Source organism: Labrus bergylta, chromosome 17, assembly GCF_963930695.1.
Source record: "Labrus bergylta chromosome 17, fLabBer1.1, whole genome shotgun sequence".
In the NCBI taxonomy this organism is placed as follows: domain Eukaryota; kingdom Metazoa; phylum Chordata; class Actinopteri; order Labriformes; family Labridae; genus Labrus; species Labrus bergylta.
In genome coordinates this window covers 14,967,379-15,216,105 of record NC_089211.1, presented here as the reverse complement: position 1 = coordinate 15,216,105, position 248,727 = coordinate 14,967,379, and the positions used below count along the sequence as shown (strand labels likewise).

General features: G+C 40.6%; 4 protein-coding genes across 13 annotated transcripts; 3 read left to right on the top strand and 1 right to left on the bottom strand.

The window, feature by feature from the left end:
• Positions 1-15,784: 15,784 nt before the first annotated feature.
• Positions 15,785-33,091, top strand: opn4xa (opsin 4xa). The gene is made up of 10 exons (XM_029276622.2): positions 15,785-16,057; positions 20,337-20,472; positions 24,912-25,045; positions 26,100-26,303; positions 26,390-26,561; positions 27,487-27,648; positions 27,956-28,063; positions 28,147-28,321; positions 29,014-29,148; positions 29,288-33,091. The coding sequence occupies exons 2-10, from the start codon at positions 20,339-20,341 to the stop codon at positions 29,735-29,737; spliced, it is 1,674 nt and encodes a 557-aa protein (XP_029132455.1). The 5' UTR covers positions 15,785-16,057; positions 20,337-20,338; the 3' UTR covers positions 29,738-33,091.
• A 1,681-nt stretch (positions 33,092-34,772) lies between these two features.
• pdlim5b (PDZ and LIM domain 5b) lies at positions 34,773-73,257 on the top strand. 6 transcript variants are annotated; one of them, XM_065965588.1, is made up of 15 exons: positions 34,776-34,984; positions 39,480-39,585; positions 52,545-52,696; positions 60,287-60,320; positions 62,995-63,017; positions 63,965-63,985; positions 64,135-64,161; positions 64,450-64,604; positions 65,805-65,832; positions 68,567-68,730; positions 70,802-70,982; positions 71,126-71,306; positions 71,688-71,808; positions 71,902-72,017; positions 72,133-73,257. In XM_065965588.1, exons 2-15 carry the CDS (start codon positions 39,487-39,489, stop codon positions 72,220-72,222), a joined length of 1,392 nt encoding a protein of 463 aa, XP_065821660.1. In that variant the 5' UTR covers positions 34,776-34,984; positions 39,480-39,486; the 3' UTR covers positions 72,223-73,257. The 6 variants fall into 6 exon arrangements, with proteins under 6 accessions (XP_065821658.1, XP_020485491.2, XP_065821660.1 ...); XM_065965589.1 differs by lacking the exon at positions 63,965-63,985 and having other exon boundaries at positions 34,777-34,984; XM_065965586.1 differs by lacking the exons at positions 62,995-63,017; positions 63,965-63,985; positions 64,135-64,161 and adding an exon at positions 60,649-61,169 and having other exon boundaries at positions 34,773-34,979.
• Positions 73,258-73,770: 513 nt separating this feature from the next.
• bmpr1bb (bone morphogenetic protein receptor, type IBb) lies at positions 73,771-127,505 on the top strand. The gene is made up of 14 exons (XM_020629788.3): positions 73,771-73,947; positions 77,359-77,439; positions 80,062-80,231; positions 110,482-110,781; positions 120,506-120,665; positions 121,640-121,742; positions 122,024-122,126; positions 123,860-123,956; positions 124,046-124,190; positions 124,396-124,588; positions 124,701-124,998; positions 125,084-125,259; positions 125,340-125,470; positions 126,483-127,505. Exons 4-14 carry the CDS (start codon positions 110,709-110,711, stop codon positions 126,606-126,608), a joined length of 1,605 nt encoding a protein of 534 aa, XP_020485444.1. The 5' UTR covers positions 73,771-73,947; positions 77,359-77,439; positions 80,062-80,231; positions 110,482-110,708; the 3' UTR covers positions 126,609-127,505.
• Positions 127,506-127,569: 64 nt separating this feature from the next.
• unc5cb (unc-5 netrin receptor Cb) lies at positions 127,570-245,710 on the bottom strand. 5 transcript variants are annotated; one of them, XM_020629783.3, is made up of 18 exons: positions 245,038-245,710; positions 179,549-179,779; positions 171,509-171,652; positions 165,950-166,053; positions 152,210-152,390; positions 150,177-150,344; positions 149,788-149,952; positions 144,955-145,011; positions 142,207-142,398; positions 139,589-139,951; positions 137,708-137,795; positions 137,362-137,533; positions 133,307-133,540; positions 132,625-132,774; positions 132,364-132,528; positions 130,948-131,126; positions 129,270-129,414; positions 127,570-128,902 (listed from the first exon to the last, which is right to left on the bottom strand). In XM_020629783.3, exons 1-18 carry the CDS (start codon positions 245,141-245,143, stop codon positions 128,804-128,806), a joined length of 2,943 nt encoding a protein of 980 aa, XP_020485439.1. In that variant the 5' UTR covers positions 245,144-245,710; the 3' UTR covers positions 127,570-128,803. The 5 variants fall into 5 exon arrangements, with proteins under 5 accessions (XP_020485439.1, XP_020485440.1, XP_065821595.1 ...); XM_020629784.3 differs by lacking the exon at positions 144,955-145,011 and having other exon boundaries at positions 245,038-245,709; XM_065965523.1 differs by lacking the exon at positions 149,788-149,952 and having other exon boundaries at positions 245,038-245,708.
• Positions 245,711-248,727: the final 3,017 nt, after the last annotated feature.

Here is a 248,727-nt window from a genome sequence, read left to right as displayed (position 1 = left end):
GACTTCATAGGGACATGATGGGAACAATGTATTCAAGGGTAAGGGAGAGGAGGAGAGTTCTGCTCAAGTTCTTGATGGAAGCATTAACAAAACCGATCCATGCGTCTTTCTTTTCATTCACGGTTCATAAAAGCTGAAGAAGGATTAAGGGCGATATTTTTTTCCTGACAGCAAAGGGTGGACAGATGGGATTCAGAGATTGACTCTCTGAGATGCACATGGGACAGTGTTCAAAAGATGGATTGAAGGAAGGAATTTCAGAGAAAATGCACATGTTGTGTAAAAGGCACGGATTTGTATTATCAGAGGAGAAGATCCAGGGACAAACTGCATTTTGTTAAATTCTGCCCTTGTTAGAACATTTTAAGCTGTGTTTATTATTTTCACTTTAACCTGTATTATCCAGAGGTCCCCTGTCTTTAAAAAAACAAACTGACAACCATTCAAATCACTGCATTAGGCAGTTTGACTTTACAGTGAATTCTCTTTGGTAGACACATCTTGTCAAGAGGGGCTGAGCTACCGCTAGCTTTAAGATTCCTAGTGCTCTTATTGCACAGTTCTTTTATTACTATTATTTATTATCATTGCTAATGTTTTGGCCTTTTGCCTTTAGTGATAGAACAGATGAAGAGCAACAGGTAATGTAGGGAGGAGTGAGTGGGAGACGACATGCATCAAAGGGTCGAGGCTGGGGTTCGAACATGCGGCAGATGCATCAATGACTTTAACCTGAGCTGCTCAGTCCACAAAGTAACACAGCAGGTCACTTTAAAGAAGTTGGGTTCAGCTCTACTTCATATTGTATTGTATTGTGAGTCTTATGGCCAAACATACACAGCAAAGATGTCTGTGGTGTCACCGACGGAGCTGCTGGACTCTCTCATCCTTCTCTGTCTGTCCTGGACATCAAGTCATCCTGATCGCTGATACCTACCTACGACTTTGACCCCTGACTTTTGGCAGCTGTCACTGGCGCCCCCTGATCGAGGTGGGAACATGTGGGAAAGTAGCTCACCTCCCAAAGGTGGCGCAGTGTCAGTCTCTGTGCTGGCTTTACGGTTTTTAGCATTCAAAGAGCATCCGCTGGCGCCTCCTCCTACTGAGTTACAAAACAAACAGAGCTCTGATCGCGACCAGCGAGCAGAGATGAAAAGCCCGACTGGGGAAGCAACACAAATGCGTCGCTTGTTGTCCGTTTATTTTGATGTACCTGTATCAGCTTTCAGATTTGAATGGAGCTATTTTGATTATAACTCTAGCCTTCCAGACTGCTTGCTACACAGCTCTCGTAAAAGTGCGGTGCTGTGCTTGAAGCCGGAGTCTTGACTTTCACGAAGCTTGTCCCCAACATAACAAGGTCACACTAATTGGAGAAGGAAGTGTAGAGGATGTGTTTAGGAAGGAGCGGTAGGGTAAGAGAGTGATAGAAGAGAGGCTCAGATCCTGTTTCTGCTCTGGTTCCCTGTTCTAATCCAGCCTGGTATGTGTCGGGATCAGAGCAAGTCCCTTTCACTGCAGCCATCCTGTGGCCATGCAGTTAGGCTTGCATAGTCTGTGTGTCCTCGGCTGCAGCAAATCGCTCTTAGAAAGCGCTAGACGGCCGTCTGGTGCAGGCTCGCCCTGGGAACCAAGTTCAATGAGAGAAACTTAAAATGCAAAGACCCGACAGTAACGGCCCGACAGTCCGTTTCAGGTCCTAACCCCTGAGAAACACGGCACTGGACAGCTGTGTGTTCCCCTTGATGTATTTATGTCAACCCCTTACATAAATATACTGTGACACACATACACATTCACACTCATCCACGTGGGCCGGCGTGTAAATGTGCACGCTCACACAGGCACAGTGACCCACACAAACACACATAGACACACAGCGACACACACAAACACACATAAAGTGACACACACATATCACGCTCTCTGTCAGTAATACCCGGAGGATATTATGTCTCTCTCAGCAGACCGGACAGTTGATCAGAGCAGCATGAGCACATGTTGGCTTTGATGTAAATCACGTAGAGCAGTCACCTTGAAAATGGCTTCGACTGTATAGATGAGAGAGGAATCTTGTGCTCAGGTTCATTAGCTGCGACAGTAGAGCCTTAACCACTGCACCACCTCTTTTTATCTCATGAACGTTATAATCTACATTTTCTGCACAGGTGGGTTAGGGATTCTTACACTAGTTAAATCTGACCAGGTTCTGCCATAACGTAGACTTGTTCTACTAAATTAAGCACCTGTGTGATGTGCAGTTACATTGTTAAATATTGAGATAATGTGAGGGTGATTTTTTTAAAGCGTGCATATCAGCCTTTACTCACACTTTCTTCTATGTCTATCTGTTGTTCTTCATGAAAAGTTTTTCACTTCTAAATTGGCACCTAAGAACCTGAGGGTAGGTGATAGCTAGTCTGACCTTCATCAGGCTGCATCAAAAGGATGTGAAAGCATGGCCACTATACCGCGGCCTCGGTCCAATGGATATAAGTACGCATGCTGAGTTAGATGGCTTTGCTAAATTACATTAACTACAAAAGCTCACATGGAGTCATGATAAAATTGTAATTTCTTGTGCAGTCCTACTTTTAAGAAAGAATGTGTGACATTCAGATCCAGCAGTAATGTCGCACTTGAGCACCAGCATTAAACTAAAACAAACTGCTGTTTGGCGACATCTCCGCTATTCTGAAGCCTCCGCTCTCCTCCAGCAGCACACCTCCAGACCCTCTTACCTCAGGTTCACACGAAGGAGTTATGAATTAAAAAGCACCATAATCAAGCACCATTAAGCGCAAATTGTCCTTTGTTCTGCAATTGCCTGTTGCCTGCGTTGATGTGTTAGCTCGCTAATGTTAGCATACTTTGGTTAACTCACAGCTTCATGTTGCACATAAATTGACACGGAATGAATGTGACATCCAAATAAGCAGTGAGTACTGTAGGCTACGTTATTCTTCTTTTCTCTTGTCCTTGACTAAAACATCTTTATACTCAAGGCCGTCCTGTCCATGTAAACATGATGTAAACACGGCTCTAACAACAATACAGCTGGTGGGATTCACGCTTCTCACTCATTGTAGACAGTCATGACTCAGAGAGACATTTACAGAGGATGGACTTGATTTCTGTGTAACATGCAGCACATTCTTCCTTTAAATGGAGAGACCATTTCATTGCAGATTACAGGTATCTGTGTTTTAAGATACACTTACAAATATTCACTCTGACTCACCCCTATACTACAAGCTAACTTCACACAAAGCACGCCTCCCATGTAGAACATGCTCTCACAATGCTAGGGTGAGAAGTTCACATCATAACAGGGGCCACCCCTGTTTAAATGTATAAATTCCTGGTCCTGCCAGGACATCTAAAACCATTAAGGACAGATGTCCATGACAGGAAGGTGAATGTTTCCAGGCCTGGTAGAAACACGAGTCGTGATTATGCTAAACGGGATGTGGAGCTTCCTTGTGTTTCATACCTCACTAAAATTACATTACCACTTTGACACTTTGCAGACTCCAGTACAAGCGGTAATAGCATGTATTGTTTTTCAGTCATACCAAGAGGACCAACGCTGCTTAGTAGCTCTTGTAATGAAAAGAAAGGTGAGTCAAATGTGGCCTCAACCTTGAACTTTGTTTCATGAATAGAACAGAACAAGTGGCTTACAATAACACACAGAGCTTAAAAACAGACAATTAGATGTAATGCCATGATCTACTCGGTTTAACCAGGAGGAGAGGTTATGGGAAAGTTGAGTTGTGGAATTTGTTTACTTCCAAGGTCAAATAAATTAGTGATCGCGTACTGGTGTAGAACATTGAGTGTTGGATTAAATCAGCTTTATTATAGCCTTGGTGGGTATTAAAGAGAGGGTAAACATGCTATTCACTCCAATATCAACCCTTTTAATACCTCGATGGAGATATATACGTTACTTATCTCCTTCAGGATACATTATAGACACAGCGTTGGACCTGTGTAGGTGTGCTGTAACTTCCAAGAATTACTGACAACACTTAAGAGTGTGAATTGCTGATAAAGAGCGCACGCTAAGTGAAAAGGATGCTGGCATAATCATGTGTGTTATCATCATTATCTGAATATAGAGGTCAGATTTATCCGGTTATCACCGCGCTGTTTAGACCCAAGGACGAGAATCATTGGTATTCAACAGGGCTGTGAGTCATTCAGGGCGGAGGGAAAATGCCAAGCTCTTTTTTGTCAGCTAGAGTTGAAAGAATCTGGAGACATGTACGCCTCGTTTCTCATGACATGGTTCAGGTGTCAGGAGGTGAAGGGATCTGGGCACATTTGATTAGGAAGTGCACAACTTCTCCTTAAAATCACACTTTTATTTATTTTTTTATCCCGTCCCACAATCGTATTCACAAATCTAATCTTAAGGGAAGTGATGACAAATCAATCCTCCTGGCAGACAACATATGAACTTTATCACGTCAGTAACAAGATAATCTGTCCTCATGCCGAGACGCTTTATCAGTGTAAGGCCGAGTCTGAAAACACTACAGCTGTCTGTTTGACCTGTGACAGGGGATCTCGCTGCAGGTTGGGATGCTGACTCGGTTCATATTACTAACAATTGGCATGTGCAAGTTTGTGGGTAGAATCACCGGCTACACTGTTGACGCCACGGAGCAGCTGAGAACACGGTGGATGAGCGACAGGCTCACAAATGGGTGTGACATATAGATAGATGTAAAGCTGTAAGGATAGCCAGACTGATACATATAAACCTGCTTATAGATATTAAAGTGGATAAGATGTTGCAGAATGATTCACAGAAGAATGAAATAGAATATAGAGGGCTTCAGAGGCTGTATATTTAAAAAAAAAAAAAAAGATCAGGTTTCTGCTTTGAAAGATATGTTTTGCCTTTAGATTTAGATCTTTAGAATTTTAGATCTTAATAAACTTATTATAGATTAAAAAAGTAGACGCCATCTTTCTGAGTGTATAGAAGGAAAAGGTTGAAAGTCAAAATGTTTGAAAATGTTCGATACAACATTTTGAAACAATAAAAAGTCTGTTTTTTTAATGATCGTAGTAATAAAAAGTAGATACGCCTTCAAATACCTCCGATCTCAAGTCAGACATAGGGTGAGAGAGAGACTGCTCAATCTATGAGCAGGAGAACATTTGTGCGCAGTACGATCTGCAAAATATGTTCATGGTTGTCACAAATTAAGACAAACTATATTCAATGTTTCTCAGTAATTACACTTTTAAAATGATCCATAGTTTTTGGTATTGTCTTTGATTATATTTGTTATGATTGTTGATGTTTGTTTATTAAGAGAGAGACAGAGAGAGAGAGTCATTGAATAGTTTGATTCTTACTGGTTTCATATCTTACTTTAAAATCTTCTCTGAAAATCTTCTTAAAAAATAATTATTAAAAATATTAGGTTTCTGTTTGGCAGGTTCAGTTTGGCCTTTTGTTGTGAATTATAGGTCAACCAAAGGGTCAATTATCTGACTCTTAGTGAGGATCAACACACGCATGCATTCCTTTAGAATTGTTTTTCTGCTCTTTTGAAAAAAAATACTGTTGGGTGCAGAGGGCAACGCTTTGGAAAGAGACGACTATCGTGTTTCGAACACATTTCATCTGAAAAACAGAAGAACCTGCGTACCTGTCGCGAGAGTAAAACAGAGAGGTGTCAAAAGCGAAACGTGATCGGCCGATCTGACAAAGGAGGTAGCCGCTGCAGGGGGATCAGTTCAGAGAGAGAGAGAGAGCGGCGTTCTTGCAGCAGATGGGAGCTTTATGGTTAAGGCCGCAGGGAGAACCAAAGCCAAGAGAAGAGAGACCACAAAAAAGGCTAGAGACGCGGCTGGACTGTGACACATGTCCCACTGTGGAGGGGGATTTCACTCACCTGGCCCTTTGGTGTGTCATCATGTTACCAGTGCTGTCAGGAGCCTCCACCCTGTCCGCCTGCGCTGCATTGTTCTGCGCTGGATGTGGACAAGGGAATAAAAGAGAATAGATAATGAAAAAGAGAGTGGGCTAGCAGTGGGAGTGAGCCACATTTGGGCCTATTGTTGCTGCTGTATCTTTTTTTAACATTACTAAAGTGAGGGATAAAGCTGATCAAAGGGCGGTGTATGTTTGCTCGGGTGGGTGTTGAGAATCATGACAATAAGAATGAGTACAGTTAGGGGTCTGATGTGTCACAGAGGTGGAGAAAAATGATGCAGCAGATGAATAAAAACATCAACACTGATATCAGACTACATGGTGCAGATCCTGACCAGACACACCTGAGGAGGGCTCATTGAAAACCACACCTGTACTGTTATTTCATATCATGCGATGTTTGTCTCCATCTGTCTCATTCAAAGTAGCTCCACACGAAATCTCATACATTTCATAGCTTTAATGGCGACTTTTGTTATGCTTCCTTCCGCACACCGCCAGAGAAAGAGTCGGAGTGAGGATCTGAGGGGAAGAGAGTGCCTTTGTCATAACACACACCAGATGTGCTTAAGCCCAGAATAAGCAATAGATAAAGCCAGTTTTACTGTGCTGAGTCTTATTTACACTGGTGCAATGACAAGCCTTTACTTGCAGAAAGTGTGCATCCTCAGGATTAAACAGATCAAACATCGGAGGTGATACAAAAGACAGCTGACGATATAGACTGAATTTAAACAAGTGGCTCACATAATGTACTGAATTTACACTAAGGTGAACATGCTTTCAGTTTGAATGTGACCCCAGAGGTCTTCATAATGTAAACAAACTCTGAAACAAGCAAGGATATAAAAGTAACACTTGGAAATATGAGCCACACGGAGCTCAGGAATGACATACTCAGTCCCAAAGACCTCCACTTCAAATACCTTTGTAATGGAGCTGTTTTTCTAAAAAAGACTGTGCACACACAACGTACACACACATACATTTGTATGTCCGTGCACGCTAAAGTGGACCTTGTTTTTTTTTTTTTACAGGGATTCAGACTGAGGGAGCTGTGGAGTGCCAGCCTGCTGGAGGTGCTGCAAGATCAAGAACAGTCCACCCCCAGGTGGTAAAGCTAAGCTTTCAGGGGTCAGAGGACACGGACGCCAAAGTGGTCACACACGTGTCAGAACACTATTTACAACTAGAGAGGCCCACCTCAGACCACCTACAACTGTTCTTCACTACAATACTGTACATCTGAGGAGGTGCTGTCCTTAAATGTCCACTAGGTGGCAGTGAAGCTTCACAAACAGATTCCTTTTTCAATGAACTTCTCTTATCATCCCTGGAGAGATAGTATCCCTCTAAATGTTAGCTCTCTGTCTCTGTTCTGTTTCATCTGACAAAGCAAAGTAATGGGTAGAAAACACTGCAGACCTTTACAGTTGAAATAAAACCATTACAGCGCGGATCAGATACAGCTTTAAATACATAAGTGGCTGTGCATGTGTGTGCGTAACCACGTTCTTGAAATGAGGCTGGTCCATAACCTCTGGGCTCTGGTTCAAGGTCGCAGTGTGACTAACAGTATTGGAATGTGAATAACTTGCCTTGTGCAATGATGTCCACTTGCTAAATTTATTATTTAAAAATTTAAAATAGAAAAAGAAAACTCTATATGCAATACGAGAGCATCAACTCACATTGCAGTGCCACGAATATCCTCTGATCGCTGATCTGTTTCCAGATTTCTCACATAATTACACTTATCCGAGTCATCTGATTCCAAGTTTAATGAAAAGTCGTTCTGTGATTTACTGTCAGAGCAGGCTCCTGACACATGCACGATCAATGACATGTAGATTGTTTTATAGTGACAGAATTGGCCTTTAAAACTTATGACTCAAGTTTGTTAAGATTAAAGAAAGGCATCAAATTCATTAATTAAGAAAACATAATTCAACAGCTATAAATCATATGACTAAGATGTACTCATTTTCAGAGTTCAACAATGTTGAGAAAACTCTTCTTGATTATCCATTTACTCAACGATATGTCACAAAGAGTTCAGTTACCACTGCATGGCAAGATATCACTGTAGGATTAGTGAACAATGACATATATCATTTTATAGCAATACAACATTTATCTATTCTCAACTTTCATTTTTCTTAAACATAATTGAAAAAGCAGTCAGTGTGCCAGTGGGAACATGACATATAGAGGTGATGCTCATGAAAGCAGTTACTACCTTGTCAATCAACCTTTAAGTCTCAGTCTGGTTAAGATCACATTTATGTCAGTTTTTTAAAAACCCTCAAACACACTATGTGTGTGTAGTAGTGGTCGTATGAAAACCCTGCACAAACATTATTTCTTGGAAAAACTGAGACATGAGTCCATCAGAAGGCTTCTTAAAATCAGCCGCCTATTTCATTTTTTTTTTTTTTAATGCTCCTGTGTGACATTGAAGACGAGGGTTACTGCATCATAAAAAGTCTGAGAGGTTTGCACCATTTCAAAGTGGAAGTGTTCCTCTGTGTCTTACAGACGGGGTGGGGTAAATGTTTGAGCATTTGGCTTGTCTGGTACGACTTTGGACGATGCATTATGTGGCCCTCTAGTGGTTGGAGGCAAACAAGAGATTTAAGATCTCAAATGAGATATACAATGATGTTACACACAGACAGTGGACATAACAGTATATTTTACAGTTACACAATATTCTTTTTATCGTTGATGTCATTCGTAAAATGAAAAAAATTAAATCCTACTCTGGCCACATCCACCTGAGATCCAAAAAACCCACACAAGATGAACAATAGTATGGCCTAAATACTTCAGTTCCACCGATATCTGATGGTGAACAATACCAGGTTAGAGTCTGAAATCATCCACAAATATGTGTGTGGATTCATATTTACAGGTCAGTTAAGTTCAACACTTTAAAATCCTTCACAAAGGTCTGGTGATGATGCTGTGAAGCTCAGGGGTCATCAAGAGGGTCATGAGAGGTCATTTATGTATGTCATTTATCATGTGACCACCGACACTTAGGAAAGGTTGTTACGAAACAAGTGCAGCAGGGTCACTGGTTTCGGTACAAACAGATCTGCATGAAACAATACCGCAGTAACAGAGAACAGGAAGAGGAAGAGGACATGAAGAAATGTATCACTAAGAGGAAACAGAGAGGTGTGCCAGAGCAATTTCAAAACTACGTAAGAAAACTGTGTGAACCTCAAAAGTGTTGGGAGGAAGACGCCTTGTGTTCGGTGTCTCGATTTATTACTGGACCAACGCCTGATGTGCCGTTATCGACACAGTTGCAGAGCACACTTCCTCTGTTTTTGATTAATAAAATTCTTCTCCGGTGTTGCCAACAGCTGACATAGCTTACCTGAGTTCAAGCATTCTTTTTGTCTTACCCGCCAACTGAAAACTGTAGTCTTGTTTTAAAGATGCAAAATGGTAAATAGTCCAACACTCCTTTTTTTAAAACTCCCTTTAAGAAGTCGTATGTCTGAACGTTTCTTTTTTTTTTTAAATTAATTTTGTCTTTAAAAATATTTGCTACATCTGAATCTTTGCTTATGAATTAATGACTATTCTATTCTGCGGCCTTTGTGGAGCGCATTGGGACTTGGAATATTCTATGAATAAGAGTTATCATTATAATAATATGTTTTATTATTGTTGTCTATTCTCTCTCTTTCTTAAAACAATCCTAACTAAATATCTGCCTCCATATTCTCAAATCATCCATACATTACTGTTACAGTTGTTGTGTTCATGTCTGCCTGCTGTCCTCTTTTCTAACGGTGTTGTCGTTAACTTGCCTTTTTTTAAAATGATCTCACCAACATTACAAATGGTTAAAGGAATAGAAGAGTCGAAGATGACGCCATTGCAGAAGTGAATGTACTCCAGACAGGTACATTGTTCGCTTCTCCAAGGCGCTGATCCAGGCACTGATTGCAGACTCTTGTATTGGATTGCATTATATAGAACAGATGTTATCAAGTGGTCGTAGTCAATTGTACCTAATGCATCCAAGAAGTGTAGCGTCACAATAACAGGAATTTAGAAGGGTGGGGGGCGGGACATACAGATTGATTGTAACTGATAAAAAGATCCACTGAAATCTTGTTTTATTTATTTAAGTGAGATTGAACCAGGAAATCCAATTATCTCTCACATGTATCGTTGGCATTTATGAATAGTTCTGGTTACTTAACTGCACATACACAATCACTAACAATAGTCGGAGAGCAGGGATTTCACATTTCAACTGCACTAACCTTGCATTTTTTCATCATAAAAAAACACCTGATCTCTTTAAGATTCCAGTCAATTAGCACAAGGCTGTGTTTCTAAAAACAAACCAAACATGTGAAGGTGTGATAGAATTCTCACGAGCTGTATGATGTTCAGTGTCATGGAGTAAAGAATCATGAATGTCTAATTAAAGCTCTTTCACATCCTCTGACATAGTTCACTATGTCACTGACTTTAGCTTTTTATTGATAATCTCTCGGCCCTGATAGTGACTGCTACTAGCTACAGTATAACTAAATCTGCGGTAATCCATACAGACAGGTCTGCAGGACCCCTTATATAAATGAGTAGTTGATCCTCTGTGCCATTAGATAATACTTCTCTCCTAATGACGGCCTCTACCTCTGACCATCCTCTGCCTGTCTGCTGCTGGCGCTGAGACGCTTACATAATGCAGAAAAAACAATCAATAGAAGGACATTAACAATGATCAGGAGCGCACTGTGAAGGTGACTGGTCTTTCATTTACTATTTGTCACCTGGTGGGACACTTGATGGGAGTTAATCTCTTTCTGTATATATATCCTGTGCATTGAGTTAACTACCTACAGAAAGCCAGCTCACCTACATATGCACCAAGAGAAAATCAAAGCCAGTTCCCATCTTATAATTGTTTTTGTTTTTTTGTCCCTTGCTTTGGCTGTTTGCTGAAGATATTACTCTGATATATAATCCTCTAGATTAATTAACTATCACTCTGCAAATAAATTAAGTTGAATTATAAATAGTACAGAAAAAAGTTTAGTACTAAATTTAAAAAAAAAAAAAAAAAAAAAAAAAAAATGAATGTGTTTACGGTGATGCTATGGACCAATGAGAGAGTCCCTCCAGTTGGCACCAGTAGCTCAGTCTGTTAGGAGGGTTGGGAACTGGAGGGTACAGACCAAAGCATGGAATGTGAGACTAGCTCCTGGAGAGGTGCAATGCCGGAGTGCCCTTTATTAGGCACCGAACCTCAATGGCCTAGGTTCTCTTTCATGTGCCGCCCCTCACTCTGAAACTCTGAAACCTGCTTGTACATGTGTTTGTGAGTGTGTGTGTGTGTGTGTGTGTGTGGATTCCTGTCCTACTGTATGTGTACAGTAATAAGAATGTTCATAACAGAGTGCAAAAACTACATTTCCACTCATTGATAAATAAAGTAGGTCTTCTTCTACAATTAAGAGGAACTCTAAAGAGCAAGTACTTATGGCTAAACGTTTTGGAGTGGAGGTTGAAGATCAATTGTCCTTAGAGAGTCACACAATCTATAATGTTGATCTACGCTCCCTAAAAACTGAGTTGCACTTTTAGATTACCACAACAATAGTATTGTCTAATCTGGATTAGTGCTCACTAATCTTGTCAAGTGCTGCTATAAAAAAAAAAAAGCTTTAGCCATTGTAAAACAGTCTAGCACAGTAAGCAATCTCTTGTTACAGACACGCACGAGTTGATCAAATAAGTTCTGATCTTATTAAAAAAATACACAACAGTTTCAAACAACCCAATTATTAGTGTTGAACTTAATGCATAGAGTCATATCTGACTGGAACAGTTTGTCATGCTTTTTTTTTTATCTTAATCTACAACATGAGGTTTTGAGAAGTAGCTGAAGGTGAAGAAAAATGTCAAAAATTTCACCAGCAAAACTGATCATTCTGCTATAGTAATTCTTACCTGTAATTTCATACCTGAAACCACTGTGGCATGGGAGGTGTTCGACAAAGTGATTAACAGCACACTCTGAATATTTGCTTAGTAAAATGCATAAAAAGACTATTTCTGCAGTGAGTGATACATTTGCCAGCAGAATAATACTTTTTTTCTCTCCAGAAAAAGCCGCCTACACAAAAGATCAAAAGAAGCAAAGAGGTAAAGCTTTGTTAATAGTGGGGGTGCAGAATTCTCTCTTAGAGGGTGCTCTGATAAACTTTACACTCACTGGAGACCTTTGCTTCAATATTTTGAGAAACTCTCACCTGACGAGGTATTGTAGTAGTACACCTTCGCCTGCCGATACTGATCCTGTCCTCTCGTGCCTGTCCAGCCGCCCCACCCCCTTTTTCTCCCCCTGAGTCAGGGCAAACCTGTGCGTAATTAAATACCAAATTTTATGTTCTGACCATACTTCTTTCTGTGCACGGGTTCTTCAGCCGCTTAGGTGGTAGCCTGGATGTGAGCAGCTGTTGTCTTCCCTTTTATTGATCAAGTTGAGCAGTGTGCGTGAGTGATTTTGTCTCTTTTACAGGTTATACTGTTTTTCCTATTTACTAATGTGGTATGCACATAACGACTTTCATTCCTGTCAATGTTGTTTGTTCATTTATTAATTTATGTTTGTCTCGTCAATTTTCATTATCATTATTCATTTGTTTTTATTTGGTTATTGTATTTTTTTTTGTGAGTTTTCCAATCTTGCACTTTTATTCTTGTCTTTTAAACTAAGAGGTCTATTTGTTGGTCTGGGGGGGTTGTTTACAGGGCGAGTGATACTGGGCAAGTGATACTGGGTTTTTGAATGTTTCTGAGGAAAAAAGAAAAATGTTGACTGCATCCCAATTGCACTGTATGTTTTGAACTTGCTTTAATAAAAATATTTTGAGAAAAGAAAAATAGTGTGGGTGCAGAAATCCTCACAGGAGCTTGAAATTTGTCTAATTTTAAAATTGTACTCGATATAGTTTAGGGCCTGACTGATATGGATTTTTTGGGGTCGATACCGATATTGATATTGGGGAAGGGAAAAAATCTGATACCGATACTATCGGCCGATATCTTTCTTAGATCTATGTTTGATCTGTAGAGATAGATACATTTAGTTACATCTATTGTGTTGATCCTTCAAATGCAGTTATTAATCACTTGTGGAAAATAAATACAGTATTAATGAAGACAAGATGGTCACTCAATCGTGAAGTCACTGTGCATGTACTGTACGTGCATCACAGCCCGACACTCTGGAGAGTGTTAATACTTGTTATAATCCATATAGCACACTCTGCTGGTGAAAGAGAATGGCTGACATTATTGGCTGGCTGATTAATTGGTCGGGCTCCACTATAGTTTCAATGCAATTATAATGTATAAGAACTCATTGAGGACAATTTTCAACAAACCAAGCTGCTTTTAAAACTTGGGTCATGTCTAACTAATACAAAAAATCCTATTTGTTTCCTTGTTTTTTTTTTATTACTTAAAGCAACAAGGAGATTATGACTCTAAATTATTTTTTTCATTTACATACTGGTCTGTTTGCTGTTTAGTCATTCATTCAGTCATCAAATCTCTAAGCCTAAAAAGATTTAAAAATGTTTTTTCAAATGAGCGTCAGAAGAACAACATCATACGTGGCTCAGCACACTTACACACAAAAAAGTGTGGCATGTGCGTGTTGTGTAATCGCTTGTTTATTGACACCTCTCTTTCTGCTGCACTTCAGTTTACAATCACAAATATTGACCTATTGGAGATTTTAAATCACTTAACAAAATGAGAAACACAATGGCTGCAAAAAAAACAAAAAGTGACTCAGGGAGGCGGGCTTCAAATTGTACTTATTAGTTTGACTTCTTTTTCTTTGCTGTTTACGTAATATGTACATTACTCCATTTGAAAAAACTGCGATGTTAATTCTTCTCTCCCATTTTTGTCTTTAACATTTTTTTTTAGTTTTGAGTGCTCATGCATTATCAGATTCTCTGGAATTACATTTTGAAGATCACTGCCTGTCCTTCGTAAGTACAAGCTTTTATTATTAAAACGGATTTTGGGGCCTGGGTTTGTCCTTTTCACACCTCAGAGGGAATGACGAAGGCGACAGACCGTTTTGACAGTAATTTGACGGTTGATAGTTGTTGTGAGGTCACCTCAGGAAAAAGAAGCAACCTAACAGCACTCTCATCCACACTAGAAACTCAAAAATACAATGACTGACATTAGTATATGTCAGTGTTTGGCCACTGATTAGACTCACTTGAGGGCCCAGCAGTATTATAAGCCTACTGAAGTGACATGCACCGTTTGGCTTTGTAACCTTTTACTGCTTCACTTTGGAAAATTGTTAAGTCTCATGAATGTTCTCGCTTTAATCGTCACCCTCCAGGCTTTGGAAAGGTCACACAAGGATGCTGATAAAACAGGGTTTCCCACCCAGCACACATTATGAACACACTGTGTCACTATTTTCATGATGTGTTTCGTCCATTACAGCAGCTCTAATAGTATACTCCATGATGGAACACATAATGCATTATGCATAATGCAACACAATACAGCAGCACTAAATTACCTTTAAAATGACCACCTAGGACATAATAGGCATATAGAATATATTTCCAAAGACTATTTAACTGTGTTGCATCGAATGGCATGGTTTGTGCTATTTAGTTTACCTACTTTACATGCTTCCCGTGGTCATATTTCTGATTTTTTTTTCTGATTACAGGATTACTGAAAGCTCTCTTTGTTTAACTTGCATACAGAAAACAGTTCAGCATTGTACATGATACTAAATGCCCCTCCTGGTGAATCAGCTGGGCATCACAATCCTGTAGTTTGACCTAGAAAAGGAATAAGCGAGACCCTAAAAAGACCTCAAATGTTGGAGGCAAAATAAATACGTATCCGCCTCCCTGTGTCCCTGTGTCAGAATTCATTGAATAAGAGCCAACTGGTTGGAAACTAGTGCATATTGATAGGTCTGTTTCCCATTTCAAGTGCAATGACCCAGACGTGTAAAGGCTTATCCGTCACTTGCTAGAGAGCATCCTGCCTGAATCTTCGCAGAAAAATCCCGTTTCATAAGTCACTGCGTCTTCTGACCTGTTTCTAACCCACCCAAACCCCACTACCAGGTGTTATGACGGCCAAACAAAATAGGGCAGATTTCACCGTTCAAAAGACAAATATTAGGGGCAAGAGGAGGCGCTGCAGCTGTCTGCTCAGTTGTGCATGAGATGATAAACACTGAGAAGCTTTTATCTGAGTGCTTTTTCTCGGTATTCTGCTCCCACAAGGGTGAGCAGTAAACAGGTCTGATATCGTGTAAAGGTTGTTTTTTTTTTGTGCTTTTGAAAACTGCAGGAATTCTCAAAGCGCCCAATAGGAAGCAGCAACAAACTGGGCAGTGTCACTTTTCCCACATTCCATGTCATCTGTTGCAGCATCTGGTGCTCCTCTACAATTGTGCCACTGGCAATTGTCATCACACTAAATAAATCAATGCTGCTGAAAAGAACTTTGCACAACACACAATTGTCCTGGATTCATTAAATGGTGCAGGATGTAGCTGGTTTTTCAACATTGAAATAGCATTGCAGGATTATGACACTGTGTCACCTAAATGTCTTAATCTGATCAGCTGAGCCTGTTCCAACATTCCCACACAACAAAACCAAAAGTAACACACGCCGACCTCATGCACGAACACACGCCACACACTGGCTTGATCGATGCTTTGTGCTATATGAGAGCTGTGTGTGATGGGTAGCCAGCAGGGGGATGGGTCAATGTGCTGCCGCTTGCTTTCTATCAGTCTCCCTGTGCACTCTCATACTCTCTCAAGCACTGGCAGCAGCTGCTTACTTATTGCTATTCCATATGAGAGAATCCCAGTCGAACTTGGGGATTAGGGGAGAAGGCATCGAGCTGATCTGTTTAAACCTTAAGCGTGGTGGATTTTTTTTCCACCAGCAGTTTTACATGCCGCACAGCTTCAGGGGCTCTGATCCTCTCTGTCAGTCCACTTCCAAACATCCTGAGGAGGAGAAGGGGCTTCAGTCTCTGGATAAGGTAAAGTAACTCTTAGTTTATATATAAAGGCTTGAATAAGTTGACTTGTGAGGAACTGCTTTCTTACGTGTATTCTTTTGTAAACAAGCATGTACTGTAAGCATAATGTAAAAATATGTAGAAAAACTTTACGAGATCTAAACAGTTTTTTTTTTTTGGAATGAGCTTAAATGTACAATTCTACTTGAACATGTCTTTAATTTGCTTGACTGATGTGTGTGTGTTGCTTATTCAGGGAAGATGATTCCTTCATACAGTAAATGCTGTCATGCTGTTTTTGTTGTTGTCATATTTTAGATCTAGCTTAGTCTTTATCCGTCAAGATTGACCACAACAGATTCTGCCCTGTTTATGAGGATTCAGTAGTGTTTATATGAGCTCATGTTTAAATCAACTGTTATATGAACCACAAGCTGTGCATATGGATTCTTTGGTGTTTTTAGTAAGGGCCTTGATAACCTGATGCGTCCCCCTTCCCGTGCAAACGCATCCTTTTTCTACCAAGATTTGAATCAACTATGAAGGAGGAATTGACTACTACTACAAAAAGAAAATCTTCAAACAGTTCAAACATTACTCTGTCATGCTTACCGATAAATGTCTTTTAATTACCAAAGGATTTATATTTGTTTTTTTATTAGTTAAACAATATTATAATTGCATTTAAATAACCACAAAGGCCTAAAACAATTTCTTTGAACAGTACACGGAGCAGACAAGACACCCTCATGTCTATCAAAGCTCATTGATTTAAATCGATCCATTGGCTTTCCATGAAAATTAACATCCTGTAGCAATTTCAGAATAAACATGAACACCTCCCGGTTCTAAAAAGTCCATAAAAAGGCATATTTCACTTTCAGTGTGAACACAGGAACAATCAATTAGATACGCATTTGATTTAGACTCTAGTCTTTCATGAGACAATGATTTGATACCTAATGAGGGGAAACAAGAGGTGATTGAGAGTTTCTCTGATGCACAAGGCTTCAGTGAGCACAGCAAGAGCTCTCTGTTAGGACATGACACACTCCCTGCCCATGTCTTCTTTACCCACTCTACCGTTCTTAAATATTATTTTTTATTTACCACTACAATAGAAATCACAGCACTAAATCTACTTTGACAAAATGCTCGAAAAGTATTTCTTGCATAACATTACAAATATTTTATGCAAAACACTGAAAATAGCATGTTGATATTTAAAAAAAATGGTGCCAACATATTTCTGCTGTATTTATAATATATCATCTTAATTTTGGATTGTGAAGCGCCAACTGCAAGTCAACAGCAGACACAATTCTGAAACATGTCATAGTTCTCAAACAAATGATTAATGTGATACATGACAGATGTTTTATAGCCCCTCTGGAGATGGACGTGGCTGAGAGCATTGTGCTGCTCCTCTCTATAATGCAGATTAAAGGCAGACAGGAAGTGGTTTAACATAGGACGATAAATGCCGTTAATATTGCGTGACTCATTGTGCACTCCTGATTCCATCACATTAACAAAAAATAGAAATCCTCTTATAATCATTGCCGCAGCTGAGCAATGGCTGCCTGGAGCAGCATACAGAGGTCCAAACGTGCATTTTCATCACAAGAATGACTTCACTTAATCATGTGTTTGGTAAATATTCGTTATAAGTCGTTAACAGCATTTTGGCAGATTAAAAACATACACTTTTAAACATATCATAACTCAGCTCTTAAATCAGTTCAATATACTGATTTAGGAACTCCCCTCTGATCAGAAATTCAAAGCCAGCTTCATTGTCTCAACTCTTGTTGTTATTAATACTGCGCCAAGTGATTATCCCTTTAGGAAAGGTTAATAATTGATGGCAAAATTCAGTGGATGTCATAGACCTCCTGATTCCATTAGTAACAAGACAGAGAAATGAAATAAAACTGCACTCTCATTGTGATTCTCTCTTGTAAGGTCATCGGAAACATTTGAACTTAAAGACTTCTCTATAAGGCAATTTACTAAAAAAGAAAAAAAAAGGACAACTTCGACACACCTGCCGATGAGTCAAATCAACCACACCACAAATGATGCTAATGTATGCAAAACTCTTAACCTCAAGAATGAGATTTTAAAATATATTTACCCCCCTCTACAGTTCTTACCGACAGAGAAATTAGCTATTACACCAAAACAGTTTTTCTTTCTACCATGCTGTAAACATGTTTATTTATGGAGTTTTAGTGGGCATCCTAGGGTCTTTGGGTCATTTTTAAATTTCAACATCAAGGAAAAGAATGTTACATTTTTTTAAATCTAAATGGAAGTTTACTTTTCAATATAATTTCTCTCATTTTACTTGTTTTTAACACATATTTTTCATAGTTAGTGGGTTAGTTAGTGGTTACTTAGTAGAGACCTAGTGGTTACCTAGCGGTTAGTTTCCTATTTGTTTCCTACTAACTATGCAAAATATGTACACCTTATTTTAAAGTGTTAACGTTTTTTTTTTTTCAACCCTGAAGTGTTTTCCTGTGTTCAGAACAAGCAGTTGGAATATGGATGTAAAGTAAGGGATCATCAAAGTTTTATCAATTTGTCCAAAAAGGGAATATGAATGTGCATAACAAATATCGTAATACTTCCAAAAGCTCCCCAGTAGCACATCAATATGGGGCATAGCCAATTTGTCCTTAAAGAGCTTTGAAGCAAAGGTCAGCAAAAACTGCAATTTTTTTCAATGTCTGCCTGAGGCACACTCGAAAAGCCAAAGAATCCCCAAAAGGTCCCATTAGAATGCCCATTTTTTACAGCAGACATAAACATGTTTACAGCCTGGTGGAAATACACTTTTGGTGTCAATAGCTCATTTATCTCTTGGCAAAAACTTCACAGGGGCCACATTTTTTATTACTCAACTGTTTTACTACTTATTTACAACTGCATGATTAGGGATGTGGTTGAGTTGACTGACAGGCAGGTGCTTTGTAGCTGTTTGCCAGGGGGCTAAAGACAGGCCTCAACTTCCCCTCTTTACCTGTTATTAAAAGTATTGTAAGTTAGTTGGAGTAAGTATTTCCAATATTGCGACCAACTATGTTAGGCTTCAAAACGCTTCTTCATAACCCAATGGTGATATCACTAAGACTACGTCCATCTTTTATATACCCATATTGGTAGAACCTAGCCCACTTGCCAGTTGCCACTATATGATTCATCCTTTACTCATTGAATCTTATTCAGTAGTTGTTATGTTTATTTGATTCTGGGTCAAAATAGTGGCTTGGCACATCTCACAACCAATAGATTGACTTTGTCCTCCATAAAGCCAAACCCCTAACTCAGCCATAACTGTACAGCTTGAAAGGAAGATAAGTCCAGCAATTTGTTATATTTTACAAGCAAACAGACTCATAAGCCCCGTTTCCACCGAGCGGTCCAGTATGGATCCGTACAGTTTGGTATGGTTTGGTTCGGTAAAGCCTGATCCTGTTTGCGTTTCCACAGCCAACCGTAGTTACCGTACTCTTTTTTGGTGGGCAGCGCGTAAGCCGGAGACGAAGAAGAACGCGACACAGTAAACAATGAGCAACAATGGAGGACATCCAGCAATTTGTAGTCTTTCTCACTGGCTTGTGGTTCTTTGTTACAAAACACAGTGAAGCTTTGTTTCAGACAAGGCTGTGTGCCGCGAGGAAAAATACAGCCGTCCTTTATTACCACTGTCGCACAGGTAGTGACGTTTCTTTTGACCAATCAACGGACTGCAGTGTATAGCTCCACCTTTTAGACTCCAAAAAGTAGGACGGTACGGGACAGTAATTTGGGGACCTTTCCCGACTTTTGATAGTGGAAACAGCACAAATGCGTGCCGTACCGTAATGAACTGAACATAACTGCTTGGTGGAAACGGGGCTATACTGTATTGAACAGTGATGTGACTTAAATTTCACAATATTAGCATCAAGTTGAGAAAATTGACGACATGTTCAAAATTCAAGGGGTGAACTTTTCCATCTCTGAAGCATAAACAAAACTATCAATAGATGTGATCAAAAATAAAATAAGTGGATACAAATGCAATGGAAGAAGTTTTTAGTACAGATGAAATCTGCCAACACTTTTTATATTAATGCCTCAGGCACTTGCAGATCTTGTTAAGTACTCTTACATAATGCTAGCCAGTTTAGTGGGTCAGAGAAACAGATAGGAAGATTACATGTGTATAAAAGTTGTTCAGACATTCTGTTCAAGAAGACAGACCATCTGATCCTGAGATCTGTTCATATGTGTGTGGTTTTTATCACAGGAATGGAGCGGGATCACGGATTCTATAGGCAGGTGGACGTCCACGCTCACGCTCACTATATCGTTGCCTTCTTTGTCCTAGTGATTGGGACAGTGGGTGTGACTGGGAATGCTTTGGTCATGTACGCCTTCTTCTGGTAAGAAAAGAGGTATTGATGATGAGTGGGCTTGTCTATCTGTCAATTAGACCATTGTTCAGAAATGTGTAAGTAACTAGGCCTTTTGATAGTCAAACAACTGTGCAGATCTTTTTATTTCACATTGCATCCTGCCTTAAATCCTCATTAAAGCCCTTTGTTGCATGCTGACTATTCTGGGCCAAATTTTATTTCAGCCAACGTAATCTTAAAAGGTTGCTTCCCACGTTTTAAAGTGTTGTTGCTGAGTACTGATCAAAAATAGTACTACAATGGCCGACAAGAGAAAATGTGCTAAAATGGGCTGTAAGTTTTTTTTTCTTTTTTAAATGTGCTACAATTTTTAAATGCAAGTAGCCATATTTGCATGTTAAAAGTCAATCTCCTATAGATCAGTTGAAGTGAAAATGTTGATAGGGTCTGAATAATCATTATAATCCTTCCTCAAAATGATTTGAAGGTCACTTGGACCTAAGTAAAAACTATGATCGAAGTTCACAATTTAAATGTTCAGTTTATTGTTAAAAGCAGAGATTAGTAGGGTTATTTAAAAAAACAAAACTTTTGCCTATTGAGGCTGGAAAATTCCTATTAGCTACATGGTGACGGATGAATAAACCAACACTGGCGCTGTATGATGCACATTAATCAAGTAAATCATTCAATAAGCCTCAGTTAGCATCACATTTCTGCCCCTGAAATGTTCCAAATTCTAGGAAATGCAGGCGAAGGGCATGGTTGGGTACTGGGAGCATAGTGATCTACTGTTCCAGTTCTTTCGGAGTTTTAAAACAAAGAAAGCTCAAAGAAGCCTGATGTTAGCCTGAGGAATATAGTTTCAGTCAGACAGCGATAGACATGAAATAGTCCTTTTAGAATCCTATTAGCGTTCCACTTCAGTTCAGGCATCTTACAAGCAGCAATGGGGAAAAATACTTAATACAAAAGTAATAAAGCAACATTGGAAACAAAGTTAAAACAAATAAAAATACAAAATCACAAAAGCAGCATTATGAAAACACCAAAATGTAGACTACAGATACCATACACAGAACAGAAGGTCTTCAAATGTGTTTCTAGTCATTAAATTGTACTCAATTGTTGTATTGTAACTGTAGTATGATTTCCAACCAAAGTACAGTGTAGAAACAACGAAGAACAGAAAATACCAGAAAGTATCTCACACAAGCACAGGAAGAGAAGTCTGCAGAGCAGCCTGCAGGCATTCAATTCCAGGAAGCTGCTCAGTGATTTTCTGACTCTTCTGGATTAATCAATGCATTCATTCAATATAAAGCTACTTGATTATTTACATAACAATAATAAACTCTTGGCTTCGAACTAAACAAAGAGAAAATAACAGTATGCAATCTTATGTTAATCCAATCAACACCTGTGCTGCGCTGGACTTCAGCCAACGCATAGAGGAGGTTAAGAAGCTACATATTCATTGAGTTACAAGTTCCCCAAACCCTTTTTTTTTATTGTCAGTGTCATGCATCATGATTAAGCTAATAACCAGGCATCCTTGTCTCATTATTTTCCAGCCTAAAAGCTACTGTCCTTCTTCTTTGGTGTTATAACCTGAGGACAAGAGCTGCCTCTCTCATGTGTGATAATGATGTGTCTGATCTATATTTGACATTGCTGGGAGCAAACATTTGGTAGTGATGTCTTAATGATGAGTTGATAGACACACAGCTCAGAGAAGTACATCTATGTGTTGTTTTGTTTTTTTACATATTCACAGTGTTTTCTAGCTAAGAGTGCATACAGTTTTAAACTGCTATTTTAAAGTGTCCAGATAACTTTGAAGTTTTTGTCCTACAGTAAATATAAATAAACTGAACAAAAAAAGGGAGGATGAGGTTTTTTGGGGGGGATAAATTATTCAATTAACATATTCAGTCTACGGTTATCACATGTAATTAAATAAACTGCAAACTTACTTTGAAGTGGATTTATAATTTCACTCTTCCAATGTTATTATGGCAAAACTGCTGTTGTTATAAATTTTGTTTAATTCTTCAATTGAACGGATAAAAAAATACAGTTGAAATGATGCTCTAGAATACAAACTATTGTGTGTGCAACACATTCAGCATACAGTATACACAATGGCTACTCCTTGGTGTATAGTAGAAACAAGTGTGAGGTAAAATCCTGAGCCTGACATGTTTTCCGCATTAAGGTCCAGCCTCTAGTGATACACAGCTTTCTCAGAGGTCGCATCACTCCATCTCACCTCTAATCACACTTGGTCAGGGCACAGCCACTCACCTGCTTCTAAACACACAAATACACTCCCACTAATTTGTCTGTGCGATGTTGGCCCCTTTGCTCTATTTTACAGTCAGTGGGCAAAAAAAAGGACAACGACCAAAGATGGTTACAGATTAGTTACATGAATATCTAAAGTAATATCCCATAGTTAGTTCTGAGAAATGTAATCCCTGTTAACAGATTTCCCATAAAAAAAACCATACAATCTGCCATAAAGGGTTTAGATTTAATACCATTCTTATTACATGTAAAGTCAGAGTAGAATTGACCGATCACATAAAAGGAGTCTTTGCTGTATGCAGGACAGTCCCTATCGCAAAAGCAGGCAGAACACAATCCACTGTAATGTCATCCGGGCTTCTATCTGATATAATTTATTTATCTCTATAAACAGATATCTGCATGTAAATGCATCTTACAATTTTGTTCTAGATAAAAAAATTCAACCTTGACTGACAACTCTGCCTGACGGGGCTCTGCGAAAGCCAGGCCATGTTTAGATTTCCTGACTTCCAGGAATGCACCAGAAATGATTGATCAGACATTCCTTCAACAAACAAGCATTGGGAAGATGTTTTATTTTCCTCTCGAGGACAGACCTGAAATAGCTTGCATTTTTACTTTTTACAACTGTACAACAATGTACCGGTAATCGGAAAACACAAGACCTGTTAATGCAAGTAAAGCACAAGAAAAACAAGTTATTTTTCGGACTCATACTGCTGAAGTAAGCCAGAGTGCAGCCTCTGCGTAACTTAACTTCTTAACTGAGACCTACCACTAACAGATGAAAGAGTGCTCCCCTGGGGGATGCAATGAACCAAGAAACGATAGCTTCATTTTGCTTTGCCTTTTGCTCAGAATACACAGCAACTTCTCAGGTCGCTTTCACACAATAGAAAAGGAAAAGGGAAGGAGGTCTTTAATTTTATCCGCTAGCAACAACAGGATCACTGAAAAGTTGGCCATCGTTCCCAGAGGCTTGTATCGCTGTTAGATGATAACAAATGGGTTCTAAGATTGTTAGAAAATTAAGTAAGCTATTAGAACTAATCTTAATGATGGGGTATCATTGTATCATCAATTCAGTTGGAGCATGTATTCATCCTCCACTTGTGTCCCTATTTCCTACCTTTGTCACAGTTAGTGTGTGATGTAATACATGTGAAAGTAAACTGCTCACTGACACAGATTACACTGACAACGACACAGATGTACAACATCAAAGGTAAGCTTTGATGCTATAAATAATTAGTATTCTGAAGCAATCATGAGCTACAGGTTAAACTAGATTTAGTTGCTGTTCAGATTTAAATAGTTTGAGGAAAGTAGGAAATCTGAACACATTGTATGAGCCCTTTAAACAGATCACCTCATTTTTTTGTAAGAGCTTGTTCAGTGTAGAAATGTCTTTGCTAAGATTTACAAACAGCTGCTGACACTCTCTGAGAAGAGTGTGCGCAGTGAGCTATGGCATGCTCACGCACATTATAGAGTACACACCATCGCCCAATTTAAAACATGAACATCTGCACCCCATGAAGCATTAAAAAAAGATAACATCTGCACCCCAATGACTACTAGTTCCAATCTTAGGAAACATTTTAATTACACACAACATATTGTATACAATTCAACTTTATTCCTGAAATTGCTCACAAGGTTTGCTCCAGTTACAGATTATTGCTTGTGTGCTTCTGTTCCTCTATTTTATGTTTTCAGCAAAGGCTGCAAAGAGTTCAGATATTGTATTAAATCATTTTTTTTTATCTGACCCTGCTATTAGAAAGTGATAGCATCAGATTGTAATTATTATTCAAATTATTCAAAGTGAGTGAGTGCATTGGTTTGCCATTGGCTATCGATCACTATTACTCTGCCTGTTCTTATCTATTCGGGGGAGAGGGGGCTCTGGGATTATTCAAATGACTGCCTTTCAAAATAACAGGCTTTCATTGTAATACATCTCTACAAATAGTAAAACAGTAAAACTAAGTGTTTGTACTGAATACAATGGAATTATTTTTTATTGTGTGATGGCTTTGCTCATAAAAAATATTTAAATGCAACTGTGTTAATCAATCGGGAAAAATATCTACAACAATGTCATTTCGAGCCCATTGGATTTGAGACTTGTCTGTCATCATGTGTTTCAGTAACAAGAAGCTACGGACGGCGCCAAACTATTTCATCATGAACCTGGCAGTCAGCGACTTCCTCATGGCAATCACACAGTCACCCATCTTCTTTGTTAACTCCCTCTTCAAGGGCTGGATTTTTGGGGAAACAGGTATTTTTTGGTTACATTTGGTTTATAGAGGACTAATAGTAACATTAGGTGGGGTATGTTAGGCAGCAAGTGAACATTTTGTCCTCAAAGATGATGAGTCGAAAGCAGGAAAAATGGGCAGGGTAACAATTTGAGCCACTTTGATGAGGGTCAAATTCAAATTGTGATGGTTAGACTACTCGGTCAAAGAATCTCCAACTCTGCTGCTCTTGTGGGCTGTTCCCGGTCTGCAGTGGTCAGTGCCTACCAAAAATGGTTCAAAAAAGGTAAAAGCAGATAGATGGCGACAGGTTAATGGGTAGCCAAGGAATAAACTTGCTATTCTTGGCAAGCATGGGGTGAGGGCTGGCCCGTGTGGTCCAATCCAACAAAAGGGCTACTAGAGCTCAAATTTCTAAACATACAATAATTTCTAAACATACAGTGCATCACACTGAGTTGCATATGGGGCTGCGTAGCTGTGGATTGGTCAAGGTGTCCATGCTGACCCCTGTCCAGCGACAAAAGTACCCACAATTGGCACAAGAACATCAGAACTAGGCCATGGAGCAGTGGAAGAAGGTGGTCTTGAACAAGAGTTCAACTTGTTGACTTAGCCTGACAAATTCCCCAGTTATAAATAAAGCATTTGTGGGATAGGCTGGACAACCAAGACTGATCCATGGAGGCCCCACCTCACAACTTAAAGGATTTAGAGGTTATGCAAGTGGAGTCCTTGTCTTGTCAGGTAAGGGGTGTTTTTACCCTGAGCTGTTGAAAGGGGCACCAACACAGTATCCGGCAGGTGGTCCAGTGGGAAACTTGACCTGATGTGATGGCTGATCGGTGAATGTGGGCAGTAATGTGAGGCTTATAGTTTTTAGGATTTATTTTTCTTCACAAGGCCCCCTGACCGAAATGAGTCTGATTTCTTGAACCAAACCTTCACACTTCATTACATTACTCGAGCAAAAAAGTTTAATATGTAGTCCTGAGCAATCCTACCTCATGTTATTCATGTAATTTCAATTACAAAACAAGCAAAGTGTTAAAATGCTTCCCCCATTCTCCGCAGGCTGTAAAATCTATGCATTTTGTGGAGCTTTATTTGGCATCACCTCTATGATAAACCTTCTGGCGATCTCCATAGACCGCTACATTGTCATCACGAAGCCTCTGCAGGCTATACAGTGGACTTCCAAGAGACGCACTTGCTTCATTATTGTACTGGTCTGGCTGTACTCACTAGCCTGGAGCCTTGCACCACTATTGGGCTGGAGTAAGTTACCCTTTTTAATTAACTGTCCTTATTTTACAGTTTTAGGACCTGATTTGCTTAAATCTCTTTCTCATTTTCTGCTCAAGGTTCGTACATACCAGAGGGCCTGATGACCTCATGCACATGGGACTATGTGACATCTACTCCAGCCAATAAGAGTTACACTTTGATGCTATGCTGCTTTGTGTTCTTCATCCCTCTGGGCATAATATCCTTCTGTTATCTGTGCATGTTCCTGGCAATCCGCCGTGCCAGCAGGTGAATTCATTTATATTTGTGAATATGTAACACAGTTCAGCCAAAACCTTTTTAAGAATAACTGAAATGCTGATTTGTAATACCAAACTTATAAAGCATCATACCATTTTAAATTGCAGACTTTAATTTCACATTTCCAACACAGTCTTTTAGAAGGGGGGTTGAAACTACTATAATACAAATTGTGGCGGCTTTCATCAATCATGTCATGTTCCTTCAGTTCTCCTCTGTTCTAGTTTCCTCTTCTGTACAATCGGATTGTATGTTTCTGCGTCTTAGATCCTATCTCTTGTGTGCCCATGAGTAGCTCTATGTGTCGTACTGAGGTAGATTTTACTCATTTGCAAATTCCCAGCATTTAAGGCATCCTCTGAAGTCTCAGTTAATACATTTTAGGATAACTTTAGGGCAACTTCACCTGTTAATGTAAAGGAATTCACCATAAACATACAATACAGTTATATTTCACTAATTATAAGGGAATGAGAATAACATGTATTTACTCTGCCTTGGTGCCTGCCCTGTTTGTTAGCTACTCTGCTTTGCTTTCTGATACTTCATCATAGCTTCTGCTTGTGTGGCTTAGTTGGGTCCACAGTCCTGATGCAGAGACTGTCAAAGATAACAATGTGCTGCTGAGAGTAGGTTGACAACCTATATCCAAACACAGAGCACCCTATTGTAGACACACAAACGCACCTTTATACAAGCAAGAAACACCGAATACACAAACTACACAATAACCACCAATGACTGAGTGACAGCTGTCCAACACAAACACACCCCTTGTTATCTCAGTTCTGTACTCTCTTTCTGCAAACATTGCTTTCTTTTTCAGACTTTGTTTACTATAATGCATTTAGCTACTTAATACACTCGTATATTGGCTACAAAATCAAGCTATTCCTTCTCTCCATCCTAACAGAGATTTGGAGAAGTTGGGCTCTCAGGTGAGGAAGTCTGCCCTGATACAGCAGCAGTCCATCAAGACTGAATGGAAGCTGGCCAAGATTGCCTTTGTGGTCATCATAGTGTTTGTGCTTTCCTGGTCGCCCTATGCATGTGTCACCCTCATCGCCTGGGCTGGGTAAATATACAGCGTGACGAGGGCTCTTTGATGCATTGATATAATTGAATAGTACAACTGCATTTCTCATGTTCAGATTACTTGGTAGACCCTGGAATTTAAACATAAAACATAAACGATGCTTGCCTGCCCTGCTCAGCTCATTTCAGCCATTAACCATGAACCACCTTCCACATCTTGTATCTTTTGAAGATCATTATTTATGGCATGATTAATTGCTGGAGAAAAAGGCCAATGGTTCATGAGATAATACTTTCCTGAATGTCACAGGTGATTCTTCTTTTCACAAATGCGTTACATTTTACAGCTATGGAAGCATCCTCAATCCTTATTCCAAAGCAGTTCCTGCTGTAATAGCCAAGGCATCTGCCATCTATAACCCTTTCATTTATGCCATCATTCACTCTAAATACAGGTGAGTGCAGTAATCCAACAAATCAGGAATCTAAGCTTGGAAAATAGAGGTTTTGCTAAGAGAATGTTATTTTTTCCCAACAGGGACACCCTAGCAGAAAGGGTCCCCTGCCTTCACTTCCTGGCCCAGGCACCAAAGAGGGACTGCCTATGTGTGTCCCAAAGTGAATCCTCCTTCAGGGACTTAATGCTGAGCAGACAGTCTTCAGTCTCCAGAACCAAGTTTCACAGAGTTTCCTCCATGTCTACGACGGACACAGTGAGTAGCTTCTGCATCATATTAACAGAAATCAAAGGGACTGAAAATGTTCATTCAGATGAAGCTACTTTGTGTTTTCAACACTGTTTCGGTAGAGGCTGACACTTGCAATTCCTTTCATTTGCAAATTATTATTTTAAACATACAATTTAATCTAAACTCAAAGACCCTTATTTACTATCATGGCTGGAAAAGAAAAACTAAATAATTTTAAATTGAGGGAGATGGAACCAGCAAATATGTTGACATTTTTGTTTTTAAAAAATGACTATAACCCTCAAGCAAAATGTATTTTCTTTCAATTGATTAACCTATTCATTGATTAATCGTTGCAGCTATATGGCAATGACCGAATTACCCACATTCTTGCCCATGGGGCCAATCCAAGAGCCAATGTTGTAGAAGTGTTCAAACATGGCAGAGGTTCAAATTTGGTACACACGTTATTCTCCATAAACACATATACTGTATACTGCTAGATTTGATGCGTCAATACAGTAAAAAAAAACAAAAAATAGCTTAGACAAAGAGAGCGGCCACATTTTTGTAGGAAGAAAGATTTATTATAACCCATTTATTATATATTTATTCGATTATTATCAAAATCCTAAGGTGAATACATGTCATCAAAATGAATCATGTTAGTCAATTCTTACCTTTTCTGTGTTAATGTGCATGCATCTCTCGTATAGATTTGGAGTGATGTGGAGCTGGATCCTATTGGCCACTCTCTGAAGTCCAGCTATTCCCTTGGAGCTCTGAGGGACAAAGAGTACAACTCACTGTCCAAGCAGACCAAGGAAAAGGGAAGCCAAAGCACGGAACAGGTAAGATAGGTGCTGCCCGTTATGTTTCATTCACATATTCCTCAAGCCAAATGCACTTAAAGCCATAACATATTACCACAGAAAAAAAAGCCCATGACATGTATATAACTTTTTCATTTTTTCATTAAATATGTTCAAGACTCCCATCTCAGAGCAAGGCTCATTGAATAGGAGGAACCACACCCTATCATCTGAGACGGGCAACACAGTGATGCCCTCAATGTGGGTGATGAAGGAGGAGCAGAACACTGAAAGCTGGAATGATGGGATGAAAGAGGAGGATCGGGACCAGCTAGGGAGAGATGAATACGAACAAAAAGAGATACAGCAAGTACAGAATGAGAAAGATGACAAAGACTCAGAGATCCTCATCAAACCAGACTCTTTGGAAAACACTGTATGTGTGCACTCCCATGCTATTATCAGACCCGACTCAAGGAAAGGCTGCCTGGAGCGTGGCTTTTGTGAGGAAAAACACAGCAGAAAAGGCCGAAAGAAAGAACGGTTACTTGATTTACAGCCTCTGGACTGTCCTGCCCAGCTATTTGAGTCTGTGCAAAGATTTCTCTCCCCAACACCAAGAAGCTAGATGTTTAAAATTATTTATCTTACGTGGTTTATTATGTGTAACTGTGTCACAGCAGACTGAGAAAATGTTAGTTTTTTTCAGGAACGATGAGATGAGCTTTTGAAGCAGCTGTTTAATTTAAACAGTTTCACCAAGCACTGAAATCAGATACATTTGTTTTGATTTTCGTGCAATCGTATCAACAACTATTTTCTAACCAAAAACCTATGCTGGTATGCTGTTAACATAAAACTGTTGTTGCTTTTTTCTATGCTAAATGCAAGTGGTCGATATCTACACAATTATAATTTATCACAATGAAACAAGGACAATTCTTGTTAACATCTCCAAAACTTCTCATTTTGTATGCACTGTGGTTTTAAAAAAAGTTCCAAGAAGCAACTGCACAGCAAGGAAAAACATTTTTTTTTTTTTAAACCCAGTCAATAAACATGATCCAGTTGTTTTGAAGAGACCAAAGAAAGTATTTTGTGAGGAACCCAATTTCATACGAGTGTTTTATTTGTAACCTAAATATAAATATCACCTGAATCATGTATGACATTAAAAACAAAGTTGACTTTACATTCTGTATCATACTATCTGTCACTTAAGTGGTTTTAAGTTACATACACAAAGACTTTCAGTCACTGCAGTTTGTTACTTAGTTGATATTTAATCATTTTAAACCAATGTTTATGAAAGAGCCACATTTAATTTTAGGCTTCCAGACTAAGCAATTCATAAAGACAGTATATATCATACTGTGATTAGTTGGAATTCATTAACTGTTAAGATACATCCTAAAAACACAACGATGAATCATGCTAAGCCATTTCTGTAAAAGCAACAACTCTTACACTGTACATCTTCTTGTAAACATTCAATACTTGTTGCCCTTGGTGCTTCTTTTTTTTTTTTATCAAGAGTACTCAATCATTTTTATGGCAGATAAGTTGTTCAAATAGGTGCTCAAGATTATTGTTATTTTTATTTTACTACTTCAGACTATTGTGTCAACTTGCTGTAGCTATGAAATAATGGTGTCAAATACATTGTGGTCATTGTCAGTTGTGTGATGAAGCATTTTGATCAACATTTTACACATAATAAGTGATTTTAGTGCTTATAAATAAAGATAATAAGAAAATAAATTGTAATCAATGCATAATGTTGTTACCCACATGCAATATAGAACCTGTGTTGTCTACCTTCCAAAAAGTATTACAGCAAATCACTTAATAGAGTTTGTACTGTTGTAGTACTTGAAATCTCGGGACCAATTTTTGAAGGTCTCGGTCTCGTCTCGGAATCAAAAGTATTTTTACTCAGTCTTGTCTCGGTCTCAGACCAGGCGGACTCCAGATTTTAAATAAGGACCGGTCAAAACCACCACTGATATGCTATTTTTCCATGTCATTACTGTGAATAGAAGGAAATGCCCCTTTCTAAAAGAAGGAATAAATTAATTCATTATTTCATTTGTATCCTCCGGTTACGGCTGGAACCTGCTATGTTGTAAGTGAGTGACACGCCTGCTTGTACACAAGATGATGTCTTTCTGGGGATATTTATGTTCTAGTCTCGGTCTCGCCCTGCCTTGGTCTTGGTCTTGACTCGGTCTCAATCCTTAAATGTCTTGGTCTTGTTTTGGTCTCTGAGCACTCTGGTCTCTGGTATGTCTTGGTCTTGGTTAGTGTGCTCTTAATACTAAGAGTTTGTACATCTAATCAGAAGCTCTGTAAAAAAAGGTTGATACATTTTCCAGTTACTCTATCCTGCAGATCACATTCATTTTCTCACTATTGTCAGGATGTGGTCGTTTATTAAAACAGAGTGAACAGAATTAAAGAGCGGAGAGGAAGAAAAGAAAAAGAAAGAAATCTAGGCTAACAGATGTCCGGCTCTGGATTTAAAATCAGGACACACAATACAGTGCATTGAACATCCACGAGGAAGACCACAGTCTATTAATAATATGGATCTGTTGAGTGCATGACTATAGGCAATGCAGGGGAGTTCCTGTTCTACTTTATACATTATACATACATCCTATTTCATTCTTACCTATATGTTCTCATGTACTCACATTTATTTTTTATTGATTTTTATTCTTATTTTACCTTTATTTAACCAGGCAGGTCAGTAAGAGCACATTCCTATTTGCAAAATTTGCAAATCTGGAATGGCAAATTCAAATAGCTAGAAAGCCCCAACCTGAACTGTCTTTGAACTTTAATTCCAGCCAGGATAAGTGCTTTTCTTATCCAGTTATGTAAAGATGATCTGAAGGTATGCATTGCAGACTTACATAAATGACTAGTACACTTCAGTGGTTCAATAGCATTGCACAGGGGGGTTTGGCCTTGGGGCTTTCCATTAGTTTATAACCACATATTGACTTGGTGCACATGGCTGAAAGAAAGCCAATGAGAGCTTGGCAGCAGAATGCAAGGGAGTAATAGTAATTCGATTACCTTACTATCTGTGGACAGTCAATGGGAATCTACCCAATAGGTCATGTGTTTATGAATGTAAAATACATCTATGTATTTATTCAACAAAATGTCAAAGTGCATAAATATGAGGATGCACTGCACATTGAGAGACAAGATGACATGTAGGCTATTGTGATTGTCACATTAAGACATTTATTTAATGTAATGTTTAGTCATACACTGACAAATCTTGGAATGCCTTGAACACTAAAATAGTGTGAAGCAGTACTTTGAAAAAAAAAAAGAAAAAAAGATGACATCCTATAGTGACACATTCCTGACCTATTTAAAACTGAGGGATTAGGGGCAGGGTAAACATAAAGTGGAAAAAAATAAAATAGAGTAAATCTTTGGTAAATGATGTCTGTGGCAAGTGAAAGGTTCAGGTCAGCCTCCACAGTGGCAGAGCATAAACTTATATTACATTTTGGAAATGAACTTTGAAGTTTCCAGAAATATACTGTAGTAGATATTCTTATCAATATATGGTTTGGCCAATAATATTTTGCTATTATTATGATCACAAAAATGTCCTAATTGACATGTACATGAAATGCTTTCCAACATGTACCGATATGAAAACTGCTTTTACAGAAATATCGCACTGGGAACATAAAGGGATTTGCACTTAAACGATTTATGTTATTCTGTTCAATAAGAAAAGAATAGCCTGGTGGTAGTGCAAAAGGAAAGAAATTGTTTAAACAATGAATCGAAACCTTCTCAACTTCAGTCTCATGTTGTTGTTCATATGTATTGCAAGCTATAGTGTTGACTGACCAAGCCAGGACTATCAAAACACAAAAACAAACAGGCAAATGACTATCAGCATTGTATTTTTTTCGTTGCTGTTTTTAATAAAAAATGTCGATGTTCAGATTTTTTTTCTTCTTTGCCTTTAGTTGGCTTTCTGAAAACCTCAGCCTCAGGCTTGATGTGGCGTTGAGGTAGACAAGAAACATCTAAACAAGACGAGTGACACATTTTTTAAGTATGAACCTGCCCACTTGTAGGGCAGGGTTAACTGTATCCTTCATGTCCTGAGGCCACAAATTGCAAAGCAGCTTTAAATCCAGATTGTGAGCAGGAAGTGTGAAGCATGTACTTTCTTTTCTGACCACTAGAGAGCACACCAACACTACGCCACCAGACCATGGTACACACTGAATCCTGCTTCACTGTGATAGAACTGTATGAAACAAGAATGCTTTCAAATAATATTCAAGATGTATAAAGAAATGACATAAAAAGCTTAACACACAAATGCAAAAAGGAGAGGTAAAGTGGAAATAGTTCAGACACGTACTTTCAGGGGAAATCAAATAGAGATAGAGAGTATGACGGAGATTGAGAGAAAGAATGACGGAGATAAATTGACTAAATAATTAGGAAATTAGAAAATAAATCTCAAAGTAATACTGAAATGCATAAGAGACCAGCAGATTTTTAACTATTCTTTCTAAAGCATGTCATAGTAACATATTTTATTGTTCATGTACTAAATGTACCCTCTATTAGTTGATTTGTTACTGTGATTTACAGTACTGAAGGATGTCATGTGACTTGTCCTGAATACTGGAGGCATTTAACAGGAAAAAATGGCATCACTGTTCTCTGACCCAACAAAGTAAACCGATGCCTTGTCAAACCTAAAAATATGGCTTACATTATGACGTAATGATAATAGATCTACCAAATGCTTTCCTTTTACCACCTACATGGCTTCTTTTTTTTTTCCATTCCTGAACACAAAACTAGCAACTAAAGCAAATATGTCAGACTAAAATGTAACATTTTAAAGATCTTCTGAGGACAAAAGATCTTTGAGGGTAGAGACATTTGAGACAGACTCGTGAACAAAAGTAATTGAAAGGTTTCTATAGCCTATAAAATGATGCACAAGAAGGCCTTTGTGACTTTGAAAGGTACAAGAGATTAGAAGCAAAAAATATGTGAAAATGTTGTTATTATTAGCTTTCATAGCTACATGGACAGTAATGATTGCATTCTATACGTGATAAAGACGAATAATAAATTTGGTTTTGGGGCATATGTAGCCTATGCCTACTTTTAAGATAATGTATTCAAATTGCATATAGACTTACCTAATTTCTATAATGAGGTAGGCTCTTATTTCACTTATGGATACACTAATGTAACATGTATTATTCTTTGACCTTGAAATAAAATGTTCTGAATACATGTACACGTCTTTAAATAAAGGGTCGAGTCCTAGAACAAGTCGTTTCATTTTTTAAATTGGTGTTCAAATGTTAAGCAATGTGTCAAAGCAGAAGTTGAGAGAGTTGAGTAGACAATAGGCTTCAAATGGACGCTTTTTAAGATATTTAATTGCAACTGTAAATCATCGTTGTGAACAACTGGGAGGGTCTGACAACATTCAGTTATGAGTTATGAGTTGATTTTGGTTCCTTTTTGGCTGTGTTTCATCATTTGCCTCAGCAGGGCTATCCTTCGCATTTTGAGCTCAGCCTTGACTTTACTTCTGACTCAGTTATCTAAACGGTACTTTATGTGTGTCTACTTCACCTGTACTGTCCCAGCTTGTGGCAAGCCCGTGCTTGCCGCTGTGTAGCCTTCAGTCAACAACTTTGCACACTCTGCTGTGAACCCTCCTACCGGCAGACAGATGGGGCCGGCTTTATATGCGGAAGTCTCAGTTCCGCTGAGTCCAGTTCACTTCACTGAGAACAGACGGACTAAAGTCACGCTTCTCATCTGAACATCAGACCCGGCTTCACAAGGCAAGGTGAGTAGGCTACTGCACTGTTTATGTGACATAAATATTACTGCAGTGACACAAAGAAAGCTCATTTTCCTCGAGGATTTTACTGTTTTATATGTCCGTTACAAACTTTAAACTGAAAGAACATACGCGGATTGAAATATGCGGCGATTTTTTTTTTTTTTTTTTATGGTTTATTAGGCTACTTAAAACAAATACTTTCTTACTGCCCCCTGAATTTATATTTTACCTATTGGACTTTGTTGAATTTGTAGGTGTGTCAAGGATTAAAAAGTGAACTTAAAATGTTAGACATGTGTTTTGTGTCACACCCACTGACAAAATTAAGGTTCCGTGAGAAAACAAAACAGCCGGCCTGGGTACAGACGAAACTTTACGTAAACAGCCGAGTGAACACGACCTGCCCAGTTATCATTTTGTCCCATGATGACTACACCTGAAGCTAAATCCTAGTTATATTAAAGCCTATTTAATGGTCCAGACTCACGATCTAATGCAAGAGACTTTAAATAATTCACAGCAGTCTTCTGGAAAGTGTTTTTGTTATAAATATATAGCCTAGGCCTATATGTTATAAATGTGGCACATGCTGTAAGAGCAGAAAAGTTCATTTGGTTTAGGGCGAACGTGTAATTATCCTATGTACATTAAGTGTCCCTTTAAGTAAACTTGGAACAAGTATTACCACTAAAACTGGATAAACATTTGACTGTAAAACATAGCAAAACCAACAAAAAAGTACTTTTTTTTTTTTCTTTTGACATTTGTGATTTTAAAATTGTGTTTTGGTTTGCAAATTGTTGTGAGGTACTGTAGCACATTGTGAAAACATTCTCCGATCTTTTGGTCACCTTATCTAATGCCGTCACGTTAAAAATGCACTTTATGTTCAGCAGAAGTCTGAGACATTTCCTTCCTGATGCCCAAAGATTAGAAACATGACTTGACACAGCTGTAGTTTGACACAATGGAAAGGGTCATTGAGGTCAGAGTAGTGAGTGGCAACATTACACTATGTTAAGCTTTTACACTTCTTGAATCAAAACTCCCCAAAAAGTGTCTTAATATTGAGATCAATAGCATTTGATTTAAGTATAAGACTAGCATATTGTCTATCTCTCAATAATATTGAGGGCCTCTACATTACATGACATATAAATGAGTGAGATCATAACTGAGCTCTCCTTTGTGCTGTGCTGAAAGGATTGTGTTTTGATCTTCTCTACGGTGTGAATGTGTTAAAATATTTAACACAATCAAGTACCATTATGACAGGAACATGAAAATAACCAGAGTTAATGCGGTTTCTAGCATTAGAGAAGTTTTGATATGGGTGCTGCTGATAAAATGCTTTTGCAGAGCTCAACGGTTTCCTCTCTTGTTTGGGAACATTAAAGGTGTGTCTCCTCACGCCTGTGCATGATATCATTAGAGATTGCACAACAAGCAGGGACATGACATGTGCCTTAGGGTTTTTTTTCTCTCCATATTAGGAAGAGAAATGCTGATACGAGGGACCAGGGCTTGCCTTTTTTAAAATCAATGTTTCACCTTATACCATGATATCCCAGTTGGCTTTGAAATCCAATCCTTAAGAGAGTCGCTTTTGAACAAATGACATAGTTGTTACAGAGCTATCCAGTGCTGTGTTCTCCTCAAGGGCTGTTCTTTGACAACGGGAGAGTGTCCTGAAGCCATGACACTTATGCTCAAAGGTCTTTGCACAAAACTTGAAGTATTTATGTCCATTGTGTCTTATGTCACCCCAGAAGATTAATTGTTTGTCAGACTAGAGGTATAGTACTAGTACTATAGTAATAGTATCAAATGTATTGGCAAACATACCTTGCAGCAATGTTTACAATGTTTATGAGTTCTTTATGTTGTTGTTCGGACTTCCTGGGGCGTTCCTGATGACGTATCAGACCAGCAACTTGGAATTACCAACTTCTGAGATCAAGTGGAACACACCATTGAAAGCAATAACTCGTCTCAAGGCGTATGTCAGCCAATTGACCCATACGATAGGCCTACCATCATTTATCAGCCCCCCCCCCCCAAACAAAACAAACAAACAAACAAATAAAAAGAAAACAGCCTTGTTTCATCTTCTACAAAAAGTTGCTAACACAACACATTATACATTAGCCTCTGCTTTGGAATGAAAAAAAACAACTTGTTTTTTTGGCTAACAACCTGTTTGGTGTTAGCCAAAACTGTATCTTTAGCCAAAGCTAGCTAAATTTCATCAATCAGGGTTTTTCCTATTAAACATTATTTTCATACAATTTTAAGTTATCAAAATAAAAAAAATCACTATACAGCATTTTAATATAAGACAATTGAGATTTCTCAGGGTTTTGTTTGTGTCTGCAGTTTAAGTGATATCGATCATATAACACAGCTGGAAAGACAGAGTAGTATGGACAGTTTTGTTACTGCACTGTTATTCTGTGATTGAGTGGGTACTTGGTCGAACCAACAGTTAGTCTAAATATCTGTGCAGGAAAGGACAAAATGGAATCAGGACATCTTACTAATGTCTTGGTTCACCTCAATCTTAAGTCACCTTGAAGAAGGAGACAGCTGCCTTCATTGCTGTCTTATTATAGACCTGCATATTCTACATGCGTGTGTGTATTTGTGTTTCGGCATATTAGATTGATTACAAAAGTGTGTGATCTCCAGGTGTTCACCTCCTCCTTATCGCTGTCACACGTGTTTTTATATCTTCACCTCACACCCGTTTTGTGGCTCCTCTACTCCTCTACAGACTCCTTAAAGGGGCCTGTTCCCCTCCAGGCGAGATGGTGAGATAGTGAGTGTTTGGGCCAACCCTGTGATTTGATGTGTTTTCCATAACTGACCAGGTGATGGGTTAGAGCAGGTGGTGCTGTGTCCCTGAGGGAAATTGTGACGGCGGCAGGGCTACCTCAAAATGACATGTCTCTGGGACGACAGGGCATTATTATTCATGAAGTACTCATCAGAAAAGTACAGCATGTCCCCTTTGCGCTGCCCAAGTGTGTGCATATTTCTATGCGCCTAATTTTTTCCTTCATCTGCCGAGTCTCTTTACTTTTTAAGAGCCAAATAAACCTCTGTCAGTAGCTCATTAGTTAAAAACTCATAAATGTATCCCCACTGTTATTCCCATTTGCTCCGAACACCAGACTCATAGCACATCACGTCTGAATTACAAGTCTTATCCTTCCCCATGTTTCCAGTTCCTCTCTAGGGTAAATCCTGATAACAGTCAACATCCGTCCGATAAAAGTTTGTCTAAGCATATCTTCTATGTTTCCCCCTTTTTCTGTATATTTGCAATGTACTCTACAGCACATACAGTATGTGAAAGTGGTCAGTATGGGTTGTCATGTTTTCATGTCAACACACTCCCTTCCTGTTGGGCAGGGCAAAGGTGACATGTTTCCTCATAATCTTTTTTTTTTTATTTCTTGGGCTCCCAGGCACACAGATCCACTTCAGCCTGTTAGCTAAATACTCAGACTCTAGAGAGAAAGGCACATTCTGCCCAGTATGGTATACCAATTTCCCCAACCAACCCAATAAATTCAATAATGCACTTAAAACTTTACATATGACTGCACTTAACCCCAGACTCACTTCTAATAATAAGCCTGCAGCTTCAATTTTTCAGGGGAAAGGGAATGCATGACAGACAGGGCTTAAACCAGTGAAACTCAATAGGGCATGAAATATTTCACCGCACCAAATAGTCTTTGCTAAGTGGTTGGAAGACTTAGAGAAATGGGACAGATGATGCCTATGTTTTTCAAAGGCTAATTTTCATGCATCTGGTTTGTTCATTTATTCCTGTGTTATAAAACCATTATGATTGTAGTTTTCATTCCATTCCTTTCAAACCTTCAAAGAGGTTTTTTATATGCACAGTGGCACACGATATCGCTTTTACATAATTTTTTTTACAAGAATATCTAGTTCGTCTCAGTCTGGACACCACTGTCATAACAAATCTTTCACACACCTTGGGTCAGTGAAAGGACATGTTGACGACAGGTCCAAAGTGCAGGTTCACAAATCACTGATTTGAGATTTTTGTAAGGTAAACAAGTGATTGTCAGTGCTTTACTGGGGCTCATTGCAAACTCGACTTCTGATTCACTGGAGATGTGCAGAAACTAATCCCATGTAACGCAAAAGAGCTTTTTCAAAACAGGTGGATGCTTTTATTTTGTACTTTAACAGGATATCGGGGTTAAGCCTCTTGAGGAATTTTATGATCTTTGACTTTCTGTTGTGAATTCCTTGAGAATTGTGAACTTTTTTTTAAAGTTTTGGCTGCATACTTGTTGTAAATTACTGTACAGGAAACACAGTTTGTTTACTTCCTCTTTTTCCTGTTATTCTCATTATCTGATTTTTTTTCTTTTTTGTGTCTTTGATATCAATGTTTGATCATATATCCATGTCGTTTCATGCACAATCACTGAAATGTTCTTTCTTCTGTCCTTAGGTGAATCATGAGCAGCAGCTACAGCGTCACACTGGCTGGCCCCGCCCCCTGGGGCTTCAGACTGCAGGGAGGGAAGGACTTCTGTCTGCCCCTCACCATCTCACGGGTGAGTTGAACACACACAAACAACACTTTGTACCCTTTGCTCCATGACAGTCACCTCTGAGGAATGTTCACTATGCCATTTGCCCAGTCGGTGATGAAAGTGCGTGTGCCATACATCTTGTGTGTCACACTCATTGCTGGATTTAGACACCTCGTGTAACAGTTCACGGCCTCTGTCACTGGGCCCCCTCGAGTGGTCTTGACCTCCCTGCCGTCAAGGCTATGAATATTGTCAAAATAATGTTACGTAACTGATCCGTAACCAAAATATCCATCAAATAAAAAAAAAACAGTTGAATTTCTCTGAAGGCCTTTCAGGATGTGTTTGGAGGGCTAGTTTGATGCTGTTAACGGCTGCTGTCGTTCTGGTCATTCAGATGAGGGATAGTGCTAAGTATCCTGGCCTTTTCCCTTAGCGTTCAACATGATGTGAGGCACAGGAGACTTTTAAATACTGGATCTGCAGGGGAACTGTCGGAAACTGTCCTTAAACTATCCATCTGGTTGAAACTTTAGAACGCCAGAGTGGTCTGTTATAACTATTTGTGACTTCAGACCACATCAACTAAAACTCGAATTTTGCTCGGGCTAACCAGGTTCTGTTGAGCCCTTAGATGTGAGAGAGACTGGCAAAGGGACTTGTGTTTGAAAGACAAGCCTGTTTATAAGACAGACCCAGCCTAAACATAGCTCCACTGTTTAATGTTTATGTTTATGGTGTTAGGCCCTTCTGTGCTCAACACTGTGATTGCTGCACAATAAAAAACAAGACTACAGTGCAGCTTACTCTTGGAGGTTGTAGTCTTTTTCTAACTTAAGGTTGTCTGAAGTGTCTTATACAAAAATCTCTTCTTGTCAAATAGGATTTACAGAACAGGAAAAAAAAAACAGGAACAGAGCTGCCAGTCTTTGGATTATACCCTTTATATAGCATCAAATAAATAATAAAAACTAAAACTATTTAATAATGAAAACTTGGACATAAATCAGGATGGTAAGGACTAATTATAAAGACAGAAACGATGTTTGAGAACGTTTTATTTGAGGTGTATTTTGATTTTATAGTTTGAACTAAGTCCCATCTGGTAACCTATGGTGTAGGTGGTACTTATGAGCTCTACTGCAGTCAGTCAGTAGGGGGGGCTCCAAATGTTTTCTTCTTCACTTGATAAAGACTGTGGTAAACATCATGACATTAGGAGCACTTTTTGTAGTCCTTGACGTGGTACATATGCCTACAGAGTTTTATACATGTCAGTGACACCCACCGAAGGGGCTGATTCTTTTCTTAAGGGAAATTTCAAGGGAGCGCTATCAAGTAATTTTGTCAGGCTCATGTGCAAGATCCATATAGAACCACTTCAGGAATTATTTGAGCACTTTTAGCCCTCAAGCATTTAATTCTTTTGGGCCACGTGATGAGGGCCCTGCACAGTTTTTGTACAAACATTGCTTCTTGTCACTCTGGATTAAAAGATAGGAAGCTTTTCCTCCACTTGCGAAGCCTGTGCTTTGACAACAACTCTCGCTGTGGTAGATTGACCCGTGTTATTCAGTTCCTGTGGCTTCCTGTTATGTAATTGTAATCTCAATGTCACGGCCAAGGTCAGTCCTTGTGTTTATTTGTTGTGGGCAGGATCAGTTACAGAACTGTGAAAGCGTACGTGTGGAGAGGAGTGTCTTTTCTCAAGTGGAAATTTGGCCCGCTCCAAGAATATGAAAGGCCAGAGTAGCTGTCCAGACTATTTTTATGCCTTGCCACTTAGATAATAATGAAACGCAGGACAATATGTTGCCATACTGGTATGTAGCTGTCAGTAGACATCTTAACATTACATCTCAATCACAATCCAAAAATAGCTTTTACCTGATTAGACATCAGAGCACCTTTGTTTATGAAAACAGAAAAACTTGAGCCTTCCCATCAAATGTCTACCTTTGGCATTTGGCATCTGCATTAAAAATACACAAGGCCAACATCTCCTCAAATACCTCTGTGCCATTTCACTTTGAATTCTTGAATGCCCACAAATACAAATAGGCCCTTACCATGATTTGTCATTGTTTTATTTCATTTTAGACTTGAATATGTTAAAATATATGGATTGCTCACACTTATTAGTCCGTTAATTGTGTGCAATACGCACACAAACATGTTTGAGATGTCATGTCCTGACTTTTACAGACGGTCCGGTGAGTTAGAAAGCTGCCCAAAACAAGTTTAATCTTGAATCCCGTAATGGTCTCATATTATGCAAAATCCACTTCAACATGTTTTTACAACACTTATAAGTGTCTCTAGTCTGTACTCCCCCAATTATGAGAAAAGTCCATCCTCTCCGTCTTTTGCCTGCTCCACTTTTCAGAAAATGTGTACTGAAACAGGCTGTTTGGAGATTTGCCCTTCATTACATCACAAAGGGCAGTAACCCCTCCCCCAGATGGGCTACACTCCCATAGCTAGGTGTTTGTTCTGCCCTGAGTCTACCTTCTCGCTGTTAACAATTGGGCATTGTGCAAGAAAGCCACATTCCTTTCCAGAGAGGGGCGTGGTCAGACACAGCTCATTTGCATTTAAAGCTACAGACACAGAAACAGCCTGTTCTATGCATGCTAACATACAGGATCAGAGTGGATTTATAACATGAAACTTCACAGACATGTTTTTTGGAGCTCATACACATATTTAAGCTGGTTGAAAAGTATAATAATATGTGACCTTTAATCCAAATCTCATTAAATGTGGTAGTCTGAATAATTTATTTTACTGTTTGTTATGGTGGCAAAGAGTTATGAGCCATAAATATTTTGAACATGCCCTGTGTCTTGCGTTGAGTCATCTGTGGTCTGGAGCATGCCACAGTGCTGCTGAAGCAGGCAACATGACTCTCACAGCTTTTCTTTCCATCACACTTGTTGGTTGCTTTCATTCCTCTGACATATTTTCATTTTAGCACATGACCAGTGAATAAAACCATAAATGGCACAAATTCTTGTTATTGTCCTGGCAGTACGAAAAATGTCCCCTTTCTCCATTATTTCCCAATCCCACTGTCAAATAACTGAGGCACGGCCAACATAACGCAGAGAAGAGATGTGCTGTTGGAAGTGTAGTAGAGCTAAAAAGTTGTACACGTATTTTGATACATTTTTTTATATTAATAAATAGCACAACCATCAGTTCTCCAACTATGTCATATCTGATGATTCCTTCATCTGTTATACAAATCAAAAGAGCGACTGTTTTTACAGATGGCTCTTACACTCTGCCAGTTCAAGGCAGGATATTTGCGTCACGGTTACGTCTCACCTGCAAAGTGCAACGCACAGAGTCAGAATGATGTGGCGATGTTGTTGAGCCGCCATCAGAGGTAGGTAACAGAAGATTAATGGGGGAAGACAGTGGCGATGTCTTACGTCGGAGCCAGCCAGACTGAACAGCACTGTGTGTGCATGCCTGTGTGTCTTCGATGAGGAGCTCTTGCTGTGTGTTCGCACGTCATGCCTCTCTCGTTCCTGTAACGCCTTAATGACATCACACACTGGTACATCAACATTACGCCTTTAATGGATGCAATGCGTAAGTACAAAGGCGTAGTGACAGTGATAGTTTGTTACAGCACTGTTGCAGAACTGCAATTTGTAATGCGCTAAAGAGAAGAACGTATATAGAAACTTCACAAACATTACTTTGGTAACTTACACTTACGACTTAAAAGGTCCATGAAACTGTGAGATACAATCTTATATATTGCAAACTGATTTTAAGGCTCATTAGAGACCAACAATGATAACTCGACTAAATTAGCAGTACAAGAGATGCATCTGTTGCTTTCATTTTAAGGCTTATTGAGGGTTTTTTTTTGCTTGGATGGATGCAATTACAAAGAAATAATGATGTAATGACTCTACTTATGCTTCCCATATGTAACTGATCCTAAGATTACATACTGTACAGTACAGTATATGAGGCTGCTTGCTTAGAATACAACCACAGCCTGTTATCCCATAGCTTTTTTTGTGTGGATATAATTGACTTTGGCCTTGTAAAAACACAAAATGAAAGTCAGAGATGGAGTTCATTAGTCACATGGTATTGTGTAATATTGAGTCGGGTGTCACAATGTGAACAGCAATACTTACAAAATACACGAGCAAAAGTCAAGTAAGTTGTACGACTTTAATGACAGTTATAATTACAGCGTTAGACATCATACAGGTGTTTATGGGATGAACATGTTACAGGGACAAACTGCAACGGTCTGTAATCGACTGAACATGTGTGTTTGTGTTTTCAACATGACAACACTTTAAACAATGCAGCTGGATTGTTAAAATGAGACCACCCAATACTTGGAAGTATGACATATGGAGGAAGGACCCAGTTATATACATAATGTGAGGGGGGTGTCTGTGTTCCTGTTCCCCCAGAATCCTTCCATCCTGATCGTCTGTGGTTATTCCCGCTCCTTTTTAGGAATTCTTTGACGAGCTTCCACATGGGGAAAACTATCGCTCTAAATAAATTTCTTCTTTTTTGTTGCTAATGAAACAATGGAAACAGTCTATTCAAAGACAGAACATAATTCAGGGGTAAATCATAATCTGCACAGTCAATTGAGATGAACAGTTTGGTCATGCATTTTTGCTGGGAACCTGAAGAGTTGTTATATATTAAGTAATATGAAAGATCAACTCCTGCCCCTCTAAATGTTTGGTTGGTCACTTGGGGGTCAGTTTCCCCCTCTTTTCCCATTGACCCCTCTTTCTCCCCCCTCATTTCTCCGGCGTCCTTCTGGTTGTTGTTTTAGTTGCCTGTGATACTCTGCGAGAACATGGCACAGACTAATTTTAGCTCTGTGTTTGCAGTTGGCGCTGAGCTTCAGGATTTGTTCGACTTCATGCGTCTCTATTATGTGTTAATGTGGTGAAACTTCCTTCAGTCTTAAAAAAGAGAAATGTGATGATGAGTAGTATCTAGGCAACCCACATCAACATTAAGAGTGAGAGGCATTCATTGTGCATAGGTTTTAAGAGAACACGGGCAAGCTGAACAAAACAGCCCTTTGTTATATCTAATAAAAAGTACGGTTATTCTATTTCATGCCTTTCATTTTGAATTATATCAATCCTTCTCTTGGTAACAAATAACAACAATTACATAAATACTATGACTACTTAGTGCTTGCTAACATGACTCACTCTGTTACTTATTCAAGCAGAAAGTGAAACAGCTGTAGTAGATTTAAAACTTTTTTTCATTGCAATTTGTTTGAACCATCCTTTACTTTGCTCTTTCAACTGGTTATGAAGATATATGTCATTAGTTTCTTTTCTTTTTTTCTGAAAGTGTTATGGTGCTTTAAATTGAGCATTTCTTTAATTTGAAAGGCTAACCAAAAGGTTGATTTCCTCTCTAAACACAAGTTTAAAATGTGCTTTCAAGCTACATGTTTCAAGCAGCAGCGTAACCCTGAGTGGTTTTCAGCTACTTTGAACAATACTGTGAGGAGTATTTAGCTGGTTATGAAACAGACTGATATTAAATAATGATGCCTCTGTATGCATCCTCGCAACCCCGAACGGGAGAAGCATGCTATATGCATAAATGCTCCACATTGACCTGCAAAAGCACACTAGACCATCACACATAGGACTGACTGACTATTTCTTGTTATATTTATGCCTTATTCTGCAGCTGCAGACCAACTCTTCACACTTGCATAAAGAAGCCTCTTTTTTATTATCCACATCGAATGTTCACACTAAGTTGTATGTTTGAGTGTTAAAAGGAGTCAGATGAGATTTTCATGGGAAAACACTACCTATGCATGTATCAAAAAAATCTGCACAATCTGAAAGTTCCTGACAGGAGCTTTGTGAATGTTTAATTTGGAGCAGATCCTACTCCTAAAATACTTACTCAGATTATTCTTAAAATAGGAAAGAATCAATGTCGAGTGTCTGCTATGAAAACATTTTTCCAAACAGATTTCTTGCCATTATTGTGAAAGTCTGCCTTTTGTATTTTTGTCAGTGATTTACACCTGATACTAAAAGAAGTCTATATCACGGTGAGCCCATTGGATAAAGAGTCATCTGTCTTGCTCTGTCTGACATTGAGCCGTAACTTTTAGTTCAGCTCACGTCCAGAAAAAATAAACTCATGCAGTGAGAAATTCCCCTGGCATTTCAGAAAAACCTTTTGAGAGAGACAGTTTGTGGTCTGGACTGCATTGCTGCCAAACAGATTGTGTGTAATTCTTTTATCTATCTCTTGTCTTAAAATGTCTTGAGTATTCATACACGGAAAAGTGGAATTTAATAGAAACCACGGAAATCTGAGCAATTTTTCGCAGCTTAATGTGTAAACACTCCACACGACACAGCGGATTTAGTAATCTGTGATTCTGTGCGAGGTTCTGGAGATGTGTTCAGGTTACATATGAGCTCAGTTAATATCTGCGGTATGTGTTTGATCCCCGTTTGGTCCCCCTGGTGTCTGTCTGGAGTTATATTTGAGGCATCTGCTTTAAATCTTCCTGATGCTGTATGGCAGGGCTATAAAGAACAACCAAGCTGTCACTTTTTGATTTACATCAATTGTGCTATTTTTTACACCTTTGATGAAAGCACTTTAAAGGAACAATTCACAAAATTCTTACAAACGATAGGCACGAGTTTGAAGTTAAAACTAATCTTAGATTGTATTCCAATCAGTCAGTTGTTTTCCTCATACTACTTCGAGCCACCCAAAATGAATCAACCAACGACCTCTACTTAGCAACAGTAGCATTAAAACTTTTCAAGAGGCAGTTTTTGCACGTAGAACAAAACTGATTGGTAGAAAAATGACTTGCACTAGCAATGAAAACTATAGAAAAGATGGTATTAAGATATCAAATATGTCAATGTTTAATTGTCACTCATGCTTGACAACATGCCTCCCATTACGTTTTGAAAAACAACTCATGACTCTACGTTATCTTATCAAACTGTGTTAGGAAAACAGAGCAGGCACAACTTGCTAGTAGAGCATACACTTTAAAAAATATTTTTTTAATCATGATATAATAGTCTTAAAAATGTTCACTCACTTTCAATAAAAAAGTTTAAAAGTGCTTTACTATTAAAAATGTAGCTTTTTAAAAAAGGAGAGAATGAAACAAATAACTAAAAGCCATGAAGCCAGACATATTGAAGCACACCACATGTAAAATGAAAATCTTAAAAAAGGGTTGAAAAACATTAATCTGACATTTTAAGTGTGTGTGTGTGTTTTTAAAAGTGATTGAAGAAGTGCAATGAAGTTTGCAGCCCTGATCTCCTTCAGGCAGCTCTTTCCAAAGTGTAGGGACCCTGATTACTAAAGCATTGTTCGACACGTAAGAGCATTTTTGTTGCGCCCATTAATGCATAAAACAGCACTAATATTATGCAATCCAAACAGTCGGTAAAACTAAATGATCTACCTGAGTTTTAAAAAACCCGGCACACTGGATGAATGAATGTCTGATAGAGGTGGAAACCAGGAGTTGACCTTGACTCAAGCTGCACTATGGCTTCAAACCTTTTGATATCATCTGCGTCATCAGTGACGGTCAGCCCTGGTTTGTTTCTGACCTGACTAAAGAGCGTTCAGTATTCAGTGCAGTGTTGGTACCGCTTTGTGCTGTTTTGTTTGCGTTGTCATGGAGATTTGACTAAGAGCTTGTATGTAGGTCTGCTTGGAATCTCGTGCTTCCCAGCAGCCTGATTGATGTAGAAAGACACTGGGGTTAAACCATGACAACCACGGCTCTACCTCCACTCAAGTGGCCTTAATTGTGATGTTTGGCTCAAAGGAAAAGAGCCTCTGCTATTTTGTGCCCTCCCAGAAGCTGTAGGGTGCATCGCTGTTCTTCTCTCCTCCTCTTCACTGTTTAACAAGTTTATTCAAGATGTTGCAGGTGTAGAAGAGCAGGCTGCTCCTCACAAAAAAAAAAACATACTCAATGGCTTCTTGAGAGGAGATTCTGCGGGGTAAAGCATTTCTTTTTGTTGAGCGATTGTTATGGAAATATTTCCAGTGAGTTGAGAATATGAACAAAGACCAAGACCCAGTCATCTTTGTGAGGTTTTATTCTTTAGACATGTCAAGGAGGAGGCAGCGATATTGACAAGCTCTGTTGTAGGAGATAAGCAGTTTAAACACAATCAACCTGGACAGAGGAAGGGCAGATGTCCATGCAGAGTCATCCTTGTAGAAATCAAAGGTCATCCAAATAATCCTCTAGAATCACATGATGCTTACAGGCCAGTTAACCTAAACAGTATTCTTTTGAAATGGCACCGACAGCTCATAACAGAATTATGTTAACACTTAAAACAAAATAGCTCTGTTCCCATTACACCTTACAGGTGGAATACATGCAGGACATGCCACAGTCCTACTGCCTGAAAGGAAATCATCGTATTGTGTGAGGAGCTTCAAACTTCACTGACACATTTATAAGAAATCCGTCTGATTTTTTTGTCACATTTTATTCATCACATTAAAACTAACAAACAAAACCCCAGTCTCGTAAAACTCCCAACGGTTACCAATAAAGTTTGTCAGCAAGTTGTTCAACTTCATAATTGCATAGTCAAAGGAAGTCAAACTGCTTTAGCCCTGTGTTAGATGACGTCATGTTAGGCCCAAGTCTTTTCCATATAAGGCCCTCTGTCTTCTCCTCTGCCCTACACAGACATGACACACATCTCACAGGCCTTCAGTCCTCACCACGAGATGCTTCCTGTAACATGACTTGTGAAAACACCACAGCATTTTTCCTTACTCTATAATAATTTCACTGATGGCAGGAAGAGCTACACAGCAGCATGGTAGATGATTTAGCATCCAAGGAGCACCTAATTATGTCACTCAAATATGTCTGGTATTAGAGAATAGTTTAAAAATAAATATTCTGTATATTTTCCCTATGAGAGTTTTGCAAGAAAATGTAAAAGGTCGTCGAAACTGTGAATCAGTGGTTTATAAAACACAGCAGCGATCTGTTACTGATTATTGTCACTGTGTTGGGAGTTTTGGCAGCAGCTTCTGAACTCAGGGGAGTCAGTGTATGATAGAAATCTGGATATATCAACAGCTTAACTAAACTGTTCCCTCTCCAAACTAAATCTCATGTTTTCGCCAAAAGTGGATCCTACCAAACCCTTTATTTCTCTGTTAATTTATAGACCTACTGTATCTTCGCTAAGGTTGGGAATCAGGAAGCCTCTTCACTAGGACCCGACCAATATGGGATTTTTGACTGGTGAATAAATGTTGTAATATCGGTGCATATATATATATTAGCCAATAGGTTCTGGACATGCTAACATCAGCCGATATTATCGGGTGGTCGATTAATCGGTCTGGCTCTGCTCTCAACCTGAATGCACCTGTTTTAAGGTGTGTGATCATATCTCTAAAGGGATGGATCGTAATCCTAACCTAAAGATATTTGTACAAGCAATAAACTAAGCGCCTTACTTGCTATAAATCTTTTAATCTTTTGTGTACTATGGGATTTGCCATAAGCCCTCAGGTCAGGGGGGGCCAAGGCTTGGACAATAAACTTTATTACATCTACATTTGTAGCAGTAGAAGCATTTACATGTGTAGTGCAGAACAACTAGTCATTACCAGTAACTGCAGCCGTGTGGAGAAGAGCACAGCAGCACAGCAGTAACACCATTATGTGGCAGGAATCCCATTCATGTTGGAAAGACACTTCATTCATTTGGACCCGTCCTTCTTGTACGCTGAAAGAACACTTGCTCTTGAAAGTAGCTGCCTACTCTCTGAATTTGAACCTTTTCTGCCTTTCAGTCTGATTCATTTTTTGACTGAGGAATATAAAATAAAATATGTTTTTTTTCCAAAGTGCACAAAAGATTTGGTTGAGAATACGTTGCCTTAGCGTCCTGCTCTCTTGAGAAAGCAATAGTAGCACGGCCAAAGTTCCAGCTCATTATTTATCTGCTCTCGGTCACAAGTGCATCCAACCTCTCTTGATTTATATTTATAGACTGTGCATGCCAGGGATTCTTACTGTGACATCTATTTGTTTTGTATCCATGTGAGAAAGACAGTGTTTGACTGGTGGAAGCTTTGGATTTATAAAGTGCTCACTGTTCACCTCAGACTGGAGCATTGCTGACCACATACAAAAACACAATATTCTAACCAAAGCCTTCTCCTCTTTAAGTTTTACAGAGTGCATGTGTTACCATATATAGAGCTTTAAAGTATTGTCTTTTCTCACATCCCTACAAGGAGCGATCTCTTTTCACTCTCTCACTTCCACTCTAACACACACAAACACACACAGACACAGGCACACTGAGCCGGAGATTAAGAGAGAGGAATCTGTGTCCTAGGGACGTGGTCATTCAGCAATCCCTTAGCACTTCTTTTCCCTGCCATTAACCTCTAAAGAGTACAACAAAACCAGCAGATGCCAGTGAGCTGTGAAGAGTGCTTACACACTGTTTACTGGCCTCTACATTGAGGGATAATGAGTAATTTTATTGAGAGTGAATGAGTCAGGACAGACTTGCTAAAAGCTGACAGGTGTGAGTGTATGAGTCTGTGTTGGACACTGAGTGAGCAAGTGAGTCAGTTCAGGCTGTGTTCATGCCTGCCCTTTGTGAGTAACACTTAGCATGTGGCTGCTCTATAGGTTTCCAAGACATTGGTATGCATACATCAGCCTCGGCTATACATTCTGCACTTCCCGCTACTGATCTACTTGATAATGACACAAGGAAAACACAGCTCCAGGGGAAATGTGTCAGTGATCACTGCCACCAACACTTCCACTCACTTCCTCAATCTTTCACTCCCAACCCCCCCCCCCCCCCCTATCTTGTAATGAGGCTGGCACACTTTTTGTATCCTTAATGTTCCTTTTGAACTACAGGACAGTCTTAAAGTTAATGTAATAGAATGCATTCTCTTGCTGTTTTGAGAGATTTTTTTTAATCGTGTAAATCAGAGCCCGTTTATATAAGTTACTACACTCCAGTGTTCGAACAGAGCATTACTTGAAAGGGAAAATCAAGTTGAGTCACTTTATCGTTTTTAGCAATATTCATTTTCATGAAGCCCTTTTGAAATCTATGATATTAGAGGTAGAAAATAATTGTACAAAAATTTCTTAGCGATAAAGCCAGTCAACTATTAACTAAACAGGTCCTAAAATAGAACCGTGAGGGATGCCATTTTAATTCGGATGTTATATATCTCATTAGAAGTTTGGGTAGATTGGTTGAGGTTGATTGTGTAAATCTTTCATTTGTATGTTTTTTTTTTTTTTTTTTTTTTTATGGGGGGGGGGGGGGGGGGGGGGGGTCGTAGAAATATTGTGTAGATTTCTGCATGATAGTGTTGAAGCATTTTACGTTTTTTCTGACAGTAGAGTTTCAAGACAAAGTCCAAAACTTTCCGCACATCATGCTTCACACCCTCTTCATTAGACTTCTCAGTCTTTCAACATATTCATTCACCCTACCTGAGCTGCGTCATCACATGGCGTCATTACTAAGGCTTTAGGCAAAATGAGTTGTGTTCCATTAAATTGCTGAAAGATGACATAAGGATATGACACATGGCACATTACAAATTACATGACAGCCATTATAAAATAAGTAAACAGAGTTTGTTACCTTCCCATGATTGTATTCAGCATGGCTGAACATGTTGGAGGTGCTTTAAGAGTGCGCTGAGTGATGAATGAGCTGTGCACAGCCTTGTGTAATCACTGGTCGATTTCCACACCTGGTAGAGAGTCATCCCATCGTCAAGGTTTTATTACATTACTTCTTGCGTGTTAAATGTCTCAGTGGATGACCTGAAAACCCTCAACCCTGCATTACTCTGTGTTGGACTAATAGTAGTAGAGCTTTGAGGTTTAAGCCCTCGCTACCATATTTGGCTGCAATACTATCATGTATGAAATTAGTTTTGCCTCTGAAAGTGGATCAAGGTTTTCTGTCATTTTCCATATTAAAAGTAAAAAGCTTTTAATTTGCTTTGGAACATGCGTATACAACCCAATGACCCTCCGACAAATAACAGCTTTAGTTTACAATGCATAGAGTTCAAAAAAAGGTTTGTTACATGGCAAGTACTCAAAGACTGACAAAAGGTATTTGTGTGATCGCCAAAATATACCTTCTATGGATAGTGAGGCAGGGTCACGACAAGAACAAACCAAAGGCCAAAGCTCTTTAAAATAAGCATTTACAATTACAGATATACAGGGGAAAGCAAAAAATAACTACAATGGCTTCAAATCTCTGAATGTGGTTAAAGGAGCCAGAAAAGCAATTGCTATGGCCTCTTTTTAAAACCAGAGATGTGAATATTCACCTTGAATCTAGACATCAGTCTGATTATTACACAATATTTACTTGATGTGTTTAACAAGGGAGAATTTCCTTTGCACAACTATATTCTAGAAATTGAAATCCCTGGAAAAAGGCAAAACCCACACATCATGATGCTGTAAGTCTTTATTAAAATATGTGTAAGAACTTAAGAATGTACATTTTCAGTTGCAACATACTTAAATTAGAGTTACATAGTTGTAAGGCTTTTATCAGTGTGTATATTTCATCTGTCATGCATTTTAGTATTCTTCAAAAGGATATATTACTTTGGTGGTTGTAGAATCCTGTCTCATAGTTGTTGTTGTAGAGAGAAAAAATGCCTATCTTATCTGACAACTGTTGCATAAGACGGGAAACGGAAAGGAGAACACAATACTTAGTGATTACAAGAAGTAAATCAAGAAATGATGCATTCACAGCATTTCATATGCCTTCAACATGTAAACACAAATCCATAAGTTCTAGATGTTAACACATAGCATTCTTACATCATGCATCAACTGAATTTTCTTATTGTTGTTGTTTTATCTATCATTGCAGCTCACTGATGGAGGAAAGGCAGCCAGAGCCAAGATGAGTATTGGAGACATCATTCTGTCTATCGATGGCATCTCCACAGACAGCATGAATCACCTGGAGGCCCAGAACAAGATAAAGGCCTGCACAGACCATCTCAGCCTCACTCTGCAGAGGTAACAGTGCAACACATCACACACATTATTTACTTGCTCATAAATGGAATGCATATTGTTATTAACGCCGGTTGGGGGAATTGATACTGAAACCAATAACAAGGATTGTAAACAAACAAAATGGTCTTTAATTTTAATTTGTTTAAGGACGTCTGTTTAATTTTACTTGTTTTCTTTGTTTATTGGATGATCTACTATTAACCTCATTAAAGAACAGTTCAGTACAAAGTTTGGGAAAGTTCAGTACTGAATTGATGTTTCAACTGATGCTCCTAAAGACTTGCTTTAAAGAAAAGAAAACAGCGATTCATCTGAAGTCCACCAAGAAACGTTTCAGTACCAGGAACTTTTTTGGCTGAGGTTTTGTCGTCGGGAGTTTTTTTTAAAACATCATATACATAAGACATAACAAAAACTTGAAACAACTTCTTACAGGTATCACTTATTGTCAGATACCTTTTCATCCTCTTGAGAAAACTCGACATAGAATTGTTCATTTTATTTGACGAGTCAAGAATGGAAACTTGAGAACTTAAGCCAAACTCTGTACATTGTATAGAGTGTGTAGAAGCGACTCTTTGGCGTAAGACACAAACAAATGGAGGCGAAGCACGCACACTTCCCCAAGCTGTAAAACATGTTGACAGAAAAAATCAAAGCCTGCTTTGCATGTCGTGTCGCTCCATCACCACATCAAAGCAGAAAGGAGCCTCTGTGCTTTAATCGTGGGAAAACGATCCTAAAATAGCCCTGCTCTCCAGCTGCATGTAATCTACTGCAGGGGGATGGATGCACTATGAAACATCAAACATTTTCATCGCATGTAAACTACAAGTAAAAAACACCACTAAACAACAAACGCTACCTTTCTACAGATGAAACATGATTGGGGTTTGATTCATATAGTTGCATTTTTTTTTTAAGGAACTTTGTATTGTTTTGCTAATTAATGTTCATACAGTATTGAGTGCCATAACGATTTTTTTGGGAACACATGGTTGACTATGGGCTGCATGGTGGTGTAGTAGTTAGCATAGTTGTTTCACATCGAGAAGGTGTGAACATGAGTGTGACTGTGGTTGTCAGCCCTGTGATTGACTGGCAACCAGTCCAGGGTGAACCCAGCCTTTCGCCCTGGGTGACAAGTGGGCGACCCCGAATGGGAAAAGTGGTAAAGATAGTTGATGGATGGTTGGTTTATTATTATTGTTCTGAAAATGGGAAACACAGTTCTTTAAAAACCTGATACTTTGCACAGTTAAGTCTATTGTTTAAGTGCAAAATAGAAAACAGGATCAGACACTTACTAGCCACACTTCCCTGTATGCTTTCTCATCCACAGTATCTACACAACTTTAGAACAGAATTTAAAGCAGAGGTGACAAGGCATTGAAAATAACAAATAGTCAGAATCAATGTTCTCTCTGATGATCTGGTTTTGTATCTCATAAAGAGGCATCACTTTTAATACAGTCTCTCTCTGTAAGGCAGAGCATTCTCTTTCCATTATTCCATTTCAGAACCAGTTTTATTGGCCATGTGTATGTGTTTCATGTACATACAGTACATACACAGAAATAGATGTACGCTTAAGAGATGAGGACAGCAAGCTCGACAAATGTAACAAAAACATGTAGAGATAAATATGAAACAACAACAATAACAAAGAGAGATGGGATTGGATTCATGTATTCGATGATCACTGACCGAAACCGACTATTTCAGTCTTACAAAACATTCCAAGAGTGCCGACACATGATGAATGTGACTACACATTTGTACCATTATGTCACTTCGTCATTGTTAACATTCTTGAGTCCTTAAATAGACACTTTGTGCTGCATGGTGCAGGTGTGTAAAATGATGTCAGACTGAGAGGTTTCACTACAGTCTAATATCTCTTTCTCTTTAAAGCTATTTAAAACATTAAAGACAGTTTCTAAATAGAACATTTGTATAAGCACTTTTCACATTGCTATCCTGATAAAATCAAGTCTATCCTTAAGTCAAACTGGATTGGACTCCAGAACACGTAAAGTCGATAATAACACCTACAGTTGCACATTAACCAGAGTGTATAAAATCCAAGTGGTTATAAAATAACTGTGACATCATTCAAATGGCTAGAGGTGTTTTAATGCAGAAAGAAGTATGCAATTCACATCACTAAATTTTCACAAACAATGCAGCCTTTCCGTACATTGTCTAGGCAGAAATCCAGTCTCAGTGACTGAAGCGAAAATGTTTCAGTTATTTCCCTGTTGCTAGGTGAAGAGAAAACAAGTTCTCATCAGGGAGGAAATGGACTTTGAGTTTTTCAAAGTACTCTCCCCATCCTGTCGCTCCAGTGTACTTTAAATCATGAATGCACTGTCCAGATGAGTCTTAATGAGTGAAGAGCTGTTGTGTGTTCGGTTACAAAGTGAGAAAGCAGGTTTCACTCTCTGAGTGTGGAAAACAACAGGAAAATATGTCAAAGCGGTGTGTGGTAGCACACGCTATAGCTAATGCTAATGCTGTAGTTTGATGAACAGAACAAACTGGTTGCCCTTAATGAGTGAGTTCTACTTTATTAAGGGTATTTTTTACTTACACAAAATCATTTACCTCAAAAAACATGTTTTTTGTAGTTTGAATCCACTCCTTTCTGAGTTGTAGTCCTGTGACTTTGACATTGTAGGCTACTTGCAGTTGTTGTTTGCGACGAGCAATAACGAGTGAATTTTATGGGTACTATTTGTTCTGCTATTACGTGACTGAACGGTGCCGAGCAGCCAACAGTCAGCTCCACCAGCCGGCCGTGGGAAGTCTCCTTAGGAAAGTATGATAATTGATGTTTATTTATTGTCATTGAAATATGCAGCGCAGCGCAATGAAACTCCACTCCCCAGGGCTCGTGGCTGGCTGCACCTGGTTCCAAAACCTCAAAGCCAATTGACACTAACTCTGCAATTTAAACCATTTTCTAATGTTTTACTCTAGATTTGTGCCCGGCCTGCACACCATTAGAATGTTTCCATGTTATTGTGAAAGTAGGGGAGATTATAGAACGCATTTCTGAGAGATATAAAGGTCATTAACACCAGATAAACAGTAGATATTGCATGATAAAAAAAAATGTAACACATGACGGTATCGTCTTGCTCCAGGAAAATTCTTCTTCTTCGGGGTTATGTAACCGCCTTTTTTTTCTTCTTCTGCAGTCTCATGTTAAAGATACCTGTTTGACTGTCCCACTGAAGCTCTCCAGTTTATGATACTGATGGGTTTTTTTTTTTTTTTGTCTTTTGCACCCACGCTTATTACAGCAGCTTTACACAACTAAGCTAAGCGGCTTTAGGTTAAATCTTCAGATATTCTCATACATGGTCAATGAACACCCAGCAGGTCTCATTGAACAGGGTGAAGCAGAGGACAATCCACTATCACCCACAGCCCCCTCGGACTCCTGGCAGCCTTAGCCAGATGTGGTGTGGCGGTCGGAGGATGGTGGATGGGGGCTTGTTTTCACAACACTTGGAGCGGCATTTAAAAGACAGTTTACGTAGAACTGCAGTTTATTCTGTTGTGGTTTCTGTGTCCAGAGATCTGACCCTAAGAAGAACTGCTTCACTCCCCCGCTGGCTCTATTCCTCGCTCTAGAGGTTGGACTTCCAAAAGCAATGAAATACAAATCTGAATATCTTCTGTCCTGTCTCGTGGTTTACCTTTTATTCTACAATTATCTCACCAAGATTGAGCACAAAGGACCAGAGAGTCTCCTGAGAGTGGCATGAAAAGATACATGGAAACAACTGGTATGAACACCCTCTGTCATAAAACATGTGACTGCTGATATGTACAAGTGCACAGAGTCCGTACTTGACACGTGTGCAAACACATCAGGCACACGCTATAGCCATGTTAGTGACGTATCCGGGCAACTCACAGCAGCAACAGGCCCGTCTAGTTAAATGTTAATTAGCGTTCACTCTGGAAATAGCAGCCATGTTTCTGTTATCGTTAGCGCTGTCACTGTTTTAAATCCGTATCTTTATTCTGTTCTTGAGCGCCACTTAAAAGCCCAATCCCCTCCTCTAAGATTCTCATTATTGTTGATGTATGGGGGAACAGTAAAGAGTAGAGCAACATGGGAAACAGGAGAGGCTTTGAGCCAGACGCAAGCTGTGAGTTTAGTCACTGAGCGGATAGGCCGGCTGCACAGAAAAACAGAGAGAAAAGTTGTTTTCCACTCCCGCTTATTCCACATCCCTCTGTTGGACCTTTTTTTTTTTGTTTGTTTTTATTTCCTATATTTTTCCTCCTTCCTGTTTTTCTTCTCCTCCATGCTTTGCTAAATATTTTCACACAGTGGTTAAACTTAGACATATATTTGGTTTTCCAGGTCTCCCACTGAGCTTCAACATGTATCACTAAAGTTAAACACGAGAGGGCAGATCTGACTTGACTTGGTTGTGGAATAACAAAACTCGTGTAAATTCTACTCCTTTCAGTCAGCATGCTGTCATTTATTAACTGTCCCAAATCTGGCTCCAGACCAGCATTCAAATGTTGAAAGTCAAAATGATATCATAAAGCCGTGACAGATGCTTGGAGTCAGACGGTCACTACAGAAAATCATTCAAGATGTTTCTATGCAACGTTTTGCTGTGAAATGAACATTCCTCCAGCATAATTTAAGGCTACTCTTACTTTGCAGCATAATGAAAAAAAAGCACACATGCGTGTCTGTAAGCTGGTGAGACTTTTGTGAGTGTGTGGTGAGAAAGCTGTGTCTTTCAGCCCCTCCATCATGCAGTCAAAAGCCATACGCCACACTGTTTCTCTTGGCTCGTAAAGAGACAGGGGTAGGATGGAAATGCATCAGTGCACTTTTCCCTCTGGCTTTTTTGCTCTGGTTAACCTCCTCTTACTCTTATTTGTGTGTGTGTGACAGAATGGGTGCATGTACAAGTCTGTGTTGATGAAAACCACGCTTCATTTTTTCCCCCTCTTACAAATATACTTTTCCTATCAGGATATTTTATTGCATTATATCTGGCACATACCTTCTTATCTTTGTTGCAAGGTTTACAGTCTAAACATGCACTTCATAAATGTATGTTGCAGATATCAGCGTAATGTAATAAACCAAGGCACCCTGATTGGATTAGGAGGAACCAGATGAAGTGTGTTCTGGGTTGAGAAAAGCAACGACTGTCTCTTCAACAGGAGCAGGATTTATCTTTGCTACTGAACCTGTTCATAATACAAACACTTTGACTTTCCAGAGTGCAGTTAAACCGCGGAGAAATCAGTGTAAGACTGTGGAAATTATTTATCGATTAATATTTGCTCAATGACACTCCACTACTACGACACTAGGACGTCTAAAAAGAGCACTAATAGTTTATAAATAACACAGTTATATTCTGCATAAGCTTCAGTTTGGGCATTTCTATATTGTTTTGCTTTTCTCAATGAGCACTTAGTCTTTTTAATATGGAGGACAAAAAAATGAGTTGATACATGAAATATAAATGATGACAGATTCCTCAAATGTTTATATTGTTGTGCTACTAAAGAATAATAGACTAAATATATATAACTTTAGTTTTCCTCTTTAATCCTCTTCTTTAACATAAACATAACTTTTTTTTAACTGTCTCCCAACATGCATACGTGTATTTATCTCACTATGATAAATAGATAATTTGAGCATTAAGTATGATGCATGTTGATAAAAATAGTAAGACGGGGATACTGAAAAGGAAAAGGTTTTAAGAAATGGTCCATTTGCTACAAACACAGACACAGTATGCTCTCAGTAACTGCACAGCCATTTCTCTGTCAGATGTTCTGAACCATCCACTAAATGAAGAAAGAAAATGTTTGGATTCACAAGTTTGTTTCAAGGTTCTAAAGTCAAACACTGTTGCCTATCACCATTTAGATGCAACAGACCAGTTGGTATAATGAGAATGTCCAGTTAAGTTGAGATTTACCTTGTACATTCACATATGGACACCCATAAAGTAAATGTTTCGTCGATGGGCCCACACACACACACACACACACACACACACACACACACACACACACACACACACACACACAGTGTTTGTCTCTTTGTCACAACAGATTAAAAGTAGGTCCAGCTCGGCAGGGAGCGGGACAGCGCAGAGGGGCTGAGCTGAGCAGATGTCAGCAGGACCACCCCAGCAAGTGTTTGTTCACTTTGCTATGGGAAAAGACAGATAGAGCGTGGATCCACCCAGCTCTGTCCACTGATGGCAGACACACACTGACTCATTGTAGACCATTTGTAAGGGAATGTGCTGTTTGATCTTTGGACCTTTCACTGTTTTCCCTGGCACAGTGCGCTGCTTCTCCATAAGCATGTCCAATAATACAAGCACATTGGAAAATAAGCATAGTCTATATGAGCTGCTAAGTGGAAACTGTAAATGGAAGTATGGGCACAGATTACATCAACATCTGGTGGAAGGGTGGGGCTTTTTATTAAACGGGTGCCAGGCCCAGTCAGAGAGGAAATACATGACGGTTTGTTGATTGTTTCCCTAATATGGCAGAGAAAAGAGGGACACCAGCAGGACATGCCAGGGCTCCTGGTCCGGAACCAGTCATGCTGACTCACTGTCTGGTTTTTTCTTGTGTTTGTTGTTTTATTTAACGAGTAATTAGGGAAGCATTGTCTGCATGTCTGGACAAAATATAGGACACACATTGTCAACAAAGGCATCTGTCTAGATCTTACTAATTCATTATCAATGGGATAGTTTTAAGACATCTAAATTACCAAAGGCCTTTTGTTACATCAAGGTATATTTTTGTTGTTGTGAGGATCCTTGCTGGTGTCTGTCCATTTGAAGAGAACACACAGACAGACCAGCCTCCCCTCCCATAGGTGATCAAACTGAGGTAGCTGCTTCAATCATAAGTGTAAATCAGAAATACAACAAACCTCAACACCAGTGTGCAAGTGGACGCACGCCGTGAAGTAGAGTGAGTTCACACATAGTGGTGGTTTTGCATGTTTGAGCACCTTAGCCACAAATTGCATATAATTATTGTTAACCATTTTCCACAGCATGCAGCTTTGAACATTTCCTGCTTTCCAGGTTGCCATTTGTTCCCAAGTATTTCAGTTTGCAATGCAAGCCAAGGTCCAAAGCTTGAACCTTACTATTGATATGTTACTTTATTTTAAATATTTATAACCCAATAAGGCTTTTTTTATTTGGAAAATTCCCCCATGTGGATGTTTAATAAATGCTCTGACATCTGAGATATTGACATAAAAAAATTGAAATCATCTGTGAATAAAACATATTTCTTAAACAAAATGATAGAGTTAAATGCTTGTCCCAGAGGACATATCTACATGAAACACAGTTTCATCATCTCTAACATGTTGCCCTATCAGACCACTTAGAATAATTAAAGTCTTTCTCCGTAAATCCAAAAGCTTTATTCTCAGAACAGTCGTATTCTTTCATCTGTAGGAACTCTACATTGTCACATTTTTATGGCTGATTAAAAAAATGTTGTCTGTGCAGTTTATTCATAATTTCCTTTCTTTCTTCACAGACCCTCCAGTGCCCCTAAAAATGGAGTCCCTAGGGTAAGAAGCAAAATATTCACATAACATATTATACATATCTATTTAAGTTTACCTGAATTTCATTTGTACAAGATTATTATACCATTTTATAGAAAATAGCATGTTCTTTTGCCCTTCTGAGACAATGTCAGAACCCAGATTGGTTTGGCATGCACACTGTATGAGAATACACATTTTAAAGCACTCCTAGCATGAATTGCATTCGTTTTGAAGACATAGTTTGATTCTGATTGTTGTGCAGTGCTTTTTTGGAAATGCTTGTTCTTATGCATGAGTTGATTTTGGATTTGTTGTGTGTGCATGCTCTGGGTCTCCACTTTCTATCCAGGACGAACCTCAAGAAATCATAAAGCCTGTCCCGATCACTCACCCTGCACCGAGCACCACATACACCAGGCCATCCAGTTCGCCCAGTCCTGCTTACAACAAGACTGCCAGGCCTTTTGGTGCTGGCGGTAGGGCAGTCACTGCTTCTCCCATCCCAGACGCTCCCAAAGTAGCCACCATCCCCTCTGCATCATCCGCTTTTACACCAGCTGCCCCTTCTCAACCACAGCCTCCATTCCCGCTGAAGTCGAGCCCGGCACCCCCGGACTCAACTCCAGCCAGCTTTGTCCCAAAGCCCAGCTCTGGTCGCTCCCCATTCACCTCACCATACTCCTCTTCCTCCTCATCTAACTCCTCCTCTCCAGCCAGAGTGACAGCCCCCCCTTCCCATCCTAATGTCCCACAGCCCTCCGTCTATAACACCCCAATCAACCTGTACTCCAGCAACAATGCTTGTGAGGTGGCTATTGGGCAGAGACGGGGTCTTTTGGAGAGCCAGGGGCTGTCGGAAAACTTCAATGGGTAGGTACCTTTCATCAAACCCACTTACTAGATGTTTTCTCTTACGTGGTCCATAGTTTATCCAGAAAAAAACACAGTGTATGGATCTCAGTTTACCACTCATCACCGTTCATGTTGGTGTAAGTGCAAAATATTAAACAGTATCCCCCTCGAGGTTGGCCTGTGGCTTTAAAACGAAGGTAAGTACCGCCGTGCCAACTTGCAGTTCAACAGCATGACCTGCCGTGTGATATTGATTTTACAGGCGGATTATTGTAGGAAAGATGAATAAGCAACGACCACAACTTGACTGGCACTAGACTGTCGGCAAGTCATATTTTTAAAACCAATGTCTGCACATTTGTTACATTTGATACATCTAAACGTTTCAGCTTTGGACTGTATAAAACATGGACGCAGTTTCAGTGACATCACCCATTGGTTTCTGAAGTGATGTCATGAAGCTTAACAATGGTGGAAATGCAGACTCCAGCTAACTTCCGGTAAATAAATAAGCTATAAAGACCCGAACCATTTTTGAACCAGACTGTAAACATGATTATTACTGCTGTAAAAATGGGCCTCTTAATAAGGGCTCTAATGGGCTAATGGGCCTTAGCTTTTGGAGGAAGCCTCATGTGGACACTAGAGGAACTGCAGTTTTTTCACTGCTGCATTGCCTTGTGTTTTACACTGGAGAACAAAACAGTTCTTTGTATTATTTACATTGATCTGTTACCATGTGTCACACAACCCTTAAAAAGGTGTCTGTTGTGTCTAACAGCTGTTTTGTTTGCCCGTGTGATTCTGAGAGACCAGAGAATTATAATACACACAGTTAACGTCCCAGTGCCATTCCACACTGTTTCAGCACTTTTGGAGTGCTTCTTGTCGAATCATATTAGTCAGAGCAAACTTTTGTATACCGTATCATATGTGCATGCTCTGCTTCAGGCAGAGAAGAAGCTGTGGTTCACACATCAATGAACTTGTTAGCTTTCCAACCGTACATTATTTAATTTAATAAAGAAAATATAATATCCCACTCTGCCCCTCTTAATGCCTCATTTCAGCCCAAGAATATGTGTCTAATTTCAAAAGGCAACATTCACTCTCAGCCCATCATGCATGTTTTCACACAGCTGCTCACAAGGAAAATCCCAGGCATGCTGCACATCTTGTTCAAATCTTCCACAGGGCAACTAGAAAGGGAACAGAGTCTAGACAACATGCTAACTGATGCTACTGCCTGCCTATCTATAATCGACACTGGGCTTTGCTGCTCTGCCAAACACACAGTCTGTCCAACAGGCACTGCTGCTGTAAAAACCTGTTTCTAATTAGCCAGAATCCTGGCAGAGCTGGTCTTTCAGGGACCGGGGACAGAGCTACTTTTGGCTAGACTGAGCTTCTTCAGCAGGGATTTGGCTCACTGATTGGGTTTGCAGGGCTTTGAGACATGTTTAAGTGATTTGACTTTCATTCTTGTCTCTTGTTCACCTGACAAAAATAGGTCACTGATCCGTTTTAATGACTTTTAATGATTTGTGTGTTTAAATGTGCTTTCCTTGCAAACTTTCTGTCGCCCTATATCTTGGACTGCCAGCTCAGAGGTAGAGTGTATTTGTTGCAGCATGTTTTTTTTTTTTTTTTTTTTTGTTCCTGACCTGCATGTCTTTGTTTGAGTGTTCTGTCTGTGGTTTCCTTCCTATGCACATTTTCTCAGAAGGGCCTTTCACTTAGATGCCATTTGTTGGGATACTTTCTGTATCTCAAAAAAGTGGTCTATTCATGCTCTTTCTTGGCTTCAACCCTTTTCCTTCTACCCCCTTTCTTTTGCCAACAGGAGGAAGGAGAGACAGACACCAAGTTAGTGCTGAGAATGATAATATATGATCTGCAGTAGCTTTCTAACTATGCAGGATGTGATTACAGCCCTCACATCTCTCTGGTTTATGATTACCAAAGGCATGCGTGCACCTCTTTGAGCTAACCACTCACAAACCTCACAATCGTGCTCATCCACTCACTGTACATGCTCATTTCAAGAGCCATGCAAACACCCGTAAATAATCCCATCTCTGAGACACCGCAGGACACCCACTGGGGGTCAGATCACACAGCTCATTCATTTTCCTCTACAGTGTTCGGCTCTGTGCTAGCCCGTACTGTATTTACATGTAATGCAGCCGAGCCTGTCAGCGCAGACGGCTGCTAATATCACGCAGCTCTGCATCTGTGCAGCTCCACCTGCTGCTGCTGCTGCTGCTGCCGGTATATTTACTCAAAGCAAGAAAATCCACCACTGAGTTTATTCCGCTTTGAGTTTATAGCCTGACTTGTGCTGCCTTTCATCATCCTTCACATCCACTCACCTGACACACACACACACACACACACACACACACACACACACACACACACACACACACACACACACACACACACACACACACGCACACAGGACAGAAATTGTGCACACTTGGATTTTTGACATCAAGACTGACTCATGGTTTTAAATAGCCCTTGAAGTAAACAGTGCATGTAAACACTTCACATAAATATTATTGCATTCTAAAGTGCCTTCAAATCGTAAAAAACAGCTCATTTAACTTCAACACATTACTACCACCTTGTGGTGAAATATGGTAACTGTCACATGCGTCTGTAACCTCACTCTTGCAAATAAGGAGTCCGTGATTAATTTCACTCCTTTGGGAAATAAAAATCTAATTGCTTTAACCTTTAAGCTCATTTTTAAGGGAATTACATTTAGACTGATTGCTGACTTCTTCTGCGGTTTTCCCTTTGAATAGTGAGCCTCAGAGAAGTCCTAAGTAAGTATAGGTCAGACCAGTATTGTAACTTTCCCATATAAACAGCACAGTATCTTGCTGTATACACTGCACTATATATAACTTTAGTATTTATGACTCTTGTTTTGCCTTTGTGTGTTTTTCCTCATCTTCTCAATGCTCGCCTGCAGAACCCCACCTCCAACTAGACCTAGGAGGTAACTGTGATATATGTAATTAGTAAGGTCATACTAAGCCACATGTAGATCACTAATTGCATAGCACTATATTTGTGCTGTGTGTGCTGGTTGTTTCTATAAATGTCACTTTGCGTGTGGCTAAACTGGAGCATTTATGTCTTGTGATTTAGGTTGGGTTAGACTAATATCTAAATATGTGATAACCTCATGTTGTTTGTGTCAGTGGGGATCTTTTAAATACTTCCTTTAAACACAGATGCTTCCATGTCATTAACCTTTATATGTATTTGGTTGATCTGTCTGTAGGAAACCATTTGAGGACCCTGAGAATCACACATCCCCACTCAGTGATTCCAGCAAGAAGCGTCTGATTGAGGACACGGAGGACTGGCACCCGAGAACCGGCACCTCCCAGTCCCGCTCCTTCCGTATCCTGGCCCAGCTCACCGGCACTGAAAATGGTGTGTACCAACCTCTATTTACTTGTTTTTAAAGACTACCACTCTGCTTAAAGACATTTATTATTTTAGTGTTGAAACTGGCTGAAATATGTTTATCTATGTTTACATTATCTTATCGTAATTATTTGATTGTAATTAAGCATTGCTGGTATTACTGTCATGTCATTTAAGATCTTCATGTTGGCTGCACATGGGATATTCTGTCATGTTCCCATTCCAAGGGGATCAAAGTGAATGGTTTTCATTTGTGAGATATAATCTTTAGAAACTTTTAAAGCTGCAGTGAGGAGTTTGCTTGGTAAAATTAATACTGATGCCTCATCATGAACAGCATGAGCAAACAAGGCCATCAGTGAGAACACTGATTTGTATACAGTTGTTGTCAACCCTGTAGGTGTCTGACAGGGCGATTAACAACATACTGCCGAAACAGACATCAACGTATTTACATACGGAAGATTCATTGTGAGTTAAATATTTAGAATAAACGAGTTTCTAAGAAAGCACTAATCACACATGTACAGGATAAGATCAGTACATAGATAGAAAGTCTCACTTTGTCTACAAGAGGCACCAAATCAAAACAACATGAGAGTTCCTCAGGAGCTTTTGAAATAGTTTATCTATGTTCCTCTTTCTATTTCTGATTTTTTTTTAAAAAGCTAACTGACAAGACTCCCTGTCGTCAGAGTTTTATAGAAATCTTTCATCACTGTTTGATTTAATATAGCTCTGATATTACTTTTTTGGCCAAAAGTGACACTGATGGTTATACGAGTAGACTGTGGCTTTGGGCTTCCTTCCATGTGTGTGTGAGCATCTCATTAACTGATGTAAAATGACATTTACGGATTTCCATTTATTAAAATGAAGTAAGATGAGATACTGCCTTCTTTCTTTCTTTCTCTTCGTTGAATATTGTTCGAGACTGGTGAGGAAAGTATTTGATAATCCTCAAACATTTGATGTGAATCCAGTCTGTCGTTGTGTTTCTGCAGCTGTGAACAATTTTGAGGGAGGGGGTTGGGGGGGGGGGATAAGTCCAGGAAGTCCCATCTTGGTCTTGCTTGAAGGGATGGCAGCCACACATTCATGCAGTGCTTGCTATGACAGGATTAACCAAATGTGGCGCAATAAAGAGAAGCATTGTTTTTTAACATATTTTTTTTTGTCTTTCTTTTTGTCCCTTCATTGTTGCAGAACAAGTTCCAGAAAACAGTGGGAAGAAGTAAGTGGTTGGTGGTTTTTTGATATGATCAATTCTGGTGTGTGTTTGTGAGTTTTCATCCTCTCTCTCTCTCTCTCTCTTTTTCTCTGGGTTTCATTCGTCTGGTGAAACATACATGTTGTTACTGTTGCTGTAAGTTCTTAATCAAACTCAGAATTTGCCTCAGAGTTGTCATGAAGGCGTGTCAGGGAGCCTCTAATTTATGGGTTAAACCACGATTTCCTGATCTTGTGCTCCCACAGTATCATGCTTGATTAAAGGCTTAATATGAAAAACCACACAGAGAGTGCTTGAAAACTAAGATGGTTGAGAGGAAACCACTTCAGACTTAACATAGGCTGTGATTTCTACAACTACACTCAGTCTTAAGTCGATTTAATCTGCAGTAAACGCAGTTTTACCCTCCTCCGAACCACAGCCCAGACCAATCAGTGTGTCACTCACTGGAAACTCTGGGTAATTAAGTGGTATTGTGGGTAATAGAAGCTCTGCCAGGAGGGGATTCCTACTCTTCTCGTGTTAGTGAGAGTTTGTGTCTGTGTATTCTTCCTATAAGAGAGAAGATATGAAACATCTGTCTTGGGTTATAATTTAATACACATCTGCAATAAGAAGTATCTAGTTTTCTTTTCATCTCTACTAGTGCTATTTCTTCTGTTCATACTTTTCTGTAACCTTCCAACTCTCTCCTTTTTCTCCCCCTTTCTCTGTGTTCTCCTTTCATCCTGTCTTTTGGGGGATAATCAGAGCGAACAAACTGGACCCAGAAGTCATAGGACAGCAGTACAACAAGCTGAGAGATCGGCATCACGATGTTTCAGCGCGGTTGCTAAATGTGTAGTTGGCAAGGTTTTATTTGTCCTGTTTAATGTTTAATTTATTTTATTTTCGACCAATATTTTACTTCAATGAATCATTTGGAACGCTATAAAATAAAAAGTCAACATACTGATTACAAACTTTAAACAACAAACGCTAAACAAGATGATGGTTTTTGCAGATATCCAGGTAGTCAACCTGTTGTAAACATGTTTTAAAGTGAATATTATCTGGATTTAAGTTGTTCTATTTTAAAATGCATGCATGTAATTAAGAGGGATTTGTACTTTGATATGTACGGTCCTGTAGTTCAGGGTTTACACCTCAGCCTTCTTTTCCTCTGTATACTTTACCTGATCTTAAACATCTGTGTTTCGTTTTTTTCCCTCTCTTTTCTCACTAACCAAAGCGGTTTAATTTGTCCGCTTCTGATTGTTTCACTTCAATAAACTTTTCTTGATTTCCTGTCTTTGCTCCTTCCTTTCTCTTCTGCTTCGCTTTTTTCTTCTGGCATAAAAAAAGAAAAATTGTCCATAGAAAAATGTGTAGAAAGTGAAGGTCTATGACAGGGGTCCCCAAACTTTTTAGCTTGTGATCCCCATAATAAGGGTGCCATAGACTTGATAAAGGCATATGACATAGCACAGAGCCACGCCCACGGCAATAGGTCTGTCCGAACTCTGGATACACAAAAGAATACAACAACCTTAAAAACATGAAACCATTTTAAATATGCCTTGTACTTTTTGTAAGAAAGGCTAGAGGCAGAATAGGAGTGTTTTTCATGTGTAGACTGCAGCACTGAGAGGAGTTAATAGACACACAGGTGTTTCTATCTTTTTCTATAAACAGCAGCAGACACCTTTATTGTTGCTGTGTTGTGCAAACTTACTTTTAAGTGTTTTTTTTTTTACATATTTATTTTATTTTAATTACACTTTACGACATATACAACTTATGTTGTATATATGTTTACAATAATGGGTAAATATACAAATTTCGTATGATTTTCAACTTTTAGTATTTTTTTGGAAGGCATCTTTTGAGCCCCCACTTGGTGGCCCGCCACCCCCACTTTGGGAACTACTGTTCTATGATACAGTTTATCCGCCCAGTAAATTATTTCTCCAGGAAGAGTTGAGTCTTTAAAAGATGCCTGAAGTTGACTTATTTGATCATTGAGCCCAAACTTCTTTATCCAATAGGAATCAGATCTGTTTTAATTGGTAGGTCTCTAGTCACAAACATAACTCATTGGTATAGTTTGCCTCTTGTTTTTTTCTCACATCATCATCATCATCATCATCAATGTGTGTTGGGGAAGATTTATGCTTTTCGTTTTCTACAAACTTTTTTTTGTTGCTCTGCTAAAAGAAAATAGAGACACGATTAAAATGAAAAAGAAGCTCTACAAGGAGAATTAAAGCACAACCGGTTGCTAAAAAACACCAGCAGTCCTCTGTTAAAATAAATGTAGAGTGCGCTTCATGTACAGTAGATACTATGGAATCACTGCCTGGATTGTTACCTTATGTCAGTAATTGACAACCTTCTGGACAGTGGGCAGCAGCGCATTTCCTTTTTGGAGAGAGAGAGTGCCCCATAATTGTCTTGATTATTTGCACGTGTCACTGAGATTTCCACCAACAGAATCCAAATGTAAACCTGCAAAGCAAGGACCTCATTAAGCGTTAGTCTGCAAATCGAGGTTCAATTTGAATGTTTGCAAAGTCCCATTCTTGACATTTGCCACACTTTGTACTTGGTAAAAATGTGTTTCATAAATTGTGAGAAAAAGTCCCACAAAAAAAGGTCAAAAGAAAAAGACAGGTGGTAAGAGCTGTGACTGTAAGGAGTGCAAACAGAAGTTTGTCTTCGTTATTATCTTAATGAAATGTGTATATGTGTTTCCTAGTGAGGCAGTTGACATCACTGCTCCAGCTGTGCACACCTCGCCTGCAGCAAAAACATTTTCCAAATCTGCCGCAGCACCCAAAAACGGCAGCTTCGTCCCTGCATCCTCGTACAAAAGCCCGGCGGCCCAGAACAAGCCTTCCTACCAGCCCGGGGGTCCAACAGGTACACTAACACACTCTCAAACTTTTCCTTACTTCAGTTATTTCACTGCTCCTGACTCACCTTGTGGTATACACAATTTATTCAATGTAGTTGCTTATTTCAGCCCACAGAGGGCAGCCTTGCGCCTTTAAATCACGACTGCTCAGCTTTGACATTTATTGCAGCTTTAACGCCTGACACTAAGCCATTTAAGATTATGAGCTCCATAAAAACCAGAGGTATTCGGTTAATGAGCTCAGATTATTGGCTTTTCCCTGAGATCCCCTCAGTTAAATAGATTGTGAAAATGAGAATTATGCATTTAAATTTGTGTGAAAGCAGCTCTTTAAATACAGCCGTCCCTGCCACGAGACCTCGAGGTGGTCAGGGTAAATATTTGCTGAAAGGCATCAGTCAGGGGTCATTATTAGCAATACTTAGACACAAGTATGCACTCATACATGAACAGATGCACTATGTGCCCTGCAGATTTCCCAGAAGGCCCTTTAAGAACGGCCTGCTGAAAGGTACCACAGGGTGAGAGCGGGGGAGACCACAGTTAGCTCACTGTGAGCTCTGTTATTTATCAGATTAACACATACTTCAGTCTGAGTAAACAAGCACGAATCTCATAGTGGCTGTGTGTGGAATGTGCAGCGTGATCTTTAAAATTATTGAAATGAACTAATCATCTATGCCTTTTTAAAAGCAAGTCCTCCTAAAGCAAGAAATTAAGAAATCCAGACTTTGCAAGTTGCTGGAAGAACGATTTTAAAGATGTTACAATTTAAAAATTAGGGGCTGTAATCGAGGTTTTCATTCTGACTCCGTTGCATCGCTTTCCAGCCCTGTGTGTCTGCATTCAGAGTGACAGAACAGAGGTTTTCAGTCCAGCTGTGATTCAGTTTGGACGTCTTCTCAAGCTGACTTTTTTTTTTTTTTCTCCTTATCTTCCTCATACAGGGAGACGGCAGTGACAAATGTTTGTGTCACTCTCTCCCCTATTTAATGTGGCTCAGCCCTCCGTCTTTGCTCTCGCCGAAAGATTCATTTTTAAAGTGACAGCTTGTTGAAAGCCAGCTCACTGCGCACAGCTTTTACACAGATAAGCTCATGGAGTGCGAAATAGTTTGACTCCAGTGTAAGTCTCTGCAGCAATACAGCATTCATTACATTGCAGAAAAAAACAACTTTTAATAGACCTAAAAACAGAATAATGGTACTATTCATTATCATAACAAGATATCTTCTTGATCTGTCTGATTTATATTTTATATCTTATGTCTATACTCTCCTCTGATGAACCTAAATGTGTATCATATTTCACTGCGCCACTGAGAAGTGGTTAATGGTGTTTATAAAAAGAGCAGCCCTTCAAATCAATCATAAAAGTACCACCACACTTACTCTCTATAGTCTTCCTCTTAAGTCTTTAACCCCCTCTCAGTCTTCTCACATCCCCGCTCCTGTTTGTTCAGTCCGTTTGCTCCGTTTCAAGGAAATTTAGGGAGCACTTGTCCTTTGACCTCCAGAGTCTTTGATAACATTTCTTTCTATCAATAGTGTCTCTGTCCCCGATGCCTTTACCCCCGAGCACTCCCTCTGAGGGCGGACGGCGCTGACCTACCGTCCTGGATGTGTCTTAATGCTGTGAAAAAGAATGAGACACTGTGCATCCTCTCTGCGTGTTTGGAGATGAGAGGAGGGGGATTATTTTTGCAGGTGTCTCCTCTGACTCTGGGAACGTGTTGTTTCCCCTCAGTGAGAAAAATTGATCCCTTGTCCGGGCTGGGTGGGGTGAGGTGGGGTGGATTTGACCCACTCAGCCGAGTAATGCTTCAGGCATGGAGGTTAGAGATCACTGGGTTGTTCCCATTAATTATCTGAGAGCACACATCGAAACTCTGTGCATTTGTTCTTCAAGGTAACGCAAAGAAATTACAAAGTAGCGACCCAGTGTTTGGATTTTTAGTCTGCTCTATTCTTCATTATATTTCAAATAAAAAAAAAGTACATCTTGTCTACAGCTTCATCGAATTCAGTCGCATGGGGCAAGCTTCCATCCCAATTATTTTCCTTCCTGCTTGTTCAGGTTTTCCTAAGGGTGGAGCAGTTCCTTCATTCGGCAAAGTTACTAACCTGACTCCTAAAGGTCCAGACCGTCCCACCCCACAGCCACACCCACAGGACCTCAACTCTCTGGTGCAGCGGGCGGAGCACATCCCAGCTGGCACCCGCACCCCGATGTGCAACAAGTGCAACAGTGTCATCAGGTAACAAACATCAGAAAAATTTATGTTTGCAAAAAAAAAATAAGACTGGAAAATTCTATTTAGACTACACAAAATGTGTAATTGGTGCACTAAATTCAAATGTCATTTCCTCACACCCTCTGTCCCTTGTCTAATTTCACCAGGGGGCCTTTCCTCGTGGCCATGGGCATGTCGTGGCACCCTGAGGAGTTCAACTGTGATCACTGCCATTCCTCCCTGGTAGAACACGGCTTTGTGGAGGAGAAAGGCCAGGTGTACTGTGCAAACTGCTACGAGCAGTTCTTCGCTCCCACCTGTGGCCGCTGCAACCAGAAGATTCTGGGGGTGAGTTTGTGCAGGTGGAGGTAATTGTTCTGTGTTTTTCTCATGGTTAACTTGGACTCAATGCTACTGACATCACCCACTGCCTCCGTCACTTAAAGAAATAAAGATCCAACTAGCTGCTTGACCCATGATGGCAATGCAAAGTAGTCGTGTCAGTGATGCAGAGGGATCATTGGGAAATGCAGTTTAAAACACACACAGAGACAAAGAAAGTTTTACTCATTTCAAAAGCTTGTCACAAAATCCATCTGGAGTTCAACTACATCTACAGTGCATCTTTAATTGCCTTTAAATGATTTGACGGATAATATGAAGACAGTGTAAAAAAAATAATAACTTCAACACACTGTTCCTCATGTTTGTTATTTTTTTTCTCTGCAGGAGGTTATGAATGCTCTGAAACAGACCTGGCACGTGTCCTGTTTTGTCTGTGCCGCCTGCTACCAGCCAATCAAAGGCAACATGTTCCACATGGAGGACGGACAGCCGTACTGTGAACAAGGTACAGATGCAAGCTGATGACAATCCGTCACGTGTTGTAGATAATTGAATGCATGCAGAAAGAGTGCATTTTGTGATTTTTCTGTTCACCTAGACTACTACAGGCTGTTTGGGACCAACTGCCACGGCTGTGACTTCCCCATCGAGGCGGGGGATAAGTTCCTGGAGGCTTTAGGATTCACCTGGCATGACACCTGCTTCGTGTGTGCGGTAGGTCCAGGAGGCGGTGTAACTCACCGACACAACACACGCTGGATCTCTATACAAGAGGCTATACAGTGGGAATAACAACAATGCTTTGAATGTCTTCGTCTCCTCCCCACAGGTCTGCTCCACTAGTCTCGAAGGTCAGGCATTCTTCTCCAAGAAAGACAAGGCTCTGTGCAAGAAACATGCTCACACTGTCAACATCTGACCTGCTGCCATGAACAGCGATGGGGAAGGGTTTACAGCAGTGTATAGATCAGTAAGATAGTTTCTGAATTCAAACTTTGTATTCTGGTAACATTGGGTAAGAGGTTCCACTATAAGCTTTATCTTTGCTTTAACATTGTTGTCATATAGTATGCAGGAGTACCCCGCTAGATGATATCTGCGCCAGAGGTTTTGTTCCCCAAATGAATAATTAGTGCTCAGCTTTTTACGAGGCCTGCGGTGACACAAGCCCTTTTGCATCACACAGTACAAGATAGTTCACTGCAATGACCTACTGAGGGCCTCAGGAGCCACAGACATTATTAGGATAAAAAAAAAAAAAAAAACATTAATACGTGAAAGGTAAAGAAATTAGGATTATTTAACATTAAAGTAAATATTTATTTGAAGGCAAGGATTGCTCAGTAAGTATGTGCTGGGGCAAAAAAAAGTCCTCTGGACTAAAGAAGAAAATGGGATATTTTAATATTACTATTCTTTTTATTGTTTCCTATGTGTACAGCAGTGTGTTACTGAGACACTGCACAGATCACGTTGTATTGTTATTGCATAACAATTCTATGCAAGAAAAAACAGGTGAATAAAAGATCAATGTTTGGTCATTTATTTGTATATTTTGTGATAACTTTAATTCAGGGGCAAAATGGTTTATAAGGAGACATGAATCCTCTTTATTCGACTACTTCCAGGCCTTTGAATTAATATAATTTGAATTCCATTTTGATAGATCTGTAGCCCTCCATTGTGCTAACTTGATTTTATATCCATCAGGGTGCATCTTGTTGTTTTTGACTTTGTTTGTATGTGTACTTCTTTTTATGTTTCATGAAATGTGTTCAATTAACACAAATAATGTTAATATATATTTCAGTTTTCTGTTCTACATTATTTCTTTCATTACAGAAATAACCCTCATGTATGTTTGTACTTCTGCTATCGATCCTTCATTGGTTACTGCATAAAAACAACACCACCAATCTCCTTACTCTCATTTCAATAAAAGGGTTCAACATTGGATCAAAGTTCCTGAGTGTGTTCTTTGGCTTTTCAACACCATCTCAATTTATTATAAGTGGCTGAAACTTTGAAAAGTGACTCTTCCTCTTTTTCTAATGCCTTGTTTGTGTTTTGCAAATGTACTTTTTATGTGTTTGTCAATACATACAATGCATTGCAGCTAAGAGGTGATGCATGTAATGTGTGTTATAAATCTCTAGTTCTGACAGTAATTATTCAGAAGGCAGGCAGGCAGGCACCAGCATGAGCTGCCTCTCACACTGGAGTAAGAGGGGAAAGAACACAACTCCACTGGGGCAGGAGGGAAGCAACACCCACACACGGCAGGCGGTCACGTGGTTTTTATTTGACAACAATTCTGCAGGTATTACAATTGTTAAGGAGTTGCAAACAGCAGACCGATAAATTAAATGTCCTGTTTTTGCGTGCACGTTTGCAGAAAAGTGCACCTGGAGTTCCAGGTGAGCTGCCACGTGCAGTTCTCCAAGACGTCATAGGGGGGAGCTGTGCGCGAGACGATTTCTCCTTTAAACAAGCCTCTAAATAACGCGTGCACGGGGACACTCGGGGAAAGTGTATCCACAAGATAGAGAGGACACACGCCAATTTTTTTTTTAAAGACCACCGGAGAGTTGAAGTCATCGCGAACTTGAATCTCGTGGAGCCGTTTGAAAGCGAAAAGGACACGGTGAGGATACTTTACCTTAAGACCACAGTATAGGTGTGTGTCGGAACAGCCGTGTGAGCTGCAGCATTGGTGTCGCTGTATTTTGAATATGAAGCTCTCCTTTGTAAAACCAGAGGCTTTCGTTAGTTTGTTTTCACTGCCGCCGTTCAGCGACAGTCGAACTAAAGTGCTTTATTTGCTCCCTGTGCTGAGTTTGATGCTGACAGCAGCTGCAGGCGACCAGCGGGATCTCCGACAGTGTTGTTGTTGGCGGAGTGTGTGATGATGAGAGTTATGAAGATGATGCTTATCGGTAATTGGTGCAGTGATCGCCGTTTAGTGCGTCTTTAATATCTGATCTGACGGAGGACACCGCTTCTTAATTGCGTTAAAATAAGGGGCATTTAATATTTGTTCATCTAACCGACTCTTTGGGCGTTTCTTGGCTTATTATGGCTATTGGAAATTGATATGTTGGCTAAAAAAAAAACCCATTGTAATCTCAAAGGCCTATTGATTTCGAGCAAATTTCTCATCATTTCTCTTCTATTATAGGCCAGATGTTCAAATTTCAGTTTTTTTTGTTTCCTATTAAGATTTAAAGCCATACTGTATATGGCCTAAATGCTGTCATTTTGATATTACAAAAAAAAAAGCCCTTAAAGGACATTTATAGACGAGATTTTGTGCAAGTTGCATCCTGTAGTCTCAGGATCAATATTGAACTTTAAATCACTGTTTTCTTTCATAATTATTTGATTTGAGATGTGTACGCTACTCTGTTGCCAATTTTGATTCAAAAGTTTCAAACAGTGCAGGATGTGGGATTCTGTTACAATTGTGTACACCCACTGTGTTTGTTAATGTCTGGCATTGAGCTAAAGATTCCATCACCAGTGGGTGTATAGGCGTTGGGTCAAATGGCAATATTTGACTGTTGATTGCTGACACAAAACCTCTCTATGCCCTGCAGCTGATCACTGAGCGATGTGAAGCAGAGCTGCAGTGTGTGACATCGCTCAGCTCCTGATGTTTACATCAGCATCAGGCCAGAGGAGCTGTGCACAGCAGGCTGCACTTTGTGCTGTGTGTCTGTGGTCTTGTCTTGAAATGCACCAACAACCTCAAACGCTCTGTACAGGACAGAACACCTTATTGAGGCAGAGCTGAGTGACTGTTTTGGGGTAATATTGAACACAGTGAGTGATCTAACCTCTACCCACCACCCAGGCTTTGCCCCGGCTCTGCCCCTGTCAGGAGGAACGCCCGTCATTAGGCTGACACGATGAGGATGGCGTGGCATGTTACGGTGCATGGCAAGGCACGTTTTGTGGTCTACCACAGACTCAGGCTTCAAGTGTTTCTGCTTGTTGATCTCCCTGGCACTGATGGCTGACACGAAATGTGTAAGTGTGTGTTGCAAAAAACCTACCGACATTCATCTACATTTACAGGCCATTTGTAGTGCCATATAAAGACAGAAGTGTTTTTTTAAAAATACCTGTGAGATGATGGAGTCCTATTAAAGAGGTCTGTACGCACTACACAGTGTAACATTGGCTAATAGTTCTGCAGATAAATGTGAACCTGAACAGCACTTAAAGTGTTTGTCTGTGAAAGATGATTTGTGTGTTCACTGGTGGACTGGTTAATGGACTGTGTGGCTGATTGAAAACACCACAAATGGAAAAGTGAAGGACGATGAGACATCAAACATGGCAAACACGTTGGCTTGATTGAAATATGACTGAAAAAAAGTAGTATTTTTTAAAAAACTTTTTTTGTTCCCTTCCGATGAAACAAATATATTTTATAAGGTTCTGAATGCAGTTAATGAATTCATTTACCTGCAAAATCAAAAGAGGTTAAAATGAAAACATCTTTCACAAGAGGAAACCCCTCTTAGAAGCCTCTGCCCATTTGAAGCAATTTACAAACACTTACTCATTCCCCCACAAGCAGCTACTTAAGATCTACGTAGACCATAGCCTGGGTCTGGGTTTATCCACAGGGCTAAACTTAGCAAGCTGCGACCCCTCACCCCAGTTTCCTCCCTTATAATTACAGGAAATAAGCCTGGCCAATCAGAGCAGAGATATTTGGTGCATATTAACGAGCTGAATAGGAGCAGTATTTGAGGACTGGACAGGTAATGACCAAGTATGTGGAGGTGGGGGGGGGGGGGGGGAGTTTTTTTTTTTGTAGGGCTGCAGGAGATTTTTGTTTGAGAGCAGAAAGAAGTAACACTCAAGATTTGACCGTATCACCTCACACATCCAGTCAGTGTGTGGTGATACAGTCACCCGTCAGGTAATTTGAGCACAGCGACTGTCAGACAGTCAGGATAAATGGTAGAGCGAAAGTTTATGAGGAGACAAACTGTCACTGATTCTGTCTCTGGCGTTTTTCAATGACTTATCCAGCTGCAAGGTTATTCAAATTTTTCAAGATTTCTTCAAGTTTCTTTTCTCTCACAGACACTGTACACCTTCAGACAAAACACACACACAGAAACACTTATAAAGGAGCGTATCATATCAAGGCTTCCCACAGGTATGGCTTTTCCATCGTTCAGCCATTGACAGATTTTTGCTGTTGGTTTGCAGTTCTCCTGCAGAGCTACACACTGTACTGTATCTTCACATAGATACACTGAAAATAGCTTGTAAGCAGGTATAGGTAGTTGGGTAGGTAGTAGATAGTTAAGTAAGGTTACCTGGAAGGTAAGTAGGAAGAAAGGCAGGTAGGTAGTAGAGATGTACGATCCTCTTTTTTAAGTTCAGTGGGAAGGTGAGTGGGTAGGCATTCAGGTAAATAGCCAGGTCGGTAAGCAGGCAGGTATAGTAAGGTTATTAAACAGGTAGTCAGTTGGCAGAGAGGTATGTAGGTTTGGGATTGGTAGATTGTTAATGTAAATGAGATTCTTAATCTCAATGAGGTTTTTCTGGTTAAATACATTTAAAATTGGATGGTTACTTTATGACTCACAAACCCAAAACATATTGAAATCTAGCTCAAGTTTGAATTTCACTGTTGGGATAAACTGTCATTATGATGGCTGAGCGTATTTTGCTTTCCCCTCACTGGATCCCATTAACAAGAAAGTACAAGCATAACGAAGACAATCTTTTTCCACTTAGAAAAAATCCTCTTCTTACCTGCTGCAAGCAGCTCTGCTCTTCGACTGAAAGGTCAGCGACCATGTGAGAGAAAGCTGACTTCCTGTTATTAGAGAGGGAAACATGGAGGAAAAGTAAAGGATGAGGTGGATGACTGAAGATCGAAGAAGAGAAGAGGATAAGTGGTACTTTGCATGATTGGGTGAAACTCAAAGTGGGGGAATTACCTGAGCTTGAAATTTAGTCTTGGACCTTTCTCTCTGAGATGTAGGACATATGAGCTCCTTTTAATAACGCTTCTTTTTTCTTTCAGTGAGAGACGATGGCTGGAGGTCTGGCTGGGTAAAGTGACAGGATGCTTTCTGATGCCCTATAAATAAATACTATCTCAATGGTGAGTGAAGCTCTTCTGTATTCTATTTGTGTTTAGCCTCAAATTCGTCGCAATTCCTAAAAACTGTCAATAATGTTGGTCAAACTTGTAAAGCTTGCACATATTGATACGTTTTCAGTGTAAAATCCCAAACTCAAACATGAATTACGAGTAATTTCACTGTGTGTTCCTAATCAATAATATCCTGAAGAAAGTGAAATCCAAAGCTAAAAGCTGTATTGATCTGGTATGATTTTCCTGTGGTAGAGATAGTATTTGACAGGGCTGATTTTATGTATGTGAGCTTTGGAATCGTAAAGCCGTCTCGGCAGCAATTTTCCCCCAAAGTGGCATCTAATTGACTTTCTGATGGGCATGTGGATGTCTATGTAAAATAACCCGCAGTGACTATAATAGAATCCTTTTTTTCCACTGAAGTATCAGGCTAGACAGAGTCTCCATCTGCTGACGGGATCGCAGGAAACAAATGAGATCAACATCTGATAGAGTGCAGTAAACTTTAGAAACTCTCAGAAGCTTTAATTTCACCTGACAGATTTACAATAGCAGTGCCGGGGCTTTTTCAGGCAGATTAGGGCAGATTTTATTTTAACCATGATTTATGTTCCCGTTTTTGACATTCTTATGAAGACTTTCCGTATTCTTGTGTTGTCAAGTCAAATATAAAGTATGACATGCCAGGATACAACGATTAGGATTTTAAGATAGTGAGAAAAATTCACATATTGATTAGAGCCCAACTGATTAATCAGCCCGCCGATAATATCAGCCAATACTAGGATATTAAGTGACTATCAGTATCGGCTAATTTTATCACAGATATGCACCGATACTACTAGATTTATTCACCAGTTAAATCAAATTTCATTTCAGTTTCAGTGTATTGCACAAGCAGTTCTCTTTCACAAGCAGAGGGCGCTATATAGATTACAACAAGCACTCTCCAGAGTGTCAAGCGGTGATGCACGTACATGCATAGTAACTCTCCAGTTGAGGGACCATCTTGTCTTCCTTTTGTCTTTTCTACAAGTTTTTGATAACTGCATTTGGAGGATAAATGCAATTAATCTGTAGATCTAAATATCTATTTAAAGTTCAAACATAGATCGAAGAAAGATATCGGCCGATTTATCGGTATGGGATTTTCTCTCTTCTTAACATTGATATCGGTATTGGCCCCAAAAATTCAATATCAGTCAGGCCCAAATATTAATAATTACAATTATACTTCATTTGTATATAATGCTACAACAGCAGGAAAGCATTATATTGTGTAATTGCTTTTCAGTTGAATTTCTATCTTCAACCTGCATAGCAAATCAGCTATGATAAAAAGTAATGTAAAAATATAAAGGCATGTTGAAATATGAGCATGTGATTTTAGTGCATCACTGCACAAAGAATCATTGTTAGGCTCTGCATGTTTGTAGATACACCATGTATGTTCCTCCCTTTATTTAAACAGGCGTGCTGCGTCGTTTAATAAGCATTCCTTTTACATTAAGCAACGAACTTGCCACTACAGGACCAATCATAAAACAGCAGAATATGCTGATGCAGCTCGAACACAGAGGCTGGGTGTGCAGCCGGGAGCCGACCACATGCAGGGCGAAGAAACGCAGACAGAAGAGAGCTACTGTACCTGCAGAGGACAATAAGAGCCTCAGTCTAAGTGTGAGGGACTTTACATTGAGTTTTTTCTGTAACATGGACCTGCTGACAGGAGAAGGAAAAGAAGGCCGGAGCAAAATGTTGCTTGAAGTTGGAGAGTAACTCACACCCAAGAAGAATGTCAAGAATCCGTGTGTTAAAGTTCACACTGTATCGCCATCTGTGACTGGATCCTGGCAAATAAAGGACAGCTGTGTGTGACTTTATGCGTGCGAGGTAGAAGATAGACAAAACAGAAGAATATAGTAATTTGTCAAGTATTATGTCTGAATTTGAAGGCCTCTGATTAATCTCTTGACCATTTTAGGGAAGATGTCAGCCCATAGTTATTCTCTAACTTTGTGGTTTATCGAGAAAAGACAGGTCAGCAAGACCACCCAGAATTCCAGAATCATCACCTGTTCCCGCTGGAAGGGAAAATCCGAGATCCAACACTCTTCTTCCCCGTGTTAGTTCAGCATCGTACCCAGCTGTGAGTCAGCGTGTTATTTGGCTGGAATCATCTTTGCTCAACTTCACCGAAGTACGTTTCACGGCACTTGCTTTCTTCTCCGAGATTTTAAAGTTCAAAAGTCGTTATATATCGGTTTGAAAGAGGGGTTCTGTGTTTCACCACCTTCAGAACCTATCAGCGTGATGCCCCTTGACAGTAGAATCTTTCAACAGACAAATCTGCAAAAGCTTTGTTCTGAAATCTTGCACGTCCGCTCTACTGTAGACCTCTCTCTGCACCGTATCTGATTCTGTAATTGAGCCTCACACTTGTCGGCCAAATAGCAAATGACAGCGAGTGCCACTCAGACTGTGAGAGGGGATGGAGAAACAGATGAAATCAATTTCTTCCTTGTTTGGGATTTCCCCCCCCCCCCCCCCGTTGCCCAGTCCTGTGATTCTGATGACAGATTGTGAAATGGGTTTCATGTGTGCCTTCTTCTTTCTCTCCCTCCATAGATTTCAGAGAGGGTAGAGGTCATTTGGAGTTGTACCTGTGAGGCCTCCTGCGGGGGAAATGTGCTGACATCAGAGCTTTGCATCCTGAACGGGAGGGAGAGAGAAAGATGAGGACGATGCTAGACTGACAATACGGAAGACGTTCTGTTTGCATTGCTGTTTTTTTTTTGGTGAGTTGGGCTGACATCTTTTATCAATGCTACTCTAATAGGTTAAATCATGACTCACTGACATCATAGAATAAGCAGGCTAAGTATGGAGTATTTCTCAATCACTATATACATTCTTAAAAATGGGTTTGAATTGGATGTGGTTATGCCCAGATTTCGCTTTAGTCAATGATTGTGCTTCCACTTGCTCCGTGCTGTGTCTCAGCTCCGTCCCAGCTCGGGACGTCCAGAGCCCTCTGCAGCAGAATTTGCAAGGCTTCTATATTTGTCGGACGCCGGAGCACGGCACATCAATTTCACACAGAACAGATCGAGCGGGACAGGAAGTCACCCACCGAAACAACATTAAATCTGGATAATTTTCAGAATAAAACACTCAGTTTTGAGGCTAGAAGGTTTTTCACTGTGCTACATCAACAAAATGTGATCTGCAAGGCCAACACAGATCTTAATAATTTTTCTACTAGTCATATTTTCTGAGGCTTTCACACTGTAAAAGAAGAATATAAAAATGAAAGACACTGGTTACGAGATAATGTCTATACAGTGTTTGTGTGATTGTATTTTTAGCTTCTATGGTGATGTTTTCCCCCTAAGGGCACACTGCTTTATCTGGACACAAACCACACACACACACACACACACACACACACACACACACACACACACACACACACACACACACACACACACACACACACACACACACACACACACACACACACACAGTCAGTCAGACACAATACTGCATCACATTGCGATCCCTGTCAGGTTCTGGCATTAGTTGCTGGATTAGTCAGCCAGCCAAAACAGGTGACAGGTGACAAACTCATGTCAACACATCATGAAAAGGACTTTAACATAGGATTAAGTGAATTACTCTTGCAAACAAAAGGTGAGTCATATTACTGCAGGGTGCATGTCAGTTTACAGTAGTTGTATTTGCTGTTTATATGTGTGTCTGTCATGTCCCTGGCTTCAGCTTGTGACAGCTGCTGTTTTTTGTTAAAGCAGTTTGGCGCAGATGTCATGATTTCCAGACTTTTCCCAAATACATCAAAAAAAAAAAATCTGTTTATTTTAATCTAGCTCTCCTGCAGTTTAGACAAATTTGTCGTCTTTGGAGCTCTAATAGGTGTCTCCTGTTACTTTAAAAATATCACACTACAGATGGTTAAACTTGCTTCATAGCTATAAATATTGACACAGTTACTGACATTCAGCCTAATACGACACATCTTGGTAGCTGTGTTTGTAATTGTGATCAAGTTACTGAAATTATTTGCTTTTTTTGAAGTACAGAGGCCTTACACAAAGGCCTAGGTTACAGACGTCTTTAAATAAATTAGTAAAGGTTATGTTGGGTCTGGCCTCAAGTGACTGAGTAGAAAAAAAAAGACTTTAAGCAGCTGAGTTGAATGTGTTTGATAGCCTGGTCAGCGCTGTTGTACTTTATTATTTTTAGTTTGTGGTAGATGACATAAAAACAAGAACTATCAAAAGCCATTTTTTCAGCCATATCACCTGATTGGAGCTCTGAAAATAGATGTTACGACAGAGTTCAAACTGCTGCCCTCAGAGACATGTGCAGCATTTTCTGCTTTTCAAATCAACTTTCAGGCTGGAAAATGAGTTAGCCACACCAATCACTCATTTCTCTTCATCTTTAGTCACAGTCTTGTCCAGTAAGAGAAGACACAGGACTCTCTCCTTGTTCTCACCCCTTCTCTGTGGCTCAGAGGGCTCTCGGTTGAGGAGGAGTTGGCTGGATCAGATTACAATATAAAGAAAGCGGGTGAGAGTAGCAGCTAGCTAACCTGCTACAGCCTAGATTGTTATTGCAGGTGTTCCAGACCAGTCACAGCTGTTAATTACTACAACGCAGCAACACACGTGGAGCTGCAGTGAGCTCACACATATATGGCCTTGTACAAGTGCATTTTGGCCTGCAAGAAAACACAAGGTTGTTAGGGTTAAAAGATGAAGAGATAGTTAAAGGGGGTGAAATGCTTTCTCAGGTTTATTAAAACGGCTGGATGAATAGGGATGTTCCTAGCATATAATTTCCAATTCGGTTAACTAAAAACTATGAATTCAGATTAGTCAACTAGTCTTAAATTTTGAAAACACAAAACTGAGCGCAATTTATTGAACACAGCTTAAAATAGGATTACAGGTTTGCCGCGTTTGGCTAACGTTAGCAGTGGTAGCACACCATAGCCTTTGTTGGTTGAATATGGTTCTGCATTGCTCCAATCGAGTTGTTATATGCAAGTTTAACCCGACACAGCCTACATACAACTTAATCTCCATTTTCGAGACCGAAATACTGTGAATATTGCACTGCTATGGCAGTATGCAATGGCAATAATCAATACAGCCCCAGTAAGTGGCACAAGGTTGTGTTGCAGGTAAGACAAAGCATTTGACTGGTATTGCGAGCCTGATATGATAAAATATTACTAATCAGTAAGTCCTTAGCCATCTGGCGAGGGTGCAGAACTAATTTGTTTAACTGGCTAATTGTGCACAATCGTATTTGAATCATGTATTTACTTTGGTGTTTTGCTCCATGTATTTTTGAGAAAGGCTTAGTTGGCTTTATTCCGCCAAATGCAGTCTACCAAATCTGTTTGCAGAGAATGAAAAAGGTATAATCAGGTAAAATTGCTTTATCTTTGCTGATTAAATGATGTGACTCTGATATGACACGACATTATTGGTTGTCATCAGCGTACAATTTGATATCAAGGTCGATTCTTAGCTCCTATTCTGAGATATTTACATACCATTGATACAGTTGATTGGATAGAGCCTGAAGTTGTAGTTGTTGTTTAAATGAATATTCTGTACACGACTTTGTCCGTCCATCATTCAATCAGGATTAGATTACAATAACAGTGAATAACTGAAGTGTTCAATTCAATCCCAGTTTATTGAACTTCTTGTCTGTCTCACTGAGTTTCTTTTTCTGCTTATCAACACAACGTTATCAACTCGGCATGAGGATAATAAGTTAAATTTGTAATTTATTTTCAGTTTTGAATAAATAAAGCTAAATGTGAGGCCAACCTGAAGGAAATACCTCAATAAAACCAGTGCTTTATCGTGAGCTAGTCCCTGTTTTAGAGCATACTCTCAGACTTTATATTATATGAGCAGTGTGTTTGTGTGTTCACATTTGTGATTGTGAACAACTCTTCCTCCTTGCATCCACCTGTGTAATGTGAAATGGGACAACATAACAGTAGTCCACTTCTACTTCTCGTAAAGTTGTAGTGTTATGCTGTAAGGTTTTTAGCACACAAAGATTAAGATAAGTGACTTTTGTCTTAAGTGCCGAGTCTGCCGACTTCTTGTGGCTTCTTGGTTTCCTGATTCATGTAGAAGCTGCTTGATTTGAACATTTATGCAGTATTTTTTTTACAGTTAAGCACTGTTTTCTGCTTCTGGACACAAAGTGGTCAAGATGGTGGGTGTTCCCCACGTTTAAGAACCTGTGTTTATTTTTACTTTTTGAAAGTGCTGCAAATTAAGCAGTAGGTGTCCTTGGGTGGACTGTTCCATTGGAGTATAAACGGGAGTGGGTGAATGAGCGAGAAGGTGCAAAGAAGGGAGCTGAGAGGGGAAAAAACCTCAAATGTGAAAATGACTGGAACTCCAAGGGTTTTCAAAACAGAGCCCGCGATTTCATTACACATACCTGGACAACTGAGGGCATGGAAAAAGCCCCTCCCTGCGTGCACACATGTGCACACAAAGACACACAGATACACACACTGAACAGCTGGGTTGGCTGGAGAAATAATAAGAATAATGTAAACTAAATAAAGCAGAGACGACTCCCAGCCAACAGAGCCAACACGTGTTAGGTTCAGAAATATGCAGAAACCCAGTCATCAATCACAGACGGGCGGCCCTCAGTCTTGCTGACAGGCTCCGACAGATTCGAGGCAGAGATTTTTGGGCTGGTGGCGGCTGCATTTCCAGACCTGACTGCAGCTTTTTTTTTTTAGTAAGATTTGGTTGGGACTCATCCAGGGGGTTCTAGACTGATTGACGATGAGGCATCACTTCACACAAACATCAACGTTAGGACAACAGCTCATGGTCTTCACTTGTCAATCGGGCCTTTTGGCAGTGTTCTCAATGTCCTCCACCATGTTGTTTTATTAGGCTTCAGTGACGGTGAAAGCTGCAGATCATGAAAAGAATCCCTCTAAGTGTGTTGTGGGAATATTCTCATCATGGCTCAACAGTCTACTGGTAACAGTGTAACTTCAGGCAGTAAATTGGCCTAAACCATCAAAACACAGCAAAAGGGAGTCAGACAGTCCTGAGGGGCCAAGCTGAGGTTTAGTCCCTAAATTGAACCTTCGGAAGGTTCAGAAGGATGATGAGGGATCCAGGGATGTTGGGATAGAAACAGGGGGTAAGGGGGGGACCCCCTCAAAAAGACAAGGCCCTCAGGGTTTCTACACTGAGATCTAACTTTGTCTGTGTAAACATGTCTGGAATGACACTCTGTGTGTGTGTGTGGAGGGGGGGGGGGGGGGGGGGGGGGGTAAAGAGCACTATACTGTGTGGAAAGCTTTGGTGTGTATCTGGTAAAGTGAAGAAGAAGGGACAATGGAGATACAAGAACATTGCTAAATTGTATTTTATTTTTTGTTATCAACTGGCTGGCTATTCTGTTTGTTCGACCATTTTCAGATTTTATTTTCTCTTGTTAACTGTCTTTCTTTGTGACTTGAGGAATAATTTACCCCTTTCCACACTTTATCAATAGAAACAAGTTTGATTAAATAGATTAAGATATTTAGAAGACTTGCTTGTATAGCAATATCTTGTTTCCTTGGTTCCCAGCAATAATGGCTGTTGTTTCCTTTGAGCAAGGCATTTGTTTCTAAATGTCTCTTCTTTTTTTAAAACCGAGATCTTGAGTACAACGTTAACAAGGGCTCAATGTTATTTGCATAGCATAGCTTTCTTAAAGGGAATGATGGGCAAGATTTTGGGAAGTACCCTCATTGGCTTCAATGTCTCAAGACACATCAGAAGATTGATACAACCGTCACTGTTATGGCGAGCTAAAGCAGGAAAACAATTGTCTTGTCCAAGCATGAAGGCTTGGAGCAGGAACAGTTAGCCTCGCTCTGTCCACTGTTTTAGAGAATCTTCTTACTGACTCCTTGAAAACTCTGTGAATGTTTATATTTTGTGTGAGTGGACTTCCTGTACTCTATGGCCACTTTAACAAAGCTTGTTCAACACAGGACTGTTATGTTACACCTCCCCATCTGAGTAAAAAGTATGGAGGTGGAATAATGGGGCGGAGTCTTTTTCGCCAATGAGCTGGCTTTGGAGGTTGTAAAAGACGAGTTGCAGTATAGGGCTGTTGCGGTGAAGGTGGCTTAATTGTGCCGTATGTGTTATTACCGCACCGCCCCTAGTTTATTTACTTTAGCAACTTTGTTTGGGAATCAGAGGTCGGCAAGTTGCAAGCCTGCCAGCAACAATATCTGGCCCGCAAGATTATTTCGATTGTGACTTTTTATTTATTTTCTTATTGTTTTTACAACAACACCATGAGAGAGAGAGGGAGTGAATGAGAGATAGTTCCCATCTGAACATGAGTTGGGGTAAGGGGACGTCACGTGCGGTCGATGCAGAATCTCTTTGTAAAAACAGCTTCTGTCTCTCACTTGATATTTAGCATACAGTCACTTAAGTGCTACTGATCTTCTAATAAAGAAAGAAGATACGTGTAACATTTAAACTGTCAAAGTATTTCTTAAACTATTTTATGATTTAATTTATTGGTGAGCTGGAAAATCTAACCATGGTCTTTATTTTTGCTCATAAATCAGTTTTTTTTGGGAAGACTTTGAAGGTACAGTTCTTGAACTTTTTCAGATCTATTGTCTCAGTTGATCCCAGGCAGGCTATATATCTCCTGTCCACAGACACAAGTTAATACTGCGGATACAGTACAAACAGAGTTCCTCATCATCCTGGTGTTCTGAACCCCGCTGTGAGTTTAATGGATGTCTCACTGCGTCTAATCGTTTCTTCACCCACTGTCTGTCCATATTAGATACAGTGAGACGAGACAGCTGGGCCTCGTCTTGGTCTTTCAGTTCATACACAAGGATGCATGTGTGCCTTGGTGATAGATCTGGCATAACAAATGAATGTTATGTGGCTTGTTTGACTGAGTATGCTGTCTCCCTGCTCAACTCTCTGATCTTGACATTGGACCGAAAAGGGGGAATCATCACTGAGGAATCCGTCTGGCTTTGATCGCAAAGATGACCAGCGAGGGTACAGGGTTTTTATGCTGCAGGAAAAGGAAAAAATGGCAGTCCAAAAAAGGGGTTTTGTGTGACCGAATGCACAAAATGTATCTACAAGACAGCAGCTTTTCAGTTAAACAACTTCAATAATGACTGCCAGTACTCGTAATTTAATCGCAAGGACACGCTGTGGAACACACAGAATAAATTAGCAATTGTGACTTCACCCTGAAGGCCAATGGCCACTGATGACTGACATAAACAAACATGAACCATAATGAGACGATAATTGACTGCCATGTCTGTTTACATTCTTTCACTCAGAGCCTTCAGATAGCAGCTCAACAGATCATAAGAAAGTCAAAACTGCTGATTAGCATCTGCTGAAAGATGACACACTTAATATACAGTAGAAGATCATCCTGACTTTTAGTGACACTAAACACGGTTTTCAAAGGAGTCAGTATGCAAAACGTTGCTCCTGAATCACAACATAGCACAAGAACGTATGTGAGAAGACAACGTAGTATTACATGGTTCCATTTCTAACTGATTGAGGATTGTCCTGTCGGGATTTTTTTTTGCTTTGGATGCTCTTCAGTTATAATTTTGGCGTCTCACTTTGGAGTTTTTTTTAGATGAAAAATAAATGTAGGGGGTTGCATCCTTTTAAAAAAAGTTGATATGTTTAATTGACCAATAACAAGGAAGGTAACCATGCAGTGACCTCACTGCAGATTAAACCGCCTACCCTAAGAAAGATCTTGATTGCATTTCACGTATTATACATTAATGTGCATACAATAGGAAAGATGTGAGTGTTACTGTGTGCAGGATTCTTGGTTAGGGAGCAGTCGTCAAAGGAGCAAAAGAAAAGTCTGTTTGCAGATTCTATGAATACAGAAGTAGGAGGAGTAGAAGTTCAGAACATCATTTAACATTGAACTAAGCTGATGATCCCGCCTGGTAATAACCAAGGAGCTGAAAGGATTATACATTAGATGTTTAAAGGATTCAGGGTTTACACCTCTGTCTTTGATTTTTTTAAGCTGAGCTCTTGTGTCAGTCACCAGCCGTAAGATAAAGCAGAAAGGAACAGAAGTCCTTTATAACAACCTGTAGAGTTGGAGGAAGAGGCCATCCATCATGACTTGCATGTGATGACATGTGTGACCCTGTGTCCTCTTTCTCTTTCTCTCTCTTTCTCTCTCGCTCTCTTTCTCTCTCTCTTTCTTTCTCTCTCTCGCTCTCTCTCTCTCTCTTTCTTTCTCTCTCTCTCTCTCTCTCTCTCCCTCTCTGTCTCAGACACACAAAAAAGCTGGTTGTCTGGCAACCAGAGCTTCACCACAGGTCACATTGTTTCTTCATTTGGTACCATTTATCACAGTTCATGCATTGAGATATAAAAGGTTACTAACAGACATTCCATTTATTTTTAATATACCTTACTGATATAATGTAATAATAGAGCTTTGACAATTTGCTTAAAATGCAGTAGAAATGGAAAGAAAATGGTGAACAGATACAGTATATGAAGAACCAATTTTTTCTTAAATATGACATCATATGTAACGTGAATGTCTCATCTCGTGTGTTTTTTGAAAGCATGTACTTTTTAATAACTTTGGTGTAATATTCAACTGGCTGTGCACTTACTTGATAGTATGATAACAAAGAACATGTACTGAGGCCACTATTCAACGAGAGGTATATTACATACAGGAGCTATAATACAGTTACCATTTCATTCGGCGGGGTCATGACAGAAAAACTTTGAGACCCACTGGTGTGCAGAATGAGCATGTAGGCCTTGAGATTGAAAGATGTGAGGTATAGATTTTAAAAAAGTTTTCTTTTACATTTATTTCAACTTTTATGTATACAGTTGCATCAAAAGTAATCTCTTGATACTTGCACGTAGAGCAGAACTAAACCTTGCCCTTAACTAATTATAGAGACCTAACATTCATTGAGAAGTAAAAACACTGGGTCTATGTGGCACATGGATTATGGTTGTTCTACTTTTTTAACTCACAAAGACGCCTCACACTTGTAGTTGTGACAGATGTAAAATCCTTGTCAAGGGAACTTTTCTTTAACAAACCTCCCTAGTGACCCTTCTTTTCCTCTCCTTACACATGTACCAGACTTTATCAGCCAAACCCCTTAATCCACCACAGCTGTCAAACTGTAAATACAATTAACCCCCGTAATTATGTGATGTTGAGTTTGGGTTTGGTACACTTTCTCACTGACTGCCAGCAGCCTGTGATCTCTGAGGATGACATCATGGGTTTCAGGTTGCCCGCTGTGGCTTCACTTCCCAGGGGGGTCGGGGGGAGCCTGAGCGTAGAATAGACACTCTCTTCCACGTCTACTGCTCAGACACACACACAGTGGACTGACCTCCCTGCCACCTCGCTCTGAGCTCAGGGTTTGGCTCAGTTATGATGTGTTGACAGATGAGGCAGATGTGTGTTCCCCTCTCGTAGTTAGTTTGTTGATGTTGTTTTAAAAGTAAAAAGTATAGACAATTATTTGGCTGGATGGCATTCTGGTTGTAGCTTTTTAGTTTATGTTGTGCCCATTTAGAAATACTGAGCATCAGTGCTTTTTGTTTTTAAAGTGTGTCTATGAGGTGTGTGTGTTGTCTGAAGGTGTGTAGTGTGTGTGGGTGGATTACATTTTAGATATGAATAATTTTCAGGACAGATGAGAATTTCCTCTTGAAGACAGATTGACCATATTGACTGGGGGGGGCATATTTCTCTGATGTCACACTAGCATGCTTAGCTAAAATGCTGTAATGATATAATACTGCTGTTAAATTCCTAATAATACTAAAACGATTGACTACTTTTTGGTATCAAACCAATGTTTCTTTATCTCACAGTCTAATCTCACAATGGCTCAATAAGCTTCATTTGTGTAGTGCAATCACTCCAATTTCCTTAGTTTACTCAGCTTATCAACCCTGAATACAGCAGTCCAACTTTTATGACACTATCTCAGCCTCTCACACTCTGCATGAAGCCAGAGGAGAACGGCTGCCGTGTGGATATGATGAATGTTGTATGTGATTTTTGCATGTTAGGTTACAATTCTCTGTGTGATTTTGTGAAGACAATGCAGAAACAAAAGCTAACTTGTTGTGCAGTTATCTTTGCAGATCAGAAAGAAAGTGATTCAAAAAGAACAATACTGACTATTGTTTTGTCACCCTTAAAAGCCACCAAGTGAGAGAGGCAGGAATTCTTTGCCAACTTCCCCCTTACTGGTCTTCTGAGCTCGGGCAGTGTAGAGCTCTTCTCAGTTCACCACAGTAAGTGTCAGTCATTCTGTCAATCATCAGTTTTGGTTATTTTAAAGTCACTGGAGCCTTGCAAAGTCAACCTCTTCCATAGGATGTCAAATAAGCAGAATGGGCCAGCTTTTCCTCTGTTCCTCCCTTTTAGTTTTCCACTCCCTGCATTGACACACCTGGCCATTTCTCGCAGCTTCTGGATCTCAGAAGAAATACACACAAGTACGAAAAAACACACTTCAAGTGGTGACTCTCCAAACTTCATTCTCCTTTCTACCTAAAGTTTTATGCAAGAAATGGATCCTTCATTTCTGTTCACTTCTCAGTCAGTAAAGCTGGAAAGTTCTGGCTATGTAACGTAAAAAATTTACCACTTGAGGATTTGGCACACTTAAAAACAAGGTCTTAAAAGAGGTATTTGTCTGTAATCCTTTATTGATCCCACCTAGACAGGCAGTCTGGTGGACTGACACACTGCCATACCTACAGGCCACACTTAGTGGATGCCTTACTGCTTCTAACTTTAGTAGCAAATGTGGACAGAGGCCAAATACGAGGCACGTTTAATGGCTCTTAATGTCGGTATCAGGTCCAGAATGACAGAATTGCCCATTTTGTGGTCAAGTTTAAACGTCAGTCCCTGAAGTCGATGCGTTATTAGCTTGTTGCATCTAAAACCGGTGTGTCATTACATTTCACTGCTGCTGACTAACACACTGCTTCCAACAATACCGTTCAAATTAAACTGCACCCAAGGGAGAAATCAGCAGAATCCCAATAGCCTGCCAAGTTATTAGATTTGATCTGGTATCTGCATTGTTTTTAAAGTCAGTCTAAGTCATCATTATGTATTTTAAGTTTGTTATACAACAGACGACTGTGTTAATTAACAGGCAGGCCAAATTTCACTATTAAAAAAAATTACTGAGTGTGATATAACGTTTGAGAATCGTGAACAATTAAGCAGTAATCTCTGCTCTGGGTTTCTGTGGGTATTCCTGTTGAATGTGCAGAAACCACGCCCACTCGCAGGAAAGGCAAGCATGATCTTCCAATTCTGTCGTCCAGGGAAGATGCATTTCCGGAACGAAGGCAAAGTTAGTAATCAAAGCACTGACTATGATGTTGAAACTTTTGGTAACTCGCGATACAGAGGGAGAACCTAAGATGCCAAAGTGCTCAGTGCTTTTATGTCGTTCTAGCACAAGAGGGGCAAGATTATGCTAAGGCACACCACCATTGAGCCCCCACCCAACACCCCAATTGTCTGAATCCATAATTTAGTTCTCAATCTTTTCACATGCTTACAGTAACTTCTTAAAATACAGTGTGTTAAGAAACCAATTTCTCAGTTTGCTTTCTGAGGAAATCCAACAGTAAAGTATTTTCTATCCAAATTACAATTGGTTGTTTGGATGTCAGTCAGTGCATGGACAATCTTAAATAAACTATAATTCTTAGTGTTTCTCAGGTCATTAAGTTTCTATACAGTACTTATTCCGCCTACCTCAACTGATGAAACCCAGCAGCTAATGTCTTATCGAAACCAAAAATACCCTAAACCACTCACGATAAAATGCAATGTGTTATCGTTCTCTTTAACAAGTGAACATGTAATGATGTTCACTATCAAATTGAACTGGGCTTGCTCTGTTGTTAGTGCTAATTTAATGCTGATAGGCTGATTGGATTTTCATTAAATGTTTATTTTTTTTTATTTGCCATTCCCAAAGCAATGATAAAAAAATATTTGTTTAAGTGTTAGCAAGGTCGATTGTAAAAAAAACCTTGTAGTTGCAATGCTGTCCAATTGCATGTATTTAATGTCTGGATCACATGGAAAATACTTTGTATAACAAAACAGAGTTTCCAATATGTTTTGAGTTGTCTGAAGTTTAGATTAGTGAAGACTTGTGAAGATACTTACCTGTCAAATCAATACCATCTTCATCAACATTATAACTGTGCATTAGTAAATTACTGGAGTGTAACTGGTAATAATTAACATGTGGTAAGAGAAAATGCAGCCTGCTTAAAGGAGCTTGAAGCACCTGTCTGTTGGACAGCAGTTAAACAAAACTCCCCGTCAATCAGATGGACTAACTCGGCCAGTGGCCTTGGTGACCAACTGGGGTGCACCACTGCTCGACAGCTAAATGTGTGAAGGAGGGCTCACAATGCAGTGAAGTTAAATATAAAAAAAAAACTGAATGTGTGGGGGTGAAAAAAAGAATAAATCAGAGGAAAGATTGATAAATACCCACATCTTGATTTGCATCAGGGTGAATAAAAGACAGAGGGAAAGGAAAGAGCGAGAGTGAGGGGACAATAGCTGAAGTGTGACTGAACAGCCAGTGAAAAACGTGTGGTTGCATTCCCGCTTTGTTCCATGAGATCACAGTTGTGGCAGATGCAGGATAGACTGGGAGCAGCTGTTTTTGCTCTATGGGCTCCAGTTACAGACGCTGGCACTGGCTGCACTCTGGGGATGGGCACAGGGGCACGTTGTTGAGTCTTAATACTGTTTGTTCTCTGAGGGTGGGCACAAAGAGCCCTCAGACACAGCACTGTACTTCACTAGTATAGTCTTGGCATCGGAAGAGAGGGACGCTGCCGAAGGTGTCAAACAGAGGGGGACGGGTGACAAGACACAACACGCAGCTGGTCCCATTCTCCCAGGACCCCTGGCGCCATTAATAACACTATATAGCTGTATGGGCCACAGCAAACTGAAAGAATGATTGGAAAAGTCATTATTACGCTTTAATGCATATGCTATGACGGTTTTCATGTGAGTGAGATGAAATATCTAGTAGAAATACTTTTCATTGGAAAACGAAATAGATCTGTACAATTTATTTGACTTTTTCAGAAAGAGGTCACCTGGTAAAGGTGTTTAGAAACAGCTTGTTTTATTGTGAAATGAAATTTAACATCTCAAAAGAGAGTTCTCACACATTGCACCTATCTGCCTGACTTTGTGTCATTAAGTTGTGCAAAAGAAACTAATTAAGAAATTAATGATAAAAATGTACTTTATTTTTTTTTGCATTTCAGGCTGGCCTTACTTTACCACATGTTGTCTTAGGGCAGCCAGATTAAAGGATATGATTTTTACAGGATTACATTACCCAAAGCACAATTCAAAGTGTTTACTTTTTGAAAGGGCCTCCTTTCTTTCATACTCTCCATATATTTGTGGGATTAAATGAGTTAAAGAAAGTCCCCAAGTGTTGAGTTTGGAGCGAGATCTATTTTCTCAACACACCACAGTATTTTTATACACTGAGTGGACATTGGGTGGAGTTTTATTATTTCTGCTCTAAACTTAAACAGAGCACTATATACTGAATTAACACCAACAATAATAAGTTCTCAGGGCAGCTCAAATAAGGTTGACTTGACTTTTGCACAACTTCCACTCATTTAACTCCTTTCCAAACTGACGTCGCGTTAACCTTTCATGGGCATAAGAGCAGCAACCTGCACTTTAGAACTGAACTTGCATGAATTGTTAACTAATGATCAAAATAACAAAGGCTTTTTATCACTGCTGTTGTGCATTCCGTATGTGCACAGATGTCTCATAACGTTGTGAAAAGTCTGGAGAGAAAAGTAGAAGGTTTCTAGTGGGAAACCGTCTAATGAGACGCTCCTGCCAACAAGTTTTCGCAGCCAATAGTTAAGAGTCAAGAGAGCAGAAAACAACGGACAGAAAATAAACACTTTCCCATGGAGACTTAGATGCTGCGTGCAGACTGCATTCTCTTGATTTGACACAAATCATGCTTTTAGTTGCTTACAGTGTTGATAACGGCCAAAAGGAAGGGATGTTGGCCTTATATTTTTAAGAATTAGATGGAAAAAAAGGAACTTTTTTTAAGTCATGCATAAAAATTGACCTCAACCAGTGTACTAGGAAGTTTGAACAAGAGTATTGAACTACTGAGTCATGATGTATGAATCACAGCTTCTACCTTACTCCTATTTTAATGTGTGACTGAGAAATATGAGTCACACGTTTGACAGGGTAAATGTCAAAATCTCAAATCCACCATGGATTTACTGAAAGACATGTTACTCGGTCCCTAAAATAAAGTCTTGAAGCAAAAGCTTTAAATCCTGAACGAATGTGGCTGATGCCCTCTGTCTCCTGTCAAATGAAAACATGCACTTAAAGAGAAACAGACATTATAATATAAAGACTGTAGCTGGTAAAAGATTGAGAGTTTAATTAGTTAATGGTAAGTCATTAGAAGTTATGTGAGAAAAAGCAGGAAAGTAGATCAAGCAAAAAGAATGTATTTTCTTTTCATGTGGAACAAATTGAAAATGACAAAACACCGTTTGTAAATGACCTCAAATACAAATTTTGCATTTGTGCACAGCTATTTTCCATCATTTCTTTCCTGGCAAATGTACACCAATATATCGGCAATAAGCGTATAGGTAGTTATAAATATAGCTCAGACTTATTTGTCTGTCAAGCTTCACTGGAAACGTCTGAGGCTTCTTCATTATTTGCCTCCATCATGGATCACTTATTGGAGACTCATCAATGACACAAATCTGACAGTGTCTTTATTAAATGAAATGAATCTATATTACAGTATATTATTAAAATATTTCTAATAAGTGTGTTTGTCAGTGAAATGAGGAGGAGGTCAGCTTGTCAAGCAAATGAAAACTCAAACTGCATGACTCCAAGTTTTCCCACGTACTACAGAAGGACTTTTATTAAAATTTGGAAGACAAACATGGGATCATCGTGTCAGCGCATCACTCTGATGGATGAGTCAGTTACTCAGAGGTAATAAATACCAGCACTGAAGCCAAAAGGTGTTCGAATTTAGAGGATATAGAAAACTTAATATTATCATTCTCATCCTGCTTTGTAGGTCCACGTCTTCTGAATTAATTTGAGTTCAGACAAACTCTCTGTCCTCTGCAGTGAAAACTGTCTGCGGTCCAAGTTGATGATATTCGCTCATTGCCGGGGCCGTCTGGTGTTGTCTTCCTCCCCGTCAGCAGTGTGCCGATAGTGCCCGCAGTGATTCGCACTTACAGTAAGTGAAGGAGTGATGTTTCAGAGATGGATAGCATTTCCAGTATTTATCGACTGCAGCGCGGCGGCCCTGGATGACACCGCAGTCAGATACATTAGCGTTGGGAGAGAGACTTGACAGCCAGTCAGAGGGCAGACGTTAAAACATCACCTAGCTTGCAGTCGGACGCAGAGGCATTGATTGCAGCCTCATCGCTCTCCAGGCTGCTTCCTGTGTTTTCATCGCGCTATCATTGGAAGAGAGCAAACAACAACGTCGGGGGGGGGGGGAAAGGCTGCTGATCGCTGTGTAGCTAATGCGCTCAAAACTCAAGGGAGGGACAATAACATGAGCTAGAATGCCTAATAATGATTGTCTGTATACAACAGACCTTACACACACGGTGTTCTCTCACTCACACACACTTCCTTGAACTTTATAGGTTCAGATTAGGTAATGTCTAATAATTGTTTTCTTTGGTGTTAAACAAAATCCACTGGCATATGATGAAGTAACAAAAGAACACACATTCATTCCTGAAGTTTTAGCACAATAGGCTACTAATTAAAACAAGCTCTGGATGAAAGCACTGTAGGACAAAAGCTGGGGAAAAAAAGTAAGTGAAAGTAAAAACGTTGCAGGAAACAAGGTATTTGTAGTCGGCCATTTCTCACCTTTGGCCCAGAATCATTCCATTTATAAGATGATTTATTTTTCTTTTTAAAGCTATTTTGTGATGAATGTCAAGTACAGGAAATCGTTTAGCTTTTAAAAGTTGCTTTTTGACTGCATAACCTGACTGAGAATTTAGATTGTTTTAGACGTAACATAAGGTTTTTGTGTCGTCAACTGAGGGACCCCTATAATGTTTTCACCCATGAAGCCCCCAAAGTAAAAGTAGCTTTCTTTGATTAAATCAGCAAAGCAATCCTCGTAATGCATCAAACCTATATGAATGATATTGGTTCCATCCTCCAAATCTTTAATACATTTTGAAGTTTAGTTATTCCTTACGTTACATTTTGATAACAAGTTGCTCCTTTATGAGCTAACAACATTATACCTCTGTCACCTTCAGCACTTCTACTGCGAGTACAGGACAGATAATCAGTGTTTGTGTGTTACATGCGTTTATGAGGTCAGATATTTATAGCTACTGTAATCTAATTTACATGTAAGGTAAAGTATGCATCAAAACTATTAACCCTATTATAGGGGAGACTGGGGTCAGTTTTAACCGCCAATTAAAACTCCACTACAGGGCACGGTTTCATTATGATGATATGAAATATTTATTCTGGTGCCATGGTCACAAAAACATTACGTTGTGGGGATTTTTTTCCAGATTGATGTAATTATTCATTTTGCTTTGTTACGGTTTGAGAAGTTTGTTAGCTAGAAGACAAAATTATGCATTCCATTTACCTTGGAATTCAGATCTCAGAGCTGGGAATGACGTCACACCTGAGTTGACCACGTTCAAGTTGCGAGTTGAACGCATCCAGGATTAACTTTGTTTTGTTAGCTTATACCAGGTGATCCTGTCGCAAAAATAACATGACATGTCCACTGATAGAGCTCAAGACTCAAAATCAATACTACCAGTGTATTGATTTTGTCACTCAAAAATAGGACTACATTGCTAATAGTAGCTATAGTTACAGCTTAAACGTTACCATTGATGAACATAGCAGCCATGTTGGATTTTGACTCGCGCTACTGAAGTTCATCCGAGTTTCTAAGTCGGAATTCTGACTTCAGGGGTCGTTCCTGATGACAATGGGGGATTAACATGGAATTTCCCAATTTCCAAGATAAAATGGGTTAGGGTTACCAAAAGATGGGAATTAGCTTGTTCCCATTGTGTAACTAGATGTTGAAATGTTTATTATACATTTCTTATTTCTTTTACAACACATAAACCATTTTAACATTCATGTTTTAAACAAATAGACAAACAAACATCTGTTTATGTTAATGTAATTTGGTGTCTCAAAAGGATTTACAAGCTCCCACCCATTTATTTTGACATTGTCCAAGTGTATATGATGGATTATACTTATTAAAACAAGAAGAATTAAGTGATACTGTTATTAACCCAAGACCTTCGATGATGAGCATTTCTTTTGAGTAAAATGTGTGACAAACATCTCCAGTAACTTCTATTTGTTTAAGCGCTTTCTGAGAAAAAAAAGCTTTAAGAAATGGAACGAGTTGATAATAGTGAAAGCTGCTTCACAATGTATCCACAGAGGAATATGTGCTTGTCCTTCATGACTCATCCTGGTATTTTCCAAGCTGCTCTGCATGAAACGAAATCAAAGTGCTCTCCATAATTTCACACAGATGTGAACTATTAAGACAAACTATTGTGCATCCTCTTCATAACAGACGGTACATCACAATCATCAAACATGTCTTTTGTTATTCCCACACTGAGGAATGAATATCTCAAATCATGCTGTCTCATGTTAATGGATATTTTTTTGGAACCGCACTCTTTTTACCTCAAAAACAAATGTGGTGCTTAGAAAATGAAATATTCCACCACATGCATTCATTTTGATCTGTTGAACAGAAATAATTACAAGTGTTCTCTTGTGTTTATACAACTTTTAAAGGCTGAGTGTTATCCATTTTCTAAACATTTGTTTTAAATTAAGCCATAAAACAGGTGTATGTGTGAGGCTGGATATATGAGAGGAACATAGTTTCTGTTGAGGATCAACCTGAGCTGTTCCCCTGTTTCGTTTCATTACGTGAAAAGACGTCTGATTGACAAATGAGCTCGAGGTCAGCCAGCCAAACACAGACGGGGTTTCCCTGCCAAGACTGTAAGGCTCCTGGGTTTCCCATTAGTCGAAGGAGCAGATGGTTTAAGTCTCACTCAATACAGAGATGCGTCTTCTGTTTTTGTTACAGCTAAAACCAAAGTACCATTAGCGTACCACGATTCCGTGGTACGCTAATCATCCAGAATGAGTGAAAACACCTGTCGTTGCTGTCTATTGTCCCGATGTTCAAACTTTAGGTCACCTGCTTTGTTGCTGGAATGGTCTTGAGTTGATCTGTATCAAAGTGAAACTAATGAAAATGAAAAAGATTTTGATGACTTTCCCATCTAGTGAAAGATGATGAAGATACAGATTACCATTATGAGAAGATGAACCGCTCTCCAGATCTTAAACAGCTGTTTGTTTTACCAATACTGTTGTCGACATTTGTGTTACTGTTACGGTAAGAATTGTGTGTTCACACACACCTTCCTGTTCGCACGTAATCTAAACACCTGTAAGCACTACATGAACATTAATTAACCCACACAACCTATTATCACCATCTAGTGTCCACATTAAGTGAATAAATGAACATGTTCACAACAATTTACAGACATGAGAAACAATGACACACAGATCAAATTAGCTCCTACAAAGCCTTTTCACTTAAGACTCATTAAATGTGTTTTCTATTTGTGTAAAAGATGATGAACTCTATGAAATCCATAAAGCAGTTTCAACTTAGTCTTATTGAAAGTTTTTAGTCACTCCTGGGCATTTCCAATCATGAACATCAAACTATCTTTTGTAAAGGACAGCAAGAAGATGATGTGGCATGTTTCAATAAGGCCTCTGCTTTTTTTCTGATGTATAATGTTTAGCTTCAGTATATCCTTATGAATGTAAGAAGCACTTTTAAACATATGTCATTCTTTCAAATTTGCAGTGTGGCACCCAGTTTGTACCTCTGATGTGCTATGAGCTCAATCTGGCATTAGCATTCACAGATGGAAAAACAATCCACTTCAGTAAAAGGTCACTGTGCCTGATTTGTTCCTCTATGGAAATGGGACCAATTTACAACTACACTGTGTCCTTGTGTAACAGAAAACTAACACTTCATTTTATTTACTCATTTAGCCATTGACTTAATGTAATAAGTAGTAGTCGTGTGCTAAGAGGGAAATTATAGTAATGACATCTTGTAACCGCCCCCCTTTCCATTGTGTTCCAATTGCTGTTTGAGTGAGAGCTTAGCGTCTCTGTACATCTGCACTGTAATGAGGTTGATCTTTATCATCATGTGTTGTTGCAACTGAAAACGAAGCTGAAAAGTTTAGACTTTCTATCTCCTGTACCAATCTATCTGCCGTTGATGCTGGTGTTTTCCTGGAAAAACTGACTGATAAAGAAATAGCGTCTTAAATGTTCATAGAGACCATGCAGTTCAAGAACTGAGGTGTATGCTGTATCGCTGTGGCCCTCTCGTACTCACAAACACACAAAAGAGCTTTCAGCAGCACCCGACCAAGGGAGGGGTGTGGGTGCTCATGGAAAATATGCACAGAGGACTTCTCCCACCTCCTGCTCTCGCCCTGCGCTCCCTCTCTATCACAGGCCATTGGCACAGAGCAGGTAGTTTGACCAGAGGCGGTGGAGCAGCCCATTCTATTAATTCCCTCCAAATTGAAATGCAGTAAAACGAAATTTATCCAAACACCATTAATCACAATGGCCGGGAGCGTCTCGTTTAATGAACAGATTCTTTCTAGGGGGCATCTACAGGCAATTAATTTGCCATTTAAACCCCACCTGTCTGTGTCAACCAGTCCGTAGAGAGGGGGCATGAATGTAGTCCATTAGCTGGTTCCAAGGGCTGGGTTGTATTCCTTCATGCTTTAATACAGCCAGGAACAGGCAAGGTTAACAAGGATCCAGAGTGCAGGTCCTGATGAATGAATAACATTCAGGCTTTTTTATTCCTCCACATGCACAAGGAGTAGATTTCTCTAAGGAGCTCTGGTTAAGTTTGTCTCGTTCTTAGATTTTAGGTGATTTTATTGATCAAATTGACATTATTAAATTGTTATTCTTTAAGGACCATGTTGTGAAAGATGCTTTACTCCGTCTAGCTTTGGAAAGGGGAAACTTTAGAGAATGTGTAAAGAGAGTTTAAATGACAGATTTTACTCCCAAAATATAAGAAGGGCATGAATTCTGGACTTCATGTCAACGTGATCCAAGCATGCATTGGGTGTCAGAATAATCAGATATTTGAGTTACCTGCAATGTGTATAAACACCACCTCAAGTCTGAACAAACATTAAGAATGACGGTGAAAGTATTCAAATGACGTATCTATGTTTTGCTAGCATGAAACACGTCGCTGTGGTATATGATTGTAACCGTATCTGAGCAATACAATACAACACAGCTTTATTTTTAACATTCCTACAGCTTGTGAATTGCGCAAAGCTTGAAGAATGACTTTCCAATGTGGGAATGGGACTATCCTATGAACACATGGATGCAGCATTTATATTGTTATTGTTTATAAGTCTGCATCTGTAGTAAAGGAGGAACTTGCATATCGTTAGGAGTTCAGAAGTTTTGGGTCTTGATTTGACTGTCTCGACAAACGAGATCGTCGGCACCAGAGTTTGTAATTTTAAAATTTGGATGGTCACAAGCCGGACCATTAGCCATTAGGTAAACCTTTGACACACTGCTTCTTCACACTAGTGAGACAGCGGTAGCCATCAATGGGTCTCCAAAGCCTTCTGCAGTAACAGATGGGTCACTTCACTCAGACTTTGTCCATTAATATTTAAAGTCTATGGTGTTAACCTAAAGGGATCCATAAGACGTTTGTTTAATATTGTTGTTCTCTGAATTTGGTGGTGGTAAGAACATGAAAGCTTAATAATTTTGGTACGTGAACGAGGTAAAGCAGTTCGTATCTTTGTAAATGTGTGATATCACGAAAGAGGAGAAATAATCTGAATAGCAGAATGTATTGAAAATACGTTGATGACTACCCTTTATGTTGTGTGGCTGCACCCTCAGCCATGTCTGAGTCTGTTTCTGTCACCTCAGGTTCACTCCCTCCAGTTTACATTTTCTTTGACAGATTTGACACAGACCATGTCGTCTGAGCTGCTCTCTTTATTAAACAGTTCCTGCAGCTTTGGTAGGACACACACACACACACACACACACACACACACACACACCCACACACACACAATAAGTGCTCGTTAAAGAGCATGTGATATTGTAAATACACAACCGTTTCCCTGAAATGACAGCCTTCTGTGACCCTTAGAGAAGCAAGTGCACTGGGTGACTCTCTGTTAGAAGTCTAAACTTTGGACATCTTCACCCAAAACAAAACACTTCCTCCTTCTTTCAGAAAAAATGATCTGTCTTATACACGGATGTATTGTTTCTGCTCATCCTCGTCCATGCTTTTCATGCATTTCTTCCATTTCCGTGACCTTTCTCCTGCCATCACTTCCCTCACTGCAGGTTATTTAGCACTTCAGTGGCCAGCAGGACTAATTGGAGGAGGAGACAGGTGGAGCTGCTCTGTAACAATCCGTCTTGTTAGTGGCAGGCCTGTTGCACACACTGGGCGATCTTTTTGTTTTTGCAGTGTGAACAGTGGAAGGAGGGCATGAACTTTTGACACACTCTCATAAGGGGCCCCTCAGCAACCTGCAGGGATTTACTTATTGTGGGTCAGGTCGAGGAGCTCTGTGTAGCACCAGTTACTTAGTCGTCTCTTGATGAATGTGCTTTAGAATTTACAGAATGTCCACGACATCCTTTGTTTGAAAAGGTGGCCTACCTATTCTTTAACACATGTTTGATGCTTTCAGATTTATCTTTTTTTTTGTGTTTGTGTGTTGATCCAGACTTACATTACCGAATATAAAATACTGCTCTGCTTTTGCAATTATTTGCATTTATTCATGTGGTTATCCGTCAAACTTTTCAACTTTTTCTCATACTTTCATACATAAATTAAGTTTAAAAAAAAAAAAAAAAAACAGAGAACAAAGCCATGCAATGACCAGAAAAGGGACTGATTAAATCCTCTGAACTCAGGAGCTATTTTGACAGAAAGTCAAGACATCTTATAGGGAAACAAATACATTTAAAACAGTATTTAAGAAAAAAAAAGAATTAAAAGGGTCTTTAACTATGTAGATCTATCAATTAGTTTTTAAACCAAAAATAATTAAACGTTTTCAAACCATTACAACTACAGTTTGGGAGGTTTAGCGTCAAATGTTGAAAATGTTGAAAAGGTAGCAGGGGATGTTATATGTTCTGTAAAGTAAGATGATTATTGTCCATAAGGGCTTGATAATAAATCCATAGACACCAGTGGAGATAATGTCTCTTGTAGAGTGGACAGCACAGCACTATCAGACAACTTACAGTAATAAAAGAATAGGATTTATCTAGCAGCCATAACCTCTAGGACCACTCATATCTCTGTGTCATACCCTATCCCTGCGTCAGTGTGTGTGTGTGTGGTAAGTCACCAGTTCAGTAATGCTGTATCTGTGTGTGTATGTGTGTGTGTGTCTACTGTGTGCAGACATGTTACTGCATAATGCAACCAGGCAGGTGTGAGGGTCACAGCCAGTTTGTAGGCCAGCGTCTTGACCCCTGCTGTCTGCTTTGTCTGACCGTCAGAGGAACCCCTTAATTAGAGCCTTTGGTTTGCAGTGTGTGCCCGACGCGGCCCAGCAGACACTCAGCAACAAGCCCTTCATTAAAAGCTCCTGGTTGACTTGGCAAGAAGAGCCTCAGTTTCCCAATTCCTGCTGCACAAAGGCCACGTAAAAGAAAATCTCCTCCAATTTTTCACTCTGAGTTGTTGGCGCCATTTCCTTTTTTCTTTTTCCTCCATTACTCTGAAGTGTAATCCTTATTTGGTAGAATGTTCTGATTAATTAGGTGTCAACGGATGGTCTACAAATTTCTACGTTCAGATGTTTCCTGTAGTGTGTATTAGATTATAACCGATATGTAGAAGTTTTCTACCGTGGCTCCGAAGTGCAAACATGCTGCAACTGGCCTAAAGATTTCCGACAGAAAAAAATGCTGCAAATATAAATATGTATATCTACACCCCATTTCTCTAAACGAAAATGGTTTGCAAAGTGTTTTCCCTTCCTTTCTCTTTTATCAGCTTTTATATGCCTTTTATTCAGAGATAGGGACGTGGATGGATAAGGAAACTAGGATTAGTGAATGGTGAATAACGCAGCAAAGAACCAATGGTTGGAGTCGTACCTAGGCCACCCACTTTGAGGGCTATAGCCTCCGTACATGGCTTGCGCAGTATAACCACTTGGCTGTCCGCCCCCTCTACAGCGTTCTTTTAACAAAATGAGGACACAACTATCATAAAAGATGCCAGTGTAGAGTGTCAGGCAAGCGAACTACCTGAAGTCCAGTGACCGTCAGCAGTAAAGCGAGTGAGAGGGGAAGGATTTCATTCTGCTGTTCTTGGCTGGCATGTGTTATTGCCCTGGCCATGGAAAATCACAGAACACTTCGCTTAATGCCACCTTCAGAGCCAGACAGACACTTCCGTACACGGAATCCATCTGTTAGCTTGTGTGGCTGTTTTGTAACCGCTGTGCCCATGGGTGAAATCTGAGCTGCAGGTGTGTTTCAGGTGCACCGTGTTAGTTTGTCCGCAGAAGCAAGACATCACAGCCCTTCATGTAGCTTCATTGTGAGATTTTGTTCCTCCAAGTGATTTTAACAAGGTTCTCATTAAGAATCTACAACAGTGAGCAGAAAACATTTTAGCTTCTACAATCCTCAGTATGATTAACAATTCATAGATGTACCATGTTGAATTTCAAGTGTAACAAACAAACTAAAGACCAACAAACCATACAATAATGTGATATCAGTCTGAGCAACACCAAAGTGTCTTTTGACAATAAACAAATGCAGATGTAAGAAACTTACATTTGAAATGTGTACTGGTTCATCTGCTTCAAAAATGCTGGTTCTGATATTAAATTGCTGGGTGGTTGCCATTGTGTGTATGTGCAGTTTGAGACTGTTCTGCATCGAGTTTTAGAAACTTGAAGACGCTTTACATGATGATCGTAATGTTAGCTCAGGCAGAGAACTGAAATTGTGCGTCTGCATTGGCAACTTGGCGTCAGCTGGAGTTCATTCAACGCAATAACTGGTGTTTTTACCAGCTGCCCTGATATGAGTTGACTAGTAAAATAAAAATCATACAGCTGAAGGTGTACCTACTGTAGATATAAAACACAGCTATGTAGAATGGTTGCTCATGATTGGTATAGCCGACTGTTGCTATGAAGAACCTTGGTAAGGCAAGAAGACCCCTACACATCAGCCTGTCAGTGGCGCGTGTCCAGATGTTTTAGACTTGGCTGGCCAACTTTGGCAATGACTTATGCAGCAGTGGCAATATGTCCGCACACACACACACACACATGTCGGAAAAGCTTGTTTTTACCATTTCTGCTAAACATATCCTCTTTCACTACTGACATGTATTATACAGATGTTACATTATGTATAGGCTTTTTAAGTTGAAAAGATGTCACAGAAGAGTGGGAATATATATATTGAACATGCTTAATCATTTTAGGGCTCAAAAATAATATTAATTTCCTAAAATCAGATTAGAGTATCAACAAAAGAAAATCTGCTTTATTGAAACATGATTTAAAAAACAACTTGCAGCTTGTCCTCTGATGAAGTTTCTTGATTTGTCAGATGTTTCTTTCTCTGGATCAATCAAAAAAAAAGAAAACATATCATTTTGTCAGTATAAGTTTCTCAATAAAATCTGTCAAGTTGCTGCTTTACGTGCCATCTCTCGGTTTAGTTTACCTGTGTGGCTAGAAGCAGCGTTAAGTGAAAAGTTTATGAGCATCACTAAAGTTTTGACATTTATGACCTGACGCAGACAACCGGCTCACAGAAAACTGTGTGCTTGCGACAAAACTTAATTATTACCTGCACACTGTGCATCTTTATGCACGTCTGAAATTGAAGTATTTGGATACAACATGTTCTCTCCTTGTTGTCTGGAACACTGAGCTATGGGTTTACAAGCGTTGCGTTCTCAAGTCAAACAGGTCAGATTTCGTTATTAACATTTTTATTGGAGCACTTTATTTGCTGAACTGAATAGAATAAGCTTGAAATCCATCTAAGTAACATGCAACCATGATATATCACTCCAAAACTGATAACACTTCATTTCTCTGCAGATTTCTGGCTAACAACATGAATATTGGCGACAAATGATTTAACAAACTCGAGTGATCATGTGTCATTGCTTCAATAACTCACTACGTTGTCACATCATGAAAGAGAGAGACAGACAGCGAGACAGACGGCATGAGAGAATGAGACAGAGGGAGGGGGAATCTTGCTGTGACAGCCTTTTCACTCCTTATGAATGACGTTTTTTCTTCCCCCTCAGCATTCTTCAACGCTTCAAAGCGTCAATCTCAGCAGAGTGATTTCCCCCGACTATTGTGAGAATCTTGAATATTCATCAGGGTCTTTCTTTGCCCTGAGGGCTGAAACTCTGCGGGGATCTCACAACATATTAGCATTATATTTAGAACACTGGTGGATGTAGTTATTGTCTGATGACTTGTGGGAACATTTAGATGGATACATATTCTGGGCAAATAATGAAGTTTGGACATCGTGCTGGACTTTTTATAGAGCTTCTTAAGACTTCCTTTGTACCCTTTTGTGTTTCTAATATGAGCAAAAAGGGAAACAACATGAAAGGTTAGCTTGTTTTTAACAATGCAAGTTAAAACTGGGAAATACGAAATGGCTTGTGATCGGGAAACTGCTGGATCAATGATTCAGTACCTGATCATTTTTATAGTTGGACAAAATCAAGAAATCTGAAGTTGTAACCTCATGTTTTTGTAAAATGAGAGGAGCATGTCTCCCTATTTTCTTTTTTAGGTCTGAATGATATAACCAGGAACCCAACCAAATAAAGGTTATGCAGTCCTGATCATTGACTAATGGACGACATGTCTCCATCTCCTCCTGTGAGAGAAAAGTGAAGCCAAAACACCCCCACGATGGGCGCTGAAATATTGCACATTTGGAGTCGACGTTTGTGCGGTAGGGATCGGCTAGTAGAGCTGCAATATTGAGATGCAGCCCCTTCCTCCAAACAAAACACACAATAACTTACCAGTTAAAGGCAAAGATCCCTCAGGTTGCTAAAGTCCACAGCAGAGAGTATTCTGTTTGGTTGGCTGATGAAGACAAAGTCACGCTGTCTTGACTTTTGCGCAGATTTGGCCATCTGGTTCAGACAGCTGTGTCGCCACGGTAATCAAGCGCTTTCCAGGATTCTATGACAGCAGTTTTTTATCGCTGAGCTCCTGAAAATCCTCCTAATTTCACAGAGCTGAGGGTCAGTCCGGGCCCAGCCGGAACGTCGCTCATGATATGCATTCCTTCTTAGCCTGGAGTAATTTCATCATATGTGTTCTGCCACGGCTTTTTGTTTCACAGGTTAGCGGTGATTTTTCACAGTCATCCATCCCAGTCCTCTCGCTGTGTGATGAAAGGTGCGTCTGCTGCTTGAAAGTCCTCCTCTGAAATAAAAAACGTTGCTCATTTTCATGGTGCATTGGAAAGCTAATGCTAGTATTATTGTAAGGTCTCTATTTCATAAGAAAATGTTTGCCTTAAGAAATGGAGTCAGATTATTACAAACCTCCAAGTGACATTAATTGATCCATGAGTGCTGGGGGGCAGAAATAGGGGGGGGGGGCATACTGTACAGTGTCTGCAAAACAAATTGAAAATAATCACACAGCTGAGCTACTATACAAACTTTCTCCCATTCAGTCCCAAAGCCCACTGCAGGGTACTTGATTTTTTGAAGTTCATTGTGGTTAATCATTTCATTCTGTTTATGTCGGTTGTGAAAAAAGTGTACAGTATATTTTCCACACTTTTTCAAGAGAAGTGGCAGTACTTTCTGTGATGTGCAGTTTGCACAGGCAACCTTTTCTCATTCCAGCAGTTTGGTCTTTGGCCCTAAGATGCAAAATATGACTGTCTAGGTGTAACTCTAGGCATTAGCATGCAAAGTGCGCTGTGGACTGGTTATTAATAATGCACATGCATATTGTGGTTGGACTACAGCAATAAAGCTTCCATGTTAACAATAATTAAAAAGTTAGTAAAGCTTGCAGAGAAAAATCTCACAATTTGGACTTTTTAGGAAGCGTCCCTGAGTAAAGTGTTAGCCCTATAATCCATGTCATTCCTATTCTCTTTCCCCCCATTCCCTGTCTTCAGCAGTTTTATAATAGCTTGAATAACAACTGGATCCTACATTTCCCATAAAACAACACCATAGTTTTGTTAGACTTTCCCTGACAGGTAAATGTCTTTACACCTATAGTTACGTATGTATACTCTTGGAGTCTTAGCTAAGTTAATAAGGAAACAGAGACCTCCTGAAGAATAAACTGAACTGTAATTTGTTTGAAATGTGTGGAGTGGCCCTTTAACACAGCTTTCCAATTGGCTCTTGCATGTCTACTTTGACTAGTTCTCATTCCAGTTGTGACTAACTTTGTGGTTTTGCGGACTGATCAAGGTGCTGACAGAAGGATTTCTCAGGCAGTATTAATCACGCTGTAACTATGTGTGTGATGACAGACGAGTACTGCTGTTAAAACTCTAACTAAGAGAGGGGAGGGAATGAAAAAGGAGAGGAAGTGAAGAGTTAATTCCACTGAAAACAATTCTTCCAACCAGTCTGCCCCACTTTCAACCTCTTTCTGTGGTGGACTGACCCCCACCTACAGAGCCGCTCACTCCCCTTCGTACCCCCCTCCCATCCCTGTGGGGTCTGAGTGGGCAGAGGGAGGCTCCACGCTGGGTGTTTGATGGAGCGAGGAAGGGTGTGTAAGGTGCACTGACCCCTTCATATTGCTCCCCATGCACTCGTGCTCCAGAATGGGCTGACTTATCACATGTAATACTCCGAAATGCACAAATCAGTAGTGACAGCTACAGGACCGCTGGGGCTGTGGAGGAGGAGAGGTGGCTTCTGGGAGCTGCTGTTCCCACCCAGTCAGACTTTCAGAGGGGACAGGTGTGGGGTGGAGAAGCACATTTGGCTGTTGATGTTGTTTTGACCTCCTCCATCACTGCTTTTGCACCTTCTTTTGCCTCCCTGCAACCATTTGGAGCAGACAAACATCCTTAAAAGGCTCCCACATGTGTTGTTGTGGAAATTCGACCATGGCAGACTTGTTTATGAGTTGTGTAGGTGCTGAAGTAGACTTGATGTAATCTGTCTAATAGTCTCCTTAATCCTCTTAACTTGTAACCCACATAAACCTTTCACCACAGGAATGTGTCCCCCTATTGTTGTCATGTTTTTCCCCTGGTATTGCATGTTAGCATGTGTGTTCTAGTGTGCTGGATTAAGGTGACATTGCAAAGTTGTGGCGGTGCCTGGAGGTGTGAGCTCTAATCACCTCTAATCACCTGACGTGTGATGGCCTGATCCCCGCTGCTCCACAAGTGTTTGTGTTTTCACCCCTTTCACACATAGACTCACATGAGGAACCTGACGCTATTCAGCCTACATCTTGAATTTTAATACCAGACTCTTGGTTACAGATTAACACCCAGTTGTTCTCATTCACACAACACCTTCGTCTGCAGCTGTATACCATTAAAATAGTTCCTTCCCTGATTTAACTAGAAACAATAAGACCCAACAATGACTGATGTGTCTTTTGAGGTTATATAAATGATATTTAAAGATTTTCTTTTCATGAAAAACTTAAAAAATATATATTGGACTCATCCTGCACTCAGGGACGTAGCCTATACAAAAATAATTCTCACAAGGCCGCCTAATTTTCTCGCATGCTCAATGTCAAATACTGTTACACATTTTTACTACTGACATTTTTCATCGGTTCACCACTTCAGAATCGATCAGCAGCTGAAATGAAAAAGTACATATTTGATAACCCTTTGATAACACTTACTGTTAGCAGTCAATCACGTCTTAGCTAGCATTACCATAAGCAAGGGGGTCATTACTTCCCCGTTGTGTCATGTTAAACTTTTTAGATGGTAATGTTACTATTCAGCCACTTCAAAGCTAATGGTATAATCATATTTGGTAGTTAAATGCTAATATTAGCTTTGGTATGGCTAATGGTATAATCAGCTTTGGTAGCTAAATGCTAATTTTAGCTTTATGTTGGCAGCTAATGGGTTTTCAAATATGTTGAGTTAACTTAAACTGTCAGTGGCACAATGACTTTCTGATTAACCCTAGTCATGGCCTTTTTTTTTGTTTCTGATCAATCTGGAAACAATACAATTCTAATGATGTGTCAGTTTCCCTCCATTTTTATGACTTAGAACTCTTCAGTGTGATGTCAGAGGAAAATGGCTGCAAAACATAAATGTGAATATAGTCAAAGAAAGGCTTTCTTGAATATAAAGACCCTCTTCTATGATTGACTTGACCCATAACTATCTTTGTGATTCATTTATTTACACTAATTTGGGCCTCCATGAATACCAATCATTATCTGTGACAAATACTTCCCTAGACTTTGTTTAGGAAAAGTGTGACTATCAATCTTAATGAAGTTGCATTCTGCCCGTCACTTTATAGGGTCTTTAGATCAAGATGAGGTTTCAGTTGAACCCACCTCAAATTGGTGGAGGTTCAAGTTTTTTTTTGTTTTTTTTTAAGATTTATTTTTGGGCATTTTGTGCCTTCATTGGAGAGAGAGGACATCGGATAGAGAGGTTCAAGTTGTTTTGTTTGTTTTTTGGAGTACGTAATTTTTGATTTGTGCAGTTCAACTATTACATCTGCCTGTATAGTACATACTGACTCACAATTTCTTGGCAATTAATGCAACAACTCATTTTTAACCTGTTTTGGTTGTTTAAAAAGATATTATTTATGCCTGTTAAAACATGCCGTAGCTGTATTTTCTTGTGCACAGCTTTGTAGGACACATAAATCTTTGGTTCTAATACACACCCACCTCGGATACCAGTTCTGTTCAGGTTGTCAAACTAGTGTAAGCTCTGCCTTGTTGAGTACTGCAAAGTTTTCCAAGTTTGTATTCTCTACACTCCTTCAACTCCTTCGATTTTTTTTTTTTTTAAAGATTTTTTTTTGGGCTTTTGTGCCTTTAATTGAGAGATAGGACAGTGGGTAGAGTCGGGAAAGAGAGTAGGGAATGACGTGCAGGAAAAGAGCCACAGGTCGGATTCGTACCTGGGCCGTCCGCTTGGAGGACTACAGCCTCCATACATGTGGCGCGCACACTACTGCGCCACCAGCGTCCCAACTCCTTCGATTTCAGCGTCCCTTCTGGCATGCTGTGTGTTTGTATACATGTGGCAGTAGGTCATAATGCTTTCACTGCTCCCATTCACACCTCATTCAGCTCCTCTCACATCCACGGCACTGGTTCACACCCTGTTGCCCTCTTCTGTTCTGCTCTCCTTTCTATGTATGACTGATGTGAGAATATGTAAAGTGTGTGTGTTTCTCTGTGTGTTTCAGTGTGTGTGTGTGTGTGGGAAAGAGAGAAGCTGAGCATAGATTCAGATATACTCAGCTGTTCTGTAGTGAACCGGTCACAGAAAGGGCTGGACAAATAGCACAGCTAGGGAGCAACTTAGTAACACCCTCTTCCTCCCCACTTTCTTTTCTCCCCCCTCTCTCTCTCTCTCTCTCTCTCTCTCTCTCTCTCCCAGGCTGTCAGTGTGGAGTAGAGCTGGAGGCTGCGGGGCTGCTGCGTGCTGTGGGAAGTTCCTGAGAGTCACTCAGAGACACACACTCATACAGAAAGACTGGATTGGCGCTCTTTCACAGAGGGATTTAAAAAGCAGTCTTGCACCGTTGTCTCTTTGGACGGGCTTGTTTGTTGTAGCAGAACCTCAGGGATTTGAAGGAGGCAACGACTGGGGTCGGTGCCGGCGGGATGGTGGTGGTGTTGGCCTGGAAGGCTGTACTGCTGGTGACCGGAGTGGCATCACTTAGCCGGGGTTCTCATGGTGAGTATTGTGCCGGACACCTGCTTGTTTTTGCTTCTCTGCTGAGTTTATCAGGCCGAGGCTTTCATTTTGTCACTTTGTTGTCTTTTTTTAACACACAGAAGTTTTAAGATAATTATTTTAGATTTTCCCCTTTTCTTCTTAGGTATTTACTGCTATAGTTTGAGCTGTAGAGATTTTTCACACCTTCAAGTCAAAGTATTGCAGGTTGATCATTCTAGCTGTGAGGTTTACTGTCTATTTTTTACTCTGTGGTATTTATGATGAGCAAAAGCTATTATGATCTCCACAGGGGCCACCATGAGAACGGGTGTGTATTTATCTGCCCTGTCCCCTCTCCCCCTCCTTACCCACACCCCCCTTTTAGTTCGTGTTTTGAATTGTTTGAAGATGGACAGCCAGTTGTCTTTTTTACGATAAATGCCAACAGTGTCAGGCTGCCCCCCGTTAGGTTGTGACAGGCGAGGAGGGTGGACAGGTTCCCAGCATCAAGGAGGTGACACTTGTGCATTTGTTCTGTTTGTGAACACAGAGAGCAGGGAGACATTATTAGTCGTTGTAAGCCTTGGTACAAGTGTAGTTTGGGACTTTTGTTTTTTCACTCACACGTTTAAAAACGTCTATTGAACCGTTACTTTAAGTTGGACATGGACACATATTCTTTGCTGTTCCAAATCTGTCTTTCTAAAAGCTGAAGCACTTCATGAAGTAGTTAATCCACACATCATTAGCAACTATTTTCATTGTCATATAACGATATTCTGGCTGTAAATGATTATCCGCGGGTTATTTGACTGTTAGTTGGACGAAACGAGGTGTACGAAAATTTCACCTTCACTAGATTATAATTGATATTTCCTAGAATTTTGTAAAATAGACCAAAGCGATAATCTACCAATAGAAAATGAATCCACAGATTAATCGATAAGGGTAGAAATCATTGGCTGAAGTCGCACTGTTACTGGTTTATGTGGACAAGCTTAACATTTGCAGGAATACCCGGTTGTCAAATACTCATTAAGGACACAGTTGGGTGTCAGGCTGTAGAGGCAGCATCTGGGTATACACAAACACACAAACACACACACACACACACAATCGCACGCACAGTGTTTGTAAATATAGCAAATAATGAGAGGGTCTGGAAATTGTCCCTGTATGACTCTTTGTTGAAGCTGGATTTAGCCAAATGATAGATGGTGTATCAGTTATTTAATTTCGAAACTTTATTTTAACCCTCACCCTGCCATAGCCTCTTGTATGCATCTTTTAGTTTCATATGAAGACCATATGTCCATACTTCACATTTGGTTTAGATTTATCAGGGTGTGTTTTGCCCCTTAAAGTTAAAAACATCTCAGAACAAAGTTTACATTTTAAGTTTAAAGTATTATCACTGATTGAGATGTAACATATCTGAGGTAATTAGAGAGTGCAAAGGTGTCTTGAACAATACTGGTATATAAGGTATAGAGTATGGGTAAATACATATATCAGCTTCACATTAGAACATAAAGGGAGTTTGATTTGAACCCTGGTACAAAGCTTTACTGAGAGTGTGTCAAAAATAAAGACCAGCTGTAAAACCCCAAAGTGACTGAGAGGTTCAGAGCTGGCTGATACTTTCACAGTTGGTCAACAAATACCTCGGCTCATGATGAATGTTTCTTCAGAGAATTTATTTTATTCTTATCTGTGCACACTGAGCAAAGTGTTTAAAGTCTCATCCTACCTTGAGGTTCAGGAGCGACCTATAATAATATAATATGTGAAACAATAGAGCAATATTCTCACAGGATCATCACAGAATAGCAGCATTGATTTCTTTTCTTACATTGTTTCCTTTTCCTCCGTTTTCCTCCTTCTGCTCACTTTCTTTAACCAATACTTGAGCCGCCAGTTGCTTTTTCCTTTTTCCTATGTGATCCGATCTGTTAAAGCACCCCAAATGATTAAAACATGTGGGAGGTTGCCCATAAATCTGAGCAGCACGGTCAATTTGCCACCTGTTTCTACAGGCTAGCGAGGTTCGCAGAGAGTAGATGAGCCCTGGCCTGTTTCTTCCGGTGGCGTTACAGTAGAAATATTGTGCATTTATATGACAACCATAGCCTACCCTTTTGTGATGGTGGCATTTTTGAAAACCTTTATTATTTTTGGCTCATCTCCTATATCCACATTTTGGTCTCATTTCGACGCATGTGAGAAACTCAAATTTGCTGCATTGCTTCGTCAGGGATATAGCTGCCAATACTTTCTGTCAAAGAAAAACACCTTCCGACAAGTATCCACTTCAGACACGCAAAACATTTTAAAGTATATAGAAGTGAAATTTCAATTGTCAAGAAAAAGACACAAACCTATAAAGGCTTTTTACAAATATCCTGTTTAAATTAAATGAAGAAGTGCAAAGAACTGCAGAAGTGCAAAGAACTGCAGTTCCTCAAGTGTCCACTTGAGTATGGCTCCAAAAACCAAAGAATCCCCATTAAGCCTGATGTTGAAATGCCCATTCTTACTGAAGGTGTGAATACTTTTAAAGCCTGGTATAAAATGTGTTTTTGGTGTTAATAGTTAATTCTTTTATTAGTTAAAAGTGATTAAGGGGTGATTTTCTTTTCCCTATCATGCTTGATTATTTAAAGGCTTACGCTGAGAGAGTTACGCTGCATAGTTACGGGCGTCTTGAAGCTGTTTGCCTGGAAGTTTTAGGCCCCCCTTAACTCTGACTCTTTGCCTGTTACTAGATTGATCAAAAGTTAGGTGGAGATAGCATTTCCAATATGGCGACCCCCTTCGCTGGCTTGATAACTCCTCTCTAGAAACCAGTGGTTGATGTTACTGTCTATGGGTGCAGAAAGTTGAATGTTTTCAGCACATATGCTCCTGTCCTTTGTTCAGACTCATAAGATAGTTCTGTAAAATGTATGAACTACAGGAATCCTTAAGAGTCGCTTTCCCAGCAATGTGTAGTGTTTTCATTTACAGAGATCTTTGAACATCTGTCAATGTCAGCTTGACTCTGTGGGAGTGCAGTTTAGTCTTTATCAACAACAATTTGCTTTTGCCTCTGTTACATCCATGTGAAAGAGTTAAAACTGAATTATATTAGGTCTGATTACTGTGTGTATTAAACTCCTTTAAGTCCATACGCGAGTTGGCAGTATGCAGAAAGTTTTGTGAAGCATGAACTATGCATCAGACATCTGTGTGAGTGTTGTGGAATAAGGTCAGAGTGCAGCGCAATGCAGCGGTCCAGAAGTACAAACCAGCAGTGGTTGGTCCTCAGCAGGTCCAGGCTCCTCCGGCCTTCTGTGTGCTGCTTCCTGACAGGATGTGGATTCGGTTCCCCCACACAGAATCTGATCCCCAGGCAGATGTGCTGCTCCAGTAGTCAGGCATGGGGGCATGTGTGTGTGTGTGTGTGCTGGTGTTTTTAAGCATATTTGCCTTGCAGGACTTGGAAGCTTGGGACTTGTATATTCAGGGAGTGCTTGAGACACGTTTGTCTGTTTTCAACTTTTTTTAAAATGGAAGCTTATGAATTGTCACAACGTCAATGAACAATAATACTGAAGATGTTTTTGTTATTGAGACACATACTGTAAACATAACAATAGTATGATTTGCTTTATACACTTGAAGCAACTTGTTTTTTACTCTCAAAGAGACCTTCAACATCCTTGGATAAAAACAGAAGCTTCATCATGTTTTTGGCTGAGGTAGTATCGTGGGCTAAAATGACATATTGTGGTGGCGTTACGGCCCCGTTCTCACAGTGTGTCTGTAATGGAGCCCAGCATTAGCCCCTGTCTCGTTGCTTTTTCCAGTAAGTACAGACCACACGGACAGATAGACGAGCAGTGAGGTGAAATGATGGGGCATTGTGGGTAGACAGTTTAAAAAAAAAAAAAAAAAAATCTTTAACTCCAGAGAAAGTGGGAATAAATAAGATTGAGATGGTGTGATGTGATGAGTTCCACACTCACTCATCCAACACACACAAACACACACACACACACACACATTCAATGTTAGGTTGTTATTCCGGAAGGAAATGTACATGTATCCATAGCTCCAGCACTTATTAATAATCATAGAATAAACCAAAGGAATCTGGCTTACACTGTCAGGATACCGAAGTAAAACTGAAGGAATGTTTTGGAATGTTGATTGATGGATACAGTAGCTTCGATAAACATTGATCCATCCATCTTTCCAACCATGTAAATGTATGCATGGTCTCTGGGTGGACTGTGGAACCGAATTGCCCTCAGGGATAAATAATGTTTTCTAAGTCATCCATCTGTCTACCCATCTATCCGGGCTAGTAGTTCTGTTTTTTTTAATGGCAAAAGAGAAAACGAGCCATAAACTATGTGAAATGGAACTACAACTGAGACACTCATTTTTGAGTGTGGGAGTCATGTTGTTATTATAAAGGGAAATTAAAGGGGTTTTTTTTAAACTGAATTACATAGAAATTGTCAAGGATGTTAAAGAAATGAGATATGTGATTATATATTGTAAGACAAGGAAATATACATATTAGTATGTGAATAAGTAAATGACCTTAATGGAGGAAAATAAACTATTTCAGAACAATAGTTCAGAAAGTCATTCTTTTCTTACCCTTTTACTGTATTCAAGATTCTGTGATTTATCAGTAAGTTTAATGAATGTCAGGGCATCATTCTCATGGCTAAATGCTTGGAATTCATTGTAATCCATCCGAGGTCAGTCAGTCTCTGTGTCTGCTTTGTGTTTGCCCTTCTGTGAGTGAGTATTTTGTTGTGGATATAGCATCTCTCTGCTGCATTCACACCGCGGTGGAAAGTTTTCTCTCTGCGCTCAGTGTGAATCCCGGACAGTGGCACTACTTTTTCTCAAGGCGGAGCTGGGGCGCAGAGTGGTTGTGAAGGGTCTACTGCAGACGCACAGAGATCCTCCTGCTGCCTATAAATCTGCTGCTGTGGGTGGTGGGAGCCTCAAAGTGACCATCACATTCCTCAACCGCAGCAGTCCGGTCACGGCCGGTAAACATGGAACAGGTTGCAGGAAGCTGCACGTTGGAAATAGCCGACCTGACGCTGGCTCTGCGGCAGAGAAGAAGGCGAGTGTGTGTGGAATGTGCTCCTCAGACACGTCCTGGTGTGTGTACAATATGTGCACATATGAGAGTGTCTCGTGTGGCAGAGGCCTTTGAAGCCTGTAGGGGGGTTAAGAGAGATGAGGGTGCAGTGCTGGGGTGGAGGAGGATGTATGGCCCCTTTTGCAGGCTGGTTGTGACCCCCCTCAGGGTCAAAGTGCACCATGAAGACACTCAAGAAGATGTCTCCTTCTGAGGAGGTTATTTATCACGGCCACCTGGAGTAACTTATCTCCTGTTTCTCTCATGTGCTCCTCTCTGCTGTGATGAACAGCCTGTGTGAGGGTTCTCGGCTCACAGATTAAATGGCTGAAGTTTGATTTAGTGGAACAACCAGGTTAACTGGAAAAAAAAGGTTGGATAAGTTTGTGTGTCCCTCTCCTGGATATACAATTCCCCTGTCCACCTTTCTCTCCTTCACCACTGCTGATAGCTGTTTAGCATTTTTTTTAATCCATTTTTTAAAATAGATTTATCAAAAGGACATTTTTTAAACTGGAACGTGTTATTGTGTCAGCCCTAAAAATGTCATACACTTAAAGCTCCTTTTTAGGGACCTTTTAGTTTGTATAGATTTTGGCTCCCCCTGTGGACAAAACAGAACCTTTTTATCCTGTACACATAAATATAATGTCAAAATGTCAACCTGCTTTATTTTAACAGTTAACTGTGTCGCTCACTGGGATGTTTACTGTTCCCTGCAGCTAGCTCCTGAAATCCTGGTCCGACCCCTACCCCCCGACAGCTGTTAAAGGCATTCAAAACCATATGTAATTAATGAATCCTTATGCTGATGGTCTCGTTTACTTCTGTTGAACATAAAGACTCATCAGGATTAATTTCAGTGGGTTTTATAACCATCTTGAAAACTCATCACTGGAGCTTTAATCTAAAAACAGAAACAGTGTTGTAGTCGAGCAGGGACGTTTAAATGGAGTAGGGACATTGTTTTACACATGTTTCAAGTATTTCAAATTACATTTTTCGCATTTTTGCTTGAAATGTATTTGTGATTATAATCATGCTCTAGCTTGTATTGCATTCATTGATGCACTTAGTAAGCTGATACAAGCACATCATACACTAAAGACGTAGAGGAAGGACAGCGTGTTGGAAAATACAAAACATAGAAGTAAGATCTGTTTGCAATGACACACGGTCCACGGAGGAAGTGTCAGAGACCATGCTGAGATGTTTTAACCAGAGCAGAGCGATGACCAAGGCAGTCTTAAAGACAACACATGAACTGCAGTCATAAACGCGGGGTTATTTGGAATAGCACCCAGAAGAAGCTGATACTGATGGTGATGAGCTGTGAATGAAGGCGCTCCAGCTGGACTCAGTCACTGTGCGACTTCTAATTGCTTCAAGTCGCTGTGTGTTTGTGTGTATCAAACAGTTTCTTAATGTGTGTGTGTGTGAAGATGGACGAACAGCCTGTGGAATGTGCGGGGGATGCAGGTCAGATTTCGGGGTGACCTTGAGTGTGCCCCTTAGCTGACACAGCAAATCTGTTAGTTGTGTGCTGTGTGTGTGTGTGTGCGTGTGTGTGTGTGTGTGTGTGTGTGTTTGATTCAAAGAGTTAAAATGAAACAAAAGGAAAAGCGTTTTAATAAAAATACGTCAAGCTTTTTCTTATATGCCCAAATCTTGTATTGGGTTTATTTTCTGAGTGCCATCGAATCAGTATTAGAAATAAATAAAAAAAGGCATTTTACATTATTTATCTTTTTCAATGTGGTTTATTAACTAAATGTTCTCTGTCACTAGGTCATGGTCCAAGTGTAACAAAGATGGCCTCTGTTTTTGTTTTACATCTTCAAGCCTATTCTTACAGCTGATCTGTAAAGCTTCTCTTTTGGACGAGTATAAACAACCTAAGTTTGAAAAACAATCTCATATCATCTTAAATTCTACAGAGATTATTTATAAGGTAAGGTTTTCTTAGAGCACGAATAAAACATGATCGTAGTGCACAAAACGTTTTCTTTTGAGACATTTTGAGTGAGTCGTATTTAAAACCAGAGTGCTGACTCATTATAAAACCTGCTCTACAACTATGGGACATTTTCAAAAATACAATGCATGTGAAGACAACATTAAATTGTCATTATGCGAAGGAGATGATCATAAACCTGAATACAAAATTCATAAACAAAATATTTCGCTACTAGATGCAGTATGCGCTGCTTCTGTTTAGACGGTTTGTAGAAGTTTAACAAAAGGGAAAACAGATTAGGTGTATGTTAATGATGTTAAATAGAAGGCAATGAAAAGTAGCAGCAGCTACCTGCTGTCAGTTTTTATGTCAGTTCTCCAACTGATTTGAGCCTGACAGCTCAACTTCTGATCATTAAAGATGTTGTGTGTCGTCTCCTCAAGGCCAAAGTTTGTCATGCTGCCGTAACTGTTGCTTTTTACTCCAAAGCTCAAATCCTCCTTTCCTTACATCAGCTTTCCTGTAACATTTTACCCTGGAGTGACCTCCCTCTGTTTTTCAGAATGTATCGGAAAAAAACATGACAAATCCCCGATAAGTTCCTGGTGTGTATGTTTTTTTTCTGTCGTTTTTGCACACTTGCAATTCACATGTGACAAACCAAGGCCACTGAGAGGGAGGATCAGAACACCTCCTCAAATTTCCCTCTGACAGAAACACTAACACAGATAAGATTCAGGATTGGAAGCACACAGTGTACCACTTAGGGAACAGTTGTGCTCCAAACACACTTAAAATGTGCTCTTTTTTATCAGGCAGTCTTCAGGAGGGGAATTTGTTCCCCCATTTCTATGCATGGTTTGCTTTCTGATTGCTTAGATTTGCCAAAACATAAAAATATGAAAGAGCATCAGGAAGCTTTTGTTTCCTATGAATGGATGTACAGAAGCTGACAGATGGATAAGATGTCATGATGTCTTGTTGTTTTAGCTGCTTTGTTGTTGTAGTTTTGACACTAATGAATACCTTATAGCTTGATTTTACAGTTTAATATATATATTCACAAAATAATTATATAACAAAGAGAGAGCAAAAGAGAGAGCGAGAGGAGGAAATCCGTCTAGTGTGACACGGTACAGTTCAGCTGTCCAACCACAGAGGCCATCAGGGACGAGCTGCTGTCGGAACTGGTTTTATTCTACACTGGTACATCTTTGCACCTTTGGTAATTTGATGCTAAGGATGAAAAAAAAAGGTCTCACATTGTGTAGATCTTTCTACAAGATAAATATGGATATGTGAGGGTTTATTTCAATAGCATGAAGCGATAAATGATTATCGAGTATTCTTACAATTCACTTGCAAGTAGAATAATTAAGCCTTACTTTAAATACAAATATGTTCTACTACTTAGAGTATTATGTTCAGCCTTAATGTTTTCCTTTTTGAATGACATTCATTGCTGTTGTTATATTTGTACACAGTTTGGTTGTTGATGTGGCATCACTCCAGGCTCACGTTCACACACTTAAAGGAAGATCATTCTGTGTCCAAAGAGCTGCCTTGTACTGATTCAGTGTTCAGTGGCAGCTGTGAAGATTACCTCTTCTTTTTCGAAGAATGAGTCAATCCAGAGTGATAATATTTTTCCTGCTCCTGCTCGCTGTATTAGTACACATTCAGCTGGACTCAGATGTTTTGACTCTGTAGATGTTTTGGCTCTGTAAGTCACTGTGCAGATGAGAATGTAGATGACTGAGTCGGGTTCCGCTCGAGGTTTCTGACTGTTCAGAGGAAGCTGTTGAGGTTTCCAAATGCTTGGTGGATTCATGTTTTTATGTTGCTATGAATATTTTTAAAAACATGATCTGTGATATTGTATAGAGGTCATCACTTCTATTGGCATGAAATTGGACTGTTGTTCAACATTATTGAATTTATAATAGGATATATTAACAACAAGAACACATTTATTGATAACATAACACTCTGGAAGATCAGTGCCTGAGCCAAATGTGTTTAAAAAGTTCCTCTTGAAGAATAATGCAACAATGTACCATAGACTCACACACAGAAAAGTATTATACACTCTCCGCTTACTCAACATTAATACACAGGCACTTGAAGCAGGCTGACAAGGACACACACACACACACACACACACACACACACACACACACACACACACACACACACACACACACACACACACACACACACACACACACACACACACACACACAGCACAAAGACGTCTTTCTGCTGAGTGATGTTATTCTGGTTGCCGACTTCATGCAGGTACATTGAGTCCGGTCCAGAACAGCAGGATAGCTTTCAGTAGCACATACTCACACTTTCTGTGGATTGAATTGCCATGGTAACGGTGCCAATGCAAGCTGATGCTTTTTTTTTTAATTTATTTATTTGAATGTAAGTCAAAAGACCTATTTGAAAAAGAGCCGTAATGGTGTTTGATTTATTCCGTCTTTAATTTTCCTGAGGTATGTGTACTTAAGTTTTGACTCTTTTGGCTCTGCTTGAGCTCAAGGAGTGCCCAGATGTTTTGGTCTGCCGTGATGCTGAGCCTCGTCTCTCTCTCTCTCTCTCTCTCTCTCTCTCTCTCTCTCCCTGTGCAGCCAACATGTTGGACACCATGCTGCTGAAGAATGGGTGGAAGGGAGGATCGGCGCGGAGGGCGGAGGAGAGCAGCAGCACGGCCACAGTTTCAGCTCAGAACATGCTCTGGTGTCACTGCTATCATCACTGCCCAGAAGACTCCGTCAACAACACATGCATGTACGGGGAAGCACACACTACAACAATGCTCACAAGCAAGCCGACTGTTACAATCACTCCTTTAGCTCGTAGCTGTTAAAAGACAACACAGAAAATGATCCAGAGGAATTCTCTTTGAGACACCTCATTACCCGAAGTGTTTACTTCAGTTACATCCTTTAATGAGATCCTTTAGTCCTCCTGAGGCTCAGCTTGTGAACTCTCTCATTAGCCAGCCTATGTGCATTAGAGGTATTAATACTCAGGTAGACATTATGTGCTGTACTTTACAGAAACACAGCTGCTGATGTATAAATATTATATTATGAAGGGAATGTCAGTGCTTGAATGTCAGATCTCTGATTGTATGTTTAGAGGCTGCAATTTATAACTTTTCCAATGTTCTTAAAACTTAATAACCATTTTTTAATCAAATATTAGGGCTGTCGGGGGCGCAATGGTCAGGGCGCGCATCCCATGCATTGAGGCTGTCGTCTCAAGCGGAAGGCCCGGGTTCGCTTCCACCCGTGGCCTCTCTCCGCACTTCATTCCCCGCTCTCTCTCTAAATCTTTAAAAAAATATATATATATTAGGGCTGTCAAAGGATTACATTTTAATCAGGATGAATTGCTGAATTTAAATAGCTAACAGGGATTATTAAATGTTTTAAATTCAACTATTTTGCATTGCAAAACAGCTTTTAAGAAGAAAATACAAACTCAAGCTTTGTTTCTGCTGCATCTGTTTTTATACAGTTTTCAACTCGACATTTGGAGCTCCTTTAATTCAGCCCGAACACAAATCTTTGGTTCTTGACTTTAAACTGTTTCACTTATTTTGGCTGAACAATGGATAGATTTGAAATTGATTTTAGTTCCAGTAAGCAGTTAAAATTCTGGTGACAGGTTTTATAAACCCCATGAAACATATGGTCAATGATGAAAGAGTCCCAGGCGACGGTCACTCATGTGATGATGTTTGTACTTTCTGCTAGGACTGACGGTTACTGCTTCACCATGGTGGAGGAGGAGGAGGGGGGTCTGGCAGTGATCACCACGGGTTGTTTGGGTCTCGCTGGCTCAGAGTTTCAATGCAGAGTAAGTCACCTGTTTATTTCTTTACATGTATGTCTTTCCTCCTGTTCAAACCCTGACTCGTGTGTGTGTGTCCTCTTTATGAGGGTTAAGTACTGCTCTTTATGAGAGCTTTTAAACCTGATCTGTTGAGCTCTGCTATCTATGCACACAAACGGAAATGTTTGATTATTGTTATTGTTGTCTTTAGGAATAAGTGTAAGTTGTAAATAAGCTAAGCTGTAAATGTTTGTTCATGAGATGTAGTAGATTGTCTTGTGTTTATTTGTGTGTTTGCGTTGTAGGACACGTGGAATGCACGTTCCAGGAGAGCCCTCGAGTGTTGCACAGATCAGGACTACTGCAACAGAGACTTGCACCCTACTCTTCCTCCGCTGGTGACATCAGGTAAGACACACACACACACATTTTGTTCACACCACTTTTCACACACTGAAATCCAGCCTCGCTTTAAAGCCTGAGTGGCTTTTAGAGCGGGCTCATTCAGGCCTTGCTGGGTGGTGATGGGGAGTGACAGTTTAAACTGTTACAAACCACAGCGCCATGCTGGAGTGAAGTGGCACATGCTGATGCAGGAGGGCAGAGAGAGAGAGGGGGGGGGGGGGGGAGAGAGAGGGGGGGGGAGAGAGGGAGAGAGAGAGAGAGAGAGAGAGAGAGAGAGAGGGGTGAAACAGTGCCTGCAGTCTCTGCTTGTTCTCTCACCCTCTAATGAAAAGGACAGCCTCTCCCTGGGGCCTGCTTGAGTTTCTTGCCTCGGGACGGATGTGAGGTATCTGTCCATCTGTTACTCCGCAACACACACACACACTCTTTCTCTCTCTCTCTGTCACTCCCGTTTTTCGGACAAACTCCCTTCTATGCGTTCACACAGCATCAAACACTTTAATTTAACCTTCAAGCAAACCATTCTAAACTAAATTGTCGTATCAGTGGATGTGCTTGATAATTAACGTGTTGCTTACTTTTTTAGTTTTGGCCGTCATTTCTGAGTGTGACAGTGCTTCAACAAAGTCAGACAGAGAAGCATGAAAAAAAGCTTCCAGGTTATCAAATATGATAAAAGTGAAATGTTCATCTCTAGTTTCAAAGGAAAAATGTGCACAAGAGCATATATGTAAAAAAGAAATGAAATCCCTGCAGGCAAATAAAAGTTGAAGTGGCTGCATTGTTCAAAAGTTTCCTCGACTAGAGGGGGAAAACGTTTTTTTTTTTTTGAAGGCACTTAGTTTGATACTCTAGCATGGACACATGGTTTTAATTTCTGACTTGATAAGTTATGAAGGATGATAATACCGTCATACTTATGATGTGATCATGTCAATGCCAGCATGTTAAATATGTTTTTTTTACATTTTAAAATGGTTGTGATTATTAAAAGATAACATTATTGTATACTTCATTATGAACCAGCGTGAAGGTAATATAGAACACACAGTTTCTGTTTCCGTCTATAAAAGTGAACTATTATCAAAGCCGTCATGAAACACATTCAGGGGATTAGTTGGACAGTTTGCTATTCATGCAGTTCTTTTCTACTTTTAGTCCTCTGTAGTTCAGCACTCTTTTTAAGGATCCCCTGTGCTCATGCGTCCGTTATTTTGTGGGTGTGTGATCGGCAGAAGCACAGTAGAAAGGCTAGAGTCCCAGAGCTGCCGGAGGCCTCTGGGGTTTCTGGTGCGATGTCAGAGTGACAACTGATCTGTTGGATTCAGGAAGGGGATGTGATCGATCACGCGCTGTGGGAGGAGGAGGGTTTTGTGGGAGGCAGGGCGGGTTAGAGGGAGCAAGGGGAGAAGGAGCTTGTCCCTGTCGATAATGAAAATCAGAGAGATGTTTGAGGAGATAACTGAACAAATGACACCACTGTCAGATACTCATCAGTTCTCATTTTACACACTTTTCAATCTCACTTAGGGCACGATCATTCGATTTAAGGAGGTTAAAATAACAACAATTACATGTGAAATCTATCTTATAGAAAGAAGATAGGCCCGCACATTTGCGCAATTGCCGCAAAAAAATGGGGTTTTAACGATCACATCACTGTGTTTCAACCAGAGGTCTTCTTCAGGTGATAATCTATTTAATATAACATTAGCACATTGTCCTTATTGTTTCAGATTATGTTGACAGCAGTATCCAGTACATGGCTCTCTTCATCTCAATCACAGTCTGCAGCATCATCCTCGGCCTCGTCCTCATCTTCTGCTACTTCAGGTAAAAACCACAGACTTTTCATGACTGCATGACAATAATCATAATTCTTGATATGCACTTAGCTTATTTGCGTGACTTTTCTGTGGCAGATACAAGCGGCAGGAGTCGGAGCCACGCTACAGTATCGATCTGGAGCAGGAGGAGACCTACATCCCTCCAGGAGAGTCCCTGAAGGACCTGATCGAGCACTCCCGCAGCATCGGGTCTGGATCTGGCTCAGGACTCCCTCTGCTGGTAGGAACAAATCATTGCACATGAAAGTGAAATCTCAAACTGAGTCTCTTTTCAAATCATTAAACACTGCACTGTATCATATTCTATAATCATATGATATCATATAGCATAAGGAGATAAAGATGGAAACAGTTTAATGCTATTATGATGAAAGCAATGGGATAATAAATCGTTTGTTTTCCACACAATTCACTTTTTTTTGTAGGTTCAGCGTACCATCGCAAAGCAGATTCAGATGGTGAAGCAGATCGGAAAAGGGCGATACGGAGAGGTGTGGATGGGCAGGTGGAGAGGAGAGCGAGTGGCTGTCAAAGTCTTCTTCACCACAGAAGAAGAGAGCTGGTTCAGAGAAACAGAGATATATCAGACCTTTCTAATGAGACATGACAACATACTAGGTGAGGCCTCATAAAGAGAGTGGGAAAAACTGATTGAGAGTCAAAAAGTAAAACATTTTGTGGTATTTGTATAAACATGAACATCCCTTTTTTTTCCCCTCATAATTCCCAGGGTTCATAGCAGCAGATATTAAAGGAACCGGCTCGTGGACTCAGCTGTACCTGATAACAGACTACCATGAGAATGGGTCTTTATACGACTACCTCAAGTCTAACACGTTAGACGTCAAAGCTCTGCTGAAACTGGCCTACTCGTCCATCTCAGGCCTGTGTCACCTGCACACCGAGATCTACGGCACGCAAGGCAAACCGGCCATCGCACACAGAGACCTGAAGAGTAAAAACATCCTGGTAAAAAAGAACGGATCGTGCTGTATAGCGGACCTTGGACTCGCTGTCAAGTTTAACAGGTACGACTTGACTTCTGGACTTTTAGTTTTGGATCATCTTTGAGCTTGAGTTACTCATCATGTCTGTTCCTCCTCTCTGCTCTAGTGACACCAACGAGGTGGATATTCCTCCCAACCTAAGAGTGGGTACGAAACGCTACATGCCCCCTGAAGTGTTGGATGAAACACTAAACAGCACCTACTTCCAGTCCTTTATCATGGCCGACATGTATAGTTTCGGCCTCATTGTTTGGGAGATGGCCAGACGTTGCATATCTGGAGGTTAGAACACGTTTTCGATACATGCTCATGCTTCCTTTGTCCCTCTACACACTCTCACGTACACCTGTGTTTCCTTGAAGGTATTGTGGAGGAATATCAGCTGCCCTATTACGACCTGGTGCCCACGGATCCTTCCTATGAGGACATGAGGGAAGTCGTGTGCATAAAGAAACAAAGACCTTCATTTGCTAATCGCTGGAGCAGTGATGAGGTAATGAAAATGTTTTTTTGTTACAATTCAACCTCATGTCTTTATTCATGGTAAATAAGTGATTCATTTGTATTCTATAGAGCAGTATTACACCTTTTGAAGAAGAACCCCTCAGGTTGCCAGGTTTTGATAAATGATCTTTAGGTGCTATGTTTTCTGCACCGTACTCTTAGTGGAAATAATCTGTTCAGTTAAGAAAGCCGTCAGGTCTGCAGCGAATCCTTAGAAGTATTAAAACAAGTAATATGATTTGTTCAGCATAACAATCAAAGAAGAAAAGAAATAAGACAATTTATGCTGCATGATATATTCTAAAAAGGTTCAAATTTAGACAAAAATATCAGTCACATAACAGATCTAAGACACTGGATTATTTAGTCTAAGTTTAGTGTTCGTCTTTTTTTTTCCACCAGGTTATTTGCTCACTCCAACATGTGGTATTTAATGCTATCACAATGTCATTTTTCAATTTATGTTGAGCCAAAAATCAAATGTAGAAAGTCTGCCTACTTTTAACCAGTGTTATGTTATTAAACTGGATATTTTTGGAGCTTTAACTTTGACCTTTTTTTTTTTTAAGATTTCTTTTTGAACTCTGTATGCCTCAATTTAGAGATAGGACAGTGGATAGAGTCAGAAATCAGAGAGAGAGAAAGGATTTGAACCCGGGGCTGCCCACTTGCAGGACTACAGCCTTTGTACATGGGTCGATTTACCAAATACCCAAAGGTCGCTGAATATACCAAAGACAGGGCTTTTAATTTGATCCAGTTTTTAAAATGTGGTTATTTTGACACCGGTACTCTGACATTTTTACATCTCAGTCAGGACCAAAAGTTTCTGTAGCCCTTCTCATCAGATTTACCAAAAACCCAGGTTACAAGTGTAGTCCAGTTTTGTATGTTAGTTTATCCCAAACACAGAATAATCAATAATGGATGAATACAATTTTCACAACTTGTAAATCAAAGTACTGCTGTATTCTTATGTACATGCCCCTGTGTGTCATCAGTGTCTAAGGCAGATGGGGAAACTGATGTCAGAGTGCTGGGCTCACAACCCGGCCTCCCGCCTCACAGCCCTGAGGGTGAAGAAGACCTTGGCGAAGATGTTAGAAACCCAAGACATCAAACTGTGACAGGAAGTCAAGAGAGATGCTCTCATCGCCACCGACTTTTCACTGCCACCGGCCCTGCGCTGCTAACACTGGCTAATAGAAGAAAGGGAAAAAAAAAGAGGTTGTGAATGGAAGGACAAAGGAAACAGACGGGGAGGATGACCCAGAGAGATAAAGGTCTACGAAGAGCTGGAAAAAAAAAAAAGATTTATGATGTCAGGGGAGGTCTGCCCTCCTGAAGTCTGAGCCACCAGTTCAAGTGGTGCTTTCTGTGAAAGCTGAGTGTTGGTCGGGTCCAGGCTGTCCCTGTGGGCAGGAGGACCAGGACCCTTCATAGCAGGAGAGGAGGACTGAAATACCTCTGATTGGTTCAAACAGAGGACCCTCCTGCTCTCTTTAAAGCCATGCAGCAGTATTCTATGTGCAGTTTTTTGTACTGTACCAGCTGCCTTCATTTCAAATCTATTCATAATGTCTGTCATCCATCCAAAGAAATGTCTGATTCCTGCTCAGTGACCTCACGTCCAATGACATTATTATTATTATTATTTTATTAATATTAATACAAACAGAAACAAGTGAGAAGAAGTCCATAATAACAGATTTATCTATAGAATATTCATTTGAACATTTTGTTGAAATAAATCCTCAGAGGTTGTAGATTGGTGAGTTTTTGTTGATCTTTGCATTTTCTGCTCTATCCTTTAACAATTCACATGTACATAGTCAAAGTGAAATCTATTGATAATTATTGCCTTGCTGGATGTTTAAAATGTGTTTCTGATGATTTATCTGTGTACAGAATATGTCCCGTCCACTCTACCACTGTTGCATTCGCCTTATTTAACCTGTACATATGTGATCTTTGAGAGTGGATGTGGATGACATTCCCTAATAAAACAACAAAGTGTCTTGAAAGATTGTCTTGTTATGTTTGAACACGGCTGAAAGATTCCAACAAATCAGATCCTCATGCTCAACGTTCAATGTTGCATATAAATATAATTTATTATTAGTCCTTAAAAATTCTTTCTTACACTTTGTACAAGAACTTGACAGATGAAAATGCAAGCAATTGCAAACAAACATCATGAGCGCCGGGAAACAGACAGGCTACATTCTCACTATACAATAATAAGACTCATGAAGCTGCAGGACGAGGGAATGCAAAAGGCTAGCCCACAGAGAATGTAGAGATTGTTTCAGAAAGATGCAGCTTGCATAGACAGCTTTACAACAAAAACTGGGACAACTGCCATTCAAAGAATACAAAGATCAAAGAAGGAACCGAGAACACCTGAACAATCACAAGTGCTGCTGCTGCATCAAAGGAATGTTGCGTTGACAACTCTAAACGCTAATGTTGCTGCACAGTGAGTCATGACTTCTGTCATCAACCAACAAACAGACGTCTGCTTTGAAAAGCACACCGATGTCCTTCAACTGTGGACAGAAAAAAAAAAGATTCTTCTCAAAATGACATTTAATAGATGATTAATTTCTGTATTAAATTTTAACATCGTACAGTGTATGTCAATTATTTGGTAAAAAGCAGTCGTATTCTGTTGAGTTGCTTCTATAAAAATATATTTTTTGATTCGTTTTTTTTTTTACAGTCGTCTCTCCTCTCTGGTGTCTTTAATGTAGATAATATCATCCTGAACAACGTACAAACCATCAGCATCAGTCATGAGTTTTATTACGTTTGGGTAAATTGTCCACATTCTCCTCCATACTGGTTTAATTAGCCAATTGATCTGCTAAAAACATGCAAAGAATTAACCAACGCAACTCATCAAAACTATTTGAAGAAACAGGCAAACATAATTCAAAATCAATTATAATGAAACACAACATGAGTAAAAAATATTAAAGTAGTTAAGACAGCAACATTAACCTATTAATGATTACATTACGGTTCCTTTCTGTACATGTACATGTGGCTGACAAGGATGAGTCATTACAGCAAGTGTCCACCAGGAGGTGCTATGATACAGTCGAACAGAATGAGAGCAGAAACAGAAATGTGAGGACTTAGCAAAATATTCCATAAAATACTAAAAAAAAAAAAAAAAAAAAAAAAAAAGATATGTATAAATAGGCATATTATTAAATATTATGTTATCACTGAACACATACTCGTCCATGGTGTTGCTATGGCGACAGGTTCTTGGGAGTGAGAGATGCCTCCTGTGATTGGAGCGTTTGCTTGATCCTCATGACCTCTCAAAGTGTAGTCTGTTGTTTAAAGCAAGGGCATCATCCACATATCCGCACAGTCCATCCAAATAACCGGACAGCTGTTTCCAAGGAAACTAGAGCCAAAAATATCAAGTTGTTGAACCAGGGAGAGAAAGAGAGATACAGAGAGAAATGACTGGCAGAGATTCTTGTTTACCCTCCAAGTTTTTACACCCTTTGTTGCCAATGTTTAACTGGGTCATGGCAGAGTAGACCAAGCTGTTTGTATCTTCTTACTTCTGCATGAGTACATACACACACACACACACACACACACACACACACACACACATGCACACACACATGCACACAGTAGTTTTTAGTGTGTGCGTGCATTTGTCATTGTGATGGGCGTCCCTCCTTTCTTGTTTTCCTTTTTATGTCGTCTTCCTCCCTGGAATGTTGTGCTCCCCTGTCGGGCGGCTGTCAGTGCTCACTCACTAAAGGAACAAGGCTGTCATGGCGTCCCATCTCCTCCAGCACCTGGGCCAGGCGACTCAGGTTGCCGTCAGGGAAGTGCTGGGCCTCCCATAAGTCCAGGATCACTCCCGTTGGACTGGATTTGGTGGCGAAGTAGTTTAGATACCTGAATGAATGGTCGAATTAAAAGCAGAGAGTGGTGCTTTAAAAAAAAAAGGTTAACGTATCTATGACATAAAACTGTGTTAATGAGCATTTCTCTTTATGGTTTTGCTATGTAAGAAGCAATAGGGGAAGAACTTTTTCCTTCAGTCCCCCCTATAGGCTGTTTATAAAGAGTAGATGTAGCCACCTTAATGTCACCCATTGGTTTGTGAACTTCTCTTTTGAAGCCTTCATTTTGACATAGCCAGAGATGACCATATTTGGGGTTAATACAGATTACAATATCTATCCTGGTTGACGGATGAACATGGTAGTATAAGATAACCGAGCCCTGAAGCGAACCCTGCTTCACGTCAATTTCACTCCACAGTGGACCGCGAATTACACAATGACATCATACTGTATGGAAGAAGACTAAGCTTGTTTCATCTGCTAGGCTAAATCAAGACGTGAAGGACGAGTAGGGTTACTTTCAAACACGCTCTATATAATCAGACTCCGTTTCACGAGCACTAGAGACGCCCCCTGCTGACTAATAGAAATAATGCAGGTTTAAGGCTTTCCCCTGTAGGCGTCAGTTTAGAAACCAAGAGGCTTCATCCACTATTTTATAAAAGTCTGTGATTTTCTCCTTAAAGAGTTTTTCAATTACTTTAAACTGATTCATTTTTTTTTGTCGAGGATTACTTTTTAGTTTACAATTACAATTCAGTTTATAGCAAGAAGCAAATGACAAATTGAGTCAAGGGAAATGTAGGAAATAACAGCCTGCTATCAGTAGGAAATAACGGTCTGCTATCAGCTGATGACAGACTGAAGTCTCTTTTAATATGTAAAAAAAATCCAAAGCTAAACCACATTTTTCCAAATGATGGTTTTTCTAATCCGTTTTGTCACCCAGTTTTTATGATATTTAAAATAAGGCCACAAAAATTCCAGGATTTGATTGAAAATGTTGAAACTATGGATACACTTCTGTTCTGTGTGCATCATCACTGTGGGTGGTGAATAAGAGGCTGGTTCACGTCTCTCCTTCCTTCACGCCACACTCTGAGTGGTCTCGTCAATCTGCAGCTGCTGCCTGTGATAAGACCCCCCCTGCTGAGGCAGGACCTTATAAATGGACACACACTGTACCTCCATCACACGCACACATGACTATCGAAGACGCATGGGTAACGTTTTGGAAAAAAGCGTGGCCGTTCTATCTTTGTCTTTGTCTTTTTCTTTTTCTGTCTGTCTCACTTCAGCCGGTCTCACTTCATCTCAATGCATCTGACTGAAACAGCCAATTCCCAAAAGAAGAATCAAAATCAAATAAATATGAGATTTGTTGTCCAGTCTTCCCTCTCTATTCTTAATAAGCATGATGATAAAAAATGTTGATAAATAAAATTGAAAGCAGCTTTTTAAAGACATTTTTGGAGAAGACAAGTTGCTCTCTGAAAACGGAAAAATGATGACAGCCTGTTTCTGTGACACATTAAGGGCATAAATCTGAGTCTCTGTCTCCCAGCTCTGTTCCTCGACCCACCTATCTAGGTTTAGTTTGTGGGCCAACATCCTCCAGTCATTTCCTCTGGTCTGAGGTGCGTCCAGACTGCCACACAACTTCTGTCGGATGGAGACGGGGATGCGAAAGGCGTTTGGCCCAACCAGTGTGGTGATGTTACTGGCCGGGTCCAGCAGAGAAGTGTCAATGCTCTGGGAATCCTGCAGACAAAAAGAGAGAGAGAGAGAGAGAGAGAGAGAGAGAGAGAGAGAGAGAGAGCGAGAGAGAGAGAGAGAGAAAGAGCGAGAGAGACTGTAGTAGGGGACTGCAGGTACATAATTCATGCTTAAATGCAACATTACGAAGGTGAAATGGATTTAGAGCACAGCACATTTAGATTTCTGGGTTGTATAAAAAGCAGATTTTTTCCATCTTATTGCCGTCCTTTAATCTATGTAGGCCAAGTGATTTTCTAATAAATTGCATGTGGAGGATTAAGTGCAGGAGGTCTGGTTACAAAACCAGAGCAGGTCCCAGAGACAAATAAGGCGAGGCCAGGCGGGGACACAGCACTGCACTACATGCACTATAATTCAACTCATTACTGAGCACAAAGCCCTCATGCTCCTCCATCCCTCATGCTCTGCTCTCCTGGCCAGATGGCCTTTGTGAGGCAGGTACAGCGCGACTACAGGGTGATTATTCCCCCTCTGCTCTTGTCCTGTCAAAGGAGGGATGGTATGAAGGCTGCAGGTTCAAGAGTCTCTCTCAGCTTTTGAAAACGTTGCAAAGAGATCGAGGGGGGAAAAATTTGCAAAAAAGTTGTTACTGGAGGAAATTCATTTTCTCTGAATTCAAAATTCAGGTAAAAAGATAAAGATTCTCAGATTGTATTTTTTTCCTTTCTGAAACTTGTATGTAGACTTGAGTTATGGCCGATACTGAGTAGCTGAAGGATACTAGCTTGATAAAAAACAGCATATTTGTGGTGGAAAAACTCGGACAATTAGCATTTGCTACCTTTGAAAAAAATTCCAATCTTTGCTAGGACTTGACTGTTGTCATTTATTATCGTCATATAATAATTTACCTTAAACCCTGTAGATGAATGAGGGGATAGCAATTACTGTAGAGTACAGTACAGTTCAGTACGTTGACGTTTTAGCTGTCGGAGGCCAATATCAACACTAGTGTTGGGATTGAAACTATACCAATACTGATACTAGTTTCAATATGAATATTGGTATAATTACTGAAGTGATACCAATATAATATCAGTATTGACACCACACTTTTACCAATACTCTTATCAATATCATTACTAAAGTGTTCCAAATTCTAGCAGAACAACTCTCTAACCAGATGATCAAAAAGTTTCACCACGCGTTCTTTCACAACATTCTTTCGCCCTGTTATGGATGAAATTTAAAGCTACATTTATGGAAGTATTGACCATACCTCTGAGAGCGTTGTGTCCAGCTGAAAAATCTGTCCCTCTCCCTCCACTTGGCGCACACATATCTTACAGGCCAGGTCCACCGTGCTGGCAGAGAACCGCTCCAGGGTGAAGCAACAGTGGTGGTTTCTCTGAGAGCCCGTCCACATGTGCTGAAAGGAGAGCTCCTGCAGGGAGGCGGAGAGGGAAGGGGGAGTTACTCGGCGGGCTCAGAAAGCGAAACGTGAAAGAACCTCTCTGAGAGGGGTTTGCGAGCAGTTTACCTGGTACTTGGCGAGTAGTTTGCTCTTCCACAACGTGTGCGGGACGTCGTGGATGGAAAGTCTCAGGTTGTGAGTGCTGTCTTTAAAGTTGAGGGTCTTCGGCTCGTCTAACAACTTCCCGCCCATTTGCTTCTCCATCTGCAGGACTTCCTGCAAACACAAATGCACACTTTTTGAGCGTCAATGCATACTGACTTCTTTGTTTCTTGTTGACCACATCATGTTTGTGAATCTTTCAATAAGACATGACAAAAAAATCTGTTTTTCTATAGTAAATTCATCCGCCTCACAGGGCGTTATGAGTCTGAAAGCAACTTCATGTCCTTGCAGCAGGATCACTATCACTTCTCATTACCCGTTGCCAAACTTAATAACCCTGTTTAATATCCCTGCTCGGTATTATAATCCTTCTTATCTCTCCTCCGTGTAGGTAGACAGAGGTATTAAACGGAAGAGGAGGGGGGATAAATGCGGCTTATTTTGCACTGGGGCCGCAGCTACATCTTTTCAGGAAGCCCGCCTGACAACTCTTATTGTGACATATGAACACAAAGATTTCACTTCCTGCCACCCACACCTCGTCTGCTAGCTACACCCACACAAACACCTACAATCAGTAATCATTAAAGCTTACAAACAGATTCATCTTTTGCAAACCAATGAGTGTGGTCTGTGTGTTTACCTTGAGTGCATCCTGTGTGTCGTCCAGGCAGTACACCCGGATATGATACTCCATGGCGGGGCAGGTGACGGGGCCGAAGATGGCCAGTTTGAGGCGCTTGGTGGTTGAAGCGCTCAGAGACTGGCCCACCAGGCAGTAGGTGCCTAACGTCTCTGTGAGGATGTGGCAGGCCTCGTCATCCATTTGGATGTAGCACGGCGTGGTGAAATTTTCTTCTCCTACCACCACCACGTCCTACGAGGTGGACAGAGAGAGAGACGCGATTGTGAGAGACGATAGGCTGCTACTTGTGAAAATACAATTATGCAGAGAAAATAAAGATGGGAACAAAAGAGGACGTGGTACATTTCTGTTGTCACTGCTGCCTTGTAATATTGTCATTAAGTGGTAGGTAGGAAAATCAAAGTCACATCTAATTGAATGATTTTCATTCAATAAAATGGTTCCAAAACACATTTCCACTTTAGTTCCACTAAGATAATGAGACTCGGCAACATCAGCTCCATGTGTAATCTTTTTCTCAGATGACTCGGTCTTTGGACTGATCTTCTGCATGTTTGTAATAAGAGAGTGTAGCTTTTTGCATTGTCATCACATCAAAGCATAAAAGCAACATTACTTTCCTGAATAAAAGAAATAAGCATCAACATCACCTGTTTTCATTTCCTTCTTTTTCAAGTATCAACATCATACTGAAGCAGTGATTTACACAGATAACTGGGCATCATTTATGTACTGTATGGACTTATTCCTTCTTAGTATTATGTATGCATGGGCAGCAGTTTGACAGTTAACACTTTGTGATCAATGAACAGAATGTATGTGTGTATTTTTTTATTTTCTTCTCCAGGAAATGAAGAAATGTAATAAACATACTTAATAATCCTTCACTTTATTTCACTCATTTTTTTTCTCTGCTTTTTAGTAGTTGACCCACGAGCAATAAACTAATACTAATAAAATAAGAATATGGCTCAAATCAGGATAAACGTATGACTTTGACCTGTTTGAGCTGGATTTTTGTAGGGTTTCGGTTTGGAATGAATGCTGTAAAGAACTCGTTTGTCTTCATTATTGTTTTCCATTTTTTGTATTTTTTACATCAAACATTTATATTGAATGAACTGAATCACACTGGATTTGAAATGTCATTTTAAGGGGTAAAGTAGGAGTCAGGGTCACGACCTTTTCACTGTAACACTTTGCCATGAGGAGTTAGTAATGCCTGACAGCCTGCCTCTGTGCATAAGAGCTGATGGAAGAGTGAGTGCCCAGACCATTTGTAGTTGACCTCTGTAATAGAACTAACTTCAGGACATATTTCTCTTTCATTAAGCCTGTCTGCTCTGAACACACTAATGTGGCCCTCTCTCTCTCTCTCTCTCTCTCTCTCTCTCTCGCTCACTCGCTCTCTCTCTCTGTCTTTTTTTCTCAGTAATCCAAACACTCCTGTGAACAGCACATTGGCATTAATTCAGCCTATTATGAGAGACAGAAGAGGAATTACAGCATTTTATTGTGAGCTTGTCCATTTAACAGCAGTATTATGGCTGATCATTAGACTCTTTAACTGCTCCTGAGGGGGGGAAGGGGCTGGGGCTCTCTGTTGGGGAATAATTAGAACACACAGTGGAGGGAACAGTGGGCTTTTTGCTTCATACGTGTGTGGTGGCACAAACAATCAAACATGTAAACGCATGCACACATTCCCACATCATAATCTATTCACACATCCTTTGACATTATCGGCATAGCTTCTTTGAGAGCTCTGTGAGGATTCATGTTCGGAGGAGAGTTACTGAAGCAGAAAGGCCCACATGCTCCTCATTATATGACCTGCTGTCGTCATCATCATCACTACACCATGCTTCCCCGATGACACTGTGTGTGTGTGTGTGTGTGTGTGTGTGTGTGTGTGTGTGTGTGTGTGTGTGTGTGTGTGTGTGTGTGTGTGTGCGTGCTTAGATGAGGGAGGGGTGCCAATAGAACTGACTATTTTCACTCTGTGGAGATGACTTTATATCTAAAAATACCGGGGAATTACTTCTTCAGAGGAGCTCATCTCTGCTGTTTCTGCTGCTGTGATGAATACGCGTTTTGACAGAGCGTGTCATATAAAGCAATAATTCACGCGTGCAGTATGGAGTCGGCCTCAGCGGGAGGAGAAGCTCATATACAGGAAGCTGCCGTCACCTTGGATATTACCATCTGCATTTCTGACAGGTCGCGGATATAATCAATAGCGAGCACGTAGTCCCCACAGGAGACCACGTCCCCTCCAATATGTATGAAATATTGGAATTCATCTCCTACAATATTTGTAATAACCAGACACGTCAGATTCTGCAAAAGCTGATTTAAGACTGTTTGATTCCCTCTGTGTGCATGTTAAATGGACTCTAACACGCACAGCAGTTCACTGATGATTTCCTGCTTCTTATCAGTGTAAATCATCACGGGCAGATCTTAATGCAAACTGAACGCATCTGAACTGATTGTAACATGCAGGAAGGATTGTCAGAGTTTCACTCCTAAATGTCTGGCTGAAGACCTGGCCCTTGATTAATAGTTATAGTCGGTTTACACGGAGCTTTATTACTCAGTTTACACTTAGCTTTATTGGCTGCCCTCAAGTCATTCATCAATGTCACGAAGGCATGCGGGGCCACCACTGTGGCAGTTCTTTTTCTGCTCTATAAGTCTTATCATCACATCAGCGATAGACTTCCTGAAAAAGATGTAATTCCAGTCACTACTCAATGATGAGCTGACAGAGGGACGTATAGTTGATAAATGCTGGTGCAAAGTGGAGGAAATTTCAATGTGGGACAAGATGGTGCATTTTTCCTGCAAAGACTCCAGCAAAATATGAGCATACAGATTTCTTTCAGCTAAAAATGTGACTTCTGTGTTACCTTTGGACTGTTTTTCATTCCGCTGTGTTACGGACAGCCCTGCTGCTGCTGCACAAATCTTTATGGTTTCTTTGTATTTTTTGAACACCCTCTACTCCAAAAAAGGCTCCAGCAGACACTTGGTAATAAATGGCATGGAAGGAAAACAGAAGAAAAAAATGCTGTGTTGAAGTGTAAGAAAAAACGATGCTAATTACTGCATACAACAGTAATTAGCATCCCCAATCCCCACTTTCTGGAGTAATTGAAATGCACCATGTGCGGTCCATTTCAATTTAAAGAAGGTTTGTGATCAGGGTGAGAAAGTTTCTCTACAAATAATGTGTTTATGGTTGCTGGACAATTCTTATGCTTGTGTATGTGAGTGTTTTTGTGTTGATGTGTGTTTCTGTGTGTGACAGGCTGAAAAAAGGAACAAGAAGGATAGACAGAAAACATTGACACTGCTGCTACAACTTATCATCATCAGAGCTCTTAATAATGGAGCGTTCAGGCACAAATCTTGCACAGGTTTACACAGCACACACATACACACTCACACAGGCTTTCATAAAGGTAGAAGAAAACTGACTGGGGGAAATACAGTCCCTGTTGGATCCCTGCTATCAGAAGTTTGTTAGCTCAGCACCTGGTTGCAGCAGCGGTTTGTTCAGAGTGCTGAGCTGAACAAACAAAGCAAAGAAGTTGATCCCCTTCATGTCCTCTACCTTTATCTACAGTCTCATGCCATTTGAACATTTGTTTTTCTCAACTTCTTGGTCTTTGTTAGCAGGGCTGTTCTCAGGAGCTGATCTGGGGTGGTGTGAGCCCCTGCAGAAAACTTTTTGGCCACCCCAGATGAATTGAAATTTAAACAATCTGTTCACAGGACTGTTACGACTGTAGAATACATTAAAGTCAGCATTTAAGATTATTGGAGATAGAAACTGAAAAACAACCCCTTCATAAGTCAGTGCCCTATTTGGGCCACCCCAGTGAACAAATGCAAGCGGATGCAATGTGAATCATATAAAGCGAGGGTCACACTAGTGAGTATTATTTTAATATAACTTTTACATTTCACATGGCTGTCAAAAGCACATTTTCAAACCTGGCCATGCGGTGACACACATATCGCACAGTTTCCACCCTGTTTCTCACCTCCCACTGGTTTTGCTGCGAATGGTTCTTGAGCTGGATCAGCCAATCCTGTTGGCCATCACACACGGCACAGTGGTGCATGGTGATGATGACGGGCCGAGTCAACAAAGCCCCGGGGGGCCCGCAGCTCACCACAGGGCCCAGCACAGTTTGGCCATCATCCACCGATGGCCTGGAGGTACACAGAAAAGACACAAACACACACACACACACACACACACACACACACACACACACAGGCTGTTTAGTGGCAACAGTGACAGCAGTCAGTGTAAGGGTGACACGGCCAAGCTGACAGGGGTAAACAGCGCTCTGGGGTGTTGATGTAACAGGTGACAGTGCGTACCTCATGTTGTCCTTCCTCTGAACCGTCACATACATCTCATACACTCTGCCCTGAGGAATGGCCCCCGCTGGAATAAGCAGACTCACCCCTAGGGAGTGCAAAAAAAAAAAAAAAGACAAACAGGTATTATTTACATGTGCCATGTAAAAAATGCATTCCTTTAACTTTTTGACAAGTAAAGGGATGCTGTAGGTTTCTGTCATGGGTGTTTTATAAAGGTGTCTTTTGTGAAGTTCAGTGAACAAACATAGAGAGAAGAACTCTCTTATATTCAGTATGAATGGGTAATAATGACTTAAAGCTCTACCTTTTACATTTAAGAGGGAGATATTACCTGTAACAAATACATATTTTAATGCATTACTGACTTTACTGAAGCGGAAGAGAGCATTTAAATCTCCAGTGAGGAACAGTAATAATCACTATTCCTCCCAGCCTCCACAGATAAATACTATGGCACTTTGGTGCTTTTTCCACTGGCATCAGGAAATTATGTGACATTTCATTTCTAAAATCAATGATCTCTCTACTCTTCATAACATTCTCATATTGCTGCAGCCGGCATGATTTACATTTTTCCATCTCAGATTGATTTGATATGATTTCCTGTCCATTTTTTTTTTTTAGAACCACCCCATCCCCACACCAACACATAAACATTCCACACAAACAAGCAAACACACACAGACACACAAACACAGTATTTCCCTCTCTGGAGGGGGTTTCTCAGATAGCTCATTGATTTCCCATGTCCTTGTACTGAACTTTTTCTAAAGGTGACAGACAGCTTCTCATGCTAGCCAGAAATGCAATCACAATTCTGCCACAGGGATGTCTCACACTGTGTCTTTCCCTCACAGCAAACACTTTAAAGAGACAGGAAACGCATTTTTAAGATGCAAAAAACACCAAACAGCCACACGGTGCCAAAAAATATTTCATTACCCAGGCACACGAACAGATCAGATATCAAATGTGCTCCATCCTCTCTCTCTGCCTATGTAACATGATGAGCACGAGTAGCAGCTGAGAACATTTTTTTACAAGAATCAAAATGTAAAAAAAGAAAAACCTGAGAAATTTGAGAAGTCAGTGTATCCTTTAATGTCACTGCTAGTTTGGCTAAGCCTGTCGACATACATCTGTGGCATGTTACAAACAGCCCGCATGTGTTTGAAGTGAGTACAGCATGGCTAATGTAAGCTGCCTGAAACTGTACACCTTTACATCAGTACTTTTTCTGCACTGTAGGTATCTGTCAACCCCTGTCAAACTGTGTGCAGACTCACTGAGAGGTTACATATGGTTTGGTATATCATTTCAAAGTCATGTCAGTTTGTAGTGAGTATGCTCCTGAGAGAGCCCTGAATGATTTAATTAATAACTTAATGAGTCATATTTACGGTTGAAACTGATGAGTGAGCGATCAAGCTTAAAGTTAAGAGGTGTTTATGGAAATACATTAATTTGCTTTCTTTCTGAGATTGATGAAAATATGGTACATCTACTAAATCTATATAGTGATAATCCTAGCTTAGCATTAATGCCTAGCTTTCTAAAAATAAAAAAAATAAATCCTATGCACACATTTGCACACACACTCAGTAGTCGCATGGTCTCACATTTACATATCCACAGATGGAGAGGTTAAAGAGTGACTGAAAGGAGAACAGATGAGCAAATGAAGACATGCAGCTCTATTAAAAACAGAAAGAAAGACATCGAATATGTTTCAAGATGAATTATTATAGGATAGCAGATGTCCCTCGTTTATTCCTCTGTCACACTTTTTGAAACTGCATATTTTTTAGATACAATCGAAACATTTTCTCCTGACAAAAACGTCAGTATTCACCACCTGTCATTGTTTTGGTGCAGTACCTGAGTTGGGCACAATTAGATGCCCCCCTTGCGAGCTGAAAGAACCCAACGCTGTGCAGGACGGATCCCGGGTCCGGAGGAGCGTCTGGGTCTGCGTGCGACGGCCCATCGTGCTGTCGCTGTTGTCCAGGAGGCAGTGAGGTAGCTTCGGTGACAGTTTGGAGGAAAATTCCCCTCCCAAGTCATCCTGCGGGGTCACTAAGCCTGAGGAGTTGTACACTTTAATCTTCAAGTTGGGCAGAGGGTCGAGCAGAGGGGAGTTGGTCATGGGGATTTTGTCAGCTACATCATGGAGGGCGTAGACAGGGCCCCGGTACATGGCCGCCGCTGATGTCAGGTCAGGGGGGGCTGTTAGGAGATCAGCTGGAAAAGAAAAGAAAGAAGTGACATCAGTCAAGTAGAGAACATATCTTATGAGAAGCATTTTAGTCATCATTTACTCATCCCCACTGTGAATTGTGGAGAACTGGTAACTTGAAACCAAAATAACCATGAGGAAATGAAGTGTTGGCAGCAATCAGTGAGACCGCAGCCGTGCTTTATTCATTTGTTTTTTCACTCATTTGGGAAGTCCACTTCACCACTAAGAAGCATTACTCAGTCTGAGGAGTTCACGGTGCAGCTGTGATTCATGGGTAACAGATGGCTTCACTAAAAACTTGGTTTACCCGCTAGGTAAAAAGACGAATGTTCAAAAGCTGGACTGAGTGGGTGGAGCAATGGTAGCTGCTCCACCACTGCAGCTTTATAAAGCAACTCTCAACACTAGTGTATATTCAGAATTAGGATAACGTACACTCTCAAACAGGCTACAATAAGGAAGTGGACATAGTCTTTGGTTTTAGATGCAGAAGTGCCTTAAAACTGCATTATTCTGGGGCGCTGGTGGTGCAGTGGTTAGTATCGCGCCCCGTCTGTGGAGGCTGTAGTCCTTCAAGCGGGCGGTCCTGGTTCGAATCTGGCCTGTAGCTCCTTTCCCGCATGTCATTCCCAACTCTCTCTCTCTCTCCCTGATTTCCAACTCTATCCACTGTCCTATCTCCACAATAAGGGCACAACCCCCCCCCCCCCCCTCCCCCCCATCTTCTGGTCTCATCAAATGCAAAAAATAAATAAAAAGGGTTACCTGTGATTGACATGCAGCCAATTGCTTTGGTGCCTGATTAGCAGATTAATTTATGTGATGATGACAATCTCAGAAAGTTCACATTCAGCAAATATTCCCTCTCTATGCTGAAAACAAGCTGAGCATTTTCCATTGAAGTATTTTTTTTTTTTTGTTCTTACTCTCTGATTTGTAAAAAATTAAAATCTTATTTTCCTCTCACTCTGTTTCTGCTTCTTTTTTATTATCTCTTTTTCTGTTTTTTTTTTTCTTCCTTTTTCTAGTTGCCAAAATGTTACTCGGCTCTGTCTGTGTCCACGCTGTGTTTTGGTCCAGCTCACTGCCACCTGTCTGCATCCCAGCGGTCCTACTTTCAAGTCCTGCGTCACAGACCCAAATCTAATTACAGTTTAATATGCGACATACAGACTGGCCTTATTATGCTTTAATGAAGGGGCACAGTTTGGTCTCCCATCACAGCGACAAGCATTTTAATAGTTTCATCACCTCGCTCGCACAAACATGCTGTCTGCATTTCCCTCTAAAGCTCCTCTATGATCTAAAGGGCACATTTACATTCAAATCAGACCTAACACACATACACACACATAGCTCTGAGAGCTGATGAGTCAAACACTGCTCACCAGCTTAATGCTTAAGGTTGCTAATACATTGCTAGACATTCCCATAATTTGGCAACACAGGTGTACCATGTACCAGGGTGTTGAACCTCAATACCTGATGTGGAACAAACTGAATCGTGTGTAGTATTCCGTTTTGAAAACTCTGGTACCAGAAGTTAGTAGCAAATAACCAATCAGGTTTGTTCTGGCCACTTTTGTTTTGGTTTGCTAGTTCTTATTCTGTTAAACCCAGTTTACTTTCTTCTAAACTTATTTATTTAAAGTAAGAGAAGAAGTAAAAGACTCTATATTTAAATCATGATTTTTTTCATCATGTATAAGACAAAAAAGTAACATACCAGTATTTGTTAATTTGTTGTAACTCAGCTATCATTTCATCAAAAGTATCAGTACATGTTTATTGTCACATCAACCTAACATGACCTAAAGTTCTTCTTCTAAAAAATGGATATAAGAAGTGTATGAAGCGTCTTTTTTTTCAAAAGTGAAGCCAACACAGCCATGCCGTGCCGTAAAGCTACATTCTTCCTGAAAGCCAGCAGGGGCAGTCTTTCAAGAAACAGCCAGAGTGAATGAAACCAGATGTCAAAATGACCCTGATTCTCACTTGATTGATCGAGTTTATGCTGTCAAACTGTAGTTTCAAGTCTATTTCCCCACAGCATGATGTTTACTTTGTAAATGATGGTCCCATTTAGAGTATTAACAAAAAAAAAAAGAAAAGATTATTGGGGTTTTGGCTACCTGTGATTGACAAGTCCGCACACCTCTCTCCTCCAGATATGGTCACTTTTAAAAAACAAGATGCCGACACACTCACATTTGCAGGCAAACACACAAAAAACACACGTATCCATCCTGGGCCCCACCTTTACGCGCTGTTTTGATGCTGACAGGCTGGAAGCCTCCGTTGAGGGCCGAAGTATCGATGATGTCAGAGTCGAAGTCACGGTGGTTTTTTCTGTAGATGAAGAGCGCCACGGCGACAGAGATCACCAGGCACATGATCACGGCTATGACGATGCCCACATACAGGGCCACATCATCCGTACTGGGGGCCACTGGAGGAGGAAGAGGAGGGGGAGGAGGGGAGGCGGGAGGCAAAAGATAGAGAGAAAAATAGTCTTTTAAGATCTCATAAGCCCACATCAATGGCGTTAAGCTCTTTCTCAATATGCAGGAGTTGTGATGAAGCCATTATCAGCAGACTAATATCCTGGTTTAGGATTGAGCCGGATATTAATAAACATCTGCAGGGAAATAAACGTGTACGGTATAGCTTGTCTTTTTTCTATTGTGGTTCTATCTGGCTCGCTGTGGTAAATAATCTGGGAGTCGTAGATAATCATGACACTATTAATTATCAAAAGACAAACAGGATAATTATGCAAAGAGTATCAGCTCTTTGATTTTTTTTACATCTAACATTAAATTGTTAAATGTTTCAAAATGAAGGGAACACAAGTATCTCCTGCTGACAAACCTCCTGCACATAAAAAACAATAGTTGTGTGTCCATGTTAATAACAAAAAGTGGTTTTACAGTCAGATATTAACAGTCATCTTTCCATTGCATGGCTTCATGCACTGTCAAGAAAATAAGAACCAAGAAAATAAAGATAAAGATGATCAGCTCAGTACAGCTAATAGCTGCAGTGCAACCCAATGACACACTGTCCTAACAGGCAGCCTCAGAAGGCAGATCTGAAGTTCTGAAGACGGCGATATAAACGTTTTATCTTCAAATTACGGCGCTCTGTGTTGGAGCTCAGACTCTGTCTATGTCTTTGTTCTTACACACTGCGAGATAAGATCGAGGCATAGCTTGCATTTCTCAAAAATTGTCTTTCATCTTGCTTTCAGCTCTCCCTCCCACAGCCTTTCTGTCCACTTTCCAGCTGGAGAAACCTCTGTGATTAGCAGGCCTGGCGTGGATATAGTGGGGCTCTCAGACATGTGGACGCAGACAGACACGGCTACAGATCAGACCATTTAATGGATGCCTACTGACAGTGTGGACTCTCTGTGGCGTTTGGTAAAGAATGTCCTTCGCTGTCACCGACTTGACAAATGGGGAGAAACTCTTCGTTACAGGAAGTGAAATGCCAGAGGGCCTGTGTGAGCATGTACAAATGCACACTGCTGAGTGTGACAGGGAGGCTCTTTGGAAATTCAAAGACTAAAGGATAAAGTTGCATTCTTATTGCTTTATTTTTTGACATAATTTGAGTATGCAAATTAGACAGAATTTGCACCAGTAGATGGCAGCATCAGCCATAGATCCGTGGCACTTTCAGGGCATGCATGATGGCCGAGCATTTGTGTAAATTAGCCTCATGTGTCTGAGGGATACAGATGGCACTCAATCTGTGTCTCTCGTGTTGTCTTGCACAAAGGAGGAGGAAGGACTAGAGAAGAAAAACGCAAGAGGGCTTTTGTGAACATCATGAACGGTAAGTTTTGTGTTTTTTATGTTGTCCTTGGTCTCTTCCTTTTCTCTAGAAAAAAACTTGATTCTAATTTTAATGATTGAAAAGTATGTTTTGAATTTCATTAAACAAGTACACCATTCAATATATAGTCAATTTAAAATCCCTTTTCTTCCATGCTCTGATGCATGAATCTCTTAAGAAACTGAATTGCGTTTGACCTTCAGCAGGACATCTCCTTTCACTCACAGACACAGTTATTAGAAAGAAAGTAGATGGTTTCTTTAGATGTGCTGATTGGCCACAATTAAGGAAGCGGGGAAGAATCTAATACTGTAGTTTTTCAAAGACTTTAGTCCTTAGGAAGGACACGGGAGGCCCTAACTGAGACATTGCATTAGAGAGGAGTGTTAAGATTCTTCCTTATATATGTGAGGCCTCTAATCCTTCCTCCTGCACAGACATCAACAGAGAACAGAGCAGGGAGTCCATGATGAAAGTCTAAAAAATGTAATTTCACTGCGCTTCCTCCGCCGAGCTTCCCTGCAGTTATTTAACATATATCCCCCCTCAGTCGTACAATCTCCCCGTCCTCGCTTTGGTGATAAAGGCGGCAACCTGCTAAGTGTACGCTTTAAAATGTATCACTTAGATTAATACATCCCTTTGAACATGAGCCATTGTCGGAGTGGGGAAAAAAAGGAAAAGTACAAGAAATAGAAATGAAAGGGATTATTGAACACTCCATTCCGGGTGAGGACGCAGAGATTTACAGAGGGAGGGTGAGGTAAAGAGAGTAAGAGGAAAATATACACAGAGTAAAAGACAGTGGGTAAGATTCTTCAGGGGAGTCCGAGACTGAGCTGATGAAGAGGCAAAGTGTCAGACTGAAGTTTAAGAGGAGCAACAGGATAAAGAGAGGAGTAACGGGGCTGGAAAGAGACAGCTGGGTAGCAGAGAGGCATCATGGGAAATGACAGGGTGGAAATCACTAAAAGGAAATGCCCTGAAATAGTTATCTGTCAAAATAAGGAGTGGCATGAATCAAAAGTAGATGGGCATGAAAGAACATTGGAAAGCATGGTGGCTTTTGTGCAAAAAGGAAAAAGTAATGTATTAAAGAAACGAAGACATAGAATGAATGAAGACTAATGCAAAAAACAAAAGTCAAAAGAAATGAATAACTCACATGATTTTCCCAAATCATTCCTGTCTCTAGCCTCAGAGGACTTCTGATAAAAGGAACCTTGAAGAGAGCGAGGGATTGTTGGTGGGAGAGAGAGAGAGCAGGGGGGGGGGGGGGGGGGGGTAGGGAGAGGGGGGGGGGGGGGGGAATGACGGGAGAGGAATGATAAAAATCAAATTTAAGCCAACAGAAAAACAAACTCAACAAATGAGACAGCAACAAACTCAAAAGTAGGAGTGATGGCACAGAGAGGTGATCTTTCTAGATTTGGGCCCCCTCCTCTCCTGATCGGCGTATAGAGTAAAGAGATGGATGAGAGGAGTTTGGGGTGGGGTGGGGGTGGAGGATGGTCTGCGAGGGGAGTGGCTTTATCCATCATCTTGGCTTAGTGCCTCGGCAGCGGCAGCAGCAGGAGCGATGCTGGCAGGTGAGGGAGTTGGAGGGGCTGATAAAGCCAAGGGCTCCAACAGAGTCAATAGAAAGCTACAGCCTTGCATCTGTCACTGCAGGGGGGGGGGGGGGGGTGGAGATGGTGGTGCATGGGATAAAAGGGACTATTATGAGAGGAAAGCAGGATATAAAAACAGGTTGAAGTACAGCCATTTAGAGAAATATATTTCATAAAGATTGTTTGTGTGAACCAAGTCTGGCTTTTTCATTGCCTGGTTGAAGTACGGTGGCCAAGAAGGGCAAAGGTGCTGCAAACGCCTAAAAGAGCTGCAATTGAAAAATCTGATATAAAAGTTCAGAACAGATTGAGTAACAGAAAAGTGCTGCTTGTAGCACTTCAAGCCCAAAGAAAGGGTATTTCAAGAGATTCAGACTACAGAAAGGGATTCTGTCCTAGACACCAGGCACTGAACTCATCAACACAGCGAATACAGATTATCTACGATTCTATATGACTTTGATTTCCTATCATTTTTTCCTGTAATTGAATTTTCTTGCAGTGGATTTATAAACCAATTGTATATATTTAAAAATAATGAATTTTACCATGTCAACTACTGAAGAAAGGCTGAAATAATACAGACATTACGAAGGGTTAATAATCAAAATCCAGACAACAAAGAGATAAGAAAAAGGAGAGCTGTATCATATAATCATATAACATGTATATAACATGTATCTACACACACATTCACTACATTAAACCCTGTATTTCAATTCTCTGTGTCCTTTCCAGTTACACTCCTAATATACGCCAATAAAGCGTTCCATGTTTGGCTTGGTTTTTTTTGGACAATATTTAGTCTGGTAATCATGCTTTCAAGGGAAGTTCAATCCATGAATCCTTTCAAATGCAGTCCTTCCATTTGCTGCACATTTCCTAAGTTGTTTTTGTGTTTGCCCTTGTAGGCCACCGTCATGAAGCTCACTAGAAAACATAATATTCAGTCCTTGTGGGACATCCATAAACAACTATACAAACAATGAAGTCCTTATTGGAGAGGGGGAGAGCCACAGGCGGACAAGTGGAGTGACAGGAAAATCAATGGCTTGATAGATGGGGCTGGTGTGTACATGTAATCAGGCAGCAGGGAGAGCGGGCCGGAGCAGGGGGAGGTGACTGTCAGGGTCGGTCTAACTGATGGCCCATTTGAACCCATCCTATAGAGTTTCCATTCAACGGAGCTCCTTTGGTATAGCCAGAGTAAACGCATGCTCCACTGGGTGGGCTGGGAAGGAAACCTCGGAGTTCCAGACGAACAAAGATTATTCTTTCCTGACAACATAGAGCGAGGGAGGAAGGGGGATTCATAGAACAGGAAATCCATGTCTGTGTATACACGAGTCATTATTCCTTTCAATATGGTAGATTTCCAGCCTCAACGAAGAATACTGTCTTCAAGCCAAACCGGTGTCGTCATTGGAATGGCTGAAGCTTTATTTTGGCTGCTTCTTGGAATCGACTGAAATAGAAAATGATTTGAATGTCATTCCCAAATGTTGACCATGAGCCAAATAAGGCCCTTAAACAGCCTCAATCCAGCCCTTTATCAACAAGAAATCGTAGATGTGGTACAAAAAGTACAACTTCAAACTTCTCCATGATATTGACACACAGCTATAGAGATGCTGTGACAGATCATTCATCATTACCTGGTTATAAGATCAATGTTTGGTTGGTAGTCTAGTTAGCTCAATCATAAATGTTTATTGAACACAGACATGCATTGCGGAGGAGTTTTTAGGAGGGACAAACTGATTAAGAAGATGACTGAAGCAACTTTGTGTTTATTAAAAAAAAACAACCTGAGTGTCTTAGAGGAATCCAAAGATACATGTCAAACATTTAAATTCACCTTCTTAAGATTCTGACACAAAAATATACAGCCCCTTTGTACTTAAATGTATTTTAAATCCAGCCCCTTTAAAAAGACATGGAGTAGGCTGTTATATCTTTAATTATATTTTTGAACTACTGGCCACACAGAATTAAAGAAACAAAAATTGTCTTTTCTCATGCTGAAAGGAGCCTCAGAGTAATGTTTCTCCAATCTCTGGTCTACGATAGCAATAAAGGATTTGCCCTTGCTGGTGTGTGCGCTCCCCTTTTGCTAAATCAATATGTCAAGAAAATGTCATGTCTGAGAGCGGGGTTACCAAAGGCCTGGAAAACAACATCAGAACCGGGGAGGACGGACCACAGAGGGAGCGCAGGAAAAACACAGATTTAGACAGGTCATCCTCGGTGATGTGTGAAAACTATACTCTCGTGTAAGTTGGGAAGTTCTCTTTGAACAGGCAGAGTGCAACCTCTCTAGATCAATCTGCAGACATTTAACTTTGTTAGGTCCAACCCCTAAACTCCCCGACAGTCTAAATGTGATTAACAAGCTGCAAAGTCAATTATAGCACAACTCTTTTCTTTTTGACTCGGGTCAGTCGTGTTTTTACAGGAGAAGAGTTGCCAGAGTTCTATTTCCAGCCCTGCTTGTATCAAATTCCTTTTGACAAATTCCTGCGATGGACTGCAATTGAAATGATTTAAATAAATTCAAACAACAGAAAATAAGATAAAGCTGCAACGGAATCCACGGACACGTGTTTGCCTTGTTCCCCGCCCTGCACTAGAGGGAGCGGATCAGCGGTCCGAGGTGAGTTCAGATTGCACACAACTTCCATTCCCAATCATATTTGCCATAATGTGAGCTTTTAGATAATGGGCCGTTCTCTCTAAATGCTGGTGGAAATGGTCATTAGCATTGACATAAGTGGCTTCACCCTCTTAGCTTCCCAAAAAAATCAATCCCTGGAATGATCCTAAATCCATATCATCATGGCTTTATATTCTCTGCAAACTAGCCATCAATCTGCGGAGAACTAATGCTTCTGAGATGGGCTGAGTCGCAGAGGGGATGGGAGAGAAGTGTGGGTTGGATGTATGTTGTGCCGCAGAGGGAAATAAAAAAGGATGAATAAGACAAATAAGGGTAGTTCTTTAGACTGCTGCCTGATGTTTCTATACAGCCAGACGTACGAGCGTGGCTATGAAATCACCTAATGCATTCATCTGGTGCTGAATTAAATGACTGAACACTGAAGTCATAGTTTCCTGTCAGTCCTCAGCACATATGGGCCGACAGAACAGTATATGTTTTCTTGAGTTTGATCCAGCTGTGTCCTGTGTGATGTCAACACTAACTTATAGAGGAATGTTTCCTCGACATAAGAGTATATGTGGCGGTTTATAAACTCATAGTGTAGCCAAACCTCACATCATCTGCACACAGTGACAGCCAGCTGTATCAAATTCTACACATCCAGCAGCCCAGCCTCGATTATATTATTAGTGTCACAATCACCATCTGTAGTAGGTTAGAGACACAATGGAAGCATCTGTGACAGCGTGTGGGTCTAACACCTTCAAATATGTTTACTGGAGAGGATCCTGATTAAACTAGACGCACAAGTTAACTCGGTTACTGTGCAGCCGTTCCAGCTTCCTCCGTCTCAGTCTCCTCCTCTTTCTCTTGTTAAAAAACAAAAAAAGAAAAGGGGGCAAAGCCAGTTTTTGGTAGATGAAGTTAGAGGTGGCAAACACTTTATCCTGTAGCTTCTTCACACACACACACACACACACACACACACACTCTTGTGCATGAGTTGCAGAAAACATTTCACTGCCTGCAGAGAATTATCTGGCTGCGACCACAACAGCTCCTTTATTTAATGCTAGCTACATAACAGTCAAACTGGCAGAAGTATTTACGAGTAAGAACTTTGGTGAATCTTGGAGCCTTAAGTGCACTTCATCATTATAAGAAAAGATTATGGATAAAACACTTAAACATGTAATTGGCAGCACTTAGTGGCCTCGTGTCTTCTAAAGGAAACTGCAAGGTTTTTTTTTTAACTGAGGTGGTCATCAAAGCAGCCAGGAAGTTGTGACCCCTTATATGCAGTTATATGTACAATATAATCACTTGTTATTACTTTAAATATAACTCCAAAATGCTAACCTTGTGACAAGGATAATGCCTTAGACTTCTCCCCCATGCGGCAAAGGCTTTTTTTTTTTTTTTTAACACATACTTATATTGGCAGCAGGATGAGCTGTGCAGGAGTTTTTACTTTTATGTCACTCTTTTACAGCTTTTGTGTATTATGCATGTTCAAATAAAGAGAGAAAAAGCGTTCCAGCATGTCTTATTGTTTATGTATGACTGAAGTGGAACATCGTGAGTGAAAGACGCGATGAGAGTGTTATGTAAGGATGTGAAACACAGCGTTGTGATGAAAGAGCAGAGTGAAACTCAAGGTCTACGGGTGAGGGGATTCCTTTCGGTGGGCAGGTCAGAGAGAGTAGCAGAGGATTAGTCGGGTACTCACTCTGCATGCACAGCCCATCGGTGCAGTTCTTGGACTGGAGTACCATGCCCTCACAGTCCTTCCCCCCGTTTTTGGGTGCCGGAGCGCCGCATTCTCGCCTCCTCCAGTGGGTGCACTCTGTCCCACAGGTGGACCACTTACTCCACTCTGTCCACAGGCCATCCACTACCACACAACAGATAGGACAGAGCAGGGTAGAGTGAATGAGATGACAAATGAGATATGAGGACAAATGAGTGTATGAGTGGAGTTATGTTGGAAAGAGACACACATGTAAGGGTGGAGAAACAAACAAGTGAAATATGCAAACACAGACTTGTATTATATTTTGTGATCTTGTACACTCTCCACCCACCGCTGAGTGGGTGTTTTGTTTCTGTGAGACGTACCTGGGCACAGAGGATTGCACGCCAGCTTCTGGATGCCTTGCCCATCACAGATGGAGCCACCGTTGAGCGGGGCTGGGTTGGTGCAGCTGCGTGTGCGTTTCTGGTAACCCCGGCCGCAGCGGCTGTTGCACACCGACCACTCTGTCCATGTCGACCAGCCGCCATTCACTGGAAGACAAGGTGACAGGAACGTGTTAGAATATGTCTCTTTTTCCTGGTTGTTTTTTTTTCCTGCTTCTTTCTTTGCTCAGACATTTCTCCAACATTAATGAAGACAACTTTAGTTTGTCAGTGTTAAGGTGGTGTTATCATTCTGCGGCACGCCATTCACTTTGCCTTTGAAGCACTCAAACGTATCAGGAAGACTCCACTCTGTTTAGGATCTTTGAATCACCATTTATCTTCAGCAATTCAAAAACTTTGCTAATGGGAAATCTATAATGTTTACTTAATAAAAACTAACAAAGTGTTTTGCCAAGAGGATACGATAATGAAGTGATCATGAATAAAAAAAAACATGAAGCATGCAGAGGGGCAAAAAACTTCATGACATTTGGATTTGGGAAAGGTTATTGTAAAGCGTGACCAGTCACTGTATCATTATGTAGAATCCTTTGAGCCCTACACGTGCTAAATATGCCAAATTTAAAACATATACATCTAGTTTCTGTCTTTTGACCCTGAAATCTGGGGTCGTTTCTTCGCCGTGCAGCCAGACAGTAAATTCTGCTCCGGTTGCTGCATTTTCCACTCACTGATTCCTCCTAATGCCTCTCTTCCCACTCTCATCCATCTCTGTCAGTGACTAAATCCAGTGCAGAGTGACACCAGGGCTTGTGGCTGCGAACAAGTCAGTGGCATTTGAGATGGTGCAACTCTCGGCCCCCTTGGAGCCTCCGACTTTCAAATGTGACATGCTTATGAGTGAAGCCCAAAATATTGGACTCCAGGGGTGAGGAGTGCCAAAAACACACATTTCTTTACTGGCTGCCTTCTTTCCTCCATGGATTATGGATCTATCGTCTGTCCTCCTTCTTTTCCCCCCCTCCCAAACATCTTACACTCTCTTTTACAGTGTCCTTACAGCGAGCGTGGCTAACAACATGCTGCTTGTCATTCTTATTTCTTCATCTCCCGTATCTGTCACAAGGCTCCCCTATCCTTCGGGGTCCCGCTTGGAGCTTCATTTGCACTTGAATGTACAAAATAAAACTTTGCATAAATGTGCAGACTCTCATTTTGGATAAAGAAACAAGGACAGCACAAATAGACGCAGTGGCTTATTGTGTGGGTTTTTTTCTTTTCTTTCAAGGACAAGCTGACATCAAAGCAGTTTTTCAACCCTAATATAGAATGTGGTATTGATGGGAAAGCCTTGCAGAGTTAGCACTCCTCCTCTATAGAATCGACTCTCTGGGTTTTTTAAATGTGTGTTTCTACATCACTCTTACATTGATCAACACAATGTGACCCATTGCTCTCACATTTAACAGAAGATAAGACAGTTGTAAGATAGTGGTGTGACAGTTCTGTTAAACTTGAAGGTTTCTAGCATCTGTTCACTTTTGTTCCGTCTGTTTCTCCATCAACATACACGCAACAACCTCTTCATCTAGTTTGCACCGCCTCTAGCAGGAGTTGAAGTTCGACTTTGCAGCCGTGCTGTGCAGAAACAGTAATTTTAGCGGATGTTAGAGAGAGACAGTGGGCGAGTCAGTGTGAAACCACAGCGGGGGTCTCTTTAAAGTACGGATCAGCCACGTCAGCCACCTCGCTCACTGTTTGGAAAATCACAAATCTTCCATTCTTTGCACACCTTCCTTCCAGCAGAAACAAAGTGAGCGAATGTGACACGCTGCAGGAAAGAAAAGGATTTACTTTATGCAGAGGCTTTGAAAATTGTTTTATTTTGAGGTGACTTTTTAGAGGATTTCAGCTCTTTCTCAACACCTGAGTGTCTGACTTTAAACATGTATTTCGTGACTATTTGCATTTCAGTTATTGCGTTGTTTAAAGTAAAGACGGTCATTTACCGTAGACGATAACCGTGGCGGTGGTGCTTCGTCGCTTGGCCACTATGTTCTTGGCCACACAGGTGTAGTTTGCGGTGTCGGAGAGGCGGGCCTGTTTGATGATCAGGTTGTGGTCGATGGTGATGTAGAAGTTCCTGTCATCTGCAGGGTCGATAACATCCTCATTCTTTAACCACTCCACCTGAGAAGGAGAGGAAAAGACAGGCAGATATTAGACAACAGAAAAGTGTATTAAAGCAGAAGGCTGACCTCATTAAACTGTAGAAGTGTTTAAAGAGCTATAGTTTTTCTTGTCTATACCGAACCTCTCAAACAGCAGTGAGTGCCAGGATTAGAGCGCAATTGTTTACGTCCCTGAGGTCCTGCTACAAAAAGTCAATATCTATCATGCTCCTTTTATTCTCCCCTTAGAACAAAGCGCTACAGTAGCAGCAGCAGCGTTGTCAAACGGAAGAAAAAGAAAACTCCACACTATTTCTTAAGCTGAGAGTCTCTCTGACCTTTCCTCATCAGCTTCAGTTCTCCAAATGATGCTGATATTGCGCTCCTGGCACTCTCACAGAGCAGGGGACCATTTAGAACTTTTATTTGGCTGTAAATCACCGAGCTCCCTTTTCTCTTCAAGAGGTGGGGGGGGGGGGGGGGGGGGGAGAAGAATAGCACGTGCCGCCTCACACTCCGCCGCCACTTTGATTCAAAAATATTTCCTGCGCGTCTGCTTTTTCTTCAAAAGGGAGGCGTCCAGCAGAGAGGAGGCCTGGCAAATAGCTCACTTCCTGTGTTTTGTTGATATCCCATGAGGAGCAGGGCCTGATAAGAGATAAGAGGCGGAGGAGTAGTACAGGAAAGATAAGCGGGATGTTTATAAAGGGTCTTTCACATGAGAGATGAAGTATCTGCAAAGAAATTGGAGCAATAACCTGATGTAAGGCCTGCCAAAACAAAACAGTGTGGGCTCAGTTTTGTTGGTGGATTGCATAAGAAAGAACAGAAAGAGCAAAACATGTCCAACACAATAGCTCTAGAAGTTCCTGAGAAGAGATGAGAAGCTGATTGTGACACGCACCAGCAGCTTCACTAGTGTCTGTGTGAGATGACAGATATCAAAGAAGCCATCAGTGTCACACCTCAGTAAGTCTCTCTTATCCAGTGGGAGCACATCAGAGAGGCGGAGAAGAAAATGTTTTCTATACCTCGCTTCACAATTATTTCACACTTAACCTCTTCCAACCCAAGCCGCCTTGGAAATCCCCGCCGACATGATGCAAGGTGCAACTCGTAGAACGTTCTGCACACAGCTTTGATTCACAGAGATTTCAAGACAGATCTGTTAATGTGATCCCCCTGCTTATGAGTGTTTTCCTCCATAAAAATGTATTAGCCGAATCAATCTCATGGAGTCAGGGAGGATAGAAGCCGTCTACCAGCTGAAATGAAACCTCTCCCACTTGTACACATGCACTAAGCAATATAGCGCTGCATGACATCAATTGCAATATACAGGAGAGACATTTCATCTATCAATCCTTTTTCCCTTTTTTTTAGACCTCGTCGTTATTGCTCAAGAAGATGAAACCAAATAATGAGTGACTTACAAACACATAAAGAAAAGGTCCTTTTTATACTAGCTGCTCGTGATTTCATTTTGTTTTACTGCATGCTTAATGAAGCAGCTTTTATGATTATACACGTCAATGAGAACTGCAGCGGGAAGAAATGACAAACAACATATCTAAACCGTAGTTAGAACAGAATCACTGCCTCACTGCTTAGTTCAGAGCTGTTAGCTTAAATACATCCAGTGAGTTCAAGATGAGCGTTGACATGTAGAAGAAATACAAATACTCGCCTTTCCTATCATATCCAAGATTCTCAAACGTAAATGTTATCAAGGAAGTGGCTAAATCCTAGAGTTAGTTAGCTGTGTTCTGTGTTCGGTGGGTTATCAGATATGTGTTTTAATTTAAAATGTGACTTGATGACTCTCGTATTTTTCACTTTTCATTGTCTTTGTTTTTTTTCTTAAAAATCAGGAAGCAACAAAATGAAAACAACATCGAATGCTCAACATTTCAACAAGATGGCTCAACAAGACTTTGACCTGTAACAAAGCAGTAAGACATGAAAACATCTGAGCTTTTTGTATTTGAGCTGATGTTACTGGTGGGCTATTGTATGAACATTGTCTGTTTTGAGACGTGATCCTTATGCTCAGGGTGTTATCAGCTTTTTGTGCAAAACACTGTTTCACATCTAGTCAAAGCACAAAGTGGAAAGCTCTCTCCAACATGTGTGTAATCTCACGTTTTAGTATTGTGCTATTGAATTGGCTTCTGTTTAAATTGCATCGAAACTTGTCTGCTTTGACCTTCCCCGAAGAGCTAGTTAGACATCTGTCAGGCTGCAGCAGCAGAACTGGAGCTTCTATTTTACATATTTAGATGCTCTTTGTAAACTGTACTCTACATAGTAAGTCTCCATCATTAAACACACAAACAAATAATGTAAATTACTCAGCTCGTCTTAAAGATTGTAATCACTGCAATGAAAGTAATGATCAGCTATCAACACTTTTTAATTATAGATAAGGAGGCTGCAGTGATTGTAGTGAATGCATCTGTGTGTTTGAAATAAACCACATACATTTGTCTGCGTGTGTGTGTGTGTGCGCGCGCGCGTGTGTTAATGGTGTTACAATATCTGCATGAATTCTTATACTGACTCAAACTAACAAATACGTCAAACATGAACAAAAAGAAAAGCCCCAGTGTTTAGAAATAAAGACTTGAAAGCCTTGTTGGTATCTCTGTCATGATGCAAAGTAAGGGGACAACAGTTCAATCAAACAAATCAAGATGATGCAAAGAAAAGAAACAATGAGTTTTGTTGAACTGATGAATAATTTCTTTTTTTAGTGCTGATTCAGGGCATCAGGTCTATTCTCCAATAGAGATTGACAGTAGATACAAAGAGCTGGTTATCCATTTTGCACCAGTCACGGAGACAGCTTCTCTGAAACGTGCTGCATTCAGATGTCAAGAGCACTTTTATATGAGAAGGTAATTAAAAATTGAACAAAAGAGCTTTTTAGAGCAGACGGAGCGGTGGGAGGGAGACGAGGTGACGAGGGATAGAAAGTGATAGAAACTCATGTCAGAAGTGGAAATGTATGTGTATATACGTGTGTGTGTGTGTGTGTGTGTGTGTGTGTGTGTGTGTGTGTGAGAGATAGAGAGAGAGAGAGGGAGGGAAAGTGAGCAACAGTTCACCCATCATTTACTCTGTACGTGCTATAATTGGGACTCATTAATAAAACCCTAGATGAAAAAGAGTAAGCTGATCTCCACACCGCACTTGAGGAGAAAAAAATAAAAATGATTTAAATTCAGCTGAGGCCATGTCTAACTTTCTTGCATACCAGCAGACACAAACTTGCACACACATGCAAACACACACACATGCAAACACACACACACACACACACACACACACACACACACACACACACACACACACACACACACACACACACACACACACACACACACACACACACACACACACACACACACACACACACACACACACAGGCTCGCAGCTCGTTAGAAACTGATTGGCAGCGAAACATCCGGAGAGCTAATTGGCACATTTCTTGTCATTAACGGCGGGAAATTGCCACATGTCAGGCATCATAAAGAGAGGGAGTCTTCCAGTCTGGTCCGAGGAAGCAAAGTGACAAAGAGAAAGAGAGAGAGAGAGAGAGATGAAGCTGGAGATGAAGAGAAGGAGACAAACTGGGAGGTGTTAGACAGAGAGGAGGAGATAGATGAGTGAGAAGGAGCAGGTGCATGTGAAGGAGGCAAGTGTGTCAAGGTATAAATGATACAATATCGCTGAAAGGCAAGGATGGGCTGACTGAGGACGAGAATCGAAGCCAAACAGGTTACAAACAAGTGACTTCGTCTTGAGTTACACGAGAAGACAGAGTGAAAGAAAACACAACACGAGGTGAATAGGGAAAAAGATACGCCCGAGAAGAGACGGCTTTTTCATCTCCTCAGTTCTGGAAAATTCACAGTAAGTGAGGGATCTGTGGGATGGTACTGAGGAAAAATAATAAAGACAGAAAAGTGAGCTGTCAAAGGAGGTGGTGAACAGCGTGGGAGCAGGAAATCAATGCTCACAGAGATGAATCAGTGACAAACTTGTGTAGTGTTAGTGCATAGTTACAGTATGTGTAAATAAAGTAAAGAAATGCAAAGGAAGAGTGTACATTCAATAAAAGTAGTATTGGCTGCAGGGTGAAATACACGTCCTGTCATTGAAACTGAAAACTGGTTTCATTCATAGACTGTATATAAGCGCTGACTGTAAACTCGTTCCAAAAGTTTAAAAAAAAGGCTTTCAGTTTAAAATAGTTCAACTTTTGAAACAACTTTGCACTCATCAATGTCACTTCTCACCGACCAATCAAAATCTAAACGGGGCGGGACTTCTGATATCAGCATTGTCAACAACAATGGCACAATGGCTAATAAGGTGGCATATCAATGCGTTTCACCATGTTGACCAAATATGACCATTTCTGTTTCCAAAAGTTCTAGAAGACGATGGTCAAAATCTCAAACCCAGAGCTTTAAAACAGGGGTTAGAGACCTGTAGGTCACATTGGATACGTCCATTTCTTAATGGGGTTCTATATTAGAGCTTTTCCCATTCTTTCAGTACAACTTCTTGCATTTTGTTCAGTTCATTTTTAACAGATGTAACCTCTTTGTGCTGATCCTCATCAAGTTTTGGATGCGAGAGATATCAAAAGAGTAATCCCTTACCATGAAAAATCTAAATCACCATGTAAATGCACTAATGCAGACTCATACTACATTCTGCCCTCATCTACAGAAAAATAAACATATATGGATTCATATACCACACACAGTCTCTTGAAACAGTATGTTTTAGTGATATAAGTCGTGTTAAACTAATATTTGGTAGCAGAAGATTAAAGAATGAGGGATCAGCCAAGTGTAGACCATAATGTTGCAGTGGTTGCTGCTGGGCAAGTACAGCTTCTTCCTCAAACATTTTGCTGAGTAAACCAAAAAGAGTCAAGTAGCATAACACATTATTTCAAGCCAAAATTAAGTTTAAGTTCTAACACCTCAAGCGGAGGCTTTTTTTGTTGTTTCAGTGGTTTTATATATTTTATTATGCCCTTGTACATGTCTTTGGATTTTAAAACAAGCCTTTTACTGACTTCTATCACACATGTACATTTATATTTTCTTATCATATCTTTGCATTTTTGTGAAAAACAAACTAAACTAAACAATGTAATATTCAACAGTTGTCTATCGTGTATCGAAAAAGTACCACGCCTCAAACTGTAAACATGCATCAAGGCAAATAACTTGTGTTCAACATGCAGGGAAGTGGGTTTAAGGTACATATTTAGCCTTCCGGTCTTTAGAGTGACCCACCATGCTGCACTACATCCTCCTGAATAAGCTTCAGTGTCTGCCACTGTCACTTCTTCCCCCACTAGCAAACATAACTGGCTGCAGACTTGCCTGCAGCAGAAACGTAGGAGTAACCACTGAGTAGGCTGTTTCTGCGCTCTGCCAGGGTGTGCCAGCACAACACTAATTAGCCCGATATACAGAACACACTGTATACAATCCGCTCACTTGTTAAGAACCAGTGCGAGGCAAACTATTCATTACTCATAGCTGTTGTGTCAGAAATAGAAGGTACAGCAGAGTGTGGGGGTGGAGGGGGGGGCGGTGTGTGAAAAGGAGGAATGGGGAGGGAGAAAATGTTCCACGGAAATGCGAGAGCTTCCTCCACAGAGAAGTCATTATGAGCTCTCCTGCGTCTCCATGTGAAGTCTAACTATCTATCCTGTGTAATTTATTCATTTACCCTTTCTTTTCCCGCAGCGAAATCCACGCACTTGAATGACACACCTGGAGAATGAGCCACAAAAGGTTACAAACTGATTATTCAATCATTCACTATGAGACAACAAGCCATATGCTCTGCATCTGCCTGCAGGACTGGTATGGAAATGTGGGTTGTATAAATATTAACAAGCCAAAATGCACTAAGGTGTGATATCTTGTGTTGTGACGGGGATATTGTGGGGTTTGTTTGTTTGTGTGTGCTGGAATGGGATGGTGTTAGGCGGAGGATGGAAGGTTGGGTTAGGTAACAGAGGCGGGGTTGTTTGGGTGGTTACCACTGCAGGCCTCCGTACGAAGACGGATCACTTAGACTCGAGCCAGGAGTAATGACCTCCTCCAGCTCAATCCCATCGAAAGCTCTCCAAAGACTTTTCAAGGAGAATGGCCATTTCCTAAAGTAGTTCGATGGACAGACAAACCTTCAACTGCTCCAACGCAACTCTCTGTTTTCTCTCACACAAACCATGTGCCTCTTTATATAGTATATGATTCCAAGAATCAACTCCAATAAACTGACAATCTGTGCTCAGTGCTCATGTGCATCATCCTTGGCCCAAAAAAAGAAGGGATCATTTTTCAATGGTGATATATACTGGGATATCTGCCATTAAACTGTACATTTTGTTCTGAAGCCACATACATTCATGTGTGGGTGTTCAGGCACAATAATGCTGCAGAGGGTAATATTACATATTTGTCATTTCATGTGAAATACCAATCATGTATAAACAGTTACAAATACTTTGAAGGTTATATAAAAAAAATTTTTTTTTAAAATGCAGCCCTTGGTCTCCTATGGCCTTTTCAAAAAGTTTACTTGATAACTGGGGTAGAGGTCTTTTGTGCACTCTTGAGGTCAGATCGCTCTCTGTATTCACTACGACCTCCAGGAGAGAGCGTACAATTGCCAGAATCAGTTCAAAAGTTCATTGCACATAGTTCAAAAATAGTTTTACAACGATGAAGAGACAAGTGTGTAACACAATGCGAACTCGTTAATGTGTCACTCCCATGTAAAATGAAAATACCAGATGTCTTCCAGCAATCCACCTTCCCTATGAAGCGAGGTTGCATAGAGGAATGAGATTTTATCAGTTTAAACATTTAGGAAATGTAAAAGAATCTGTGTGAGGCTTGAGGGCTTTGGCGAAAGATGTGATGGCTGGTGAACCAATTATTCAAATGACAGAGAATGGCAAACGTTTTGTAGCCCATGCAGTCATGCCTGCAGTCAGAGCAAAAGTACACACTATAGCCCTTTTTATATTTGGATTGCAACACAGTGCTGTAAGAAACCTCCGTGTTAACTCCACCTATGTACATTTATATTGAACATATATATAACAGCATAATATTGGGTGTCCCATTGTGGAATCTTTTGAGAGGCACAACATGTAAACATACAGCAGAAGCTTCACACAGCCTAAGACGCAGACACGCAGTAAATATTCCTTAATGGATATGTCAAGAAGGTTGTCCTTTTTCATAAATTATTGCCAAATCTATTTAGGTTGAAATTGGTCTTAATGTCTGGGAAGCAGCACACAGTGATGACATCTAGAAATAATGTATAACTTACAAATGATGAAGGCTTCAGTAACAAGCGTGATGTGAAAAGGAAAGCAGAAGTGAGAACAGATCTGTGTGGTAGGATTTAAGGCGTTCAAAGGAAGTAAAGTGTTGTAAGAATACTTGCAAGCTGTGTTTAAGTGTATGAGAAATATTTATACTCTGTTACTTCCCTTCTCCGGAGTGCTTCTATGTTTTGTTTTTGGTATCAGTTTAAATCCTACATCCTTTTGGAGACCCAAGCTTGTCTCTGTCCTTCAAGGAATAATATTTTCTTTTCTTTCTCAAAGGTGGTCTGATGGAACGCATGCACAGAAGAAACCCCCCTAAGGTCCAATGTTTTGCATGTGAATGTTTGCAAGTCACTGCCCCTTCTACTGTTACCTTCGACAGGTCAGACCTGAACAGAGGACAGCAGAGCCCACAAACATGGGCCCATTAGAGTAAATCACAGGGTTTGCACAAGAAAAGGACAATGATTGACAGGTGAGTGCCTGTGGGGCAATCTTTGGTTGGTTGCCACGGGGATTTGGCCTGGCCTTCTGACACTTTCTCTCCCCATGGGTAACCTTAATGAAAATACACTTCCTGTTTCAGTGGGCAATGGAGTGTGGTTACTCCTGACAATCATGGCCTCACTCATAACTTCACTTTATGCACCGTTTTGAGCGAGAGGAGGAATTCAGCTGTTTCTTGACAAGGTGACCTATAGCGAGCCGCTGTTTGTGCAATGCCTTCACTTCACCTATTAAGTGGAACTGGGCCTAAAATCAACACAAGTCACTGACATTTAAGTGGTTTGATGGGTTGGAAAGGTTGATACTGGATCTCCGTATTATGCCAGAGCCAAGAAATTTGAGCTAAATTACATTTTAAGACATAACACAGAGTCATTTTCGGTAGTCAAAAACAGAAAATGTCATAATTTAAGCTTAATAACATAATTTTCTGTCCCTGTGGATTCACAGAACCACTTGTGAAACCATTGAATCGGTCTCTGGCTGCTTTCCCAGCTGTCCAAACTCATCTAAATTATTTTCTCTGGATGACAGAGTGCGAAGTAAAGAGCTTTGTGCTTCCTGGCTTTCTTCTCAGTAAAACCAATGGACTTAATCACGCTAGCGGGGCCTCTTCCCTGCCGAGCATCAATGACTCGTTACCCATGATAACACGGCAGGACCCCGGACTGACTGAGGAGATGCCCGAATTAAAATCCAGATTCCATGGAAACAGGCTCCGCAGCCCACAGTGCTGTGTCACCTCTGAACTCTCGTCTTTTCTCTTTAGGGCTGTGACAAGTGGAGATGGAGATGGTGGGCATAGTGGAAGAAAAGATGAAGGGACAATAAAGCTGCGTCCTTTCACAAAGAGGATTTGAGTCCACTTTATGAGCCTGCAGTATGAAAAGAGGCCACTGTTACTTCTGTAGAGGCTATTAAGAGGTCGATGAAAGAGCTTCATGGAGGTTACAAAAAGAAAGCTCCGTGGTGAGTTGATGGAAAGTCCCTCATATCAGACTTGAACCTTATTACTCTATGTATGGAAAGATAATGACAATAGTGCCAATATTCAGTAAAAAAGCAAGAACTTGAGTGTCATATAGCATTTATACAACAATGATAAGCTGAGTTGAGACCAGAGTTGATTAAAAATCACTGATCTAAAGAAAGATACTCACAGTCTTGCAGGTTTTCAGTGTAAAAACATGGACTCATGTGTGATATTGCTTTTATATTATAGTTCTAAAGGGGAAATATTAGTCAACAGTAATAAGCATCACAGCACACATAAACCCACTAAGCACAGATATTGAGCCTCTCCTGCCGAATCTTTTCCTCTCCTTTCTATCCTAGAATAGTCTCCACAGTAACATTGTCCTCCTGCTCTTGATTAAGTATGTATCAAATATTCATGGCTGTAGAGACGTGTAACAATGACTTTTAGGGAGCCTGGTGAGTGTCTAATGTATTCAGACCATACAAGATGTTCAGATGACTGAATCCTTGTGCTATTTCAGAAACCTCACTCAGTATTTCAGCACTCCAACACCAAAGCTCCGATGTTAATGGCTGCAAAGAGAGCCAAAATAAAACGCCTGTTGCTTGTTTTCTTTGTGTGTGACTGTGTGTCAGTGGGTATTCTGTACGCCAGAAAATCAATGTTTCAAGTCTGAATAACCTTTTGAAAAAAATGAGAGTGGATACCTCTGACTCAACTCCAAATATAAAAAACGCAGACTTCTCTGATAGATAACATTTCATATTCTGTGATGAAAAAAAAAAAAACTGCTGCATCAACACTCGAGCGATCCTGATTATACGGTATTTTCAGTTTTCATGGCAACAGCCCCCGCACAAAGTCAACAAAGGCTTTGAACCACTTAAATAGATTCACACAATGTCATTAGTGTGGTAAACCATCGTGAAAATCTGTGATGTTCATTGTCTGAAATCTGGGAAGACAAAGAGGGAGGACAAGCTGATACTGTGATACTGCAAAACATCAAATAGCACACTTCCACTTTGTAATCTGAGATCAAAACTAATTGTGACCGACTTACTTTGATTCTTTTCCTTTGAGATACTTTGGGAGCTTATCGTCAAAAAAAAAACAGCATCAAAGTTTTGACAGTATAGCTAACCAGTCTGATGAAGAGCATGTTGGCTCGAGACGTCGCTTGATTAATCCTTCAAACCGGAGCATCTTGGAGCGCTGATCTTGTTTTGCTTTCCTTACCTATTTATAGCTATTAGCTTTATAGCTAATCTTGACAATAAATGATGTACCTAAAACTGAAATCAAACAAAATCCAAAGTGTCACAAATGTTGATTCATATGTATTCTTTTGATAAGTATACACATGTTTTGTGTTTATTCTTACAAGATGTTAAAATCTGTCTGTGGGTGTGCTCATACCAATGCATATATTTTATCAGAGGGTTGTCTAGTGGATTTTATAGATTTAGCTCTGTTTTTATCAGTGTGTTATAGGGACTACAGGGCGAAATGATGTAGATAAGTAGCTAAAGCTGGTACAAAGCATCGTTCTCTTTTTTGAGGTTTTGTTTTGTGTAAAAAGGTGCCTAACACAAATAGATTCAAACCTCATAAATACAAACCAGCTTTTAATCTATTTTAACCATATTTGTTTCTATCAACAACCATGACACTAAAAAGATGCAGAAACCTCCCTAGACTTTCATTGGGGGCAAGTTGAGGATATGTGTTTTATTGGAGTAATATGAAAGTAATCATTTGTCTGCCAGCTGGTGAGCAATGATCACACTATTCACTGTATAGAATGAATAAAAACACTATTTAAAGTGCTCGGTTGAGTTGCTGGTGGCATTTAATGATGTACACCCATGTGTAAGTGCATGGATATACACATATAGCATAATATGCGTCTTGTCTTTAACATGAAAGACGTAGCATCCGTAACATACAGTCCCCATGATTTAACAAAAGCGTTGTTAGAGTATGGGAGTTTATGGCTCAACCACAGTCTGTCACAATCCTGCCAGCCTCTCCCTTGCCAGGCAAAAGCCTGTAAAGGAACCACAGAGCGAACTGCCCGACAGCCCACTGGAGGCCTGACAGCAACCCACTGGATTCAACCCTGAAAAACCTCAACAGCTCCTCTCCCTCAGCCTTCAGCCTCTCTCATCCTCTCGTACTCTATTTTTTTTTTTTTTTTTCAGTCTAAGAGTGGGTGATATATGACAGATCTTTCCTTCATAACGGCTGCTACATATTTCATATGTAACCACAGACTAAGCCCATCTGCTTTTTCCGAAGCTTTTCTCTGACGGGCTTGTGTGAGAAAAGGCCTGACAAACACAGATGAAAAAGCAACATTCAGTTCGGTCCCTTTTCCCACTGAGGCAGCTGTGTTTGAGTTTGGAAAAAAGAGGAAAAACAACTTGTGGAGTGGAACTGTTGTCTTTCTCTTTTGGCCATGAGGTAAGTGTGCCTAATTAAAGGCGCTGAAAAAGTGCCACAGTCAACACAAATTCCATTTTGCAGAAAAAGTGAAGAGACAAAATAATCACTGTTCTTAGTCAGAATACAGCAACTGGTGAATTTGGGAATACGGGAAGAGGTGAAGTGCATCTTTAGATTGTACAAACAATGTAAAAATGTCTCCTGGTTTCAGATGCAGAGGTGCCTTAAGCCTGCGTTCCTTTAATGACCAGCAGGGGGTGACTTCACTGATTGCAAAACCAAGTACAATTGTATGGAACAACGTGAAAATGATGCTACTCCTAAATTGATCTAAGGAGTTAATGGTCTAAATCCAGAGGCGCTGCTTGTCAACAGCCAGGGCAGGCAACTTCTCGGGGCCCCAGACCAGTAGGGGGTCCCTGAGGACAGATAAACCTTAAACCACTGAAGTGGCTCAAAATGTGCAAAGTTTGCAATGACAGTAGGAAACCTCCCTAAGGGGGCCCCATCTGACAGCATTCACTCATGGGAAGTTTAGCCTGGGGCCCGCGCAGAGTCTCAAATCGCCACTGTCAAAATCCCTAGTTTTGAGTGTCCCTCAATGTAGCTGATGTTCGTTTTGTGAAATAATAAAAACATTCAAATGAGTGTAGTTAACCCAGTGTACTTTCAAAATGGTTTACAGGTTACCAGGCCAACAGCTTTAATTCTACTTGACCAAACCAAACAAACAAACATTACCTATTCCTGCAAACAACACAAATGTGGACAAGCCTCCTGTTAACCCTTCCTTACATCTAGATTGCTACAGAAACTTCATATCTCATATCACGACTGGACTCCGGCAGAGCCTTTAATCACTGCACTGAGCCCATCGAGGGCTGACAGAGAGATCTCACACAGACAGGCAAAATCACAAACACTATACAGCTGTTACACTAAAGCCGGGATTGTGTGTGGAGAGTCTGTCGAGAGCCGGTCCCAAACTTTTTCGTCCATTTAGCCTGTCAGCACTTTCAGCGGGGATAAATGCTGTGCAGTTCCACTCACTTAACTCAGCTTTTCCAGGTCAATCACAAGCCTTTACACAGTTCAGTCCCTACACCCCAAACTAAAAAAATAAAAAAAACACTAAAGCCTCCCGCCCCCCCCACCCACCCCACCGTCAAACCACTCTTTCATCCTCTATTTATGTTCCTCCAATCTCAACTGAGCCTTTTCAAACGCAGCTCTAACAGCGTTCGACTGCAGGGCAGGGAGGAAGTGGAGCAGGGGAGGAGATACAGGCTGAGCTAAGGTATAACAGGGACACAACTGCTGTTTGTATTCTTTTTCCCCTGTAGATAATTACTTTTTTTTTTTTTCTCTGAACAAACTGCAGTTACTGGCTGATGTTAAGCAAAACCCCAAAGTGCAGGCTGTGGAGGGGAAAATGTCCTTATCTATGCGCTGCACTGTCAGATTTATTCAGTCTTATTGCATTGCAACTTTTGAAATTCAAAACTGTGGCACGTCCTGCAATCACTAAGTTTGAACTTTTTTAAGGTGGCATGAAGGGACAGAACCAATACCTAAAATTATGCTGACAATGAAAACAATGCTTCCCATGCAACTATGCAGGGCGTAAACATTTTAGACAACTGGTGAATACTTAAAACAAAAAACTAATTAGAAAGCTAAACTTGTGGGTGCCGGTTAAACCCGGTGGTTAGAGCATGGACTCCTCGTCGCAGCAGATTGGGGTTTGAATCCAACCTCGGCCCTTTGCTGCATGTCGTCCCCCCCTCTCCTCAGTACTTCCTGTCTTTCTTCAGCTGTTCTATCCAAAGGAGGCAAAAATGCCCCTTGGGACTAAACATTAACACAATTACTTAAAACATAGGAGAGATCTTGATTCTCTATTTAATGCTACTCCCTTTTTGCAAATGGGTCTGTATTTTTCTCAGAAGTTTTTTTTTTTATCCGGCTGTTGATGGCTGCCCTGTCTGTTTAAATAAAGAACATCAAAATATGTATGGGGGGGAAAGGATTACTCAGAAATGATGGTGATATTTAATTAGAAATAAACCGCAAAAAACGTATTAACATAAACTTCTTTTCAAGTTCAGGGGATTTGAGGTATAATTTGCTTGACTTAATACGTCTGATCACATCTGTCTGCTATTCTCTAGATCGTAAAAAATGAATACTGGCTCTTATCTTTTCAAACAAACATGCTAATTATGCTCAAAACTTGCTCAGGTAAAAGTAATTCGGCGCTTACCTCGGCCGCTGGGATGCCTTCAGGTGGGCGACATTGCAGCAGCACCTCCTGTTCGAGGGACACTTCCTTTCCAAGAGGTTCCTGGTCAAAAGTTTTCCTCAAGTCTACAACAAACAGACAGAAGCACACATTTGATCAATATCTGATAGATGAGACGGCTGGTTTTATCATCGAAAGAAAATGCAGGGTAACCCATCGATAATAATTACCTCTGTGAAAAACGAACAGCAACAGAGATTAATGCTTTCTTTTTCTATCTCCCTTTACCGTCAGCACACAGATAAATGACTGGAGAAGATGGAAAGATAGTCAGGGAGAAGGGGATCACTCGCCCTTCAATGAAAAACCAATATTTTTGTGGTGTGGGAGCCCTGATGGAGCAGTGCAGGGCAGGGATAGTGGAGCTGACAGGGCAGGATTACTGAGGGTGTCATGCTACACTGGAACCCCAAAGCCCATTAGACATATATCATCACCTGCTGCATACACACACACACACACACACACACACACGAGCGAGGGAGGGAGGTTCATACACAACAAGAGGAGAGGAAAGACTGAAGAGAACTTATAGGGGAGTAAATTGTTCTACTTGGAGCTTTCGGAGTTAAGCGAAGCATCAAATCTACAATCAAACCTCCAAACTTTGTTCACAATGTTTCCATAGTCATTGCAAGATTCCTGCCAAGTACACTCTTGCCTTTTCGCTGACAAATCTAATCTGAAGCAGTAACCACATTCACCACAGCATGCTCTAAAATAACATGTTTTTCCACGTACAACAATTCTACACAAATCGGAGTTTTATTTTCAGTAATGTGATGTATAAGGACATGAGCACACACTCAAGCTCATTCCGGCAGTCTGTAATCTAAAAAGAAGACAGAAACAACACCAGGGTTACATCGAGCCAGCCCTGATGGAAAGGCAGCGACTGTAAAGTGAAGTTGTATTTAAATCAGTGCTGACATATTGAACTAACCAATGGGAGTGAGTGAGAAAAACACTATTTAATTTCATTCATCAACTCTACAAAATGCAGTTAGGCTGCAATATTCAGAAAAAGTATTTGTAATACATCCATACTTTATGTCTTTTCTAAACACTTACTGATACCACCATATTTAATCTGGACCTTTTCTGATTACAACGTACCGTTTCTATGGAAACAAACCAAGGAATGACAGAAGTTATATGATGCACTGAGCGTAAAGGACATGCCATCTTCTTCTTCTTATGGATGCTGTGACTATATGGATTCATACGGACATTGTGTAATGTATATGTATATCATAATCATAATCTTAATTTTAATGGTTTTATAAGCAATAACACACACATCTTGAGGTAACTTTCTGCTCTTTGATGTTTAGGCAGTATACAGTTTGTGTATGAATCGGCATCATCACCAGCGAGTTATCACTAACATCAGATTAAGAGATTCTTTACTTGCTTTATTTTTGCTCACTTGCTACAACATGAGGAAACGTTTGACTTAAACAGAGTAAGTATGTGTTACAGAGCGCAGCTAACAGTTCACCCCCTCCAGGAGAAACTCAATCATGTTCCTATTACAGAATACATGATGAGGCTACACCCACAAGCCCGAAAGAATACCTATAGTCATTTTAAGGTTCATTCTTTAAGTGGAAAAATGAAGCTTAAAATAACAGATTCTCTAAGAGCCTGTGTCCCAATTCAACCTGAGCATGTGTGTGTCTTCAGGGGAGGATCTGGCTGAACTCTGCAAATTTCTCTGTATTATGAAAAGCTGAATGGTTTAATGTTGAATTGAAAGCAATTCCCGTAAATGTCTGGTATGAAATTAAAAAAGGGAGAATGACTGGAGGGGAATACGCAGCTTTGTGGAGTTTGATCCGAGGACAAATAGCTTCTCTCAAGACGGAGAGGAAAGAAAGGTAGCGAAACACGTTTCAAAGTCAGGAGCCTGGTGTTTGAAGATGGAAAGAGTTGTTTTATTGTGGCTCTGATGTCAAAACTATGATGTTAGTTTAGATCTCAGTTCAAATTACATCAGAAGAAGAAAAAAAGTTTCCCTTTATGACAGATGAGGAGGAGAATCACTCCTTCTCCTACACTGTGACAGACTTCACGATGTTTAACATGATGTTAAGTCATATTCAATTATTAAACCAGATTTTTTATTTAACCTGTATTTTAGCAGGAATACTTCCATCTGAGAGCCAATGTTTTTACACATTTACAAAAAAGCACTACAATAGACTAGAACTAAAATTACATCAAAGCATGATTTAGCAGCATAAAGCAACAAAACAGGCGTAGTCACCTGTTAAATGATCCCTAATCCTGTTTCATTATTGCCTGTAAAATGAATCTCGTTTCAAAAATCAAAAATGACTTTTAGTGAACACAATGGGTTTGATAAATGACACTCATTATAAGCCCATGTGAATAAAGGGTGAAGCTACGGGGCCTAAACTAAAGGGCCACTAGAGTCCATGTAAGTCTTCATTGGTTACTGTAATGGCTGCTGAACATACTGTACACTTTTCTGACTGCAGTTTTAAGAATGGACCATAATGTTCAGCCACTTATTTCCATTCACTTCTTCGTGGTACTTTCCCTGTTAGGGTAGATAGCAGGTACTTCCATCGGGGGGACACTGCAATAGTAGCAAGGGGTCTCAAGACTTTTTTTTTTTTAAAGTTATACTCCTGTTTAATTTATTAACCTGAAAAGGTAACTCTACAGAGAGGCAGCATATACAATTTCTAGTTCTGAATCTTTACGCTATAAAAACAATGTATTGTATGTCCGAAGTCAAAATTAAAAAACTGAAATAAGTTAATGTGCTACATTAAAATGTGAAGAAAGCTACCGGCAGCCGGCGACACAGCCCAAATCTCCAGTCCTGCCTTAATAAGGCAAATGGCCATTCATAGTTTAGGATTTTAGGTGGAACCAGGGACAGCCAATCTGATTTCATGGGGCCCACACCAACCAGCTCTCTTTACACACCCCTGAGTAAGAGTCATAGATATTTATTAATTTTCCCACTCCTATAACCAACTGAATCAACTGTAGTGAAGAACATCAAAATCACACAATGGCCTATATAATCCTACTAAAAAGAATGGTATAGGCCGGCGTTTGTGATTCATTTTGAAATATGTATGCCTTTATTACTCATACTTGTTGTAGAACTTAGCTACAGCTTGTTAAACTAAAATTAAACACCCACTGCTTGTATTGTTTTTTCCATCGTGATTTGCAAAACCTTCAGCATAACTCTCGATGACACGCAGTAAGTAGCATGTGAGTGATTATTCTGCACTGTATATTTTACTGGCTGCGGGTTTGAATTATGCTGCCCCTCTTGAGTCTCTCCTTTCCTTGTTCCTCGTAACCCCTGAATGTTACACTGTGGGACGCTGAAGGGTGTGGGAGCAGCTGAGTCGACATTCCTGTGGGAGTCACACCATTCCCTCCTTGGCAGACAAACACTTCCAGCCTCGCTCGCCCTCATGAAGATACACATATGACTACAATTACCTAAAGTGGGTGAGTTTGGCTACTTGTCATGCCAAAGTACACCAGTGTTATACCTCAAGAACAATTTCTTCCTTGCTGAGTAAATCATTAGGTAGTACAACAAAATTACAACATCCCTTTAGATTAGGATTAGTGAGTCGAGTTTGGGTTCAATCATTCATAAAGTCACTCGTAATAAAAGGAAGGACTTTTCTACTTAATATCTTGTATTTGCAAAATTACAAGTCTGCAAACAAACAAGAAAATCAATTTTCAGCTTTCACCATAAATATTACCCTCTGACAACCTTGTAAAAGGCAATTCAGTTGTTTTGATTCATTTATTTAATTTGCTTCTGTGCACAAACTTTTACTGCCTCTCTTTTGCAAGCCATCGCTGCTCCTCTAAAATAAAAGGCAATCAAAATGCTTCTTTTTTTTAAGGTCACAAGAAGAGGAAGATGCAATCACAAGGAATGCTTGCTTGCATCTATACAACTCTGACAATACTCTCAGCCTGTTATTGCGTGTCTGAAAGCCACTTCTTCAACACAACACGGCAACCCTTTTAACTCACCAGTGCTGGCTATGACTCACCAACTAAATAAACTGTGTGTGTTTAGATGATGGGAGAGTAGAGGAAAAACAAGCCCAGTTTTCCATTAGCCTAACGGGATCTAGAGTCTGGCTCCTGCCTGGAGAGAGAGAGAGAGAGAGAGAGAGAGAGAGAGAGAGAGAGAGAGAGAGAGAGAGAGAGAGAGAAAGCCCTGCAGAGGGGCTAATTCATTCAGCAGAAGCTAATGGGAGGGGAAGAGGGGGTCCATTGTGATTTGAGGGATGGGTTAGCGCTGGAAGGCTGCTCATCATGGGCGATTATAGGAGGTGGAGCAGCGGGATTGGGGGCTCGACGGGAGACCGAGAGGAATGATTCTGATTCACTGGGCTAGTGTAAGAAGAGAAGTAATGAGAGGAGCTGGTGGTGTTTGAAATCCAGTGGAATCAAAGAGGAACACTACAAGGAACAGGAGGAAGCTGTTCAAAAAATAGAGACGGATGCAGAGACAGATATTAGAGCGAGGTGAAATAAAAACTGAGATGGCAGATATATGATTGCTAAATGCTTTTAAAGTGACTAGATCAGGTGGAAATGGCCACATACTCTGCTACTGAACAGAGGAGATGAAATCATTCTGACAGTGGCACTGAGCTGCAAACATGAAGTGATGGTGATATTCCTTTCTCAGTCGTTTCCAGCAGTGATAATATATTTGATGCAAGTGGGTGTTGCATTTTTTTTTTTTTTTGTCTTTTGTCTGTTTGCCACAAAGCAAAAACAGTGTAGCATGGTGGGGAAATGTCACTCACAGCGCCTTTAAATGACTCTGTCAGGAGTTGAAAGTGTGATGTTACTATTAAAGAAGTCCCTTCAGGTGGAATTTTGACAACAAGTATAAGCAGTTGTGTTATGCAATGTGATGCAGAAGCCTTGATGTCACAGCCATACTCTTACTTCTCTCATCATTTTCTCTGGGGTTTCATTATGCTTTTCCCAGTTTTGATTGGCACATCCGTTTGGGAACAGTTTAAAATGAACCCAAACTTTTGAAGCGGCAGAATGTTTCTCATTACTTGGAAAACAAGTGTGTTGTGCTTTTCAGTAGGCGGACATACACAAAGGCAGTGAACAAATGAGGACCACCTACAGGAAAAAAAAAAAAACAGGGAACGCTGGCATAAACATGTGCTGTGGCCTCTCTAGTGTGTATACACTTTTGCATCCCTCTGTTCCTGCAGGTTTATCCTCATTCTGCAGGCTTTTTACCAACTCGAGTTCAAAGGGACAGTTGAGTCCCACGTTAGCTAAACATTTTTCTTCGCTGCTTCTATCTCTCGAGAATCTATAAATCTGTCATGACAAACAAGTCAGTCCTAGAGACCCAGTTCCTCAGCAGTTGAGAGGTTTTTGTTTAGAGATGAATACAAAGATTACAGAGGGAGATAAAGAGCGAGTGAGTAATGGGAGGATTTGCAGAGAGAGGATACTCACAGGCGATGCGAACGTGGGCTTTGCGGCTCTTGGTGGTCCCAGCGGAGCTCCAGGCCACACATTGACACCAGAAGTCCTCGGGGCCAAACAGCTCTTCCACCTGCTGCCGGGTGATCTCTATGCTGGCCTCTCGCACCACCAGACCTGTAGGAAAAAGACACAAAAAGAGGGAGGGAGAAAGAGTGAAAAAAAGGAATTAGAGGGGATGGAAAAGATGAAAAAAGGAGGAAAAAGGGAAAGTGAAAAACAGAATATATTAGCAGATTGTCTCACCTGGGAGAGATCGTCAGTATTAGATCATATTAAAAAAAAAAATCCATACAATTTACATCAGTCACATCCAATGCTTAGACACTGTGTGTGTTTGTGAGGGCACATGTGTGTGTGCATGTGTGTGTGTCACTTTGGCACCAATTCTACATCCAAATCTTTGAGCTGTTTGGGCCCGGGCCCTGTGGGGGAGGATTCTCGGCGTCATGGCTAACACAATCCTGTTTGCTAACTCCTCTGATTACTGCTCATCTGGGTGCCAGGACCCAAACAAACAAAATCGTCCCCAAAACAAATGCCTCTACCCACAGCTGCCCCTCCAGAGCAGATTACGCTGCTCCAAAAGTATGTGCGCGCCCAGCTATATGTGTATGTATGAGAGGCTATGAATCGGGTACATGCATATATGTATGTATTATGGGGTGCAGAAGCATTCATTGAAGATACGGATTCTTCCAATGCAATTTCATGCCGCTGTCTAGTTCAATCCTTTTGATTAAACAGGATATTAGTAAGGACAAATGTTTAATCATGACATCACAAAATGATGATCTCCTATATATTTTAAGCCAGTTCTTATAGGTCTATGGGCGCTCAAGGCCTAAAACAAGAAGAAGGTTAATATACATGGAATTATTTCTCAAAAAAAGCTCCTCAAGACAATATTCCTGCAACACTTCTGAAACAAATGTCGTGCATATTCCTTCCTCCACACCCTGAAAGTTGTGTTTTATTACATGACTCTTCGACCCACTTTAATTTCATGCTCATGCTCTGTCATGGTCATGTTCCTGCACAGCTATGATGTGAATGTGGACTGTAAACATCCAAATTGTCCTGTTGCTACCAAACAGACTTTTGTGAGGCAAGGAAACATTTCCTAAACCATTACAACACCATCATCAGCTTGTAGCACCACCTCTGGGAAGAACAGAAATCTAACAAGTGAAATATTGTCAAGGTATTGAGACCCAGGAAGAGTAGCTACTGTTTAACACAGACACTAATGGGGATCTTAAAAAGCAAATAAACCAACAAACAAACACAAGTTCAGATCCTGTCATTGAAATTACAAATCAACATCGCAGACTTGTCAAGGTTTTCACCCACTCTTTGATTTTCCATTTTTGTTTCTGACTTGCTTCGTAGCAGTTTTCTTTCTTGGCTGACAGAATGACATAAAACTTAGTGATTTCTGCACTGATTGTTGCATGCAAAGATATATAGACTCCCAATAATACTCATCAAATGTTTCAGGGTTTTGACATTTCTTCCCACATGACTATCCAAATGAGTCAAAAAGCTGTGAGTCATTTCATTTGCTCTGAATCGTGTCTTTATATGAAGTGGGATTTCGACATCTTATTGTTGCTTCACCACATCAACAACACTCTGTAGCCTACTTAGTGCACAGGATGAGAATTGTGTCTCTTTACCGGACACAAATTAAAAGTTTTGTACTAAAATTGGAAAAATGGTAAATTTTTTTTAAAAAAAAGGCCAAAAGAACAACACACCAGAACCAACTTTAAGCTTATCCACAATCCACATGTAGGTTTACAGTTATAGTAACTTAGCTAATTAAAAAATTACACCTATCTTTCCCTTACGTACTGAAAATTAGCCAGCAAACTATTCCTTTAACGATTCCTTTGTGTAGGCAAGTTGCCAGAAAAGAAGGTAGAAGAAGGACACTAAAGAGAACTACATTATGAACACACAGCTACTGAAGCTAATCACTAGCTAGCTAACACAAATTAAAAGGCTCACATTGTGCAAAAACATTTAATCAATATTCATCAGAAACGTTAACCTGCTAATAATATTATCCACAAATGTCTCTGTTTTCAGCAGGTATGATCTCTGAAGGCTGTCAGTTGTACAAGACTAGAGCTAGCATATAGCATTTTCAATTTATGAGCAACAGGGCTGAAGCTAATGAAATTCACTTTGTTTGATACAGGTGTTCTCAGACTGTTAGACTGTCTAATATTAGATTTAAGGTCACCTCCGTCATCCTCGTTATTGTTGTATTAGTTTCAGCTGTGTTTTATGCTACCTGTAGAAATATACTTCTGCTAAAATAAATAAGCCATTGTTAGAGATAAGACATGCTTTGAATAAAGCTTTATGAAGAGAGAGAAAAAAAGTGTTTTCATTAGAGATTGGAATCTTTTCAGTGTCTTGAGACTCAATTTCGATTCTTGGGGTCACGGTTCGATTGAGAATCTATTTTCCACTCGAAATGATTCTGGATTCATGCTTCAGGATCTACTCCAGTCATCTGTTAGATAGGTAGAATTTCTTCCTTAAATAGATAAAAAAATAGATTTTTGGAAGTTATGAATCAATTAAAAATCTTAGAAGATAAGAAACATGAATTCTACAAATAAATATTCATATTTATTTATTTATTTTAAGCTACGCTTCTCTCAGAGATATAGTGTTGATGTGACATCATTATCATGTACTGCCTTGAAACGGTCACAAATAAATGAGTCATCATTGCTCCCTTGTTTAGTCAATCAGTAACCTAATCTTTTCCTCAAATCCAATCATTACATGGTGATTCACTACCTGCTGAACTCGAGATAAATAGGAACAATTTGAGACGTACTGAGAACCCTTTTATGTAATCTCAAAAGACTAGTGGGGGGTTTATCAATAAAGCTCTTGTAAGAATCTTCCCAAAAAAGAATCAAACAATTTCTGCCCATGGGACTAAAGTAGTTTGTCCCACTTTGCCTTTGTGTATAATAACATTTACGTTTTGGTTTTCAGAATCTGTCCTGCAGTTCAAGTGAGTTTATACAAAGGGTGTCTGAATTTCTAGCTGAATAAAAAATGCAGAGAGTCTGGGTGGTGAAAAAAAACGAACATGCCATTTTACTTCAGGTTCAGTGCGTTCTTACTGCCTCCTTGTTCTGGCACACACACACACACACACACACACACACACACACACACACACACACACACACACACACACACACACACACACACACACACACACACAGCACAGCACAGTGACATCCTACACAGAAGCTTAGCTCTCATGTAAAATTTACACGGTGCGACAGCAGGCAGACGAACAGCCGCGTGTGCAAATTTGCTTCCGATTGTGGGTGTGCTCACATACACTTGTGTGCCTGTGGTTGTCTTGTGTCTACTTCATGCCGATGTGATTCTTCATAGGTGATGTGTGCTGTAAGTATGAGATTGTCCAAAAATTGATGTGGGAACATAACATACAGACTTGCAGAGTAAAAATCAATATTAAAAACAATAAGCAGATATGAATGAAAGGGTGTAAGACATGCACCAGATCAGTTAATTCTTTCTGTTTCTGCTCTCGACTGTTTCAGAAGAAGGTTCCAGTGCGTTGAATTGTGTGTCAGATGTAAGAATAAACCCTCTGCACTGTAAGACAGCCTAAGGAGATGATGACAACACCCTGTAAGTCTACTTTAGGAGTCATTCATGACTTCATAGACATTACTGAAGCAGGATTAAACTCTTGCGTGTTGCACTTGAACACATCAGAGGGATCACTCTAGCTGAAGATCAGGGCTCTGATCTGAGCATACTGACCTCATCCAGTGACCTCATGTTTGCTCAGCTAGCAGCTCACTGTATAGCATTACAACGCTAACAATAAAACAGATCGCACTCAAGTTGCAATCAAGATGTGCAAAGAAATTGTGTCCCTTGTCAGGAGCAGCACTGAGGGGCTACTTCACACCGGTCTATGTGGCCATTAGCCGGAAGAGAAACGACTCTACAATAGGTCCCATTAATAGCCGGCTGAAGCATGGCTCCTCATTGGAGATGATTCATTATTAATGTGGTCATTAAAGTGAGCGAGCCCAGCTCTTTAGCGTTAGCACCAGCTAGCATTATCGATCAGTCCAGTCAGGCAGAGGAGGAGGCATTGGTCATTGAGGGAGACCTGAAGCAGGAGGGTAGGGGCTAAGTGCTCTGATTATCTGGCCAGATGAAGAGCACTCCTGTTTGATCCTCTACCTCATACCTCAGAGAGAGTGACAAGCTGTCTCCAGTGTATATTACCCTAGCTAGTGGTTTCTACTTATAATTAATTTGATGCTCATTTGCTCAGATCAATGCTCCTTTTGCTCACAACAGAATATAACCTGCTCTCAACACTGTGTTCAGATGACAGCAGGAGGAGTGAATGAAGCTAAGTCATCACTGTGGAGGCAGCCATTTGCAGGGAATCGCCTATCTTCAAAGAACTTTTTCATTCTCGCCTCCTGCTAAGTATCATTTTGTACACGTAATGTTTTGCTTCTTGTTGGTCTCATAACATCTCATGTTCATAGTTAACACAAAATGCTTCCCTACTGCCCTCTTGTTCAACTTGAAAATATGTTTCCAACAGGGTGCCGTCTTTGTTTTTTTCAGTCAAGCCCATACTTGCTCATCTTTAATTGTCCAAATTGACTGCTATTCTATGAAAAAAAAAACATTCTCCATTTTTAACATGATTACCTGCTTCTTAGAAAACTACAATTTCCAAGTCTACCTCCTTTAAAGTTGTATGTACTGTCGTCATGTACTTATACTGAGGTTTTTCGCGTCAAATGCTTCTTGAAAATGTGCACTCCATGTCGCCGCTGTAATGCAGCGTTGGATTATAGGCTTTTTGGACAGAACATATACTTGTGTGAGGTGTCACGCAGGTTGAGTCACAGTGGAGACGGCAGATAAGTTGTTTCATGCTGAGAAGAACACTGTACTGAGAAAAGGCAATCAGTGATTCGAGCCCCATATTGTTGAGTACATTGCAGATGATTCACACATGTTCAAAACGACTGTTATTGTGTTCTGTGGAAATAGAGAATGATATGATTTGGCTTTTTGACACTGATCCGAAGGAAAATGTTGCCTAAAAAAAGCTAAAAAATGATCCAAATACTTGAATAAATATATAGTTTAAAGTTTTTCTTTTTCAATTATCACTGTTTTAAAGTCTGTATTAAGTAGATGCTGTAAACATCTGGACTCTGTGCAACAGTCCTAACTAAGATAAAGCTGAACCAACATTTTTCTGTTCAGTTTTTCTTTTACATTAAAGGAATCTTTTTGTACTTTCTTTTAATAAATATGTTAATACATTAAAACCCAACTTGTACTGTATAATACCAATGGGGACTCAACAGTTGTTTTTATTCGCACTGTATGTTAATCTTGATGCTAATAGAAAATTGATTTAAATCCTCTGCACAAGCCTATTATCAACACTATGACTTGATTTAAAGAGCCAAACACTTATTTTACACAAACAAAGTCTACAATGCAGCTCCTGTGTATTTAAATGAGGTTAAGAGCAACTTAGTGCTCATAAATCTTTGTCAAACATCTGGATAAAGATGTCATGGATGCAGCGAATAAACTAAATGAACAAAAACATTAGCAGTTTCTTCCTCACGCTCTCTATTTGTCTGTTGCGTCCTTTGAACTCATTTCGCAAGACCATTGTGAAAGTACTCCCCAACATGAAACCAAGACTTAGAGACAGGATAAGAGACACAGGAGTTAGGAGAGCAGGGCGCAGAGAGGGAATGATCCAATTTCTTCAGGCTACACTATCAGTGCTATTGACCAGGCCAGTTTCTATCTGTGCTCCTTTTCTGTCAATCTGGGGAAATCAGAGAGCATTGGAGTGGGTAGCGAGAGGCTGCGCACACATCCACATTCTGGGCTCTGGTGGTGATGTGTGTGTGTGTGTGTGGGGGGCACAAGAGCATAAATGAATGAATATCTGTGCAGTAAATAGCCTGTGGATACGGTTTGCTGTGAGTGGGTGCATGTGTGATGTGTGGGTTGTTTTCTGTGTTGATGCTTTCAGCGCAAAACCTTCTGACACAAAGGCCAAGAGCCACTGCTACCTCCGCCCTCTTCTTTGTCATAATCAGAACCATGAAACACATCCTCAGATGTGTGTGTTTCTTCCTAAAGTACACAAGGTCAAAATGAAAGGAGTTCAAGCCGAGATTCAGGTTGTTTTTCAACATATCTTTCAGTTTTGTTCAGACTACAACACTCTTTTTATATTGACTTTTTGTACTGTTTCTGCAACATTCCTGTGTTTTGACAGGAAAACAGAACCTATGCGGCTGTTTTTAAAATACAATATGTAGCGCACATGCCTTAAAATTCATGTTAAAGTGAAGTAGCAGCTGCCGCCATGTCCATGTGCAAGCATGCAGACATGTGTGAGGCATAACAGTGGGATGAAAAGGGTAAATGTGAAGTGATTGGTACCTGTGGGCGACAGAAAGAACTCAATTTCCAATAGAGCAGCTGAATGCAGCCAATCAGTGCTGGGCTGTTTGTGTGTAATGGCTCCCGTGCCTTTGGGGGCTGAATTCTGCTGAAAAACAACCCTGCTGGAGCTCTGCTGCCTCTACTTCCTCTCAATGGTGCAAACATGTACATAAACACACACCTACACACCCCAAAAACACACATAGCACAAAAGTGGTGATGCTGGAATGCCAATAGAGGAAATATATCCTTATTGAGAGGCTCAGAGTCAAGTGTTTCCTGCAGAGAGACTTTGCAACTCATCCATCAAATGAAACTGTGAATGCATTTTTGGGGGAATATGTGTTTGTATGTTTTTATCAACCCTACCTCCTTTATTTTTTATGTTGTCAATTTGCTTTCTAAATGTATGACAGTAGTTATGTAAGTCTGTGAGAGGTGATCTCTTTATAACGTACAGAAATTATTGGATGGAATATTTGGGCATTCAAGGATGATTCTGCATCCTACATATGTTTTATGAATTCAACTAAAGCAATTAGCTAAGAAACTGTATTGGTCATTCTTTGGGACCTATAACCCGAATCCTACAGTACAGTATGTATCCATGTTCATGACGGTTCATGAGCCGATTGAACCACAGATGTGCTCCTCTTAAACCAAACACTCGTTGAAATTACAATTGAAAAAACTAACTAACTGACAAATAATCAGTAAAGCAGTTTCACTTTAGAAGTCAGAGTTTCTCAAATGCTCTTCGATGAGCACAGGACATCAGAAGGGTTTATGAGCTGAGTTGTTGGCTTTGTCAAATAATCTACGAAGGTCTTTTTTTTTCTGCAAAAACAAACCAACTGGGTAATTTGTACATGCAAAACAAATGATTTTGTTTCAGAGTCCTTTTAAAAGTCTATGTTTTCTCTGATGGTCTCATGAGGCTTGCATTGAAATGAAAAAAAAAAAAGAGTTCAATTGGAGGATTGAAATTCTGAGTCGGGGAAGGCCTTACATTTGGTTAAATTTGGAAAAGCTTAAAGGGATCAGTGAGTGCTTACTGTTTTGATATAAAAATAATAAAATGATGTGGCAACGGTGGACTAGCGGTTGGTGTGCGCGCCCCATGTGCAGAGGCTTATGTCCCCGACCTGTGGCTCCTTCCCTTCAATGCATCTCATTCCCCACTCTCTCTCTCTCCCCTGTTTCAAACTCTATCCACTGTCATATCTCTAAAATAAAGGCATAAAAACAAGCCTCCCAAAAATGAAAGTATTCTATTGCTGATTTCTTACACAACTGCTTTGAGTTCACAAAACCCATTCAGTATAAATTGCATTAGCAATGAAAACTTTTAGGCTATGACAAAGACATTATACTGATTATTGTGGGGGGGGGAGGGGGGGGGATTAATTTGCAAATGTTCATTTGTCACTTTTCTGTTCAGGGATCTGTCTGAATGTGCAAGAAGCTGATTGGTGTACTGACCAGAGTTCTCGTCGACGCGCTCCTCCACCGTGTGATCCTTCTGATGAACCCACTCACTGTTGCACTTGAAGTAGATCTGGGTGGCCGGAGTGGCTTTGCAGTACAGGTTGACCGGCTTGTTCTTCACTATGTAGGCCTCCTCTGGCTCCATCAGAAACACAGGCAGCGGCTCTGGGGGGTCTGATGGGAAGGTTTCAGGCAGCTCCCCGAGACCAATAAAGTCATCGTCCACTGTGGAGAGAGAGAGAGAGAGAGACAGAGGGTGAGATAAAAGGACAGATGAAAGGAGGGAGAAGAAGCCAGAGAAGAAGAGAGAACAGATGGGTCGGGAGAGAAAGAAAAGCAGACAAGAGGCAGAGGGACAGTGTATTATAACCACACTCTTTGGATGGGGATTATCCGTTTGCACAGCACACAGTGAAATCCCTATCATTTGATATTTTTGAATGTTTACACAAGTGTATTTTAGAGCACAGGAAATTCTGGTATTCCTCTCGGGCAATAAGGCTGCGTAGATTTACAGAAACTGGGCCTTGCTTGGTCTAACCACAACCGGCTACTGCTGAGCAACGAGAGAGAGCCAAATAATAAGAAGCAGAGTTCAGAGGTTGACTCTGAGGAACAGAAGTTATAAGCTGATCTCCCTCTCTCTCTCTCTTTGCTTTTGTCTCTCTCTCACACACACACACACACACACACACACACACAAGCTTACAGATGCATGCTCACACACATGCAGCACATCTAATGACCTCAGGCTTTTGGCCCAGTTTGTGCCATTCCTCGGATACTTCTGCAGTAGACAGATACGCTTCCCTGTAATTACAACTCCCTTTCATCTCCCTGTCTTAAATCACATACACACAACTGCACTCCCTCACACACAAACATGCTCACAGAACTTCACAAGCACACAAATATACAGGCACACACACACACACACACACACAGAGACAAACACAGCCATGAGCGAGCACAGCTAACTTTCGAGCTCTTTGAAGAGAGCATAGCTATTCGCCACCCCATTTGTCACCTCCAGAACTCTTCTATTCTTACCATCGAACCGGTAGACATCAATTATTCACAAGTGTGAAAGAAAGAAGGCAGAGTAACAGAAGGTGAGATAGAGAGCGAGGGGGGGGGAACAGTAACTCAGCCAGACAGACAAAGATTGAGACATCGAAATGGAAACCGGGCAGACAGACAGAAACATATAGCACAGGCGCGCAGAAACAGGAAAGGCAGACTGTTCGGATAACAAAAGAGTTTATCAGCCCATCAGTAATTCTTCCGTGTCCTGCCTTCCATCTAACCGCCTCCCTTCACGTAGTACTGTGCGGACACGCCGGAGCCTTGTTGTCTTGACACAGGTTGCCTCCTGGATGCTTTGGGGAGCACTAAATAATGTCTCGGCCGGACAGATATCTCCCCACGATGTCTCTCTCTCTCTCTAATGTTATCTCTGCCTTCATACCTGCCACCGATTGAAGTTGATTGCCAGGAAATGAAAGGGCAGGGGTGGTGGTGTGTGTGTGTGTGTGTGTGTGTGTGTGGGGGGGGGGGGGCAATCAGAAATGACCAAAGTCATCATCCACACTGGGAATGAGGGGGGGGTTTGTCTGTGGGCGGTTATGAAAGCCTTTAAAAGTGAGTGTGTAACTGCTTTTGTAAGAGGGTTTTTTAGTTATTTTCCAAAACTGATACTAATACAGGTACCAATACAGATACAGATATAGATACAGCTACTAATAATACAGATATCAATACAGATACAGAAACCAACTCTGATACCAGAATAGCTACTGATGCAGGTGCCATTAGCAGTTTCCGTATTGGCCTCAGAAATAACCTTATACATGGTAGTGAGTATTGGCGAGTGCACCAGTCAAGATATCATTCTAATTAGCACCCAAACATCAACAGTTTCAGTCTTCAGTGCGGTGCTATCATGTATATTTTTCAATCACACTGGTGTTAGAGGGGTACTCCGTATCGGCCAATATATAAGTCAATGTTTCAGTACTGGCGATGAAAAAATGAATTTGCTATAATCATGATAAGAAAAACATTTCACTCCCTTTTTTGTTGTTGGCTCATAATATTCCGCTAATTGAGTAGAGGTAATGGGGTTTAAGTGACCTGTAACCTTTAAGACTAACTGTCCTGTTACACAGTTTGTGCTGGAAAGGAAAGGCTGGAACAAGATCTTTAACTGTTTTCATCAACTTGTTTCTACTCTTCTGCCGCTGCAGGATGAAAAGCTCTGAAAACATGCTGGAGCTTTTCATCCTGCATGTCTTTATGTAGGTGACGACTCTTTAATATAGAAGTCTATTTCAACAGGCCTTGGCTCAGTCGCTTCTTTTGCTGCTCCATAGTCTTCAGTCCACCCACATCCTCAGCCAGGGGACCGTGACCCAGAAACAGGCAAAAGAGAGCCAAGGAAACTCATTAAAGATTGTGTTAGCCTTCTTTCACCCTCCATTCCCATTATATCTCATTCTCTCTCTCTCTCTCTCTGTCTCTCTCTCTCTCTCTCTCTCTTCCTCCCGGCACCCTGGCTCTGTCGAACTGTGAGGTAGAGAGATCTGAGACGGCCATGAAAGCATCGCTCCCATCCACACTGACACACACGCGAGCAAGCATTAATGCACGCAGAGGCACACACACAAACTCGCTCACAGATATTCAAATTCATCAACTTCCTCTGTGCGAGAAATAATAAATTCAAGTGAATGGAACTAGCCCTGCAGTGAAAGATCTGCCCAGAAATGAAAAAAGACACCACATGACAAAATGAAAGCGGCTGACTCTTACCAATCAAATCCCCCCCCCCCCAAAAAACAGACAACCAGCATCTTAGCGCCTCCTCTCTCCGTTGTCCCCACCTCCCGGGTGAACAGAATACTGAGAATAACAAGAAGCTCAAAGAGCAACGATACTTTTTTTTTTCTATTTCTAACTCCTACATCTTCCATTCATATGAAACGAGAAAACTGTTTAGTGAGGTTTCAGCATCGCCTTCTACAAGATGATGCAGTCTTTATGGATACACACAGTATCATCACAAACCTAAAACTCAACCAGTGCAGAACTTATACCCATACAGATATCTACTGATCAAAGCTGCATTATAAAATACTTTCTCCTCTCTTTTTTTTTGTCTTTGTTAAGGAATATTAATTTAGCATGCCTCTACTATTTGGTATGCAATATTGATTTTTCAAAGCAGGCTTGAGTTTAATCAGAATCTTTTCAAATTGCCTCCATATTGAGTGTTTAAAATTTAATGAAATATATATCCTCGCAGCACTTTAATTCAAATTGTATTTTGCTCTATAATTGGCTCAGTTTTCCTAATTCAAAGGGTAATCTTTATAAGTGAATATTTAAGAATCAAACTGAATATTAGTTGAATTTTACATCACGTACACATCCCCAACTACAAAATGTTTTGCACTTAATGAACTGCATATTGCTCTAAAAATGTAGCTTCAAAGTGTATGGTTATGTCCTTGTTGGCATTGTCAATGAACCCATCAGGTAGAGGGCGTAATGGTCTGTAAAAAGCAACATAAAGACAGAAAAGAATGAATCACACGAATCCAAGCTGAGCAAGTGGGAGTGAAGGCAGGTATGATAGGGTCTTGGCAGTCAGCTCCTCTTTGGCTTGAGTTGACTCCAGTAGATGTGGGAGTGCAGCAATATTAGGAGATGATTACATTTTGGACAAAATCAAAGCAACACCATAACACTGGCATGGCTACATATAAACGCCCAGCCTCTGAGATAAAACGTATAACAAGTTAGAAAAGAAATGTACACATACAGACACATCTAGAGCTAAAAACAGAGTATCTGTGTTACATAAAAACATAAACTGTTACATAGAGAAGTGCACAACACCCACACCAGACACAAACAAATAGAAAATCATATGAAATGTATGAAGGTTGGGCTGTTCATCCTGTAGGAGTTTGTCTATTTTAAAGGTGGTAAACAGCCCACCAGAGCCCACATGATGCGTCCAATTAGCCAAAGTCCAAGTTTGCAATGCCCATCATTTCTCCAACAAGTCTCTATTGACATAATTTTCCTTACATGTTGTCTTGGTGACCACCATATCATTGGGTGTAACAGGGGCATAATGACTAACTTGCACCAATAGCCAAATCTGTTCCAGTATACCTGAAATGGAGCTGAAGTAGAACCTCCTAAAGAGACATTACTCCTCGCCTCTGCAATCAGAACACTACTGTTACTTGACAGTCAATACCTTGGCCACATTAATGAGGTCTATTCTGCTGAGAACAATGAGAACTGATGACAGGAGTTTTAAAAAGCATTACATCTCACGTTTGTCTACACTGTGATGATGATTGCGTTTTGGGATTGTGCTGCTCGTCTATTGCTTTTTCAATATTCACTTCAGACCATTAGGGCTCCTGTAGTTTACATATTGACGTCATGTTTGAAGAGGAGACAAAGTCGATTTTTTTTTTTCATGAAAGATGCTCTGGAAATGTGCCAACAAGTCCTAGAGAGATTTCAGAGGATACCTCTAGAGTGAGCAAAAAATAGTCTTTACACACACGACTATTATGTACTTAGTCACCAAAACAAAGTGAGTGTATCTGTGAGTCCCCTGTCCAAATCACAGGGGAAACAATTTATTTGTACAATTTAAAGCATTACCTGTTCCATATGGAGACTTTTTATTAGTACATTTTTACATTAGGCAACATGGGTCAGTCTATATGAGTGTATTTTTCTGCATGAGGGATCCTAGATCTGTATTAATGCTTTGCTATATTCTATTGTACTAACAGAGGACTTGTAACAAGACCCTTTATGTTAAACCCTTATGTTAGTCTGTTTCAGTGGCCCACTCTGGGTTTTTTGTTTGTGTTTTGTTATTCTTTAAAATGTTTAGTTTATCTTGTAAAATCTCAAATCCAAGCAGTATTTAGAAGTTGAAAGAGATGGAGAGGACTCTATATATGGGATTTTTGGTGCCTGAATATAATACTATGCTGTAGATACTATGTATATACTCCATCTACACTACTATAGGATATCACCGGTCTTCCTGTACTGTACACCAAAGCTGAATATGTGTAAGATTGTATTTCTTAAATCACATATTCTATGTGAGTGTCTGCGATAACAGCTTTTGAACGCTGGACTCTGACACCTCTGTGCAAGATAAGCTCTCCCCATTCTACCTGTGCTTACCCAGATTTATCGTCCCGAGGAAAGCACCGTATCAGTGGAGCCAACGTTTCCCTTCAATCAGGCGAGAGTCAAGCTGAACAAGGATGAACGCCGGCATAACTCTTCTCCCTCTTCATTCCTGTTTTACCTTCTCCCTTTCACTTTTTTCCACTCTTATCCTTCTCATCATAAACACACAACCATTCCTGCTCCAGGTTGAGGGATAGATTGGTGAGTGGTTGGCTTAGATAGGCACACAGCAGGGAGTTTTACGAGGTGTTTTGCTCTGCCGCAGTGGGGAAGGACAAGAGGTGGTATGCAGTTGAGTGGTCAAGCGGAATAATAAACCACTCAGCTGTCATGTCAATTGAAGCAGGATAAATAGACTGTCAATCAGATCTACCAATAAATGTGCTTTGAGCACACCTACCCATTATATTGAGTGAACATTAATCAATGGTAACGACTTCCTTTAGTCAATACTTGTTAGTATTGGACCCATATATCCCAGTTCGATAAATGAATATGTGTGGCTGTTTTTCAGAGGGGAAAAAAATCCTTTAGAAGCTCCATGAGAAACTTACTGAGCGCACGCTTACTTCCACTCTAATGTCTCTTTCCAGCCAAGTGCTTTATATACACTAATGTGTCTACACACATTGTCCGCAGGGCCCCATCTAACGCTTGGCTGCAGTAGGTATTTATTGATTACAGTTAGGGGGGCAGTGACCCCTCCTTTAGCCCTGTCCTATCTGAGCCTCTCTGCAGGGGCTTGCTAAGCACGCTGATATTTCATCTCCAGGGAATCCTGCTGTCACAAAACCCAGCAGGGGAAGAGCAACAAAAACAAGCAAACAGTCCTTAAAGTTAAAAGTCAGTTGGTTTAAGGATTAACCTCATTATCAGTTCACAGCTCCTGGTCCATTGCAGCGATTGTTTTTATGTAATGCTATGGGAGGGAATGCTGAAATAATGTTGTATTATAAATGTAAAGTATCAAATAAACCTTCATCATATTTCAGCTTGTCTGTTGATTAAAACCAAAAAAGATAATTTACCGGGGAAATTCTGAGGGAAATCTGGCCATATTAAGTTAAAACATCACATTTGGTAACTAACTACAGACAGACAACTGCTTATGACTGCACCCAGGAACTTCCTTGGTGGCTAAAGGCATATGACCAAAAAAAATAATAGAAAGGAAAACTAGCGTTAGCTGCTGTCTCACTTAACTAATGAGTTATTGCTGCTTGGATTATGACCCAATAGTACTCCAGATTGTTATTATCGTCCATTCAGTTGCTTAATAATCTAGAAGTGGTGAAATGGTCCACATTATTAGCTGGACAGAGCCGGCTTGTATGTGGCTAAATGCTATCATTAGCTGTTGCCTAAATTAGCTAATCAGTTGTCAACTATATTATTTTATTTCAAATCTGGCCAGATTTTTCTTATTGTTATGGTGAACAGAATGCCTATGAGCTGAGTGAGAGTTTCACTATTTTTTAAACCTGCTGACTTTTAACTACTAGGCTAGATGAACAAGCTAAGGTTGGACAGCAGCTAATGCTAGCACAGTATCAGTTATTTTAATTTAGTTTAAAAATTTAGTAATATTAGCATTCACTTTCTAGCTAAGTGTAATACTATTAAGAAAGCGCCTGTTTTCTAACTTCTGTTCACAGTTTTCTTACCATAGCTAAAGGCTTAAAATGTTGATTTAACTTGGGATTTCCGGCAGGTTATCTATTGTCTTTTGAGTTGCTAATCGATGTTGAAGCAGGGGAATCTTAATGGTTGGTCATATACCCTAAATTTAAACAATTTACACCCTAGAACAAACCAATATAACATTATAGCATAGTTTTAGCTTCAAGTCATAAGCATAACATCAGAGGAAAATGGCTGCTATGTGAAAATGGTGAATGCAGACTGGACTCCCAATGACAGAGAGGGTGCCCACATACGCTGCCAAATAAACCCAATAGAAAATGTAATCTGGCTAATATAAAGCAGCTCATCTATGTCTCATCTTTAACAGAGTATGTGATGTCATCCAAAAAATTAATGTGCACAAATTGATCGAGCCCAAACACAAACCCACAAAAGAGACGATAGTTCTGAGGAGCGGGCTTGGAGAAAAGAATGTGAAACGTTTCAAATAAGTAATGGGCATTTATAAAAATCAATCTAGGTTTTTCAATCTCCATGCAAAGTGACTTTAGGTTATAAATTGAATGCAAAAAAGAAGATTCTCATCTAAAATGAATGGAAGGTAAAAGTTGTGTGTTTGGCTTCAGAGCCTTCTACCATTTATTTTTTCCTGTCTGTGTACAGCCGGTCATGTCTTTCTCATTGGGGGTGTTTATATGTTCTCTCTGGTGCTTTATCCCTGACCTTCACATGGTCTGCTCTGGCCGCTCTCTGGCAGGAGGCAGCTGGTGGTTGCCAGGGTCATGCTAGGCCTTGGCCGCTGTCTGTCCAGTCACATCACAGCGCCAGGAAACACAAGGTCAAAGTGTCATGATAATTAAGGTTTGTCATTTCAGTTTCTTTTTTAACCTACCAATTATCACCTCCAAAATATACCAAATGTTAAAAATAGATCCAGATTTCATACTGCCATCTATGTATAGGTTTCTGTTTCCTGTTACAAGAATACTCTTACAAACACTCACAAACAAGGGTAAAAGGAATACTTATAAGGAGAGACAATTACGACCCTTTTTCAAACAATGACTATGAGAAGGTTAGTTAAAGTATTTATAGGGTCTTTTTTAATTTATTACATATCTCTCCAGACCTATTCAGATCCTTAAAGCTTGGGGGACCTTCTTTTTCAGGAAGTTTTCAGGGAAACTGTTTAATTTTAAAAGCTGAGGTAGATGGCTTTTCCCTAAAGAAACCCATTCTGCTCAAGATTTCTGCCCGTCTAAACCAAAGGAAGTTTTTTCTTGCCACTGCTGCCTAGTGCTAGCTCATTGGTAGATAAATGTCTGGCCTATGTGAATAATATTACAAAGGCTATAGTCTAGACCTGCTATATGTTAAGTACCTTGAGATTACTTTTGTAAAATGTATAACAAAAATGCATGCAATTTGATGAATGTTATTATTCTTGGCACTTATACAAAGCATTTCGATTTTTTTCCTTTTTCTTTAATGAAATGTTTTATACTGAGAATGTGTGTGTTTACGCTACTTAGGTGTATAGCCTTAATGTTGATTTAAATTGAAGGTTTTCTGATGCACAGCCAAGAAAAACCCTCTGTTCTTTTTTTCTTTTCTTGTTATTTCATCACTTTAATCGGTTTTCCTGCCACTTTTCAAAACATTTTCCTGCTCACTCTACATCAGTTATGTTTTTATAAGAGTCTCTCTGCACTGTACATTCTGACCCCCCCTCCCTTCACTCCCTCCTGGATGAAAAGCCATTTTGGTGCTTGATTGGAGAATGATGCTGCTACTTAGAGAGTCACTCCATCAGCACTGAGGGAGAAAAAAAAAAAGAGAGCGCAAGGAGAGAGAGAGGGAGAAAAGCTCAGGAGGAGTAGTGGCTCCCTGGGGCGCTGTAGCCGTGATGTGTGAGCTGTCAAACGCCCCATTGTCCAAATTACCCAGCAAGCACCATGTCACCACCCGGGACTAATTTACAGTGCGGTAAGGTACGGAGCAGACATCGCTCTCTGTATTGAGTCCGAAGGAGAAACAGAGGGAGAAATAGAGGGGTGTAAGGCAGGAGCAGGGGGTCCAAACTAACACCTCCAAAGAGGTAGAACAAGCATTCAAACACACACAGTCCCAATGGAAACCCCAATTAACTTCCAGTTTTGTGTTTTCTGTCTTTATGCTTCAAGGCCTCAATGACAGGTGTCAATATGAATATGTGTCATGCTCCTCTGCCTCCAGGCCCACCCACTGCCTGCAAAACACACATCCACTCATGCACAAACACTTTAATACACTTTGAAAACAACCATGGCATACAGAAGCCCCCTGCTTGACTTCACTTGCAGCCATAACGACTGGTCCTTTTTGGACATGCCCATTCACTTGTCATATGTCACACCCCTGGGTGCCCAAAGCCAGACAGGGCCATCACCCCCGTACCGACCGGTGGGCTGCAGAGTGGAGCGGACCTTGTCAGAGGAGATGTGTCGCACTCTCTGACCCCTTGCTGTGCCCAATAGCTCGATGCTATGCCTTGACATTGGCTAATTGGGCCAGAGCAGCGGGCAGCAACAATGTGCCACCATTGAAAGGCCAAAGAGTCAAAATGCAAAACACTAGAGCAGACAAACTGACAGTAGGAAGTCATCTTGACATCTCATCAAAAAACTGAGACCACACTCAGCTCTATCAATATTAAACCAACAGAATTAATCACAGAAAATGAATCGTGAATGTGGGAAAAATGGCACCGAGGGGCTGGGTAGGTACAATACTAATGCTCAAAATGATTTACTAGCATATTTGTGTCCTGCATGAGAGCTGGCAATACGTCCAGAGTCAATAACATAGTGAATTAGTGTCGAAGTATAACCCTGGATTTTAAGGGTTTGGAAAAAGGACCAGGATTTTTCATTGAACGATTTAAAAAATTGTTGTTTTTTTTCCAGGGGTCAACAATTGTAATATCATAACCATTTACTGAAAAATCGCCAGCGAGAGACAATACATGCATTGTTTTCTCAAAAGACAGAATTCTTACAGGTCATCAATGAAGCTATAACTCTGTGTCAACCTCCACCAGTCTCTCTGACTGAATGTGCTAATATTTGACAAAAGATTTATTAATGAAGAAATAAGTTAATCTAATGTTCCTTCCAAAGGGAAAGAAAATAACCAGGGGTTAGTGTAACGGGCATTCCGTTTTTTAAAGAAAGACTTCTAAACATCAGCCGCTAACAACAAAAAGTAGATGGCATTGTTTGGATCCATTGAGGGCACAGGTAATGGTTTCAGGTAAGTGAATGTGCTTGTACAATAGCAGAGAGCTGATGAGTTGGTCATTGATTATTGTTAGCGTTAGCTGTGGTTAGCTCCCTCGCTACGTAAGTCCATTTATCACTTTGCAGAGCTGTTCCCCATGAAGAGGGGAAAAAAAAAACATAACAATGGTCATAATTACATGTCAAATTTTAAGTATAGATAGATTTAAATTTTGAAAATCTTTTTGGAAATGAAATGCTGCCTCGTCTGGACCTGTTTGTGGGTGAAAGATGTTATTGGGACATGGGTTTATCTATCCTTAAAGACAATGATAGTGCTTCACCCGATAATTCAGTATAAAGTATGCTGCTTGGTGTGAAACAATACATTTTCTTTAAGGACTACATTTAAGGAGCACTGATCGATAATAATATTTAACCTTATACTTGTGATTGATTTAAGAAATGTTCCTTGCTGCAGAAAGACAATATTCCTAATGAAGCCAATGTTGAAGAAAACATGAGCACATAAACATGAATGCATAGATGTCTGCATGATGAAATCAAATACAATCTCTAAAAGGCATTAATTCAGTCATTCTTTCACATCATGCTCTAAATATGGGTTTATCATTACACAGAAGAGTACCACCCCCCACTTACGTACATCAAGCCACCACTTCACACATGCATACCTCACACATATGTATCCCGAAGCACTAAAGTGCCCAACGCCCCTAACACACACACACACACAAATCCCTGGCAGCACTTTATGTGAAGGACACTAAGGACTGGAAGTATTTCTGAATGTGTGAGACACAATCCCTAGAGCACCGTCTCTTCTCCACGTCTGCCACTGAATCGTGTTCCCTTTTTCCCCCCTGAGACACCCACGCACACATCAACCTCATAAATCACATTTCCACCATCTTGTCAATCAAATATCACAATAATGCCCAATAAGGAGGCATGCAGATACTCAAGAGCTCCCCCTTCTGCTTTAAATGATCTTTTCTAGACCCCTCCTGGCCCCTGCCCCCCCCTCCCCCGTTGCTGAGCTGCATAAAGGCACCTGCACTGATCTACTGAACACCTCAGATGGGATGGGAAATGAGAAGATCAGGATTTAGTGTATGCTGTAATACACAAAACATGGGTGTATGCCCTAATGCAGGCTTTGATGGTGTTACTGTGGTGTGTAGGGGCGGGGTGGGGTAGGCTATGTGCTAGCGTGTGTGTACATGTGTCCATGTGTGATGGATGAATTAATGTGACAAGGCAGATGTAATGCAGAACCATAAATCTTAGCCCCCGGATCAGTAGAGGGTGAGCAGGAGGTGATATATTAAAGGGCACACACACACCACAGATATGATGCTGATAATAAAAACAAGACCCCAGCCTCAATAGCCGGCTAATTGACATGACTCTATATCTTGCCCTTAGGGTTATGACACACACACTCATATGCACACTAAGGCACGGCAGACACACTAATACACAACCTCTATCCCTTTTTCCAGAAATGTATTATGCAGCCAAACGGCTTTCGTGTTACATACAGCTGTGATGCTGTTAAAATCTTAATACTGTTACACAATCTTGCTGTTGTACAACATGCTAAACAGTGTAGAGAGTGTTAGATGTGGCTCTGAAAAGCACCACAGTATTTTTGCCGCGGTTGTTTAATGAATAAGAAAAAAACAACACAGACATGAGTTAGCATCAGCTTTCGGTTAAATATGCTCTGCCTGTGGTTGACCCAAGCAACAGTAAAAGGATTTTCATGTTCAGTACTACAACATAAAATACGTCATTAAATAGCCCGCTCAGGAATTTTGTAGCCTTCAAGTGTCTTCAAATAGGTAGTTTGCTAACAAGTGGCTAAATGAGACAGAGGTTGTTGGAGAGTCATTGTCATGGCTAACAAGAAGAACCATAGTGGTGATACCTTTGAAGTTATGGGACTTGGTGTATTTTGTTTATAGAGCCTAAAGGAAAATTGGCAACAACCATCTGTTTTACTCATGTAAAAATTATAATTATTTGAGCCTGTTAATGGCAATTGCCACTATGGTTAGCATCAAGCTGACAAATTGCAATCCCTCCTGAAGAATGCACCAGCCGCCACTGATTAATGTAATGTATCACATTACAAAAAAAGCAATTCATACCCATACCCACTTCTTTCTTCTTTGCGTTGGCCCAGTTCACAGTCTCATTTCCATGTTTTACTATGGATTGTGCTCTTTCATGATACTGGTTTACATATCAGCCAAGGCCAAGAGTCATCACGCATGCAGTAAGCTACGCTGGTTTAGTTGCAGACATGTTTTCCATTCAATTAAAATGATAATTAATGCAGGCCCTTGTGTTGAATCTGTATTACTGAGAATATTTGATTTTCAGCTCATGTGCAAATACACCTCTCAATGGACACAAGTGTGACATACTACCTGGATATATGAATACTCTTGGTGTATTTCTTAAGCTTACAGAAATGAAAAAAGCTATTCAGGAATTTCGCTGGAATTGCAACATGTTTGGCTGCCACACAATAGTTTTGTGCTGCAGAATTGTATTTCAATACCACTGCTATTTCCTCCTGCATGTTTATTCAAGGATACCAGGATGCTTAATGTGCTTATGCCTGTGAAAAGGGCTTTGTAAGCATTCAAGGGAATTGCAACATGCTTGTTATTAGACATAGGGCTCAGTATGTACATGTTAATTTGCAGCAAGGTGCTTCTATTATTATTTTTAAGGTGTAACATCCCATGACCCTAACATCAGCACTTACGGAGGGGCTTTGCATGCACTTGAACTCACACTGCCTTTTTTTTTTTTTACATTTCATTGACTAGATACCATTCAATATATTGCCAAGTCCTGTCCCTCAAAGAACTGTATGTTTGCTCAGTTTGGTGAAACAACACATCAGGGTTGTTGTGCAGGCTTCAACAGGGAGCAACACAAAAAAAGCTGTTGTCTCAGCCCATTTCCTTTCCCTTGTAATATTGGCTTGCAGAGGAATGACAACATAGCTGCTATTACACATTGGATGGGGTATCATATTCACATTGGCTCTTACACAGTGCACAACACCATATCCAGCTCCGGTGATGGATTGCATCCTTGCTAAGCCAAATAGTAGTTTCTCACTGATATCACTGGCCTCCCTCATTTCAGCTCCGATATGGATGGGAAAGGGGCTACCAGACAAGAGCTGTGCTGACAAATGTACAGTAATTGTGCTGCTTCTTTATGGTTTAATAAACACTGACAAAAGTGGACATATGAAGGCCTGTCTGCACACACATAAACACAGATGTTGTCTCTGTGACCCTGTCAAACCATGTGGTATCAAGAGCATCAGAAATATCCGGTATTTTTCTATATCCGGCTGAGATTGCAGGTCAAAGTAAGAAGTAGGGTGCATCTGTAATATATCTTGAGAGACCACTTATGATCAGGCTCTACTACACCACTAACATTTTTATTTTTCAAAGGGAAGAGTGTATGCTGGTTCGATCTAACAAACCAAAGGAACTCAAAAACCAAGAGAAGAGGTTGGAAACTAAAAGGAATCTGAAAAAAATGAAAGCAACAGAGAAAAGAAGATGGAAAACAAGATGGAAAGTTGCCTCCAGTAAGACTTTTGTTTTTTGTTTTTGGGAGCTTTGTCTGGCCATGCAAATGCTGCAAAGATGAGGCTTTTTCTCATATGTGGTCTGATACATCCCAAACCATGTCAGCATGTGGCCTGACTGATGGGAACCGGACATGTTCTCATTGCATTTTGGGCTCATTAATATTTAGATTTAGAGATGTCCCTGTGTGACTAAGTCCAAAGACACACACACACACACACAAACAGAGAAACTAACAAAGAAAGGTAAAAGGAAAAAATGATAAATGAGTGGATAAACTCCTCATAAACAATAGACTTGTTAATGTTCAACATCCAGTTGTTGTATAAAAGAAGTGGACTTGGCCACAGTGAGGTCTGCAAAGGGTTTGGGAACCCCCCATTCTGATGCCTACAGTTTGGTATTTTAGCCGCCGCCTCATTTGTGTTCTTCATCAGAAGGGACGTTAATTGGACGACAGATGAGGTGAACATTGTATCTTCTCTCTCCTGGTCATCAACACAGGTGGCCACGCCCTAAATCATAACCTGCCTTGATTGTTGATTTTACTAACATGAGGCCATGATTTACAAAGTGAACATAATGCTCTCCAGAAAAAGACTTGAACTAGCAATTTAGAACACAAACTCGTTCGCAAAATATTTAGCTACAAAATATAACGTGTTAGAAGTAGTGTCATTTTCTCATCTGGCTTCGAAGATGTGGACAATTCTTTGCAACCAGTGCTGTCGCCCCCTCCTGGCGATTGAAAGAATGTAGGTTGAAGGCACTTTGTTCATGGTTTCAGGTTCACTTCTTCAATACAGATTTCGTCTCCACTACCATCATCAAAAGATAAAATTAAAGAATGGCTATTGGAATAATGGTGTTCTTTGTTAAGTAGAGCTCCAGACACCGCCTGACACTGTCACCCATTTGGAAAGCTGAGGAGATGTAGGGAAGTATTCAAAATAAAAAACTAAGGCTTTTGAGAAAGTATTACTAACTTTGTGTTAATCTAGTCTAAGAAACCTTTTTTTTTAAATATACATACAGTACACAGCATATAAATTACATTGCTCTATTGATTCCTTGTCACCAGATGGAGAGAACAACAAAAATGACCTCATGCACAAACACACACATAAGGAAATCGAAAGCATGCACCAATCTCACACCTGTTAATGGATGTATTAAGAGGACATAACACTTGGATGGATGGAGGGTGTAGTGTGTGTTTGAGTGTTTGTGCGTCAGTGAGGGGTGGTGTGGGGGTTATGACTACATTAGGGAATCACACACCCAGCTCCACTCACCAGGGAACCTCTGTTAGCCTGTGATTTTGCCCTGTACCCCTCCCAGCTCTCTCCCCTCTTCTGCTGCTCACTGCTGAAATAGGTCAACCACATATAATGGAGGGGCAATGAGGAGCAAGTATGCGCCCCACCCCGACCTGTCCCCTTGCACTTCCCCAACCGTTACCTCCACCGGCGAGCAACAGAAAGCCAGTTACGGCCCCCTGTGGACACAAGGAGGCTGGCGCTGGAGAAACAGGCACATCCAGCCACAACAGCCCGACCTCCCAGCCACAACAGCCATTTACACAGCCACGCATGAGCAGAGCGGGTTCCTGCATCTTGTATGGAATGCACAACACGCACTAGACAAATCTGCACCAACAACTTAAAATGCTCATCTCTGCTAAATTAAATGAGAACAGCAAAATTGGAAACATTTAATAATGGATAGTGTATGTATTGTGTGGAACTGTTGGCAATCAAGAAACGGATCATCAATGTCACTCTGCTTGGGAGCATGAGATGAAGGAGGAGAGGTGTGGAGGCCAGCTAAGGGGCAGTAACATTCGATAGTAATACACAGCCTCTGAGAACTGTGGAGCAAAGACTTCTGACAAGTTTGGAGAATTATTCTAGGACAACCTCAAGGTATCTCAACATACAGAGTAATTTCACTCCAAACTCGTCAGATAAGCAGGAATTGAATGGAACAGTTATATAAACAACCCATGTCAATAGATTAATTGCAGAACTGTCTTGTTCAAGTGAAGACAAAAGGTTGGTTACCATAGTCCATGTAGCAACTGATTGAAAAAGTACTTTAGATATCTAGCTATCTGAGCTGATGCAGAGATGCAAAAGCATAAATTCAAACATCTGTGTGCAAAGACGTGAATGTCTCTGGAAATGTCTTCATGGTCCATTTTTCTTTCTACCCTCTCTTCTACTTGTCTTACTTCTATCCTTTGCATCTTCCTACAATTTCAACTGATGTTGTCTGTCCTCTGCAGTCTCTACTTGCTGTGACCTTTTCTCCAGTGGAACAGGATACTGCCCATCTCCATCTTCCTCATGCATTAATGATCTGTGGTAAGCTGAGGGCATCTGTCTGACTCCCAGCCTGTCCGCCACTCGCCCACTTCCAAGGACGGAGCACAGCCGGAGCCGAGCTCAGCCACATTCCCTGTCACCCAGAGGGAAATGCAGATAAATAGTCACAGATAGCGATAGCTCCACAGTCTGAGAAGTGGAGGCTGCCCCTTCTCATCTCCACTGCATTCATCCCCTTGACATTCCCCAGTGGAAGATATCTAAAATACTAGAGCAGGGAGATGACAGCAGGCAAAAAGACATAAAGAAACTCAGCCAATTATCCTGGTTTCATACTGCATCTCACTGCGGATACAAGCAGCTGAAATTAGGTTCCTACACAGGGAAGCAATGCAGATTGTCCTCCTTCATACCTTCGATTTGTCAGCATTCTACATATACTATGTTAATGAGAGCTAAAATGCATTCAGCCGCCCTTTTTCAAGCTGCCCTCAAGTCCTTTTCCCAGCATTTCTATGCAGCTCTTCCTGAAAGATCTCTAAAGTGCTCTTTTGGCAAAAGCTCCGACTTCTCAAGTTCAGGGAGGTCTTAAGAACTAAGATAAAGTGATCTTGTAAATCCTGATGCAGCCCATTCAGTTGGGTGTACACTTGGAAATGGTACCGGTGACTCGTTTTCAACATCTTGCTAATGTGATTTTATAGGTTACAAAAGCCCTCCTTGTTTCCAGTTTTTTTTTTCCCCAGAGGCAAATTCTGTTCACAGGACCTCAGTCAGCAACTTTTGCAATCACTACCTATGACTCATTACCATTGTAAAGTTTAGCCATCTCTTCACCACAACAATCTGATATTGTTGCCTCATTATTACTCCCAATGCACCAATTCCACTGTTACCAATGAATAAGAATTCAACATTCCTGAACTCCTCTTCAGGCGCAGGCTCTTGAGCGCAATATGAAGTAAAAGTGGCTCTTTAAACTAAGGATATTCATATCATTCCTCTACAGTGTAATATACAGTTTTCAGTTATTGTATCCGCCATCTGTGCTGCTTTTAAATGGTCTACATTAAAGGCAATTGCACTACAGTATCACAATGAATTGGAGTGTTGCTACTCCCCCCAAAACTCATCTGACGAGCCCTCAGGGAAACTTTCTTCTTCACTTTCTCAGTTTTAGTGAAAGGACCACAGTAGTCCACTGAGTGAACACAGTTACAGTGACAGGTTGGTGGTTTCATAAAGGTTTGAAATTGAAAGTGGATTTGGGCTCCAAATGTTCCTGTAATGTCTGCAATGTGAGTGTTGTAAGAATGCCGGACAAGCTACTGTGTATTCTTTTTTTTCTTATGCCTGGTTATATATTACATTTAGAGAGGAGTTTATGTTTTTCTGCTCTGTTTCCTTTACTGTCAGGGTGATTAAAGAAAAACTACTGGCCTGATTTTCATGAGAATTAGTGGAAAGGTGAAGCATGAACCGAGGAAGAACCCGCACAGTTTTGACAGAGAACCAGATTAGTCTTGAAGGAGGTCAGTGTTTTCTGACTGCCCCTCTAGCTCTAAAACACATGTGCCCTCTACAATCAAATTATCCCCTCTGCCAAGAAGGTGAAGTCTTCAATCAGGTTGATCACTTGGTCAGCTGTATTGCAGGTAAAAGAATGGCCCGATATTTAGGACACTTTGTGGAAGGTGTATCATGAACCAGGGAAGAATCCAGTACTCTAGTTCAAAATCATATGTCCCAAACAATAGCAAGCTATATCCTCTGCAAAGAAGGTTATGTTATGTTTTTCAGTTCTTGATTGTTTGAAGCATAACAGAAAAACTATTGGTTTGATTTCAAGTGTAAGTGTGTCTTATGATCCAAGGAAGAACCCATACATTTTGCATCAACGCAAGAACAAGGCCTTGGCAGTGTCTGTACTGGGTAAGTGCTCCTCTAGCACTTAGTACTTTATAGGTTGGTTCCATCTATACTGTAGGCTGGTGTAATATTCATGGTTCCCTCCAGCACTGAAGGAGAAGTGTGTTTGCTAATACAAACTAAACATGCCTTCTTTTTGAAAAACAGAAGGAATCCCTTGGCTGAAGCTTAAAATTTGGTGATATCTACCTTTACAACAACAATGGTGAGCCGCTTGGCCTTACAGAGGGATATTGTAATCAGCTCTTTTGCAGTATGTATCCCACCCTGTCACCTGCTGAGACTCATTCCCCAAAACCCTGAGATGCTTTCTGACAGCTGCAGAAATCCTCGACTGGGGAGGAGGGATGAAAAGATTTTCTTCTGTGCACCTCCCCACTGCTCCATACCCAAATATTTGACTTTGCCTGTGATCCGCAGCCCTTGAAGGCTTCTGTTGGGCTTTTCCACACGACTGATCTCTGTTCTCAAAGCAGGTGTTTAATACAAAACTGACACTGAGGCCTAACTAGAAAAGAAGAGCAAGAAAAAAACAGATAGGGGGAGAAATTAAGACAGAAAAAGACAGAAACTGTTTAATTTTTTAACTAGGACCACCATACTTTTTTGGTGAGTATTTAGTTTATTTAAGTTTATAAATCAGGCTAGACTCTAAGGTTAAATTACACATGACAACCTTATCAGATAGCGCCATGTCTGGTTGCCATGCTGATGCAACCCCCTGGGGTTCCTGTCTATGCTGTGGCCTTGATGTCACTCTTATACACTCCTACACACACATGGCCTTCAGTCATGAAATACAGTAACACACATGCAAACACACATACACACTGCCATGCATGCCCACCCAGGAGTATGCATTCAGTATCTCACAGTAGTGCGGATACACAATGTACACAGAGAAACTTCACAGGGAAATCAAGCTGACAGATCAAAGAGTACACATACAGGGATGAACCTTTCACAACGTTTGAAAATCTACCAAAGGATGTTTTTCTTAAAACCCAATTATCTCTGCATTGGTGGAATGACCGATGCTGTTTGCAGTTCATATCAGGATTCCACAGATCGTACTTTTTTTTTTTTCAGATGGATGTAACCTGTAAGCCTTTGACATTCAAAGCAGATTTACTGAAGAAGGAAATCATAAAAAAAAAAACATGTTTTCATTGTTTTCAGCTGTCAGAACCTGTAACCAATTACATCACAACTTGTCATGTGAGGCATTAGTTGTACTTAGTCTTCTTTAGACCCATTTTTAGTCCGATGACTCTGTATGTTTTTAACACATTTAATGGGTTTTGTAATGGCTCATAAATCAACGGCATGTGTTTTTTTTTGTCATCCCATTAAATAGCATGTAATCCTTGAACTGAATTTAAAACATGAAAGCTTTTCACTTGACAGCCACGACTGCTTCAGTGACATTACCTGTCACATCACATTCAGTCAGTATTCACAGAGTCAGACTTCACAGCAAAGTTACTGCACAGAGATCCATAGACAGACATGTATTATTATAGATGACACAACCCAAAATGTTGCAGATACAGAATAGCCTCTAAAGTTATTCACCGTACTTTCATAACAGGCAATTACCCTGACTTTTCCACCGCCTTACAGGAGTTTTAATTCAAACACTTAGCTGTAGTCGAGACATTTAGACCTAATTCTTATACCGTCAGATTATCTATTACATAAATGAATGCCAGTATTTCCATAAATTGTGATAACTGCTTTTCCCTAACAATGCATCAACTAAATAAACTGTGTGTTTACCACGTATTAACACAAATACACACATATCTCAAAATTCAATATATCCCCTCTCCATATGACATGTGCGGTCTAACAGTCAGCAGAGTGAGTGACAGCCAGGGCCCAGGAGTTACACACCAGGGGGTAAACACAGTGTCTAAATAGAGGGGAAGAAAAAACATGGCCGGTAAGATATAGAAGAAGGTGACGAGAGAAAGAGAGCGGTAGCTGCAGAGAGGGAGATGGTGTGATATCAGGAGGGGATACGTGGGGGGTTGGACTTCTCCACAGGCTAGTAGTTCAGCTCATATCACCTTGCCAAACTGACACTGCCCCCAAAATCCCCTCCCCCTCCCTCCTCTCTGAACCCTCCCCCCTTCTCTTCCCTTCCCTTGCCCTGCCCTGACAGAATGATTAATGTTGTATCTGGTCATGCGTGCACCACTGTCCCTTACTAAACTCAACATTATCATAAACTTTTTTTTGTTGCTACAATCATAGAGAGCTTAGTCCATGAAACATATTTATAAAGTCCCTGTGGTAATAAAAGGAGTACAGAATACCGATTAAAGACACATTTCTGGAGAGCAGCTTGATAAAATCTGCATCATATCCCACCCTATCTCCTCCACAGAGGAATCATGTAAAACTATTAAAATCCAGAAATGATCTTCTCTGTACTGGGGAGTGCAGCTCGGCACTGAGCCTCTCCTGTATTCTCCTAATGTCTTTTTAATATAGTCATGTCATATTCCTGCTGTTCCTCTAAACACCCATGCCTATCATGTGCTGTGCAGTGTGTCAACAGTGCCATATTAAAGGCAATATACCATGAGAGAGGCCCCTGCAAGTTTCATATCAGCTGTGTATCCCCAAATGATCCATTCATGTTTATAGCGCTGTACATTAGCTTGTGTCTGCTGCCATTATCCCCTGCATACTGCTGGGGACACACTCCACAAAGAGCGCTTTTTCACACAGTACACCAACACGTGCACATAATGTAAACACATCTGCAGAGGGAAAAATGCATTAAGATGTGCATGCATAAGGGAAGAAGGAAAGATTTACACGTACAAAGGTTCATTTGAAGAGCAAAAAAGTAGTGTGTTGAGTGGTATATATGCAATTTAGATGTTTCCTTTACACACAGCCGACCGAGATTTGGTTCTATATTCAAGTTTTGGTCTTCCATTACTTTTAACCAGAGAATAGAGAGACAGAACATGCACCCTCTCCTTACATATGGAAAGCCTCATTTGTTCAACATAGCTCTGTGTTGAGGTGTCACTAGGGCAATGCTGCAGGTGCCAAAAGAGAAGCAAATGATTTATACTGTGTAGATCCACCTTTCATAGTCACAATTCCAACATCAAACCTAAATGCAGATGCTCTGCAGGGATTCTGTTAGAAGCGCATTTACATTCATATTTACTTTGCATAAAGCCTGATTCAATAAGTGAGAGGAGAAAGTTTGCAATGGAAATTACTTTTTGAAGACAAGCAAAGCTCGAAACCATGAAAAAGGAAAAAATATGACCTCTTCCATATTGTGTGGGAATATAATGAAGACCAGGCAGACTAATTAAAGTTTTTACTGCATGCAAAGGCCCTAGGTCTAATTTAATGGAGGAAGACTCTGCAGACACCTATGGTGACGGTGCGGATCAACATAATAGCGTAAATCACCTTTTTATAAGCTGTTAAGACTGTCTCCTTCTCAGAGGTTAATAGAGGATGAGGAAGGAAGAATGGAGGGCAAAAATAAGGCTTTTCAGGGAAGGCAGTTAAAAAGCTCCACATAAATCCTGTCTGTTTTTCTGTAGAGTAATATATCTGTAAGGAAAGAAACCTAAAAAGCAAATAAGTATCACTTAACTGCACATGGTGTAAGGTGTATCATAGGAAGAGACACGAGTGTTACAAAGTCACAGGGGAGTAAGCTAAGAAAGAAACATGCATCTCATATTATGTTAATAACACAACTCCGCCCTCATATCCCAACAATAACACAACTCCGCCCTCATATCCCAACAATAACACAACTCCACCCTCATTTCCCAACGCAATAATGCTTCCGGGGAAATGCGTGTGACAAACACGGTTGATTGTGTTAATCTGGATAATCTGAAGCCTGATGTTTCCTATCTGAGACCACGCAGTTGAATACATTTCTATGCTTCAGCACCGTCAGAGGAAGGTTGTGTCCTCTACTGCCAAGCTGTGTGTCGCTCTAACATAACCTCGAGACCCTGTGCATTTCAGGCGCCACGAAGGGTCTGATGCCAGGTCGCAATGTGCCAAAGGCAACACAAAGAAGGGGGGGGGGGGGGGGGGCGGGGGATGAGTGTGATCGGCTCGACAGAAAATATAGTCACACACGCACACACAGACACCTTCACCTTAAAATGATCACATGTGCAATCAGCTGTGCACATGAAATAACATATTTACAGGCTAATGTGGGGTCAAAAGCCTCCTAAACAGAAGGAAGATCTTCTGTGAATGTGTGGGGTTATTGTTAATGCTCATATACATTAAATATCATTTTTCTATATATACACTCTTTATCTGCTGCAATTAAAGTGTTTTATGTCTTTATCACTGCTGTAAAACAACTCTAAATGTAATCACCATACTTAGCTAACGTATCTTGTACTTCTTCTATTAGGCAATATGTCTTTGCATGTAACCCTTAAAAACCCATTTTAAATTTAGTATTTCATTTATGTTTATTGCATTAGTCCTATTTGTGTACTGTAATTATGGATCCGGCACTAGAGCTCCATTCAGTATAATAAAGTTGTATCTTATGGAAAACCCCTTTTTAATCCAAATTATTAATATTATTGTTTTTTGATTATAAGCTGTAATAGTTATTTGACTTTACACCCCACAGTTTTAGAAATCAGTGCTGTCATTACATTCAACCAATATTTATGAAATTTGGTGGGCAACCAAATCCCTCCCTGGAGACATAGCATTAACCTGACAGGAAGTCTTCCATTGGAATTGGAAGTTAAATTCAAAATGGTTGCAGACTTAACTTTGTTACCTCAACATTTGACACTTTCTGTGATATAAGAAAATCTGAAGTACCCAGCATAGACATGGTCTTTGTTCACAGTTCATCCTGCTGCAGCCTGAGGCATCTATCACACTGAGCTCTGAGGTCACGGCCTTCATAGTCTTCATGCATCACCACAGGGTCAGATAAGAGGTCAGGGAGTATGTCACCTCCCTTCATCTCTCATCAACAGATTCATCCTCATTTCAATCACATCTCACTTCTCCCACTTCCTCCTCTGCCGTCAGTCTCTTACAGGCTGGTGAGGCTACAGGCCAGATGTTCTTTAACACACCAACACCACCAGTGGGCAGGGGCACACAGAGCACATCTTCATCTGTTATTGAAAACTTGTCGGATCTCTAGATGAAAAAAAAAGGTCACGCTTGAGATGAAGAGCGTACAACAAATCAAAAACAACAACAACTTTATTTTCTTCCTCGGCTTATGCATGTGATGCACTCCACAACTTCTAATTGCTGCTACTGATTAGGCTCGTCCCACTGCAAATCTCCGCCACTTCACAAAGCTCATCATGCACATCTGTTCCCAACAGGACCAAACAAGAGGCACATTAACAAACAAACAGATCACAATTAGTCACGTTTGAAGTCCTCGGCTGCATTAGGAGAGGAAGCGGGGACTGTTGGCTGCGAGGAAGCACAAATGTTGGGCTATAGAAGAGGGGCTTTCTGGAAATGAACTTTCAGCAATTTACATCATGGTGACAATGCATTTGAAAGCATTAGAAGGAGAATGCAGGGTGATGCGTAACTGTTTCAGCATGTATTCAGTTACCTGGGACAATGAAACTGGATGATAAAAAGCTCATCTTTTTGACATGACTTTTATAATGTCACTAAGTTTTTTTTTATGATATGCTTCACCCTGGTGTTTGTTTTGTATTATTTAAATTTTTAAGGATTTTCATTGATTGGTTTCTACATTTGGATTGTATTCTGTATGTGTTTTACAGTGATAGTAGTCTTCCAAATAAAAAAATATAATTTTAATTTAATTTAATTCAAAGAGAAGAAAAGAAGAATGTTGGGCTGCATGTTTGTATGAAAGACGACTTATAAATAAAGTTGAGTTCTTTTAAATAAGGGTTTGAACAACCATGAATCTGAGTTGTTTTTTTTTTCCTGCTGCAGACTCAGTTTTAGAATGTGAAGCGCCGCCGAGCTGTCAGTCATGCATTAAGAGACGACTCAGGACACGGCTGGGAGTCAGAGGTTAAAGCCATTACGAGCTGGGTGGCTCCACTTTCTGACCTCTGACCCTTCACATCACTACACTCGATCCGTCTTTTCCGCTCAGCACTTCACGTTAGAAGCGACCTGGCTTCACAGCAGGTGCTATAAAGTCTATATCTCTTACCTAAAAAAATGGAAAATCCTAATTTTTATAATTTATCTTCAAAAAATTGGTTCCAAAAAAACACATCAGCCTTTTTTTTTTTTTTAATACTTCACTTGTGCGCGGGTTTGCCCATAGTCCCTGTAGCTATTGTAAAATCTTTCCTGTTACCTCCGCTCTCATTTCTCCATTTTCCAAATACCTTACAGTTGCTGTCCTTTTATTTTTGATGAGAGAGGGGAACAAGAGGTCTCCGCAAGTGCACTCCCAGCCTGATGTTTTAATATTTAATGCCGATGTGCAGTTACACCAGCAAGACACAGTCACACACACAAATACGCACACGTGCACGCTTATGCTCGCACTGTGTGTCGCTGGTGAGAGCAGGTGTCGTTGGCGAATGCTAATTGAACTAGTCCATGGGTCAGTGAGCCTTCCTGTTTTCCCTCAGCAGAAGTGTGTAGATACTTTCTGGCAGACAGATTCCGTCATTGCTGTAGGGCCTCATGCTGTACGAAAACTGAGCTGCTCTTCAGGCTTTACTGTAAACTTGGGAGGAATCTTGGGGCCGTTTTCTTTTGGCTAACCATCGTGCAAGATAAATATGTGCTGGTGGAAAAAAAACCCTCAGTATGCTAGATGTTTTTGATGGACTCTTAATCACAAGGTCTTCAAGAATGGACCCATTACAAATCAAATACTCCCTGACGAAGACTCTTCAACATAAATGTGAAGTGCGAGTGATGCAGAGTGATGCAGGCCATGCAGGGGAAGGTACATTGAGGCTGATTTCCACATCTCATTAAGTGAGTAGCATATAGTGAATTTGGGGATGTTGAAGAGAAAATGACTGCCCTTGGTAATGTTTTGCATTTTATGTAAGAGTCTGGTAACTCAAAAAATGAATGAAACAGTTAAATTAGAATCTTGTAGTTTTTTAGTGCATGTATCTATGATTCAATCTCATATACTTTTGGATTTGCTTCAGGTGATTCTAATTGCACAGAGGAAGAATAATGAATACATATTTAAAGATGCTTACCTGTAGTCGGAGGAGTACAGGAAAGGGCACATGGTGTTGCAGAAAAAAAGAGAGAGAGAGAAAATAGAAATTAGAACTCAATCACGTTTTTTAATGCAATAAAGACAAACTAACTGTAATGCATTAATGTGAAATAGGTGCTGGTATCTCTTTGGTATACTTTTCTCTACAGTACATGATCAGAGCGAATCCTTATAAAAGAAAAGAATAAAGGAGAGAGTGATTGCCCCTACAGTCAGACCCAGCCCTCCCCTGTGCAGCCACACATGGCTCTGTTTCGGTGATGCAGGAATTCAGGAGGAACACATGTTTCCGGGTGCACTGTCAAGCATGTAGAACACAGTCGGGTTTACAGAGAACGGGGGGGAACCGGCTTTAATTAGAGCAAAGCAGACCTGGCTCTATTTGTTTTCATTTGTGTGATTTATCCCCTTTCATTTGGCAGCTGGCTAACATGTCCCAGACCATCGGACCAACTTCGCCTGAAGGTAAAAGGATCCGGCTGGCCTTTTGGAACAAGGGGGTGGGGGGGCATGGAAGCTGGAGGAAAAAAGGGAATCAAAGTGGTCTTGTGGGGTTTATTGGGACACTGTTGAAGCCACCTGTCGTGTGGATATACTCACAAGGTAGTTGAATACCAATGGAGGTGCGATATTGCATGTGACCCTGTACTTATTCTTTGGGTAAACACATTCCCTTCCCTTCAAGGCCTAAGGGGGGAAGAAGAGATGAGTGGGATAAAGGGGGGATAAAGCCTTAAGGCTAAAGACGGGTTATTAGATATTTGGACAAGCGCTCCAGACTACATACGGCTCAATGTGCCCCGGGGGAGCTCTGCGGACGGTTTTTTAAAGACTTTATTTTGTCTCTGCATTACAAACAGTCAAGGAACACAGAGCGAGCATCTGTTAGAATCTGAGGGACATTCTACGCGAATTAGAAATCAATCAAAAGCTAACATCTGCTTCAGAAAAAGTGTTCTTTTCCGCAGAAGAATCTACAAACCATAAACTCCAATATGGAGTGGGAAATGATCCGAGAAGTGTGATCTACACGCCTGTCATTGTTTGCTCGCAACACACTTTTCTTCCTCTTTCCACATTCTTTTCCCCATTTAACTCGCACTCAGATTGCCGCAAATGAGACTCACACGATTACAGCTAATGCGTGTACATCTCAGCTTTGTGATCGGATTTCTCATCAGCCACTGGGGCGTATCCATTTGATGCACAGACGCAAAAGTTGCATTCCGCTGGAACGTGCTGTTGCTAACTTGTCATGCTTAGTGTGTTCTGAGAAAATAAACAAACAAAAAGGGCTAAAGCTCACACAAATCAGATACAGATAGAAAACTTTTTACACCCTTCAAATTGGTAAGCCACAAAATGTTCAGTATGTCCTATGTTCGGTGGCTGCAGGAACAGAAGGCCTTAAAAAACAAAGGGGTTACATAAAACAAAACCCAAAGAACTGTTCTTTTTTTGGTCTAATGGTTATAGTTAAGTTTTTTCTTTTTGTCTAATGACCGTGCCTGCTTTCAGTCAAAGCCTCCCTGCAAGCAGCTGATCAAGCCCAGGTAGTAGATTTACAGTCTGGTCAGCCTGCAGGCAGCTGAGAGGGGTCCAGGAACATCAATAAAGGGTTAACCAGCACCGTTAAGATTTAAAGGGGCAGTAAGTGGCTCCATTAGCCCGGGCTGCTGCAGGGTAAGAGGTAGATGAAGGAGTGAAAGAGACAGGAGATGAGGTGCCCCTGAGACATCAGTCCACGGTACTAGTAGAAAAAAAAAAAGAAAAAAAAAGAAGGACTGGAGGGTGAAGTTAAAGACTGCAGCTCAGGCATCAAATCAAAGCTACTGCTACACCTTCCAGCTTTAAGACAGACAGAAGCAGCACAAGGCAAAAAGGGCAGGAAACACAGGAAATGAGAGAAGGGGTTTTTCTAAACCTGCTAGACCTACACAGCATCACAGTCTGAACATCTGAGTCTGATCAGGAACCCGTGCAGTTTTCATTCAAATCTGCAGGGTGAGTTTATGAGCCGGTCCAATCATTAATCAGGGATATTTCCTGCTCTGCTCCGTCTCTATACTCTGACTGGATGTCGATGTTTGTTTGGTTAGGAGCTATTGGGGTATTCTCCTAAAAAATTACAAGTGTCAGGGGCATTACCTGAGTTGCCTGTGTGAGAGGGTGATTGTGATTGGCCAAGGTGCCTGAAGGTTTAAAACCTGTCCCCCACTTTTTTTCAATAGTTATCACGTTAGCACATTTAGCTCCATTTATCTATAACAAGTACACACTAAGCTGCCAAGAAATTATCTAACAAAGCCATGAAACAGTCACATCTGGATCAAGGGTTTCTTTATTTTCAGCCCATTGTGCCCAAATCTTCTCAAATGTTCTGGTATATGTAAGTTTTTAAATGGAGCTTGACTAAACCAACATATGGCTAAGAAACAAAAAGCATCTGCAGAAAATTACACAAAATACTCCACGCATGCAAAAACCCCTGTAAGCTAAGAACTCTGCTTTCCCCTTTTGAGTGTGTCTTTGAGTGGGGCTTTCTTTGAACCGACAAACGTTGACAGAAATGACTTTTTTCACATGACACAGAAATGAAAACAGAAGTTATACATTATTTTCCAGATCTTCAAGGTTGAATTTTTGAAGTTGAATATATATCAAAGAATATCTGCATGTTAAGAGTACAGCACGACATGCAAACATTATCAGACAATATGTGCAGAAATACAACACACATAATGTCTTAATTTTTCTGCACTTCAAGTGTCGACCTGCCTCCATGTAAATACTCAGGTTAATCTAGTGATGATAGCCCCCATTTAATTTCCCCAATCGTTTAATTCACTAATCTAAAGCATTCATTTCAATTTGCACCTTTTACAAAACTCACAATCATGCAGCTCTGCCCTGTGATAATTGGAAAGGTCTCAACCAAGCACTTTAATAAATGTGTTAATTCAGAGCTCACCAGGCAGAAACAATGTCAGCATGGGAGATAAATTCCCCAGCGTTCATTTCCTCTGTCTGTCTCTTGGCTGATGCTGAGCTAGAGACGGCCCATGGAGAGGAGGGGAATGAAGATCATACATCACATGGAGGCATCCCTGCGACTCTAACATGGCTCTGTCTCTCTGTGCATCTTTATGCTGTGCAGTAATAACACCATATGCCCGCCGTTGCTAGTATACGATGCATATTATGATTTTGTAAATGAGTCTTGGGGAAAAAAAGGGATAATTAAGCAAGATTTCATGTGAAGATGTGAGTCTTTGCAGAAGAGGATACTGCAGTTTTCTGACAGGGTGTGCAATGTTCTTTTCATGTGCCAGTATGTGTGTTTAAATGTCCACTACACACTGAGGGGCAGGCTTTTTATTAAACGAAGCCCCGTGGAAAAGCTGCCTCTACTCAACCTGAACATTTCTATTATTAACTCTGAGCGCTGCAAAAATCCTCAAGGCGAGTGTTCCGCTGGTCTGTGAGGGAAAACATCTTTACTGGATAATAGCCCTTCGTCTAATTACAATGCTAGCAATCACACACACACAGACACACACACACACACACACACACACACACACACACACACACACACACACACACAAGAATGAGGAAGGAAAAGGTGACACATGAATGTACAAGGAGTTGTCCAAGTGTGTGAGAATTTTGCAACGATGGAAAGCCATGCTCATTAGTGCAGGATGTGACAATGGATGACACTTTATAAAGAAGCTTCAATGAGCTAATCAGTGCTGAAAAACCAGCCACTGCCTTAGAAACAGATTGGTTATACACAAGTTATCACAGTGTTCAAAACATCAAGAAGAAAACTGTTTTAATGGTCAGGGAGCAAAAACAAAAACAGCTGACTCATTGAGTGTGAACAAAGTTTCAGTCGCACGGCAACATCAAGTTAACAATGAAGCTGCGGTTTAGGAATTTCCCTTGATCCTCCTTTTATTCTCCTTTTTCAGAATTTGTGTTTGCGATCTCTGATTGAAATCAGTACTCAGGGGTTAAAGGTTAAGTTGCTCACGTCTGGGATTCTTCAAAAAGCTCCTCATTCCTGACCGACCTGTGCTGTAAACACAGAGCCACATAATCTCTCTCTTTCCCTGCCACATACACACACACACTAAAGACTCCAGTTCCAAGCCATCGATAAAAGTGCACACAACCCCTCTTGTGTCACTTAGCTACCCTCCCTGTTTCCTTTTAATGGCTTTTTTGAAGAGGGTCTGAATGCTTTCCTCCTGACTCTCACTCCCAGTTTGTTTAAACAAGTTAATTAGTGTGGTGGATCTGATGGGACTCCGCTGCCTCTCAGGTCTGTCACACAGTCTGCGCTGCCAGTCTGGGGGACAAAGGGACACTAATCCTGGTTTGACTGACTGGGCAGGAAGTAGTGAAGACAGCAGAAAAGTTAACTAAACATACTGAGGAATGAAAAGAGGGTAAGTGGACTGAAAAAGTATACAAAGCAAAAAAAAAGGATAGTAAGAGTCAGTGTTAACCCAAGATGAGTCTGATTTACACTTTTAGGCAAAAATTATCCAAGTGTTAAGATAAAAGTTGGGAAACATCCTGCTTTAGAAACAATCAATATTTTTGTCCAAACTCATCATGTCCTCTCACAGCCCAAAAATCCCCTGAAACTCTGGAAACTATCTTGTGGATCAGATGGCTCATTAGCATGCATAAACTTTTATTCAAATCAATATATCACCATTGGCTACTCTTTCTGAATGCTGAGCCCTGATAATCTGGCATTTTTTCAAAACTCTAAAAAAAAAAAAAAAAACACCTATTGGTGTTAATCGATGCACCTCTGAAGAAAGGCAAGCTGGATCCCTCAATAATAATAATAAATACAAATACAAAGTTGTAAAATGGCTTGCTCCTAAATACAGATTCAGGTAACACATAACAATCTGCTTAATTATAGTGTAGCCTTCTATACTGCGTACCAAAACAAGCGGCATGATATTTAAAGTGTTTCGGATTAACTTTTACAGTTCTCATGGGTTCAGATCAAAGTCTGAGGGTATATTTTTGCCAAAGGGGGGTCCCTCAGGGTTCAATTCTTGGGCCTCTACTATTCCAACTGTATATGTTAGCAGTTAGTTTGCGCACCGCATGTCGTTCCCCACTCTCTCTCTCAATTGCAGACACTATCCACAGCCCTGTCCCTTCAATAAAGGCATTAAAACCTAAAGATGAATCTTTAAAAAACTACCAGCCTCCAGTTACTTATAGAATACATTTTCAACTGTTTGTGCCACTTCATAAATGACTCAAACAAAAAGACCTATCTGAAAAAGAATATAAACCCAGCAGGGCCCCCAGTTCTTCAAGAAGCAGACAGCTAGTAGTATCTTGAAGTTCAAAATCATAAGATAGAATTTATTTTAAACTCCAATGGTTCACAGAGATGGAAACTTGGCTTTTAACTACACTTTAATTTCACTAGCTTGGCTCGTATCTGATTAAATATGACGCCTATTTAGTATTTTCTTCAACGTATTTTATTTAACTTCACCTACAGTCAAAATCTCAATCTAAACCAATGTTAATTTACTTTTTAAGTTTTTATTGCTTCTTGAATTTGTATTTCATCCTAGCATTTGTCTTGCAAAACATGTGGAATCTTTGCTCCTGGGTTTGAAATGTGCGTTTTGAGTAGGGCTTAATGCAGTGCCTTGTGGTTGTTCACAATGAAAAAATAGAATGGATTTGTAAGTCCATTCCTGAAGCACTGGTACTCAAAGCTGTTCTTTTTGTAGGCTCAACTGTGAGAATTAATGATAAGAAGACCAATTTCCTCTAGCTTAAGGTATAATACATTGCTCATGGGCTGCTTAGGTTCTTATGTATGTATGCTACGCTAGAGCACATGCAAAATTTATACCTCTCTCCTTATAGCAATCAAAGTCCTCAAATAATAGTTATTTACTGATCCCAGGCAGACAAGAGAATTGGATGGCCGTGCAATTTCTTTGTTATAAGAATCGTAAGAGGCAGTAATGTGGCCCATTTGTCACCCACATGGAGAGGTTGTATGTCCAGGGTAATGGATCAGAATGTCTCATTGCGAGGAACTGTCTGATATCCTCTTCAAAGAAGAAGTGAGACACAGAGAGCAAGAGGAAATGCAGAATGCTGAGAAAGAGCTGGGGGGTTATTGATTAAGACAGCAAGGTTAGGTGAGAGGAGGCAGTCTAGTAAGGGGGTAAAGGTAGAGGTATAAAGGTGGGGATGAAGGGGATGACTCAAACTACAAGAGGAGGTGCAACATGGGGAGTTGAAAGAGGATTCAGTCTCAACCAGCAGGTGGAGGGGAGAGACAGAGAGAAAAGGAATGCTATCATGAGTGAGACACAATTATACCATCACATCTCCTCGGTAAGCCTCCGGTGGCTGATGAGCGATGAAAGTGTAGTAGAGGAGAAAAGGAATGGTGAGATAGTTAACGTGTTCCTAGCTATCCCAGGCACCCCTGCTGTCCCTGCCAGTCAGCACGCATCCTGATCTCCTCCTAATGAGTTGTTTACATCCGCAGAAGCAGATCAAAACCTCACCTTCTGAGTCGTGGTTGGAAGCGTCAGTACTTCCAGATACATTAAGGATCTTTGGATTTGTGCAAGAAAAAAAACAGGGACAAACACATTATAACAGTTCTCTTCCTTTAGGTCTACCATAATTCCCCCGACTCTGAGGCCTGGGGATCGTGTCAGTCTTCTTTAATGACCAGGATTAATGTTAAGTAGCATTATGGTAATGGGAATTCCAGGCCTATTCCGCTTTATTTAATAAAGCTGCTTGAAAATAAATACCATTATGGATTGTGTTGTTGTTAATGGAGCATGGCAGAGAACAATGTTGACTTTTTTGTTTCATTATTGTTTTGATATGATGATCAGGGTGCGTTCTGCTGCGTTTCATGTGCACACAGGAGGAGACGCAGACAAGGGCTTCAATCTGCATCCTGTAGCTTAAAGATCCAGAATCACAGCGGGGACGTTTGCAGTGTGTGTTATGTATTTTCTTTGTGTGTGCACAGAGGTGCAGAGCAAGAGACAAAGTAAGAGACAGCTAGAATTACTGTATGCTCCACTGCATCCCCAGCACTCCCCTTCAAAAAATCTCAACAACAATAGGATCCTACAGAGCTTTAGAAAAAAAAAAAGCTGCAGCGAGGTAGAAGCACCCTGTGAAGCTCTGTTGCAGCCTAGAAATCAAAAACCTTTCTGTGAGAATTTAAAAAATGTACAAACTTCACTTGGATTACAATAGCTGGAATATTATTCCTGTATGTCTTTCTGAGAGGATCCCAGGGGTCTTTGAAGACAGAAATATGAGAGCTGTCTGGATTAGCCAGGCTTTTATTTGGGCCTCACCACCTGTATATGTGCAGGCCTGAGCAAGGAGAACATGTTGCAATTTCCAGAACAGTTTCCGTCAAGAAAACTTGGCAACAGATTCAGAAAAGATGCATTTTGAAAAACACAAATAAGAATCTGAAAATATTGTGTCTGTCATTTATGTATTTACAGCAAATTTGTTTCAGCATTTAGCAGCATTTTTTTTTTTTTTTTTTTTTTTGCATCTTTTTATTGTATTTGTTTTTTTGATATTTGTTATCGATGTTTTCATCATATTATGTTTTCAGCACTTTTTAAAAAATCATTTTTGGTGACGAAGTACAAAAAAACACCGTTCCATGAGTGTTGCTAGAACTATGAAAACGTTCCTGCAGTCAGAAAATGTCAAGTAGCTCATGTCTTCATTGGTACCCAGATTTTTTTCTATAACTCGTCTGTTTTGATTATATCAAGGCTAAGAATTCTGCATACATTTGCATTATTAGGGTGGACTGAGTTGACTCACAGGCATGTGCGTTGTACCTTTTAGCCAGGAGGCTTAAAACCAGCCGTTGTATGTTACTGGGTTAAATGAAAGTTAGTTTGAAACACATTTCCAACATGGCGAACGCCATCATTGGCCTTCAAAACTAAAGTTCAAAGCTTTGGAGACTTCACTGAGACCACATTCAAGTTTTATACAGTCTATAGTGTTTTAAAGAATTCGGTAAGAGGTGTTGCATTGGCATTGTTTCTGAATTTGCAGCTCATTTCTGCAAAATAAAAATCTTTTGGGCTCTTGCAACACTTTTTGCCCTCTTTAGCCACCGTACATGTTTCAGTGTGAGCATGTTAAGGTTTGGCACAGTCCAACCTCATAAAATCTTACCCCAGCTTTGATGTCTCCCCTCTTGGGATGATCTTTCACATGTCCTCGGTCTCCTCATCACCCACTCTACATTCCCCCCCACCTCCCTTTGCTGCCTCCCCGCGTCCCCTGAGTCGCAGACACCAGAGCACTTAACCTCAGCAGGCCTCCCCCCTTACCCGGTCTGCCCCCAACACAGACACAGCGTCACATCAACTCGGCTCATATTTAGCCTTGGATATAAAAGATTAATGGGGAAAATGAGGAGGGGGAAATCAGCGTTTGGGGTCTGTGCTCCTTTCAGTCAGGGAGCTCTCGCTTGTGGAACTGTAGAGGGTCTGTAGTTTTTTAGCTCAAGCGCTGAAAGCAAGGAGGCATCATGCCGAGCTTTCCACCCCGGTGTCACTTTCAGTTTACCTTCCCCTGCTGAGAATCTTCCACCAATTATTTGGGCTACTGCGCACACTGCTTTCCCTTCCTGCTACAAACAATGACAAGTGTCTTCTGGGATCTTAGAAGAGTAAAAAAAAAAAAAAAAGTCTTTGAAGTCTTTGACAACCTTCCATGAAAGAGGGGGGGAGTCCTAGCTGCAAAATCAAACACAGCAAGCAATACAATTTCCTGTTATACCTGTACCTGACTCTTAATTTAATATAGAGACACTGTGTCGATAAACATTTAAGAGGCTGCTGCTTCCTCCTATGAAGAGATATAGCCTGGGGTAGGGTTACAAAAGGGGAATAGGATAAAAAGATAAATCAATGATATAAGTAGATTACACGGTAGCGTCTATTTCTTTAAGCAATCTAAAGTCTCTTTACAATCTCTGACCTGAGACACACGCCGAGAGAGAGAGGAAGAGAGATGATCCTGATGGAGAAAAAAAAAACACACTAAGCTCCTTTCTACACATTGAATATTAAGAGCCAATATTAGCCCTTAGCCTTTCAGCACATCAGTTCTGCAGGCCTAGAAACATCCTGACGATAGTGTGCATGCATGTGTTTTTGTGACGTGTGGGTACAGTAGTTGTGAAAAGGGAAAGGTTACACACAGGTCGTTGCCTTAAAAGGCACTCTGTCTTTTCTTTGGTGTGATTTCTTGGGAATTTTGGGGTTGAAAGTAAATATTTGTACTGTGTGGTTTCAGCTACAGGCCCAAGGAGGTGACCTCATCAAGTACAGTGGCCTTACCCCACCCATCTGAACGTCTTTCCATATTCTGTTTTCACACTAGAAAAGTGTCAGAGGTCCCGAATGGATATGTTTCTTCTTTTCTTTCTTTTCTTTTTTTTTTTTTTTTTTACCCCACATGCCAATAAAAAATCCAAGCAAAACACTTCCTAAGAGCCAGTCGAGGGTGGTGGTGACAGCAGAATGCTCCCACAGGGACTCACTGGAAAGTATTTGGGGGAACAGCAGAATGACTACTTGTTCTTTCTGCAGCGACACTGAAGGATGCAGAGTGTTACAAAAATGTCTCGAGCTAACTCTCCCCAAAGCCCTCCCCTCCTCCTCCTCCTCCTCCTTTCCACCACGACAACTTCCATCAAAACCCCTAAGATGCCCAAAAACATGTTGGGGTTTTTTTTTTTCTCCACAAAATAAAACGGACTATAGAGAATCGCTGGGAGCACACTGTTACTGGAGCATCTGATTGTGTTTGGTGAACACAGGGAAGCTCATCCTGCAGGCATTTTGTGGCCAATTTGTCCAGATTCAAGAGAAATGTGGGACTCTGACTCAGCCATGCTCAGGGTGGAATGAGGTGACGGTTGGGGGGGGTCGGCTTGTGGCTAAAAGGTGTGACCCACTTTAACAGAAGTACTGTGCTATGCTGCTCCCTGAGGCACGGCGCTAGAGAGGTCATGAAATTCAGAATTATGGTTATGCTTCGACTCAAAATGTTGTTCAAAGCAAATATATCTGACATGTTGCCGACATGAAATGAAAAAAAGCACTTTATATGAATATTTTTTTGATGGGACTTCGACTGGAGCTTCAGTAATAATGATGAATTATTTCATTTTAAACAGTTGTAAGTTTCTCCCTGCTATATAAACCTTGGTCTAGAGTTCAGAAAGAAAATGAAGTAACAAATCTTCTTGACTTTTTCATTTTTTGTATCCCAGACATGCCTATAGGGAAGCTGGTTGTAGCATATTTGATCTTTTAGCCAAGATACGAGCATGGCACCTAAAGGGATGGTTATTGGAGTTGTATGAGGTTATCAGCTTATCAGCTCAAGCTGCCAAAAGTACCCACACCCATGCTAAGCTATGAATTGCTGCCAACAGGGTCAAAAGAAACACTTAAATCGTACATGTGAAACAGGTTTGTTGTATTTGTGGATATTTCTATCGCTTCATCTTGACGAAAATAGCACCCTTCTTAGAGAATATTTTTTGAATGTCAGCAATTAACTCAAAGCTCAACTTTTCTTAAGCGTCACAGTTATACACACCACTGTACTTTCCACCATTACCAGTCAGGGCACGCCAAAAAAAACGAAACAAAAAAACCCTTGAAAGACAAAAAGCACGTGAAACTCAAGGAAACATTGTCCTAAAGCTCACATTTCTTCAAACTCTCCCTTTTTCTACACAGTCCGGCTTCAGGCCTCTAATCTGTGGACACAGCGCCTTATTCATTATTCAGTTTACACGGGACTATAAATCGATTTCCTGCCCTCACCTCTCACCTGCCTCCTCTTCCTCTCAGATCAACATTCCCCACAGTGTAAAGGGCCCGGCCACACGAGCAAGTATTCAGGAGTATTTGGAGGAATAGCCCCCCATTTGAGCCGGTTTAGGATTTCACATAAACACACCTTGATCCCTAAATCTCCGTTAAGCCTGTTTCAGTTTCAAACAGCAGGAAAAGAGGCTGCTCGAACGCTTGTGCAGGCGGGCCCGCTGCTGGATAGATCATGTGTAGAAGAAAGCCTCTACACATCTGGCTTAATAAACAACTGAATCTTAATATCTCTGTATGAGTAAAGTTTAACTAGCATGTGTGAAAAGTGTGTTTGAAAATCCAGGGTGTGTGGTATCCGTGTGTGTTCATAACCCCGTGCATGCATGCAGCTGCCCTCCCTACAGGGATCCGCTCCCTCAGACACATTTTCACCTCATCTACGTTTAAGGGCATTAATATTGCACCAGCCGCGGTGGCAGGGTTAAATGGATGACTGGGAGGGGAAGAGAGAGAGAGAGAGGGGGGTGGGGGTGAATGTCAAATGCAATCTCTCCACTCCTCCTTCCTTGCTTCCTTTTTGCTCTGATCCGGTGCGACATGAGGAGGACGGAGGACGGGGGGAAGGGGTGGGGGGGGGGGGGGCGCTGAAGCTGGCTCTCCGATGAGACAATGTGCAGAAATCACATCATGAGCGCGTGTTCTCTGTTAAGCGGACAATATGATCGTTTTTAACCTGAAGTAGCTGCTCCTCTTTGTGGTCTCTCCTTCCCTTTTGTTTTCTATTTATTTATGTAGTTGCACTATCTGACAAAAGTGAGCAGGAAGAAGAAAGATAGGAGAGAGGTAGTGTTGGCTTACACCTTGAACAAACCTCAATGTAATAACTGTTCATTTTTTAATGTATTTCTTTAAATCAAACGATATCAACAAGCTTGTTAACATGTTAATACGCGTCCTTGGAGAACAGAGTAGCAAACACAGCACAATGCATTATCTAAACCATCCCTGTCAAATGAATCTGCCCAGCCGGGACTGCTGCAAAAACTGCAGCCTTTTATGTGGCGTCTGTAATTAGCGGCCATTCCTATCTCTGGATTCATCGCAAAGACATTTTGTGAGCCAGTTAAGAAGAAGAAGAAGAAGAAGAAGAAGAAGAAGAAGAAGATGGGGGGCGGGCTTGGCAGGCAGCGTATACTGACATCAGCGAGGTCACTCTGAGGTTACGTTAACAGGCATCGCAGCTTCTGAAAAATTAAAAGCTCCAGCTCACGAAAGCTTCACTCCGAGCACAAGTGGCATGACCTGGAGGATTTGTGAAAAGAGTGTACGGTGCATGGGCACGCAGACACACACACACACACACACACACACACACACACACACACACACACACACGAGTGTTAATGCACTCTGTGTTTTGATCAGCTTCCACTTGGGCAACCCTGCAACACACATATGGATGCACACTCTCGTTCCTCTCGCTTAAAGTCAGACAAAAAATTCACACAAAGCATTCCCAGTGATTGAGTGCTCAGTGGAGTGAGCAGGAACAGGACAGATTCCACACTGCTGATGGGCAGATCATATCTCCTTCTCTTTGTTTTTTCTTTTTCGTCTTTGTCTCCCTCTTAGACGCACACACACACACACACACACACACTTCCAGCGGTGGAGGAGGCTGCTCATTGAGGTGTGAGGTTTACTATAAGTGTTGTTATGCGGGGTCAGAGGGGCAAGGTGTTGGTGCTTCATCTCTGAAGTGTTAGAATGCCAATTACAGAGAGGCTTAGTGCGCATCACTGTCAGAGCCAAGGCTGGAGACTGCGACGTATGAGGGAGGGGGCTCATCTCCTACTAAATAAACCCCTATCTGAATGCTATTTCCTGTGTAGAGGTGTGTTACCACCCAGTTAAAAAGGATTAGTATCGCATTAAAATTGTTCTTTCGAGATCTTTTTTTAAGTAATTTCGACTGTTTTTTATGTTATTAAAACAAAAAAAAGCTAAATAAACAATTATTTTATTACAATTTATCTGAGTTTAACGTCAAACTGACCACAATTAACAAGGAAACATTTTTCTGCCTTCACTAGAATTTTTTAAATTATGTTATGATGACTACAAATTATCTAGATACAAAATCAAATTGAAACATAAATACTACTGTGAAACAATAAACCCCTTACTTTCTAACAACATATCTTCATGTTTTTCAAGCTTCATTTTTCAGGTCATTATAACAAACAAACTGACCTTGGAACAGGAAAAGGATATATCTTGTTGTGACCTGAAACAAGTCGCAGTAAAAGAAAAATATGACAAAAGTTTATTTCCATGCCATGATGAGTTTGGATGTTAAAAAGTGTTTTTACATTTTGTTAAAAATAAATATCTTGTTATAGTTTGATAAACATCTTGTTAGAGACACAACATATCACAGTATAATGGCATATCAACTCTTTACTTTTACTTGTGCTGTGTGCTCAAACTGATCCATATGCGTTTAGAAGAAAAGGGCTTTGAGAAGTGATGTGTGAAATGTTACTTTGTAGAATCACAATTAACTTTGCCGACAAAGTATTTGAAGCTTACGACAAATTTGACTTGATTTTTAGTTCCCACATTGAGTTTTATCAAGCATGTTAAAAACAGATGTGTTATAATTTTCAGTTTCTTGGGCCCCTACCGTACAAGCTTGGTTTCCTAACAAGCCTAACTCTGCTATGATCAGCCAATCATTGTCCTTAATTCTTCTTCTAAACAACACACACTACAAGCTCTGCCACTTTTGAAACCTAAACAGACATTTAAAAGTTTAATATTGCATTGTGCTGGCTGTGTTAGCCTTGATGGAGTACCTTTGACTACCAGAATGCTTATTAAGTGCCTCTCACATCTGTGAATGACAGCTTGTCTGCAAACAAACATGTTTTGACAGCAGAGATCTGATGAGCTGGTGCAGAATAATGAGTCTGTTAGCAGAAAGAAGTTAAAACAGCTGCCTATAGCCCAACTTCTCTTATTGACTACCTGCCTCTCCTGACCAGAACTAATGCTTTTATCCATCCCTATGCAAAGTTGTCTTTCTAAACAGGTAAGAAACAAGGCAGAACGTGCAATAGAATATCTAATAGAATGTGTGTTGTGAGCTGTGAAGCACAAAAGAAAAGAAAAATGCACCCACATCTGAATTATTCAACTTCAAGTTGTAGGTATGGGGTGTTCAGCATGTCCTTGGGGTACCTGCAGCAGATTTTCAAACTCTGACACAGATTTTCTCGACGTGTTGGTCACAGGCGGATAAAAATGTGGCATTGATCATTCAAAATCTCAATTTTATTTTTCCAATTCCCAAAACCAAATGGCATTTCTTTTTATACATGTTGCTATAAAATGAACATTTGTTCAGTTATTCATCGCCTGTCACATTATTTTGGGGGGTTTTCAATCAAGAGGTTGTCATTGTTGCTGAGGTTAGGAAGTCTGCAGAGGAAAACTACACAGAGTTTGGTCCAACAATCACTATGGTTTGCTTATTCAGATGTGACTGTCCCTGCCCCCCCCCCCCCCCCCCCCCCGAGTACAGTGAAGCACAGACGGACTCATTTACTCCATCTACACTGCTCAGCCTATGCAGATGTGACATGGACTGCTGCAGATCTAGCACAATTCATACATAAGTTACAGTAAATGAGGGTGAAAAGTCTTTATTCATTTGGCTGATTCACTGAACTGGATGAAACGAGCATTTTGGTGTCTGCTTTCATTAAGGGGTAAAACATGAGAGAAGGAAAAGAAGGTATACTTTGGAGAATTATTTGTCTTTTGATAGTTAGAAACTATGTAATAAATAACTGTCAACGTGATTATATTGTAAAATGCGTACACAGGTCTGAGTTTGAAACAAAGCAGCAACAGCACATTGTAAAGGAATTAAGAAAAGCTACTTCCCTGGAAAAGTACAACCTTGAATTTATCAGCAAAGTCAAATTTCAATACCTCCTTTTTTTTTCAAAACACACATCAGTCTGTCTCTCTTCTCGCTGCTCTTTGCATTGATTTGAATCCAGAGAAGAAACATGAGGCACAGGTAGAAATGGCAAGGAAGACAAGCGTGTCATTCATCCTTCCACCTTCAGGTTAATTGACAAGATAATTACAAGACCGAGGCGAAGCAGGCAGGGGCGCTCGCATGCCGGTAAGTGCATTTTTAAGACAGAAGTGTAGATAGGTTCATGAACATGTGCACATGGTTGGAAGTGCAATTCATTATGCCTGCAGCTGTATTTGTTTATTTCGTAATGAGCAACTACATGGGTAATTTTTTTCATGGGAAACTTGGCTCCAACCAAGCCAATTTTTGTATTTTCCTACAGAAACATGCCAGCAGTTTTTCACACAGTGGCACGGTTAGCCAAACTGTCTCACTAGCAAATGTCAAGTTTTTTCCTATGGCATTGGCGCACATAGCCAATGCCATATGAAAGAAATGTAATCATGACATGTAACAGTGTATCTAAAAAAAAGTATGTCAGTTGATTTATACACTAGTGTGGTCATGTCTTGTTTAGTTTGCAAATGTTCAAAGGAGAACATTTAACAGGAAAAAGCTGGCTTGCAATAGCCGAGAATAGTCCATGTGGTAGAACCCAATGATTAGTAGTGCGCTGTGGTTTTCCATTGTTTTAGACTTCATATAATCCCAATTTAAAGTCCTCCACCTTACTGTAGTTTCGGAGTAGCTTCTACTGGGAAGTATACCTTATAGAATAGAGTTACAAGAGGGGGTGAAATATTTACCTACACAATGGGTGAACACTGGGCAAGACATGTGTTAGTACTTTACTGTCACTCCAAAATCATAGCCTAAATATTGAAAGTCATTTTTTTCTGAAATGCTTGTCATAATGATCAAATTTAATTATTCTTTACATCAGCATAAAACAAGCATTTTACAATGTTTCCGTTATTAATTGCAAAAATATGAGCTTCTTTCTGGATACACAGATAGCTGTCTTCCTTTTTACAGTGACTCATATAGTAAAGGATCTTGGGAATTTACTCTTCACCTGAAAACACTCCATATGGAGAGCCATTTAGAAGCTTAGATGACCACCACCCCTTGATCTATAAAAGAAACAGGACGACCTAAATTTGGCTAGAGCAATCTAAATGGCGAGTAGGGACCAAGTGGGAGAATTGGTGTGCAGCCATGGTGTATTTTTAGTCAAGGGCTGTTTGTAAAGAGCTTTTTCAAATCCCCAAAGGAGATTGCATAAAACAGCAACACATCTATCAAACTCTTCCGATTACGGGATTAAAATGACAGCTATTACTATTTGCTACAGCTGTAGCTATAATAACTTCACTTTTCTCATACAGCACTATATTGAAAGAAACCTTAATTAGTGGTTGTTAATCTTTTAGTTTTTTTCTATTTCTGGCACATGACAGGTAGTATCATCTCAGCATCTTTCCATTTGAGGACTGACATTCTGAGGACTGATAATTATGGGCTCTGTGATTGGCTGACAACTCTCGGAAAGTTGACGAGTAAATAACGGGGATGGTAATGGCTTCATTGAATATTTTACCATGGCAACACATAGGATGAGATTCCCTCTTTAGTCACAAATTCCAACATGATTTTTATGGCTGTTGGAGTCTTTAAAGAGTCTGTGTCCCTGTTCTGCATTTCAAAGATAAGTCGTGTTATCGTCTGCAAAAAAAGGGAACCACAGAGCTCCCTAAAAATACCATGAGTTATTACTGTAAAGCTCAGGTAATGCTGTACACAAGAAAGTCCTTAGAACATTAGCATAAAAGTCTAGTGCAAAGAACTAAATGATAAATGTGGCAATAAATGTAGAGAAATTAAACTTTTTTTTTTCAAGCTTTGTTCTGAACAACCAGACTTCTGAGTGTAGCCAAGAGGATGTCAGTGAGTCATTCTTTTCACCCCCCGGGACTACATTCAAGCTTTCTCATCTTTGGCGACCATTCTTTCTGCGTCCCTCTCTTTCTTTCTTTCTTTCTTTCTTTCTCCCTTGCTCAACAGCTGTGGAGCAGGGTGAGGGTCAAGGGAATCACACATACACACACACACACACACACACATAAAACAGAAGGACGTGCTACTGTTAGGCTTGAATGCAGCTGAGGACTCGCAGGGCTGGATTTTCCCATGCCGATAGTTAACTGCTGGCTGAGGGGAGACCTCCACTGCCCTTTGGATCCCTCCCCTGGCCCCTGGCCCCTAGCCCAGAGGCTGTGTCCTCTCCCCCTGCTGGGACACTCAATGGACTGTGTGTGTGTATAGTGTGTGTATGTAGAGTGTGTTAATGGACAATCTCAGGAGGGGTTCTGTTATTCAGTCATCAGCCATTCAGCCACCAGCTTCAACATTGCGGGCCGCCAGCTTCATGCCCAGGGCAAGTCATCTGTCTTTAAAAGCAAACTTTCTCTCCACACGAAAACCTCAATTTATTTCCCGAATAAATCCCTGTTTATTTTTTTTTTAAGTCAGTGTCTTGGTAAATATATCTTTCTGCCAGTTTTCCTCCCCCCTCCTGCGTTTAAGGCTCACAAAAATACTGGTTGCCTTCCTCCTTCCGTCCTTTGCCTGCATCCATCCCGTCCCAGAGTTTGTGTAGGACAACTCCTGCTGAGGGAGTTGAAAGCATTCCTCTGCCTCCCCTGTCATCATAGCTCATTTAATAACTATCCCAATAAAGTCAACAACATACAACCCCCCCTTTTTCCACCGTAGCCCCCCAACCCCTCGCCCTCAGGTCTGATGAATGGCACCATCAGGCAATGCCAGCTGCCCCGGAGGTGAGCAGGCTGCACCTGCCGGGCAGCCAGGCCACCAAGCTGGGGGGAGGAAGTGGAGCAGAGCAGAGAGAGTGCAGGGGCAGGGCCGGCATGCCAGAACTCACACTAAGGCAAAGATTTGACAGGAAAAAAATAGTGGAAATATGGAGAAACATGGGGAGGGCCCGGCAAAGCAGAGGGGTGCAGGATGCACACACAAACAGGGGCCAGTCCGGGTGCCAGTGACACAGTGGGCAGTGTGGATACACTCACAACATGTTTTTGCACACTGCTGGCTCATGAATTTCCATGTCTCTTAACAACAGTTGCTGCATATTTTAATGAACGGGTTATTATTTTGCTTGCATTTGAAAGGCTAAAATAAATGGAATTTATCAATAAAATATTTACATTTTTAAACCATGATTTGCATTTATAATACAAAATGTTTTAAATTAATCTTGGTGGTAAACGAGGAGTGTATTGAACACTTGTATTTTGTAGGTGCACAAACATTATGTATGGTACTTTTTTGCATTTTGAGGCTTGTGTATGTTGCATAAGACAGATCCAGGGGAATTGAGGGTATGACCACATTATGAATACTTAATTTTACAAACAAACAGTGAACATGCAGGAATATGCATTAATCTGCAAGGCCACGCTCATGCATTCAAAGTAGGTTGATAATTAAAGCGAGCTTCTCATGGTCATACAGTACAAACACACGCGAGCGACGATTGCTCCACAGCTGCCTCTTTAGCACCAAATTGAAACTATTCAAAAACATTTTGATCTTTGATTATTGGCCCGAGCAGAGCTGTTTCCATACTTCCTGTGATAATTCTAGACTCTACCCGAATTTGCAGCATATGCGATCCCCTCCCGTCTGCTAACCTGCCAAATAGCAAGTCATGCCCGCTATTCATTACACGGCAGTCTCCCTGTGCTGCTTGTGGAGCTGCTGCCAGCCTTGGGTCTGTTTTGCCGACACAAAAAGACGGTAAATTGGTCGAAGCAACAAATATGGCCGAGAGGAATCTTCAGAAGGAGGAAAAAGAAGCTGAATGTTTCCTTGTCACACATATATCTTAAAGTGGAAGAGAAAGACAATTCAAATCAGGTTGTTCCACAAGGATTGCGTGTCAAGCCTGCAGAAGACATACGGCTGAGGCAGGAAAAAAGTACAGTATCCAAATTCAAAACAGCATTTTTCTTAATTTACGCTTCTAGAGTGAGACTGGCTAAGATTTACTCAAGGATATTTTGCCCGCTAGAGTCTTCAGACTACGGCTACCTTTGAATTGCTGCGGAGTTGCTGTTATATTCCCAAGCAGCCGCTGGGTTAGCTGCTACCCTACCTGTTAAAACAAATCTTTCATCTCCTTCCAGCTCACTTTCTGTCTCTTTACGTTCCCATCCCTCATCACCAGGGAAATCTTTATTTTCGTATCCAAGCAAACATTTTTATAAATGCAAACAGGCTCTCTGAAGACAGCTTCAGAGGCGAGGACCTGCCTCGGTACCTGAGAGTGTATAGCAGCAGCAGCAGCAGCACGTCTGTTCCTGGCCCTGGCCCTCAGAGTAAGCACAGCTGTGTTGAATATTTCCCTCACTCTGCAGTTCATTTGAGGGTGATCTGAGCCCAGTTAGCCCCCAGGACATAGAGCGGTAAACAGGCCTGACTATCAAAGCAAACCACCACAGTCAGAAAGATTGGAATATGAAGCTCTGACCACTAGAGCTGGTCATGCAGGCGGGCAGGCCTGCAGCTCAAAAACTCTCTGACAGCTTCTGACATGATCCAGTGCTTTAAGGCTGAGAAAACAAAAGTGCCTTTACTATCAGTGACACCAGGAAGGTTCATCTACTGTTTAAATAACTGTGATTACTCTACATGAAATAGATTTAACCACCTAATGGTCAACCTATCACTTTTAAAACATATTGGAAATATTGTTGGGGTGTTTTTCCTTAATGGTTTTGCTTTTCCTACAAAAAAGCAACACCATTACTTTAACGCTTAATATACCCTTGCTGTATGTCTTTGAAATATAGGAACATTTTATATTCTTTTTAGTTTATTGATGTTGCATGTTTTAATCTAATTGTATGAATGCCTTACAAACAGGTAGTTTGTCATTTTCAGTCATATTTTATGTCCATGTTGAAATTGTACAGCAGGTTTTTAGTAAAAATGCGTTTGTGACATTTGGCCTACGGACTTAAATCTGACTTTCTTTTGTTATTTATTTTAAGATATTTCAAGATATCCTGTTTCACCATTCAGCTGGAATATATATAGATAGGATTTTTGTTTTTTATCACATACAGAAAAATGACATTTTGACAGAGAGAAACTCTGGGGAAGGAACCCGAACCATTGGTGAATATCCGTCTGCTGTGACTGGATGGGCCAGAAAAGTAAAATAGAGGAAAGAGGAAATGCTTTGCTGTCCAGAACTTTAGTGTTAAATGGCCAAGGCCACAAGAAAATGGACATAAAAAAGCATGTAACCAAATCTATAGTAATTACAGGTAGGTGATTTATCCCTCACTATCTCCTTAAATGCTTTGACCCAAAATGAAGTTTAATGTTGATGACAAAACAAAATCAAATCAATAGGCAGCTGGGGTTGCACGGCATTGATATTTAAAAAAAATTGTAAGTGCTAGGGCTATCATGCCAAAAATGATCCCGTTCATTTGGGTACAACTCTTCATTAGTCTCCGCTCATCCACACAAGTAATTCATTCTGTAAGAAAAAGGCAAACAGCTGCTTTAACAGCCCAGCAGCCACGCCGGCAAGGCGACAGAGGTAGCAGGCAGCAAGGCAGCAAAGCGTCCATACTATGACTGCCCACATCCTTAGCTCGACCCATCACCTAAACACATACTTGTGCTCCAGGGGAAATGGCTGGATGCATTTAGCTCCACTCATCACAGAGTACCATTCATCTTCAAGAAATAGCATGCTCTATGAGGAGTGTTTAACTGAAGAGCGTCAGAGGAGACAAGTTAATGTCCTGACCGCTAGAAGACGACGGAAACTAAAACCTCCGTCCTGTTTCACGTTAATCTCTTCCGTGAATCCACATCAGTGTGAGTATCTCCATTAAGTTAACTGGTGTGTGATTGAGAAGCACAAAACCCCGGGGTCAGTGTCATCATTGCACGCTAATATTATCTCATTAAAGACAGCAGAAGGCCACGGCCCTGGGGACAGGTCTTCACCTCTTGTCAAGTTGTGTCAGCCTCTATAAATGTCTCTCTGCAGCACACAGGGCAGCATAATACGGCTGCAGTATTGGAGCACTAATGCTAATTAATGCTAACAGATCTATAACAGCCCGCCCAGGGTAAACAAAGATTAAGTTCACGGACATTTTTTTCCCCCCCCTGTCTAAAACACATCTGGAAACATGATTTGTCAAGCGCAATCAGAGTCAATTCTTTTCACAAGTAACGCGTTTGAGAAACACATGTTTGCTATAACTTCCTGCCTTTGCACGCTGTTGAAAAGTAAGGAGAGAAAAAAAAAAATGATATGGAAACACTGAGTTCATGTGTTTCTTTCACACACAGCTGGGCATGTTTTGCCGAGTATGTCACCAAAATTAGCAATGATGTCAACGATGGATGTCCCCACCAGCAGGCCGTATACTTCAGAGCCTTCTTTCAAACGTTCATGTGGAATGGACTTCATTTATAGACTGACTGTTCAACCACAGTCATTGTGACACTGGATTCATTTAAAAAAAAAAAAGAAAAAAAAGACTCTTAAAGGTTTGAATCCCTTTTATGTTTAAAGAATGGCAAGAGAGGCAGAAGAGGAAAAAAAAAGGGACATGTTTTACAGGAATGAATGAAAAAAGGAAAAAAGGATGAGGGGGTACTTAAGAAATCCACTGTTTTATGTCTCCTTCTAGCCTTGACCGATCCTCTCCTCAATGCTCGGCTCAATATCCTTTAATTTCTCTGGTGCTTAGAGTGTGATTTCTGCAGGGGACTAAAGAAGATCTGAGAGTCTATTGCTGAAGAGAATATGCAGAATGCTGGTCTCTGAGTATTTCTGCTGCTGCCTGCTTTGACTTAATTACCTGAAACACTTCATCCACTTCCTTCTTTAATTTTTCGTCTAGAAAAAGTGCCACTTCTTTTTGAATGGGTGCAAATAGGCAACAAAAACACAAAGACTGAAGAGAGAGAGAGAGAGAGAGAGAGAGAGAGAGAGAGAGAGAGTGACGGAGGGACAAAGACTGTACATGTGTGTGTTCTCTGTGAGCTCCTCAGAGGTAGGTTGAGGACTGTGAAAGGCCACATTGTTGATGTGTCCATTCAGCATCAAAGGGCTGATTCAGGTTGGAAAGTAGAGTCTCTCTCTCTCTCTCTCTCTCTCTCTCACACACACATATGATCTTCTTCTCAGCCCCCTGAAGACCCCAAAAAACATCATGGTTTACTGTTCCTGCTCACAGTTGAAGAACAATATTTGGAATGGACATGTAAACTCAGAGTGAGGTCAAGGGGGCGTGCAGTAACACGGTTCAGCGTGTGTGAGAGTGAGAAGGAGAGTCAAGGTGTTATTCTTCTTTCCCCTGACTCCTTCTGACGGAAATATCTCCCATAGATCAAACGTACTATTCATGGAGGATAGGTTGTCTAATGTAATGTAGGAGAACTATTCTAGTGCACAAGAAAAAAAATGGTTGTGTCTGGATATATTAATGATGAGAGATGATAACACAAATACCAATACCGAAACCAGTAACGATACCAAGAGGATATGGATACAGATACTGGTATCAGTATTAATACTGGTACCAGTATCTGTATCTGTGTAAGTGTAAATACCTACACTAGTGTTAGTATCAATACTGATACAGGTGGAGCTGGACTTTGTCCACAACCTCACAATTCAATGGGTCACGATTTGCTCGATATTGATTCGATATTGATCAATATGCCTCGATATGATCTAAAGTGAACATTTGTGCCTGAGTTGAAATAACAGCACCCACACAACAAAAATAATGGGAAAATAATAACTGCAATGCATAGAAGAATCGATTTCTTTAACTAGCCCTACATACAGGTATCTGTTTCTGTGCAAGTATAAATACCTACACTGATATCAGAATCAATACTGATACAGGTATCTATATTAGTATTGATACCTTTACTACTTGTTCAGATACTAGTATCAATACTTATATCAATGCAGCTACAGACATACTGATAACAATACTGATACTAGTACTGATATTGATGATGACATCAGTATAAGTATCGGCCTCTGCTACTGCCTTAAAATGTAGAATGGGGCATTGAGTATGTAGTACCAATCCAATAACGTAATTTATTAACCCCAGACGATTTCTTTTTAATAAAACAGGTCAATTAGAATGTTCTTCAACAATTACAACAGGGGGATGCTAATGAACAGTGTTATTTTAGTCTAAGCCATAGCAAAATGTTAGCGACTAGTGTTTTCCCACCACAATGTGTATTTCTTCAACTCTCTGATACTAAAGTGTAGGTATTGGAATTGAGGAAAAATGGTATTAAAACAAAAGATGTTCAGAAAGAGGATAGAAGTCCCGACTGCTTTTTAAGAGCTTTAATGACACTAAACAAACTGTATTATATTAATGACTTCTATCTGTGCGTGTTCATGTTTCTAAGAGTGGGTATGTTTGTATGGGGTATTATATTAGTGCACCAGTTATTAAAAGTTAGCTGCACCATGGTGTCAGGATGAGATTTAACAAGCTTTAATAACAAGCTCTAATAAGCTTAATTAGGAATCCATGCGATCCCCATGGAAACGCCTCAACCCCACAGAACCCGGCTCAGGGTCTGAGCGGCTTTCAATTGGATTACTGCGGCTAATGTCACTGAGACACAACAGTGAAAACAAACACAGGGAAGCAGGAAGGAAGGGATGAGAGATGGGATGAATAAAAAAAAAACTAATGATGGATGGAGGAGAAGGACCTTTGGCAGGGGAGGGATACCTGCTGAGGGAATGATGGGTGGAGGAGGGATAAACAGCAGAACCAGTAGGATTAGTGTTGCTCACAGATTTGGCTTGTGCACAGGAGACACAGAAGGAGGAGTCCCTGCATGAACACCTTTTTCACTCCAGTCATAATTTTGCTTCCAAACCTTATTAACCCCTTACTTGGTAAACATTGACATTTACACTTGAACAGTAAAATTGATTTTTTTTTTTTTATCTATATGATATTTTACCGGATCTAGTAGCCATTTCAGAATGACTTGAAGACACTCAGTCTAAAATAAAAAATTGTTAGAACTGGTATTAGGAAAGGGATGTTCAGTTCTGGCAATGAATGATAGAAGTGCAAAGTGGAACAAAATCAAAACATTTTAAAGTTTAACAGTTTCCTGTGCTCCAATTTATAAAGTGTTTTTTTAGTTCTTCTCCTTACCCCACCTTTAAGTATTCCAGTATTTACTAATAGGACAGGTGAAAAGAATAAGAGGAAATGTGCCAGTCATGCATCAAAGGCCTGGGGCAGGGAGTCGAACCTGCGGCCAATGCGGTGAGGTCTTTAGACTCTGTACATAGGACGCCTGCTTACAGACACACCTACACCCCTGCCCACATTCCACCCTGTTTAAGTAAGTGTGTAAAAATGTATATTTATCATCTATGAGCAACAAATAGATACAAATGTAGTGAGGTCGACAAAGTTCCATTAAGGGCCTCATAAGGAGAGAAACGACATAAATGTAATGTAATCGTCGTTGGAAATACATTTTAATTTGCACTCGCTTTAAACTGCTGAAAATGTCCTCACCACTGACGCCACTATTCGAGGCTAACTTCATCTCGTTCCCTCCCTCCGTCACGGCAGGATCAGTTTGCCTTGCAGTGACCACAGGGAGGGTTTGAAAAAAGCAGTCCGACAATGACGGAGTGACCTTTCAGATAAGCACGATGGAGCTGCCCATCCCGGCTCTTCCCTGTGATGTGCACACACACTGACACACACAGACAAACGTGAACGTGCACGCACACCGCAGTGTGGCATATCTGATGACCTACTCTCCGACATGTCCTCCCGCCCCCGAGGGATTTTTTTTTTTTTTTTTTAACATAAACTAGTCCTCATTTCAAGCGAAGGATCATGTCATCTGGCAGGTAGGGTATCACTGCACCCTGGATGATGGGAATCTTGATGGGGGGGGGTGGGGTGTGGGGTGACCTCAGTGGTTATATAAAGGTCACTGAGGTCTCTCGGACAACACAGTGCATCTATACATCCTCAGCCCTGAGCAGTGCTACGCAGGGAGGTCATCTTTCACCATCTATCTGCTGGATTCTCCCATGCCTGTAGCAAGTCCCCTTCATGGTCTTGCTATATATAGTTCCCCCTCGCTTCCCAGGATCCTTTGTGATGATGTCCTGCTGCTGTGGAAAGAGTCTGTGGCTCATCATTATAAATCAGCGTGTTAGAGGGGAATAAAATTTTAAAGAGCTTCTGCCTGGGTTTCAAACTGAAGTCTCCATTAGTGAGGCCGGAGCGAATGGTTGCTTGCATGGCAACACACAGCAAATCAACACAACAGGGTCTTTAATCATCCTCTTGACCCTTTTGTTCTCCTCCGCACACCCCCACCACCTCTTCTCCGGAGGCTCTGTGATCAAGTCTAGCAAAAAGTCACAGGTATGATTTTGAATCATCATGTGATCAAATTTTCATTACATCTACATCATAATGATGTGCTGCAAAGCATGCAGATACTTCACAGAGATATATATTTTCTTAAACCTCGCATAGGTCTGCTTAGGTCAAGTGAGATTATTAGGGAGGAGAGGAGGAGAGTGTACGCTTGTCTCATAACGCTGGGGTGTCTTAGAAAGGGGACAGGGCTCAGAAAACAAATACACACGAGTAGGAAAACACAGCATGAGTGCCCAGAAAGTCCCTGATTAAAGGCAAAGAGGCAGAAACAGAGAGGCCGACATCAGAGCTGTAAAAACAAAAGAAGATTCAGCGAAATATAACTATATCAGGGCACACACACCACACACACACACACACACACACACACACACACACACACACACACACACACACACACACACACACACACACAGACAAGGACTATGATTTCATTTCATGTCAGCCTTGAGGGAGAGCGGGGCCGAACTACTCCCCTCATCATCCTCTCTCCCCGATTGCTCTGTTCTTGGCCCCCGCTGCACACCCTCCGGGGGGCCAGCGAAGGCGGCGATTAACGACAACAGGGAGAGTGTGTATAAGTGTGTGTAAGGCCTGATCGTTAGAGCGGCCAACTTGTGTAATACAATTACAGAGGCTGCAGAGAAACTGCTAATGTGCACGCAGGCAGCTTCGTCATATGGATCAGGTATTGAGTTTTCTATGCTTAATTCACTTTCCAGCGCACACACGGGTGCATTAGTTAGATTAGAGGAGTGGGAGGAGGGGAGGGGTTCGGTCTACCGCCGAGACGGGCAGATTTGTTTAGTGGTGGCTGTCAATTACAACCCTGACCCTTGCACTAAATGGCTACTCATCCAATCGAAAAACAGGGAAGTAGACAAAAGCCAGACGTGATTGGTTAAGACACGACCATTTGCTGCAGAAGATAACAAGTGGCATGTTGTGGAGTAAACAATGGTGGAAACACTGCGCTTAATGCTGCGCCAATAAAACAGAGTGCTGGGGCCTGAAAAGGCGAATGTGACCATCAGTAAGATTAGTGAGGCGATGTTATCACTTGAATGCTGCAGTAATGGGACGCTACAAGGCCAGTCGTGGATTGGTACTTAAAAATATGAAACGGCAAACAAATGATTTGATTTTCTCTCTTGGAAAGTCCTATGCAATTTAAGAGACTGATTGTGTACGCAATCACTCGAAAATTACTAACCCCCTTTTTACTCTTTATGGATTACTTTGTGCAACATCAAAGAGTTTATACTCGGCAGTAGAACAGAAAGCATTCCTACAGTGAATAACTTTCCGAGTTATGTCATATTTTTCAAAAATATATATTTTACACACACACACACAACAAGAATACAGCGCCCTTGACAAATTTTGAACTGCTAATTTGACTCGGAGCATCACTACTTCATGACTCCTCATGGTCGCACTAATGACATTAATGAGGATAATGTTTAAGGAAGTGAAATGGCCAAAGAAGAGGTAAACAGCAGGTTAGAAGAAGAAGAAGAAGAAGAAGAAGAAGAAGAAGAAGAAGAAGAAGAAAGCGGAATATGTGACAAGGCATCGGTGATAAAAGGGGAAACTGACACCACAGTGAAGTGAATAAATGCATTAATCCTACATTATTTTTAATCTACAGTTAACTAGATATTGTGATGTATCATTATAAGATCATATTGCAATGGATCAATTATCACAGAACGACTGTATCCTGATATTATTGTTATTGAGGGACTTATTGCCCTCAGTGTATCTGTTATTTTTGAGTTTTTTCATAAAGTTTTCATCTGGATTTAGATTTTATATCTATTACTAAATTTAAGGTAAAAATTAATAAAGAAACAATTGCAATGTTCTTGATGAAAATGAAGTTTTACAAGTAAACATACATTATTCATTTATATTCTATACTGGTGCACTTAGTATTCTGATAACACTTTACTTTTCAATGTGTTAGGGTTTTGATAGGGATCTTTTGTGGATTAGATTTCATATCTATTACTCAGAGTTATGGTAAAAGTGCATATTATATAGAAAATATCAATAATTTATAATCGCAGAGCTTTCAGAGTATTTTGGAGAAGAAGTCAAACGCAAGTTTGTGGATCAAACAGGCTCAAATAGAGGCCAAGCTGCAAAAACGCCCACTATTTCTAATTCCTTCCTTCATAACTTACAAACAGCTGAAGAAGGGGGGGGGGGGGGGGGGGGGGTTCAGACTGTGTTTTGCTTACTTAACTTATTGCTGGAGCATAAATACTATAGATTTCCTCTTACATAAATGTATCTAGGTGCCCAGAATCATTATGGTTGTTTTCTGTTAAAGCTGCAGCCACTCATCTCCAGAGGACGGGACTCCCAGAAAGAAAGAGTCATAATTCTAGTTAGAGAATCATTATAACTCTCTTCCAGAGATGGTAAATAAATTAAATCTCACAGCAGCTCTTTTTCCTCCAGTAGCTTAATGGGAAGCAAGGGGGGGGGGGGGGGGGGGGGACGCAATTTCCACAGTAAACACCTCCCTCCCATGTAAACACATAAAATCACAACAAGATGGCCAGCGAGGCTCAGCTCGTAATCGCATCAGTGAAGTGAGATGAGTGAGTTTTAGGAGCGGGAGAGCATTATTGCTGTTTGCTGCTGATTGAATTAAAACGTCTGCTTCACTCCCGAGAGACCACCCAGATTCAAAGCATGTAGTTTGTCTGCATGTAACACGGGGCACTCCGCAACAAATACTTTTGTAAGCCTTTACAGAAACTCTCTTTGTAGGATTTGACAGTGTGTTTCTCTCCATCTGACACCCTGCTTCTTCTAACAGAGAGAGCCAAAGGGGAAGACGAATAGAAGATGAAGAATACAGTTGGATGTGACAGGCAGAGTGGAAAACCTTTAGCAAGTGAAAGATATCAGACAGCTACATCCCCCCGATGTGACACATCCATCAAAGGCCTGATCACTTTTGTCCTCCCACTCGTCGGGCCCACGTTACGTTCCTGTTTGTCAGAACTGCTTTGACCACGCCGCGCGACGCCAAACAGACACGCACGTTAGCGATGACCGCTGACACACCTCGGAGTTGACATGCCCTGTTGAAATTCTTTTGAAGGTAAACTGCATTCTGTCAAGTTCTTATTAAAGCAAACTCAAACCAAAATGGAAGCTACAATGTAAATGTTCCAGCTCTGGTTTCTCATGCCTTTACTTTTCAACTTCAATCATTGAAGACGCAGAAAGAAAAATGGCAGCCAAAACCAAAACCAGGTTGCGCTGGTATCTGGTGTTTCCACAGAAATGCAACACAATAAGGCTCAGATTACCACGACAAATCGCACCAGAATGGAAATACTCATACATGTATGTGAGTTGGTCATGCCCAATCCTTTCAACATGTTCGCCATTGTTACCAGATTTTTGCCTCTTTTCCATGAACACAAAGCCACACAATGCAGCCCAGAATATCTGCGGGTTAATGTGCCTGAATCCTGGATGCCGTTAGCCTCTTCATCCTGGGTTTGAAAGACACGCAGCTTAGTCGTAGCTACATTATCTCAACCTGGTTCTATTCCTTGACTTCACCACTGCTTCCCTTCCCCCTTTCCTTCAACTGCTATTATTGCTTTTGCGGTTGAGCTAAATAAAATATTTGGCATTGAGAAACAGCTACAGCAAAATGTCATTAGCCGAAAAGCTAGTAAGAGTGAATACTTGTACAAACAAAAATACCATGATTTAGAAACATACAGCTTTCTAACTGTGAAGGAATGTTTGCACAAAGATTTGAACAAGATACTGAAGGAAACTCATCGGGAGGTATGATTTACCAGCTCCTTCCTTTAAACAACAGAGGTTAGCTTGCGTCGTCCCCCTCCCACTCCCTTGCTTCTACCTGAGGGATCAGCTTACCTCACGTCAGCCTTTAACAAACCATGGGAACCCCTATGCATGGTGTGTCACCACTGAATTATCGGTTTCCGCTGCACATGCTCCAGCATATCTGCAGCAGGCCATTATGGTGTATCAGTTTACAGTTAGTGTGCTGACTCTGGTGCAGCTGGTGTACTGTATGGGGTCATAGTTTAGAGAGGGCTGGAATTAGAGAAACAAGCCTGTCATCTTACTAAGCCCGGTCATTTTTTCCAAACGGAGATCTCATTTCTCCGTCAGCTTGACTTGAGGAAAAGCAGAATAACAACAGAAGCTTCCATTGAGCACAGCTCCCCGCCAAACACAGGGGTAGGTTACCATGATCCAAATGAAGGCTAAGCGCTTATTGTGGTTCCTTTTTGAAATATATGGTAAATGGTAAATGGACTTGAGCTTGTATATACACCGCATGTCGCGCCTACCCATTCACATGCTGATGGCAGTGACCATCAGAAGTAACTAATCCCATTCATACACATTCATACGCAGACGACGGAGCAGCGGGAGCAATTTGGGGTTAAGTGTCTTGCCCAAGGACACATCGATATGTTGCTGCAGGAGCTGGGGAACCCTCGACCTTCAGGTTGAGAAACAACGACTCTACCAACTGAGCCCCAGCCACCCATTAATCTACATGTCTTAATTGGTTTAAGGTGGTTGCAGAAATTGCAGAGATGCTCCGATTCCCAAGGTATTCCCAAGATACCGGTACAGACACCATTACCAAGAACTATCTGGAAATTACTTCAATTGTATATGTTGGCTGGATATCAATGATTGCTAACAATTTGCTAACATAAGCTTTAGTATCAGTAAATGACATACTCTCTGATACATGATACTGCATTTTAAAGGCCATAATATCAGCTGATTCCACACAAATATCAGTCTTTAACTACAGTTCCATTTCACAGTGATCAAGACTAGCCATTGGAATATATTGTGTGGTTTGGAAGGTAAATGCAGAAATAGATCCTTAATGTTTTCACAATACAGACGGCTTGGCCTGTACTCTACACATCATACATTCAGTGGTAAATGGTCTGCATCAGTATTTAGGATTTCAATGCCTGAATGCATTTGGGAGCCTGCGAACGTTAAACAGCAAACATGAGTTGTGTTTATTGTGGGAATTTCAAGGGAGAGTGCTCATCTGTATACAAAATAGGGCCAATTCAGACATTTGACCTGGTTTAGGGGGGGAAAAAAACTCCTGCGTCCTTTTTCTCTCCCTCTCTTTTTGCATTTCAGAGCAATTGACACAACAACATCTATTATTCACCTTCTGCCTACTGTTTGCTTTGCTCCTTGAAAGGGGCGAATGCACAGCTGGAAGTGCTCCTCCGCTGCCAATCCCTTACACAACTTGCAGATTTGCATTTGTGTACAGTGCATAATTCCTGAAGTATTAAAGTAAGCAATATTGTGAGTGCTGGGGCAGCTAAACCAGACTTTGTTTAATCCTTTCATGTTGGAACATCATGTAGGACAAGCTGGGAGTGACACTTTGAGCTCATTAATAATTCTGACATTTACAGCAGTGAACTTTCAGAGCTGCACAGACTGTCATCATCATCCTCTTCTCCCTAGTATTCATTCACTGAAGAATACATGAAAATCAAAGACAGCACCGCCTCTTATTCTCCACATGGAACCCCCTAATTTGGCAGATTTTTTTTTTTTTTTTTACTTTTTGGTTCCCTGACAGATTCCTAAAGAAGAAAAGGAAGAATAAAGTACAGTTTGTCTTCTCTGGCACGCACACAAATTGTAGCAGCCCCGACAGCGTGCTTTACATGTAAGGAGTCATAAAGTAACCCTTCACCGTGGGGCTTCTGTCTGGGCCCCATTTAAATGAGACCCATTGAGCTTGCCCCAGTTAAACACTGTCTGCCAGTAACTTAGGTCACCGGGGACTGATCATGGAGATATGGCACACACAGAAACACACACAGGCTCACAAACACACGCTGTACAAACACAGGAAAGTGCTGACACCCAACTGCAATCTCGGGTTGCAAACCATTACAGGAGTCACAGTAACAAAGCCCAAAATGAAGAAAAAAGAGGTCATGCAGTAGTTTGTTTGGAGGGCGTTTGGTGCTGGTTATGAGGTGGAGCTTGTTTGCTCTGAAACTGTGCAGTACAAACTTTGTGACTACATCATTTTAAGATGACCTCAAGCATAGATTTCTGCATTTTTGCATTATGTATTTTTATGATTTTTCCCCCCATAGCTTTTAAGGAAAGATTTGTGAAAATGTGACGGACATTATTCTGGTATGACTCTATTGGCTATCAGCACCTCTTAAGCGGACATATGCACCCTTTTGTTCCTTTGGGCTAAAGCTCAGATAACTGTTCACCAATATGTTCACCAACCAGTTTTTGAGCTAAACTCTTCTTTCAGACCAGAGTGCATGGGGACATCACATGTTTTCCAGAAATGATGATGATGAATTCGCCAATATTTGCCGGGACTTGAAAAGAGTAATTTCGTAAAAAACAGACAAAACCCACAATTTATCACTTACCTTCGAAAGTCAAGCATGGTCTGAGTAGCTTCTTTTTAAACATCCCTGGCTTTTAGCACACGCTTTGACTTTTCTCTTTTAAAGGGAGTACATGGAGGGAAAGGGGGGGGGGGGGGGGGGGGGTAAAGGGGATTAATCTTACAGTGCATACAGATTGTGAAGCTTTAATTTAGCACCTCATTTAACTCAGTAAAAACAGCAACTTTACAGGCTGGCATTCTGACACACATTTAATTCTGCCCTCTGGTAATGGTCTGCTCTGTTTAAAAGTCTGTTTGGCAGCTCGGTAGATAACAGATGGAAGAAAAATGAGGGGAATTATGAGAAAGATTGATTTCCTGGGGATGAATGGTCTGGTATTCACACAGATTTATCTGAAACAGACTTTGTCGGACTCAGTTATTATTGAATAAACACACACACACACACACACACTTTGCCACCAAATGCAGACAAACAAGGACGTGCACACACAAAGACACATATATATATATATATATATAGACACACCACTATGCTCGTTCAGATGGCTAAGAAAACAGAAGCAGACTGAATTATGTAAGTCAGAAAGAAAATATTGCAGGAGGTGATAAGAGGTGAAAGAGTCCAGACCGTTAAGGACAAAAGTATGAGTTTCTTTTCAGAAGAATATCACCTTTCATTCCAGATCTAACTGCATGAATGCACGGATGGAAATAATTATTTCCAACAAAGTAAGAAAAAATGTGGTACTGCAGAATAAAGCGCCTTTGCACATGCCCTTTCTCTAATGTCTTGTAAAAATATATTTCTTTAGAAGAACAAGAACAAGCATTGTCCTTTAAGGCGTCCCAAGACCATCTCTAAGGAGCCGTAATGTAAACCAGAGGCTGTAACTTCTCTTGTGGCATCTCAAAGCAGACACAGGAATGGAGAAGAAAAAAAAAGGGGGGGTCCAGTTTAAAGGAGGGGGACCGGGGCGGATAAAGTCCCTCATTTGAGGCCCATAAAAAAACAAGGAGGCACAAACATTTATCTGTGGCAAGGCTTTCATCGGATGCTTTAAGAGCGGAGCAATAACAGAGAGCAAGATGCTGATAAAGTGGAGACAGGAAATGGGGAGCGTGGGTCTGCTGCTCTCATGTTTCAGCCCAGTCTAGTGGTCCCAGGCCTGCCCCCCCCACCCCTCCTTATATCCCTGTCTCTGTTCTGCTGACATACATAGACCACAACCCTCCCCAACCAGTCATTAGTGCTGTGTCTGGAAACCACCAGCCCTCTTCAAGATGCAGAGATGTGACACATTCAACAACAAAATAAAGCAAATGCTTCAATCTGCAGGTACATAAAATGTCTATACGGATGAATCCACTTGAGGGTTGGACAAAATATATACACCAGCTTGGCAAATGACTTATTACAGGTAAATACTATTCTTCAGGAGGGCTTTTATATATTTGCTCTCGTCCAATTCCACTCGTGAGGCTCCGGACTCTTCGCACAAGACGGGGCAAAGCCAGGATTAAGGGTTTAGCTTTGTCAATCAGAGTCAGAACAGAGGCGGAGATGGCAGCTGTACTTTCATTCTGTGGATATCCACAGAGACATGAAAATTCAGGTGATTGCCAAAGCCGCTCATGCTGTATGTGTGACTCAGGTGTTATGAGTCACCATTGATATCATCTCGCTCATTACCGCCTCAGTGGTACGTTGGCCTTTCTCATCAGACCTGAACATCGCCTGGCGTTAACATCAAAGGTGCCCACACATACATGGAAGAAGGGATTGAAAAAGCACATTGAGTTGATGATTTTCATGCTCAAGACTGTCTTTGAGTAATCACATCTTCTATCCATGCAATAAAGCCCTTATTAAATGAACTGCACTATGCTTTACCTGGAGTTTTTCCACATGCAGTAATGAAAAATTGTCGCTGTGTGCAATTTCTATGTCCTGTTAAAAATGATTTTTTTGATCTTTTTTTGATCTTGCTCTAGTAGGTGGGACAAAGTAGCTCAGTTTAACTCCATTATCGGTCGTTTATGCGAGCAGCTCATCTTGAAGGTAAGGACACACACTACACTTTCTCCAAAAACTCCCAAAAAAATTCACCAGTATTCCCAGTTATAAAAAAAAAATACATGCCAATTGACTATGCGCCCCTTCAAGTCTTCAAGCCAAGAAAGCCACTGCTGGGCATGACTTCATATCAAGGCAGCTCACGTGAAACTTCTGCCAACATTTTATCTTTCAGCAAGTAAAGCAAGCACTTTGAGACCAGCACTCAATTTCTTGGGAAATTTAGAGCTATAGCTCCCTGACTCTGACCACTGCTGCCTCTTGGCCCCATGCAACAACTAAGCCAAGCCAGGATTATCACACACCTGCATTCAGGGCATGTTTGGCCTAAATTTTTCAGCCAATACTGTCTGAGTTCCCCCTCCTTTTGCTTTGCCATGTGAGGACTGTGAATGCATTGAAGTAGTTAGTTACCAAGGCGGTTCCACGCTGCATGCTGGGCCAGGGAACAAACACTGTTAGAGGACATTTGGGAAATAACAGCGTTCCCACTGACTCGACCTTTTACTGCTCATCAGCACTTTGAGCTTTTATAGTGTCTGTGTGCATACATAAGAGTAGCAGCATTCCTCTCTCAAATCTCCCCCAACACAGTCTTTTTTTTTTTTTTTTGTAGCCTAATCCTCTTTAGGTAGAATAGCATGTATGGCAACAGTGCGGGACATTTTGTAGCTGTGTCCATGGATGCTTACATCAGCCAAATGGCGGGTTAATACCAACGATAATCTCCAACTAAATAACAAATATGGAGACGAGCCGATGATGATGAGGGGGAGAAAACATAAAAAAACAAAAGAATGTAAAGTTTGTCCACATACTTCTATTTACCTGTGTTTAAACTGACATGTCCTTGACTTATTTCTGGTTAAAACCACAAAAATGCAGAGGGACATTAGTGGTTGAGCAACGGGTGGGGGTGGAGTGGGGGGGGGTGCCTGACGCCAAATTAAAGGGCAGGAGTGGAGTGTGTACTTATACTCACTCATGATGCTCTCTGTCAGCCCCGCTGCTTATAATGGCATGAGAAGGGCCACTTAACTGGTAATCACTTCTCTCTCTCTACCCCTATGGCTCTGTCCTCCACTCCAGCACCCCAACACCTCCAACTCCCCCCCCAACCCCTGACTTTCTGCTCTGATCTCTAATGATAAATGAACTGTAGATCAAGAGCAGGGACAGTGGTCCACACCCCCTTCCCCGCCCCCCCCCTCCCCCCCATGTGGCTGAGATCCTGTAATCACAGTGCTCTCGGAGGCCAACAAGCCTTTGAATGAGAAATGACTGTACCTCTAATGCATCTCAACTTTGAAGAGCCAATTTGTGGCAGAGGGGCTATCACAGGTGGGAAATCAGGTCAGCACCACCACCATCATCATCATCTTTTCTACGATCATAATGCCCCCATATCTCATCCAGCGGAATAATTGAAAGTGCAACCTTTTAAACAATTATTTCATTTCCCTTCCAAAGCCCAAAAACCTCAAACTTGCCTCAATATGTCAGAACAATTCCCGCCCTTGGATGCACTTTGACTCACCCTGCATGCATAAAAAAACTCATCTGAACACACACACACACACACACTATCTAGGTGGTGCAGTATACCTTGTGTGGACACATAGGTCACCCATTCTGGCACAGACCTGCCCGTCAAGTGCTGCTACTTGTGCCGGGCTCTGCTAATGGACTGCTAATAGAAGTGAATGTTGCACTGTGAAGCTCCCCCTGTAGTTGAGAGTGTCACACAGGGTGATTAATGACACACTCTCCTCTCCTCCCCTGTCCAGCCCTGTCCTCACTCCCTCAAAATCTCTCTCTCTCTCTCTCTCTCTCTCTCTCTCTCACTCTCTCTCTCTCCTTACTTTTACCTCCAGCTAGCCCCCGCCCCCCACCCTCCTCTCCAATCCAGTTCACCTCTTTTGTGTCCCTGTGAGCACCCCGTTCTCTTGTCTTTTCCTGTCTTTTTCTCTGCGAGAAGGGGACGTGATCGTGATGACACGGGAATCCAAAATCAATATTCACCCAGCTGTCAAGTTTATTTGCAAAGCTCTTGTTTAAAATGGCTTCAGATTGCCTCGAATATGAGCTAAACAAATAAAAAAATACTCAAGGAAGCCTCGAGCAGAAACCTCATTAGGAAAAAGCTTTTGGGTTTACTTTACTGGAGGACAAAGAGAAGGCTGAATAAACACTAAATACTACTTGGGAGAACCACTTATATCTGTTGCATGAGCTCACGCACCAAAACATCAGACGCATTGAGGTCACGGGGTCATGTTCTCTGGGATATTTGGAGGAGATTGTGCAGTTTAATGACTTGAGGAAGAATTCATGTTTTATTTCAATGCCCATCGCAAAGAGGCTTTTAAAGCCATAGACTAATTATCTGACAATTTGGAGGATTTTAGGGCTAATTCTGTTTAATTAGCCTCAAATATAACAGGGATTTATAAATTATATGCTGTCAGAGTGGGGGAAGCTCTCAACCAGCATTTAAAGCTTACTAAAGGGGATAACAAATTAAACAGATTAAATAAATGAAAAGTCAAATTGTTATGTAAAGTGAGAAACCAAAGCAAAGGTCATTTAAAAGGCTTTAACATGACTTTATAAATTTCTAAGGTAGGTTGGGTTACACAGCAGGGAAATTAGCACCCCTGACCACAGCATTTCTAATAAAATCCTGGATATAAAGACGGATAGAGAATTCACTGCGGCCAGCACAACATAAGTTGTCAAGTGGTAAATGACTGCGGCCCCTAAATTAAATAACTCCATATCTATTTTTTGCCTTTACAACAATAATATGCCAGGGAGGCAAACTCAGCAGCTACTTTTCACAGTAATTATCACTTACTACCACACTCCTCCTGTGGCTCGGCAAGCGACCAGCATGCACCTCTGACCCCACTCAGCACTGTCTCACCACTGTACACACTGTTTTACCGTGTCCTCTGCCTTCACCTGCACACAGGGGAGTGTGTTACTGTAACCACATTTGCTTTAGATAACATAAATATAGCTTAACGGGAAGTTTGTCATAATGGATGGTAGGATAAAAGGCCGTCATAATGTCGAGGTGATTTATAAGAAGTGCTCCTTACTCACAATGCTCTCATTGTGCATACAGGCCCTGTTTATAGAATGACCGCAGTGGCTGTAATGTTAGTGGGCCCCCTCGAGGAGAAAGTTGTCAGGCCACAGGGAAGCCGGTTTGAATAATAATGATAGAAATAACAGTCACTTTTTCCTCTTAAAGCAGGGCTCAGATAGCTCTGAAAAGGGAATAAAGAATGCAGGAAAAAAAAGTCACGATACTTTTGAAACCATACATAATAAAAGGTCCTTCTTAACTTTTCCCACCGAAAACAGTCCTCAGTGGACACATCATCAGAAAGTGGTGAGGTGGCAAAGACATGGAAAGAGAGTAAGAGAGAGACGTACGAGCGGCTTGATGGAAAAACTGAACCAATCACAAGAAGGCCGAACACAGGGGTTATTACATTATTACATTACATTAATGGTCATAATATTACACTTTATAATAGGCCAACCCTGATTTAGCTAGGTTTTTCATGTCATCATGTATTTAACATACTCAGACATTTTTCGCATAGTGAAGAGTGTCTCTGAGCTGGAATCATTGTCTAAATATGTTTACGGTTCAGAAAAGGTCCTTGATCCCATCCCATCTTTTCAACAACTTCCTCCTAAAGCAGACTGAACATGTTGAATCAGTCAAGGTTTCTCCATGATTCAATGTCGTCTCTTTCATGGATAAAATATATTCCACATTTATCAACTTTAACTAAAAAGAATTATTACATCTTTAACCAAAAAGGAAAAATGTTTCAACCCACTTTCCCTTTTTTTTCCACATATTACTATTAGGAAGTATTCCATGAATTCCCATAACCGCATGACATCCTCCATCAACTTTTAAAACAACATGAACGCAGACATAGACTCTGCACACATACGTATAATCTACAGCCCCGCTGCTGTGCTGGACATACCAGAAGTCCATCTGTTCTTGCACCGAGGGTTTCCACTCAGGCTACTGTCACAGAGCGCTCAGCAGCTACCTCTCTGGCAGCTCCCAGGTTATATCTGTCTCAACCTGTCTCCTTTGTCAAGAGTTCAGCAGGTTAATGAGCACACTCGTTTCACTTCTTTCTGCCAGTAGAAAAGGGGAGAGAGAAAGTCCTCAAGCTCAAAAAAAATTAAATAATCAAAATTTAAACTGCAATTGCAAGGAGAAATGTTGCTATATGTACAGGATCCAAATATGACTTGGAAATGTATGCAGGAAAAACATGGTGTTAGTAGTAAGTGAGCCACTCTAATCACCAGTAGTTTGACTCTTAAGAAGTGACTCTCCAGTGATTTAGAAATGTGTAGAGCTCATCAGTGCCCCAAAAATAGAGAGGCCCATTAATTAGTCTCAAACAATGTTCTCCTGCCGTATCGACTGCTTAATGGACAGAGAAGGACCATGTTCGTAGTCCCAGCTAGTCAATGACACGGCTTCTCTCCGGGGTTTTTGAACGGGTATTATGTCATCTCACCCTGCCCTTCAGAAACCGGACCTGCCCTGTGCTGTTTTCTTTCCTTCTTTCTTTCCTCTCCTTCTTGTGCTCATTAACTATGTAGGAGTGCAATGAAGGTCTGGAGCAGCCAGATAAGGTTGCTCGCAGATCCTCGGCCCGGTCTCGGGTATGTGCTCGGACCTTAAATTTAAGCTTATGTTGCTTTTGCATGAGCAACAAAGCCTTAAACTTAAAAAAAAAAAAAAAAAAAAAAAAAAAATGTTATGCCTTTGAAAGAGCTGCAAACCTGCTCATTTCTCCTCAATCTCCTCACGCAGACAGACCACCTACCATAATTCCAGAGGCACTTCATGGAATCTGACACACATGCACAAACACATACTGCACATCCACCCTCACACAGATGGGTTCTCTTTGTTTGACAGACAATCCCACTCAGGAGAGAGCAGATTAAGTAAATGGCTTCAGGTGTTGTGGCATTATCTCAATGCTTTTCCACAGCTGACAGCTACTACAGTTTACAGAAAACCTCTTTCAACGGCAGACAAATCTGCTCCGAAGGCTGAAGAAGCACGGAAGATTAAAAATGTACTCACTGGTAAAAACAAATACAGGCAGATATTTAAAGATTAAAAAGATATACAGTGTTTTGTCTGGGAAAAAAAAAGAAAATCACCTCAAACCTGCACCACTCTATTTGAAACGTACAGATCATGAAGTTCTCAGTAAGTCCAATGAGCAAAGGTCAGGACTATTAAGGAGCTTTAATAACTCCACTGTAATACCAAACATTATAAGAGGATGTCCTTCTTTTTTTTTTCTTTTTTTTTTTTTAAAGAACAGACATCTTATTTTGTAATTCAACTACTCATAAACAAGATTACCCAAGTATTAATCACTTTGAGAATTATTTTTCAAGGCAAGCAGCCCAGAAAAACGGAATGAATGAAACATTAAGCCTTTCATCTGGAAGGTTTTAAGTGTGCGCTTAATGTCCGGATGAGACTAAATTAACAGCAGCAGGGACTGAGCATGAGTCAGAAGTTATATTGAATTAGTTTTTTTTTTTTTTTAATAATAAAGAGAAAGAATGGTCTGGTTTATCTACTGTTCGATGATTCACAGTAGGTCAAATAACAGGAGCTTTGGATTGTTTTTGTCTTTTCTATTTTAGGTATATCTGCTCTGTGCACGATAATCTTTAAAGATCAGTTGGAGGAGATGTTTAACAACAGCTTAAACATGTGCTCAGTTTGGTATGGATGGTTTCTGGGAGCTGTGTTGAGGAAACAGATGTGCCAGTGGGAGTGTTTGTGTTTACACCAGTTGTGGTTTTCACAAGTGAAATAAGCAATTATCAATCTCTTGAGTTATCGTGTGATGAATCTTTTTATTAGCGTATTTGTTAACAGTTTTTTAATTGTCCATATTTAAACCATTTATGGAATCATTTTTGGCCTACTTCCTTTGATAGGCTGGATGCTCCCTTCATTTGTTCAGTGAGTCATTTGAGCGGTGTGAGTAACAAAAGTTCAGGAGAATATTCCCACCGTCCACTACACCCCTGCTGTGGACTAGAGGACTTTACAGAACTTTTTACAGAGAGGAGCGCGAAGTTCACAGGTCAGGAAAACAATTTTCACTTTACCTTGAGCCACTCCAGTTTCCATCAGGAGACAAATCAAAAGCCAGGAGACTGTCAGCATGTCAGAAGATGATCTCGGCGCTCTTCCTCGATCAGCTTGTGCGCCCATGATGAGGAGTCAAACTCCGCTCTGAGGCAAGTCCAAGTCACAGAGAAAATGCGCTCAAACCCACACTGTTTGTGTCTCGTTGTTGTTCGCTGCAGATAAACTATCAGCCCTCAAGAAGAAGAAAAAAATAGGACAAAAAAAAATAGGCTTTGCAGGAAATAGATCCAGCACTGTATTTTTGCATTCATGCAAACTGTGACAATTTATGGAGCAAAAGACGGGTGCATCTCCCCTCCGTCAAAAAGGGATGTTGTATTAAAATCTGCGTCCGTTTGCGTCTCCCCTTAAAGGTTCACTTGGTTTGTCCTGAGGTGTGAATCGATGTCTTGATGGCAAATTCATGCTCCGCTTAGTCCCACTCACCAAAAAATCTAAGTCCTCCGTTGAGTCCCTCTCTGTGTCTCTGAACCTTTTTTTTTACGCGTGCAGGCGAGTATGTGAGAGCCGTGTGTGCGTGCGCCGCGCCTCGCGCTCCACTGACGGGACTGAACCGTGGGGAAGGAAGGAGCGGTCTCTGCGGGCTACCTTACTCCTTCAGCCAATCCAAGTGCTCCTGCAAGTGGCAGCGCTGCATCAAAACCTGGCCCGGACAGCAGCGAAGGAACGGATGGCGGTCGTCAAACAGGAGATTAGGAAGCCTGGGTTCAGAGTGCATTTCAACCACTGATGTCCAGAATGACTATCTTGTTATCTGTTAATAAAAGACAAGAAACAATGTGAACATTTAAAACATGTAAATTCAAGAGGTCTCTCCATTTTAAATGAATTAAAAAAAAAACACATTTATTAATAATAATAATAATAATAACTTTATTTATATAGCACCTTTTAAAAGCACAGGTTTACAAAGTGCTTTGACAAACAGCAAAAACAAGAACAAAGCAAACTAAACCAAACACAGAAGAACATTAACAACAGTAAGAATATAACAGATGCAAAATACTAAGAATAATTAAATACAGTTCAACAGAAAAGAACCCAAAGTGCACGATACCCAACAGACATAAATATAACCCGACCATCACAACAACCATTATAAGGGCACCTTTCTCTCAAAATATATATGTAGTTTACTATTTTTACTTCAGTTAGTCAAGGAACTTGTGCATTGTAGGTGCAGTATAAGTTACCATGTGAATAGCCAACTTAACGATATGCTAGCATGCTAAGCTACCTAAGCTTCTCTTTGCAAGTTCAGCCCAATTGTTCCCCACTAAGATGTGTATAGGCTATAAAAGAAGTAGGCTAGATGTAGTAGCCAATAAGAGGTCCCCCGACTGTATTTTATTCTTTCGTTCTTAATTTTTGCGGTCCTGCCGGTCCCGCCTTTGCGTTTTGTATCGTCGTGTTAGGACAGCAGGTTGGATACTGTTTTTTTTTTGTGGTTGTCGGCTGTAGGTTTTAATTTGTCTAAAGCTTGCCCTAAACCATAGGCTACATAATCTGTCGTTGATCCTATCCTTTACATTAGAACTAAATAATAAAAACATCATGCTGTGTTCATAAGATATTGAAATAGTTATTAGGGAAGGTTCATAAGAATTTAAGGATTGGCGTGGGATTAAGGATTTTACATCAACTGAAAAGAAGGGTAATTTTATTGCTCTAAATATTCGTAAACCTGTGGAGTCTCTCCCTGCTGGCCATTGGAGAGAAGGCAAGGTTAAGGCACGTTCACATATAGGCTATATAGTTTCTCAAATATGAAAAATGTGATAATTTATCTTTTGCATTATTCACTTGGAAGAGGTTTGACTTGGAATTGGTCTCTGGTTGACTTCCTAAGAATTTCTAGACATTTTAAACACAACAAGAAGCCTAATGTAGACAGCACTTTAATTTCTCTGGATTTATATAACCAAATAAGTATAAGGTAGGCTACAGTTAAATGGAAATGTTTAAATAAAGTACAAGTATCTAAAAAATGTACTTGAGCAGTACAGTAGGCGACTGGAGTTAATATACGCCACTGTCAATTACGAACAGCTGCTTCCGCTTCAGGTCACTCTGTGTATTTTGAGCGCATAAATCCTCATTAATTTAACACAGGCACTGCAACAGGAAGGCATAATTTATCTGACTGGACCCTGCACTCGCCCTTGTTTCTGCCTCTCTAATTGTTGTTTAGAAGTTGTAACAGCGTGTCAAAAACCTGATCAATAATGATCTCAGCCTAACAGACATACAACTGAACACACACACACACACACACACACACACACACACACACACACACACACACACACTTCTACGATTGCTGGGGGAAACTTGTTTCAGTGATTTCGATAAAAGGCCGAGGGGTAATTACATATGCATGACAGATGTCAAAGCAATGCCCCTGATGCTTGGTGATTCATATGAAATACGAGATTGACACTATGTCTGCACTGAAAATGAAATGAAATATCTTTAAAAATATGAATCTCATTTAAAAGCACAATATTTTCTTCCCCTCCAACCCCTTTTTTTTTAAATGTATGATCATTTCAATTGCCTGTCATGGTGCAGGCACATTAGTTTCAGGTAGCATTTGCCGGAAATTACTTTCATGCTTGGCTCAAAGTCTTCCAGGTTGGGATTGGTACCTTTAGTTTGGGTTTCCAAATATATATTGTTCAGCCTTCGTTATATATTTAATGAACTCCTTTTGCAATTTAGCGGATGCATGGATTCAACAAGGTGCTGTGAACATTCCTCAGGGAGGATTTGTCCATGCTGACTCCATAGTGATGCATTCACTGTGCTATCAACACATTCCAAAGGAGCTCTGTTCGGTTGAGATATGAAGGCTGCACAAGCTGAGGGAAGAAAACTGGGGTCACTGTCATGTTGCAAACAATCTCGAAGCAATGTGTGCTAGTATGGCACATATCTTGCGGCATGTAGCTATTAGAATAAAAACATTTACATCATGAAGGCCACACGCTGACCCTGACACCAGCATGTCAGATGTTGCTTTATTTTTCGTCCTACAGATGTGTTGATGACTCACACAGCCTCGTTCTCTTGTTCTTCGCCGAGTGGAGAGGAAAGCGACATAGCCCTCTGCTGCTGCAGCCCATCCAATTCAAGGTTAAATGATGTGTGATTTCTGAAATGTCCTTCTTCACACTGCTGTTGTACTGAGCTGTCATTTATTTGCGGCCTATTAAGTCGGACAAGTTTTGATGTTCTCCTCTGACTTCTCTCACAAGCCACTAAGGAGTCAGAGGGTGACATCCTGAGGTCTCAGTCTGCGTAAATGATCACATCCTTTCCATCGTTTCTGTCTCATTTTGTTGAAAACTTTTCAGTACAGCAGAAACACAGAAATACTTTCAAGATGGTTATTGGCCTTTGCGTATACTCTTCATATGAAAAAATACAAACAACAAAGACCAAATACGATTTAAACCTAAATATGAAAAACAAAGTACAATGTCTAAGAACTCATTCAGAGTATTTTATTTAGCATACTTGACCTTACAAGAAAGGTCATGGTTTAAATGTATTTTTAACTGTCTCTTATTGAAGTTGGGGAGCACTTTATTCCTGTATCTACACTAAGAGGAAAACACTCATGCAACCTTCAACACTCGCCGCTG

Coding starts and splice junctions, on each gene's coding strand:
- opn4xa (XM_029276622.2), top strand. CDS start 20,339: ATGGAGCGGGATCACGGATTCTATAGGCAGGTGGACGTCCACGCTCAC. Junction 20,473..24,911: donor GTCATGTACGCCTTCTTCTG/GTAAGAAAAGAG, acceptor CATGTGTTTCAG/TAACAAGAAGCTACGGACGG. Junction 26,304..26,389: donor TGCACCACTATTGGGCTGGA/GTAAGTTACCCT, acceptor TTTCTGCTCAAG/GTTCGTACATACCAGAGGGC.
- pdlim5b (XM_065965586.1), top strand. CDS start 39,487: ATGAGCAGCAGCTACAGCGTCACACTGGCTGGCCCCGCCCCCTGGGGC. Junction 52,697..60,286: donor CTCAGCCTCACTCTGCAGAG/GTAACAGTGCAA, acceptor CTTTCTTCACAG/ACCCTCCAGTGCCCCTAAAA. Junction 60,321..60,648: donor CTAAAAATGGAGTCCCTAGG/GTAAGAAGCAAA, acceptor CTTTCTATCCAG/GACGAACCTCAAGAAATCAT.
- bmpr1bb (XM_020629788.3), top strand. CDS start 110,709: ATGGTGGTGGTGTTGGCCTGGAAGGCTGTACTGCTGGTGACCGGAGTG. Junction 110,782..120,505: donor ACTTAGCCGGGGTTCTCATG/GTGAGTATTGTG, acceptor CTCCCTGTGCAG/CCAACATGTTGGACACCATG. Junction 125,471..126,482: donor ATCGCTGGAGCAGTGATGAG/GTAATGAAAATG, acceptor GTGTGTCATCAG/TGTCTAAGGCAGATGGGGAA.
- unc5cb (XM_020629783.3), bottom strand. CDS start 245,143: ATGGGCGCACAAGCTGATCGAGGAAGAGCGCCGAGATCATCTTCTGAC. Junction 142,399..144,954: donor GAATGATTTGGGAAAATCAT/GTGAGTTATTCA, acceptor TTCCTCCTCCAG/TGGCCCCCAGTACGGATGAT. Junction 128,903..129,269: donor ATGACAGCCTTGTTCCTTTA/GTGAGTGAGCAC, acceptor TTTTGGCTCTAG/TTTCCTTGGAAACAGCTGTC.